Source organism: Acinonyx jubatus, chromosome A1 (genome assembly GCF_027475565.1).
Source record: "Acinonyx jubatus isolate Ajub_Pintada_27869175 chromosome A1, VMU_Ajub_asm_v1.0, whole genome shotgun sequence".
Classification (NCBI taxonomy): domain Eukaryota; kingdom Metazoa; phylum Chordata; class Mammalia; order Carnivora; family Felidae; genus Acinonyx; species Acinonyx jubatus.
Window position 1 is genome coordinate 171,351,924 of NC_069380.1, and position 260,016 is coordinate 171,611,939.

The 260,016-nt window shown below is 46.6% G+C and overlaps 10 protein-coding genes, 1 long non-coding RNA gene and 1 pseudogene across 28 annotated transcripts in view; 5 read left to right on the forward strand and 7 right to left on the reverse strand.

Annotated features, from left to right (window-relative positions):
* The window catches only part of EIF4E1B (eukaryotic translation initiation factor 4E family member 1B), a 4,379-nt gene extending 3,229 nt beyond the window's left edge, over positions 1–1,150 (reverse strand). Inside the window, exons 1-3 of the mRNA XM_053222748.1 lie at positions 1,133–1,150; positions 595–794; positions 184–279 (exon numbers count right to left, since the gene is read on the reverse strand). Of these exons, the coding sequence (XP_053078723.1) occupies positions 184–279; positions 595–794; positions 1,133–1,150 (314 nt within the window). The remainder of the gene's footprint in view (positions 1–183; positions 280–594; positions 795–1,132) is intronic.
* Positions 1,151–12,768: 11,618 nt separating this feature from the next.
* Positions 12,769–22,249, forward strand: SNCB (synuclein beta). Of its 2 annotated transcripts, none has more exons than XM_027035229.2 (6): positions 12,769–13,087; positions 13,730–13,859; positions 16,684–16,725; positions 16,949–17,067; positions 21,150–21,239; positions 21,601–22,249. In XM_027035229.2, the coding sequence occupies exons 2-6, from the start codon at positions 13,739–13,741 to the stop codon at positions 21,631–21,633; spliced, it is 405 nt and encodes a 134-aa protein (XP_026891030.1). In that variant the 5' UTR covers positions 12,769–13,087; positions 13,730–13,738; the 3' UTR covers positions 21,634–22,249. The 2 variants fall into 2 exon arrangements, with proteins under 2 accessions (XP_026891030.1, XP_026891042.1); XM_027035241.2 differs by lacking the exon at positions 12,769–13,087 and adding an exon at positions 13,282–13,590.
* Positions 22,250–31,984: 9,735 nt separating this feature from the next.
* On the forward strand, positions 31,985–43,348 carry GPRIN1 (G protein regulated inducer of neurite outgrowth 1). 2 transcript variants are annotated; one of them, XM_027035201.2, is made up of 3 exons: positions 31,985–32,544; positions 37,888–38,014; positions 39,317–43,348. In XM_027035201.2, the coding sequence occupies exon 3, from the start codon at positions 39,483–39,485 to the stop codon at positions 42,363–42,365; it is 2,883 nt and encodes a 960-aa protein (XP_026891002.1). In that variant the 5' UTR covers positions 31,985–32,544; positions 37,888–38,014; positions 39,317–39,482; the 3' UTR covers positions 42,366–43,348. The 2 variants fall into 2 exon arrangements, with proteins under 2 accessions (XP_026891002.1, XP_026891009.1); XM_027035208.2 differs by lacking the exon at positions 37,888–38,014.
* Positions 43,326–77,982, reverse strand: CDHR2 (cadherin related family member 2). 2 transcript variants are annotated; one of them, XM_015072717.3, is made up of 32 exons: positions 77,862–77,982; positions 67,998–68,064; positions 67,655–67,726; positions 62,986–63,125; positions 62,815–62,868; positions 61,467–61,556; positions 59,575–59,664; positions 58,889–59,014; positions 58,671–58,817; positions 58,507–58,582; positions 58,303–58,418; positions 57,948–58,181; positions 56,761–56,916; positions 56,518–56,679; positions 56,178–56,239; positions 55,667–55,910; positions 53,231–53,470; positions 50,791–50,860; positions 50,037–50,642; positions 49,195–49,266; positions 48,722–48,771; positions 47,195–47,346; positions 46,938–47,046; positions 46,765–46,853; positions 46,246–46,314; positions 46,065–46,142; positions 45,911–45,971; positions 45,704–45,828; positions 45,058–45,171; positions 44,896–44,976; positions 44,713–44,770; positions 43,326–43,654 (listed from the first exon to the last, which is right to left on the reverse strand). In XM_015072717.3, exons 2-32 carry the CDS (start codon positions 68,050–68,052, stop codon positions 43,520–43,522), a joined length of 3,933 nt encoding a protein of 1,310 aa, XP_014928203.3. In that variant the 5' UTR covers positions 68,053–68,064; positions 77,862–77,982; the 3' UTR covers positions 43,326–43,519. The 2 variants fall into 2 exon arrangements, with proteins under 2 accessions (XP_014928203.3, XP_053082147.1); XM_053226172.1 differs by lacking the exon at positions 77,862–77,982 and adding an exon at positions 77,534–77,587.
* A 7,244-nt stretch (positions 77,983–85,226) lies between these two features.
* RNF44 (ring finger protein 44) lies at positions 85,227–101,896 on the forward strand. 12 transcript variants are annotated; one of them, XM_027035101.2, is made up of 12 exons: positions 85,227–85,356; positions 86,109–86,229; positions 96,184–96,335; positions 96,513–96,729; positions 97,152–97,319; positions 97,738–97,911; positions 98,010–98,171; positions 98,255–98,379; positions 98,695–98,782; positions 98,871–98,992; positions 99,111–99,210; positions 100,921–101,896. In XM_027035101.2, the coding sequence occupies exons 3-12, from the start codon at positions 96,229–96,231 to the stop codon at positions 101,011–101,013; spliced, it is 1,356 nt and encodes a 451-aa protein (XP_026890902.1). In that variant the 5' UTR covers positions 85,227–85,356; positions 86,109–86,229; positions 96,184–96,228; the 3' UTR covers positions 101,014–101,896. The 12 variants fall into 12 exon arrangements, with proteins under 12 accessions (XP_026890902.1, XP_053082165.1, XP_026890873.2 ...); XM_053226190.1 differs by having other exon boundaries at positions 85,266–85,911; XM_027035072.2 differs by having other exon boundaries at positions 85,268–85,911; positions 96,543–96,729.
* Positions 101,745–113,184, reverse strand: LOC113592877 (uncharacterized). The gene is made up of 2 exons (XR_008300247.1): positions 110,723–113,184; positions 101,745–102,773 (listed from the first exon to the last, which is right to left on the reverse strand). It is a non-coding gene; the product is annotated as an uncharacterized LOC113592877 (long non-coding RNA).
* LOC128316398 (mitochondrial import receptor subunit TOM7 homolog) lies at positions 104,091–107,396 on the reverse strand (annotated as a pseudogene).
* Positions 113,185–117,087: 3,903 nt separating the features above from the next.
* On the reverse strand, positions 117,088–193,958 carry FAF2 (Fas associated factor family member 2). Of its 3 annotated transcripts, XR_003412841.2 has the most exons (12): positions 193,806–193,958; positions 148,569–148,637; positions 135,815–135,949; positions 133,775–133,851; positions 131,108–131,246; positions 129,430–129,515; positions 129,220–129,311; positions 127,394–127,571; positions 126,267–126,438; positions 125,189–125,332; positions 121,947–122,131; positions 120,255–120,393 (listed from the first exon to the last, which is right to left on the reverse strand). XR_003412841.2 is itself a non-coding variant. In XM_027034998.2 (11 exons), the coding sequence occupies exons 1-11, from the start codon at positions 193,866–193,868 to the stop codon at positions 120,211–120,213; spliced, it is 1,338 nt and encodes a 445-aa protein (XP_026890799.1). In that variant the 5' UTR covers positions 193,869–193,957; the 3' UTR covers positions 117,088–120,210. The 3 variants fall into 3 exon arrangements, 2 of the variants coding, with proteins under 2 accessions (XP_026890799.1, XP_053082211.1); XM_027034998.2 differs by lacking the exon at positions 121,947–122,131 and having other exon boundaries at positions 117,088–120,393; positions 193,806–193,957; XM_053226236.1 differs by lacking the exons at positions 121,947–122,131; positions 193,806–193,958 and adding an exon at positions 193,281–193,798 and having other exon boundaries at positions 117,088–120,393.
* An 18,327-nt stretch (positions 193,959–212,285) lies between these two features.
* On the forward strand, positions 212,286–232,559 carry CLTB (clathrin light chain B). Of its 2 annotated transcripts, XM_027035020.2 has the most exons (6): positions 212,286–212,653; positions 217,935–217,981; positions 226,550–226,667; positions 226,900–227,011; positions 229,061–229,114; positions 232,105–232,559. In XM_027035020.2, the coding sequence occupies exons 1-6, from the start codon at positions 212,467–212,469 to the stop codon at positions 232,274–232,276; spliced, it is 690 nt and encodes a 229-aa protein (XP_026890821.1). In that variant the 5' UTR covers positions 212,286–212,466; the 3' UTR covers positions 232,277–232,559. The 2 variants fall into 2 exon arrangements, with proteins under 2 accessions (XP_026890821.1, XP_026890828.1); XM_027035027.2 differs by lacking the exon at positions 229,061–229,114 and having other exon boundaries at positions 212,292–212,653.
* Positions 232,560–234,496: 1,937 nt separating this feature from the next.
* HIGD2A (HIG1 hypoxia inducible domain family member 2A) lies at positions 234,497–235,467 on the reverse strand. The gene is made up of 2 exons (XM_015072714.3): positions 235,261–235,467; positions 234,497–234,902 (listed from the first exon to the last, which is right to left on the reverse strand). The coding sequence occupies exons 1-2, from the start codon at positions 235,412–235,414 to the stop codon at positions 234,736–234,738; spliced, it is 321 nt and encodes a 106-aa protein (XP_014928200.1). The 5' UTR covers positions 235,415–235,467; the 3' UTR covers positions 234,497–234,735.
* An 85-nt stretch (positions 235,468–235,552) lies between these two features.
* NOP16 (NOP16 nucleolar protein) lies at positions 235,553–241,902 on the forward strand. The gene is made up of 5 exons (XM_015072712.3): positions 235,553–235,805; positions 235,893–236,001; positions 238,943–239,012; positions 240,805–240,911; positions 241,476–241,902. Exons 1-5 carry the CDS (start codon positions 235,699–235,701, stop codon positions 241,617–241,619), a joined length of 537 nt encoding a protein of 178 aa, XP_014928198.1. The 5' UTR covers positions 235,553–235,698; the 3' UTR covers positions 241,620–241,902.
* Positions 241,903–251,917: 10,015 nt separating this feature from the next.
* ARL10 (ADP ribosylation factor like GTPase 10) lies at positions 251,918–259,986 on the reverse strand. The gene is made up of 4 exons (XM_027035007.2): positions 259,700–259,986; positions 258,821–259,022; positions 255,873–256,048; positions 251,918–254,167 (listed from the first exon to the last, which is right to left on the reverse strand). The coding sequence occupies exons 1-4, from the start codon at positions 259,880–259,882 to the stop codon at positions 253,994–253,996; spliced, it is 735 nt and encodes a 244-aa protein (XP_026890808.2). The 5' UTR covers positions 259,883–259,986; the 3' UTR covers positions 251,918–253,993.
* Between the last annotated feature and the right edge of the window lie 30 nt (positions 259,987–260,016).

Genomic DNA, 260,016 nt, shown 5'->3' on the forward strand with positions numbered 1-260,016 from the left:
GCCTAGATCCTAGTCCCAGTGACCCCCACCCCCAAGCAGAACCCACCAAGCCCCAGCCCTCAGCAAATGCTGAGAGGTCGCAGGGAGGGCTGGAAAGCGGTGTAGGAAACAGCTCCCTGGAGGGGTAGGGTCTAGGAAGGACCCCCCTGGCTCTGGCCTCCTCTACAAGCAACAGACACTCACGCCCAAAAGTCCTCCACGGTGTCAAACTTGGTGACCAGATGCAGGTTGTCCTGCCAGGCTCGGCTGCGGTCATTCTTGAAGAACCATAGAGCCCACCTGGGGATAGGAGAGGCCAGGAGGAAGCAGCGAGCCCCTCCCAGGCCCAGAACCTGCAGCAGGTGCTGGCAGGGAAGTCCCACCCCTTCAAGTATAAATAAGGAGATGGGATTTAGGCACGGCCTCTGCACGGTGACTGGAGTCAGTGATCCTGAAAGGCCAGGACAGGATGGGGGAATTGAAGCCAGAATCTCTATGGGTTAAGGCCAGAAGAACCAACAGGGCCCAAGTCTTAGGCTAGCTCTGACCTTTCTTGGATGAGGGAGGGGGGGCAAGAGAGCAAGGCCGGGTGCAAGGCCACAAAGCCTGCCTTACCTGTTCAGCAGCGGGTGTAACTCCAACTTGATCCCCTGGGGGCCCCCATCCTGGGCTTCCTTCCTCCTCTGGGACAGCTGATCCCCAGGGGCATTCAAAGCCCCCTCAGCCATCAGGACAGCCACTACTGCCCCCTCTTTCTCTTCCTCTTTCTCCTCCTTCTCCTCCCAGTTTTGGATTCCACCCTCAGCCTCTCCAACCTGACCAAAGAAAAAAATCAGGGTGAACAGCAAGCTCCAGCCCAGCCACCCCAGCCCCGTCCCTTGCTACACGAGGGGCAGGAAGGTGGACTCACAGGGCTAGCAGTAGCCATGCAGCTGCTTGGGCTTGTCCCATTTGGCCCCCAGCTGCGGGCTTTTAACTCACTCGTGCCACCCCACCCCCCAGAGCATGGGATGGGGAGGAGTCAGCGTGGTGTTGGGGGGAGCTCAGAGGGGAAAGGGCTTGTGCTATGCCTTCCATCGGCAGGCATTTAGTGAGCACCTTCCGCATGCAGGGTGGGAGGGGGACAGTGTGACAAGACAAACCCAGCCCTCACCCATAGGGTGCTGGCCATGCGAGGGCTGGGACACATGAAGCTAAAGGTCAATATTAGGGGTCTGCCCCCTAGTGCAATCACGTCTCACAGAGGACGGGCCTAGAGTTTAAAGTGGACCATTCCAGAAATGGCAGAAACAGCAGCTCTGACAGTGTTCATAGCCAGGTCAGACCTTATACACACATTGGGGTATCTGTTTGTCTCTGTTGCCATTCATTTGGCTACCAATGTCATCTGACACCCACGTTTATCTGGTCTCTGGGAACATCTGAGTTTTTTAAAATACATAATGATTTTGGGGCGCCTGGGTGGCTCAGTCAGGTTAAGCATCCGACTTCAGTTCAGGTCGTGATCTCCTGGTTCGTGAGTTTGAGCCCCGCATGGGGCTCTGTGCTGAGCCCTCTCTGTGCTGAGAGCCTGGAGCCTGCTTCAGATTCTATGTCTCCCTCTCTCTCTGCCCCTCCCCCACTCACGCTCTGTCTTTCTCTCTCTAAAAAATATTTTTAAAATGTTTTTAAATACATAATCATTGAGAAACAGGGAGACTGTATATTAAAAATCTACATTTTTGGTTACTCTTGAAAATTTGGGAAAGTCTCATGACACTGGAGCCTCCACCTCACGGATCCACAATCCGATATGCACTCCTGCTGTTCTGAGTGTTCTCAGCATTGATAGGGAAGGGGGAGGGGCAGTGCAACAGTCACATAGCCTAGGTTCAAATCCTCCCTGCCTGACTTCAGCCAAGTACCTGAACCTCAGAGTTTTCAGTTTCCCTGTCTGTAAAATAGGAATGTTAATGATATATAATTCAGAAGCTTTCTGTATTAAATGATATACATAAAGCCCCTAAAACAGGGCCTGCTGCAGTGGTCAATACAAATCAGCTGAGGGCTACCTTAGGGTGCAGGAGGGAGGGGTGGGGAGGGGAAGAGGGAGGAAAAGCTCTGGCTACCCTTTCCCTGACTTCTCAGTAGCACACTTTTCTGCAAGGGCTGAGACCTCCCCAAATTTCTTAAGGCTTCTCATCCTCCCCTTGGCCACTTTTAGGGTCTGAGATCTATAAAGTGACCAGTCTCTTCCCCTCTCCCACACCCAGGGAAGTCCATGACCACCTGGAGTCAATATCCGCCCAACCCCCATCTCCTAAGCTCTCGGTACCTGCCAGGCATGGGGGTAGGTGCTAGAAGGAGTGAGGAGCAAATAATGAGTGACCCCTGTGCTCTGCTCTATCAGGGGAGCCAGACATCAGGTCCTCTCACAAAGACCTGTGTGATCACTAACGCAGACCTCTGAAGGAAAGGAATTTGCAGATGGGAAAAGATAAAGTCCACAACCTGAACTGGGGGATATTAGAATGGCAGTTCTCAAAAAAAAAAAAAAAAAAAAAAAAAAAGAGAGTGGCGGTTCTCAAGTGCACAGATCAGAATCACCTGCAGGGTTTGTCAAACAAGCTGCTGGGCCCTACCCCCAGAATTTGATTCCTTAGCCCTGGGCTTGGACCTGAGAATTGGCATTTCTCTCTCTTTTTTTTAACGTTTACTTATTTTTGAGAGAGACACAGTGCAAGCGGGGGAAGGGCAGAGAGAGAGGGAGACACAGAATCTGAAGCAGGCTCCAGGCTCTGACTTGTCAGCACAGAGCCCAATACGGGCCTCCAGCTCACGAACCATGAGATCATGACCTGAGCCGAAGTCAGACAGTTAACTGAATGACCCACCCAGGTGCCCCTAAGAATTGGCATTTCTTTATTTTTAAAAAAAATTTTTTTTAATGTTTATTTATTTTTGAGAGAGACAGAGACAGAATGTGAGTGGGTTAGGGGCAGAGAGAGAGGGAGACACAGAAGCAGAAGCAGGCTCCAGGCTCTGAGCTGTCAGCACAGAGCCCGACATGGGGCTCGAACTCACAAACTGTGAGATCATGACCTGAGCCAAAGTCAGACGCTCAACCGACTGAGCCACCCAGGCGCCCCTAAAAATTTTTTTTAACGTTTATTTATTTTTGAAGGAGAGAGACAGAGTGTGAGTGGGGGAGGGGCAGAGAGGGAGACACAGAATCAAAAGAGCAGGCTCCAGGTTCTGAGCTGTCAGCATAGAGCCCGACGCGGGGCTCAAACTCACGAACTGCAAGATCGTGACCTGAGCTGAAGTCGGACGCTTAACCGACTGAGCCACCCAGGTGCCCCAAGAATTGGCATTTCTAAGAAGTTCCTTGAGGATGCTGGTCAGGAATCCCATTTTGAGAACCACTAGCTTAGAGGCAGTTCATGGATGAGGTGATGTTTGAGCTGATACCTAAGGTATGAGCAAGAGTTAACTAGGTGGGTGGAGAAGGGCATGTCAGGGAGCAGCATGTGCAAAGGCCCTGGGGCAAAGGGAACATGGGACACTGGAAGAAAAAAAGGAAGACCAGTGTGGCTGATGCCTAAAGGAGAAAGGGATAGTAGGTCTTGATCTTAGGAAAGTGAAGGGCCACTGAGTGCTTCGGGTGGCTATAGATGGGCTTTCCAGCAAGTTCTTTGGGCTGCTGTGTAGGAAACAGACCCTGTGGTAGCAAGAGGGAGTGGAAGAAGATCTATTAGGTTGTTAATGTAATTGTCCAGGTGACAAATCTGGTGACAGGGAAGATAGAACATGATGGATTTGAGAGGTGTTTAGAGGAAGACTGGGGTGTTTGGTGATGGATAGGCTCTGGAGAGGTGAGGCACAGTGTCCCAACTACCTGCTGCTACATAATAAACCACCCCCAAATTAATGGCTTAAAACAGCAATAATCATCTATTTTGCTCACAGATCTACAATTCAGGCCATGCTCAATAGGGACAGCTCACCTCTGCTCCAAAGTGCTGTCCGTTGGAGTGGCTTACAAGCTGGGGCTGGAGTCATCTGCTCACTCAGTGGGGCAGCTGATGCTGGCTGTCAGCTGGAACCTCAGCTGGGAGTGTTGGCTGGGACAGCTCTATGTACCTCTCCATGTGGCCACTTGGCCTCCTCACAGCATGGTGGCTAGGTTCCCAGAAGCGGCATCCCAAGAGATGGGAAGCAGAGGCTGCCAGTTCCTTAAGGCCTGGGCCCAAAGCCTGGCACATCATGTCCGCTGTATTCTATTAGTGTCCCAGGGCCCACATTCAAAGACAGGGACATAATCCCACCTCCCAATTGGAAGAGCATCAAAGAATTTTGGACAGAGAATGCACTGGAGGAGGGCCAGGCTTGGGGAAAGATCATGAATCTAGATCTGATGGAGAAAAGGGGAGAAAGGACCCTCTTCAAGTGCCAGACATGGTCTTAGCTGCCTTAGAGTCCTGGCCTAGAGCCTGGCATGGAACGGCCCTGCCAGCCACAGTACCCCTTCCCACCATGTTCCACATTTTCCAGCATGGGGCAGCTCATGGAGTCTGGAGTTAGGTGACTAAGACCCCAGAAGCAACCCCCCTGGTCCCATGGGGTCCTATGGGTTGAACAAGCTGGGGCTCTTGAACCCCAATCCTACCATACCGTTCCTGAAATGTCTTGAATTTGCCCATTCCTCTTACTTCCCACTGTCCCAGCTCCAGGCAAGCCCTGCCATCTCTGGCCTCGGCCACTGCCCAAATCTCTCCTAACATTCTCCTTGCTCCTACTTTCCACCTCCCTATAGAACATTCTCCACTTGCCTCAGAGGGCTCATTTTAAATATTAATCTGATCACTTAAATCCTCTGTTTAAAACCCTCCAGGACACCCAGGGTGTGATCCAAAGTCCAGGTTCTGGGCCTGCTATTTTCTGCATGATCCAGCCTCACAGTACCTCAAGCACACTGATCCTCCAACAGGCCAGATTTGCTCCTGCCTCAGGGCCTTTGCACTTGCCATGTCTCTTCCAACTCTTTGTGTGACTGACTTCTCTTTGTCCTTCAGGGCTTGGCTCAAATGTCATCTTTTTTTTTTTTTAAGCTTATTTTTATTTATTTTGAGAGAGATATAGAGAGCAAGCAGGGGAGGGGAAGAGAGAGAGGGAGACAGAATACCAAGCAGGCTCCATGCCCTGTCAGCACAGAGCCCGTTATGGGGTTTGAACTCACAAACTATGAGATCCTGACCTGAGCCAAAATCAAGAATCGGATGCTTGACTGAACCATCCAGGCTCCCCTCAAATGTCACCTTCTTAGAGAGGTCCTCCCTGACCACCTTATCTAAAGTAGACCACTCTCCATAGCATAATTTACGGAGTTGTTAAGTCACTATGTTGTACACCTGAAACTAATTAACATTTTGTGTCAACTAAACTTCAATAAAAAATAAAGTAGACCATTCTCCCCCATGCAGTCTTTAACTCATCACTGTTTTATTTCCTTTTTAGCCCTTAGCATCGCTCATTCATTCTGTCAGCTATCCGGTCAACAAATACCGACTTAGCAGTTACTTTGTGTCAGGCACTGTTTTAGGCCCTGGGGAACACAGATGTGAACGAAATTGATGGGTCCTCCTGCTTCACAAGGCCCTGGGACTAAGCCCTTGGACTTCATCACTGCTCTGTCAGCCCTTGCCATTTCGTGATCTCCTCCAGTCATGGGCATCAAACGTCACATATACAATATACCCCTGGTCCTACGTGAAATCCAGAAGAGCACATCCAACAGCCTGTTCACAGCTCCACCCAAGTATCTAATGTGCATCTGTCTCAGGCTTATTGTATCCAAAGTGCAATTCCTGGGGCGCCTGGCTGGCTCAGTCGGTTAAGCGTCTGACTTTGGCTCAGGTCACGATCTTGTGGTTTGTAGGTGTGAGCCATGTGTCAGGCTCCGTGCTGACAGCTCAGAGCCTGGAGCCTGCTTCGGATTCTGTGTCTCCCTCTCTCTCTGCCCCTCCCCTGCTCGTGCTCTGTCTCTCTCTCTCTCTCTCTCTCTCTCTCTCTCTCTCTCTCAAATAAATAAACATTAAAAAAAAATTTAAAAAAACCAAAGTGCAATTCCTGACTTTCTTCTGTCTCCTGTCCCCAGACCTGCTCCTCCTATCATCTTCTCCATCCTCCCAATTGCTCATCCAAAAATTCTGGAATGATCCTGGACTCCTCTCTTTCTAGCTCATCAGCACATCATTATGTCCAGCTCTACTTTTTTAATGTTTTTATTTATTTTTGAGAAAGAGAGAGAGAACGAGCAGAGTAAGGGCAGAAAGGGAGGGGGACAGAAGATCCAAAGTAGGCTCCCCACAGAAAGCAGCAAGCTTGATCCAGGGCTCAAACTCACGAACTGTCACCAACCGGGAGATCATGACCTGAGCAGAAGGTGGTCACTCAACCGACTGAGCCACCCTGGTGCCCCAGCTCTACTTTAAAACATATCCAGGATCTAGCCACTTCCATCCACCTCCCGTCACCCCAGCCCAAGTGGCTGTCATCTCCCCTGTATTATGGTGATGGCATCTGAACTGGCCCCCACCCGCCTTTGCCTAGGAGCAATCTGCTCCCTACACAGCAGCCGTTAAAAATGAAAGGGGTGCCTAGGTGGCTCATGGCTCGGTCAGTTAAGTGACTGACTCTTGATTTTGGCTCAGGCCATGATCCCAGGGTTGTAGGATCGAGTTCTGCGTTGGGCTTGTGCTGAATGCAGAGCTTGCTTATGATTCTCTCTCTCTCTCTCTCTCCCTCCCTCTCTCTGCCCCTCTTCCCTGCTTGTGTGCTCTCTCTCTCTCAAAAAAAAAAAAAAAAAAAAAAAGGAAAAAGATCACAGGCTCCTCTGCTCCCAGGAGAGGGTTTGCACGGCCCCAGAATCGCCCTGCCTCCTCTCCTACTCCCTGTGCTCCAGCCGCGCCACCTCCCGGATGGTCTTTGTTCAGGGCCCACTCCTGCCTTGGGACCTTACACCGGTCCTGCCCTCAATTCCTAACTCAGGTAAGGCCTTCCCTGCCCTCTGTATGTAAGTGTCCAAGCCCTTAGCTCCACGCCAGCACTTTCCATGCCCTTCATTACTCTTTGCTTCCTGTCCCAGCACAGCACCTCCTGACACACCATATAGTTCACTTACTTATTTTACTTATCTGCCTCCTTCTACTAGAACATAAGAACCCAGGCCTCTTTCCTTCACAGCTGTGTTCTCTAGTACCTAGGGTGGGGCCTGGCTCTTAGCAAGGACTCGGAGGTCAGAGTGAGGAGGCAGGATTGACCATTAGATGTAGCAAGGTGGACATCCCTGATTTGGACAAGAGCAACACAAACGAAAGCATCTTATTTGGTCACTAGTTCTTTTGGTGTCTGTCGCTTCCTACCAGAATGTTAAGGTTTAGAAAAGCAAGGACTTCATTGGTCTTGTTTTCTGCTGAATCTCTGGTACACAGAACAGTACCTGGCACATGGCGGGCACTCAGGAAAAGCTGATTGAAAACAATAGATGCCAGTGCCAGTCATAGGACTTCTCCTCTTTGGGTGTTGGTTCCAACATCTGGAAAATGGGATTGAAAATGCCTGTTCTAAAGGACTGATTTTAGGGATTGATGATATAATGGCTGTCGTGCCTGGGACACGGTAGGTGTTCAATAAATATCACATTCCTCTCTCTGTTTCCAGCCCCCACCGGCCTGCCTCTCCCCCCACTCCCCACCCTGAGGCCTCTGGACAGCCGGAATGTTGATGAATGTTTAATCGCACCGTCAGGCACCACACACAGTGTTGTAAAGGCCCATCTGGATTTTCGCAAAACCCAGGAAGGGCTGGGATCACCAGGAGCCTCATGATCCTCTTAAGAGGATGCTTTCTGCTCCAGCTGCTCCAGCTGTTCCAGTGAGGATTTTCTCCCAGCCCTGCCCCGCCCCCCCCCAAGCTTCAAAAACCATTCTCCTTAGTATATTCTCAGGAAGAGGAGAGGGAAGAGAGGAATGGAGAGACCCATTTTCCTGGGGGAGAGAGAATGGAAACAAGGAGGGGGTTCCTGAGAACTCACATGTTTAGGGCCTGGCCAGAAAGAGGCCCAGGAGCCTGCCCTAAAGGGGGAAGGGGGAGCATGTGGGCTGCAGTGTGCTACAGGGTGAAGTATCTGTTGTGCTGGAAAGTGGCGGCCCAGTAAGTATGCTCCTTCTTCTGGAGATAGTACACATAGAGAGAGAGAGACCAAAAAAAAAAAAAAAAAAAAGTAGCAGATGTTAACACCTGGTGAATCTAGATGAAGAATATTTGGGTATTGATTTTATTAACACTGCAATTTTTCTGAAGATTTTATTCATTGTACTATGCTTGCAACTTTTCTCTAGGTTTGAAGTTTTTCCAAATAAAAACAGTTGGGGGCAAAGAGAAATAGTGACAAAGATGCTAGTGGCCCACTCAGTGACCATTGTCCCCTTGTCATACTTTGGCTGTGGGAAGTCGTATGCCTGGCTAGATGACCACAATTTTCCAGCCTCCCTACAGCTAGGCATAGCCAAGAGACATGCAGAAGTTGTTAGCTTCCAAAAATTCCTCGTGAGAGAGACAACTGGCAGGTGTTCTTTTTACCCTACTTCCCCTCCTCCTGCTTTCTGCATAGATATGATGGCTGGAGCTGCGGCAGCCATCTTGGACCATGAGATGACCTTGAAGGTAGAATCCATGTACTAAGAATGGTGGAGCAGGAAGAAAGGAGTCTAGTTCCTGATGAATCTGGACTTTTCCACCTGCTGGATCCTCTGCCAAGAATGCTCACCATCACTTACTTGTAGGGTCCTTCTCATCTTTCAAAACCCAGCCAGAATGTCACTTTCTCCTGGAGGCTTTCTGTAGGTGCCCCTTCCTTACTGGGCTCCCACAGCCCTTGTGCTGCTGTTAAAGTCCCTGATAGCCACTTGCTGTGAATCCGAGGACTCGTTGCTACTCATCGCTTTGGCCCCTCGGTAGCATTTAACCAGCTCTCCCTCTAATCCTCTTGGTATCCCTACTACTACTCCTTCCAGCTTCTCCTCTTCCCTGTGCTGCTCCCTCTCAGTCTGTTAGCCAGGTCCCCTGCCCCTGGCCACACAGGAAGTTTGCAGTGCCTCAGGATTCTGTTCTGGACTCTCTCCTTTTCACTCTCCAGGTTCTCCTGTGCAACTGCACCCTCCCCATGGCTCCAGCCACCACCTCTGTGCTAATGACCCCAAATCCAGCGGTGTGCTAGGCTGGCTTAGACCAGCTTATGAGAGCAGTTATTAAATCTTCAGGAATTTCTGAGCCAGGTGTAAAGTCATTATTTAAAAATTAAATTCTATAAACTTATGGTTATATAAAAATTATGTTTAAGACATAATAAACACTCGGGGTGCCTGGGTGGCTCAGTGGGTTGAGCGTCTGACTTCAGCTCAGGTCACGATCCCACAGCTTGTGAGGCCAAGCCCCGCGTCAGACTCTGTGCTGACATCTCGGAGCCTGGGGCCTGCTTCAGATTCTGTGCCTCCCTCTCTCTCTGCCCCAACCCACTCGCATTCTGTCTCTGTCTCTCTCAAAAATAGATAAACATTAAAAATGATAACAAAACATAATGGACACTCAAAACAGAACTTTCTAATTATTTTACTATTTTCCATTTTCTCTTTTCCATTTACTATTTTCTATTTTCTTAAGATTGTTTTTACCTATTTTGTCTGTGTGGTGAAAATACCGTAAAAGGCCATACTATGGCCCATCTCTTCCTAATTCTCTGCTCTGTGACAGTGAAATCAATCATGGTGGGGGGGGGGCGGGATTTACCCCATGGATGTGGGCAACCTCTACCAACCAAGGTACTTCTCTGCTTAGAAAGCCGTGTGTTAAAGATTTCCTAGTACACCATGGCCCAGATCTATATGTGGAGCCAGCCCTGGGTGACTTCCTGAGCTCCAGGCTCAGACATCCTACTGTCTGCCAAACACCTCCTCTAGTTTATCTGTCAAGCACCACACAGTCAGCCCCAATCATGCCCCAAACAAGCTCCCCATCAGCCCCACCCCCAAGGCTGCCCCATCTCCTCAATGCCTGTTTCATTTTGCAATAGCATCTCTCACCTGCTGTCCTGGGAACCTTCCCCGACTCATCCCTCTCCCTCTTCCCCAACACCTAAGTTACCTCCTGAATAATACCCAACTCCAACTGTCCCTCCAGCCCTCCTCCAGCCTCCCTTCGGCTTCCACGGTTCAGGCTCCATCATCCCTCCTGTGGATTCTGCCCCAGCTATCTTGTGATCTTGCTGTGTCCTCTATCCAACCCACCTCTATTTAGTCCCACAAAATGCAAATCGCATTTTGGTCTCTCCTGTGCTTAAAATCCTCAGTGACTTCCCAGTTCCTACAGTTGGAAGTACAGACACCCTTCACGTGGTCCTTCTCTCTTCCTCCTGTCCCTCCTGCTTGGTCCTTCTTCATCACCGATTCTGACATTCAGGAGTTCTTAGTCAAGAGTCACAAAAATTGCTTTTGGCTAATTTACATAGATAAGAATTTTATTATCCGATACTGGAGAGCTCAGAAACTCTCCAGGAAGCCCAGAGACTCCCCCTTCAAGACCACACTGCCTGGAATAACGCCCCAAATCGCACTGCCAAGCAGACCCCCTGCCGCTACAGCCCCCCCCCCCCCCCCCTGGCGGATAAGGCAGCTTTTCCTGTTGGTGCTGGACACTCCCAGAAGCAGTGTCACCGCTGCCTGTGGTCCCTGGTAGGAGCTGCTACCACCAATATCACCTGCCCTCACCAGAGCAGACTGCCCTCCTTCCCTGATTCTTCAGGTTCCAAGTCTGGGACTGGCCTGTCTGGGTTTGAAGTTACAGGTCTTGGCTGCAAGAAAGGCTAAGAAAAAACCGTCAGCTCCTAGAGGGGGAGATGGACCCTGGCTCATAAGGTGGGAGATTCCCCCCCAACATAGGAAGGGGAGAGTGTCAATGCTGAGGGCTCAAAAATAATGACAAATGTCCCTTATGCTAGCTTTTAATACTATACAAGTAAAATACTATTCAAAGTAAAATAACCAAGCAGCATAAGAAGGAAGGTGATAAAATGTAAAACTTTGTCTCTCTGAGTGTTCTCAGCCCCACTTGCCAGGGGCAACTACTGTGAACAGTGTTTTGGAAGTCCTTGCTGGTGTGGTCCTTATATATCTAGATATAAGTAAACGTGTACATATTTGTATATAAGGGGTCTGTATATAACTATGTGTATGTATGTATCAAAATTGACTAGTTCCATACATGATGGTTTAGCACGTCAAGCTGTCACTTTACACTATTTCTTGCTACACTCCATGTCAGTACACATGGGTCCTGCTCATCCTTTGTAACAGCAACATAGCATTTCACTGGGTGGATGTAACACACTTCACCAGCCAGTCCTCTATGGATGGACACAGATTATTTCCAGTGCTGCAGTGAACATCCTTGCACAAATGTCTTGCATGTTTGTGTGAGTAAATCCAAGGAATAAATTCCTGGAAGGGGAACTGTTGGCTCAAAAGGAGCATGCATTTATGTTTTTGGTAAACATTGCCAAACTGCCTTCCAAAAAGCATGCACCAATTTGCAGCTCTAGCAGTGGCCTATGAACACTTTATTCCAGGCCCTGCACAGTCTGGCTGCCTCCTCACCTCATCACCTGTCACTTATACACCCTGCATTTCCAGCCACAGTGCCTTTGCCCATGCTATGCCCACAGCCTAAAATACCCTTCCTGCCTGTCTTCCAGGTAAAAATCTTGCCTCTCCCAGGAGACCTATCACAGATGTCACCTCCTCTGTGTAGACATCCCTGACTCCCCTAAGCTGCCAGAGTCCCCTTCCTCTAGGATCCTGTAGCTTCTTGGGCATAATTATGTCATAGCTCCAACTGAGGGCCTATGTGTACCTGGCATTCTATGGCCATTTGACAATCACCACCATATAACACACACACACACACACACACACACACACACACACACACACAAAGTGGTCTTGTCCACCTCCTCATTCCTTCCTGGTTCTCCAGCTGCACTTCCTTTTATCTATTCCCAAGCACCGTCCTGTCTCAGTGACTTTGCACTTGCCAATTCCCTCTCTGGATCTTGTCCATGTTGGCCTTGGTCCCTCTCTGGGGTCTCTGCTCCCATTGGCCTCCTCACAGAGGTCTTCCCTGGACACTCTGTCCCAAGTCCCCCCTCTAGTCATTCTGTTACATCAGCCGTTCATTATCTTCATAACACTCCTCACAAGCTGAAACAATCTTCTTAGGTATAAATGTTGACATGTTTGTTTTCTGTCCTGTGTCCCATTTCTGCACACACACAAACACATCATTGTAAACTCCCCAAGGACAGGGACCTTGTTTTCCTTTTCCACTGTCTCCATTGCCTCAAACTTACCTGGCACCTGTCTAAATTCTCAATCAACCTTCGTTGAGCGAATCATCCATCATCCACTATTTTACAGAAAAAGAAACTGGCGTTCAGAAAGGAGAGCTGAGTAGCCCAAGGTCCCACAGTTAATAAAAGCACAGCTGAGATTCGAACCCCTTGAATCCCAAAAGCAACTGCATGCAGTTTTTTTTTCCCTACTCTTGGCACTCTGCATTGTCTCCGCCGCCAGACTGGGCTCCTGGGGTCGGGACGCGAGTCTGACGCCCAAGGGTCCCCAGAGGCGCGTCGGGGGCCGCCCCCGGAGGCCAGCGGGCTCCGCGGAGATGTCACCCTCCCCGCCCCCTGTCAGTCAGGCTGAGGGGGCGGCGCGGCCGCCAGAGGGGGCGCTGAGCTCAGAGCTGCCGCAGCGCCCGAGCGGGAGCCTGAGCCCGAGCGTGAGAGCAGCAGGGCGCAAGGCGCGATCCGTGGCTGGCGACGCACCCAAGGCCAGGGCACTGCTGCGCCCCGGCTCAGGGCCCGCGCCCCGCCTGCTGCCGACGGACCTGGGCGCCTAGCGAGGCCCCGATTCCCCATCCGCCCCGAGCCCACCCCAGCCCGGCCTAGCCGAGCCCCAGCGTCCGCCGGCCGCAGCCGCAGCCGCTGCTCCATCCCAAGCCCGGGCTCAGCTTCCAGGTGAGGCGGCCGCGCTCCGGACGCCCGGGTTGGGGAAGGGCTGGGGATGGAGAGGGGACTGGGCGGGATGGGGAAGGGGCCGATAGCAGAGTTGGGGAACCCGCTGGAGAACGGGGAGACGGCTCCGCTAGGTGCGTGTCAGTGTGCGCCCTGGGGTATGTGTGACTGCTGCTCTGTGTCTGCAACTGCCTGGGTGGCCTTGTGGACGTGCGCCCGTGCCCGTGTTCGTGTGTCAGGGTGTCCGTGTGCGTTTGAACGTCTGCGTGTCCTGTATGTGCACGTGAGCGTGTCGGTGGAGAATGTTTGTGTGTATGGTCGTGTGACTCTGTCGTGTGTGTACGTACAGGCAGGCGCTAGGGCTGCGCGCCGAGCCCAGCACCCCGGTTCCTCGGGGCTGCAGGTTGCAGGGCCCCGGATAACCGAGGCAGTGGATCCTCCCGCGTCCCTGGGTTTCAAGGACGCTAGGACTCGTCGCGGCCCTGTGGCCTCACGCTGGGCAGGGGGTAAGACGGGAGGGGGCTCCCGGTCCAGAAGAGCGCTGGAGTCTCAGGAGGGAGGGGAGGGGGCCCGGCGTCCAAGGGGAAGGGCTGGGGTGAGGGTGCGTGGCCAGCGCACCCGTGCCCGTGTGTTCGCCCTCCCCAGGCCGCCAGGATGGACGTGTTCATGAAGGGCCTGTCCATGGCCAAGGAGGGCGTCGTGGCCGCCGCTGAGAAAACCAAGCAGGGGGTCACCGAGGCGGCGGAGAAGACTAAGGAGGGCGTCCTCTACGTCGGTGGGCAAGGGGCAGGGCTTTGGGGCTACCGGGTTCCGGTCCTTGGAGGGAGTGTGGCTGGGGTCCTTAGAGGGAGGGTGTGGGGGGGGGAGGGGTCTGGGCAGGAGAATATGAGTCAGCAGATGGGGCCGGGTCAGCAGGGGTCACCGAGGACACAGCCAGCTGAAGGAAGCCTGGGTCAGTGATGACACCTATGGGGAGGGGGGAGTGGGGGAAAAATTGGTGAGGGTGGGGTTCAGCTGAATGGCCGGGGACCAATGTATTGGTCAAAGCAGGTAGCCTTTTATTTTCCCCCTGATTCTTCACATGATTAATAGTTACCTGGAGTTGGAGTTGAGCCCTTACTCTCTGCCAAGTATTGTGTCAAGTGCCATAATGCCCATTACCTCACTTTATGCTCCCGGCCCATTCCACAGAGGTCTAACTATGGTGCTCAAGGTCACACAGCTGCTGAAACCTGAAGCTGGAGTTCGAGCCAAGCTTTATGAACTCCAAAGCCCCTCTCCTTGCAGGCCCTCCCTCCTGGGGCTCCCTGTTCGCCCTCCTCTCCAGCTACTTCCATCTCTGACTTGCTCTGAGGGTCTTCCTGCCTGCCAATGCCTGTGGTTGCACCATTGCCCTCTCTCTGGGTCCATCCTCCTAGCAGCTTCCAGCTGTGTCAGGAGAAAGACCAAGTGGTTAAAATCTCTCACCCCAAGGGTGAGAGGAGAGGGAGCCCCCAGGGTCATCGGCATAAGGGGATTCAGGGCCCCAAACTGACAATTACTGAATTTATATGGTGGTTCAGAGCTTACTAGTGTGGAGTAGGCAGAATTACCCTTCACATGTGTTGAAGAGGGCTGGTTAATTCGCCCAGGTTTGTGGCGAATTTGGGATTGTGGCGATGTGCAAAATGTTTGTTGACTTCTTGCTATCTATGTACTAGGAGCTGCTGACTTTCCGGATAGCGATACAGATCATTCGCATAGTGGCATATGACATCAAGTGGCTGGGATGGGGACCACTTCAGTAGGGGAACCCGAGGGGGTGGCATTTGAGCTGAACCCCAAAGAATAAGGAGCTGGGTGGGGGAGGGGAGTTGGAGGAAGCAGAAAAGGCCTGAAGGAGACAAGCCTGGAGAGCAGAGGGCAGGAAGCAATAGTAGGGGATGAGATCAGAAAAATGGGCAAGAGCCAATTCATGAGAGAGCCCTTGTGGGCCAGGGCAAAGGATTATTACAACTGCCACGAGAGATTGTAAGCTAGGGACAGACATGATCTGATTTCAGCGTAGAAAGGTTCCTCGGGCTTCTGGGGAGAGACCAAATGCAGGGAGGCCTGCCGGGAGGTGGTATAGCTGGAGCTAGGGCACAGGGGATGGAGACAAGGCAGGGGCTTGAGCCCACACCTGCCAGGCCCCAGCTTTGGCCTCCCCCCGCCCTGCCTCCCCCTGCCTCCCCTTACCCAGCCCTTTCACTTCTATATGGATCCCTGGCTTCCTGACACAGTCTCCCTGCTAACAGACTCAAAGCACCCCCTTCCCCTTAGTTTGGCACCTCCTACTCCTCCCCCTGCCCAGGAACCCTTGACGGCCTCCTGTTCCTACACATTAAAACCTCAGCTTCCTATAGCCACAGTTCATGGTCCCACCTCAGTCTGTATTTCCATCTCTGCAGATGCACAGACAGCATTGATGTGCTCTGTGCAGGTCCAGAAAGCACACCTCATTGTACCTGTCCGCATGGTTTCTGGTGCCTGAGATACCCTCCCCACCCCCACCCCCACCCCCAGTCTCCTTTCTGCATATCTGCCTGTTCCCCATTTGTCAAGGCACAGACAGTGCTCTCTCTCCCCTTCACGTACCCTTGGAGGCTAGAAGTCCCCTCCCCACTACATGAGTTCCAGGACACCAAATCTGCCCTTCTCTTATCCCCATCTGATAGTGAGCCATTGGCCTGGGGCGTGGCACAGAGCAGGTGCCAACAAATGTTTGTGGGAGGAATGACTGGGTACAAGCAGCCAGCCCCCTGCTGTCTCGGTCTGGCTGACCTTAGCCCGGAGAATCCTGCCTTCCCATGCTGTCCTCTCCTCCTTCCACCAGCCTCAGCCCTACTAGACACCCATTTACCTATTCTGGGGTCTGCCAGCTGTTGCCTGCACTGCCAGATCCTCAGTATAGCAGACTCCCCACTTCCCTGAGGGCTCCTGCCCCCCACATCAGATCACGCCATCTTGCCTTTCCCAGCAGCTACCCTCCTAAGAAGGCCTGGCCAATGCCATGGGTGTCAGTCCCCCTGACACCCATCGTGCACCTGAGACCCCTTACTTCAGCCAGAAGGAGAAATTCACACCCCAGTTAGGAGAAGAGTCTTTAGTTGGAATGGAGTGGGAGCTGGTGGGGGTGAGTGTCCATAGGTGAGGTGTGGGCAGTCAGGCCTCAAGGACACCAGAGGAACCTTTCCAAATACGAACCTCCCAGCTCCACCCCCACCCCCACCCCCACCCCAACCCCCACCTGCTCACCCTGGTCGGACAGTTAAATGAAACCGGGGAAGTAGAGTGCTGGCTCTCAGGCGGCCTTCCCCAGAGGGGTGCGGGTATCATTTCAGGTAGAGAAGGGGCAGACTGTGGGGGAGAACTCGCAGTCCTCAGGAAGCAGGTGTGGAGGGTTCAGTGCAGTGATGAGGGATGTACCTGTGGGATTTGGGGGCCCAAAGAGGCGGTGATGAGGCCAGGATGCCCACTGTTGTCTGGATCCCTCTGCCCACTCTGTAATCCCTGTGCTTGCCAGAGTGTCTGTTCCCTCAGGTCGGAGTCCTTATGTGTGCTCCTTTTTGTCCCTGCAGGAAGCAAGACTCGAGAGGGGGTGGTACAAGGAGTGGCCTCAGGTACCAGCCCAGCCCTGGCACAGCCCCCTTCCCACACCTCGGGCCTGGGATCTGACTGGGATCTGGAGGTGGGGGGCTGGCGGTGGAAAAGGGTACCCCCAAAGATTCCTGAGAGTGTGCTCCACGAGGGAGGCAAGCCCTGGGACACCACGAGGGACAGATGCATCTATGTCTGCTTTACCTTGGCCCCCAATCCCCTTCTCAAATCCTATACCTGCTCCAGTGGCTGAAAAAACCAAGGAGCAGGCATCACATCTTGGAGGAGCCGTGTTCTCTGGGGCTGGGAACATTGCAGCAGCCACAGGTCTGGTGAAGAAGGAGGAATTTCCCACTGATCTGAAGGTGAGCTTTCCTCTCGCCATGCACACGCACACACACACACACACACACACACATGCCAGTCAGGCACACCTGTATGGGTGCCACACCTTGTCTCACGTTCTGCAGGGCCCTGCTAGACTCAGCTCAGAATGAGTCTGCATGAAGTTGTGTATGGGTGTTGTGCTTCCTGTGACAGTGACCCAGATCTGATTGTATACATGTATCCTGCTTGTGAGCGTGACCTCGACCACTTAGGGCCACGTCTGTATGTCACTGATTGTTCATTCATTTCTTGTCATTCAATATCCATGCCAGAGAGGAATTATTCTAGGGCTTGCCACAGTGAATATGTTCATGGACCTGACACTGTAGTGGGAGAAGATAGACAGTAAGAAGCCAACCAATAAACCAGATGGTTTCAGACAGGGATAAGTGCTATGAAGAAAAGACAAAGGTGATGCGATAGAGAGTCAAGCAGTAAGGGGACTGCTTTAGTTGGGAGGGCTGCTCTGACAAGGTGACATTTGAGCTGACACCCAAGGGATGAGGCAAGCCATGCGAGAATTGTATTTCAGGCAGTAGGAACAGCATGTGCAAAGGCCCTGAGGCAGGCATGAGCAAGTGTTGGCCATGGAGGAGGGGCAAAATATGCATCACATATTTGTGCAGGCATGTTCCTCCGGGGGGAGTGACAGTGGCTGTCCACGTGCGCATGAAGGCAAATACTTTCATTAGAATACACTACAGCGTAAAAACTGTGATCTCTGAAGCGCTGCAGAGTTGGATTTGAATCCCAACTCCACTGCATCCTGACTGTGTGACCCTGGGCAGATCCCATCACATCTCTGAGCCTGATTCTTTGGCTTTAAGACAGAAGACGAATACAATAGGGCTCTAACATAGATTAGGGATAATACATATTGGAGGTTCTCAAAATGTATGTGCGCATCAGAATCATCAGGAGGTCAGGTTAAAATGCAGACTGTTGGCCACATCCCTAGAATTTCTGACTCTCTAGGTCTGAGATGGGACCCGAGAGTTTGCATTTCTAACAGGTACCCAGGTGATGCTGATGCTGCAGGTTCAAGGACCACACTTTGAGAACCACTGAGGTAAAGAGCCTGACTTGCATTCAGTGAGTGCTTAGTAAAAGATGATAGCCCTGCCATCGTATGAGTGATCCATACCTGCCCCCAGGGGCGCACGTGACCACAGGTGTGCATGGAAGTGCACCACCGGGACAGTGCACTCTGTGGTCCTATATGTCTGCCAGACATTCCTTCTGTGAGGTGCTCCGTGTCTGTCCACATACAAGTGCAGACCGCCTTCGTGGGCGTGAGGGTCTCTTCAACTTTTGGTTTGGGAGACTAGGTACATTCTGCATGAGTGTATCCACTGGGCTCCGGGAGGAGACCCCACACCACCCTTCACTGCAGACATTTTACACAACTGGTCCTTTCCCCTGTTGGAAGTCTGGGACTTGACTCAGAAGTTCTGGTTCAAGCCCTGCCTATGCATTTTACCAGCTGTGTGACTTCCCGTTTCTTATCATTATTTCCAGGGACCGCTCCCATTCATTGATGTCTTGCATGGGCAGGCAGTGTTCTAGACACGTTACATGGAGTAACGCCACAACTAGCTCACTTTATAGATGAAGGAACTGAAGCCCAGAGAGGTGAAGTGACTTGCCCAAGATCCCAGTTCCTGCCTGTCTCTCTAAGAAGAAGGTGGTTGGGAGGATAAGCTCAGGTTACATCACCAGAGTAGCTTGGTGCCCCACAAGGCCGGCCCCTGTGCTGGGAGCTGGGGTGCTGAGAAATCCAGGTCTGAGTCTGAGTTGTCAGCCTCGAGGCTGTTTGTGAGAGGCCTTTGCACAGAACCATTTCTCTCAGGCCTCCTTCCTCCTACCAGCACTTGTGATACCTCTGCTCTAAGGGGGCTCAAGATCGTGGATTTCCTCTTTAAACAACAGCCCTTTGGGGTTACCGGGCATGGGGAACCCGTGCAAGTCTAGGATGCACATTTCTGAGTGTCTCCACTTCCCAGCCTGCTCGTGTGCATTATCATGGGACCCTCCCCACATTCCTACTCTCATTTCCCATCCAAAGCAGCTGAGTTCACGGTGAAGTGACTTAACCTGATGCCAAATAGCTAGTGAGTGGCCAGGCTGGGATGTTTTTTAAGTAAACATTTTACTGAGGTACAACGTACACGCAGAAATCACACGACCCCATGAAATTTTCACAGAGGGAACCCCCCCCCATGTGACCAGCACCCACAGCAAGACACAGATCATCAGCCCCTCAGAAGCCTGCCTTAGACCTCCTTCCAGTCCCAAACCCCCCAGGCCCAGGCTAGGGTAAGATGAGTGAGGTGTCTGGGGCGCAAAATTTGAAGGGGACACTCATTCTCGGGTCTCATTTGCATGGCCTTGAGAGTGAGTACCTTCTTAACATTTGTACCCTTATTCACCTCGCCTTTGTCCTGGCCCTGCCTCCCCCTCCAAGGGTAATTGCTTCTTGACTTCTGACACCACAAATGAGTTGGGTATTTTTCCACTTCATACAAATGTTATCATCAAGTACATGCTCTTCTGTACGTAGCTTCTTTCACTCAACGCTGTGAGATTCAGCCATGTGTGGCATGCATTGTCATTCTTCACTCTTGTTGCACATCATCTATCGTGTGATTAGCCATAGTGCACACCTCCATTCTACTGTTGCTGGACATTTGGGTCGTTTCCAAATGATGTGCTCAAGCTATTTGTTTTTAAGAAAGGTTTAAAGTTTATTTATTTTGAGAGAGCAAGAGAGAGGGGGAGCAGGGAAGGAACAGACAGAGACAGAGAGAGAGAATCCCAAGCAGGGCTTCTCACTGTCAGCAGGGAGCCTGATGCAGGGCTTAAACTCACTAACTGCAAGATCATGACCTGAGTCAAAATCAAGAGTCAGACACTTAACCGACTGAGCCACCCAGGTGCCCCACAAGCTGGGATTGTTAATACTGGGTGACTCTCAGCAAACTAATTTTTCCCCACCTCCTAGGTCTTGGTGTACCCCATCTGTACACTGGGGGAAATGAGCCAGGTCAGGAGCTATAAACTCATGTGCCCACAGGGCCCACCTACACTGGCAATGTGAAAGAACTAAAGCTGCCTGGATAGGGGTAAGGCAACTAGACCACAGAGGTGGTCAGGCAGGCCTTCTCAGTGCCAGCCCCCCAGGCTCCCAAGATTCTTACCTCTGCCCAGTAGGGAGGGACCGTGGTTATATGTGGAAAATGGGGAGGTGGTATACCCCCTACCTACAGATTCCCCTAGGGGTCCAGGAGTGTGCCAGCCCATATGTGGCCTTGTGCAGCCGTGCACGCACCCCAGGTTATTGTGTGTGCTGTGGGCAGCTAGCTCAGTCTTGTGTTTGTGCACATACATGTGCTCACCTGCAGGTGGCTGGCCGTGTGTCTGGCAACCCCCTACTTGTGTGCCTGCTGGTCTGCACCCATCTGGGCAGCAGATGCAGGGGGGAGGGGAGAGTCTTAGCTCACACATCCAAGCAACACCATGAGCTGTTGCTTCCAGCTTATCTTAAAATAGCAACCGCTGAAGAAATCAGGCCACACAGGACCCTGGGGGAGGAATGGGTGGAAGGTGGCAAGGGAATGGCTCAGAGCTCCTGCCCAGCCCTGTCTCAGAGCTTCCATCTCCCTCCAGCCCAGAGGAGCCTCCAGGGTTGTCTCTGGGGTCCTGATGCCCAGCAGAGGCTGACACAAGGCAGGCAGGGATAAATGGGTGATTGAGCGTGCTCTCTCCCCATCCCATCCATCCAAGTGATGGAAGCGCAGGCGGCTACCAGGTACTGAGGGGAGGGATATGGAGAGCCTTGTTTCCCCTTTCCACTCCCAGCTTCCTGGTGATCTGGGGTGATTTCACCCCTCACACCTTCACTCCACTTCTGAGGCACTCCAAATAAACAATTTAATGAGAAATTCTGGTTGTACTGCCAACAAAGCCCAGCCTTCCCCCAATCAGCCAAAAGCTTCCCAGGGTACGAATTTCAGGAGCATCTCCAGCTGCCCTCATGGCCCTGTCCCTTCTCTGCCTGCAGCCAGAGGAAGTGGCCCAGGAAGCTGCTGAGGAACCACTGATCGAGCCCCTGATGGAGCCAGAAGGGGAGAGTTATGAGGAACCACCCCAGGTGAGGGGTGGCAGGGCTGGGTGGGGCTTTGGGCATCCTAGAAGATTGCCACCATCCCCAGCTAGGGTGGGAGGACCCTGGTAGGGTAGGGTTGGGCCAGGGAACTTCATACCCCCCTTTTCTAGAACCAGGCCCTAGGAGGTGGCAACAGAGAGGGAGGACAGATGGCGCCTAGCACTGGGCCCCAGGCACCCCTGCCCTGGAAAGTCCCAGCTTCCAGGTTCCTCCCCTGCCCAGGGAGAGGGGCGTGCACTGTTCCTCCTTGAAGAGGAGGAGTCTCAGCGCCAGAGCCTGGCCACTTGGTCTCCAACCACTTCCTCTTTTGCTCTTCCCCACTCCATCCCCCATCCCTCTACTGCAGGAGGAGTATCAGGAGTATGAGCCAGAGGCGTAGGGGCCCAGGACGGCCCCCCACCAGCAGCACAATTTCCTCCCTGTCCCCTGCCCCACCCCCCCAGAGCCAGGGCTGTCCTACCCCTTCCCCCCAAACACGAGATCTTCCTTTGCTCCGAGGGGCTCCCTTGGAGCCTGTGTTGGTGTCTGTCCATCTGTCTGTCCTGCCCGCCCGCGTCCAATTCTGGGGCGCGGACAGGGCCGGGGCTGTTGCCCCCACGTATGTTGCCCTCCTCCCCACCGCATCCCGTCCAACGTCTGCGCGGGTGTAGCATGTTCTATGTATTTTTAAACGAAGATCAGAAAGCGACGGCTCCCTCCACACATCCCCGACAGAGACTCTCCGAGGGCCCCCCCGGGCAGCCCAGAGCCCCCCGCCCAACTCCCACAACGATCCCAAGAACGTTTGTTGTTTTGTTTTGTTTTTTTTTAAACCAAAACCAGGAGCCAGGCTGTGCCATGCCCCCTCCCTCAGCCGGCCCAGTCCGAACGCGGGCGTCGTGTGTCGTGATTGTGGCATGGAGAGTCCCCCACCCCCCGTGTGAGCGTGTCCTGGGTGGGCGGGCCAGGGCGCCTCCCCCCTTCGCGTGTCCACGAATAAAGCCAATCTGTCTGTAGCCGCCGCCGCATGGGCAAAGGCAGGGTTGGGAGGTGGGTGGGGGCGGCCGACCGGCTTCCAGGTCCCAGACTACAGGCCTGGCACCCTCAGCCCAGGTACAAGACTGACCACCTCGGGCCTCAGTATCTTCCCCTAGGATGACCTGGAGGGAGAGGGTCTACGCAGGCTGGGAACTGCTGTTGGCTAGGAGTGAAGGTGGCCTCAGGCGCCACCTGCTGGACCGTAAAGCGCCTGCTGGGGTGCAAGGCTAAGGGAAGGAAGCCCAGAGCCGCACGCAGCAGGGCAGGGTGGACGGGCTCACACCTCTCTGCACACTCAGAGTAGGGACGCGGATGATAACGCACGCGCAGACATGTGTACGGGTATCCTGGTCCTTGCGCGCCAGCCCGAGTGTACGCACCTTAGCAGGCGCGCACGAGCAGACACGCGTGCACACACACTGATCGGCACGTGCAGACTCGCGCGCGCACTCAGTCACACGCGCGCCGCAGAGGAGCCCTCGGAAACCAGCAGCGCGGGCACTGAAAGACCCCACTTGCGCGCGAGCAGAGCGTTTACAGGTGCATCCCGCAGCGCACACCTGACTAACACAGAAAAACCCACCCAAGGTTAAGGGGAATGGCAGTTGCCCCAGAAGGAGGCAGAGCTCGGGCAACCGATGTTGTATCCCTCCCGGAAAGGCGTCTGAAGGTTTTCGGCTTCGGCTGAGGTGGGCGAGGGTACGCAGAAAGCTGGGAGGCCGGCCAGGAGCCCTGAGAGAATCAGGATCGGCACTAGAGGGCCCCCAACACCGTCTAGGTGTGGGGAAGAAGGGGGCGGAGCCGCCGCGGTGAGGCGCAAAGGCTCCGCCTCCGGCAGGGGGAAGGCGCTGTTCTGATTGGCATAGAAGCGCCAGCTGAGGCTCCGCCTCCACCGGTGCAGCGCTGCGGCCTCTTTTGCCGCAGTGGCTCTCTAAACCTGGCTCGAACGGAGGCCCCGCCCCCGCCCTTGCGTAAGCCCCGCTTTGCTTTGCCGCAGGGGCCCCTAACCTGGTCTGCGCAAGACGTTACCCCCTTTTCTCCCGGATGCGACCTCCTTTCCGACTTTAGCCCTACCTCGCCCTTTAGAACCGGGGCTGGTAGGAGCTTGCTCTATTTAATCAACTCCTAGGTGTTAGCGCTTCGTCTTTCCCTGAGTCGTTGGGGCCTGGAGATGGTGCCAGGGCCGCGTAGGCCTTGAAAGCTGCAAGAGACCCGTCCGTTCGGGTCACCTTGGCCTTCAGTGTGCGAGCCATGATTTACGGAAGTAGGAGGCAGCTGGCAGACGTGTGCGTAGGGAGAACAAACCGGTGGGCTCAAGATTCTCTGATTCAATGTGTGGGTGCCAGGATCTCAGATCCCTTTTGACTGAATTAAGATACTATTTACAAACTCATAGTTTGCAGGGATTGCAAACTCGTGGCCTTCACGTTAACCGTGGCCTGTGGAGACGTTTAATGTGCTGGCACAAGGTTTAAAGGTTTCTCATTTGATTCCAGTTAATGACAGTCCCTTTCCCTCCCCATTGTATTCATCTCATCCACTTCACTCATTTTAATGAACTACCTGGCTGGTAAAGAATGTAAGTTTGCCACCTCTTTTCCAGCTACCATCACCTGATCCCCATTTTTAGATGCTAAAATCAGGTACACCATCTGGCTTATGGGGAGGTTTATTCTTCCTTCCTGAGTGCCAAGCCACGCACCTGGTTTTCTGAACCTGGTTTTCTGCTCAGAGACCAATGTTGTCATCTGACAGGGTCACTTTAAATGCATTCCAGGCACAGGCCCAGATGCATCAGTGGAAGATACCAGCCCTGTGTCAGAGGGCAGTCCTGACTGTGGGTACACACGTGAGAGGACACCGCTGATGGGTTCCTCCCTTATGAAGGGATGGAACCATTTCTCAAGTGCCCAGTATGTCCCCAGCATCCAACACTTGTCTCCATTATTTTACTTGAAACCATCCTCAAGGATTCCTTGTTATTTTAAAGCCAAATTTATGGATGAGAGAATGGAGGCCAGACAGGCAAAGTTACCTGTCCTAGGTCATATTTCTGGGAAGTGGCAAAGTCCACATTCAGCCCCAAGCGTGAGTCCAAAGCTCACCTCCCTTGGAATTTTCCAAAACGACTTTCTCTGGGGGAGACAAAAAAAACACCAACAATAGGGAAATGTGGAGGCAGCCACAGAGCAGAAATAACAGACACTTGTGCAATTTCATGGAGCCTGAAGTGAGATGAAAGGGGTTGAGCTGTATGGGCACACTTACCTATGTGATGCAAGTGTATCTAGGTCTACACGTGTACATGGATGTTGCTTGAGTGTGTCATGTGTGATTATTTAGTCGTTCAACAATGCCTGCTCTGTTCTTAAAAGTGAGGGGCTGCAGGTCGATGCCTTGAGAGAGCTCACATCCTCTGGATCCACGAATACTTGGAATAAGATAATTTTGAGTTTTATGACAAGCGTAAAACAGAGTGATGTGATAGGATCTGACAAGGAGGGGTTGGTGACCAGTGTAAAATTGGGGTGGTCAAGTCAGGCATCTGAGGTGAGGTTAGAGCTGAAACCTTAATGAAAAGGAGGTTGGCATGGGAAGAGCTGGGGAGCAAGGGCCCACCTCTCTGTTGGCCAGCCCCACCTCACCTGACCCACTCCTTCCCTTCCTTTGCCGGTGCTCTTTCTTCTACCTGGACAGTTCCACCTCTACCTGTTGAAATCCTTCCCTCCTCTGATCTTAGTCCGTAGCCCTCCAACCAGAAGTGATTTATTTCTCCTCATCACCCCTGTGCCACCCAGCTGTGCACAGAGAACCCACACCCCACACCGCACCCATATTAGCACTCAGAGGGTCTTTGCTGGCTGGCTAATCTGAAAATTGCCCTCTTCCCCCGATGAAGAGCTGGGGGCTGTCCTGGTGTTCCCACCATTCACCTGTCTCCCTCCCGGCCTCCCCACCCCCATCCCTAGTAATGTGGTTCCACAGCTTTCTCTGGAACTTTATTTTTGTTTTCTCCCTTCCCTATTTATAGCTCTCTCCCCTCCGAACCATCCCTGCATCCATCCTGTTGCCTAGAAACTGGCTCTGGGCTGAGGGTGGGGGAAGGCCAGGCCTGAGCCCAGGCAGGGGGGAAGGAAGAGCTGTCACCCACTCCCCCTCTCAGCACCGCCCCCAGGCTCCCAGAAAGCCACTCCGCCCGCTGCCCAGCACCCACAGCTGTTTTATAAAAGATAAATCAAAATGTAAAAAAAACAACAGCTTTTGTGAAGTCCTTCACAGCCTCTAAAGGGCATGATGCGTGTGATTTCATTTGTGCCTCTCAATAGCCTACCCTGCCAGAGGCCTGCACCCATTTCTTCCGATGAGGAAACTGAGGCTTTGGTAAGCAAAGGACCCACAGCTGAAGTCTTCTCAGTAGAAACTCCGCAGCTCTGGATTTTTTAGACTTGGGATATTGGCCTGAAACACTGAAAAGAAAAATTTTTAAGTATTAAAAAAATAACATGATCCATGAATTGCAGAGGGTAGAGAAAAATGTCATGATCCCGCTGCACACTAAGCAACCGATCATGCCTCTGCCATGACCTCCACAATGCCCCCTCCCAAACCACTCCACCATGCCCCTTTCGATGCCCCAACAATGGTTTCACCATGCCTCCCACCATGGGCCCACTATGCCACCTCGCAGTCCCCCTGCCATGCCCCACGATGCCCAGCTGTAGCTCATCTCCGGCCCTAACACTTATCTTCCACAGATTGGACCAGGAAGCCTGAGCTTGGCTCCTGGCTCTGTCATTTCACCAAGCGGGGTGACCCTGGATAGTTCGTGGAACCTCTTTGAGCTTCAGTGTGCTCAGCTCAAAAGTAAGGATACTAATTTCCACCATGGCACTAATAAGAGAATTAAATGAGATACCAATGAAAAAGTGCTTTGCAGACTGTGGATTGCTGAAACATGTGAGTGATCAATTAGAATAATAAATATTGGGGCACCTGGGTGGCTCAGTCAATTAAGCATCCGACTTCAGCTCAGGTCATGATCTCACGGTTTGTGAGCTCAAGCCCTGCATTGGGATCTGTGCTGACAGCTCAGAGCCTGGAACCTGCTTCAGATTCTGTGTCTCCCTCTCTCTCTGACTCTCCTGCTTGCACTCTGACACTCTCTCTCTCTCTCTCTCTCTCTCTCTCTCTCTCTCTCTCTCTCTCAAAAATAAACATTAAAAACAATGTTTTTAAGTTTAGAATAGTAAATAGTGTTATTGTTGTTATCATCAGGGCCAAGAGATGGGGCAGGGGAACCAAAGTGGGCCCTGGGATCAGAGAGGGAGCCCACAGCCTGTGTCCAGGAAGAAGGGCCTCTTTTCCTGGAAGAATGCAGGACAAGGGTGGAGACCACCTGAGAGCACCTGCAAACCACTGAGCAGTGGAGGACGGAGCCCCAGGTGCCTGATTCCTCTTTCTTTCTCAAGTGCCCCTGTTCCCTGTCCCTATCCCCTGCTTCCCCTTCTTCCTCTCCCCCATCCCAAGGCCCACTTCTGCCTTCAAAACAAGCTCTCTGGGCAGAATGGAGAAGAGGCCTGCCAAGGAGCAGCTGGGCCATGATTCAGCCTGAGTCACCCATCCAAATCCCAGGGCCGCCCCCAGCTGGGCCAGGGCCTGCAGCTGCCAGGGGAAGGGGGCTGGGCAGAGGGAGGGAGGGAGGGGCCTCTGTGGGCAGTGGACTGTGCTCAGAGGTGCCTAGTCCAGGAGCTTTCATGAATATAGGGCAGTGCTGTGAGGGCCCGGGTGTGATGCATATGAGGAGGTGGGGTGGGGAGGTGACCCCATAGACATCTATTTGGGCTGACTGAAGAGGTAAGGTTTTCGTCTGTGTGTGTGTGTGTGTGTGTGTGTGTGTGTGCTTGCCTGCACATTCATGGGGTGTCACATGTATATCTGACTAAATGAAGAAGGGCTAATAGTGTGGGCAGAAGTTTGGCTCCCAGCTCTGTCGCTTTCTAGCTGTGTGACCCTGGCAAGTTACTTAATCTCTCTGAACTTCTGTTTCCTCACTTATGAAATAGGAATAATAATATCTCAGATGGTTTTCCTTAAATGGTTTTTAAAATGTTTATTTATTGGGGCACCTGGGTAACTCAGTCGGTTAAGCCTCCAACATCCGACTTCGGCTCACGTCATGATTTCATGGTTCGTGAGTTGGAGCCCCGTATCAGGCTCTCTGCTGTCAGTGCAGAGCCCGCTTCAGATCCTCTCTGCCCCTCTCCTGCTCATGTTCTCTCCCTCTCTCTCTTTCTTTCTCTCTCTCTCTCTCTCCCTCCAAAAATAAATAAACATTAAAAAATAAAATGTTTATTTATTTATTTTGAGAGAGAGAGAGAGAGAGAGCGCGCATGGGTGCAAGTGGTGGGGGTAGAGAGAGAGGGAGAAAGACAATCCCAAGTAGGCTCTGCACTGTCAGTGCAGAGCCCAACACGGGGCTCAATCTCACAAACTGTGAAATCATGACCAAAGCCAAAATCAAGAGTCAGATGCCTAACCAACTAAGCCGCCCAGCACCCCCACTTAAGTATTAAACGTAATAAGATGATGACTGTAAAACATTTAGGCAGCCAGTGAATGGTACGATACTACCACCACCATCATCATCTAGAGTATATTGGATTATACAGTCCTTGCATGAGGATGGACATGTATCTGAGTGTTTGTATTCCTGTGTGTCTGTACAAGCCTAGGTGGGTAGGGGGTCTGGATGAGTGTTTCTTAAAGGACTGAGTGAATGTGTATTGTGTGTGTGTGTGTGTGTGTGTGTGTGTGTGTGTGTGTGTGTGTCTGAAGCAGAGATAAGAACTCTTCAGAAAGTGGGTTTATGTGACACTGTCTGCCATATGATCCACCCCCTTCCCCTCCCCCCCATATCACACCTTCCCCAGAGGCCATGATTTGCTGAAATTCAGCCTAGACCACGACGAGCGCTCAGGCAAAGGAACTGAGAAACTGCGGATGCTGCTGTATTGGGAATCTCACTTTCTCAAAAACCTTTAGCCTCAAGCAGATCTGGAATGGGCGTGAAAGGGGGACTGTGTTTGATGGAGTGGCTATGAACATGAGAGAGCACGAGGGGTACGTGTGTGTGCGCGCATGGAGTTGGGGGTTGGCTGCCGTCTCTGCTCTGGTACAGGCTGCTTGTCTCCATGGCGCCTGTTGCCACACACGCTTGCTTTTCAGAAAGTCACTGGGATTGTTTATTCCGCCCCCAGCCTGGGCGCCAGCCAAGGAGCTGCAGGCACTTGTTTATCTTCTGGTGCGTACGAGCGTGTGTGGCTTCCCAGCAGCAAACCAACCCGAGGTACGTGCGCACACACACTCACACGGGTGTGGTGACCATGTTAGTTTTTACAGGATGAGCCCAAACCCCAGGATGAGTCATAACCCAGGCCCAGGCAGATTCACTCCACATAGGGACAAAGATGACCCCTCAGCAGCTCTAGGTAGACAACACACCAATGTAGCAACCCCCAAAGCTCCAGGCAAATGTGAGAGCCAGTTGCTCTGGCTGTGGTCCTGTGCTCTGGCCCCAACCCCAGAACTAATCACTGTGCAGTGGTTGGCCAGGCCTAGGTCACTGCCCACTCCAAAGCTGGCAGTGAGGCCCATCCTACCCCACCACATGGGCTGGAGCGGGAAGGTAGTTCCCCAAGGAAAATGGAGGTGCTGTGGCCAGAAAAGGGTGCACAGAGCTGGGCCTGCCATAACCCTCGCATCTACCATGAGTGTTACACTATGCTTAGTGCTTGGTGGTTTTATTTCTCCCTATATCCTCTTCAGAGGTCTGAGAGCTGAGGTACATAGGACGATGTTGAGGCTCAGACAGACTGCAGTCAAGGCTACATAGCTAGTAGCCGTCAGAGTCAGGATCTGAACCCACACTGCCTACTTCTATGCGCTTTTTGAGCTCTCACTCTGTCTTAGCAAGTGTTTTATTTTGTTGTCTGGAAATTTTCATTTTTAAGCATGTTTCTATCAATAAGTTTGCATGGAACAAAAGTGGTTGGAGAGTGTGACAAAGGGCACAGGTGGAGAGAGGCCCTGACTGTGCCCATGTAGCAGACACAGCTGGATCTCTGACCACATGCCTTCAGATGCCCTTACAATTTCTGTACCCGCCAGCTAGACTCCCAACAGGTGGTACCTGAATCTTTGTCAAAAATCTGCCCCTGGGTTTTGGAACCCACTTTATCCACATGTACTGTGGGCCAGAAGTGCCTGGGAATTAACACACAGCTCCACGGGTGGGCCCTTCATCAATGTCTGCCAGGTGCTGGGATATAAATACACCAGCTCCTCTGCCTTCAGCCACAGGAATTCTGAGGTGTACATTTACCCCATTTTCTAAAACTTCCTGCAGGATTAAGCGCCAGCCACCCACTTGGGTAGCTGGCTTAATAACCACCTCTTATTGGATGCCTTCCCCTCCTGGGTCACCTTTCCACTGCCCTGCTGGTGTCCCTACACCTCCCCAATAAACCACATTCCCTCAATCTTCATCTCAGGGTCTGTGAGCTGCCCCAGGACTCTGGATCCCATCCTCTTCTTCCATCCTGAGCATCTGGGCCCAGTCATTATGCTCTCCCTTCCTGGCATCTTTCCTTTCCCTCACTACTGGCCTCTCTCATCAGAATTCAAATGCCTCCAAATCTCCTCAACTTAACCTCCTATCCCACTCTAGAGATTATGATATTGCCTGTCTCCCTTCAAGCCCAGATTTGCTGAGAGAGTCATCTACTTGCTCTCTCTACTTCTTTACTCCAATTTATACATCAATTCCCCCATCCCAAGTCTGCCTTCCACCCCCACCACTCCACTCACTGTGCTTTCATTAAATTTCCATTACCCTCTTTGCAAGTCCAGAGATCGCCTCTCAGGCTATATCTTGTCTTCCTGATGCAGTTGACCGTACCTTCCTTCTGTAACATTCTCTTCCCTTAGCTTCTGAGACATCATTATCCTGAGTTTCTTCTGGTTTATCAGACTACTGTTTCTCATTTTTCTTTGCAGTCTTTTCCTAGCTGGTACCTTAATGTTGGCATTCCTCAGGGTGGATGTGGGGCCCTTGTCTCACCTTATTTGGTCTATACCCTTCCTTCACATACTGACACCCCTCTTGTGACTTCCGTCACCAGAAACCTGGTCTGTTTCCAGCCTGGACTACTCCAGATCTCAAGTTTGGATTCAGATGTCTCAGCATGGCCACCCCACATTCTTTCCCAGGGCTCATCGGGTATCTGTCCTCCATCCAGTCATCTCTGCAAGGCAGAACTTCAGAGAAGCAGCAGAATCCTCTCTCCCTTCACAGCCACAACCATCCATGACCAAGGCCTGTTGGCTTTACCCCTAAATAGGTATCAAACCTGTCCCCTCATCCATCCCAACAAGCAGTGCCATGGTTCAGGCATCATCATCTCTCACGGGGACAACTTCACGGCTTCCTCACTCATGCCCTGGTTCTACTCCTATCCACCCTCACCCTGCCCCAGGGGGACTTTTTAGGTCACAGGTTGGTTTTTGCCACTTTTCGTGTTTTATAAACCTCCCCAAGACTCGATGTCTTCATCCATATCATGGGGCTGGTAATGTTTACCTGGAAGGATTGTAGAGGGAATAAAATGAAACGATGGATGTAGAATAGGGTTTGTAAACTGTGAAGCGAAGTGCTTTTGTGGGCATGAATGAGCAATTTTCAGGGCCTGAAACGTTAGGAAGCAGCCCTTGTGTGGTTGTTGTCCGTGGTGCTGAACACTGGTCCTGTACCCTGAGGTTTTCTGCTTCTCCGGGATGTTGGCGGAAAACGCCGGTTGGATAGACCTTCTTCTTTTAGCATCTGGATTTTAAAAATGATTTTTAAAAAGATAACGGTGATTTACGGTTCACTAGGTAAGCGGGAGGAATAGAAACTAGGGGTTTAGTGTGAGGTTTCAGGAGTTAGCTCCGCCATTAACTAGGTGTGTGAACCCAGACAATTAACCCATCACTATCTCAGGTTTCTTATCTGAAAAATGGGAATATAATATATAAATATTGTTCCTAAGTGATTGGAAATTGAAATTATATGACACCTGTAACAAAAACTTAGAACGGTGTCTACTCCTAAATAAGCGTTACCTTAACGTTAGTTGTTACCATTTTTAATAGGTGGTTTCAAGGTGCAGATGAGAAGGTTTTATCACCTCTCGGCAATTACAGAAGTATTTGTTCTCCTCTGGGAAGTCAAAGAGGAGGGGACTATCTCCTCTTTCTAAGGAGAAACGTCAAGAAGGCCTCATGTCCTTGGCAATTCATATTCATCTGGAAGCCCCTGAACAGCTACTTCAGGTTCCTTCATCTTTCCAAGACTACTGTGAGATGATTAATGTTGGTCCCATTTTCTAGATTGGGAAACTGAGGCTCAAAAAGGTGAAACAACTTGCTCAAGGGTACCCAGAGGGAAGAGAACCGAGCTTGCACAGACCAGAGAGTGGGCGGGCACTCTGGCTGGGGAGGCCCGTAGCGAGGGAATCGAAGGCGCCTCCCTCCGACCCTACTCGTGTCGCCTCAACTCGTGGGAGCGTGGGCGGCGGCGAGACAAAGGGGCAGGGGCGGGGCGCGGTGCGGGGAGAGACGGCCGGAAGTGCGGCCAAGGCGGAGGCGGGAAATTTCCGCGCGGGTGGATTTCGGAGATCGCGCCGACCTGGGTCCCTTTCCAGGCGCTGCGTGTCTTTGGACAAATGGCTTTCCCTCTCTGAGTTCCAATTTCCTCCTCGGTAATACAAGTAGAGGGTGTTCGCGGGGCTGGATTGAGTGAAACCTGACGAGCAGCGCGCCCCGCCCTCAATACGCGCGGCAAATGGGCAGTCGCTCCGCCCCTCAGTCTCCCTGTCTGTGAAATGGGAACCCGGTCGAGAGGGGCGGGGAACCCAGGAGCCCGGGAACCTCGGTGAGGAGCGGGGGGCTAAGGGCGCCCCTCCCTCTCTCCGGCCTCCGAGTCCTCGCCGGCACCGCCCCCTCCCGGCTTCGGAGACCGCTAGTCGGCCAGCGCGCATGCCCGGGGCGGGGCGCTGGGCGGGAGCGCGGAGCCGGCGCGGGGGACGGCGGCGCGGATTCCGCGGGTCCGCCCGCCAGCCCCGCCGGAGGCAGCCGAGGCCGCTCGGGCGGCGGCGGCAGCGGCAGCGGCAGCGGCAGCGGCAGCGGCTAGAGCTGGAGCGCAGCGCGCCAAGGAGACGAGCGGTGGCACAGCAGGGTAGGTGCCGAGCCCGCACCTGCTGCCCGCTATGGGCGGGCGGCAGCGACCCCATTCCTCTGCCCGCGGCCGCCCCAGAGCCGCTGTCCAGGGTCCTGGAACCACCTGGGTGGAGGGGCTCGCGCACCATGCGAGGCGTGTGCCCAGCGTGCGCCGGTGTGTGTGTGTGCGCGCGCGGCCGGGGGCGGCGGGTGTCCATTTCCAGGCTCCTCGCAGGGGTGGGGCGGGGCGGGGGCGGGTCCCGCAGCCTGGGGCCCGGCGCTCGAGGGACCTTGAGGGCCAACCCTCCCTGTGTGTAGGACCCGGACCCTGCGCCCGGCCTCGCCGCGTGCGGCCGCATTGTTCGACAGGGTTGTGCGGGAGGGGGCGCTTCCCGCCACCGCGGGGAAGGGGGTCCGCCCGCGTTGATTCATCTGCCCCCTGGAGCGAGCTCTGTGCTCGAGTGGCTCCACTGAAACCACCGGCACTACTGAGCACACTCGCTGTCGCACACTCAGTATGGCATACACTCTGGGGCACCATCACACACCCCATTACACACTCACCGCGTTCATACATGGGCATCCCACTCCCGGGTGAGGCCACGATCTTCTCTCTCTCTCTCTCTCTCTCTCTCTCTCTCTTTCTCTTACACACACACACACACACACACACACACACACACACACTATGGCCTTTGGTCATTCCATCCTACTCATACACACGGCCACCTGTGCACCCACCCAGTACACTAAGTGGGAGCCTTGCGTATATACCCAGGCATAGCTACGCATTCACACCGGCCATTGCCTATCACAGAACACCCAACTCAACAATAGTCCCTTATCACAACACACTCACAGCCACCCTGCTCTGACCTGCTTCTGCCCATTCACATTTGCTCATGGTATCCCTCACATAACCCTAGACCCTGGAGTAGGCTGTGCACACACTCCCTCTCCCACACTCTCCATATCTTAGCTTGCTGCCCATCCCCTGCACTCACTCAGCCCAAGTATGTGCACCCCTGATTGTCCACTCTTGCCCTCTTGTGGATGAACGGATGGATGGTCTGGGTCCATTTCTGGAAAAAGGTATGGCTGTCACCCTTTGCTAGACTCTTTCTCCCCTACGGCCCTAGGCAGGAAGCTTTGCTGCTCCAAGGATACTAGGAGACAAGGGGCGGAGAGGGTGAGGGGCAGCAGACCCAGATTGTCAGACACACACACAGGCATACACTCACACCTTCTGGAGTACTGCAAGCCTTTGTTGGTCTCATCACCATGGGAGGAGGTGTTTGCAGGTGCCTGGCAGCCCTGGCTTCATATAGAGAAGAAGGAACGGACTGGCCAGGTCTCTGGGCTGGAAGAAGAATTCACAGGGGCTCCCCTGCCCAAACACCTGTGCCTACAGCCAGGCCAGCTCTCCATGAGTGAGACCCTGAGGCCATGTGGCCACACATGTGTACACCCACAGGGTCCAAGTGGCCCCCACAAGACATAAAGACATAGGCCATTCTGCACATACAAGTTGCATGTATACACACGGAAGCTTTTCTTGAGCAGAATGCAGGAGCCAGGTCCTGCCTCTCCAGGCTGGCTTAAGCTGGCACAGACATCCATAAGCAGTCTGCATGCTCCTCTGCATGCGAGGTGAGCTGGCCCACATACCTAGGGGATCATTTCAATCTTCTACCTCAGTCAGGCCACATAAGTGTGCAGGCTTATCTGCTCATCTTGGTGGGCGTGTGTCTGTTGGGACATGCTTCCTCAGGTCCAAGGGATCAGGAGGACCCTTGGCCTGACCCCAAAAAGCAGAAAGGGGCTTTAAGAGCCAAGCGTCAGTGTCCAAAATCTTAGCTGATACAAGCAGGAAGAACCCAGGATTTGGGTTGAGACACAACAGGCTCTGAACCACAGCCCCCGGCACCAGCTGTGTGCCCTTGGTCAAGTCTTTTTTCCCTTTGACTTCAGTGTCTTCATCTGTGAAATGGGATGATAATGCCCCCCCCCCCCCCGCCATGAGATCGTTGTGGAGTCTAGATGACAAAATAAGCCTGAGAGTGCTGGGCCCAGGGCTGAGCACACAGTGGGGAAAGTGATGGAGCTGGGTTCCAGTGCGAGGGTAGGGTATAAGGAGGGGGTGCCCCAGGCCTGGGCTGCCTCTTGGAGAAGTGGCTTGAGGATACTGAGGCTCCATCAAGAGCCAGGAAGCACCCGGTAGAACTGTGAGCAGCAGAGCCTCTGAGAATGGTGTCTTGGCAGATCTTAAACCCAGGGCTGGGCCAGCAATTCTAGATATAACTACATCCCTTCCCCCATTTCACAGACTGAGGCCCAGACTGGAAATATTCACTCAAATTCATGGAGCAAGTCAGTGACCAAACTGGCACCTGACGCCACATCTTTCTAATGCCCTGACCAGGCTCTTTGTCCCTACCCCAGACCTTCTAGCATGTCAGAAAACAGCAAGCTGGGAACTGAGAAGCCAAACTCTTCCGGGGGGGGGGGGGTGCGGGTGGCGCTTTCAGAAGAGGCGTGTTACCCTCTGGGCCATGCCTGCCTCTCAGTGTCTACTTCTGGAAAATAAGAACACAGCACCTGCCTGGAAGGTGTATGGGGCCTTCACATAGTAAACATACTACAGGCTTGATGTGTGTGAGGTCATCTCCCACCCTTCTCAGCATCTAGGTCAAGTGTCAAAACTCAGGTGGCTAGAGGCCAAGGGGATAGCCTACATGAGAAGCTGGCTACAAGAAAAACCTTCAATGATCGATAGTAACGGGCAGCCAGCCTCAGTGCCCAGGACCCCATAGGGAGGGGTGGAGATTGTGGCTCGTTGGAGAGTGCACCCCCATCCAAGAAGGCAGCCACTGCTTGGCTCCAGCTGACTGTTGGCATGCAGGAAGCATGCTCAGATTGCCAAATTCTAGTTTTCTAAGAGAATCTGGAAATCTGATTTTGCACATGAAATCTTACAATTTTTAAATGTCGATCAGTTAATTCCTTTAAAAATTTCTTCTTAGCACTCTGGGTCAAACAAGCAGGTCTGAGGGCCAGATTTTGCCAGTTTGTGCCCCTGCTGTAGCTACCTCTCTCCCCCCCCCCCACCCCTTCCCCTGCCCCCTCCTGGGAGCACAGCTGGGCTCTGACAGGCTGAGTAGATAAAAACAGGCCTTCCGCGTACACAGCCCAGCCCCAAAGTGAGCAGAGCCCCACACGCCCCTCATCTTCTCTAATCCTCACAACAGCCCTGTGGGAGCAGGGAAGGCCTTGTCAGAGTCCCCAGTGAGGAGAAGGGACATGCCTGTGCTCATAGAGTTGCTAAGTAGGGAACTGCTTCCTTCTGCTCCCCTTCCAACTTCACTCCAGCTGCTCCGGACTTTGTATGGCTACTTCAGATGCTGCCCCCAAACCAAGTGCTCCACTGTTGTCTACAAGATGGCCCCTACCCCAGGGTCCCCATTTTGGTGATGACCCTCATCCACCCAAGCTCCATAAGCCCAAAGTCTGGGGGACACAGTGGTGAATGGTCTCAGCTGTGTCCCCATTCAGGGACTCGAGGTCTAAGCAGGGACCTAGAGGTATAAACGGCACATAACGTGTGTCTGGCTAGGGGAAGAAGAAGAGGCCATAGGAACTCCAAGGAAGCTAGTGGACAAAGAAAGCTCACTGGAGGAGGAGGTGTTTGAACGGGGGCCTGAAGGTTTAATGAGAGCCAGGCAAGAAGGTGTGCAGAGGCTGAGATGCGAGAGACTGTGAAGCCATGGATAAGCCCAGAGAGGTCGTGGTGCATGTGTGTGTGTTTGTACGCACTTTGGGGAAGTGCATACTGAAAGATAAAGCTTAGTGGGTAAGTAACTACACAGGGGCTTGGAAGCACATTATAGAATTGGACTCAACCCTAAAAGTAATAGGGAGTCACTAAGGTTTCTTTTTTCCCCCATTTTTAAAAAGAGTGATATGTGCACACATAACCAAAATTTCATGAATCACAAAGGGGCATAGGAAAGAAAGAAAGAAAGAAAGAAGGAAGGAAGGAAGGAAGGAAGGAAGGAAGGAAGGAAGGAAAGAAAGAAAGAAAGAAAGAAAGAAAGAAAGAAAGAAAGAAAGAAAGAAAGAAAGAAAGAAAGAAAGAGTCTCTTCCACCTCTGGATCCCTGGTCTCACTTCCCAGAGGCAATTGCTACTAAATTTCATGGGTTTCCTCTCAGAAATTTTCTTTTTATAAATAAACCCATATATGTGTATCTGACCCTTTTTGTATCTGCATGCATGGGGTCCCACTAGCCAGGCTGTCCCTGGATTTTTTCACTTAATTTATCTTGGGCATCCTTCCTCATCACTCCGTACACTCTGACAGCTGTGGGGGCTCCGTGTGGCTGTCTCACATTTCATGAATTAGCTTCTTGGTTTTCTTCTTGTCACCAACCGTGTTCTCTTGCACCCTCGGTGCACCACCGATCCTTCCTCATGATCATGCCTGGAGGTGGGCTTGCTGACCTAAATGCCAAGTGCACTGTAAACTTTGATGGGAATTGACAAATATCTTTCCAAAAAGATTACAACCAGTTTACTTTCCCAGCAAGAACAAAGACGGGTTGGAGCCAATGAGCGGCATAGTTGGACCAACATATTAGAAAGATCATTCAGTCCTTCGTTTAACAAATATTCATAGGGAGCTACTTGCTTACTCTATGCCAATCATTGTTCTCAACGCTGAGCTTATATCCATAAACATGACAACGTTCCCATCCTCCTGGAGCTGACATTCTAATGGGAGAGACAAACCACAAGTAATAAACAACTGTATGTAATATGTCAGATGGTGACAGGTACTATGAAGAAAACTGAGCAAGACAAGGGCGATGGAGAGTGCCACAGTGCTGGGGACTATGGGTCAGGGAAGGTCCCAGGAAGGCGACCATGAAGATATTGGGAGAGAAGCCCTTCCAGGCAGAGGAAACAGCCAGTGCAAAAGCCCCAAGGCAGCGGGTGTCCAACGACCAGCAAGGCAGCCGGTGTGGCTGAAGCAGCATAATTGAAAGTAGTAGGGGGGCGCCTGGGTGGCTCAGTCGGTTGAGCATCCAACTCTTCATTTTGGCTCAGGTCATGATCTCACGGTTTCGTGAGTTTGGGCCCCACATCGGGGTCTGTGCTGGCAGCTCGAAGCTTGCTTGGAATTCTCTTTCTCTCTTCTTCTTCTTTCTCTGCCCCGCCCTCACTCATGCTGGCTCTGTCCTCTCAAAATAAATAAAAATTTTTAAAAATTAAGAAAAAAAAGAGTAGTAGGAGACAAGGCCAAGATCAGTGATGGGGCCAGAAGATGCAGGGACATGTAAGGAATTTACTTTTACTTCACACAGGATGGGGAGACACTACATGGTTCTGAGCAGAAGAGGGATGATCTGCCTTGGATCTTGCTAAGATCCCTCCAGCTGCTGTGTTGAGAATGAACTGTTCGGAGCAAAGGAGAAAGCCAGGATAATCCAGGTGGGAGATAGTGTGAGTTTAGCTCAGGAGATACTCTGGATATATTCTGAAGGGAGATCCATTATGTTTTGCTGATGGATGGGATGTGGGGTGTGTGAGAAAAGTCAAGGGTGACTCTAGGGCTTTTGACCCGAGCATTAGTGAGGTGGCTTTGGGAAAGATGTCAGGCAGAGCAGGTCTGGGGGGGACCCAGTGCCCTGCTCACTCTGGCTGCTGATATGTAGTGGGATAGAGTTGCTCACAGATCCAGCTGCCTGCCAGATCCTCTCCCTGGATGTCCCCCAGACACCACACGCTCAGCTTGTCTAAAACACAACTCTGTTTTCCCCCAGATCTCCTGGCTCACACACACACCCCCACCCTGGCCAGAATCCTGAGGGTCGCCCCTACTGTCGCCTCCTACAGCTGGCTGGCTCTTGTCAGTTTTCCCCAAGATTGCTCAATTCTGCCAACTCTCTTTCCCTGGGACCTTTACTGTACCAGCTCTCTAGATTATTGCAGAGAAGGGCTGGGTGGAATGAATGAAGAATTGGAAGGATGAGAGATTAAAGAATGATTGGCTAACCCCTCTCCTCCAGCCTCCACCCCAGAGCAGTCTTTGAAAGCACACATTTCAGACTATGTCCCTCAACGATAAACCATTCACGTCTCCCCAGGGCCTACACAGACCCAAACTGGTGGGCTACAGACGTGTTTTGTTTGACCCACATAGTGTTGTTTTTCTTTTTTAACCTTGAATTAGGGTATTTTACATTAAACTTCTGGATTTCCCGCTGCTCACTGATACTACCAGGATGTACTTCTCCAAAGCAGTCCTTGGCTGGTGGAGTAGTGGCCCCCACTTCAGACAGGGCATGCACTCTCTGGTTTGTCCCTTTCCCCACCATTTCCTATTGTTTTCTATCCAGCCTGCTCCCCTCACTTAAATTACCTGCCTGGCCCCTATGGCATCAGAGTTTGTGACTCATGGTCTGGAAGACAAAAGCGTAACTTCTAGGTAGCATGCTGCCCGGGGTGGGCTGACGAGGTAGATGAAGGGTGCGTGCTGCATGGGTGATGGTACATAAGCTGAAAAGTTAGTTGCGAAAGGCCTTGAATGCCATTTTAAGAAGTCTGACCTTTATCCAGAGGGCCACTGGGAGCAGAGAAGCAGGGGAATGATATGGTGGGACAGGAGTGGACCAGATGGGGGCAGAGAACCCAGAGGAGGCCCAGCTGCTAGAAGACAGGTGGGAAGGAGAATATAGAGACTCCTCCCCACTAGGTCGTCCTGAGTCTGAGTCTGTTTTCTCTGTGTTTCAGAACCAGATAGCAGCCTGGGGCACAGGTATGGTCACGAGGGCAGTTGGGCAGTGCTGAAGACCCAGCCTGGCTCCAGCTTCTTTGAAAGAACTCCAGCCCCCCAGCACCTCAGCCCACAGCCCTCTGCTGCCCACAGGATGGGAGCCTGGGGGCTGGGAACCCAGCCATGAGGGACTCCTGCCCCTCCCAGCAAAAGGCCAGCCCTGCACTCCTGAGGCACACCCCTACCCAAAGCCCAGGCATGGACTCTAGACACAGCAGCCCCATTGGGGCTGGGGAAGGGGCCTCCTGTTCTGAGGGCCCTGGCAGGAGCTTGGCCTGCCCCTCCCTGACCTGCATCCCTCCCCAAGAGGCAGCCACCAAGGAGACATTGGGGGCACATGGAGCCTTGATCTCAGGGACACAAGAAACCACCTTTTCTGGGAAGCCAGACCCTGTGTCCTCAGTGAACACTGATCTCTCATCCTTGGAGAATAGAAATCCTGTGTTTTTAGAGAAGATGGAATCCAAGTCTTCAAAGCAGGCAGATTCCACTTCCATGGGAGAGGAAGATGCTGGGCCCTTGAGAAAGTCAGAATCCATGTTTATAGTAAAAACAGAGCCTGCAGTCTTGGGAAAAGGGGATCCTGTGGCTCCTAGAAGGATGGACCCTGTGACCCCAAGAAAGGAGGATCCTGGATCCTTGGGAAAGGTAGATCCTGTGTGTTCTGACAAGGTGGATACAGTGTCCCCAGGGAAGGAGGATCCTGTATCTGCTACCAAAGTGGATCCTGAGTTCCCAAGAAAGGAGGAGCCCAGGTATTCAGGAAAAGAGCTTCCTGTGGCCTCAAGAGAGGTGGCTTCTGCATCTGTGAGAAAGGCAGATCTTGTGTCCTTGAGAAAGAAAGATCCTGGGCCCTCAAGAAAGATGGATCCTGTGTCCTTGCTAAACGCAGATGCTGCATCTTCAGAAAAGACAGACCCTGGGTCTTTGGGAACACTGACTCCAGGGTCATCAGGCAAAACTGAGCCTGTATCCCCTGGAATAGTAGCTCTGGGGTCCTCAGGAAGGATGGATCCTACTCGCTTGGGGATGACAGATCCTGCATCTATGGGAAATACAGAAATTGTGTCCCCCACAAAAGAGGACCCTCAGTTCCTGGGGAAGGTGGATCCTGCCTCCTCAGGAAAGGAAGATTCCATGTCGACGAGAGTGATAAAAACTATGTCTGCTGGGCAGATGGGTCCTGTATTTTCAGGAAAGATGGAACCCACATCTTTGAAAAATATGGATCCTGTGTCTTCAGGCAGGGTGGGACCGGTTTCTTTGGGGAAGGTGGAGCCTGTGTCCTCAGGAAAGCCAGAGCCCTTGTCTCCCGGGCAGGCAGAGCCAATGTCCATGGGAAAGACAGAGACCGTATCATCACAAAAGGAGGACCCAGTATCCTCCACAAAGGTGGACCCCATTTCTCTGGGAAATACAAAAACAGCATCTTCTGGAAAAGTGAACCCTGAATCGAAAGGAAGAATAGACCCAGTGCCCTCAGGTCCAGAGACTCCCAAGTTCGTGGGGACAGCAGGACTCTCATCCTCTGTAAAAGGCGAGGCAGTGACTGGGGGGGAAGCAGATCCACTGTCCTCAGAGAAGGCAGGTCCTATGGCCTCTGGAATGGTGGGTCCCACAGCCTCAGGGAAGGCTGATCCCCTGGCCTTGGGCAAGGCAGACACTGTGAACAGAGGGAAGGCAGAAACTATTCCCCCTGGGGAACTGGACTCTGTGTCTTCAGGAAAAGGGGACCCCATGACTCTAGAAAAAACTGTCCTGGCATCCTTGGGAAAAGCAGAAACTGTGCCAGAGGAAAAGGTGGATCCTGTGCCTCCAGAAAAGGGGAATCCTATGAACTCTGTAAAGGTGGATACCCGGGCCTCGGGGAAGGCAGAACCCAAGTCTGAGGGCAAAGCAGAAACAAAGCCCCTTGGGCAGGAGGGCCCTGCGGAAAAAGCAGAGGCTGCATCTCTGCAGAAGGAAAAGCCACTGGCTTTGGAGAAAGGGGAGCCAGAATCCTCAGGAAAAGCAGACCCTATTGCCTCTGGGAAAGTGGAGCCTGCGGTCCTGGGGAAGGCCAACGCTCCAAGCAAAGCAGAGCCCTCATCCTCCGGGAAGTTGGGCTCCCTGCCTCTGGAGAAGGCGGAGGCCTCCTCTTCCAGGCAGTCAGATGGCAAACCCTGCGGCCCAGGCGCTTCTCCCGCGGGTGCCGGTAGCGGCGGAGGCCTCCTGGAGCCAGCGCCCAGCACAGCGGTCTCCAGCCCAGGCCAGAAAGACCCGAAGGTCGCTGCGACCGAGAGAAGCCCCGGCCCAGAGGCCGCAGGGCCCCCGGTGGGGCCACGGACTCGCGACAACTTCACTAAGGCGCCGTCGTGGGAGGCCAGCGCCCCGCCGCCGCGCGAGGACGCGGGCACGCAGGCGGGCGCACAGGCCTGCGTGTCGGTGGCCGTGAGCCCCATGTCTCCGCAGGACGGCGCGGGAGGCCCGGCCTTCAGCTTCCAGGCGGCGCCTCGCGCGCCCAGCCCCGCGCCCAGGCCGCCCTCGCGCCGGGACGCGGGCCTGCAGGTGTCGCTGGGCGCCGCAGAGACGCGCTCGGTGGCCACCGGCCCCATGACGCCGCAGGCAGCCGCGCCGCCCGCCGCGCCGCCCGCCTTCCCCGAAGTGCGGGTGCGGCCCGGCTCCGCACTGGCAGCCGCCGTGGCGCCCCAGGAGGCGGCCGAGCCCGTGCGCGACGTGAGCTGGGACGAAAAGGGCATGACGTGGGAGGTGTACGGCGCCTCCATGGAGGTGGAGGTGCTGGGCATGGCCATCCAGAAGCATCTGGAGCGACAGATCGAGGAGCACGGCCGCCAAGGGGCGCCCGCACCGCCGCCCGCCGCCCGTCCGGGCCCCGGCCGTGCGGGCTCAGTGCGCGCCGCGCCCCCAGAGGGTCCCGCCAAGCGCCCGCCTGGCCTCTTCCGCGCGCTGCTGCAGAGTGTGCGCCGCCCGCGGTGCTGCTCCCGAGCCGGACCCACGGCCGAGTGATCTCCTCCCCTTTCGTACGCCCGGGTTTCCCACCTTTTCAGGTTCCCTTCTTGACCCCAAGCTCCTAGAAGGGATCCCTTAGACGGGCGGGAGGCCCACGAGGGGTGGGCAGCCTCTAGGGCCTTCTCATCCTTTTCTTTCCAGCCTCCTCCCCCGCCAGCCACACAAATGAACCCTCGCTACCCAGCCCCCTCGTGGTCATGAGACCACGAACCCAGCCCTGACACCCACCCTCCTGTCCCCTTACAGCTCTCAGCTCCACTCCCTCCGGGTCACGCTGGGTGACCTCGGGGCCCTGCTCAGCAGGCCCAGCCCTGAGAGCTGAGGCAGGCTCCTGAGATGTCCAGATTGGTAGGCTGAAGTCATCAGTGGCCGCCCGGTCCCCAGAACAGGAGAGACTGTACAAAAGCTCCAAGTGTGCAAGGATTGGTGTGTGAGATCCCTGAGTGTGCAAGGCTCCAAATGTGAGGCCCCTGGAAGAGCGTGAGTGTGTGTCCATGCAGTGGGCTGGCCCCCATGGCCCCGGGCATGTCTTGCATGCTGGTAGTCATCCCCAATTCCTGTCTCCCTCTCACCTGGCCCCATCCCCAGCCCTATCTCCACCCTCACTGGACACTTGTTCACAATTCCTGACAGGGGGAAGGCAGCTGCAGGGGTGCCCCTGGGGGGGCACAGTTCTAAGAGTCTCAGAAAGGTCAGAGGCTCTCAGACAGGTCTGGGAATCACAGACAGAAGCTCGTGGAAGGTCTTGGGTCCCAGGCAGCCTGACAGCTGGTCTTGGGTATTGGGGGCAGGACGGAGAGCTCATTCTACAACCCCAGTTGTCCTCTCAAGGCTGCCCTCTCCCACCCCTCGTCCCCCCTGTGCTGTGAGCCCCACGAGTCCCTTGTGATCACTCAATACCCGTTTCCCCCCACCCCTCCAGCCACAGTTTTTGGCTACAAACTGTCACAATATACATTGGTAATAAAAATTTCCCCCAACTGTTGTCAGCTGTGATTGGCTACAGGCAGAAGGGGGGCAGAGCAGCAAGATATATTGTTGTGTTCAGGGAGGGGTAGGTGTCATTTGGGGGTGACAAGACCTCTTCCAAGGTGCAACGGAAGAGCGGGGGCCATGTGGGGTTCTGCAGCTTGGGTCCTGTGGCAGCGACATCACAGGTCTGTGGTGTCCAGGCCAGCATTGGTGAAGGAGAGCTCCTGCTGTCCATCTGTGTCCACCTTCCTTCCTGACAGCACTGCACCCAGGGGTTCCGTATCTAGCTCCACTGGACTGTGTAGGGGCTCCTTCTGTGGGGAGAAGGAGGGAAGGTGTGAAGGCAGAGACAAGATGGGGTGATTTCCTCAGTCCTTAGCGGAGTGGGCCTTCAAGCCCACGACAGGTGGCTCCTTTACAGGGGTCCCGCCTGTTCCTCCTAGGGCCTCAGTTTCCTGGCTGTGTCCCAGAGGTGGCGACAGCCCCTAGTGGTGCAGACACACTCAGGTGAAGGGGTGGGCCTGAAGGGGGTCTGTTCTGGCCTTTGCCCCAATCCACGGGCAGAGGAGCACTTTGGTGTTCTTCCCAGTCCTGAATAACACCAGGCCCTGTGTCCTGGGCCGAGGAGCCAGTCCTGTCCACTACCTGCCACCTGCATCCCAAGGCAGGCCACCGTGCTGGGCACAGTCCGTCTGTGACCTAAAGTCCCCACAGGAGCCCCCTGGGGGAGGGATCACGTACCCCGCTTTACAGATGGCTGAGGCTCAGAGGGATCGCATGGCCAGGAAGAGGCAGAGCAGGGTTTGGATCACTGGTTGTTTTGACTCTAAAGCCTGTCCATCGCTGCCTCTGGTTGAATTCGGCATCTCCTGCCACAGTCAGAGGGACACAGCCCACCCGGGGTCCCACCTGCAGTTCATTATGGCGCGCACTCCCTAATTGGTTCTAATTGAACCAACTCGTCTATTGAACAAATGATGGCACTGCTGATTATTCGAGCCTACACCCTGCCAGCTTTCATATAAAGGGTATGAACAGAGGGAACCAGGTTTTTTAGCACTTGTGTCATGCCAGGTGGTTTTTTAAACCCACTCAAACTTCATCCTCACAAAGTCCTACATGGTTAGTGTTCTCATCCCCATTTACAGATGAGAAAACTGAGAGCTAGAAGGAAGCCGCCCACCCAGAGTCACGGCGAAGGAGTAGAAGAGCAAGGATTGGACCCCATTCCGAAGCCATGGGGCTTCCCGGGGCCTGGCGCAGGGACATGCCCATGTCATCAGCAGGTCCTTCAGCTCTGTCCTGAACCCCGCCCCTTCAGAGAAGGACCCCAAGTCAGAAGCCCCAGGCACCCACTCATCCCCCATCTTGCCTTGGTTTTCTGCTTGTCCTTTTCCAGGTCCACAGAGTTGTCATCCAGGGAATTGAGGCTGTGGGGGAGATGGTGGGGCTCACATAGTTAGCAGCCCCAGTCCTCCCTGTCTGTGGCCAAGAACCACCATTGCCTCCATCACCACCACCACCGACCAGCCTGGCTGTGCGGGCCACTGCTCACCTCATGTGGTCTAGGTCACTGGAGGAGGATAGGGACTCGAAGTTCAGATCCTTTGTGGGGAGGTTCAGCATAGGGTTGGCCCTGGAGAGAAGGCCTGTTTAAGCAGTTGGGAGCCTCAGACACCGCACGGGGCCTCTTACCCACCCTTTGACCCCCGCTCACCGCTCAGTGGTATACATGTTAGTCCCAGGGATGGCAGAAGCTGAGGGCATCACCCCTGCTGCTGTCCTCCGGGCCTCTTTGGCAGCCTTCATAGCCCGAAGCTTTCGGTGGTAGCTGTGGAGAACCAGGAGGAGGTGGGGCGCTACTCTCCCTGCACACCCACTGTGTGCCTAGTGCAGGCCCTGCGAGTGTGACTTCACAACAACCCTGGCAGGTGAGAGTGTTAGCTCTATGTACGGAGGGTACAAGTAGGAGCCAGAGATAGGATATGATTTGCCAAAGGCCACAGCTGGCCAGCGACAAGACCTGGAGTCAAATCCAGAGGTGGCTGCTGCCTCCAAATATATTGGAAAGGGGAAAAGAAGCAGTATTTATAAATGGATAGTATGTGCCAGACATCCTGCTGGTTGCAAGATGCACACTGCTTCCTTGTGTGCTTTGAGGAATCTAGTGTTGTGCTCATTCTGCAGATGCGGAAACTGAGGCTTAGGGAGGGAGAGATGAGCTGTCCAAGTTGTCACGACAGGTCTCTGGGGATTAAATACAGGTATACCAGATGCCTACACCCAAGCTCTTTCTACCCACCATATGTCTTAGATGGTGGGAAAGGTGGGGTTGAAGACGGAAGGGGTGATGGGAGCGATACCTCTTCCGGGTGCACACAAGGGCCACAGTCATGATCACGATGACCAGCAGCAAAGCCACTCCCAATCCTATGATGACACTGCTGAGCAGCTTTGGCAGGTCTGACTCCTGGCTTTCCTGGGAGCCCTGGAGAAGAAGCATGAGGGAGGTTGTGGGTTGACATTCCCCCTCCCAATGCCCCCATTACCTCCACCATGCTGACACTCACCAGCACCACCAGCCCCAGCTGCAGCAGCCGCGTCAGGGAGTCCTGGTCATTCCGGATCATCCTGGCCACAGAGCCCCACTCAGGCCCGAGGGACATTGGCATCCCCAGGCTTCCTGCTCACCCTCTTGCCCACCCCAAGGGCAGCCCCACTCACACACTCAGCTCATCAAGTGTCAGGGCAGACCCATTCGAGAAGACAAAATAGGCATCGAGGTAGGAACGGCCCCGGGCCCTGGAATGGGGCAGGGATGAAAAGTAAACAACCCAGAACCACCCAGCAGGTCCCTCATACTGCTGCTTCTTGTCCTCCAACCACTGGGACTGTGGGCACTCACCGAGTCACGGATTCTATGTCCTGAATGCTCACAACGTAGACAGTAGTCCTGGTGGCCTGAATGAGGGCCCTGCAAAGGGGGAAGATGTCGCAGAGGCATGGGGTAGGGGCCCTAGTACAGCCTGTGGCCAGTGGAATTAGGAATTGTGTTAATTAGAAAGGGGCACCCTCTCTGGACAGCTTCATTGGCTAAGCAGGTAACGCCTCTGCAAATCCGGCAAGGCAGCCCCTTCCTTTGGGGCTGGGTTTACGACTTAGCAAGCAGAATGCCCTTGTGCAATGCACAGCCTTCACAACTGTACATGGTGGCCCTATTTAGGCCTCTCTCTACCCAGCCAACCCTAGGCTTCTAGGAGCATTGAGAAAGGAACTGCAGGTACAAGTACTGGATCAAAGACAGAGACAAAATCAGGGGTAGGTCAGGGACAGAATCGACGTACATTCCATCCAGGTCCTGTCAGGGATCAGACTCCCAGGCCCTGTTCTTCCCCACAGGCCCCTCTGGATGCCCCAGACCTACGCTGTAATCTCTTCCATGTTGGCGCCCACCTCCTCCTTGTTCACGGAGAACTGCAACCTTACACGGTAACTTTGGTCCACAGTGAAGAGCTACAGGAGGAAGGCATGGTGACGACGAGGCACGAGGGACCTGGGAGCAGGCAGAGGGCACTAGAGGCAGGGCCAAACACTCACATTCAGGGTGATAATGGCCTCCTGAGCAGGACCCACAGAAGGTCTGTCCCGGGCCTCGACTGTCACTTGGTAGGTGCCTTGGAGGGTGGAATCGAGGTTGGTCACCAGCCTATTGGAGACGGAAGAGCACAGCTTGGTCTTGGGACCCAACTGAAGTCCTCTGGAACCTAGTTATGTACCTGCTAGGATGAGGAACTCACTGTCTTGAGGCCCTCCCTTGGGTCCCCCCCCCCCATCCAGGGGCTGCCCACAGTTACTCAATGTTGCCAATGAACACATTGGCCTCCAATGAGGTGGAGACCCGGAAGAAGCCCTGGAAAGGGGTCGTGGTCCCATCCTTGGCGATGAAATCCACTTGGAAGATGGAGAACAGGATGGCCCCGTTGTTCCCTGAGTCATCGTCTTTGGCCTGGGAGAAAGAGTGGATGGCACCTGGGAGCCAGGCTAGGCACCCCTCCACCCCCAGCAGGACTCAGCAGCTAAGATGGCCTGGGAGACCGGTCCCATTATCTCCATCAGCCTTCTCCAGGCCACCTCCACTAAGCAAACATTTTAGGCAATGTTCTTGCTCTGCAAATCCAGGTTTGGACAAGTCCCTGCTTCTGGCCCCCTAACTCATCCAGTCACTGCCCAAAGCCCTTCCCATGTGGAAATCCTGCCTTGCTTCCCCTCACCCACTGCCACACACACACACACACACACACACACACACAAGCACAAGGACACTCAAATTTCCTGAGTAGCTACTGTGTGCCAGGCACCTTCCCTTAGACCCCTCATTTCCGTATTTACCGACATTGGTACACATTCCCCTAGTAGGCCATGAAAGCGGAGGTGAGGGCACAAACATTCTTATTCATTCTACCGCCTTTAGAGAAAAATATACCAACATACAGACCATGAGCCTACTGTTCAGAACGAAGCCAAAACTGGTGTTTATGTTTCAAAAAAGAGCCAATTTAAAGAAAACGGGTCAAAGTTATGGCCAGACTCATGACATTGGACTGCAACCGGCTGAAGATTTGAAGACTCTTTAAGGCTTGAAAGAACCTGGAGAGGGAGAATTACTATCCCCATTTTGTGAGAAGAAACCAGCGCTCTGAGAGAGACGCTGTGCTGCTGAAGGCCCAGCTCGAAGTAGGGAAGGTCAGGCCCAGCCATCTCCAACACCCTTGCGCTTTCCACAGCCCAGGGACTGGCACAGGCATACCACTCATCTGTTAACCCCAAGACTACTGCTGGGAACTGCCAGCTTCTTGCCCAGGAAGGAAACTGAGCTCCAGAAAGGCAGGCAGCTCCCCGGGTCGGTAAGAGGCCCGAGCAGGCCTGGTCCCCAGGGCTGTGTGGGAGGTCTCAGCCTTCTGTGAGGCGTGGCCGGCACCCTCTAACAAACACACCCACATCCAACACCATAAAAACGCTGAAAGTATGTTTATAATTTTACTCTGAAAATTACTTATCTCCAAGGAGCTCATTTAATTTACAGTTGCTATGATTTCTCCGTATTGCTCAAGAATTCTGGCGTAGTGAAAAAAATCTGGCCTGCAAATGGTTTTTATGGTCATGAAAATTTTTATAAAAACTAAATAACAATTAATGGAGTTGAATCATATCAATCAGGCATGTGTTTGTTTCCCTCCTGGGGTTTTCTCTTCATGTGTTGGAGCCAACAAATTTCCTCTCTAGTGTTAAAACATTTTAGGGGCAGCTGAAAGGCCTGAAGGCCTTGGTCCTGTGTCTCCTGGGGCTAACGTGATGGACAAAGGCGGGAGCCAAGGACTTACCTGGACAGAAGCCACCTGCTGGTTGGGCACCACAAGTTCTGGGATGATAACTACAAATGTGGACAAGAAAGGGTCAGTGGAGTCAGGGCCCTTGCCCACTTGTCTGAGGTGCTGACCACAAGCCCAGCTCAGAACTCATTCCCCCAAACTTTCCCTCGACCTCTTTGTCACCAGAAACCCCCATTACAATGGCCTCTGAGCCATTAGTTAGCAGCTCATCCACCTCCCAGTGTGCAGATAATGAGGAAACTGAGGCCCAGGGAGGGAGGGAGGGACTGGCCCAGGGTCAGATATGAGTTGGGGCAGACCTGGGATAAAAACTCAGATCCCCCCTCCTTTTGAAATCCTGGGAAAGAGGCAGGATTGGGGACCTTTCTTTCTTTCTGAGGGTCCACTTGGGGCCTGAGGAGGGTCTATGGGAGCTACCTAAAGGTAATTCTAGCAGAATATGGAGGGAAAGGCTGACTGCTTACCAAAAGTCTTATTGTCAGGCAGAAAATAGGGTTTATTATCATTCGTGTCCTCGATGGTGATGGCGAGGCTTCCTAGAGGAACAAGGTTGGCTCGTTCTGGTCTCTAGGCAAAGGCCTGACCCAGAAAGCCTGGGCCTCAGGCACACTCCCAGCTGCCTCCCTCCATGCATCTCCCATTCTCAGCCCCCTCCCCTGCTTTTGACCTGAGGTGTCCACTCAGTCTCCTCTGGCCTTTGTGGCAGGGTGTATCCTCCCCATACTTCAGAGAAGGTAAGCAAGTTGTCCAAGGTCATCCAGCAAGAGCATCAGGCCAGGATTGAGCCCAGCCTGGATATGTCCCACCTGACCCCAACATTGTCCTGACACTTGCTAGCTGTGTAAGCTAGGTTATTGAACTGGCCGCTGTGTGCCTCAGTTTCCTCATCTATAAAATTAGATAGGGATCACCTACCCCACGGTTGTGTGGGAATAACATAAGGAAATGCTTATAAGGTGCTTGGCATAGCTCTTGGCTATAGCAAGTTCTCAAAATATGCTAGCTCTTAATGTGGTTATTATTGCTATCATAATCAAAGGCAGGATACGAGCACTCTGAAGCATGTTCCTTCCTTTACACTGCCTCACAGAATAATAGCATTATTATTTTACACGCGTGTTTTCTTTTAATCTGTACAGCCAACCTACTACCCAAGTCCACTTGACAGATGGGTAAACTGAGGCTTAAGGAGGTGTCACAACTTTCCCACTGACACAGCTGATAAGGGCTGGAGCCAGAATTCGACCCCTGACCTTGTAGGTCCCAGCCCATGGCTGCTATGCCGCAGCCTGCCAGGCCACCTCACCATTGTCACTGTAGGCCTGGAAGCGGAGGTCCGTTGTGAGGTCACAGGCCCGCACGACTAGGGTGACCAGGTCACAGGTCTCATAGTCAATGGCCTCACTCTGATTGATGAACACAGAGCCATTGGCCGACACAGAGAACCAGCCACGGCACAGGCTGCCCACGTTGACCCCGGCCTTGGTGCAGATGACGTTCACAAGCTGTATCTCCAGCTGGGCCATGGTATCCACATCGCGAGCAACCACCTCAGCCACCAGGCCACGCTGCGAGCCATTCTCAGCCACACGGACGCCCCGGAGTGAGGCTGAGTCCAGAGTGGGCGGTTCATCATTCACATCCTCCACAGCCACAAGGATTTCTGCTGTGGCCTCTCTCCCGTGGGGGTCTGGGTTCTCAGCACTCACTGTCAGATTGAAGAAGGGCTGTGTCTCGTAGTCCAGACTCACATCCGAGGGCAGCCAGAGGCGGCCCTCAGCCCACCCAGCCTCCTGCATCCAGCCTTGGAGCACAAAGTTGTTGGCACCACTCCCTGAAAGACTGAAGCTGATGCGGTTGTTGGCTTCCGTCTGATCCGCATCCCAGGCCTTCAGCACGCCCACCAGCTCTCCTGTGGGTGAGGGCAGAGTTCACAGGGACCCCTGGCCCAGGCATCGGCGGCTTCATCTGCTCTCACCTCCCTCAACTGCACCCTGGGGGGACCAGATGCCTCACTGGGCCCCAGCCCCAGTGCCTGGCCTGACCCAGGAAGGACTTACCTGGGTCCCTCTCCTTCACCGAGAAGGAATAGATGGACTGGTTGAAGACGGGCAGATTGTCATTGATGTCCTGTGGGCAGAGGTAGTTCTGAGCCCAGGGACCTCAGGAGCACCCACAGTTCGGCCTCCCCCGAGCCCATCTGAGAAATCGGTGCTTCCTCTGACCCAAGGCACAGAGGCTGTCAGCATCTCCTCAGAGATCACCGTCTGCTTTGCAGATGAGAAAAGGGCCTTTGAGAGGACGGAGCTAGCCCAGAGCGCACACCTGGGGCTCACAGACCGGTCGCGGGACCTCTGAAGTTAGTTCTACGATTTCAGGGAGCCCCACCTCCTTCTTGTTTCTCTGACCACAGCTCAGAGCCACCTTAGACCCTGCCTTCCAGAAGGGTGGTTGAGTACCCCCATCAGTGTCCCTGCTGGCCCAGCTCGACTCCCCATCTCTTGGATTTATTGTGTTGGCACCAATGCCACTGTTTCCACAAAGGCCCTGCAGCCCAAGCTTTCCCTTGTCACGTCTTTTCTCCCGTCCCTCCTGCCCTCAGCCAACCCCAGGACACTCGCTCCTGTGCTCAGGCAGAGCTGAGTTCAGGGTACCTGCCAGGGCTTAGACCTGGTCCTGCCCCCAGATGCCCACTGTTTTCTGTTCTCACCTTCCTTCTCTGGCCCTGGCCACTCACACCTACAAATGCTGCCACTGTTGTTACAGCACAGAGCTTCCTTCCCAAACACTGGTGTGTGTTGGGGGGGGGGGGTGCCCTTGGCTTTTCCAGCCCTTCCCCGAGGTGGCCCACAAGTGTCTGCTTTTGCTTTTAGCTTTTTTAAAATAATGGTTCAACAGACACCTTTGAAAACAAAGCCATGTCCCCCTTAACTAGATGTATTTTCTGGGGGTGATTTCCCAGAATGGCATTGCTGGCTCAATGCACACGGCCAGCTGCCTCCGAAGTCGCAGGGGTCGCTAAGAGCACAGCTCTGAGTCAAATCCAGCTCCCCCTCGGCTTCACGCATGACTTTGACTTCTCTGGGCCTCAGTGTTTTCATTCTGCAAGATGGGTCGTAGTGCCCAGTCTAGGGGCTGTTATGAGGACTAGTTCATGGGTGTGAAAGGACCTACTTGCTCAGCTAATGCAATTCTGCTTGCTTCCTTCTTCGTGACCTACTTCACCCCAAGGACAGCTGAACAAGCTGGCAAGTCCTAATTTGGCTTCTGTTCCTCCATGTTCCCCGAGGTCTCACTCTGGTCCTTGTAGGAAAGCAGTGCATCCCGACCCAGTGGGACACAGGGCTGCTCTGTGGGATGCTGCGGACTGTGCATCGCACAGCCCTAGGGGGCGCCAAACCCATCACGGACATTGTAGAGGTGCACATTTGTTACAACACTTTTCTGAAGGAAGGTGCCCTGTGGGCTGGTGGCGGCCTTAGAACCAGAGAGACTGGGTTCAAAACCCGATTCTGCGACCCTAGGCAAGCTACGCCACCTCTGTGCCTCAGTTTCTTGATCAGTAAAATGGTAATAACCATCCTACCTTGCAGGTGTGATGGAAACCCCATAAATGCTGATTTTCGTCCCTTCTGTTTACCCCGGAGCAGTGGTGAGGAGATAGGAGAGTTTCAGGTAGAACTTTGTGAGTGATAATTAGAGCCAATACAGTGAGTAGTTCCTGCCTTATCTGTGGGAGAAACATTCCAGGAGCCCCAGAGGATGCCTGAAACGGCAGATGGTACCAAACCCTATATGTACTGTGTTATTTCCTATACGTATGTACCTATGATAGGGTTTAATATATAAATCAGGCACAGAAAGAGGTGAACAATAGCTGATAATAAAATGGAACAACTATAACAATATACTGTGATAACTGATAATGCGAATGTGGTCTCTTTCTCTCTCTCAAAATAGCCTTTTGTCCTCTACTCATCCTTCTTCCTGTGAGGCTGTGAGATGATGAAATGCCCATGTGATGACATGAAGTGAGGTGGATGACATGGGCGTAGTGATGTAGCGGTGGGTAGCTACTGACCTCCTGATCATGTGTCAGAAGGATCATCTGCTTTGGGGACGCTATTGACTGCGGGTCACTGGAACTGAGGAAAGCGAAACCGTGGATAAGGGGGACCCAACTGTATTCACGGAGTACCTTCCTTGGGTCAGGCACTCTTCAAAGCCCTTTCCATTCGCTAACTCACTTTAGGTTGTTTTTATCACCATTTTACAGATAAGGAACATGAAGGCACAGGGAGTTTGAGTGATTGTCTAAGGCCACACAACGGAGCCAGAATTCTAACCCAGGCAGCCTGGTTCCAGACCTCTCTTGCCCACCATACTGCAAAGGGCAGCAATGTGACTCAAGTTGGAGGGGTGGGATGCTGGCCGTACGCAATGAGCTCCCCAACACAGGGCCCACCCTGGCACCCCTCCTATGGCCGAGCCAGGCCTTACCTCCACGTTGATGGTGATATTGACTTCAGTGCTGAGGACAGGCACACCACAGTCAGCCACAAGCACGGTCAGCACAATTCGGCCCCCCAGGGCAGGCTCAATGGCCTCTCGGTCCAGGGGCCCCAGGTTTCTGAGGATCCCTTTATCAGGGTCCACTGAGAAGTTGTGGCTGTAGGGGCCAGGCAGCAGGCTGAAATGCAGATGGCTGTTGTTGGTGTCTGGCTGGTCGTTGTCATGAGCCTGTGCGGATAACCAGCATTGGGCCATCAGCTCCCAGATGCTCCCCAGCCCCCCTTCTGCAGCTGGCCTCCCCCTCCAGCACTGGCACTCAAGGGCAATAATTAGGCCTAAAGCCAGTGGGACGCTGGCTAATCTCTCAGCCTCAGTCTTCCGTCAGAGGGTCAGATCAACAGCTTGCAAGAGTTCTGAGGTCTTAAGCTCCTGATGTCAATCATTTGCCCCACAAATATTTCCTGCCTACCTACCGTGTGCCCAGCCCTGTTCTAGGCACTGGACAATCAAGAGCCATGATCAAGGCAATTCCCTCATGGAGCTGAAATTCTAGTGGAGAGTATGTTATAGCTATTCAAAATTCAAAAACAGGGGTGTCTGGGTGGCTCAGTCGGTTAAGCGTCCGACTTTGGCTCAGGTCACGATCTCGCGGTTGGTGAGCTCAAACCCCGCATTGGGCTCTGCGCTGACAGCTCGGAGCCTGGGGGCTGCTTCCGATACTGCGTCTCCCTCTCTCTCTGCCCCTCCCCTACTTGCTCTCTGTCTCTGTCTCTGTCTCTCTCTCAAAAATAAATAAATATTAAAAAACGAAAAAAGTAACAAAATTCAAAAACAAACAAGTATAAAATAAGTGTGAAGTCCAACCAGTTTCTGATTTTCCCACAATGACTACTTCAGTGCTGTTTTTTTTTTTTTAACCCGTTGATTCTTCACCCAATTCGTGTGTGTACATGTGAGTGTGTTCCTGTCCCGCCAGGGTCCTGAACACATGTGCTTGGTTTGCCTTCGGGGTGATCCAGCATGGAGAATGCAGCAGGTTCCTTCAGTCCTTTGCATATGCCTTCCCCTCACCCCAATGCCTTCTACGCCTCTCTGCCTGACTCCAGGCCAGGTTGGTGATTGCCCGGGGCCTCTACGTCCCCTGTGCTGTCTTTAACACAGCACGGGTGACACCCTTGGGTGACTCTCTGGCACCCTCCCCTAACTGAGAGGCACCTGCAGAAATATGGTGGATTCATCTGAGAGGACCTGGGGCCCAGCAAAGGGGCTTTGAATCCAGGGCTGGGCTACTCTGACTTGGAAGCAAGTCTTCCTCCTTGCCCATCCCCCACCTTCAGCTCTTTCATCTCAGCTCCACTGGGACTTGGTTATTAAATGCCTCCTGTACAGGCAGCCAGAGATGTTTGCTCCAGAAGCCTGACCCTGTCTGTTCACCCCTCAGCACTTTGAATTTGGGCCAGTTAATTCACCAAGTGCTTCTCGGGGCTAACGCCGGGCACCGTGGTTACAGCAGCAGGTCTGAAATGTTCCTGCCCCACGGAGCTCACAGAGCAGAGTGAGAAGTTATCAAGGAAAAAGAAGAAAAGGCTCAGGTTTCAGGGCAGAGAGGTCTGAGCTCTGGCTCCAGGGATGCCACTTACTCGCTGTGCAAGCCCCCAAAAGTCACTGAACTTCTCTGAGCCTCAGTTTTCTCCTTCTGTGAAATGGGGATCATTACAGCATCTGCTTCACAAGTCAGTCGAGACACCAGAGGTGGGAATGTGCCCTGGAAACCACACAGCCCCAGAAATACGAGAGCATTCTGTGGCCACATGATTGTCATTCTGAGGACCTGGTTTCTTTCCGCTTCTTACAAGACCCCCTTTCAGATGACTCAGGGGAGATGTTGGTCTCTGATGTTTCTTTGGAGCCAACAGTGGGTTTTTATCTCATAGACTCTGTGAACCTAGCCACTGATATTTCCTGTTTTGCATTGGCCATCAGGGAGCTCAGAACTGAATTTTCAGCCCACTCTTAGCAATTGTGTGGCTCTGGGTTCTAACTTTACCTTTGTGCCCATTAGCAATACCATTCTTATTTTCTCTTTTTCCTTATTTCCCCCATTTTTACCTTACTTTTAATCAAAATCACCTCAAGTCCCTTTTGGAATGAAACGGGGGCTGAAATTAAAAAGAACTATATGTTTTTGAGGGCTTGCTCTATGCTAGGCTTTACACTGAGCACTCTGAATGCATTATCTCATTATTCTCTAGTGGCCACAATTGTCCTCATTTTCCAAAGAGGAGACGGAGGTCCGGAGAGACAGATTAGCTTTCTCAAGACCACAGAGGAGAGCCCAGATTCCATCTCAGGGCTGGCATGACTACAGAGCCAGGCTTGGTCCCTTGTCCCTGTTCCACCTGCCAGGTCCAGGCCGGCTCGCACCTGGATGGTCACAAAGACATTGCCCTCCTCCTCCTGGACAAAGATGTTGTAGGAGCCGGTGACCACAGGCGGGTTGTCATTGACATCCAGCAGGATGATATGCAGTGTGGTGGAGGTCGACATGTTCCCGCCGTCTGTGGCCTGCAGCGTGAGGTAGTACACAGCCTGCTTCTCACGGTCCAATAGCTCGCTGTTCCTCACTGTCACTGTCCCTGAGTCTGGATCCACCTCAAAGACGTCTGCCCTGCACAGGGTGGCCAGAGTGAGCAAACAAAAATATAGGATGCCCACTTAAATTTGAATTTCAGATAAGCAATGAAAAATATTTCAGTATGTCCCAGGCAATATTTGCAATCTACTTATTCTAAACAAATTATTTGTCGTTAATCTGAAATTGGAATGTAACCTGGTATCCTATTTGTTACCCACCTACAATAGCCCCACTGGGAGGCAGAGAGGCGGGCCCGGGTCCCGCTCATCCACCTGCCCCCTGCCCATGCTGAGACCTTACCCGTTCCCCGGAAGCAGGCTGTAGGTGATGCGGCCCCCATCACCCGTGTCAGGGTCGAAGGCCTGTGAGCAGAGAGTTAGACAATGGGACACTGTTTGGAAATGATGTCACTCCCTGTCAGCTATGCAACTGATGGGGACAGGGCTGTCCTGCTTCTTGACACAAAGGGAGAACCCCTAACACACTGAGATTCACAAATAGACTCCCCACGCATATGTGTACACACTGGCTAGGACGTGATGACATCAGGTGACACAGAGACATGGCAGGGTCACGGTCCCCAGGTCTGCCCTTCTCCATGTCTCTCCTGGCCCAGCCCACTCAGGTCCCCATCACTCACATGGATGCTGTTGGTGACCACAGTGCCGTCTGGACTGTTCTCCGAGACACTGAGGTTGTACAAGCTGTGGGTGAATGTGGGTCTGTGGTCATTAACATCCCTAATGTGGATGGTCACCAGGGCAATGGAGGAGTTTCCACTGACTGAATCAGTGGCCACGACCTGAAGACAAGGGAAGAGCAGCAGCATTGGGACCAGAGCACCCATGGACCGCACTCCCCGGCACCCCAGAGCACCCCTCACCTGCACCAGCATCACTGTCTGCCTCTCGTAGTCCACCAGAGCGGGAGCTCTCACAAGCACCTGCACATCCACTGAGCCCGCTGCCCGCTCAGGGGAGACACTGAAGGCTTCGGCATCGGGGCCCCTCGTGGACAGCAGGAAGGTGCCATTGCTGCCCTGTAGAGTTGGGCATATAGTAGAGCAGAGCCCCCACCTCCTACAATGCACCAAGCTGTATCTTGCCTGTAATCCCTGCCCATAGGCTCCTGCCTCAGGAAGCCCAGACTTCTGAAGTCCCATAGGTGGGGCATTGGTGGGGGGCTCTCAAAACACTGAGGCAAGAGGGCCCTGGGGAAGCTGGGTTGTGCACTCCCTGCAAATGTGAGCTCATCAGAAGAAGACATCTCTAGGTACCTGGACTCCTGGCTTGGGCTGGAGAGACAGAGCCTGGACACATTCCCCTCACTCCCAGGAGACGTTACTGAGTCTTGCTTACGAGCTCCCACTCAACATGCTCCACCACCCGTACCAACACCAAATACCAGTAATGCCCAACATCACCCCATTACCCATAGCACCCTCCATCCCACACCCCCTCCGCTCTACTCAACACCAGCCACTAACTCAACACATCTCCCCACCCACCACCACCCAGTGCCATCCTCCCATCCACATTTTGTATCAACTCAATATCACCCAATACTACCAAATACCATCCATAGGTATTCCTTGCTCAACACCACCCCGCTCAACTTCCACTTAAGAATACTCTCTAACTTAGCACTCATTCAGATCACTCTGTGCTCAGCACTGCCATTTCCCCAATATCCAATACTGCCCAACACCCCTCAACTTCACCAAGCACCCATCACCACCCCCTCCTCAACACCACTGAAAACTATACTCCATTCAACATTATGTAGTATCTGGTAGTAACCTCCGCTCAACACTGCCTTTCTTTTCACCACCACCTAGCATTGCCCTGAGCACATGACTACCCATCAGCGTAACATAACCCAACATTTCCAAGTATCGCCCAATAACTCCAATTTTCTACCACTGTTCATGATCAGCACCAGCAACACCCACCACTCACCTCCCCACCTTGCATCTTAGTACCGCGTTCTATGGGTCAGTCTCCACCTCCCTCCCCCAGTCATCTCCCAGCATCACCCTCACCCAACCACCCCTCGTCTGGGTGCACCTGCCTTGTCTGGGTCGTACACGACCATGGTGAGGTCATCGATGGGGATGCGGGTGGAGGCATGCTCATCAACATAGCCAGTGAAGTTGACTTGGGTGTCTTGGGGGGTGAAGGTGCAGGCTGGGAGGCTGCAGTTGTAAAACTCGGGTTTGTGATCATTGACATCTGTCACCCTCAGCGTGACCCATATGCTCACCTTGGCATCTTGCCCGTAGATGTTTTGGTGCGTCTCGGTGGCCTGAGAGCAGAGCAGAGGCCAAAGGGCAGCACTCAGAGAACAAAGGCTCAGAGAGAAGGGAGATTTAAGGCCAGAAGCTGAGAGTTGGGGTGCAAAAGGGGGCAGTGGAGCCCTCACTCACCGTGACCTGCACCTTCACCTCTTCATCCTCCTCCAGCAGCTGCTCACGGTCCAGGGAACCACTGACCGTGATCACCCCATCTGGCCTGATGTCAAACAAGCCGGGCCTTGTGGAGTCTAGTGACAGGCAGTAGGAGCTGCTGCTTCCAGTGGCTCTGGCAGAGCCCCCATCCCTCCCCTGGCCTGGGAACACCCCCATTCTCACTGGAAATGCTGTAGATCATCTGGGAATTGATGCCTCTGTCACTATCCACAGCCTCCACCTTCAGCACTGAGGTTCCCTGCGCAGAGAACCACCTGGTTCAATGGCCCAGACCCTTTCCTTGCCTCTTGGGCCCACCCAGGCCCCCTCCTTGTCCTCTAGCACACCTGGGGTGCATCCTCAGCCACAGAGGCTGAGTAAAACTCTCTGATAAATTGGGGGTCCAGGTCCGGCTGGTCGACCACAGAGATGGACAGGAAGACAGGCGAGGAGCACTGGGTGATGAGGCTGTTGTTGTATATGCCGCCTGAATCCTGTGGGGAGACAGGTCCCTGTGAGCCCAGGCCTCAGGTCACGGCACCCCTCCGTCTGTGCCCCCACTCACGCAGGCCTCCAGCTCCAGCTGATAGAAGGCACTTTTGTTGTTGTAGCTGAGGTTGCCATTGAGGATGATGGAGCCATTGGGCAAGATCCTGAAGAGGTGCTGGCTGTCTCCAGTGCTAGGGATGACCTAAGGCAGAGCACGGTCAGGCCAGGCTCCCCCCTGAGAGACCTGGGTTCAAATCCTGGCTCTGCTCTTGACCAGTTCTGCCACTCTTACCAGGTCACATAACCTCTCTGAGCCTGTTTTCGCCTCTGGGAAATGAGCTCAGATATTTCATCGGTGGGTTGAGAGAAGGGTCAAATGAAGTAAAGTATGTGCTAGGCACATCATGGGCACTCAGTTAACAGGAGCTATCACTAGCAAACTTGTCTTCAGGAGAACTGAACACCCCCTTGGACAAGACACTGAACATCTCCAGTCGGCCACCAGGCGGTGTGATATGAACTCAGCAAGGGCCCAGACAGTGCCCTGGGCAAGGAGGTGGGAAGGAGGGTCCTGTCCACAGCTTGGCCAAGTGAGGTCCAACAGGGGCCAGCGAAAGGTTTGGGAGCTAGGGCTGGGCCACCACAAGGACACTGTCCTCAAGCCGACACTCAAGGTTCTTGCAGGTTGTGTGGGAGATGCTGCCCCCTGGTGGCTATGAGGGGCAGTGGGACCTATACTCCCAGGGACTTGCCAACGCTCACCGCCTGTATGGAGTACACCACGGCTCCTGCAGACCCCGTGTCCGGGTCCTTGGCCATCACAGAGAACACCAGGGAGCCGACTGGCAGGGTCTGTAATGAAGAACTCTAATCCATCCCCTCCATAACTGAGCACTCCCTCCCACCCTGAGCTTCAGTGTCCCCAGCTGTACCACAGGGATAATATATTCCAGAGCCTGAAACCCAGTGTTCCCCTTTCCCTCCCACCTGGGCTGGGCCTCTGGAGACAACTGGGGGGGGGGGAGGTAGGAAGGGGGGAAGGTTACCCCCTCTTCCTCTCCCCAACACCTCAGCTGACTTCTGATTTGCAGAGCCCCTCAGGATAAGGATGAGCAATCATTCAGGAACCCAGGATGTGTCACTCCCCTGCTCAAACTTCCCATGGGCTCTCTGTAGCCTATAGCAGTACATTCCAGACAGCACCCTGCAAAGCTGGATGGTTCTCTGGGGAGGCCTTTGCCAGCTGTGACCTGTCCACACCTTCACTATTTCCACAAAGTGGTCAAAGTGATTTCTGAAAATCATGAATCAGACCACATCACTCTTATGTTAAAAACTCTCCAATGGTTGCCCCATTCTGTCCAGAATAAGGTCCAGACTGCCTCTACGGCCCTCTGAGGTCAGGCCACTTCTCACCTGTCTGACTTCACCTCCTCCTCACCTTCTACCCTCCGCTCACACCCGCTTCCTGGCTATGCCTAGAACACCCCAAATTCATTCCCAGCTCAAAGCCTTAGAATCTGCTGTTCCACTGACTGGACCATCCTTTTCCTGGAGCATCCCATGGCTGGCTCCTTCTTGCCAGGTAGGTCTCTGCTCAGATGTCACCTACTCAGAAAAACCTTTCTTGGCCACTCAACCTAAACCAGCCCCCTTCCTGGTCACTTTCCTCCATTTTGTCCTGTTTCATGCTCTTCATAGAACTTAACACTGTCTAAAATAATCCTGCTTATTTAATGTTTCATTGATTATTATCAGTACTCTTCATTAGAATGTGAGCTACTGAGGGTGGTAACCAGGTCTGTCTTATTTACCAAATATTCTCAGCACCAAGGACACTGCCTGGTACATAGTAGGTGCTCCATCACAGTCTGTCAAATGGCTGCCTGGATTTCACTGGTCTTGTGTCTGGCCTACTATGGGGTCCTACATCTTATCATCTTCAAAGCCACAGGGTAATGAAGATCCAGGAGTGATGTTGTATTTGCTGTTCAGGGACCATTGGGGAACCTCCTCCCACACAGGCAGTTCAAGTGGGGCTGTCCTCCCTTACTAGAAGGGAGGGCTCATGTACAAACCTAGCCAATCAGAGCATTCCATACCTCTAGGTTCATGGGCACATGACCCAAAATGAGCCAATAAGAGTCAGCTCTGGAGTTTTGGCCAGGACTATGGAGAAAGAGGCACTCTATGTTCAAGTTGCAAAGCCTAGAGTTTCAGAGAACACTTTCATCACCACAAGAGAGAATGGCCCCCTTGCCCAAAGATGGGGACAACAAGAGAAACAGAGCTGAGACATGGAAAGAAATCTCTTCTTGATCACATGGTTTGAGTACCTGAATCCAGCCATGCCTAAAGTTAGTGTACCTCTGAATTTTTCAGATACATGAGAAAATTAATTCCTTTTAAAAAAAATTGCTTTCATAACTGAAATCTTTCTAATCCAGTCTGACTAACATGTTGCTATAACTATTGTTCATGGTGTTACATTCCCCTGGATTTGGTTCCTGCAGCTGCCCCTTCTAAGAGGTGCTTTTCCCTGATCTGGACCCCCTGCTGGCTGTCTCTTGTTCTTTGCACTCTAAGAACTTCTGGGATGCCCGCATCACACACACACACACACACACACACACACCCATTAAGGTAGATGCTACCTCATTGATTTTGGTGGAGAAGCCAGTATTCTGGAAAACGGGAGCATTGTCATTTCTGTCCTCCACGATCACATGCATTTCCTTCTGCACCTGCAGGTAGGAAAGCCCAGGTGAGCCTGGAAAATGTGAGCGCTTGAGAAGACAAAGGGAGCAATGTCTGGGTTGGGAGTGCAAACTGACTTCACTTCTCAGGCAATTAGGCAATATGTGGGATAATCTTGTATTTGATACAGCTTCAAACACCAGAAAAGTTGCAAGTATAGTACAGAAAACTCCCAATACTCTTCATCTAGATTTACCCATTGTTTGATTTCTTGCTCTCCATGTATTTACAGAACTATTTCAGAGTAAGTTGCAGACATAATTAGGTCATTTCTAAAACATCTAAAATGTGCCTGTCCTATTATAGGAATGGTCATTTTCGCTTGTTTGCCATAATTTGAAGCTGTGAACAAACCTAGGTGTCTCTCAGAGGAGACCAGCTAACACAGTATGGTACGTCCCCACGCTGGAAAATACTACAAGAAACAGGTAGCTCGTGAGCAGACATGGGCAGAGCTCCAGAGCCAATTGTTGAGTGGACAGCACAGTTCAAGATAATAAATACAGCAAGATCCCACTTGGGTTTCAGAAAATGCACAAAAACGACAATCTTTCTTCCGTGGATGTATGTATATATCTACATACATACATACGTGTGTGTGTGTGTGTGTGCGCACGCGTGTGTGTGTAAACGCATAGTGAGGGGTGTGAAAGAGCAGTGACCGTGGACGCTTCCGCTGGGGTGGCTAGGGAAGTGTCATCCCAGGGACTTGAGCTTTAGTTGCAACTTTTGAGATGTTTACGAAGAGAATATGTTCATGAATATCCAAGTCATTAAAATGATTTTTTTTAATGGACAGAGTTCGGGGAATATGTTATGAAGACAAAATCCTCCACTAAGGCACAGTGGTATAAGTGTGTTATTTAGAAATATGAGCACGGATACCAGCTTGTTCAGCCAAGGGAGTTGAAAGCAATCGGCTCAAAAGAGCTAAGGTAGGGAGGTATTTAGCACCTGTCTTTTATTAACATTTATATTAATATAAATTAATATAATTCATGTTATACTTATAAACAGCATATTTATATAATTAAAGTAAATTAATAATAATATTAAAATCTTGGTAATATTGTGTGAACCAAAATGGGCAAGTATAATTTGGATGAAAATAAACATCAAATTCAGTTTTTGTTAACTAGGGCCCTCTCTGCTTGCTTGAGGTAGGGGACAGTCAGGAGTGGCCCTCGGTCCTCCGCTCTCCGATCCCAGGACCACCCTGCCCTCCCTTCCCCCCTTCCAACTCACTGGGTTGTTGTGACCGTCGCTCACGGAGATAGTGATGGGGAGCAGGTAGCGCGTCTGCAGCGGGCAGAGAGGAGAGGCCCCGAGGTGGACTCCTGCTCAGGGTGGGAGCACAGACAGGGCCCCCACCTCCCCGCCCCCCTCATGGGGCCCTCCCAGGCTGCTGCCCTTTACCTCATAGTCCAGAGGGCTGGCCAGCTTCACTTCCCCAGTGGCTGGGGTGACACTGAAGAAGTAGGCAAATTGGCCACTAATCCCATAGGTCAGAGGGTCCTGGTCACGGTCCTGAGCTACCAACCAGAAGGCCTCGGCACCTGAAGGTGGGACAGAGAATGCCCACAGTCCATGGTCACCTCTTCCGGCGCTGGCCTAGCTGAGCTGGGCTAGGGGCCCTGTGTTCTCTGGGACCTCCCGGCCACCAGGGCTCTGCCCGCTGTGGTCATAAATGTCAGGTTTGGCTGTTGCTCCTCAGCACCCACTCCGTGGCCTTTTGATAACATCATGCTGATTTCCTCTACGGTGAGACCCCATCTGCACTGGCCACGGCAGGGTGGGCTGTTATCCAAGCATCTCCCTTTACCCTGGCCCTGGGATTGCCTCCCTGGAATTGGTTGAGAAGAGACCAGAGATGATCGGAATGGAAGTATCTAGCTGCAGCCGCTGGGTGCATCCTAGACGAGGACCGCTGGAGTCCCTCTGGAGGTGCCTGGGCCTCCTCTAAGCCTTTCCTTTACCCGGAGACTGTGCCCCCAGAGCCTGCCAGAAACACCATCTGCACAAATGAGCGTCTACTTGCTGGCCTCCCAGGAGCCCCGGCTCTTTCGTTGAGCCTCCGGAGGGCATGTCCCTGGGCAGAGCGGAGGCTCAGAGATAGCGGGGGACTTGAAAATCTCAAGGCCTTCAACTCTCCAGTCTAAAAGAAACTTTTTACAGATTCATCAAACCCTGCTCCAGGGCCTCACCTCCTTTATCACATCCAACCTCTGCTCAGCCATCTCCAGCATCAAAACTTACTCTCTCCTCAGCCACCCCCTCCCATTGTTGGACAAATGTCCATGAGCAAGGGCTTTCTCCATCTCACCAAAGTGTTTCCCTGTAACCCCCACCCACAGGTCCCCAAAGGCCACGAGCTGGGGTGCCCCTGGCCCCTTGCTACTTGTAGGGGACCCACAAGAATATTTCATTTCTGTCATAAAATATAATTGTAATATTTATTTTAGAGTAAGGGGCTCACAAAGGCAGAAGTGCCGTGTGGCTCAGCGCCCAGCCTGAGGGCCTCAGGGACCCAGTCCTCCCCTTTTGCCCATTATAGCTTTTCAGAGACAAGCTCATCAGCGTGCCCCAGAGTCAGCTTTCTTTAGCCAAACAGTTCCAGCTCCTCCCACAACTTCTTGGACAGCTTGGTTACAGTCCCTCCCCCCAAGCCCCCTCTTCCAGGAAGACCACCATACCACTGTTCTGCTAAAAAGATGTTAGTGTCTACTTTATTTTTCCTTGGTCGTGAGACATGCTGTCAATTTAATGACTGTTCTGGGGGGGAGAAAAGTCACTCTGGGTTAGTTGACTATCTCAATTGTAAGACATATCCTGGTTCAATTACAGTGCAATAGGATGTGGCCCTTATGCCTAAGGAAATATGGGAGGTGAGCAGGTGGGTGTAAATCCTTATGTGTTTATATTTGTCCATGGGCATAGAAAGATGTATCAGTGGGGAAATGCTCTTTAAATGCTCTTTTTTTCAGGTTGACCTGAAAAAAGAAATTAAATATAAGAAATCAGTAAAAGACATGTATTAGGTCTCTGTGTATAAGGAATTATATAGTTTGTCACTAAACGAAAATGGATATATTTAAAAATTTTTAATGTGTATTTATTTATTTTGAGGGGGGAGAGAGAGAGAGAGAAAGTGGGGGAGGGGCAGAGAGAGAGAAAGAGAAAGGAATCCCAAGCAGGCTCCAGGCTATCAGCTCAGAGCCCGACACAGGACTTGATCCCACAACCTGTGAGATTGTGACCTGAGCCGAAATCAAGAGTTGGACACTTAACCGACTGAGCCTCCCAGGCACCCCTAAAATTGATATTTAAAACACCATAATTATATATTTTTTAAAAATCTGCCTGATGAAGCTAAACTATTGTATAGCATTAGTGTCAGAAAAAGAGGTCTTGTGTGAGAGAGAAAGGACAGGGAGTGACCGAAGGGACGAGAAAGGGGACCTGGGAGTGTTGGCAACATCCTAGTTCCTGATCCAGTGGAGGTTACATGTGAATTCAATGCACTTTCCTGTACATATATTATACTTCAAAATAGAAAGTCTAGTTCGTGAGTTCGCGCCCTGTGTCGGGCTCTGAGCTGGCATTGTGGAGCCTGCTTGGGATTCTCTCTCTTTCTCCCTCTCTGTCTCAAAATAAAATAAAAAAAAAAAAAATAGAAAGTCAAAATGACATAGTTTTTAAAATCTGACTGAAAATACTTCCCATTGTAAGAGAGCTGTAGAATTTGTCTCAGGAAGAAGGAAATCATCCTTTACTTTAAAAGCCCAGGGAGGAGGCCTCCTGACTATCGGTTCAGCGTCCGACTTCAGCTCAGGTCATGGTCTCTCGGTTCGTGGGTTCGAGCCCTGCGTCGGGCTCGGTGCTGACAGCTCGGAACCTGGAACCTGCTTCGGATTCTGTGTCTCCCTCTCTCTGCCCCTCCTCCGCTTGCACTCTGTCTCTCTCTCAAAAATAAACATTCAAAAAATTAAAAAAAAAAAAAAGTTCAGAGAAGAGCCATGTGGTTATAAAAAACCCTCATTTGGTATGGCTCAGGGAGGGAGGAGCACTGCTCTGAACAACGAAGGAATTAGTTTTCTGTTTCCAGGGAGGTTGCAGAGGGAGGAGTGTGCCACAGGGGAGGTGAGGAGAGACAGACAAGGGTCAGGTGACCTGACCAGGCTCCGAGCGGACACTTTTGTGACAACAGGGAGTGTGGCTTCCCGATTCATGCTGCAATTCCTGCTTTCTCCCCAAACCTTCAGTAGAGGCTGGAGCTGGCTGGAGGGGACCAGGGACAGGCCACGGAGAGGGAAGAAGGAACGAGAGGTGAGCCTCAAGCTCCAAAAGAACATCCACAGGAGGGGCCTCTGGAACTAGCACGGGGACTTAAGCTGTTTTGTTTAGACATTAAAGTCTTACCCCAGAGAATGGAGATCTTGAAGGCATTTGGGTTGTAACATCTGTGACATTTGTTTGAAGGTATGTATGTGTTTTATCTATGACCAAACAGCTATGAAAATATATGTAAATGTCGTTCATGTTTACACATTACTTCTCTGTTGTACAGAGAACATTTATAAATATCAAATGGTTGGACACCAGCCCAGCCCTCCAGGGGACGTTGTGTCATCTCTGAGTGAAATGAGACTATTACCTCCCTTATCCTGGGCATTAAATTTTTACTAATATAACCCTGAATAGATCTCGCTGTCCTGGCCACCACACCCAAAGGCACGTGGCCTTTGTGCCTGCAAAGTCCATCCCCATCCTTCCCTCAGATCTGGGCATCTGAATCCCAGGACAAACTCTGGGTTTCACTTCCTTTGATGCAGTCTCTTGTGTTAGGTTGGAGCTTTACATATCTGAGATCCCAATTCTGATGCTAAGACAAAGACTGTGGCTTGTCCCCCAGTAGTCATCCTCCTCCTTTCCCTCAGAGTAAGAGAAGCCCAGATTTTGAGCTGGTTACACGGTCAACCAGAGTAACCAGGTTCCCTTGAAGCTAGGTGTGGATATGATGCTAAAATCTGTGTGTGTGGAGTCTGGAGCCTGTCCTTAGGACAAAGGGCCAAACTCACGTTGCCCCTTCCTCCTCTAGCTGGCTGGAATAGGGTGAGGCATGAGCCATCTTGGACCACGTAGATGAGGGCCGCACCTGAGGGAAGGCAGAGTCTGGACGTGGAAGGAGGGAGGGTGCCTGACACCAGGAGCATAGAGTTGGGAACAGCCTACTGTTCTCATGGAACAGAACCTCAGACAGCCCTGGACTTGTTGCTGTAGATGGCTATATGAGAGAATTATAAACCTTGACCTTGTTTACACCTTGGTTGTTTGGGGTCTATAATGTACAGCTGAGCCTATAGCCCAGTAAAAATAGTCATCTTTGTTTCTGCTTCTCCAATCCACATCCTGCCGGGAATTTGGTATTCAGTTCCTATGGTTCCTCCAAAACGGTATTTCCCAAATGTCATCCCCTCTTATACGCTGCCACCATCTTTACCACAACCAAATATCTCATTGTTTATGATCCTTCTTTTAATCCACTTATCATTTCATGTAAGTACATTTATTTTAAAAGCAAGCTTTAGATCGTGGCTGTAAATAGAAATCCATTTCACTTGCCATAGATAGAAAGTAACTCTACAAACAAAGGCAATAAAAATAAAGCAAACTTATTAACTTCTGGAGAGAAGTGTGTGAAAGGCTCTGAGTCTGAAACCTACTCTCTGTTTAGGGGCTAAAAACAGGGACTGGAGGGAGGTTAGCAAGTGGGAGAGTTGGAAGAGAAAGAATTGTCCCAAGTGGATCCTTTCTCCTTGGGGAAATCAGAAACACCAGAAAGTGATGGGAAACAGGAGGAATGTTCTCATGGGGTGTCTTGGTTATTTGATGTTGTGTGAGGGCCCTGATGCAAAAGCTGAAGAGGAGGAGAAAACAGATTTCTGGAACTGACTCCCATCAGTCCACCTTTGCCCCTTGACGAGCCATGCAGCTGCAAGGATGGGGAGCTAGCTCCTAGGGGAGGCCCTGGCACCCTCTTTGGGTAAGGGTTTGGCACAGTCTCTGCACAGGGATGGTTACTCACCCACTGGTAGGTCCTCAGGCAAGTTCACTCTCGTCATGTTTCCCGAGAACACTGGGGCCACATTGGCTGCCACTGTAGGAACATAGATCACTGGAACACCTGGTTGCCATTGCAAAGCCTGACCCCCACCAGCCCCTGTGGGAGCCCATACCAGTCCCAACCTTCAGCCAAGCTCACCCGCCAGGGCCTGTATTGCTCCCCAGGCCTCCCCAAGGCAGCCAAGCATGAGGCTGGGTCGTAGGAGCTGGGAGTTTGCTGATAAGACAGAGCCCCTTCCTTCTGGAAGGTCCTGCCAAGGATCCCCAGGTTAATGCTACTCTGATAGGGGAGGAGGGGCACCCACCGGACACCATGAGGGTAGGAAACAGGAAGCAGGACAGCCACAACCATGCCATCATGTCTGGAAGGACCTAGGAGAAGAGGTATCAGGGAAGAGGCACCTATACACATGCCTCCCTCCCTTTGGCGGACCCCCCATCTGTCTGGGTCTGACCCAGGCCACCCACAACGACCATCAGCAGCTCTCCTAAAGGGCCCCTATTATCCTCTGCCCATTTTCCAGATGTCCCAGGGTAGGAGTAATGGCGGGAGGGGGGGCGGTGGTACCCAGAGGGGTGGGCAAGGTAGCTGAGCCTGGTCCAGAATTCCATTCTGAGAATGACTCTGAACTTGACCCCAGAATTCAGTGTCTACTGTGTAGTAGGTACTGCTCTAAGCAAATTGTATGTGTAATCTTGATATTCCTGCAACTATGAGGTGGTTGAGAGAATAAGGGGCTTTCCTGAGGCCACACAGGAAATCAATGACAAAACTACACTCTTTTGGGGGCACCTGGGTGGCTCAGTTGGTTGAGCATCCAACTCTTGATTTCAGCTCAGGTCATGATCCCAGAGTCATGGGATTGAGCTCTGCTCAGCATGGAGCCTGCTTAAGATTCTCTCTCTCTCTCTCTCTCTCTCTCTCTCTCTCTCTCTCAGGGGCACCTGGGTGGCTCAGTCGGTTGAGTGTCCGACTTTGGTTCAGGTCATGATCTCGCAGTCTGTGAGTTCGAGCCCTGCGTCAGGCCCTGTGCTGACAGCTCAGAGACTGGAGCCTGCTTCGGATTCTGTGTCTGCCTCTCTCTCTGCCCCTCCCCTGCTCATGCTCTGTCTCTCTCACTCTCCAAAATGAATAAATGTTTTAAAAAATTAAAAAAAAAAGATTCTCTCTCTCTCCCTCTGCCCCTCTTCCCTGCTCATGCTTGGTCTCTCTCTGTCTCTCTCTCTCTCAAATAAAATAAAATTTAAATTTAAATTTAAATTAAAAAAAATTGAACACAAGGCTTTTAGTCTTCAGAATTCACTCCCCCAGCCACTACACTACTCTGCCTATTTGAAGTGTCTAAAACTAATAGCATCCTTCAAAATCAGGTGCCTGAGGAGGGACTGTGACTTATCCAGGACAATCCAAAGACTCTATGGGTGGGCAGGGTCCTTTGTCCTACTTGCGGACACATTTAACAGCTGCCTTTTCAGCCTTTCCCAAAGTGTGCTCTGTGGAACACTGCCCACGTAAGATGCCCTACAGCAGGAGGGTTCCCTGGTTAAGTCAGTTTGGGAAGGATCCAAAACTATGGGACAACCAAGAGAAAAATGACCTCAATCTATGGCTGATTCCAAAAGATGGGACCCTCCAAAGGGGAGAGTAAGGAACAAGGGAGAGAGAGATTGGCTCCCAGAGCTGATCCTGACAATGAAACAGCATCAAAACCCAGAAGTCCTCTCCCTCTCACCACCCAGCCCTCTCCCAAGTTCCCACCTCAGGAATATACCCATTTTCCCAGGTTACCCTGACTTCCCTTTTCTGGAGTGCCCCACATCCAATCCATGGGGACCCCTGCATTTCTCTCCATCCCACAGAGGCCATATTCACAGGCCCCCTTCCCCCCTTGCCTGGCTCAGCCCTCCTCCAGGTCTCCCTCCCCTTAGTCTCTAATCCAGTTCGCTCAGCTCAAGTAATCCTTCCTTGCCCCCTCTGATGACCTCCCTCCCCTGTTCAAAAGCCTTCGATGGCTCCGCATTGCCTGAGTCCACACTGCATAAAAGGGCTTCCACAGACCATCCATGCCTGACTGCCATCTCCCATGCTTCGCATGGCCACAGGTGCGCCCCGCTTTCCCTCACTGCCAGGGAAACACGGGGGTATCAGGTGGATTGGTAATTTTAAATATCTGCTGACATTTCCTGAGCACATACTATGTGCTGGGTACTCTGATTCATTCATTCATTCTTTTATAAATATTTATGGATGTCTACCATCCACCATGTGCTATACCTTGTTCTCAGCACTGGGAAAATAATGGCGAACAAAAGACTCTGCGTGCTGCCTTCACCAAGCTCCTGGCTTAGTAAATGAGACAGACCCTAAACAAGTAAACACAGTGCTATCTAACTGCTTGCTGCATCCTGTGCTATGAAGGAAGAGAATGTGCCTAGTGTGGGAGCAGAAGGAGGGGTGCCACTTTGGGCACTATGGCAGATAAACTGGGCTACGCACTTTTTGACACTTCTTCCAGCAAGAGATGAGGACTAGGTCTGCTCCCCTTGAATCTGGTCCATTCATCATGTTTTTATTTTCTCTCTTTTATGAGACTTTAACACCTGGGGGGCCTTGCTGGCCTTTCCCAAGGTGAGCTATTTCCTAGAGATGACAAATGACTTGTCTGCAAACACTCCTCTCCTATACAAACCAACCAATCCAGAGACGACACCCAAACCACCTCCTTTATCTAACTCACACACCAGGTCAATATTCCCCCTGCCCTAAGTCACCCCAGGGCCAAGCACTGGACAGCTAAGGACAGCCCCTAGAGCCTACCAAAACTATTCAAACTACTTAATCCTAATCTTGCTCTGCTGCTTGACCTGAAGCTTCCTTCCCATGGAAAATGCACTGAGGCTCTGGGTCATGCTTTCTCCTCCTTCCTGCCTCCTGGCCAAAAGCTTCCCCATGTGGCCCTGCATGGTGTGGCAAGCCAGCTCTTCGAGAAAACTGTAATAAAAATTCTTACAATTGCCTTAGCCTCTCCATGTCATTACACAGTCACCTCCATGAATTAAAAATCCCACTGGTTTTACAGTTAAGACACCTGGGCGGGCCCCATGACTGATTGATAGAATATGGCACCAGAGATGCTATGCCGGTTTCCAGGCCTAGGCCTCAAGATACTGACAGTTTCCTTTCCAGTGCCTTGGAACACTCACTCCTGGAACTCAGCAGTCATGCTGCAAGAAAGCCCAAGCAGTCTCTTGAAGAGACTCATGTGGAGAAGAACCGAAGCCCCTGGCCAACAGCCTGGCTGAGCTCCCAGTGGACAGCTAACATCCATGTGAATAAGCCGGTGTATAAACCATCCCCAAATGGATGCTCTACCCCCAAATGAGCCATCCCTTCTGAGCCCTGCCCAAATGGTAGATCTCTAAGCATAATAAATGACTGTTGCTGTTTGCCAGTAAGTCCTAGCGTGGTTGGTTATGTAGCGGTGGATAATGGGAACACATAGGGCTGAGTCTCTGAGAAAGTGACGTGTCTGACAGATAAGGAAAGGGCATTGTGTGAGGAGTGGAGGAGGGAGCTTTCTGTTCAGGAGAATTCAACATTTATCTCCACTTCTTCCTTCTTGAAACCCCACTCAAATGATGGTAAAGATTTCAGAAGTTCAAAAGAGTTGGTGAGAGATGAACAACTTATCAAGCTAATGATAGTGAAAACCAGAGTACGGATGACACCCACGAGAAGCCAGCTCAAAACCCCAGAAAGGCCAAAGCATCGACAGTTCTAGAACCCTCTGAAATCAGAGGTGTGGGGTGGCCTAAAAGCAGGAAAATTAGTTGAAAGTTTGCATGTGGAGCTGTTAGACTCCCAGATACCGCTTCTCCACCCATGCAGTCAGGGGGCTGACATCCCACCCCCACACACATTAGAGAATTTACATGGAGGCTACCTCCTGAAAAGGCTGAATCGGAGAGATCTGGAGCCAGGGGGCCCTAGGCCTGGCAGAAGTGGGGGTACCGCAGCAAAACAGGGAGCTAAGTGAAAGACTGCACACTAAATGGTGACACTCTCAGCCCCTTGTCCCTTCTCAGTTCCAAAAGCACTGGCAGATGATAGGACACCTCCCCCAACCACCAGACATTTAAAAAATAAAAAATAAAAAATGAAAAAAAAAAAACAGAGAAAATGGACCCACTTAAGAGGAAACAACCCACAGATTCTGAAATGTAGGGGCTTCCATTGACTCACTTTATGGTGCGGCTTCTAAAAGACAAGTTCTGCCTTGCCCCCTGACCCAGAGCCCCCACGGATTTCATTATGTATGAACAGGAACCATCAGACATTGAAGGGAAGAGAGATGCCATAGCATGTGGGAGCTCCTACTGAAAACTGCCATAGCTTCAGGAAGTTTACAATCCGGTTGGCACGATCTTCATGGCTTGAAGTCAGGGTGGAAGTATTTACACCATGGAAATAAGCAAACACAATAAATCATGGAAACCTGCACACCAGTGACAGACACTGAAAAATCCAAACCAAGTCAAACAAAAATATGGGGAAAGGCAATTTGGGGGCTGTTTGTTGTTATAAATCTCATAGTATGATTTGAATTTTTTATTTTTTTATTAAAAACATTTTTTGATTATTTATTTTGAGAGAGAGAGTGCGAGAGACAGAGTGCGAGCAGGGGAGGGCAGAGAGAGAGGGAGACACAGAAACTGAAGCAGGTTCCAGCCCCTGAGCTGTCAGCACAGAGCCCGACACGGGGCTCGAACCCACGAACTGTGAGACCGTGACCTGAGCCAAAGTCAGACACTCAACCAAATGAGCCACCCAGGCGCTCCTTATTTGAATTTTTTAAATTCAGGGCCCATGGGGCACCTGGGTGCCTCAGTCGGTAGAGTATACGACTCTTGATCTGGTGGTTGTGAGTTCAAGCCCCACCTTGGGTGTAGAGAGCACTTAAAAATAATATCTTTTTAAAAAAATTCACAGGGCACCTGGGTGGCTCAGTCGGTCAAGTGCCCAACTCTTGGTTTTGGTTCAGGTCATGATCCCAGGGTTAGGGATCGACCCTGGCATAGGACTCTGCGTGGAGCATGGAGCCCGCTTAAGATTCTCTCTCTCTCTCTCTCTCTCTCTCTCTCTCGCTCTCGCTCTCTATCTCTATCTCTATCTCTCTCCCCCTCGGCCCCTCTTCCCCTCTCTTTAAAATAAAATAAATCAGTACCCATACTACTTGGCTGAAGCGAGCACTGTTACAAAGTTGCTCAGTCAGTATGAGAGGTGGTCCCAGGTCAGGTAAGAACCAGTTGTGTTCCGGGAATTGTAAGATGGGCCCTGTGGCTGGACCCAGGAGACAGAGGGGCCAGGAGGGAGACGGGGAGGGGAAGCAGGCAGAGGCAGATCACACCTGGCCCTGTAAGACAAGGCGAGGCTGGGTTGCTTTATTCTAAGGAAAACGGAGGGTCATTCCAGGGTTTTAAGCAGAGGAGTGGCAGGGACTAATTTACTTTTCTAGAAGATCTTTCCAGCTGCTACATGCCGGTGGATTGAAATGGTGGCAGCAGGGCTAAAGAGAAGAGGCAGGAATAGAGGTATTTTGGGGGCAGGACATAAATTCACATCATCTCTGCACAACCCATTTTGCCGACAGAGAAACAGGCTCAGTGGAGCTCACAGCTAGAAGTGAGGGGGTCTTTCCCATGGGCTTTCCCCAGGGCTCCAGCAGGAGGCGGAAAAACCCAGTTCAGCTATGGGCCCCACACCTTCAAAACACCTGTTATTTCAGACCTAGTGATCCAACGAACCTAAAATAAAGAACTCTTGGGGCGCCTGGGTGGCTCAGTCCGTTGAGCGACCGACTTCAGCTCAGGTCACCATCTCGCGGTTCGTGAGTTCCAGCCCTGCATCAGGCTCTGCATTCACAATGCAAGTTCTCGCTTACCCTCTCTCTCTGCCCCTCCCTCCCTCCCTCTCTCTCTCAAAATAAATAAATAAAGTAAGGAAACTCTTTCAGCAGAAAAACTGTTCATCACAAGTGGTTATTTGTAATCATGGAAAATGGAAGTAACCTAAATGTGGGAACACCAAGCAACAGTCAAGAAAGATGGCCTCAGTGGAATATGTGGCAGGTGTTAAGCATCCCGGCACTGAGCGACAGCAGCTGCCATGGAAGGAACATGTACTCCATGCTGGACACCAAGCTGGGCACTATCTGACACAGGAACACTTAAGATAGGCACCATTATACCCACTTTACAGATGGGGAAAGTAGAGGTCAGAGAGGCAAAGAGCTTACAGAGCTGAGAAGCAGCAGAGGCTCTCTGGGCGATTCACTCTAAGCCCATTTCCTCCTTTGTAAAATGGACTGACAACTCTACGAAGTGATAGGGGTGGGGGGAGTGAATGAGAAGAGAATGTGCCAGCTCAGCCCCTGGCACAAAGAAAGCACTCAACAAATGCAAATCCCTTCCTTCTGCCTGTTGTGCGGTCATCCTCACCATATGACTGCTCCTCCCACTCCTACGCGAGACGTTGACGGCCAGGCGGTGGAGGATGCCGGTGTGATGGAGCTGGGGTCACCATGCAGTGACGGGGGGGGGGGGCCCTGGAGCGGGTCGTGGAGGTGGAGTTGGGCCAGGACGGTAGTTTGGTTGGGGGTAGGGATGACAAAGGGATGGGAGCAGGGACGGTGGTGGCAGTGACGTGGGGATACCGTTTGTGATAATGAGGGTGGGGAGGCAGGTGGAGATGGTGGTGGCGGTGGGCACACAATAGACGCAGAGATGGAGTTGGACCCTGATGATGGCGGTAGACAGCTGGCATCCACTGTGTGAGCAAAATCGGGGGTACCTCAACACTGGCTGGATGCAGCCAGTCCTGATGTCCCCTTGCTGTGTGATCTTGGACCTCACCCCTCACCTCTTTCGTTCTCCCACTTCCCCTCCTTCAGGGGTGAGTCAGCAGCCACAGGGAAATTAGTCACTAAGTGTGCAAGGTGTGCTTTTCACTATGACGAAGTGCAATCGGGAACACAGGAAACCCCTGCCCTCGGGATCCAGTCCTCAAGGGGAAGGAAGCTGGCAAGGATGGCCCACGTGCTGTGGCTGGCACTTTGTACCCTGTGCCATTCAGTCCTCGGCACACCACAGCCCGGGAGCAGAAGGGACGTGACCCAGTCAGTAATGGGATCAGAACCCAAAGCAGGAAGTCTATTCTCTCTCTTTCTGGGCTTCTGATTTTCTCTTCCTCATCAGCCAGACTTCTCCCAGACAGTGTGTGCAGAGCACCCAAGGGCAAGGTAGAGGGAGAACAGCCTTAACTGGCAGGCATCCTCTAGGGTCCCCAAGGCCTCCACCTCCTGGCCTCCTGCCTGTAAACCAGCTACACTCATTGCTCATGGAAGCTTCTTCCAACTTCCCCCTCCCATTGTCTTGGGGCCTCAAGAAGCCTGCTGATCCTTGCTCGGGGCAACAGTGATATATCCAAAGTCTTGCCCCTGCATCTGGTCCAGACCATCCCAGAGAGGTGGCTGTCAACCCCTTTTATTCCTGAGTCCCAGGGAAGATAAGGCTCCTGCCCAACGCCCGCAAGCCAGCTGGGGGCAAAACTGGACGCCTCCCTTCCACCCAGTCCAGTGCTCTTTCTTGCTGTGGTCCTGCCTCTCCTCCCCACTTTAGTACCTCCACCCTGGGTTTCACACAACCTTGTCCCCTTGTTACAGAGACTTTTTACACACACACGCTCACTTGATCATAATGAGGTCAAAGTTCTATGGTCCAGAGTGTCACCTCTGGATTTGGTCATTTGAGAAAAACGTACAGAGCCTGTGTGAGCTGGACAAGGAACAAGAACGAACCTGCCCCGCCAGTGAGCCTTCTCACCCGCTGGGCACAGCTACTCCCAAGCACAAGCCTCCACCATGGCTCTGGCGGCAGGAAACACTTGCTCCCCCTCGGCCTGGCAGGCTGAGTCCTCACAGGTCCTGGGTTTCTCTTCCCACACAAGCTGGTCCCCTTCCTCCTCCTGTGGTCCAGTGGCACCGGATGCTCCTGTTCTCCATCCACACCCTCTATTTTCCTCTATCCAGGCATTTGCACATGCTGTCCCCTCGCCCGGAATGCCTTCCCTCGCCTTCTGCATATGTGCAAATTCTCTCCATCCTTTAAGGCCAGGTCAGGTGCAGAGCCATGTGTAGGCTTTGGTGGGCCCTCCTCCAGCCCCTGAGTTTCTGGTCTCCCAGCAAGGGCAGGGGACAGAGCAATTGCAAATGAACAAGAAGTGAATGGCGTTGCCTGTGGGCTGGGACTGGGGAGAGGCCTTGATAGTGCCCTGGCCGGCCCACCCTGGGCCTGTGCCGCTGGGCAGCCTGGGCGCGAAGAAGGCAGTCTCACCCCAGCCCCAGTACCACGCAGCCACACCCAGAGGCTCTTCTTTCCCTTCTACCTCTCAGTTTGCCTTCTAAAAAGTGGGACTATCTACATTCTAGAAATCCCAGCTTCCCTCTCCCCAACTTTCCTTCCTCTCAAAAAGTACTCCTTAAAGAAGGAGCGATGTCAAAAAAGAAGTGAATTAGGGTGCTTCTGAACCCCTACTGGCCACATGAGAGATGTGCAGGCCCCCCACCAGGAGTGCCCCTCTCACCCCCTCCCCCGCTTGGATGAGGCACACTCACCCTGGCCTGGGAAGCACTGGCTCCTTGACCCCAGTGGGAAGAGGCAGCAGCCACAGTCCCCAACAGCCCAGGGCACCCACACCGTCTCCCAGACAGGGGGTGAGGACCCCAGATCTGCCCAGGACCTCCAAGAGGGTCAGAGAGGGTGGTGGCCCTTGTCACCCACAGGCCCCCAAAGAGCTGACTCGGCCAGCATGGCCACTGCCACCTCTAGCTCATCGCATACTTTCTCTTCCGCTCTGTTTCCTTCTCACAGCTATGCCCCAGCTGTAGGAATTATCGTTTGGGGTGCAGTGAGAAAACTGAGGCTCCGAGAAGTTCAAAGAGGGATGTCCGAGAGTGTGGGACAGGGCATTAGACCCAGACTAGCTCCAAATCCAGGAGTCCTTGGGTAAGCCTTGGTCTGGGCTCCATTTGACTTCATGGGGCCTTACCTACACCCACAAGGCAGACACCAGCCCAGCCAGGGAGCCCCGGTGCCAAGATGTGGACCCCAAGAGCACTGGGCTCCCTGCCACAGGGCCCCTCCAGTGCCCATCACCCCGGCTGTTTCAGCGGCAGATAGATACGGAGGCCAATGGCCCTGGGTTGGATTCCAGAATTTCACTTACTCACTGTCGCCCACCCCCAGGCAAGCCCTTGCCCCCTCTCAGCCTCAGTTTCCCTCCTGAGAAACGGGGTGAGGTTAAGAACCATGGAGTCCATACGCTGCTGGCCATCAGTCAGATCCCAAATTCCCTGAGCCCACGCTGGTGTCTGGTGCCCCAGCCGTGCAGTGGCGGCCTCAGGGAAGAGGTCCAGCCGGGCCCTGGCTCTCACACCAGGCCAGGGCTGGGGCCCGGCCTGCAGTTCGTCCCAGCCAGACCCTTCCTAGTACTGGCTGAGGTGGCACTCCAATCCATCACTGACCAAAGACCCAACTGGGCTTCAGAGGCTCTCCAGCTTCCTTCCTGCATCCTTACCATCCTGACTGCACCAATGTGGAAACTGAGGTCCAGAAGAGTTACAGAGCCCATCCAAAGTCAGGACGGAGCTGGGATCTGAACCCACGCAGTTGGGGTCGGAGCCCAGTTCTTTCTCCTGGAGCTCTGGAGCCCTCCGGCTCAGCCACTCTGTCTTTACCCCTCGAGCTTCTCGTGAAAGAGGCCCAGGCAGGTTAACGCACTTGCCTGAGGGAACTGCCTCCCTTCTGTCCTGTGAGAAACCTCAGTGGGTCCAGATTATCCAAGGACTTGGAAGAGAGGGGAGCCATCAGCACCTGGGAACGGGTCTTATTAGCCCCACACTGAGAAGAAACAGGCCTGGCAGTCAGACCGGGACTCCCTCAGCTCCAGGTCCGCCCAACCCAGAACAAGCCCTCACTCCCTCTGCCCGGGGCTCCCACCCAGCTGGGTGGGAGCCACAGAGCTCACCTTGGCCTCAACAACCTTACTCAGCCCCTACCCCTGGCCAGCAGCCCCCTGCGGCCCCGTTGCAGCCAAGCTGTGTGGTCCCTACCTGTGCCCCGGAAGGGGCCGTGGAGGCGGCAGATGGGCACCAGCGGGCACCGTCTGGGGCCTGCCACAGTGTGGCCGGCAGACTTTAGCACCATCTCCTCCTCCCTTGAGCAATCATTAACCCCTCCAGAGACCACACCTCCCAGGATGAGAAGGATGGGACAGACTCCTCAACAGGCACTGACTATGGCTCTAGCAAGGGGGCAGGAGGGCAAGACTGAGGCGACCCGCCTCCGTACTCCCAGGACAGAAGGCTCAGGCCACGAGAGAAAGAGCCTGGCAGAACCCCAGCCCAGAGACCTGGGAACCAGGCCCAACCCTGGGGCAGGCAGGAGGTGGGGAGGGTGACAGTTGGTCATCAGAAGGTGATACCTAAGCCTCCCATCTCCTCCTGGCTGTTAAGAGGCCTCAGTGACAGGCGGCCTGTGGAGAAAATGAGAGAGTAGTTAGGCCAGGAGAAGGAACTAATAAGCAATCAAATATGGAGACTCCAGTGGACATCTGTGAGGTTTTCAGAAGAGAGTGAGGGCAACCTTGAACTTGGGTAACGTACTCTCCTGCCTACTGTTGCTAATATTCCCCTCCACTGAGGCCCTCAAAGGGTATCTACCCTTCCCCAGGGGCTCACCCACCCCAGGCTGGTGTTAAATACCATCTAGGTGCTGTGGCCTCCCAGCAGGGTCTGAGCCCCCAATTCCCCCTCCAGCCATGCAGGCCCCACCATCCATCCCTGTGTTGACACAGGAGAAAGGGGACCCCCAATACAAGATCACCAGCCTCTTCTATGGTGACCCTCTCCTTATGGACAGGGACCCTACCTGACTCAATAGATACAGATCAGGCACTTTACAGGGATGTTTGTTCCCTACCCCCTCACCCATCACTCCCCAAATTTAAAATAGATTATCAAAGTACACATGCTTTGTGTATACCCATGTTCATAGCATACTTATTCGCATTAGGTAAAGCATGGAAACAACCCGATGTCCATCGACAGATGAATGGATAAACAAAAGGAAGGAAATTATTATACATGCTACAACATGGATGAACCTTGAGAACGTTGTGCTGAGGGAAATAAGCCAGTCACAGAAGGACAAGTACCATACGATTCCACTTACATGAGGTATCTAAAGTAGTCAAATTCATAGGAAAAAAAAGTAGAATGGTGGTCACTAGGGGCTGGCGGAAGAGGAATGAGAAGTTGTTTAGTGAGTACAGAGCTGCAGTTTTTGCAAGGTTAAATGAGTTCTGGGGGCACCTGGGTGTCTCAGTCAGTTACGTGTGTGACTCTTGGTTTCGGCTCAGGTCATGATCTCACAGTTAGTGAGTTCGAGCCCCGATTTGGGCTCCATACTGACAGTGGGGAGCATGCTTGGGATTCTCTCTCTCTCTTTCTCTGCCCCTCCCCTGCTTGTGCTCTCTCTCTCTCTCTCTCTCTCTCTCAAAAAAAATAATTAAAAAAATATTAAATGAGTTCTGGAGATAGATGGTTGTGATGGGTGCACAGCTTTATAAATGTACTTAATACTTCTGAACTGTACACTTAAAAATTGTTAAGATAGTGAATTTTTATTTTATTTTATTTTTAAATTTTTTTTAATGTTTATTGTTGAGAGACGGAGAGAGACAGAGAATGAGCGTGGGAGGGGCAGAGAGACAGGGAGACACAGAACCCAAAGCAGGCTCCAGGCTCTGAGCCATCAGCACAGAGCACGCGGGGCTCGAACTCACAAACTGCGAGATCGTGACCTGATCTGAAGTCGGACACTCAACCGACTGAGCCACTCAGGCCCCCCGAATTTTTTTTTTTAAGTAAGCTTCCCACCCAGCATGGAGCCCAACACTGGGCTTGAACTCACAACTCCGAGATCAAGACCTGAGCTGAGATCAAGAGTCAGACACTTAACTGAGCCACCAAGGCGCCCGGATAGTGAATTTTATGTTAGGTGTATTTCAGCACAATAAAAAAAAAAAAAAAAAAAAAAAAAAGGAAGGAAAATATATGCTGCAACAAGCTTAAAAAGGTGAAGAAACCAGGATGACGGGAAAAGGTATAGGAAAAACAAGGAGAATACAGGCCTGAATCGAATCCATAGAATATGTAAATATTTGCCTTGCAGTTCTGGTTACTTGCCAGAGGTGGGTCATGAATTGGCTTCTGAGCTTCTCCGCAGGCAAAGCAAAAAGGGAAACAGGATCCATTAAGTCCAGCATCCAACCACTAAACACACACACACACACACACACACACATACACACACACCCCTTGGGTGAGTATGTCGGGGGCGAGAGAGAGAGCATGCAATGGTCAGCATCTGGGAACCATGGTGATGTGAGATCCGATACCTGAGAACTCTTGTCTGTCTCCAAGGAGCGGATGCTGCAGGAGGTGAACAGCACCTGAAATGACTGTTATAAGGTAGTTGTTAAGAGATGGGGCTCAGGGGCCGGACATCTGGGTTCAGTTGTGATAGGGCAAATGATACCATGTCTCTAAGTCCCAGCAACCTTGTCTGTGAATCACGGACAATGTATGAAGCCTCTCTCAGAAGGTGGTGGTGGGGATGAAACGAAGTCATGCATTTAAAGTCCCGAGCACAGTGTCCAACACAGAGTAAAGTCTCAACGAATGCTAGTGTTTGTTACAGTGTGGTGGGATTGCTGCTGACCTAACTACTAAGAAGACAGGCAGGCTGCTCCCCCCGGCACTCTGGGCTCTGGGCCTGCCCCAGACCGAGGGAGTCAGCCTGGTCTCCCTGGCCAGCTGCAGGTAGGGCAGACCCCAGACCCAAGTGCCCGCTCCCCGTCCCTGCTCTGACGCCTGGGGCCAACAGCTCTGAGTCACTGCTATGGTCCCATGAGGGCATGTGCTAACCTGCCAGACCTTTGGACAGCATCTGCACGATCCAGGTGTGGCCAAATGGTGCCCTGCCCTTCTCAAGTGGCACCTGTGTGCCTGCCACAATGCAGCCTCAGAAGTTCACTGAGCCCGGGCTGTGAAAATGCTGATCCAAGTAATAGCCCTAGGCACAGGCTCAGCTTCAGGGAAAGGCAGGCAGCCAGTCAGAAAGTGGAGCCAAGAGGCCAGGATGTGGATTCAGATGACTTGGGTCCTAATCACCTGCCCACTGCTTACCAGCTGGGGGTCTCGGGCATCTCCCTGAGCCTCAATGTCCTCATCTGTAAAATGCGTCTCGGGCATCTCCCTGAGCCTCAAAATGCGTGTAACAGCAGAACTCAACTCAAAGGTTTATTATAAAGATTAATCAGGGAGGTGCAGCTCGCTCTCTCTCGCTCTCTCTCCCTGTCTCTCACCCTCTCTCCTATCTGGAGAGTGTACTTTTTGCTTTAATAAACTTTCCCACTCGTGTTACTCATTCCCGTTAAAAAAAAAAAAAAGATTAATCATGTGATACAGTAAAGCACTTAGCACAAGAACAAGTGATAGAGAAATGTGCACATGAGATAGCAATTCAGATACACATGAGGGTTCCTTCCCAGCCACTGTTCTAAGTGTGTGTGTGGTTTTTTTTAAATAATTTTTTTAACATTTATTTTTTGAGAGACAGAGAGAGACAGAGCATGAGCAGGGGAGGGGCAGAGAGAGAGAGAGAGAGAGGGATACACAGAAACTGAAGCAGGCTCCAGGCTCTGAGCTGTCAGCACAGAACCTGACGCGGGGCTCGAACTCACTAGCCATGAGATCATGACCCGAGCTGAAGTCGGAGGCTCAACCTACCGAGCCACCCAGGCGCCCCTAAGTGTGTGCTTTTTAAATATTTTGTTCAGAAAAACTTCTCGTTGCCTGTCTTTGCTGGCAACCTACTGTGTGCACCCACTATGTGCTCAGAAATTGACCAAGTTGAAATCAAGTCCTCACTTGCCTCTGACTAACTGGGTGACACTGGGCAAGTCACTCCTCTCTGAGCGGACCCTTCTTCATCTGCAACACAAAGACACCATGTACCCTCACCTACCCCTCCACTCCACTATGCAGCCTCACAGGTTGACCCGGAGAGCCTGAGCCAAGAGCGGCTCTTTGCTGTGAATGTGTTCAATCCCTCCTCAACTTCCTAGCCTTCCCTTCATGCCGCACATGGCTTTGCAGAGTACAAAATTCCTTCATTGTTCTGTTCTACAGTAGAGGGGCCAGCCCAAGAACAACCCCTTGGTGTCAGAGACTCCGAGCCTCCAATGCTAGAAAGAATTTGGGACAGAAGAAACTAACTCCTCCCCAACCCAGACACCTGGGCCCCTTTCCAGGGCACACATTTGCTCTAAAGCACCCTTTCCAAGTGGCTGTTCTGCCGTGGCTTGCACACCTCCAGTAATAGGAAGCTCACCTTCTTACATGGCCTCCACTCCATGAGCCTAGTTGTATATGTTTCATTGAGTTGAGAGTTTCCCTGACCACTTCCACTGGGTCTACCTTCTGAGAGCACCAGATCCTGCTTCCTGTCTCCACTGTAAGACAGCTCCTCCAGAGCTTTCCCTCAGGCTCCTCCAACCATGCCCCACTACCACCACACATAGGTATAGCCGCCAGGACAACCTGGGTTCACATTTCAGCTCTCCCTTTCCTGGCTGTGTGACCTAAGGGAAGCCACTCTCCCTCTCTGAGCCTCAGCTTCCACATCAGGAAAATGAGGGTGGCTGTTTCCTTTCAGTCAAGTTAGTGGAGCTCCGAGAAGGAACGTAATGTCTCTGGGCCCTCTAGGAACGTGACTCGATGCCACATGGCCCTCCTGGGCCCCCTGCCACTTCAGTGTTCATTCAACAGACAGGGATTGAACATTCCCTTTATGCCAGGCACTGTCCTTGGTTCTGGGCACCAGCAGAGTTGGAGGGGATCTGGGCACTCCTGCCCCACAGAGGGATAATCTGTATGACAGCAGAGTAGGCCAGGCCAAGAGGAAGGAAGGAAAGCCCAGGCAGAGGGAATAGTGTATACAAAACCCCACTCCAGAAAGAGCCTGGCCCTTGGGGGAACTGCAAGAACAAGGCTAGAACTCAGAGGCCATTTGTTCAGAAGACTGGGTTTCAAAAACGATTGTACATTAATACAGCAGAATACTATTCATTGGTTTAAAGGCAGCTCCATGTTCATGGCCGTATTGTTCACAGTAGCTGAGACGTGGAAACAACCTAAGTGTCCATCAACGGATGAATGGATAAAGAAGATGTGGTATATCCACAGTAAAATATCATTCAGCCATTGGGAAAAAAAAAAAAAAAAAAAAAAGGAGGGGCACCTGGGTGGCTCAGTCGGTTGAGGGACCAACTTCAGCTCTGGTCATGATCTCACGGTTCTGAGTTGAAGCCCCACCTCGGGATCTCTGCTGTCGGCACAGAGCTCGCCTCACATCCTCCGTCCCCTCTCTGCCCTCATGCTATCTCTCTCTCTTAAAAACAAATAAACATTGGGGCACCCGGGTGGCTCAGTCGGTTGGGCGTCCGACTTCGGCTCAGGTCATGATCTCATGGTCTATGGGTTCAAGCCCCGCATCGGGCTCTGTGCTGACAGCTCAGAGCCTGGAGCCTGTTTCCAATCCTGTGTCTCCCTCTCTCTCTGCCCCTCCCCCACTCTCACTTTGTCTCACTCTGTCTCTCAAAAATAAATAAATATATTTTAAAAAAATTCTTTTTAAATAAGTAAACATTAAAAAAATTTTTTAAAAGATAAGTTCTGGGATCTAATGTATAGCATGGTGACTACAGTTGACAATACTGTATCTTATCCTTGAAAGCTGCTATGAGAGTAGAGCTTTAAAGTTCTCATCCTAACAACAACAAAACGGTAATTATGTGAGGTGAAGGATGTGTCGACTAAGGTTACTATGGTAACATTTTGCAATTTATACATGTATCAAATCATCATATTGTACACCTTGAACTTACACAATGTCACATATATTTCAATAAAGCTGGCGGGTGGGGAAGGATCAGACTACTAATACATAGGACCTCAAAAATACTTTAACCTCTAAAAGGGGGCGGCATTTACAGAGCCAGTCATTCCATTAGCCTAAAGTTCTAAACACACATAACTAATCTATAGTGACAGATGAATAGTTATGTACGGAGGGAAATGATGTGGAGGGGGCAAGAGGGAACTTTCTGGAGTGATGAAAACGTTCTAGATCTTGATCAGGGTTTTAGTTATACAGAGGTATATATTTAAGAAAAATTCAGTTATTGTAAGCTATACACATAAGATTTGTGCATTTTACTGTACATCTGTAAAATATACTCTAAATTAGGCCTTAATTTAGATGCAGTTCTGAAGAAGGCAAGGGCAAGGAGAAGGGAGAAACATGTTTGTTGAAGGATGAACCAGAGTAAGGCAGAAAGCAGGCTCTAGGTGTCCGGGCTTAGTAGAGATCTTGGACCGCCTAGTAAAATCTCTTCCCCTCACTAATGCCTCAGTTCCCACATCTATAAAAAATGGATAATTGAAAACAAAAAAGGGATAATATTTTCCCCTCACTGAGTTGTTAGACTTTAAGGAATAACCAAGTTAATTCACGTTAAGCACTTAGAATGCTGCTTCGCACATGGTAACAAGTGGAAGCTTTAAAAAATTAGGTAGGCCTCCAGGCAGCAGGCAGAGGAGCCGAGACCGAGACCTGGGCCGAGATAAGAGGGCCCCCGTGGGGCAGCCTCTGAGGTCTACAGGGACTACAACCACAGGCACGACCCAGCGTGGGGAGGGGCAAGATGAGAGTTGTAGTTCTCGCCAGTCTGAAACAGCCACGGATATGATGCGGGGCGACAAGGATCGGCTCTTGGGACCGGGGAATTCTGGGCCTGAGCAGGTAGCGGCCACGCTCTGCACCAGGCTGGCTGCAGAGATGGGCATATGCATCCTGTGGTCAGTGGAGTCTCCTAACGTCCCAAAAGAGGTATCAACGCTCCCAGTTCGAAGACGAGAAAATAGGCTCAGAGAATGGCCCAAAGCGGGAAACCACGATCTGCTGACCCCAGTCTTTACTCTTTGTATACCGACCCTGCCCCCCTCAATCCGAGGCGGAAGCGAAGGTTCTTTGAACGGCCACGTTGTCGTGTTATCTTCCCCATTTCACAGACGAGGAGACAGAGACTGTCACTCATCCAAGGTCACTCGGGCAGTAAGCGGGAGGCTGGGATGCCAGGCCTTGGGCGCTTCGCCCTTGCACGCCCTTTGCCGCCGGACGCCGAGGAGCGGGGCCTAGAGACGCCCCGCCCCCTCCCCCCTCCGCTCCCGTGCTCTTGGTGCAGTCCAGGTAGTTTCATACACGCGCGGGAGCGGGGGTGAAGCTGCGGAGCCGCCGTAGGCCCCGCGCGCGCGCGCGCGCGCCCTGGGGGTGAGATCCGCAGACGGTTCCACTGCGCGGGGCCGGGGGGGGGGGGGCGCGGCAGGCGGCTCTCGGGCCGCCGCGGGACCGGGACCCCGGGCTGCAACGGGGAGCGACTCGCCGGCCGCCGGGTTGGGGTGGAGCCCAGCCGCGGCCCAGGTAACGCCTGGCCCGGACCCTGCGCCAAGCGCCCCAGGCGCGAGGCCAGCGAGGACGGAGTGATAGGGGGCGGCCGCGGGCTGACGGGCTGACAGAGTAGCGCAGGGACTTCCAGCGTGGCCTCTGCCTGCACCTGCAGGGCCGGAGCTCGCTACCCCGGGACCCGGAGCCAGAGCTGCTCCGCTCATCAGTCCGCCCGCTAGGTCCAAGTGTCCTAGTTTGGGGACCCCCTGGGAACTACAAGTCCCAGCGTGCCCTGCGCCCCGCACGTGACCCGATCGCCGCTCGACCCATCCCACCACCATCACCGGCGGGTTCCGGCTTCAGCGGGGGCACTGGCAGTAGGGGACGAGAGCTGAGGAGGTGCAGTAGTCCTTTGGTTTTGTAACGTCGGTCCCAAACATTTTACCAGCGCTCCTTGGGCCAGCCGCTGGGGAGCCAGAGCTTCCCTAGCCCAGCCCTAGAGCGGCTGCGTGTCCGGGGAACCGACCACTGCAAACCCAGCGCCGTTGTTACAGCTTTCAGGATGTCAGAACGCCGAGGGGTCCAGAGAGGGTCTGTGTCTTGCCCAGGGTCACACAGCTTCCGCTGCCTGAGGATCACTAAACTCGAATCGAGCTGGTGGGGTGGGGGCTTCGGGGCGGCAGTGTGGGCAGGATGGGGGTAGGAAGCTGGCCCTCTCAGTAGGGGAGAAATATAAGATGAAGGGAAAATGGGGAATTCGGTTGGACTCCTCTCCCTGGGTTTGCCAGGCGCCCGCACTCCTGCAGCCTCCGGTTTTCATCTCTGGACGATGTGATACTACCTGCTCCCACCTCTGCAGACCCTGGAAGTCACAGTGACCAGAAGTGCAGAGGGAAAGGAGTCAGAAAGGTGAGCCCTTTCCAACACCATACCCACAAAGCTCACACATTCAAGTGCAGACTCAGACTCAGAAAGTTGGGCGGGTACCGCGAAGATGCACACATAGAGCCACTATTGATTCACGGAGGTGCTCTCACCTCCGTTTTTACACCTGGCCAAACGGAGCCTCAAAGAGGTGGTGACTTCCTCAAGCCCGAGGACCTAATAAGAGGCAGAGCCATGTTCCAAGCCCAGAGAGGCTGGCTTCACAGGTATTTAACCATCAGTGTATGCCTGTCCTCCTCAGTAGCCTATAGTAGATGAATAACAGTGGTGCACACTAAGTGCTCAGTAAATGTCATCTGTCACTAGGGTCATTGTTCTGATTTTACAGGTAAGACTGAGGTGGAGAGAAGCCAAATAACTGATCCGAGTCAAAGCCAGAGCCCCAGATCCAGGAATACCTTTACAGACACCCCATCCTCCCCCCATGTCCACAAACACTTCTTTTTAGGGGAGCCAAAGCTTGGAGCTCAGATGCGAGGGCGATGTGTTCGGGCATGACCTGAGCAGAGAGGACTTGGCAGGGAGCCCATCAGTCCCCACCCTGGGTTGTGAGGCTCTGGGCTCAGATCTCTGATGCTCTGTGGTAGCTAGGAGGTCTACATCCTGAGCTGGCTCTACCAGGCTGTGCTGTGTGTCCCTGGGTGATCTCTCAATCTCTGTGTTCTGCAAACTACACCTGGGAAGGCTATTGGGCCCTGTGTCTGGAGGAGGATTTGAGGGGTCCTAGAAGAAAGGAGTGGGGTGCTTTCTGACCCTGAGGGAGGAATGGAAGCAGCCAGCTGTCCAAGCTCTTGGCTGGCGGGGGGAGGGGGTCCCTCCCCACTTCTTCCTGCCAAAGTGGAATCCCTCGCATCTCAAGAGGAGGCTTGGGGGTGGACGCTGGAAAGTAACATCCAGTGTTACACTAGGCACTAGGAGGCACTAGGATTTGAATCCTCTGCTGCTCATCCACCTTTGAGCCTCCATGGTCTACTCTTGCCTTTGGACATCTGTGCTTTTGACTGTTGAGCAACCTTTCCGGACTCTGCTTTGGCATTTGTATTGGTTCTGGTGTGAGATTAGAATGTGATCACAGGTTTGCCCCTTGATGGCTGAGGCATATCCCCTCACCCATTTCCTCATCTGCAAAACACTGGCACCTAGCTCTTAGGTCATTGGGAGGACCAGTGAAAAGACGACTAGGATGGGACTTGCTTAGACTGTGCAGGGGACCCTAGAACTCTAATTTCTCCACAGAACCTCACTGCAGATGCTTGGGTCAAGAGTGAGCCACTCCCACCTGTGGCTTCTGGAGCCCACTGGGCCACACTTCCCCAGATCTGAGGCAAGGAGAGGCACTTCCTGAGCCACTTTCCTCAGCTGTGAGATGAAAACACAACCTGTCTTCAAGCGGGCAGGGGTGGAGTTGGGTGGAGTGATGAGAATGAGGCACACAGGTGTGCAGGCCACATCACCACATTGGGATTCCAGAGCAGAGGACCTGGGGGTTAACCTGAGGGGAGATTTCACAGGAAAACAGACTCGTGGCTTCTCTGGAAAATCTGGTAAAATTGAGCCTCCTTCCCACTTCCTCCAGAGTGATTCTGCATGTGCCCGGGAAGGTATTTCAGATCAGGAGGAGATGTGTTACTGGCCTCTGGCTGTGGGGGATCCCTGAGGGGCTGTGAGGATTTGCTGAGGGCCTCTCAGGGGAGTAAGAGGGTCATCATGAGAGAAGACAGGGCAGGGTTTTCCTGGCCCTGTAGCATCAGAAGTAAGAGTCAAGCCCAGAGCCCCTTCCTTGGGCATCCACCACCCAGTGTGAGCCAGCCCCTGCTGGGGTGGGGGAGCAGCCCCATGGAGACAGCTAATGCTGTCATGATGCAATGTGGTAGCAGTCTTGCTGTGTAATAAGGAAGCCAAAGCAGCTGACTGCCGGAAGACAGGTCAGGGGGGTTCCGAGGAGGCAGTCTTTGAGCTGAACTTCAAAGGTTGAGCAGGATTTTGCCAGAGGTAAGGGGTGATGATGTTTTAAGTAGAATTGTATAGTCAGAGGTTTAGTAGCTTTAAAGTACATGACTTGATTGTGGGTGAATGCTCTCTCAGGGTGGAGTGGCCTCACTGTTCTCAGTGTGGCCTTGGGCAAATCATTTCACTCCTTAGGCCTCGGATCCTCACCCATAAAATAAGGCCTTCCAATGAAGACTGGATGGTAGTGCATTTAAAAATTCTGGATCCCCTTAGACCAGAGGGGATTATGGAGACATGCAGCAAAATGACTGACAGGGCTGTGTGCGAATTAAATGGTATGAAGTGAAGGTTAGGGTAGGTCTAGGCCTGAGTTCAGAGATGAGGGAGTTCAGTACAAAATGGAGACCCCAGAGCTTCCTGTAAGAGGTGGGATGAGAACAGAGCCCCGAGGACAGAGAAGAAGAATAGACTGATAGAAAGGAAGAGGGAGGGTATTTCAGGCAGGGAAGGTCAGCGGGTGCATCATCATGGTTGTGGGAGAAGGACTGGGGAGAGGTGAGCCTGAAAGGGTGGGGGAAGTTTGTTAATTATAGCCCAAAAGGCAGGCAGCAGGGAGCCATTGCAGGTTCTGTCCCTACAGAGGCAAGCAGGAGGGTGGTTTTAACAATGTAGCATCTTCCAATGAGGGAAAGATTTTCTAGTTGCTTTTACATAGAAAAATAAAAGGTTGGGAGGGATATAGGAGAAGGGAGAGTTGATGATAAGGAAGTGGGTTAGAGAAAGGTATCACCGTGTACTTTCCAATTCATTATCAAGCACGCCTAGTTTTAACTGATGGATAGAGTTTGGCAGGTAACATCTATAGTACTGCATCACGAACTTGATCTCCTGTGCTTAGACATCTGCAAACCACCCCTGGGTACCATCTTCGTTCTGTTGCTGGCTGCACATCCACAGTGCTGTAACAGATTGTTGCTGGTCTAAACAACACTTGGATAAGCATCTCTGTTCCCCAAACCTCCTTCTGGATTGTTTCCATTGGATACCTTTCCTGAAGGGAGATTTTCTGACTTTAAGGGAACTGATGTTTTAATGCCTTTTTTTAAAGTATGTTTTTTAAGTTGTTAATGTTTATTTTTGAGAGAGAGTGACAGAGAGAGAGAATGTGAGCAGGGGAGGGGCAGACAGAGAGGAAGACAGAATTTGAAGCAGGTTCCAGGCTCTGAGCTGTCAGCACAGAGCCTGACGTGGGGCTCGAACTCGGACTGTGAGATCGTGACCTGAGCTGAAGTCAGACGCTTAACCAACTGAGCCACCCAGGCGCCCCTGTTTTAATGCTTTACAAGATTTAAAACATACCTTTACAGTAATTTTCTTCACGATTTTCTATAGGCTATATTGTACATGTTTTTTTCTCTTTCTTTATTGTTATTTTTTCATCATGAAGAGTGTACTCTTTAACCCCCATACCCTATTTCACCCATCCTCCTCCCCAAATTGTACAGGGTTTTTTAAAAAGGGCAAATGTACACAAGCATATACAATAAAAAGTCTGTCCTCCTGACCCCATACTCTCTTCCAGTTTTCCCTGAGGACAGTTGTTAGTTCCTGTATATCCTTCCAAAAATATTCTATGGAGATATCATATATATCCAATTTCAGAAAAATTGATACATACTGTTACATTCTGTTCAGGAAATTGCTTTCAATTTTTATTTTTAAATTTGGGATTATGAAGTACACCAAAGAAGCATAGAAAATGACACCACCACACCTCCAGTAGGCCAACACAAAGGTTTAACAAATATTAACGTTTTGCACTGGCATCTTGTTTAGGGCTGTCTTGCAGGTGGCCCTATGTCAGTGCAGCCCCATGCAGAAGAGTCCAGTTATTGTTTATTGCACACATCATTCTTTTCGGCCTGTGCCCAGCTCTGGGATAGAGTATTACTGATTTTTATTCTTAAATAATCGATGTGGAGGCAATACCCTACTTTGTATAATGTCTGCCCCAGTATTATTAGGCAAAGGAGAACGAAGCTCGGTTTTGGTTTTAATTAAAATATCTGTTCAGCCACACTTCCTAGCTGTGTGACCTGGGGTGAGTGACGCCCCCCCCCCCCGCCTTGATTCTCTTTACCCCTCTGTAAAATGTCGTAGTCATCCCTCCGTCTCATCGCTGCTGGGAGAAGTACAGTGGAAAACTGAAGACTCCACTGGGCTTAGTTCCCCAATACCGTTAAAGCCCTCCGCTGGAGAGACTAAGCTCTCATAGCCACGCGCTGAAAGCACCCAGAGCTCCCAACTGCGGCTCAAGCTTCAAACTGTTCCCCGCCCCTTTCCCGGGCCACGCTGGGGGTGGGGCGGTTAAATGTCTCTGTGACGTCAGCGCAAGCAGGACCAATCGCCCTGCCTCACAGGCGTTAGTTCGTTTGCCTGGGTTGCCCGCTATTGGTCCATTGGGCAATCCAGGCCCTCCCAGCTTTTTAAAGCTGCCGCGTAGTATAAACAAGGAGATGTAGGGCGGCCAGGCCATGATGTCATCGCGGCGCGGTAGCTCTTGGGGCTGACGTCATCTCCGGGGAGGTTGCCGACCCAAGGCTGTTAGAGCCTTCCTAACCTACTCGGGCTGGCTTAAGAGGCCGCTCCTGCCCCGTCGAAGGTCAGTCCCATTGCACTTCAGTGTCTCAGGCGGCGCCCTGTCCCGGAAGAGAAGACCATGACACAGTAAGTCCGGGCTGCGGCTCTCCTAGCGGGACTCATTTCTCCGGCAGGGAAACTGAGCCTCAGAGGCGCGAATGGTTCGCGAGTTTGCATATCAAGTTCGAGTTGCAGCCGGTTGGCCTTGCCCAACCCGGGGTCTCCCATCTTTAGCTCAGGCCATGTGGCCCCGCCCCTTGCCTGTGGTGACTGCGGTCACTTTAAGTGCGAAGGTGGGGGCAAGAAGGAGGTTTTAAAGAAAAATCTGCCCTCAAGATGGCGTCCTATTAATCACGTGCCGAGTCGCCGCAAGTGATTGGCTCTCATGGCACCCGCGGGGCGGAGCTCTTGGCGGGGCTGCCGCGGGCAGCAGCCGGCTACTGTTTGCCGGAACCTCACGGCGCGCCCCCGCGAGCCCCCCTCCCGCCCGGCGCGCGACCCCGCCGCTTCGAATGTTGTGAATCAAATGTGGGGTTTGTTACATTCCGCTGCCGCCGCGGACAGTTCTTAAAGGGCCAGCGGCCCGCAGCTGCGCAAACCCGGCTGCGTCCTGCGCCGCCTCCCGCTCCCGGAGGGCCTGGGCTGAGGGAGGCAGACCGCGCGTGGGCCTCGCGAGGCAGACGCCGGCGGACCGACAACAAAGAAAGGGCCCCGGAAGGAGCTGTACTGCCCCCGGACCGGGGGGTGGGGAGGGGAGCACATTGTTCCGCAGGGCGGGGGCTCTTAAAGGGTCCAGGCAGCCCCCCTCCCCCCTGCCCAGCTTGGCCGTCCTAGATCGGGAACAAAGGAGCCAACGTGTGGCCTGGCGGCCGAAGGTGAGTAGGGGCCAGAGCCCCAACTCCCTATTTCCGCATCCCTGGAACTCCTTCCTCTCTTCCCTGGGGCTGGGGGCTGTGGTGTAGCTGGCTCTGCAGGGGTTAATCACGGGCGGTCCGGAGGGGGACGGCGAGACCTCTAGAATCAAGGAGGATTACCACCACCACCTCCCCCTCCCGCAACCTCCCAAGGCCAGGTCGAGTCTCCCTTCTCCGGAGACTGAGTGTTGCGGTTGGAGAGGAAGGAGCCGCCCCCTCCCCCTGCCACCGCCACTTCCTTTGTTGTTGCTTTTGTCTCACGCCGAGCACATGGTCCGGGATTCTCGGCTCTTAAAGTCACAGCGCGCTGGCCCCAACGCCGCAGTCTGGCCTCCCGCCCCCCCATGCCCTTCCGAGCACGGCACAAAGGAGTGAGAGGAGGACGTGGGAGACCCCTCTTCGGGCGGGTGTCTACATCTCGGGCCCCACTATCCCCGGGTAAGGGAGGCTGAGTAAGCTCCCCAGAGCCCCGCAACCCGCATCGAGTTCGCGTTGAGGAGGGGCCGGCCCCTCAGAACACTGGTTTCCCCTGCCCGCTAATGTGACCACCTGGTTTCTTTCGTCTTGTTTCTTCTGGCTTTATTTGGGCATTCTAAGAAGGGGAGATTTCCACCCCCATTTCACAGCTGTGACAACTGAGGCTCATGGAAGCAGAGATTTCCTTGATCAAGGTCATCTAGGGAACCTGGGCTGGCCAAGGACTCCTAGCCAGGAGCCTGATGGTCCTGCCCTCAGCTACCTCCAGGCAGCACATGTTGGGGAGCTCTGCTTGCCCACCAGGCAGTGGTGGCCTAGCCTGCCCCTTGGGGTGGAGGCGGCTTCTCATCCTGCCTGAGTCTCCTCGTGCTCTCAGAGGCTGGCTTTGCTTAACAGCAAAACAGCCCTTGTTCCTGCAAACATCACCCAGGGGCAAATGACTTGGCTGGGGCTCCCTAGACTAGGATTGGGATGGCTGTTTGGGGCCCTGGAAGTAGGGATTTGGCTACCTCCTGGGGGAGAGGGGTGGATGCAAAGTGTGGTTCCTGTTTCCAGGCAAGATTGGATTTAGGGATGGGACCCTCAAGACCCATTTGCCCAGACCTTAAGAGAGCACAGCACAGGACTGTGGAAAGGCAGAGGAATTGATGAGGGTGGTTACCTGGCCACCCTTGCTGTTTGACCTTGAGCAAGTTGATAGCTCCATCTCTGGGCCTCACTTGCGTCACCACAATAGTGTTAGTCATGGGTGCCTGAAACAGAAAACTCTTGAGATCCCCTTTAGGGACTGGAAAAAGAGACTTGGGATAAGGTGGTTATTGGGGATACTGATGCTAATGAGAGAGTCAGGAGTTGGGGGCCTAGAGGGCTAGCCAGGCAAGACTAGTTCTGTTTCTCTGGCTTTGTGAGCTAGAGTAAGTTACTTCCTTTCTCCATGTCTCAGTTTCCTCAACTGTGAAGTGGGTGTGTCCCCTCTGTACAACTTGTGTTCTTGGTAGGACTTCCAAGAACCAGGTGCCCCTCACTTGCCAGCTGGAGTTTTCCCCTAGGGAGGCACATTTCCCAGCTAGCACTTAGAGCGCTTGAAGTGGCATCTCATTTTTGCTTGTGAGCCAGAGTCAGCTAGGAGGTCAGCCTATCTTAATTTCTGATAGTGATCATTCACACCTGAGCTTTGCAAATCACCTCTGCCCTTGAGCAGTCCTTGCCAGTCCATTGGGAAGTGGTTATTGGGCTGTTCCTATTTTATAGGCGAAGGAGCTGAGGCTCAGAGAGGGGAAGCGATGTGTCCAAGACTCTGGCCAGAAGTTGGGGTATCATGTGTAAGAATGCAAGGGTTGATGCTTTCACCTTTGGCACCATCATCTACAGCTGGAGGCCCTTCTGTCTGCTGATCTGGTTTCTCAGCTCCTTGCCACTTACCTTTCCTGAGGAATGGGTGTTTTTGAAGGGGCTGGCCACAGAGAAGATTCCCATGTACCTGGGCCTCTGTGGCATCCACACCCCCCAGAGCTCAGCAGGGCAGCCTGGCACAAGAGGAACCATTCAAGCCACTGCCTGGATCATGTCCCAGTGCACTCACAACTCTGGCTGACAGGCCTTGGACCTCACCTCTCTGAGCCTCAGTGTCCTTATGAGGGTTGCTATGAGGACTCAAGATGACACATGCGAGGTGTCATAGTTATTATTGTTAATATTCCTCATCAGTAGGACTGTGGGCTCCCAGGATCTCTGAGGTCCATTAGAGCACAGGTTCCCAAACCTGGCTGTGTTGTAGAAACTGCTTGTGAATTTGATAGAAAATCTAGGTGTCCTTGTTCCCCAGCCTCCAAAGATTCTGATCCAGAAGGTCTGGAGTAGCCTAGGAGTTTATTGTTTCAGATATTTGGGGGGTTTACTCTGAGTCTCTCTTGGCCTTTGTTTGCTAGGCTGGATTGTCAGCAAGAATCAGGAAGGCTGTGTGTGTAAGGATGTGCCCTTGGCCCACACCAGGGGTTACAAACCTAGTTACCTATGGTGGGCAGGTAGGGAGTGGGCCTGGGGTGGCCTGGGGGGAAAGCTCATGCATGCTCTGAGTGAGGGCGCCAAGCAGAAATGAGGGCCTAATGGAACCAGATTGTCTCTTTTTTTTTTTTCCTTTCAGGGAAGGCCAGATTTTTATATAATCTCCCAATTGAAAAAAAATTTTTAATGTTTATTTTTGAGGGGTGGGGAGGGGCAGAGAAAGAGGGAGACACAGAATCCAAAGCAGGCTCCAGGCTCTGATCTGTCAGCACAAAGCCCAACATGGGGCTCGAACTCACTAACTGTGAGATCATGACTTCAGCCAAAGTTGGACACTTAACCGACTGAGCCACCCAGGCACCCCTGTAATCTCCCAATTTTTAATCATGGGCACCAACTTCATTGTTGGTAGACTGTGGCCTTGGACCTGTGTGATTGGCTTTCTAGTGTACATTTCCCAGATCAGTGCTGAACACAAGCTGGTCACTGGGCCCTGCCTGCCTTTCTGCCAAGTGCCAGAACTCAAGTTAGATGGGAGAAGTGTGAATTACAGCTCTTAACACTTCCTGGCTGTGGCCTTGGCCAGGCGCTGCCCTAGCAAGTGAAGAGCTTCCTCTGCAGGCTGGTTTTTTGCAATTTAGGGCCCAGGCTTGTAAAGCTTAGCACAGAGGAAATGTTCTTGCCACTGTTGGCAGGAAAAAACAAAATGTTGAGGGTGTTGTGTTGGTACACTGGCTCCCAAGCTGTGTCAGCAGGGAGGCAACACTGAAAGCTGGGTATCAGAGAACTCACCACAACCCTGGGTATCAGAGATGCATAGGAGTTTTGTCAGATGGAGAAGGGGTGGCTAGAGGGGACCTTCCTGTGGCAGGAACAGCAAAGGGCTGGTCCTATTTGATGCAGCCTTCGGCTTTGCAGGGCCTGATAGGTTCCAGCATTCTCTCTGCCAGGGCCTCATCCCAGTGTCTGGAGTAAATAAATTGTGGCCCTGCAGCTTATCCCACTTGGACCCCCAACTCCTACCAGAGAGGAGACCTGCCCCACCCCTTTCCCTCCCAACTTCCTCCTTTAGGTTCTCAGTTCCCCTTTTTTCTCAGCAAGCCCCACCTCCACTCGAGGGCTGTGTTATGCCCCCAGAGCAAGGGCTTGCTGTATGCCAGACCCACCCATCCACCAGTGGCCACTTCCTTCATCACCTCCTGTGAAGCCCTTGGGCTGGACCCCTCCCTGCTGGCAGCAGGGTGCAGTGAGAGGCTTGTGGCCAGCTCACCTCCCAGCTTTGAACACTTGGACAAGTCTCGTCCTCTCTGTGAGCCTCAGTCTTCTCTTTCTTGAAATGGAGCTGACAGTGCCTTCCTTAAAGAGTAAATAAAGTCACATGTGGGTAGACACTGCAGGAGCTGGTTATGGAAAGATAGAAAACTAACTTGAATTTGGAGCCCCTGAGGGCAGGAACCAGGTCAGAACCTCTTACCTGGCAATACTGGAAAGAGAAAGCCTGATTGGAATTGACCCTGAGCCACCCCAGTAGAAGGGAGGAAGCTGGAGTGCCCTCCCAGGAACCCCAGCTTCCTGGAGATTGAAGTTGTAGACCTCCACACCAGGACAAGGTGCCCTGGGAACCCTAGTGTGAGGGAACCATGCTGGCCAGCCCTCTGAACTCACCACAACTCTGAATGGGAACTTGACCCCATTTCATAGAGCAGGAAACTGAGGCCTGGGCTCCCTGTCCCTGATCTGTCATCCCTAAACCCCAGTGCCAAGAAGGCCAGACCCAGACAGAGTACACACTACACGTGGAGCACAGGGTGTGATGGGCATCTGTGGCCCCTGGAATTGGACTCCTGAGATTTGATTCTGTCTCTGCAGTCCCTAATGGGGCAAGTGACTGGACTTCTTTGTGCCTCAGTTTGTTTATCTGTTTGCCTCCTAGGGTTGTGAGCCCTGGCCCAGCCCCTCTACCCCTGTGCCACCCCTGATGCGACCATGGGCTCTGGCAGTGACTAGGTGGCCACCCTCTGCCCCTGTGGGTCAGCGGCAATTCTCTGTAGGACCCAGCAGTACCCCGGGCCAGCTCCGGGGAAGGTAGGAAGGAACCTCCTAGTCCTGCAGAGCCTAGAGCCCCTGGTGCTGGGGCTGTCAGCTTGGGTTGGGGAATAGGAGCTGGGAGGGTGGGGCATAGGGCCCTGAGCTTTCTTCCTTCCCCAGTGGGTAGTGACCTTGGCTTCTCTCCATGCTCTCTGAATGAGTGGCTCCCCTCAGTCCTACTGGGGCCTCCTCTCTGTGGTGCAGCCCCAGCCGCGAGGGCCCCCTGGCCAGCCTGCCTGCCCAGGATGAGCACTTACCCTCCCAGCAGCCACCGTCCCGACCACACCTCCCTGTAGAGGAGCACCGAGCCTCGGCTCCTGCCGGCAGGAGCCCCCGAATGCTGCACCCAGCCTCTCAACAGAGCCCGTTCATGGTTGATCTCCACGAGCAGGTAGGCAGAACACCCTTCACCTGTTTCCCCACCCTGCGGGCCCCTCCCCACCAGTCTCTAGCAAACCTGTCTGAGGACCAGAGATAGTGGAGCCCTGATTGCACTTTCCTTAACTCATTGCATGTTCAGTGAGGCATTATTAGCCCTGTTTTACAGGCTGGTAAATCAAGGCCCAGAGAAGGAAAGGGCCGCCTTTGGGACTACACAGTGGATGAGTGGTTGAGATGGAAGCCCCTCCCAGGTTTCCCAGAGGGTTCTCTCTGCCCTTTAGGGCTTGGGGCAGGGGGACAGCCAGGTCTGTACCTAGGTAGGACCCCACTAGAGAAGGGAAGGGAGCTGGTCCAGCAGGGTTTTCTCATTTAGGGGCAGCAGCATGGCCAGGTTTCCTCCCTACAGTTCTTGGGTTTTCTGTCCACCCACAGGTGCACCAGGGACCCGTCCCTCTGTCCTACACAGTCACCACAGTGACGACCCAAGGCTTCCCCTTGCCTACAGGCCAACACATCCCTGGCTGCAGTGCCCAGCAGCTCCCAGCATGCTCCGTGATGTTCAGCGGGCAGCACTACCCCCTCTGCTGCCTCCCACCCCCGGTGAGTGAGTGCTTTCACCTCCTTCCCCACTACTACCTGAAAGCCTCAGACACAGGCCAGCAGTAGAAGCAAGCCAAGTTTATGATAGCCATCAAGGCTATCAGAGCATCTGCCCAGTTCCAGGCCCCAACACTGTTCAGAAAAGCATGTGTGTGCTCATGTACAGTTAGCACCTGGGGTTTTAGGGACCTTCCTGCACCCCAGTACCTGGCTTTTGGTTTGGAATTGTTAACTAAGGGCCTTAAGAGTATAGTGTCCTGCCTAAGTGGCCTCTAGCAGGGATGGGATGGTCCATAGGGCTTCTGTGGGGACCTCTCAATGAATGGAATTGCTCCTGGTTCTCAGCACAAGCATAGCCCCAACCCAGAGCCTAGAAGAACATTCTACAGTACACCCCCCACACCCCCTCTCTTGGCAGCTGATCCAGGCGTGTACCATGCAGCAGCTCCCTGTGCCCTATCAGGCCTACCCCCACCTCATCTCCAGTGACCACTACATCCTGCACCCCCCACCGCCAGCTCCACACCCCCAGCCTGCCCACATGGCACCTCTTGGGCAGTTTGTATCGCTGCAGGCCCAGCATCCACGTATGGTGAGTCTGGGCGATGGGTTTGATGCTATAGGGCATGGTATGGGGGGCGGGGCTTCCCTTGTTGCTGACTCTGGCTGACCCACCCTTGCCTCTTCCAGCCCCTGCAGCGGCTTGACAATGATGTGGACCTTCGGGGGGACCAGCATCCCCTGGGGAGCTTTACCTACTCCACCTCTGCCCCAGGCCCAGCCCTGTCCCCATCTATGCCCCTGCACTACCTGCCCCATGATCCACTGCACCAGGAGCTGTCCTTTGGTGTGGTAAGTAGCACCCCCACCCAGACTCTAGGGCGATCAGGAGACAGGCCCACTGGTCTGATCTGCACCTGGCACCCCTCTCACAGCCATATTCCCACATGATGCCTCGGAGACTGAGCACCCAGAGATACCGCCTGCAACAGCCGCTGCCCCCGCCACCCCCACCGCCACCTCCGCCACCGTATTACCCCAGCTTCCTGCCCTACTTCCTGTAAGTACCAGCACATCTGCCCCAGAGCCCTGGTGCTCTGGTCTCCTGGGGCCTCCAGTTGTTGGACCCAAACATAGCCCTAGGAGGTACCCAGGACCTCTGAAGCCATCTGGCATTCCCACCAAACCACACATACTCTCAGCACCCACCAGCTGGGTTCCTTGCTCTCCTATAATGTCCTGGGACAAACACTGGAGCCCTGGTGTGAATGGTGCAGAGCTCTGGGCTTTGTTTCACGGAGGGAGTCGGGAGCAGCTCTGCACCCCCTACACCTACTGACCTTGACCCTGGGTCCCCCACACCTGTCTCCCCTAGCTCGATGCTGCCAATGTCACCAACAGCAATGGGGCCCACCATCAGCCTGGATCTCGACGTGGATGATGTGGAGATGGAGAACTATGAGGTCCCGTGGAGCACTGTCCTGGGAGGTAGGAGCTTGGGGGACCTCTGGCCTTGAGCACTAATGACCCTACCCTCCTGTCTGTATCCAGGCCCTCCTGAATCTGGCAGAGCGGCTAGGAGATGCGAAGCCCCGAGGCCTCACCAAAGCGGACATCGAGCAGCTCCCATCGTACCGCTTTAACCCAGACAGCCATCAGTCAGAGCAGACACTGTGAGTACTGTGCCCCTGTCTCCTCCAGGGGGACCCCTTCCTCCAGGGGACTTTGTGCTATGTAGTGAGCCTCCCTCTGCTGTTAGTGTGGAAGTAACACTCAGTGCCCTCCTTCTAGATGTGTTGTCTGCTTCAGTGACTTCGAGGCACGGCAGCTGCTCCGAGTCCTCCCCTGCAACCACGAGTTCCACACCAAGTGTGTCGATAAGTGGTTAAAGGTAACGCAGCCCAGGCCAGATCCTGGGTATTCCTCATGTGGTGAGGGAGGTGGGTGGACCTTGGAGGGTTTCCCCCTTTATCCTTGTCATCACCAGAAGTTGAGGCTCTGTTCAGGGGTCAAGTCCCAGAAGTAGAATAGACCCAGCTGAGGTGGGGGACAGGCAAGAGTGGAGCCTGATGTGTGCCTGCTCCCCCAGGCCAACCGGACGTGTCCCATTTGCCGGGCCGACGCCTCCGAGGTGCCCAGGGAGGCTGAGTGAGGCCCACAGCTGCCCAGGATAACCCTGCCCGAAGCTCTGGAAGCTCGGGTTGGGGGGACCTGGGGAGGACGGGGAGGGAGTGGCTCAGGCCTGCCCCGTCATTCCCGCCTGCATCTCCAGAGCTGGTGCCAGGGTCAGCCCCGAGAGAAGCCCCTGCAATAAGCCCCTGCATTTGCCAAGCTCCAAAGACTCCTGCCCCGATATGCCTGCCAGTCTGCCCACCACGGAGCTGCCTGAGTGTCTCTAACTCAGTCTCCCTCCTGTTTGCCCTCAAGTCCGTCTCCTTTACCTGCCAGCCCTGGGAGCCAGGAGTCCATCCCCCACCCCAGTGCAGCTGGGGGAGATCCTCAGCCCCAGGGTGGGCAAAGGGAGCTCCATCCTGGGTTGCCTGGTCTCTTGCACTGAAATGGTGTGCCATCTGACTGGGTGGCACTGACAGGTGTGTGGACAGATGGTGGCATGAGGCCATTTCCTGAGCGCCCCAGGCCTGGGTCCTCCTGCCTTGACCCCAGACAGATTCAGGCAGCCAGCCCCACGCAGGCTGCTGTGAGGGGTGGGTCTGGCTCCCTCAAGGACTGTCACCCCAGTCACAACATTCCAGCCCCACCCCCAGGCTGGAGGGCATCAGAGCCAGCCTCCTGAGCAGGTGGGAGACAGGCTCTGAGCTGAGGTGGCATGTATCTTGAGGGGGCCTGGGCCATGCAGGGGAGAGTGACCTCCTGTGTTCCTCATGGCCACCCCTCCCTGGCATTGATGGGGGCCAGACCCATGCCCAATCTCCCCTTTCTGTTGTTTTGCATGAACGTGAGGAGCAGTTTTTATTTATTCATTTGGCCCAAAATCGCGTGTAGGATTTGGGGGTGTGGATTTTTAAACAATTTATTTTCTTTTGGTTTAATGGGGGGATACAGGGACCAACCAGGACCAAGTGCCCAGGGGGCCGGGAATGGTCTGGTGGTGCCGCCTGGTCTGCATGCATGCGTGCGGCTGGGGCTGGGCTGGGCGGCTGGCGGTCACGGGTGGGGTTGGGGGGTGGTCTGTGCTCAGCTGATAACTGCCATGCACTGTACTGCACACGTCCCCAGAGCCTACCGGGACCGTACGCTTTTCAGGGCATTTCTCCCTCCAGCCAGGGCCCATCTCCCATCTGACTGGGCAAGTCTCCTCCTAGGAAGTCCCAGGAGGACAGGGACCAGGGAGGGCGTGGATCCCACCTCCAGGGGCCCCCTCCCAGCCTGAGCCCTGCCCTCCAAGGTCTGGAGGAGGCCCCCTGTAGGGTCTGGCTGAGCTCCCACCTTCTCCCTCCCTGGTCCCGTTCCTTTCCTGTCCTACCCCTAGCTGGGGTTGCTGCCCCTGAACGAACCGCGTGTGGGGCCGGCACATCCTAGCAGGCAGCCCCTGGCGCCTGCTGCCTCAGGGATGCTCCAACCACCCTCGTTCTCCCCGCAGCGGCCCTGGCTCCCTGCGTCCCCTCAGCCTGCCATGGGGCCCCATCAGCCTGGCCCCACCCCCGTGAAGAACCCAAAGTCTTACTGTATATAACTCCAGGTGACGTTTCTATATTTATAGCAGTGTTGAAACCCCACGTGTTTTACACAGAGAACCACCCTCTCCAAACCCCCCCTCCCTTTCCCACCCCAACAAAAGGTTTTCAGAATCCTTAAGGTTCCTGGGGCAGGCGGAAACAGGCTCTCGGATTGTGTGTCGGCTGCAGCAATGATTCCAACGAGCAGCTATGGGGGGGAACACAACATTAAAAAAAAAAAAAATCATTAAAAAAAGATTTATAAACAATTATTTAGGATGTTTGTGATTTGCCGACCTTGCTATAGATGCCATGTTACCAATGATTTCCTGTGGTGGGGGCTTGTCATTGTTTACTCTTTTATTTAACAACTTCTGGCCTAGGCATGACAGTGGGCACCATCCCCCAGCCCTGGCTGGGCCCAGCACCTGTGTTCTGTGTTAGAAAGGTTTTATATATATATATATATATATATATATACACACACACACACATATATATATATATATATATGTATATATATACACACATATATATAAAAATATATGTAATTGGGGGGGCCCTGTTCCTTGCACATTTTACAGTTACCTCATTTTTCCCATGTATGTATTTGAGAAAATGCTAATATATAGAGAAAAAAATGGTTCTTAAAGCTTAAATGTGTGGTTTTTTCCATTCCATTGGATTCACATTGGTTTGTAGCATTTAACATAACTAGTATGTTGTATTATATATATGTGTATACTGATTGAAATTTTTAACAGATTTGTACTTTTTTTAAAATGAAAGTTGCTAGTTCTGCTTGACCAAGTAGTGCAATCATTATTTTTTTTAATATTGTTGCTGATTTCAGAGGGATATTCACTAATAAATGTATGATGTATATCAAGTATTGCCCAAGCTGCCTTTGGCTATCTGTGTTCTTTTGGTGGGAAGTGGGGGTAATAATGTCGGTCTGAGAGTGGGTAGGGGATAGGGATAAGGTGGGCAGAAAAGACTATTCTGTGCTGTGGCACCTTGGTACCTCCTGATCAAGAAGGTCTGCCAAGCCAGGTTAGTGATGACATTGTGGGCCATCTGCTTCACACTCAAATTAGGCAGGATTCTGTTGACAAGTGGCAGAATTCCATCTAACTGGTTAAGGCACTTGTTGGTCTGTCATTTAAATTTTGGAGGTAGGTTCTGCCTCAAGCATGACTGAATCGGGCTCAGGCATAGTATAAGGAACCAAGACCTCCCCTCATTTTACAAGTTTGTTTTGAAGGAGCTGTTTCTGTGTGGTAGTTCTTGGTAGCTCTAGCTCCATTTCTTCTAGTTTAGCATAATTCCAGGGGAAAACCATTTTCCCCAAAAAATTCTAATGGGATTTCTGGGATGGAGTCATTAGACGCAACTTGAATTATGAGTGCATCCCTGAGCCATTCGCTACCGTCTCAGGGAGCTACAACAGCATGATTGGCCTGGCTTGCATTACATACTCTCCCACCCACAGGCCCTACTCGGACTACGTGGACTTGAGTCCCTCATCCTCAGGCTCAGTGGGGACAAGGGGCTTGAGAACCACCCAAGAGACCAGGTTGGTAATGCAGTTGCATTCCTCTTACCCATGATGGTGTATGGTGCTGCAGGGTTATCAGCTGACTTGTTAGCATGTCAAAGCAACATGGTCTGGAGCAGGAACAGTGGGCTGGGGTCAGGAGACCCAGGATCTGGTATCTGTGTGATGCCACTATCTGTAGCCTTGGTCAGGTCACTTTCCTTTCAGCTTCTGGATCATCTGCAAAATAAGGGACAATCAATTCAGTGGTTCCCTATGTCCGTTTCAGAAAATGTGCTATGGGAGTGTGTGTGTGTGTGTGTGTGTGTGGCGGGGGGGTTGGTTAAGAAGGGCTCTGTGGTTAAATAAGTTTGGGAAATTCCGCACTAAAGGGTAACAGGAGCCTATATTGCAGGGCTTCTCTGAGCCTTGGCTATGCTGATGTGTTATAAGCTTCTAGGAAGTACTTCCTATGAGCAGTACTTCCTACATTTAGCTTGTTTGGCTATGGGCAATGTTCAAGTTGCATTTGCTGGAGTACACTGGGAAGTGCTGGACTAGACCAGTGGTAGCAATAGCAACTGAGTTCCCAGGGCCCTAGTCTGAAGTCTAGGGAAGTTGCTAGACTTTTTTTCAATATTTCAAAAAACCTGTGGGGGAAAAAATAAAAACATGAACTTACCAGTTGATGCAAAAAAAATCAAAACAAAAAAATACACCAAAATTCAACAGTTATCATGATAAAAAAAAAACAACAACTCAGCAAGCTAGAAATAGAGGGTGACTTCAATGGGATAAATAGCATCTACAAAAAACCCAACAGCTAACCATATGTAATGGTGTGAAAGACTAGGTGCTTCCCCCTTGAGGTCAGGACTAGGCAAGGTTATCCACTCTTCACTACTTGTATTCAACATCATACAGAAAGTCCTAGCCAGCACACTGAGATATGGCAAGAAAAAGGAAATAATATTAAGCCTACAGATTGAAAAGAAAATTGTCCCTGTTTGGAGATTTGACAACCTATAAATTATCAAGATCTCATGGAGATTTTAAAAATCCCAAGGAATATACAAAAAAACTAGAAATGAATTCATCAAGTCCTAGATTACAAGATGAATATACAAAAATTATATTCTACATAGTAGCAGTGAACACATGAAAATCAAAATTTGAAACACAATGGTACTATATAATCACTCAAGAGATATGAAACATATACATCTAACAAAACGTGTTATGAGATTTATATGTTGAAAATTACAAAACACTAGATGAAAGAAATCAAAGATCTACATAGAGAAACATGTCATGTTCTTGGATTAGAAGACTTGGCAGTAGGAAGGATACTATTTCTTCCCATATTAACCTGTGAGTTTAATGCAATTCCTATCAAAATTCTGGCAGTTTGTTTTGAGATAGACATTCTTACTTCAACATGCATATGAAAAGGCAAAGAAATAAGTAGCAAAGACAACCTTGAAAAAACAAGAATAAAGTGAGAAGAATCACTCTACCTGATTTGAAGGTTACTGAAGAGCCACATTAAAACAACATGGTAGAGGGATAAACAAGTAGATCAATGGGACAGAATAAAGATCCCTGGAACAGACCCTGTACAAGTATGACCAACTAATTTTTGAGCATTCAACGAAGGATAGTCTTTTCAACAAATACTACTGGAATAGCTGAACATCCATAAAAAGTAAAAAAGAATCTTGCCTTAAGTCACAACACAAAAATGAACTGAAAATGGATCATTGATTTAAAGGTAAAACAAAGCTAGAAAACTTTTAGAAGAAAACAAGTGAAAATCTTCACTACGACCTAGGGCTTGGTGAAGAGATCTTAGATATGACACCAAAAGCAATACATGAAAGGGGGGGAAAAATGATAAATTGGACTTGACCAGAAATTAAATGCTTAATTTACAAGTAACATATCTGAAAAATGACTCATGTCAGATATATAAAGAACTTTTAAAACTCAAGACAATCCAATTAGAACATGGGCAAAAGACATGAAAGGACACATTGAACAAAGGATATTTCATTTGTTCAACATCATAAGCTATTAGGGAAATGCAAATTCAACTACAATAAGATCATTACACACCTGTAAAAAAAATAATAAATAGTGACAATATCAAATTCTGGTAAGGATGCAGGGACATTGGATTTCTCATACATTGCTCTCATACAGCCACTCTGGAATACAGTTTGGCAAGTTTTTTTTTTTTTAACATTTATTTTGACACAATCTATCATAAGTAAATAGAGGTTCCACTCTGCCACAGATGCATCTGTGAAGAGTCCTGTGCCATTCAACTGATGATCATCTAAATAGTGTCCCATCTTTTTATCTCAGTCACAGCACATACCTTCCATGTTATTTCTGTCCATTAATTGCTTCCAAACCCAGATGACCAATATAGTTCCTTATCCCTTAAGAAAGCTCAACATGATTGGTTCAGGCATTCCAGGATTTGCACCCCCCTTAAATTGCAGGTAAATCATGAGAGGAATAACACTCCAGTGGGTGGCAAATTGGCTACCCTTGAAGGGCTATGCAGCCCCTGCTTGGCCTCTTTGCTCAGCTTCACCATGGCAACAGCCTGGCAGTTTCCTATAAAACTAAACTTACTTACTAAATGACCCAGCACTCCTGGGCATTTATCCCAGAAAAATGAAAACATGTCCACACAAAAGCACATACACAAATGTTCACAGCTGCTTTCTTCGTAATAGGGGAACAACTTAAATATCCTTCAATGAGCAAATGGTTGAATTATGACCCATCCAGATCATGGAATACTACTTAGCAATAAAAGAAAGAAACTCAGGGTGCCTGGCTGGCTCAGTTGGTGGAGCTTGTGACTCTTGATCTCAAGGTCATGAGTTCAAGCCCCACATTGGGCGTAGAGCTCACTTAAGAAAAGAAACAAACTATTGATACATGCAACAACTTGGATGGATCTCAAGGGAATTATACTGAGTGAAAAAAAGCCAATCACTAAGGTGACATATCTATCCATTTTTATAACATTATCAAAATGACAACATTAGAGAGATGGAGAATAGATTAGTGGTTGCCGGGGTTAGGGATGGTGGAATAAGGGTGTGTGTGTCTCACTTATAAAAGAGTAGCAGGGGTAAGATCTTTGTGGTAATGCAACAAAGATTGCTTCTTGATTATGGTGTGGTTACATGAATTTATACAAATGATAAAACTGGCAACTGCCCCCCCCCCACACACACACATGCACAAATATGTATATGTAAAACTGGTGAAATCTGTGGATATTACCAATGTCAGTTTGCTGGTTTATATAAGAGGTTATCATTGAGGGAAACTAAGGGTTAAATAAGACCTTTTTGTAATAGTTTTACAACTTCCCATAAATCTATATTTATTTCAAAATAAAAAGTAAAAAAAAAAGCCTGTGGGAAATGGATAAATTAGGACATTATGAATCAGATTAAAATCCTATCATTTTTGCACTACACATAGAAAATCCTAAAGACTCTACCAAAAACTACTAAAAATAATAAAAGAATTAAGTGACAGGATACAAAATTAACACCCAGAAATTGGTGGCGTTCCTATACGCTAATAATGAAGTAGAAGAAAGAGAAATTATGAAAACAATGCTATTTACAATTGTACCAAAAAGAACAAAATACCTAGGAATAAACTTAACCAAAGAGGTGAAAGAACTATCTCTGAAAACTATAAAACACAAATGAAAGAAATTGAAGATGACAAAAACAAATGGATTGGAAGAATATTATTAAAATTCCCATATTACCCAAAGTAATTTACAGATTCAATGCAATCCCTATCAAAATACCAACAACAGTTTTCTTTTTTTAACATTCTTTTTTTAATTTTTTAATTTTATTTTAATGTTTATTTATTTTTGAGAGAGAGAGGCAGAGACAGAGGGAGACACAGAATCCAAAACAGGCTCCAGGCTCTGAGCTGTCAGAACAGAGCCCGACGCGGGGCTCACACTCACAAAACTGAGATCATGACCTGAGCCAAAGTCGGACGCCCAACTGACTGAGCCACCCAGGTGCCCCTTCTTCTTTTTTTTTTTTTTTTTTTTTTTGTATTTTAAGAGAGTGAGAGAGTGAGCAGGGAGAGGGGAAGAGGGAGAGAGAAAGAATCTTAAACATGGGACTGGATCCCTCAACCCTGGGATCATGACCTGAGCTGAAATCAATAGTCGGACACTAAACCAACTGAGCCACCCAGGTGCCCCACCAACAGTACTTAAAAAAACAAAACAAAAAACTAGAACAAATATTACTAAAATTTGTATGGAACCACAGAAGGCCCTGGATAGCCAAAGCAATCTTGAGAAGGAAGAACAAAGCTGGAGATATCACAAGTCCAGATTTCAAGATATAGTACAAAGCTGTAGTAATGAAAACATTATAGTGCTGGCACAAAAATAGACACATATTTTTCTCAGTGGAACAGAAGACCCCAGAAATAAACCCACAATTATATAGTCAATTAATCTATGACAAAGGAGGCAAGAACATACAATAGGGAAAAGACAGTCTCTTTAATAAATGGACAAACTGGACAGCTACATGCAAAAGAATGAAGTTAGACCACTTTCTAACACCATGTACAAAAATAAACTTGAAGTGGATTCAAGAACTAAATATGAAACCTAAAACCACAGGGACACCTGGGTGGCTCAGTTGGTTGAGTGTCTGACTTTGACTCAGGTCATGATCTCACAGCTTGTGGGTTCAAGACCCACATCAGGCTCTGTGCTGACAGCTCAGAGCCCGGAGCCTGTTCCAGATTCTGTGTCTCCGTCTTTTTCTGACCCTCCCCCCCACCCCACCCCCATGCTCTCTCTGTCTCTGTCTCTCCCTCTCAAAAATAAACATTAAAAAAAAGTTTTTTTAAAATACATAAAACAAAAGAAACCTAAAACCATAAAAAGCTAGAAGAGGAAACAGGCAGTAATTTTTCTGACATCAGCCATAGCAACAGTTTTTTAGATGTCTCCTGAGGCAAGGGAAATCGAAGCAAAAATAAACTATTGAGACCACATCAAAATAAAAAGCTTTTGTCCAGCAAAGGAAACCATCAACAAAATAAAAAGACAACCTACTGAATGGGAGAAGATATTTACAAATGATATATCTGATAAGGGGTTAACATCTAAAATATATAAACAACTTATTCAACTCATCACAACAGCAACAACAATAAAACTGAGTAAAAAATGGGCAGAGGACCTGAATAGACATTTTTCCAAAGACGACCTACAGATGACCAACAAACACATGAAAAGATGCTTAACATCACTAATCATCAAGGAAATGCGAATCAAAACTACAATGAAGTATCACCTTACACCAGTTAGAAAGGCTAAAATCAAAATGACAAGAAACTAGTGTTGGCAAGAATGTGGAGAAAAAGGAACTGTTGGTGGGAATGTAAACTGGTACAGCCACCGTGGGAAACAATATGGATGGACCTAGAGGGTATCAGACTGAGTGAAATAAGTCAGACTGAGAAAGACAAATACCATAGGATTCCGCTCATAAATAGAATCTAAAAAAATGTATTAAAAATTATTAAAAAGCAGACCTATAAATACAGAGAACAAATTGATGGTTGCCATAGGAGGAGGCGGGGGGGGGTGGTTCAGCAAAATGGGTAAAGGGAAGAGGGAGATACAGTCTTCCAGTTATGCAATGAATAAGTCACAGGAATAACAGGCACAGCATACAGAATACAGTGAATGATATTGTAATAGCAATGTAATGGAACAAGTGGTAGCTACATTTGTAGTGAACATAGCATAATGTATAAACTTGTCAAATCACTAAGTTGTACACCTGAAACTAATGTAACATTATACTCAAACAAAAAGGAAATTAAAAAAATTAAAAATCCTATCGTCTTGGAGCACCTGGTTGGTTCAGTTGGTAGAGCATTCGACTCATGATTTCGGGGTTGTGAGTTCAAGCCCCATGTTGGGTGTAGAGCTTAAAGAACAAATAAATAAAATATTTTTAAAAATCCTATCCTCTTTGGGTTATAGTTTTGTTATTTGAAGGTGTGGCAACAGGTGGCGGGGCAGTAGGGTGGTAGGAGGTCATTCTGGTTTCCTCCCTTGTATCAAAAGCTCTGCCTGCCAGCAACTACAGCTATGCCTGGCCCATGGTAGCCATTCTTTGAAGAGTGAATGAATTGGCAGTAAAATGCATCTTTACTTTAATAATAGTTGGTAAAACTGGCAACATCCCTCCAAGGGGTACATGCCACAAGTCCTTGGAGGGAAGAAGGTGGAGCTCCAGGACCAGATGCTTTCTCACCACTTTGGCCTTGGCCTCAGTACCTCAGAATCCTTTGAGCTCAGCCTGTATACTGATGGGAAAAACGTCCTTCTCTGGGTACAGAGTGGGTAACAGCCTAGATACTGTATAAGGGAAGTTTAACTGCCACAGAGTCCTCAGCACCTTGTATGGTGCTTCCCATCTTGTTTGTGCTAAATAAAGTCATTCAACAAAACTGGCTGAGTGTTTCTGCCCAAAGCCACAAACTGTTCTAGGCAATGACTGGGAACTCCAGTGAATGAGACCAAGTTCCTGCCTCCAGGAAGCTGGCATTCCAGAAGGAGAGCTAGACAATATACAAGTAAACAGTAACTTCAAATTAGGGGCGCCTGGGTGGCTCAGTCAATTGAGTGTCTGATTTCAGGTTAGGTCATGATCTTGCAGTTCATGACTTCAAGCCCCACACTGGGCTCTGTGCTGACAGCTCAGAGCCTGGAGCCTGCTTCAGTTTCTGTGTCTCCCTCTCTGCCCCTCCCCTGCTTGCACTCTGTCTCTCTCTCGTTCTCTCACAAAAATTATTTTAAAATTTTAAATTCAAATTATCACAAGGGTCATGAAGAATACAGGGGCAGGGGCACCCTGACATAGGGGTGGTCTCCCAGGGGAGGTGATGTTGAGATGAGACCTGAATGATGAACAGGAGCTAGTCAGGAGAAAAGCTTTCCAGAAGGAGGGAACAGAATGTGCAGAAGCTCAGAGGCAGGAGTTTGGGCAAGAACACAGGATGAAGCTGAGGAGATGAAGTTGAAGAGAAGGGCAGGGGCCAGGTCCCAGAGGGCCTTATAAACCACAGTGTTTCATTTGTTCCTCAGCTCCGAGTTGAGGTATATATTATCTTTGGTTTCCAAATGAAGAAGCTGTGGCTCAGAGAGGCCCCAGTCTAAGTCCCAGGCCCAAGTAGAAAGTGGGAGAATCAGGATAGCCTGGTAGTCTTTCCACTCTGCATTCTCCAAGTCAGAGAACCCACTTCTGAAAAATCCTAACAGAGGCCTCCTTCAGCCTGTTTTCCCCTGCCACCTTACAACTTCCTGGATGCAACAGGAGATGGAAGCCCTCTGTCCCTCACACGGGTTCTTGGGAATGACAGCCGCAGAAGAGTCTTGGGTTTTTGTTTTATGAACGGGGAGACTGAAGTCAGACTGATTTCAGCCCTGAAGATAAACCTCCTTTGTCATTTCACTGGAAGATGGGTGATGACAAAGACATTGAGGTTCCATGTTTGTCTTTCCCTCCTCTCACCTGTCTTCTCCAGCTTCCCTATGACATGGGTTGGAAGCAGTAGAACCATTATCCCAATCTAATCTCACTCTCAGCCTCTGCGTGTCCCTCCTTCCTTCTAGCCACCCCCAGTTTCTCATGGTTTACCCAACATGCCATTTTCACCCCTGTGTTGTGCATGCTGTTTCCTCTGCCTAGAAGACTATTCACATTTCATTAAGTGCCCACCATGCTGCCGAGTTACCCCTCATGGGATCCTTCTTCTGATTTCTTTACTGTAAAACTGTTATTACTTCCTTCATAGTTCCTGCTGAAGAACCCGAGACTCAGATAGGGGAGAGGACTTTCCAGAGATTCCGGAGAGTTGGGATCAAGCCCAGGTCCAGCTCCCCCTGCAGCCCTTGCCCTTGAGCCACACTATGTTGTCTCAAATGCTTGAACTCCTCTCCTCCTGGTAAGCATGCTCCTTTTCCAAAGCCCAGTTTGAATGTCCCATCCTCAAGTGAGCTTCCCCAGATCCCTCCCTCAAGTCAGAGAAGAACACACTTCTACTCTGCTTCCTCAGCACACCATGCAGACAGCTTTCCCCATATGCCTCACCTGTTACAATCAATCTGGTTGGCTGCCCATGTCTCTGCTTCACTAGACCAAAAGTCATCACATACGCCAAATGCCCAGATCCTAGCAAAAGGGCAAGGACACAGTAGGCATCAGTGAGGGTTATCTGAACAGGTGATTGAATAAGTGAAAAAATGAGCTGCTTGGAGGGAAAGCATATGGGAAGTTGACCCCAATCCCAGGGCCCAGATGATTACACAGGCCTTGCCCTCTCTTTCCAGTGTCCAGCATAGTGAATTAACTGTTATCTCTCCCATTTCCAATTATTTTTCTGCACGGTGATACTTTGAACCACCACCACCCTGGCCTCCACAGTTCTGACAAGCTGGGGCAAACCTGTCAGCCTCCGCTGTTATTTCAACCTCAGATAAAGTCTCTGACAGAGAAGTGCATGCTGGGAAAGCCCTCCTAACGACAGAGGGCTCACTGCTGTTCAGTGCTAAACACAATGGCAGGTTGCTCAGCCAGAAATTAACCACATCTGCTGAGGGTGAATGGATTTATTTTAGCAAATGTATAAACATTTTATGTGATTTTAACCCAAGTATATCCGGGGGGGAAAGCTGGAAGCAACTATGCCAAAATATTAATCTTAATAATTTTGGGTGATGGGACTACGAATAAGGGTTATTTTCTTCTTTATGCTTTTCTGCAATTTTTCAAAAGAAAAGGCTTTCCCCAATCTACTTGCCAATTATGTTTCTCCATCCCAAAGGTGGAAGTCCCAACATCCCATGGATGTCCTCTACCTCTAACAACACCTTTTCACCAACCCACCCTTTCTGAAACCTAGACCTCACCCTTTCTAAGATTTGGCTTTCAGTTCTGGGACCTACCACATAGTCTTTCAACACATCAGTTTTTTTGGGTTTTTTCCCCCCTTAAATTAGCTACAGTGGGTTTCCTGTTTGTTACCTGCAAGTAAAGATCTCTAATATAGGCACCAAAAGATAAGAGCTATGTGAGAAGATCCAGGGGTGTGCAGTTTCTATGTGTCTAAATTGATTTATATCTACACTCCTTGACATGCCAGCACCTGTGTTATAATAAGCCAGAGTGTTATAAATATGATTCTGGAAGACCAGAATCACATGGCATAGGCACTTGGTAGGCTGGCAATCAGAGGAGTTTGAGAAATTGACAGCTTATCTTCTAAACCATTTATCTTGAGTGTTAGTTGTGTTAGTACAGCTTTAGGCAGGAAGTGCATTGGTGTGTTTAGGGAACAATCAAGAGATCTGTGTGGTTAATTAGTATGACCATGCAGGGGAACAGAAAAACAAAGCTGTAAAGAGGCCCCAGAGTTGAAGTCCCCAACTTCTAGGCTGAAGAGCTGGACTTTCATCTGGGACAAAGGGGGTGCAGAGAGATTCTGAATGCCTGCATGTGCCCTCTGTTTTCAGAAAGAAAACTGGCAGCAGTGAAGAAAATAGACTGGCGACAGGTCCTGGCTTTTCATATCTACTCCCACTGTATATTCTGGTCTCAATCTCATATGGACTCTCTGTTTTCCCAGAAAACCACCTAAGTCTTCCTATAGTCTAGTCTGCACTCTTTAAAACAGCTCTTTCAAATCAAAAGTCTTCTTAGACCTCTGACCCCACCATCTCCCCACAATCTAACAAAGAGTTACCGTCACATGTGGACATTTTCAACTTCTGCCTTCAAATCTACAAATGCACTTTCTGCTCCCATCCTTCCTCTTAAGGCCAACCTTTCCACCATCCCAGGGACATCTTTCTCTGTTATCCTTTCTCTATGCACCTTCAACATTTTTCTCTAAAATCTCACTGCTTTTAACACTTACACATAATGAAGTCTCTCCTATGTTAAATAACCTTTCCTCATTCATAACGCTTCTCTGGCTTGTCCTATTTCCTCCAATACCTTGCACTGACACATTTCATGAGAGCTGCCTACATTCCATCTTTCCACTTCATTTCCCATTCGTTACTTCTGCCTTCTGACACTGTACTCTACTGAAATAGCACCCGTGAAGGTCACCAGGGACTGTTTTGTTCCTAAAATGCTGTTGTCAGAAATCTGGACACTCCATCACCCTCCGTATCTAATCAGCCTTCAGGCCCTCCTTGGTTATTGTGCCTTCTACATACTTCTCATTCCCATCATTAACGCTTCTCTATCCCCACACCATTCCTAATCCAAGACTCCATCATATCACCTCTTAGTCTTGCCCCATCCCATCCAATCTCCCCAAAGTGACAGAATCAGCTTTCTGAAACCCAAATCTGATGTGTCTCCCTTGCTTAAAGCCCCTCAATGGCCCTCAAGATAAAGTATGATTCCCTAACCTAATTCACATAATCTGACCCCCAGGTACCAGGTGGGGAACTTTTCTATTTACAAAGATCTTGTAAGACACCAATGAACATGGCAATTAGGAGGTTGCAGTTGACTGTAAGAGATGGTCAGTGGGGATGGAAGTTCAATCAACAGGAGGTTAAGGACGTGGAGGCTGGTTGTGCAAGCTATCTTGGCAGGAAAGGAGATAGGACTGGGACCTGTGGGTAAGGTAAGATTAAGGTTTTGCAAGGGAGGAGATGCCAAACATTTTTAGATGGAACATGAAGAGAGATTCAAGCGAATGAAAAGAAGATAGTTGTAAAGGTTCTGGCAATGATGACACAAATCAGAGACTGAGCCCACACTGCTGGCAGGAGTATAAATAACTTTTCTGGACGATAATTTGGAAATCACACAATCATTTAAAAAAGTAAAATTTCCAACCTTTGATTCAGTAACTTCACTTCTGGGATTCTTCTTCCCTGAGAAAACAAGCATGGGTGTGTACACTTAGCTACAGGGATGATGTTTATCAGTCTGTACTTAGAAAAGCAAAACAGGGGTGCCTGGGTGGCTTGGTCGGTTAAGTGTCCGACTTCGGCTCAGGTCATGATCTCACGGTCCGTGAGTTCGAGCCCTGCGTCGGGCTCTGTGCTGACCGCTCAGAGCCTGGAGCCTGTTTCGGATTCTGCATCTCCCTCTCTCTCTGCACCCCCCCCCCCCCCCCCGTTCATGCTCTGTCTCTTTCTCAAAAATAAATAAATGTTAAAAAAAATTTTTTTTAAAGAAAAGCAAAACAAACAAAAAAACCAAACCAAAACAAAAAACAACCTAAAATGTCGTAAGAGGATTTTGATCAGTTTATGGTACATCCATTCAGTGAAATGATGCATAGTCATTAAAAATATACAGATAAGATATGAAATGGAGAGAATACAATATTTACAATGCCATCCCATTTTTGTAGAAAAAAATGTTTTTATATGCAAAGTCTGGGAAGACATACACTGGAATATTAACAGTAGATACCTCCGGACAATGTGGTATTGTGAAGTTTTATTGTTTATTTGCACTTCCTAAAGTTTATCATGAATAGGAATACCTGAATAAAGAAAACAATTTATAAAATCACATACACACAGCGAGCCCATTTATATGAGTTTAAGAACAAACAAAACTTCTATGGTGAAAGAAGTCAGAGTAGTGGTTATCTCAGAGACGCTACAGACTGGGAAGACACACGAGAACTTTCTGAGGTAATTAAACATCCTGCATCTCGTTTTTGGTGTACACATAGGCAAAATTTAATCAAGCTGTGGATTTAAGATTTGGGCATTTTACTGTATGTAAATTATATCTCCTTCAAAAGAAAATACACCCGCAAGACAGAAGGGAAAGAGGAAGCAGTTAACATCACAGAGCAATTTTGGGGTGAAAAAGGAAGATGATGAAGTTCTGTGACAAGATCTCAATTTTCTCAGGAAGTAGGCTGTTTTGTAATGGGCTGTGAGTGAGGAAGATGCAGGTGGGCTTGGATTGAGAAAGGGGACACAGTGGAACAGTGCCTATGCAGTAGAAATGCGTGGGGAGTTTCCTAGGGCTGGATCACAGGAGTGGGCATCAATACCCAGGGCTCCTCAGTTTACTGTGGTATATGCCAGGACTCTGCAGCTTAAGGAACAAGAGGAGAGAAACCAAATGGTTCAGTTTCACTTCGTTAACTGTGACAGCACTGGACTGTCATAGAGAGGGGGTAAAAAGCCAACAGAATTCTAGCAGGGAGAACTGGGAGGAGTGGAGAGGGACAGAAAGGCCTTGATGGCAGAGTAGAGATAGCGGAGTGGGAGCACTAAAGGCTGTGGTCAGAAAGGGTTTAGTTTTGAGGTCCTGAGGGTGAAACAGTTCAAAGTGGAAGCCATGCTCAAAGCACAGCACAGCTGGGAGGGACAGGAGCAAAGAAAGCAAACATTACCAAGCATTCATCTTCCACCACCAGGCACTTCACAGGTTATCAGGCCATTTAAGCAGCACCTGAACTTTGCAAGGATGCACCACCATGATGTTTATAGATGAGGAAACGCCCTGAATCAGTCACTCAGCAAGCAGCAGTTTCAAATCCAGATTGGACTCAAAGCCTCTACTACATTCAGCGGCTACACAAGTCAAATCATGATCAATAGGACCAGAACTTTAGAGAATCCACATACGTAGATACAAGAGTCACCCAGGTTGCTGGTGGAGAGGAAAAGTATCAGTTGTCAACATCTGGGGGAATGTCCAGTAGCAACCAGAACAGGAAAAAGTAGCCCAAGCAGGTGGCCCATGCTTTGGGAGCATTGTTCTGGAAGACAGTGCATCAGAGTGGCAGAAGAGAAATAGAGATCCATATCCTGGTTCAAAGATTCGAGAGAAAATGAGCAGTATTTGCTTAAGGGTTGTTTGAAGTGGTGTCTTTAAGGGAAAATCAGGTTTCAGCTTAAAGAAACCCGGGAGTTTGGGGCATGATTCCAAGAGTTATCAAGAAGGGCAGACAGAAGAGGGGAGGAGTAGGGTTGGGAGAGGGAGGATAGGCTCAGCACTGTGTTGGCAGAACCCGAAGTCATGAGGAAAAGACTTTGAGGGCTGGAGGCTCCACTGGGGGTAAAAGCACATGGAGTTACAACTGCAACACCAGAAGCATGGCAAGGAAAAGTGTCAGGCATTACCTGACTGACCATAGGCAAAGCTTCAACTTAACCCCTCCGCTTTAACCTCTCCTCCCTTTATCTAGGGTGAATGGTTAGCAGTGGGCAAGCTACAGACTGTTTTGAAAACAGTAATAGGAGCTATTACTTACCAAACACCAATTGTATGCCAGGTTAACTCTGCAGTAGCAATTCACTTAATCATGACTGCAGGGCTACAACCTACCCCCTTTTTACAGATGATCAAACTGAAGCCTAGAGAGTTGAGGTTACTTGGCCAAAATCATGGCCACGGCCAGGATTTCGAACCAGGTGTATCTGGCATCAAAGTTCTAATCTTCCTTTACTCTGTTCATTGATGGCAAAAATTTTATACATAAGCTTCACAATCGTGAAGTGTTCATTTTTAAAAGTGGATTGACCTAAGGTTAACAAACTCTTCTTGCAGACTTACTAGACTGAGCAGAAGACGTTCTAGTTCAGAGGTACATTAAAAATAAAATGGAAGCCACACATCTTTGGATAAGCAACAGGGCAGATTCTGAAGGTAACAAGAATTCGTAGCTCACAGGAATAAGTTCTTTGCATGAAGTCAGACAGTGGGGAAGAAAAAGGCAAATAATTGAACCTAAAATTTCCTCTCAGAAATTAAAATACAAGGGTGCCTGGCTGGCTAAGTTGGTAGAGTGTGCAGCTCTCGATCTCGGGGTTGTAGGTTCAAGCCCCAAGTTGGGTGTGAAGTTTACTCAAAAAGAAAATTAAAAAAAAAAAAAAAGAAAGAAAGAAAGAAAGAAATGAGAATACAAGCAACAATACCTTAGGAGGGGAGCTCCAATAATAGTCCAGACTTTGTCAGATCAAAGGTGACTCTTCTTTAGGGACTCATTCGCAAGGACGTAGATCTGTTCTAGCAGGAGATGTGACATCCCTTATGAAACTGACAGTTACAACTGCAAAAAAACATTCCTTCAAAACACACTGCCATGGAGAAAGGGAACAATGACACCTGTGTTGGGCCCTTCATATATATTTGATTTAATCTACAAACCCATTCCAAGATAGACAATGTTAACTTCATTTACAGTTGGGGGAAACTAACAAACTTGTTTGAAGCCACAAAAGGCCAAATTTGAACCCATATCTATCTGCCCCTCCTACCTATCCACACTAAGTTGCCTCTTTTCACTGGAATGCATTACTGATTTATTTTAACTCCTTGCTTCTCTTTGATTCTCCCTTGCCTCTCAGCAATGCAATATCCTGTTCCCACCCCCACGGTTTCCCAAACTTTCCTTCATGAACACAGAAAATATCTACCACATCTCTCTTAAACAGAAAGACCCACAACTCATTATGAGATTTTGTTATAAAACATTTAATGTTAACCTACAATACAATGTAAACTTTTATGAAAAAAATTTAAAGTACACTAGATTTCTTCAGTAAATTATCACGTAACTATTCAGGCGCAGTACAAGTTGGGGCACTGCATCCTTTATGGATGGATTTCCTGTTGCTGCATTCCTCACAAGTCCTAAAAAAGCCAGTTGTAAAGTGGAGCTCCTTGTTCAAGCACCAAATAATACTCCCCTGATTTTGCATTCTGGGGTTATCACTCCTTCCCACAGTCATTTTCTGAAACTTTTTCCTTGGCCTTGGCACCATTAGCAATTTTCATAAAGACTGCTCAGTTGAAGATTATAGGTTCTTCTTTTTTTTTTTTTTTAAGAGATAAATATTGTCCTCTGGCCATTTTTTATCCAACCATCATAGTGGAAGCAAGCAAGGACAAAGTATTTGCCGCAGGAAATTCTGCAGAAGTGGAAGAAAAGACCAGAGAGGCCCCACTGAGGCTGCAAAAATTCAACTGACTCCAATTGGAGGTCTTTGCTTGGTGATTTCCCATGGTTATTCAGCTGAATTACTTCAGTTTGGGGCGTGCAGAACAAAACTGGAAACAGGCGTCTTCGTTAGGTTGACGACTTGCTGTTTGAACAGCTGAAGTAACCAAAGGTGATTTGGAAATGAGCAACTGCTTGCAGATCATCAGCTTCTCAGTATTTTCTCCCTTGCAGGTCCCATTGAGTTCTCCGAGGTCCTTGGGAGTAACATACAGATTGTACTGACTTGAAGTGATAAAATGTGCATCCTTCATGGGGGAGGAAGGGAGATGGCACCAGGCAGCAGCCCTAGGGTCAGCAAGGAGACAGGAATGGGGTCTGAGCAAAGCAGGCCTGTTTCAACATGGACTAGGAAGGAACATGTGCTTCAGATAAAACTTCTTGAAACCTAAAGTAAATGAGTAGGCAATCCCAAGAGCTGTACCGACATACTTTTTCTTAATATTCTGGCATCTGACCTCCTTCACTGAACAAGTTTTGAAAGGGCAAGAGGCATAAAGTGCACACTGTAGAGTAAGATGCAGACTGAATTAAGGAAAAAGATTTACAACTTTCCAAGGAAGCATAAGCAAGACAGTACACCCAACCTAGAGAAGGCCCATAATACCCTCCTCTCCTGTGTAAGGCTAGGGAAACAGCTATGAATTTGACAGGGAGTGAGGCTCTGAGTTAAGTGGAAAAATTCCTCTTTGCATGGTTGTCAGCAGGAAGCAGACGTCACATAAAGCTAAGTGGAGAATATGGTTTATCCTGGTATTCACTCCAGATACATTTTATACCATCAGACAGTGATCTTCTACTCATCTGGCCCTGAGGCAGCTAGGAGCAGAATTAAGTTTTCCTATAGATGGTGTTCTAGACACCTGTGCCAAGGCCACTGGGAAATTCCCAGGCTCCCCACCCTGTCCCATGGTGTTTATCCCAACCACTGAGGGTTGCAGAAAATAGAAGCCACATCACTGCTACCTGTAAGAGTGGCCCTTAGATTTTAGGTAAGCAAGAGAGAAAGCCTTTGGAGACTGCAAATCTACCAAGTTATGCTTTATTTTGATATGAACCCCCAGCCTCACAGCATGCTAGGAACTACAGTTACTTTGGTAGTTTGCTGTGTTACAAGTCTGCACCAGTCTAGCTGTAGAACACTTTGGAATATTTGCCAGCTCATGCTGGCATCTATTAATACATGGCCTAACCCATGTACCCATTACTAGAAACTCAACCACAGAAGAGACATCCAGAGGTTAAAAAACCCTATTACTTAAACAGAGCAATAGAGGGAGAGGATTAAAAACTGCCTCCAGCAAGTGGCTACATTAGAAACTAAAATGTGCCTTCCAACAACTTGGAAGTTCAGGAGTTTGGTCTTGGCTCCCCTCAGTCTCTAGTTCTAACCTTAAACCACCATCATCATCACCACCACCACCACCACCACCACCACCACCACCACCACCACCACCACCACCACCACCACCACCACCATGACCACCACACTCCCACTGAGACAGGCAGGGCACTCTCATGGGGTTCTGCTGGTTCTACCATAGGCCCTGCTAGTCCTTTGGGAAGGCACCAAGCTTGGCAATTCAGGAAAGCTCAGGGATGGGCACGAAGAGTATGCATGTGTCAGAAGAGGAATGAAGAGCTGCTATCCTTTGGTTCAGATCCCATAATAACCACCTGGTACAGATTCCAAGGGAAAGCTGCAGTCATGTGTATAGGTGAGTATACACGGGAGTTCACACCACACATATGGGTATATCTGTCTATACATAGCCTTTGCAGGGCAATGAATCCAGATTTCCTCCCCAATACTCCAAGTGGGGCGCACAGGTGGCAAGAAAGGACAGCAAGAGTTGTACCAAAAAGAACAACCTCTCTGGGAATGTGAGAGGGACAATGGCAGAAATAAGCACAAACCAGCCCAGGGCACCTTTATTATACTCTTGTGGGCTAAGGAGCCCAGGGCATGAACTCATAGGCTTAAGAATTGGCTCTTTATCAAATAAAGTTAAGGAAAAAAAAAAAAACAACAAACACCTACATCAGCCTCATTCCTTTGGTCATTACAAAGCAACAGAAAACATTTAAAAGTTATTCATAAATGGTGGGAAGTTCAAGGAACATCTCTGTTCTGTGCCTTCTCTTCCCTCTCTTCTCTGGTGGTGGGAGAAGCAAGTCCTCAAGAGATGCTGCAGTAGCTGGTTGATGGGGAGGTTTTTTCACTTTTATTTTCCATAAAAGCAAGAATGAATGAGAACTAGTGAGAATGTCCCCTTCCCCAGCTGGGACAATGACTGGGTTGGAGGTGAAGAGTCTCCTTTCGTTGGAAGGTGCGTGGTGCAGAGGCAGTAGGGAAGGGTGGGCTTGCCGGCGGGAACATTCATTGCTGACCTCGCGCACACACACAGGTGGTGACTCTTTTAGGCAGCATGGTTTCTGATCCTTCCTTAGGATGCAGCAGTCTTTTAAAAAAAATATTGTATTATAATAATAATAATATGAATTTCTCTCTCTTGTTTTTTTGTTTTTGTTTTTCCATTTCTTTTAGGGATTAGGGTAGGAGGGGAGAGGAAAAAAAATGTCATTCATCTGTAAGGTCCTGAACAAAGAGAACCTCTGTGTGGCTGAGTCCGGCCTCCTGCAGCGTGGGGGGGTTGGGCCACTCCTCTGAAGGGATGCAGGGCAGCACCCGCCGGGGAAAGTTGGCTTCAATCTGAAACTTTTCTGGGCTTTCTTTCAAGGAGAATAAGAAGTCGTGGATTACCTGCAGATCATACAGGAAAAGGGTGGTGAGAAAGACAAAGACAGACAACACAACTATGAAATCAAATATCCCTAGCTCTCTCCAGGATGACTCTGAGATATGAAGTAATCACGTTACAGTGGAATTCTATTGTGAGGTCCTTCCATTTCACACAGCAAATACGTAGGGCAGTTCTTTGAAGAGATTACACAGCCAATGCCAGTCCTACTTCTGAACTGATTCATGTTTTTTTTTTTTGTTTTTTGACAACTTGTTTGCTATAAAGCTAAAAATTTTTTACTTAGAAATAATCAGAGGGGTGCCTGGGTGACTCAGTCAGTTAAGTGTATGACTCTTGATTTCAGCTCAGGTCACGAGATCAAGCCCTGCATTGGGCTTTGTGCTGACAGCGTGGAGCCTGCTTGGGGTTCTCTCTCTCCCTCTCTCTGTCCCTCCCCTGAGCACGCTTCTTGCTCTCAGAATAAATAAATAAGCTTAAAAAAACATAGGCGCCTGGGTGGCTCAGTCGGTTAAAAGTCCAACATTGGCTCAGGTCACAATCTCACAGTTCGTGGGTTTGAGCCCTGCATCCAGCTCTGCGCTAACAGCATAGAGCCTGCTTCAGATCCTCTGTCTCCCTCTCTGCCCCGCCCCTGCTGCTGTGCGCGCGCACTCTCACGTGCTCTCTCTCAAAAATAAACATTAAGAAAAAAATCAGAGTTACAGAAACAGAAGTACAGAATTTTTTTCTTTGAACCAGTTGAGAGAGAACTGCCAACCTGACGTCCCATCACCCCCAAAATACTTGTGCATGTCTTAGAAATAGGACAATCTCCTACATAACCATAATATAGCCCTCAAAAAAAAAAAAAAAAGCCAGGATATTAACTGGCACATTATTGTTGTAACATAATATATATTTATTATTAAAGTTTTCAAGTTTTGCTAGTTGCCTTTAATAGCAAAATGCATCAAGTTTAGGTTTATGTGTTCCATTTCATTGTCACATCTTCTAAGCCTCCTCCCCTAGTCTGGAACAAATCCTCAATCTTTCCTTGACTTTCATGACCTTTCACTTTTTAAAGATAACTGGTCACTTATTTTGCAGAACTGGTCACTTATTTTGCAGAATGTTTTCTCAATTTGTTTGCCTGATGTTTACTCATGATTAGATTCTAGATGTGTTCTTTGGAGGGCGTGTTACAGAGATGCTGCTGCGTTCTACTAAATGCATCCTACGCAGTTGGAGCACAATTCCAATCTGCCCCAGTGCCTATAATGTGCACTTTGATCACTTCATTAAGGTGGCGATTGCCTCTCCACTGTCCAAATTCTTCTTCTCTTTGTAATTAAAGAGATTCTGTGGGGAGGTACTTTGAAACTATAGACATAGTGTTCCTCAAACTTTCAACTTATTTATACTAACACAGAGTCATGATTTCCTACTTTAATAGGTTATAATGTTATAATATTCATTTTAATGTTCAAATTGTTCTAGATGGAGTCAGGAGTCCAATCAAGATGGCTTCTGTGTCTTTATGGCAAGTCTCATCATTTTTTGAATAATTCCTTGCCTTCTGGCACAGGGTATTCCAGGCTGATCTTGTGTTTTCCTGCCCCAGCTCTGGAATCAGACATTTCTCCAAGGAGCCCTGGTTCTTCTTAATGGACAATGGTACTTAAAAGCCACGATCCAGGTGTTAGGTATGTTCATTGCTATTGGGGTGTTTCTGCTCCCAAGCACTCTCTGTGTAAAAAACTAGAGAATATGTGAATATACATACATACATTGAAATCTATATTTCTCTCTATATATGTACACAGAAAACCAGGAGTTTGCTTCCCCCTCCTCATCCAGTTCTGGCTTTAACACCCCACCCCACCACAGGCTACTCAGGCTCTGACTTCTGTGCACTCCTGTCTCCACATGTGGACACTCTCTTAATTTGGTCAAGATCTGACACACTCCATGTGGACCTGTCCTCTGTGAGAATGCCCTCCTCACCCTGCTCTGACTCTGATAAAACAAAAGTAAATTCTTAATGAGAAGTAAGGTGACATCAAGAAAACTCAAATTACTAAAACCTAAAATGTGAGGTACCTATGGAATAAGCCACCTTTATCATCCCCAGTCTCTGGATGCCACACATTAAGAACAGGCACACTGGATCCACTCTGTGGCCCACTTTTATCTAGCATGCTACTTCTACCAAAAAAGTCTAAAGGATGTGTTGTGGAGGGCACTGCTAACCTCTTTCTTTCAGGTCAATCCCAAAGATCAGGAACACAACATTCAAGTTACCCTTACTATTTTGAGGGAAGTTACATCTCATAAGTTTGTTCCCTTCTGTGTGAAGCAGTCCTTTCTTCATGTGTTTTAAACTGACCTCTTTAGAGCTTTTATGAGGCTGCATACTTCATACATAACATACATACTCTAGAATTTAAGGCGTAAATCCATGCTCTTCTCTAAATCCACTCATGATTTTATAAACTCCTCATATTTTAATCTATCAATCTCGATCATTTACAGTTCTTGTCTCTCTGCAATTTCCATTAACCCTCACTCTCTTTTTATCTTGAGGTGCATCAGACATGTACCAAATACTACAAATATTACTGTTATGAACCCAACATGGGCTTGAGAAGGGTGAAACAATATTTTGTTTCCTTTTCAATCTGGTTTGAAAATACTTAATCTGGTACAAAATGGGCATTTTCTGTTTACCACTAACAATGGACATCACCTCCAGAGGTCACTTTTAGTTCTAACAGATAGAAAAATGAATCCTGAGTATAATTTGGATTCTAATAAGTATTTAACAGAAAGTCAGCTGCCACTTTTCTGCCCACTCATGAGACCTGGAGATTTCTCTATAGTTTATCCTTTTTTATCTTAGCATTTTACTATTATCAATAGCTGAGCTTCGTGCAAATGAAGTGTTTCACTGAGCATTCACTCTTTGAGATTATTTACAAAGGGCAAAGCTCGCAGGAAGACCAAAGTCTGCAAGAGCACAAAAACACTATAAATCATTACTCGGTTATATGTTAAAAACTCCATGAATGTTAAAGGCCCATACCACCACCACACTTCTCCTTTACACTTCTTTCCCATCTCTGAGTCTTGTCCCCACCTGTGACCAAGTATTTCTCTCAGTCTGAGGTTTTTGTTGTTTTTTTTTTAAATAACTTTTACTGAGCACCTATTTAAGAGTCTTTAAGGATTCAATAGTTAACAAATGGGTTGGTTCCCCTTCTACCAGAAGCCTATTCTGTTCCACAATTCTAACAGATTTTCCTCCAAAACTCTCAAGAGAGTTAATTTTTGTTAGGTTTTTCACATACATAATGCGAGTTTGAGGAGTAGAAGCTCCACAGGGTTCAGGTGTACTATGATGTGAAAGTGAGCATGGTGACAAGCCAAAATCCATATGCAAACCATTGTTAGGAAACACATCAGGGGAAGGGAATGAACATTTAGTGACCACCTACTACATGGTATGTAGTATGTGAGGCTCATTCATATTATCCCAATTTAAAAATCAAAAGTTAGCGATGTGAGCACCTTCCCTCAAGATAAATAAATGCATGAATGAGAGATAACAGGAAAATGAGAGAGCTGCTCACTTTTCTTTCGCCAGGATTCCTCCCAACTTTATATCCTGCATTAGCGGAGTCTTACATTCCCTACTAGTCATAAGCTCCGTGAATTCCAGAACCATGTCTCACTCATCTGTATAATCCTTAGAGTGTCTAGAACAGTGACTGAGGTATCTTTAGTTTAAAGTTATCGGAGGGCAGACTATACTTCATTTAACTGATGAGGTATCTGAGGCCCTGTAAAATATTCTGCAACTTGTCCAACGTTCTTTACTTAAACAGGAGAAATAATAAATATGCTACCCAGGCTCACTTGACTACAATGCATCCTCATTACTATTACATAGTTGATTCTTGACTACTTTGAGTGATCAAGGAAATGGCAGAATCTACTGTAGTTGGTAAATCTGGAAAGGCAACATACCAACTCTCAATATAAACAGAAACTTCCTTTTGGTTATAAATACCAAAACCAACAGTTAGCATTTGAGTGCTTACTAAGAGCCAGGCACAATGTTGAGCCCTTTACGTATGAACTTAATCCTAACAACAATCCTATTAGAGAGTACCTAGTATTATACCCATTTCATAGATGAAGAAATTGAATCAAGGAAGTACACTGACCAAGAAAACACATCTCTAATCTTAGAAGCATGAAAATTTGATCCTCATTCTGTGAGACTCTAAGAGTCTCTGCTCTTAACGATTTCCCTACAGAATGACAAACACTATTTACCTTTAGATACCAAATATACAAGGCAGCCCCACAATGTGAGGTTCCTGTGGACTAAATGGACAGGAATGGAAAGTGACAACTGCATGCAAACTGTACATGCATTTATATTCAGATGTGTAAGGTCAGTGGAGATAGAGTGAGGGGTTCTAGTGGGATTCTAAAGCCAATGTGAGCCAAGCAGCATGGAAGAGCCTCCCACCTCAAATATACAAGTCTTTTGTGGAGCTTCTTGGTAAGGTACACTTTTTTCTTAGCAGAGCTCAAACACGATGAAAGAAAACCAGAATAGCTGCTTTGAGTTGGCAGCTAGAACTGAAGAAACCCAATGGTTCATTGCACTCGTCTCTCTGTACACCCCTTCCTTCCCTGTTCATCAGCCCAGCAGATATGCCAACAACACTCTCAAGACTCCTTAAAAGCTTCCAAATCTATAGCCCAGACCCTACATACACTTTACACAACTTAGGCTGTCCTTACTGTTAGAGACTGTGAGAAGTGGAATCGTCTCTCTACTCGAGAATCATTGGGTAATTTGAAAATGATCTTGACACTCTCAGGGTCATCAGGGGAAGGCTCCGGGGGCAGGCACTCCAACTTCCTTTCCTTTTCCTCTTGTAAATTCTGTATAGACACAAAGCAAAATTGAGGCTATGGCTCCAATAGGGAAAACAGAAAACAGCAATACCATCACCACGTAGGTTTACTGTGAGGCCAGAAGAAAAATTAATGACTAATATCTAAGACAAACTTCTTGGGAAAAGTCAGAAACACCCAAATTCAAAGTAGGATTGCATCACATGTATTATTTATTAACTATGTTAGGGCATTTATCTATCCAAAAAAAGGCTTAAAAAATGGCTAAAAGGGGTGGCTGGGTGGATCAGTCGGTTAAGTGTCCGACTTCGGCTCAGGTCATGATCTCACGGTTCATGAGTTCGAGCCCCGCGTCAGGCTCTGTGCTGACAGCTCAGAGCTTGGAGCCTGCTTCACATTCTGTGTCTCCCTCTCTCTCTGCCCCTTCCGTGTTCATGCTCTGTCTCTCTCTGTCTCAAAAATAAATAAACATAAAAAAAAAATTTAAAAAAAAATGGCTAAAAGACACTGGCTATAATCAAGTGGCAATACATGATGAAAGAAGATCACGAATGAAATGCCAAATTAGCTAACACTGGTGCTAAAAAAATAAAAACTGCTGTGACTTAACAGCATTTTGACTGCTTGTTATCCATTTATGCTTACTTTTCATGGAAGAGAGTTGTTTTGCCTTTTACTCACTGTTGTTTCTGTTTTAATAAACAAAAAAATTTTTTAAAACTACTTTTTGTGAAAATGCAGTAAATATAAAAATGACAAGGAGTGGGTAGCTGGCTAGCTCAATCAGTAGAGCATGCAACTCTTGATCATGAGTTCAAGCCCCACAATGCATGCAGAACTTAACTTTAATAAAATGGCAAGCAGAATTAAAACACCCACAAATCCCATCATCTTCTAGTTTTTTTCCTTTCACACTTAAGACCACTTTGGGAATCACAAGGAGTAAAGACAGGTTCATTACCCGCCGACGTCTCTCCTCTGCCAACTTTTGTTGTTGTACTTCCTCTTCCTTCCGCCGTTTCCGTTCCCGCTCCTCCCGTTTCTTTCTTTCTTTCTCCTGGTCAGCCCTGAGAGAGGCCAGGTAGGCCTCATCCTGCTGTTGTCTCAGCACCTGGGTCTGGTTTCGTTCTTCCCTGTGGCCAAATCATAAGCACAGAAGGAAAAGAGCAATCTGTTTTTTTCTTATATTGAAATTTTTGGGGGGTAAAAAGGTGACAATCTTGGTAGATGAGTATTTCATACTACCATAAAGGATTCCAAAGCAGAGCATGGCAGAATCTGACAAGCCATCTTTTCCTCAGTTTAATTTGGCAAAAAAAGAACTGGCAAGCTTTTCAACTTCACAATTAAAACTATTTGTTCCTCAATTCTAACGAATCAAACAGTATTATTGTTGAAAAGCAATCATCAAGATCATGTTTTACAAGTAATACCCTTTTGAGTTACTGCATTTTTGTATATACTGCTTTCATAAAACCAAAAACCACATCCGTGGATCTCATAAGACTCAGAAAATGGAGAAATATCTTTGTTCAGAATTCTACTAAGAGAAAATATTGTAACGTTCTGGCGTATTTTCTATTTTCTCTCCCAAAAATTGTATATGTACGTATACATAGGAGTGAAAAAGAGAGAGAGAGAGAGAGACCATAAAATTATAAGAAAATATACCAGAATATTAAAAGTTGTGGTAGGATTATGGGTGATTTTAAATTTCTTTTTTGTGCTTTTCTGTATTTTCAAAATTTTCTACAATTAACGTATAATACTTCTGTAATGGAGGGAAGGGTTTTAACAATTCCATGTATTTTATATTTAAGCTCTTTATATCATGGTTCAGCTATTTTAAATGACATGACATATATATTCTTGAGCCCAGACTCTTGTCTTTATTTGGATTCACATCTCCAGGAACAGATGATCTGATGGGAGAATTATTTAGGTCAAAGTACATAAGTATTTTAACACTAAATAGACAAGGTTTTCAAAGTTGCTTAAGACAGAGAAGTCAGAATCTATGGAGCCCTGGGTCAGCCACCCAAATTTACAGCTGGTTTCTGCTTGTTTCAGAGAGGAACTCCTCTGTACCTTTCAAGGCGTTCTGACACCAGGTAAGTCTGGTTTGCATCCATGATAAACGTCAACTGGTTAATAAGGTCATCGGGCTGAATGAGGCCTTCTAGCCGTCCCACCACAGTCATCCTCCGATCCTTCAGCATAATCATGGCCAGGAATGGATAGGTGTTCTCTCGTAAAGCCTGTGACACTGACACAAAGAAAAGCCAACAGATTAAGGGCAGCCCTCGGGAAGAACCAGATCAGCTCTTAGACTTTCCACCATGAGCAAGAGAGAACTGTTTTAATTCCACCTGGGAAAGAAAGGAGGTGTCATTTATTCTCTGCATACCTTTTTTTCCTCCTAGTTTCTTAACCTTTGTTGTTGGTATATTTTCGTGTCCCTATTTCCAGGTAATTTGATTAGAATAGGACAGACTTTTGTGGTGGGGTGGTTGTCATGATGATGCTAGGGAAGACTGCAGAGGTCAAGGACAGTGTCTTTTTGATAGGTAGGAAAGGATCTATAAAGAATCTGGCTACTGCTGAGCATAATTTTTCTCCATGTTGGGTATCAAGCCTAAAGCAAATAAGACTGCAAATCTCAGTTTTATACTACTGGTGATCAACTCCTATCATCGTCTCTGCCTTTTCTTCCTCTTATTCAATCCCTTCCTTACTCCTTTTTTCATGTCTCCCTACCTTGCCCTCCATTAAAAGAGCTAGTTTTTCTGTTCCAAAGGAGTTTAGAAAGTTGGTCTTCCAAATAACCAATATTTTACCATAACAGAGTTTTACTTATGTTTTGCTTATGGTTTGAAAGAGATTTTATAAGCATCTGTAAAAAAATATCCTTAGACTCTTTCTATTCACTACCCCCACCCCAGAGCCATATTAGAACGGCAAAACGCACCCTGTAGGAATTTATCAGAGGTATAAATACCAGTTAGGGGTAAAGAGTCAGATTCTAAAATGTAGGCAAAACATCTTTGATTCACTGTGCTAGGATCTACTAGCACAGTGCCTGGTCCACTAGCATATACTCAAAAGCTGCTGAACAGAAGCAACAGTAAAGTAACTGTATGTTTCTTCACTGGATACCTTTATATGCTATACTGACTTCTAAAAATACTTATCTCCATCTCCAGGTAAGAGTTACTGTCAACAAAGATCTGAACTTTCTGAATCCCTATCAGTACTCAAGGTACTCAAACAACTAATTCACTGTATAAGAAGCTCTGTTAAAACTGCTGCTGCTGAGAGTAAACTCCTCACTAAAAAGCCATTTAGATTAAAAGCAAGTTTCTGCACAGGACTGGGTGTTTTTAAAACTAAAACAGGCCCTGGAGCACCTGGGTGGCTCAATTAAGCAGTTAAGTGTTCAACTTCAGCTCAGGTCATGATCTCAAGGTTTGTGAGTTCAACTCCCACGTCAGGATCTCTGCTGTCAGTGCAGAGTCTGCTTAGGATCCTCTGTCTCCTTCTCTCTCTGGCCTGCCCCTGCTCACGCACATGCTCTCTCTTTCTCAAAACTAAACAAGAAGACATTTCAAATAAATAAATAAATAAAATAAAACAGGCCCTGGCAATGGTTACTTGTAAATAAAAGGCTAAGAGTCTGAGAGACGGAGCTTGCTAACTGTATGATCTTTGGTCAGTGGCTTAAACTCTCTGAGTCTGTTTCCTAAACCATAGATAATACAACCCCCATATCTCAGGATTACTGAGAGGATTAAATAAGATAATGTATACTAGCATTATGTCTACCACAGAATAATCATGCAATAAATGGCATGTTTTTCCAGATTATTCTAAAGATAGCTCAACAATCTCAATGAGGAAAAAGAAAGACAACTTACCCCTGTATCCTTCAGGTTTATTTGTGGAGCATGCCCAGAAGAGCATCCTAGTGTTTATTAGGGAAATAACTTCAGGTGCACAGAGTGTGTTGCTGAGGAGAGGGATGAAAAGGACATGAGAAGAACCTGCTTACTACAAAATATCAGCAAAAAAACACAAAAAACCCCACAAAAAAACAAAAACAAAAAAAAAACGATCAATCCACTTACCGACAGAACTCATCAGAGTCCTGGTGATCATCTCCATGAAGATAAACCAAAAGAAAGCGAAGTTCTCGCTTGGCATCATTAAGTGCCTGTAGGAGACAGAAGACCACCAATTATTATGATGACTGTGCCTTGAGCTTTTAATTAGGCTAAGGGAACAAAAGGAGAATGAGGAAAAATGGTGAACAAGAAATCAGATTCCTGGGCTCCTACCTTCACACCCCTGGCATTTTTCCCCCTACAGAAAGTCCACGCTAACAAGCTTTAATGAAAAGGTTTTAGTGTTGTTAGGATTTAAACTGTATTAGGCACATGACAGTAGACAGGCTGACAAAGAAAAGTCCCAACAAATCACAGAAGTCAGCTGTTCCCACAGTCTAAAGGAAGATAAAAACAGAAGAATCTGACCACGTGAAAAGGGAGGTGAGAATTTTGCCACTTTACAGCTACAACATCTCTGTACATAAAAAATACTGCAAAGGTGAGACTGATCCCAGGCCACATACCAAGCAGGCACGAGAGACTGGGGGACCCAAATGCATTCTAAAGAGCACAGGATTTAAAAGATCTTCAAAGACAAGGCTAATGTCCAAGATTCCTGTGTATGCTTTTTCATTTGCTTAATCCTGAGTACATTACAATTCAGTAAAGATTTCCTGAATGACCAATGGTGATCTATCCTCAGGATCATAGCAAAGAGGGTGCAGGAGAGGTACCCATCTTATTCACATCTGCCATTTCCAGCATTGAGCACACTGCCCGGGCATATAGTAGGTGCTTAATGCTTGTTGAGTAGGGTAGTAGTAGAGCCCCTGAGGAGACTATAGAGAAAAAGCCGATATGGGAGACTCAAAGCAGGAAGTATGAGAAAAGTATTTTTCTCTTTCACCAGATAGATTCAGGAATTCTGGAGGCTGCAGAATAGAACCACTGTTTGGGCTATGTTCACAGTGTTATTTCTACATTTTTCTCTGGCAAACTAGAGATATGCCTAACACCCACAGAAGTCTTAATTTTCACCCCCTGAGAGATAACAGTCAAAGGTCTGTGTGGCTTGGGTTGAAAGAGATGTGCTGCCTTGAGGCTATGCTCTATGCCCTTGTTCAATTCTGTGAGGGATCAAAGATAACTTGGGCTTTGCCTTCAAGGGGATTATTGTCTGCTATAGGAGATAAAACACAAATATAAGCAACCATAATATAAGGGAAAATGTGAAAATACTTTAAGTTTTAAAAAAACTATGATAGCACCATAAGAAAGATTACTATTTTAGACTGCAAGGTAGGCCAGGGTAGGGCACATCAATCAGAAAGGATATAAGAAAGGAGTGATATGACCTAGCTGAAGGATGGGCAAGCTTCCATTTACCAAAAATGTGAGGAAGGCATTCCAGGTGGAGGGAAAAGCAAAAGCAAAGGCACAGAGGTAAAAAAGTACAGAGTATGTACAGGAAATGGTTTAGCTGGAACCTAGGGTATGCAGAAACAAGTTATATAGGAAAGACCTCCAAAGGAGGTTTGAATTAGATCAAGTAGGGTTGGCTTTTTTTTTTTCTATAAGCAGTGAAGAGGTATTTAAGGTTCTTGAGTAAAAGAATGACATGATCAGTGCTGGGCTATGCTTTCCTTTGTGGATATAACCATATCAATAAATTGGCATCTATATGGTTCGTGGCACTGACCTGGCTGTACGTTCCCTGGTAGAAGACAGGGTGTGCCCTCCCATATTTCTCTTCAAAAGAGTGCATAAATGAAACAATGTCCCCAACGGGGTCAGTGACCCGGCTGCGAGGGTCAGGCCGTATAAAACGAAGAGCAAACCTGGGGAGGAAGGAATAAATATCACATGAATCGGCTTACTGTAGTGCATATGGAGTGGGCCAGTTTGTAAAGGTTCCTACAACAGAGCCAGAGGCACGGCAGCAAAAGGAGGTGAAGGGTTTGTGAGTGGACCATCAAACCCGAGAGTATAGTCTGGCTCAAAAGGTGCAAAGCAGCAAGTGTTGTTCCATTGCCTGTTCAAGACGAATGCAAACTGCTAGGATTATAAATTCCAACACTGGTCTAAATAAATCCTGCATGCTTTTTGCAGAAAAATTCAGGACTAGAAAAATTGGGAAAGGAAGACACAGTCCAAAAAGATCACAGGTCAGGCTGTGCCCCCAGATTTTCTAGAATGGCACTGTCTAATAAGGTAGCCACATGTAGCTATCTAAATTTAAAGTTAACTAAATGAAATACAATTTAAAATTCAGCTCTTCCGTCTCGCCACATTAAGTACTCAGTAGTCATACGTGGTTAGGTGGCTTCCACACTGGACAGTACAGATACAGAACATTTCCATTATCACAGAAAGTTCCATTATCACAGAAAGCAGCAGTTCTACTGCTCTAGAAAAGAGCGCTTTCTCTTTCTTGTTGTCCTACTTGCCCCTTCCTTTCCTTTCTGTCATCCTGGGATTTTGAATTTTTAGTGCATACTCCCAAGCCATTCAAATTATGGTCAGGCTTCAAACCCGAACTTGTGCTCATGATTTTCAAGGGGTCAAGTAAAATCCTGCTTAATGATTTATGGTTGACGGCATCCATGAAGGAAGTTTATAAAACTGATCTAGAGTACACTGATAGATTTGGCACCTGGCAGCTATTGTCAAGTTAAGGGTGATACCACACATCTGTTTCTAAAGAGCCTATCTTATCATAATTATATAGCACCATTTATTTAGCCTTTGGGTTTCCACAAAAGGCAATGGACACAGTTCTGATAAGTCAATGTGCTACATAACAGTAAACAAGTTGCTTAGATGATACAGTTGCATTAAAATTAGTCACACATGCCATGCATATTTTTTTCCAAGAAAAGCAAACAATATTCACAGATTTTCAGCACAGAAAAGGCGACTAAACTATGACACTTTCCTTACCCAATCTTGAGCCAATTCCTTAGCCCCTCAAATTCCCCATGTGTATACAATTTCACTTGGAATTTCTCCTGAGTAATCAAATCAAATTCACTTACACAAACATTCCAGAGCAAATTAAAAACAAATGTAAGAAGTTGTATATATGTAAGGGAGTGGTTAAAAATCTTTTAAAAGATTGATGTTTTGATAACTTTCTCTGAAATTAAGTATTTAGGACTATCTTATTAAGTTAAGTTTTCAAATTTTGATGAATGAATGGATAAAGGCTGTAACTTTTTTAACTGTAATATATTCTCATGGCCTACATAATTCAGGACGATCAGCTTTTTTTAAAAAAGATCTCAATTCAGTCTGTTATGATTTTAACGGTTTATATGTGTCCATTCTCAAATAAAACAGGATGCAAAGAGTATCAACTGATTAACTGATAACCAATAAGAACTTTGCTAAAGCAAAAGGAAGCCATTAAGCAGGCAGACTCCTAAAGCACCAAGTAGTCTTATCTGATCCTTGCACTTCTACACCTGCTGGGTCCTCATCTCCAGCCTCTGCTCCCTAGAGCAAGGCAAAGCTATTCCATGCATCAGGAGAAGCACAGGTTGCCCTGTATGCAAGGCCCAGACCACATATTCCAGCTCCATCGGTTGGCCTAAATGCCCATAAAACATTTTAGTAGTTCCCCATAAAGCCTAGGTGTGGGTTCATTTACTACTTAGTTATAGACCAGATGCCCACGACTAATGCCAGAAACTTGGGCTCCTTTGACATTTTGTAGGCCTGGCCCCTCTCTGTCTTCCAGTACTGAGCTCTCTGAATGGCACATGAAGGAAGTGAGAAGAAAAGTGAAAGTGTAAAGCAAGGGGGTATATATATGGAAGGGTGCCAGTGCCAGCAACCAATGAGCTGTCAGGACAGAGGGGAATGTACAGGAGTGTCCAGAGAGGTAAAAGTGTTGTGGGAGATGTAGAGAAAAATGGGTAATCTAAGAGCAAGAACATTTTTTTGGGATTATGAGTAGTCAGATATAGTTAGATGGTTTAGGGTAAAAGTTACAAGGGGTGTGAAGCTGGTAGATAATGGTGGTTAGAAAGAAAAGGGTGTGAAGATTCACTAGGGAATGTAAAGGTGACAAACATGGTGGGAAGAGGGAGGATAATGATAAACATAGGTAGACTGATCTTGAGAAAGATAGGCAAGACTACTTTACAGGGTTACTTTAAAACAGTTCCATTTCACAACATCTGTTATGTTTGAACAATTTAAAATATTGTCATACTACAGTATTAGAGTGTTCTGAAAGAGTATTCAATCTGATGATCAATTGGCAAGTCAAAACTGACAAAGCATAAACCTTACTATTCTGGTCTATGTTTCAGCTCCAAAGTCTACCCTATTTCTACTAACATATAAATACAAATGTACATACCTAAATATATCAAGTATTGTGTAATAGGTAAACCGGAATGGAAGCATTATCAAGTAATAACCCCATCCAAGCAGCCCCTGAAATTCCAAAAACAAAGTTAGACACCATTCTCTCAATCTCTAATACTCTGCAGATGGCTAGTTCAAATTTTCACTCTTTTTTTGTTCTTTTGCATGATTCCTCCACTGCAATACAGTTCCCTCTTCCTGGTCACATCATCCTTCTTAAAGACTTATTGCCTTTCATCTCATTTCATCTAATACTATCATATTTTTATTTTATCACATAATTTTTGTATTAAATCTGCTTCAGTGCTTCAATTCTGCAACTATTTATATTGTCAAATTTAATTACAAGTTTGCCTCCCTAAATCATAAGTATTCATTCTTTCCTTTTTAAATTTTTTTTAACGTTTTTATTTATTTTTGAGACAGAGAGAGACAGAGCATGAACGGGGGAGGGGCAGAGAGAGAGGGAGACACAGAATCGGAAGCAGGCCAGGCTCTGAGCCATCAGCCCAGAGCCCGACGCAGGGCTCGAACTCACGGACCCCGAGATGGTGACCTGAGCTGAAGTCAGATGCTTAACCGACTGAGCCACCCAGGTGCCCCAATTCTTTCCTTTTCAAATTTATACATTAAAATATGGTATACAGAAATAACAACAACCACAATTACTACTTTGGACATTTGTATATAAATGAGAAATAATTACATAAACCACAATTATAAGTCTCCATATGACCGTTAATCTTAGTAATAATATTAATTATAATTTTAGCAATGTTGATTATTGCTGTTATTATTAACTATGTAGGGGCTCTATCATTTACAAAACATTTCTTATATGTCACATTGTGTTAACCTGAGACTTTCCCTGTGTCTATGGCCAGGGAGCTCTGGAGCCCCATGGCTGACATAAGAGTCCCAAAATAATGGTGGAAACATTAGACATATACAGAATTTCTTGAGTCATGTAACTGCTCTAGGAACTTGTTTTCTTCCACTTCAGAATACCCCAAAGCAACTACTTAGAAACTCCATTTTTGAAATGTTGTCAAGTATTCCACAAAAAAAGTATGATGGGGCGCCTGGTTGACTCAGTCGGTAGAGCGTGTGACTCTTGATCTCAGGGTTCTGGGTTTGAGCCCAATGGTCAGTGTGGAGACTGCTTAAAAACAAAGTCTTACGGTGTGATAACGGAGTAAATTCTAACTGCTGCAAAGTTAAAGTGAGTGCTTTCTTGGAATTCTAAATCCAAGTGTAAGAGTTTGAGTGTAATTCCAAGAGTAAGAAAGAGAAACTCTAAAAAGTTCTCTAGAGTTCATCATCACTATACATATCTGACTTTCCTAATTAGACTATGAGAACAATTTGAAGGGGGAGGACTGGCTCTTATTCATATCTGGATCCCCAACAGCAAAATACCTGGTACACCGGAGCATTCTTAAATGAACCACTTATCACCTCCCTGCTACTAGCCCTTCAAGATGAATTTTAAAGATATGGCTAAGGCTCCCACAAAGATTCCAAGTAACTTCCCTAGAAGTAGCTTACAATTAAGTAAAATGAAGCAACAAAGAATCCAGTAAACATTTTAACTTAAAATGGAAAGATTTAAGGGTGCCTTGGCTCAGGTGCTAGAGCATACAACTCTTGATCTCATGGTTGTGAGTTCGAGCCCCACGCAAGGTGTAGAGATTACTTAAAAAATATTTTTTTAAAAAAGTGATAAATCTATTGAACATGCATTTTCAGACATGTAAATAAAATTGTGTACTCAAATAAGGTGCACAAACTTCAAATAACTAACAAAGGGCCAAAAATAAAATTAAAAAAAAAAAAAGATAGTTACTGTATCAATTCATTGAAGAATCAAGTGAAGATGATAAACCCAACATATCTACCAAGAAGCCAGATCTACCTAATAGGTTTACATTCTGAATATTTCCTTTGCTCTTATCATACAGAGATCAACATAACCTAGTGAATGGACTTATGAAACAAACAAGGGGGAAATTCCAGCTATAAAATAACTTGCCCTTGGTTGTGGTCTTGAGACAACATAGCTGTAGATCCTGTGGTCAGCTGTATTAACTTGCAAGGGTCGGGATGGAGGTGGGTTGAAAACACTTGGTACACCCTCTTGTTCATTCAATCGGTCCTGTACAGCAGCCTGAGAAGAAAAAAAGAGCAGCAAGAGTTTCAGTGTTGCTCAAATCAACCTAAAAGTAACACCATTGCTTGGTACTTCAAAACAGGTTATATGATGAGTATATCTTCATAGACCTTTAACTTGCTTTGCTGGGAGGCAATGTGTGGTGATGGCTCCAGAATTCACAACAGAGGAGTCCAAGAAATTTATCTGAAAGCTCCATTTGTGCAGTAAACACAACTGCTTTTATTCAGATGGTATGTATTATTTAGAGTGGCTGGGATCCAAGGTGCTTCACTGTGTGAAGGAAAGCCATCCACAGAGAATACAATGTAGGAAGTGCCCCTAGAGCGGTCTGATGGAGCAACTCTGATGAGCAGTGTTTGGTGGAGGGCTTGGCTTTGGAACAGAAACTTAGGTCTGAATCTTAGCTCCACCACTCACAATAGTCACTTGGCTTATGAGCCTCAGTTTCCTCATATGCAAAAAGGAGGAACAGTATTTCTCAGGGTGAATTTGAAAATTTAGTAAGATGTACATACATAAAGATCCTAATATAATCCTGACAGAGGATATTCAGTAAAACGCCTTATTCTCTTATTAACTCTGCCCCAGAAAATGGATACTTGTCCCAGTGTAGTAAAAAATTTCACTGTGTCCAAAAAAAGATCTGGTATTTGGCTCTGGATTCTGGGAGATAATCTATACCTGATAGGGTAGACTGCCACCCCAGAAAGGTCAACCATGGGGTTTAGGGTGGGGACTGTGGGTAATGCAGTATCAGTTGACCTGGAGACTGAGTTCAATCATAGGTAATCAATCAAAAACAATTATACTGTGTAAGTAAGACCCAATGAAAACTCTGGACACTGAAGCTGAGGTAAGCTTCCCTGACTGGCAATACTTCATGCATAATGTCACAAATCTTTGCCAGAAGGATAATGCATTCTGACTGCATGAAAGAGGAATACTGAAGCTTTGTGCTTAGAACTCAACATTCTGCCTTATAGATCTCTTCCTTTAGCTGATTTTAATCTATACCCTTTCCCTACAATAAATCGTAACCATGAGTATAATAGCTCTTAGTTAACTCTTCTAGTGAATTATCAAACCTGAGAGTGGTTTTGGGAAACTACAGTTGCTGTAAGAAGTGAGGACTTGAGTGTTCTCTCACCGTGATAGTTGGCTTTAAATTTTGCAGTGTGGCTAACGCCAGGCAGTTCTCTAAGCTTTCATATTTTCAAGTATAAAGGCACAATTCGATGTGGAAAGAACAGTCTATCAACAAATGATGCTGGGACAACTGGACGCTAACATGCAAAAGAATGAACTTGAACCCTTAAATCATATTATATACACAAATTAACTCAAAACACATCAAAGACGTAAATGTAAGAGCTGAAATTATAAAATTCTTAAAAGAAGACATAGGTGAAAATCTTCATGACCCTGGATTAGGCAATTGTTCCTTAGATATGATGGTAAAAGCACAAACAACAAAAGAAAAACATTAGATAAACTGGGACTTCCATCAAAACTGAAAACGTTTGGGGCACCTGGCTGGCTCAGTTGGAAAAGCATGTTGACTCTTGAACTCAGGGCTGGGAGTTCAAGCTCCACATTGGGCATGGAGCTTACTTTAAAAACAAAACAACAAAAAAACTGAAAACTTTTGTGCATCAAAGGACACTATCAAAAGAGTCAAAAGGCAACCCACAGAATAGGAGAAAAGATTTACAAATCATATATCTGATAAGAGTGTAGCATCTAGAATATATTAAGAACCCTTACAACTCATCATCAAAAAGACAATAACCCAATTTAAAAATGGGCAAAAGACTTGAATAGATGCTCTCCAAAGATGATTTACAAACAACCAACAAACGCGTGAAAAGATGCTCTATCATCATTAGCCATTAGAAAAATGCAAACCAAAACCACAAGATACTACTTCACACCCACTAAAAGGCTATCATATGAAAGACAGATATTGGGGTGCCTGGATGGCTCAGTCAGTTAAGCGTCCGACTTCGGCTCAGGTCGTGATCTCACAGTTCGTGAGTTCAAGCCCCGCAATGGGCTCTGTGCTGACAGCTCGGAGCCTGGAGCCTGCTTCGAATTCTGTGTCTCCCTCTCTCTGTTCCTCCCCCACTCATGCTCTGTCTCTCTCTCCCTCCTTCAAAAATAAATAAAAACATTAAAAAAATAAAATTTTAAAAGACAGATATTAACAAATGTTGGTAACATGTGGAGAAATTGGACCCCTTATCCACTACTACTGGAATGTAAAATAGTGTAGCCTCTTTGGAAAGAGTCTGGCAGTTCTTCAAAAGGTTAAACATAGAGTTGTCATAGGAGCCAGCAATTCTACTCCTAGCTATACACCCAAGAGACATGAAAACATACATCTCCACAAAAACTTGCACACTAACGTTCCCTGCAACATTGATAATAGATTAAAGTGGGAACAGTCCAAGCGTTTATCAACTAATGAATGAAGATACTGTGGTATATTCATACAAAGGAATATGATTTGACAATAAAAAGGAATGAAGTACTGATACACACCATGACGTGGATAAATCTTGAAAACATAATGCTAAGTGAAATAAGCCAGATACAAAACGACAAATACTGTCTGATGCCTCTTACATCAGGTATCTAAAATAGTCAAATTTTATAAAGATAAAATGTGGAATTGTGGTTACCAGAGGCAGGGAAAGGAGATAATGGGAAATAATCGTTTAATGGGTACAGAGTTTCAATTTGGGAAGATGAAAAAATTCTGAAAACATAGTGGTAATGGCTGCACAATAATGTACTTAATGCAACAAAATTGTAATCTTAAAATGATTAAAATGGTAAACTTTTGCAATCCCTATCAATATAACACCAGCATTCTTCAAAGAACTAAAACAATTCTAAAATTTGTATGGATCCAGAAAAACCCTGAATAGGCAAAGCAATCTTGAAAATGAAAACCGAAGCTGGATGCGTCACAATGTCTCACTTCAAGATGTATTACAAAGCTGTAATCATCAAGACAGTATGGTACTGGCACAAAAACAGACACTCAGATCAACGGAACACAATACAGAACACAGAAACGTATGAATACAGAATCCACAAACGTATGGCCAACTAATCTTTGACAAACCAGGAAGGAATATCCAATGGAAGAAAGACAGTCTCTTCACCAAGTGGTGCTGGGAAAACTGGACAGCAACATGCAGAAAAATGAACCTAGACTACTTTCTTACAACATACACAAAAATAAACTCAAAATGGATAAAAGCTCTAAATGTAAGATAGGAAGCCATGAAAACCCTAGAGGAGAAAGCAGGCAAAAACTTCTTTGACCTCGGCTGCAGCAACTTCTTACTCAACACCTCTCCAGAGGCAAGGGAAACAAACGCAAAAATGAACTATTGGGACCTTATCAAAATAAAAAGCGTCTGCACAGCAAAGAAAACAATCAGCAAAACTAAAAGGCAATCGACAGAATGGGAAAAGATATTTGCAAATGACCTGTCAGATAAAGGGTTAGTATCCAAAATCTATAAAGAACTTCTCAAATTCAACACCCAAAAAACCAAATAATCCAGTGAAGAAACTGGCCAAAGAAATGAAGAGACACTTCTCCAAAGAAGACATCCAGATGGCCAACTGACACATGAAATGATGCTCAACATCACTCATCATCAGGGAAATACAAATCAAAACCACAATGAGATACCACCTCACACCTGTCAAAATGGCTAACATTAATAACTCAGGCAACAAACAGATGTTGGCGAGGGTGTGGAGAAAGAGGATCTCTTTGCAACTGCTGGTAGGAATGCAAAATGGTGCAGCCACTCTGGAAAACAGTATGGGGGTTCCTCAAAAAATTAAAAATAGAACTACCCTATGACCCAGCAACTGCACTACTGGGTATTTACCCAAGAGATACAGATGCACTGTTTTGAAGGGGCACATACACCCCAATGTTTATAGCAGTGCTATCGACAATAGCCAAAGTATGGAAAGAGCCCAAATATCCATCAAAAGATGAATGGATAAAGATGTGGTGTGTGTGTGTATGGAGTATACACGGCAATCAATGGAATATTACACGGCAATCAAAAAGAATGAAATCTTGCCATTTGCAACTACGTGGATGGAAATGGGAGGGTATTATGCTAAGGGAAATTAGTCAGAAAAGACAAATATCATATGACTTCACTCATATGAGGACTTTTAGATACAAAACAGATGAACATAAGGGAAGCAAAAAGAATATAAAAACAGGGAGGGGGACAAAACATAAGAGACTCTTAAATATAGAAAACAAGCAGAGGGTTGCTGGAGGGATTGTGAGAGGAGGGGATGGGTAAGGGGCATTAAGGAATCTACTCCTGAAATCACTGTTGCACTATATGCTAACCAACTTGGATATAAATTAAACAATAAACTTAAAAAAAATGGTAAACTTTTATGTTATGTACATTTTACCACAATACAAAAAAAGGCATGCAGTACGGATACATGCTACAACATGAATGAATCTTGACAATATTATCTTAAGTAAAAGAAGCCAGTCACAAAAGACCACATACTATGATTCCATTCATATGGAAGTACAGAAAAGGGAAATCTATAAATGGAAAGTAGAGGAGTAGTTGCTTAGGGGCAGGGAGGGATAGAAGCAGCAGGGTAATAGCTAAAGGGCATGGGTTATTTTGTGGGGGCGGGGGGGTTCTCAATATTTTAAAACATTTTTGGGAAAATATTTAAAACTGATGGGGGTAATGGATGCGCAACAATGTGAATATACTAAAAACTACTGAATTTCACATTTGAAATGGGTGAACTGTTTGGTATGTGAATTACATATCAATAATAAAGCTGTTAATTTAAAACCCACAACTAACAGCAATTATTGTCAATTATAAATTAGAATTTGCGAACTTATATCGGCCACTGTAAACCTGCCAATTTCCTAATACCTCTTAAAAGCTTTTCTGATGAGTTTGGTGGTGCTTTTAACACATGAAATTATGTATATGGTAAAATGCAACAACATTTGGAAGATCTGTATTAATTCAGTGAACAATATTTTCCAAATAATGAATGTTTGAAGTAATGAAATCAAGCTACAGTCAAAAATCCTCACAAAGTGCAAGCAAGACACATCAACCACTTTTCAGCAGGACCTTGTGGGAGGGGAGTGACAAAGAAAGCACGAGGCCCAGGACAGCAAAGGGGAGACCACATGTAGTCTTAACACTGATATGAGTCAAGTTAACTGCGAAGTCAACTGCCATGGTGGGAGGATACTCAAGCAGTCCTATGGAGCATTTCACATGCCAAGGAACTGAGAGCCTTGTGTCAACCACCAGCACTACCTTGCTAGATGCGTAAACTGGTGCTCGTGGTTTGGCTTTCTAGAGAAGACAACAATACTTAGAGAAGTAATGGGAGGAGAAAGCAGGTGGCCGACACAAGATAGCTCATCTGATAGCTGCTGCCGCCAGTTCCATTTCTGACTCATGATGGCCTTTAAGGAACATTTTATTTTTGGGAAACAGATATGGGGGAAGTTCAACATGTGAAAGGACTAAACATATAACTTAAGAAAAAGATGACTGGGGCGCCTGGGTGGCTCAGTCGGTTAAGCGTCCGACTTCAGCTCAGGTCATGATCTCAGAGTCTGTGAGTTCAAGCCCCACATCGGCTATGTGCTGACAGCTCAGAGCCTGGAGCCTGCTTCAGATTCTGTGTCTCCCTCACTCTCTGCCCCTCCCCTGCTCATGCTCTGTCTCTGTCTCAAAAATAAATAACATTAAAAAAAAAAGAAAGAAAGAAAAAGATGACTGGATCCAGCATCCTGAAGCCCACCTATCCCCAAATATTCTCTCCAAGTCAGGCTCAAGGCACAAAGCCAAAGAGGGGCTAGAGGAGTAGCCAGGGGGCTTCAAGGATGCCGGGGGAGGTAATGAACGGACTAGATCTTAAAAGTTTTCATCACAAGAATAAAGTCTGTAACTATGTATGTTGACAGATAGTAACCAGACTTACTGTGGTGATTATTTTGCAATATATAAAAATAATCATTATGTTGTGCAACTGAAACTAATAACATTACATGTCAATTATACTTCAATAAAAAACATTTTTTTAAGTTTACTGAGAGAGAGAGAGGATGAGAGAAGCAGAGAGAGAGAGGGAGACAGAGAATCCCAAGCAGCCATCCAGGTGCACCAAGAAAAAACATTTTTAATTAAAACAAAAATTAAGACTAGACCTCAAAAAAAGAACTGAAGAAAAGTGATGCCTCTCAGAAAATTGTGTGTGAAAGCATCTATTAACTACATTAAAAAGACCATTCGTAGTGTGGCCTGGATGGCTCAGCCAGTTAAGCGTCTGACTCTTGACTTCAGCTCAGGTCATAATCTCACATTTAGTGAGCCAAATTTCTTGATAAACACCTAGCTGTCAACAGTGGTTACTTCTCAGAAATTAGGAATAGAAAGGAGGTGGGGGGTTGGATAGGGATGAAATGTAAGCAACATCGAGCCCCACACATTGGGCTCTGCACTGACAGTGTGGAGCCTGCTTGGGATACTCTTACTCCCTCTCTCTCTGCCCCTTCCCTGCTTGCACAGGTATGCGTGCATGTGTGTTCTCTCTAAAAATAAACTTAAAAAAAAAAAAAGTGCAAGACAGATCAATAGATTTCAACGTAAAAGAGAATGAAAAGTTCCTTGGTATGGTTTCAAATTCCATATTACAACTAACCTTTAAGAAACTTATCACACTATCAAAGAACATCCATGGTTATCTGAAAAGGCTGTTGAAATACTCTTCCCATTTCCAACTATATCTTATGTGGAACTGGATGTTCCTCATATACTTCAAAACTACGCATCATGGAGTGCCTTGGGTGGCTCAATCGGTTAAGCGGTCCACTCTTGATTTTAGTTCAGATCATGATGGTTCATGAGTTTGAGCCTGTAACAGGCTCCCCTTGACAGCATGGAGCCTGCTTAGAATTTTCTCTCCCTCTCTCTCAAAATAAATAAGCTTAAAAAAATTTTTTTAATTTAAAAATAAGATTATGTATCACAAGAGATCAGAGGCAGAAGCAGATAAGAAAATCTAGTTTTTTTCTTTATTTTTTACTTATTTTTAATGTTTGTTTATTTTTGAGACAGAGTGCAAGTGGGGGAGGGGCAGAGAGAGAGGGACACACAGAATCTGAAGCAGGCTCCAGGATCTGAGCTGTCAGCACAGAGCTCAAACCCACAGACCATGAGATCATGACCTGAGCCAAGGTTGGATGCTCGACTGACTGAGCCACCCAAGCGTCACAGTTTTTTCTCTATTAAGCCAAACATTAAAGAGATTTGCAAAAATTTATGTTAACATGTAATGAGTTTATTATTTTTAAGATGAACTAAAAAATTTTTGTTTTAATTTGTAATATGTTAATATATCAACTGATATAACCCATATATAAAAAGAAGCTCTATGGAGGTTCCCAATAATTTTTTTTTTTAAGTTTACTTATTTTGAAAGAGAGAGTCACAGAGAGAGCACGTGCACAAGTGGGGGTGGGGCACAGAGGGAGAACAGAGGATGGAGACGGGCTCTGTGCTGACAGCAGAGAGCCTGATGTGGGGCTCAAACTCACTAACTATGAGATCATGACCTGAGCCCAAGTCAGACACTTGACTGACTGAGCCACCTAGGTGTCCTGATTCCCAATAATTCTTTTTTTTTTCATGTTTATTTATTTTTGAAAGTCAGAGAGACCATGAGCGGGGGAGGGGCAGAGATAGAGGAAGACACAGAATCTAAAGAAGGCTCCAGCCTCTGAGCTGTCAGCGCAGAGCCCAATGCAGGGCTCGAACCCATGAACCGTGAGATCCTGACCTGAGCCGAAGTTGGATGTCTAACCAACTGAGCCACCCAGGCACCCCCAGGTTCCCAATAATTCTTAAGTATAAAGAGTGACACCACAAAGTCTGAGAACCTCTGGTTTATTTCGGGGAAAATATACATAGAGTTTTAGGCATAAAAGTATGTGGAAACAAAAAAATTGTTAATATCACTATGTTGGAGATTTAGGACTAAAAGATTGCAGTAGGAAAGTGATCCGAATGGGATTTTTTTTTTTTCATATTTCATCTTAGGCTTTAAACTTTTTAAAACCAGATTTTAATATAGTTCATGTATTATTTTTATGAATTACCGAAACAGATTTAAGTGAAAAAAGCTGTAAAGGTGGCATAATCCCACCTGTGTAACAAGAAAATTATATTTCAATTTATGTAGTCATCTAAATGCATATAAAAAGTCTGAAAGGTGGGGCATTTGGTGGTTCAGTCAGTTAAGTGTATGACTTTGGCTTAGGTCATGATCTCACGGTTTGTCGGTTCGAGCCCCACATCAGAATCTGTGCTGACAGCTCAGAGCCTGGAGCCTGCTTCAGATCCTGTCTCTCCCTATCTTTCTCTGCCCTTCCCCAACTTGCGTGCACACGTGTGCTATGCGCGCTCTCTCTCCAGTATATAAAAACATTAAAAAAGGGGCGCCTGGGTGGCGCAGTCGGTTAAGCGTCCGACTTCAGCCAGGTCACGATCTCGTGGTCCGTGAGTTCGAGCCCCACGTCAGGCTCTGGGCTGATGGCTCAGAGCCTGGAGCCTGTTTCCGATTCTGTGTCTCCCTCTCTCTCTGCCCCTCCCCTGTTCATGCTCTGTCTCTCTCTGTCCCAAAAATAAATAAAAACGTTGGAAAAAAAAATAATAATAAAAAAAAAATAAAAACATTAAAAAAAACTTAGAAAGTCTGAAAGGCTATACACTAAAACTTAACACCAGCTATCTAAGAAGTGGTGGAATTAAGGGAGAACACTTACTTCCTTTTTTATTGATTTTTTTTTTTTACAGCTTTAATTCTTTACGTTTTTTGGAATTCTTTGTGTGGGTATGCACATGTGCAGTTATTTTTGCAAAAAGCTTCTAATATTTTGATAAGTTGTTTCCTATTAAAAGATGGTTGACATTATACCAGGTAACTGAAAATCAATAAAGAAAAGCAGTGGGGTGGCTGGGTGGCTCAGATGGTTGAGCATCCAACTCTTGGTTTTGGCTCAGGTCATAATCTCATGGTTCATGGGTTCAAGCCCCAGGTCAGGCTCTTCACTGTCAGTGCAGACTGCTTAAGATCCTCTGTCTCCCTCTCTCTCTGCTTCCCCTATTCCCCAAAATAAATAAATATTAAAAAAAAATAAAGAAAAGCAGGGGCAACAGTATTAATACATCAAAGTAGAATTTAAAACAAAAAGCATCATCTGATATTAAAAGATATTATAAAAAAGCTCTAACAGCCACTTGTCTTTCTGTGTCAAATAAAGTAGTCAAACTATACAAGAGTAAGGAAGTATTTCCCCGAAAATAGACATAAAATGTATTAATGCTTTTTATCTGCACCATGGACTGCCCTTTCACAGCATGTACAAAAAATAAGCATTTCGTTGATATATTTGTTTTTAACACTGGAAAAGCATATACATATATTTCCAGCACATATAAGAAGGTCCAGAAGGACATACATTAAAACATCAAACGTGGTTATCTTAAGTGTGATTACCAAGAACTTTCATTTTCAATTTTATCAACTCTTGTGTTTCAAATTCTGGGAAGACATGTATTATTTTTATAATTAGAAAAAAAAAAATCATCAGTAAGAAATAAAGAAATCTATGAAACCACATTCAAGTTCATCATGTCCAGTAGTCTCATTAAGTAAACAGAAAAGAAATAGCAAATTTTAATTATACATGTAATAATCTTGACTGAATACAGACACGAACCTTTATCCAATAAAAACCCACATTCCTTGATAAACATCTAGTTGCCAACAGTGGTTACTTCTCAGAAAGAAGGAATAGAAAGGTAGGGGGTTGGACAGGGATGACATGTAAGCAACTTACACGGGGTTTAAGTTTATCCATATTTGTTTCAAAGAAATTTTAAACAAGTAATGCAAAATGTCTGGCTTTCAGGAGCTGGATGGAAGGTACATGGTTGTTCCCCTTATCTCTGTATTTTCTTTAAGTTTAAAACATTTAATTAAAAAAATATATTTCGTAATGTTAATGGAACATTATTAAGCTGTAAGGACCTCGGGGCACCTGGGTGGCTCAGTCGGTTGAGCGTCCGACTTTGGCTCAGGTCATGATCTTGCGGTTCTTGAGTTTGAGCTCTGTGTTGGACTCTGTGCTGACAGCTCGGAGCCTGGAGCCTGCTTCGGATTCTGTGTCGCCCTCTCTCTCTGCCCCTTTCCCGCTCATGCTCTGTCTCTCTGTGTCTCTCAAAAAATAAACGTTAAAAAAAAACCTTTTTTTAAATAAAAAAAAAAGCTGTAAGGACCTCAATAAATACCTACATGAAATAAAATGAAAGACTGATATGAAAAGGTAAACAAAAAACAAAAGAACGAGCTACTACAAACTCCAAATATGTTCCTAAATAACCCTTGGGTCAAAGAAGAAAATCAAAACTTTAACAATGTGTTTTCTTCTGAAAATTCAGAGCCTTCAATGCAAGGAAGAATACAAATAAATTAACCAAGCTATAAAAATCAAATGCTAAGAAAAAGAATATGAATCTACAAAAGGGTGAACAGATTTTTCTTAAAAAAATAAAAAAGAAAGAAGAAAATAAGAACTGATAAATACAAGAGCTTTTTATAAACCAAACACATTAAAATAAACCAGTCTCCAGCAAGTCTCATTTTTAAAAAAGAAAATATAATAAAAACAATGAGAGGATAATAGAACAGATACAAAAGAGAGTAGAAAACATGCTACTTTGTATAGCCTATGCTAAAAACCTTGGAAATATCTAAGAAAAAAGCATCTCCTAGGAAAGCTCATCAAGAAACATGTAATGTAGCTAAGAGGTGCCTGGATGGCTCAGTTGGTTAAACATTCAACTCTTGATTTTGGCTCAGGTAATGATCTCACAGTTCATGGGATCAAGCCCCAAGTCAGGCTTCACACTGACAGCATGTGACAGCATCAAGATTCTCTCCCTCTCACTCTCCCCCCCCTTCCCCGCTCACTCTCTCAAAAATAAGGAAACTTAATAAATAAATAAATAAATAAAAAGATGTAACAAAGAAATTGTGAATGATGGGAAAACATGAAAAAGTTAATAGAGAACTGGCAGAAACAAAGTTTCAAGTGCTTTCTTTCAAATCTGCGCTATATATATACCCTTCTCAATTCATTTTATCAAGCCCGTGATCTAATAAAGCCACCTTATGTTTGAAATAAAAATCTAACAAGGAGATAGCACAAAATTATCATACAGATCATTTCCTCTGCCTAAAATGCAGAAAATCCCCTCAAGATTTTCACATTCATCATCCCTTTTCATTATTTGGGTGTCAGCTCAAATACAACCTCCTCAGAAATGCCTTTCTTTACCATCCTATTTATTTTTTAAATGTTTATTTATTTTTGAGAGAGAGAGAGCAAGCAGGGTAAGGGTAGAGAAAGGACAGAGGATCTAAAGCAGGCTCTGCACTGACAGCAGAAAGCCTAATGTGGAGCCTGAATTAACAAACCATAAGATCATGACCTGAGCCAAAGTCGGGGGCTCAACCAACCGAGCTACCCAGCTGCCCCTTCACCACCTTATTTAAAATAACTTCCCAGATCCTGTTACATTTCGTACACTCATCTTATTCACCGCATTTATTACAAATTGAAATTATCTAGAATTTCATGATATCTAGAATTTCATGGGAGTAGGCTATTAGTCTTGTTCTCTGGTATAATTCCAGAGCTTAAAAGTTTGTTGAATAACTAAATATAACTTAGGAATACATTTTCAGAAATCTAGCACCCAATTCAAATAACATACTATAATTAAAACACAGTAATCTCACCAGAGATCATATGAATATACTAAGGTTGGAAGACAATCAGCAGATATTTATCGAGAGTCTATGATGTGCTGGGATCAGTTTTAGATGCTCTTAGGAAGACAGCAGTTAACAAAACCAAATATAAATATTTCTACTTACATGGAGCTTAAATTCTAGTGATTTGTCTCCAAACAACAACTAACATCACACTCAATAATAAAACATCAGAGGCATTATAGGGTGGACAAGATGTTTGCTATTACCATTATTAACTGACATTGTTAGGACGTTCTAGCAATTCAGTGATCAAGTAACAAAAGATCTATATACTGAAAAAAATCATTGAATTGCAGATGATACAACTACCTAGAAAATCCAAAAAAATAAACTACGAAATATGTAATAAGAAAGTTCACATTAAGGTATCTGGTTTCAAACCAAATATATAAAAACCAACTTTTTCCAAAGAGTCACTGAGAAAAAAATAAGAGGGAGGGACACTACACAGAAGGATCTGGTCACCATCTTTTATAAAATTTTATAATAAAGCTTTGATCATAATTTTTATCTTCCCCACAAATCTTTTTAAGATTAAAGAATTGTAAATTAAAAAAAATTTTCTATAAAAAGAAAGGATTTCTGTTGTGGAAAAATACATGTCTTTGGTTCACTGTCAAACTAGGGGGAAAAAATAGGCTCAGAATGAATCATACTATACCTCTATGTTCCAGTTATGCTGTTCCAAGGTATGGCGACATTGATCCATAGATTCTATGCCAGTCAGATCCTGAAAAGAAGGAAAAACCAAAAAGTTACTTAGGGAAAAATCATCAGTAAATATGTAGATATTTTTATCCCTAATACTTATGAATGTTGTGTGGAAACTACACTGAAAAGTACTGAAGGTAAATGCTCCAGTATGGTAAAAACTTCACTGTTCAGAATTTATCCAGTCTGTTATAGCAGGTATTACTGCCATAGAACAAAAACATGGAGTTTCTTACCCTTTAAAACCTCAAGGCTTTCAATTAAGATGATTATTGATTAAAATCAATTTCTCCTCTCAAACTGAAGTTTAAAAACTTAAAGATTTTGGGGCACCTGGGTAGTTCAGTAGGTTAGGCACCCAACTTCAGCTCATGTCATGATTTCACGGTTCGTGGGTTCGAGTCTCATGTGGGGCTCTGTGCTGACAGCTCAGAGCCTGGAGTCTGCTTCAGATTCTGTGTCTCCTCTCTCTGCCTTTCCCCTGCTCATTCTCACTCTCTCAAAAATACACGTTAAAAAAAAATTATAAAGATTTCTTCAACCACTAGGTCTAGAAAAATATGTTGAATATTGTTAATGTTCAACAAAAATTCTGTTAATACATAATAATAAAATAATACAAGTTTCCTGCAAAATACCATCCCCTTTTTTTTCGATTTTTTACTATTTTTGAGAGAGACAGAGACAGAGTGCAAGCAGGGGAGGGACAGAGAGAGAGGGAGACACAGAAACCAAAGTAGGCTCCAGGCTCTGAGCTGTCAGCACAGAGCGGGGCTTGCAGGGCTTGAACTTATGAGCCGTGAGATCATGACCTGAGCAGAAGTTGGATGCTTAACTGAATGAGTCACCCAGGCACCCCAAATGTCATTTTACCTACTGTCATATAACCTACCTTATAATACGAACTGTGTGTAAACTATTTTCTTTTAATTAAAAAAAATTTGAGAGAGAGCACACATGAGTGGGGGAGGGGCACAAAGGGAGAGAGAGAGAATCCCAAGCAGGCTCCACATTGTCAGCACAGAGTCCGAGGCAGGGCTTGATCCCATGAACTGAGAGATCATGACCTGAGCCGAGGTCAAGAGTCGGACACTTAACTGAGCCACCCAGGTGCCCCAAAACATTTTATTAAAAAAAGTCTGTTGGGGCACCTGGGTGGCTCAGTCAGTTGGGCGTCCGACTTTGGCTCAGGTCATGATCTCACAGTCCGTGAGTTCGAGCCCCGCACTGGGCTCTGTGCTGACAGCTTAGAGCCTGGAGCCTGCTTCAAATTCTGTGTCTCCCTTTCTCTCTGTTCCTCCCCCACTCATGCTCTCTCTCTCCATCAAAAATAAATAAAAAACATTTAAAAAAATTTTTTTAATAAAAAGTTTGTTACTCATGTTTCCCTATGAAAAGTATTTCCCCTACCCTCTTCTCCTTGGACTATTCTCAGGTTTCACTTTGTTTCTTCTCTGGCTCCTCTTCTACCCCTCTTAAATGGAATTTCCCTATGGATGTGTCCCTGGTTTTTGTCTCTCTATACCTCCCTCCCTGGCAATCTCATATATGTGTGTGTGTGTGTGTGTGTGTGTGTGTGTGTGTGTGTGTGTGTGTATTTAAGAGAGAGTGAGTGGGAGAGAGGGGCAGAAGGAAGGAGGGAGGGAGGGAGGAAGAGAGGGAGGGAGGCTGGGGGGGAGCAAGAGAGAGAGAGAGAGAGGGAGAAAGAGAATATTTTAGGATCCATGCTCAGTGGGGAGTCCAACATGGGGCTCAATCTCAGGACCCGAGCTGAAATCAAGTCGGACACTCAACTGACTGAGCCACCCAGATGCCCTGGCAATGTCATTTAATCCTTAGACTTCAACCACCCTTTCTACTCAGATGACTCCTAAACAATTTCTGGGCCCGTCATCTCTTCTGACGTTTAGCAGCACATTTCCAATAGCCTATTCAACATTTTCACCCACATGTGGCATCAGTACCTCAAATGCATCATTTAAAACCACTACATATGTTAATGACACTATCACCCTCCAAAATATATAGGCAAAGATGACATCTGGAACCTCAGCTTCATTTTTGAGTATTCTATTCCCTTGAATTCCACACTTCATCAGCAATAAAGTTCTGGCCATTTTCTATATACATCTGTAACCACATTTCCCTTCTCACAGCCAGCATCTTTAATCAACACTTCAAGTGAACTGTCAAAATAATTTTTCTCTCTCCTTCTAACTATTCTTCCTATCATGTATATGTGTATGCATGCATGTATGTGTATCACTCCTTGGCTCAAAACTTTTCAGTTGATTGGATAATACATTCCAAAATCTTTAGCTTAACATTCAAGTACTCCTATAATGTGGCCCCAGCCTCTCTTTCTAGATTATTTGCTAACTGTTTCCCTTTTGGTGTCCAATACTTAATAAATCTAACAGTTCATATGTACATCTAATGACCAGAATTTCCACAAAGCTAAATCCGAGACTTTTTTTTGAGGACTAATACAAAAGCCAAATCCATCCATCCATCCTTTCATGTAACAAATGTCTATTGTTACTGTCTATTCTGTGTGTTATTTACTACATCCAAGAGATACGGAGATGATAATGGAGATGATACAGTCTCTATCCTCAAGAAATTTCTCCTAACAACCAGCAAGCAACAGAAGAAAGACACTGATCTCAATCTCACAAAAATGTGATAACATGCACTTCTGAATCAGGAGCCTAAGGTTCTTACATTGATTCTGACCCCATAACCATGGACCAGACACATTTTAACTCTTTAGGATTTAATTCTAAAAGATTTTAGCTCCCTTTATGTGCACCATGAAGGACTTAGTTTGGGCTGGTTGCCCTTTCCAGAGCTTAAAAACAAACAAACACCTAGAAGTCTGGATTAGTTAGGTATGCAATTATTTATTTTTATTTAAAAAATTTTTTTAAAGTTTCTTTATTTGAGAGAGAAACAGATCAAGCAGGGGAGGGGCAGAGAGAGAGGTAAAGAGAATCCCAAGTAGATTCTGCACTGTTAGCACAGAGCCTGATGAGGGAGCCTGAACTCAAATTGTGAGTTCATGACCTGAGCCGAAATCAAGAGTCAGAAGCATGGGCTCCTGGGTGGCTCACTCAGTTAAGCATCAGACTTTGGCTTAACTTAGGTCATGATCTCCTGGTTCCGGGGTTTGAGCCCTGCCCTGGGCTCTGTGCTGACAGCTCAGAGCCTGGAGCCTGCTTCAGATTCTGTTTCCATCTCTCTCTGCTCCTCCCCTGCTCGTGCTCTCTCTCTCTCTCAAAAAAAAACGTTTAAAAAAAAAAAAAAAAGAGTCATGCTTAACCGACTGAGGCACCCCTGAAAATTTTCAATGTTTATTTATTTTTGAGAGAGAGAGAGAGAGACAGAATGCAAGCCAAGGAGGGGCAGAGAGAGAGGGAGACAGAATCCGAAGTAGGCTCCAGGCTCTGAGCTGTCAGCACAGAGCCTAATGCAGGGCTTGAATCCACAAATTGCAAGGTCATGACTTGAGCCACAGGCGGATGCTCAACCGACTGAGCCACCCAGGCACCCCAAAATTGTTTACTTTTTAAAAGTCCCACAACAAATTTTGATTTTTTAATGTTTAAAGTACCACGGGGCACCTGGGTGGCTCAGGTGGTTAAGCTTGGTCCAAGACTTGATTTTGGCTCAGGTCATGAACTCACAATTTGAGTTCATGTGAGGTTGAGCATGGAGCCTACTTGGGATTCTCTCTTCCTCTCTGTCCCTTTCCCCGACTCACGTGCTCTCTCTCTCAAAAAAAATTTAAAAAATAATTTAAGATTAAGAAAATAATAAAATACTGTGCAAATTTCAAAACTGAAATTGAAAAGCTCTATTGAGTACCACTGGCTTTGACAGCTCTGACAGTAAGGACTTTAGTTCCTGACCATTCTAGGCCTCTGACCAATTTGGCTGCTGCCTTCTGGCTTATAATAGGCTCCTTCTTAACTTCCAATTTCCTCACAGCCTTCTGCAGAAGACTGCAATGTCCAGGGTTCCCTCCTCTTCTGTACATATTCTCTTTAAGAATTAGACTCTACTTCTGCCTTCTTCTCAAGGTGTAATGGCCACTCAATCTTTAAAAACTAAAATTGTTTTCTCTCTTATGTACCTATTATTTTCTACTTTCTACCATGATTATTTATACTCATTCTATTGCCTTATCAGAGGATACAGGCTCCTTGAGAGCACTGTCTGTGATTCATCTATATATAATGCTCCCCTACTTAACACACAACACAGTAAGGACTTTATAAGTTATAGGAAAAGTTAGTATAAATTAAACAGACCCTTTTTGTATAAGCTTTAATAACTCTTGCTATAAACTGAAACCTTTAGACATTTTCACCAGATCTCAACTGTCTATTAAAACCCTGGGGCTTTAAAATCCCAAACGTTCTGACTACATGTTAAGCTGGCTGTTAAAAACACAAATTTGCAGAATCTTCCTGAAAATTAAGAAGTCAGAGATGGAGATTATTATTTTTTTTTTTAAAGCTCCTGAGCTGATTCTAATGCACAGCCAGACTGGGAAATTCACGGTATTGCACAATTCTACGTAGAACCAGAGACTATATTATGTCATTTATTAACTTTAAAAAAATTTTTTAATGTTTATTTTTGAGAGACAGAGAGACAGAGAGCAAATGAGGGGAGGGGCAGAGAGAGGAAGAGAAACAGAATCTGAAGCACACTCTAGGCTCCACACTGTCAGCACAGAGCCTGACACGGTGCTTGAACCCAGGAACTATGAGATCACGACATGAGCCAAAGTTGGCCCCTTCACAGACTGAGCCACCAAGGTGCACCACTTATTAACTTTTTAAAAAAGGAGTTAGAAACATTGCAGGAGAGAACAGAGTAACTGCACATCTTCAATACTGAAACACTTAACCTAATTTACAAGCAAAACTCTTTTGTAAGTGGTGAATCAGGGTAAACTGGATGCCCAAGTGAACAAGCCTGCTTTTAATCACTACTGTTGAGTATTGGAAACATGCACTAGGACTAAGCACCTAGGACAGGTGTAATTTATTCATCTAGCAACAGATGTTCACCAATCCAGTATTCTAGAAATCCAGATACAAATATAATACCTGGTCTCATTCAGTTTACATCCTACTGGAGGCAGACTTACCAAAGCAAACCACACACACAGAACAATTAAATGAACAAAATTTTAGGGTAGGGGATTCCTTTGGAATAGGTGTTCAAGGAAGGCCTCTACAAGGAGCAAACATTTCAGCAGAAAGCTGATGAAACATTAGGGCCCAGCCATGGAAAAATATGCAGGGAAAGTATCCTAGGCAGCAGGACAACAAATGCAAAAACTCTGAGACAAATGGATATATGACATTATGCATTTGTCAAAACCCAGAGAACTTTATGGCAGAGTGAATCTTAATGCATGTAAACTTAAAAAAATCGTTTAAAAGGTCAGAAGATCCTAGGATGGAATACAGTCTGTGACAAAAGAATTTAATTGTATTATAAATATATGAAACAACCTCTTTGAAGAGGGTGAAGGGGAGAGTTGCTGACCTAACTGTGGAAATGAGTGGGGTCTGAAAGGCTAAAGGCAAAAGAAACTGCACGTAAGTGCAATCTCTAGCTGATAAAGTTGTTTGCCATGGGGTATGAGTTCTGAAGCCACTAAATCTATATACATATACTGGAACTGAAAAATTAAGTAAACAGATGTGGGGTGGGGGGAGACAGTTTTCTCTGTGATGAGGTGGGAAGTTACAGATAACCAAGGGGAGAAGGCTAGAATGATCCATGTGGTAATGCATTAGAGTTGGAAGACATCTGAATCAACTCATGTTTAGCTTAATATACAATGGTTACAGAGAGAAGCAGATAACTGAGTATATACACATGTATGTTCCATTAGCTGAGAGGGCCCAGAGGCAACAACACACATTCCAGTAAGTAGCAAGCACACATAATGCTCAGATTTTGGTTGCTAATACTATTCTCCAAAAAAAGGAACTAGGCTCCTTAGAGAAAGAGATGATCTTAGGACTGGGGCAGGAAATATATAGGATGACCTCAGAGAATTTCATAGTGCCAGAAAGTAAGGAAGTACTCAAAAGAACCCCACAATGATGGGGGTATATAAAGAGATACAGGAATCAACCCAAATAGCTCCCAGTGGCCAAAGATGATACAATTTGAGTAACAAAATAAAGTAGTAATGGATTATAATCCTGAATATAAACTAAATATCCACGAGTCCATATAAATACATAATTGAATAAATAAATGGGGGAGAGTAGACAAACAGCCTATGCAGAACAACTCCAAATAATTGTGTGGATACTATCCCTTCAGGGAGGTGGAACATAATTCTCTACTCAAGTGTGAGCTGTGTGCAGTAACTTCTTTCCAAAGAGTATGGTATGGAAAAGAACGGGAAAACATTAACTTTATAGTGGGGGAACCCAACAGACACTACCTCAACCAGGTGATCAAGGTCAATGTCAATGGTGATAAATCCTGGTGACAGTATGCATCCTTGATAAGATGTAATAAAAAAGCATTTTACCTTTGTGTTCTTCCTTCCAAAAATCCACAACCCTAGCCTAATCATGAAAAAAACATCAGGCAAACCCCAATCTAGGGGCATTCTACAAAATACCTGACCAGTACTCCCGAAAACTCTCAAGGTCATCAAAAACAAGGAGAGTCTAAGAAGCTGTGGCAGCCAAGAGGAGCCCAAGCAATTTGCCTACTAAGTGTAATGTGATATCCTAGATGGGATCCTGGAACAGAAACACATTAGGGGGCACCTGGGTGGCTCAGTCAGTTAAGCATCACACTCTTGGTTTTGGCTCAGGTCATGATCTTGTGGCTCTGGTTTCAGGGGTTCGAGCCCTACATCGGGCCCTGCACTGGCAGCACAGAAATCTGCTCGGGATTCATTTTCATTCTCTCTCTCTCTCTCTCTCTCTCTCTCCCCCCCCCCCCCCTCCTTGACTTGTGCTGTATCTGTCTCTCCCAAATTTAATAAATGAACTTAAAGAAAAAAAAAACTTTAAGAAAACATCAAAAACTAAGGAAATCAGACTGAATGAAGTATGAACTTTAGTTGATAATAACATATCACTGTTGGTTCAATAAGTGTAACAAAGGCATGAAATAATAATGTAAGAATGTTGATAAGGAACACCCAGTGCAGAAAATATGGGAAGTTTGTGTACTATTTTTAAAACTTTTCTGTAAATCTAAGTAGCAAGTTTACTTGAAAATGTTTAAAAAACAAAAGTAGGGGACACTTCTGAGACAGAATGAACTTAGCAAGTTAGCAGATAATGTCTGAGAAGTAGGCAAGGAAGAGAACATTCATCTAGGACGGTGCTTCTCAGCCTAACTTGCGTATCAGAAGTACCTGAGAGGAATCTACAGATGCCTAGACCTCTACCCCAAGCAATTTAATCAGACTCTCTGAAAATGTTAACTTAGGCATAAATTTTTTCCTAGGGGAGTGAGAACTTGCAGGTGATTCTACTGTACAGGATTGAGAATCACCAATGAAGAGCTTTAATTCTAAATTCAGTGGGAGTGTCATTCTGTCTGTGAGAAGCATTAATTGCAGAGGGAATGAAAGAGAACAAGACACCAGCTAGGAGACTATACAGATGTCTGTGAGAAAGAGAATGGTAGTTTACGATGGTAGCAGTGAAGAGGGAAAGAAGAGGACAGATTTAGGGTATATTGTTAAAGCTAGAGCCAAAAGGACCGAATGATAAATATGTGGGGGTGGAAGAGAAATACTAAGATGAACCCAAGCTTCAGTGGAGGGATGATAGTGTTATTTACTAAGAATGAGGAAAACTGTTGATATAATTTTGTACATCTTTTTGAGAATCATTTACTTCTGGTAAAGCAAAGTGTTTAAAAAAAGATTAGGGGAAAAAGTAGAAACACACTGCCAAAGATGAATGCACTCTATGCTTAGATGTATCATATGGGAATGGACCACCTGATCGCAATGCCAGCCAGCAAGATGGATAGTGATCTATCCAAAGGGTCAAATGCAAAACATGAGGAACTCACTTGCCACCCACTGTCTGAAAACAGTTGCACTCATAGCCTGGATAGGGTTGGCTACCTTTTCTCAGTTTCATATTTTTTTTCTAAACCTAGGATAAATTAGGCAAAGAAAGTTTAAATACTAGAGAAAGATGGGAAAAAGGGAGGTTTCCCTGTGGTCCCAATCACTACCAATACAACTGGTTTACATTTTAGTATTTCCTTGTAATTCACTGCACTGCAAGAAAAGGATCTGGGATTTTGATTCAACCTCCATTCAAACATTTTAATTATAGATGGAACTGGTTAATGGGCGTTGCTTCTCTTTTCTAAACTGTAAGCATCTTGAGAAGAATCCATTTACTTTTGCTTTCTGATCTTCGTAGGACTCTTCTGGTGTTGTCTTTCCTGACTTGGGAACCAATCCCTCCACTGCTCTCTTTCCACTAATCAGCCCTGCCTCCCACATCACTGCTAACAATCACCGGTTGAGGAGTTTTCTATATTTTCTCTTCTCTGTGAGACACCTCTCTCCTAGATACACAAAATTTTGAGCACTCCTACTTATTTTATCAAGTACTCTCTTATATATTACTCTTCATAACCATTTTAACGGTTATATAATACTGTAATTGGCCAAAACAATTTACATACAGATGTTACAATTGCTTCTGATTTCCCACTATTAAAATAGCACTTTGATGAATATTTCTGTTACAACGTTTCTCTGTATTCAGAATTTCCCCCTTTAGGATCCAATCAAAATTATGATCCAAGGAGTATGCATAATTTTTCAAGTTCCTGATACATATTGCCAAAATCTACTTCAGAAGGACTATTTCAATTTAGGGCTGGTTTCAATGTGAATCAAAAGCTAAGTATGTCTCGAGCCAGTATTCATTCTCATTTCAGTGCCAAAGTGAGTTGTGCAAAGCCAGCTTTGTTCGAACAAAGAATATGGCAGTTTTGGCTGGAGACACTGCATTAGCTTTGTTACCAATTCTTTCGCAGCAATAACATGTTTGGCTACCGGCACTTATGGAAGATAGGTGAAACAGAAGTTAAAGAAATGATGGATTTAATAACCTTAGTCACTGGTTTCCAGTTCCTCCCAAATTAATTTCTTTAGAATTCAACATGTTATAATTCTTTTCATTTTTAAACTTATTTATTTAGTAGGCTTCACACCCAGTGTGGAGCTTGAACTCACAACCCTGAGATCAAGACTTGAGCTGAGATCAAGAGTCAGATGTCCAACCAACTGAGCTACCCAGGCGCCCCTATAATTCTCTTTTAAAAGGAACTTTTTCTTAATTTTTTTTTTTTAAGGCACTCTCTATGCCCAATGTGGGGCTCAAACTCATGACCCTGGGATCAAGAGTCAGTCTCCACTGACTAAGCCAGCCAAGGGCCCCTCTTTTTTAACCCTGCACTCCAAGGAACTTTTTTCTAATGTTTATTTTTTATTTTTACGAGGAAGCACGTGTGTGTAAATGTGGGAAGGGCAGAGAGGGGGAGAGAGGACTGAAGTGGGCTCTGTGCTAACAACAGATAACCCGTTGTGGGGCTCAAATTCATGAACCTCAACATCATGACCTGAGCTGAAGTCAGATGCTTTATGCAGGTGCCTCAGGAACTTCTTTTTAAACACTGTATGTTAACTCTAACGGAATTTAAGATTTTTATTTAAAAAAAATGTTTTTAAACATCGGCACAGAGTGCAAGCTGGGGAGGGGCAGAGAAAGGGAGACACAGAATTCAAAGCAGGCTCCAGGCTCTGAGCTGTCAGCACAGAGCCTGGCACAGGGCTCGAATTCATGAACTGTGAGATCATGACCTGAGCCAAAGTTGGCTGCTGAACGGACTGAACCACCCTGGTGCTCTGAATTTAAAATTTTTAAAAAGGAGCTTTCTTTTTTTTTTTTTATTTTTTTTATTTTTTTAACGTTTATTTATTTTTTGAGAGACAGAGAGAGACAGAGTATGAGCAGAGGAGGGGCAGAGAGAGAGAGGGAGTCACAGAATCTGAAGCAGGCCCCAAGCTCTAAGCTGTCAGCACTGAGCCCCATGCGGGCCTCGAACTCACAAGCCGTGAGATCATGATCTGAGCTGAAGTCAAACGCTCAACTGACTGAGCCACCCAAGTGCCCCAAAAGGAACTTTCTTTTGAGAAGAGAACTGCATCCCAAAGACACAGTGCAGTGCCTTAGCAAACAGTTAATAAACTGTGGAAACTGTCTAAAAGAATAAATGAATGAATCCTGTTCTTACACCAACAATCAACTTTTATCTCTCTAGTTTTTTGTTGTTGTTTTTTTAAAGATTTTATTTTCAAGCAACCTCTACACCCAATGCAGGGCTTGAACTCACAATGCCGAGATCAAGAGTCACATGCTCCCCCAACTGAGCCAGCCAGGCACCCCATCTCTCTCTAGCTTTTAAATACTGTTCCTCTCATTATCATTTACTCCTACTTTGTGTCAGGATGCTAGCCACCTTTACTTCATCTTCCTCAACAATCCTGAGATAGATATTGCCACCATACCCATCATGAATTGAGAATACGAAGACTCTTTGAAAAGAATTATGTGGGGGCGCCTGGGTGGCTCACTTGGTTGGGCGTCTGACTTAGGCTCAGGTCTTGATCTCGCAGTTCGCGAGTTCGAGCCCTGCATCAGGCTCTGTGCTGACAACTCAGAGCCTGGAGCCTGCTGCAGATTGTGTCTCCCTCTCTCTGCCCCGCCCCTGCTTGTGCTCTCTCTCTGCCTCTGAAAAATAAACATTAAAAAATTTTTTCTTAATGTTTAAAAAAAAAATTATGTGGAAGCATTCCCACACTAAGGCAGGTACATCATAAGTATTCAAAGGTTAGCTAAATCTGCTAACCTTTATTTCCTAGTTGGCTTGCTTTCCAGTACTCCGGTTTACATTAAGATCTACTAACATCTGAGGTGACTTGAGATGGCATTGGACAAAATCGCTGCTGTAGCTACAAAGATTAATTTTAGTACCTGGATATTAACATTGGGACGTTCTCCCTCTAATCTCCCAGGGCCACTGTCTAATGTCAAAGCTATTACAAATCCCCTCCTGGGTAGGTCCATCCAGGTCTGTCTTACTGAGATATCCCTTGCTCCAAGATGATCTTTCCCTCCTTCCTCCTCCCCTCAAAGCTAACTCCCCTTCTATTAATTGCTCTCCTAAGGATTTAGGATAATGCTACATTTAGTTACAGCTATTTACACAACAGTATAATTGACTTGTAGCATTAGTAAGAGAAAGGCAGTATGTATCTCCAGGGCAAAAAATATCCTGAACCCCAATCAATCTTTAACTAGTAAGATGCATAGAGGAAATTGGAGGAAAGTGTGCAAACTATTTCTATATCCTTCTCCTATTCCATCTTTGGTCTAACTTCCTCCTCTCCCAAGTCAGAAGACAACAAACAGGATGTCAACACCACCTGGCAACTCACTTCTGAAATACTGTAATCCTTGACTTAACTTTTAAGTATGATTCAAGGAAGGTATCACAAACAATAGATGATGTAGTGTTTTAACTAGATGTCTCATTCAACTATTTGGATAGGGATTAGGTAACACTCAAGATTACCCAAGTGTAATCACTGGAGTGCTTTCCTAAGAAGTATTTCTCTTCCCACACCTCATCTGTTTATACTAACACTGTAGGAGGTTGATGTGAAATCTCAGTTGAAATTTAAGTGCTCTCTTTCCTCAACAAGATATTAGCCAACCAGCTCCAACAGTACATTAAAAAAATTATTCACCACGACCAAGCAGGATTTATGCCTGGGATGCAGGGCTGGTTCAATATCCACAAAACAATTAACGTGATTCATCACATCAATAAAAGAAAGGACAAGAACCATATGATCTTCTCAATAGATGCAGAAAAAGCATTTGACAAAATACAGCATCCTTTCTTGATAAAAACCCTCAAGAAAGTAGGGATAGAAGGAGCATACTTCAAGATCATAAAAACCATGTATGAATGACCCAATGCTAATATCATCCTCAATGGTGAAAACTGAGAGCTTTCTCCCTAAGGTCAGGAACAAGACAGGGATGTCCACTCTCACCACTGTTATTCAACATAGTATTGGAAGTCTTAGCCTCTGCAATCAGGCAACACAAAGAAATGAAAGGCATCCAAATCGGCCAGGAGGAGGTCAAACTTTCACTCTTTGCAGATGACATGACACTCTATATGGAAAACCCAAAAGATTCCACCTAAAAACTGCTAGAATTGATTCATGAATTCAGCAAAGTTGCAGGATATAAAACCAAGGCACAGAAATTGGTTGCATTCCTATACACCAACAATGAAGCAACAGAAAGAGAAATCAAGGTTTCGATCCCATTTACAGTTGCACAAAAAACCATAAAATACCTAGGAATAAATCTAACCAAAGAGGTGAAAAATCTAGACACTGAAAACTAGAAAAAGCTTACGAAAAAAAATTGAGGATGACACACAAAAAAGGAAAAAGATTCTATGCTCCTGGATAGGAAGAACAAATATTGTTAAAATGTTGATACTACCCAAAGCAATCTATATATTCAATGCAATCCCTATCAAAATAACACCATCATTCTTCACAGAGCTAGAACAAAGAATCCTAATATTTGTATAGAACCAGAAAAGACCCCAAATAGCCAAAACGATCTTGAAAGAGAAAACCAAAGCAGGAGGCATCACAATCCCAGACTTCAAGCTATTCTACAAAGCTGTAATCATCAAGACAGTAATGGGACTGGCACAAGAACAGACACTCTGATCAACAGAACACAATACAGGACACAGAAATGGACCCACAAATGTATGGCCAACTAATCTTTGACAAAGCAGGAAAGAATATCCAATGGAATAAAGACAGTCTCTTCAGCAAGTGGTGCTGGGAAAACTGGACAGTGACAGGCAGAAGAATGAACCTGGACCACTTTATGACACCATACACAAAAATAAACTCAAAATGGATGAAAGACCTCAATGTAAGACAGAAATCCTTCAAAATCCTTGAGGAGAAAGCAGGCAAAAACCTCTCTGATCTTGCCCGCAGCAACTTCTTACTCAACACATCTCCGGGGGCAAGGGAAACAAAAGCAAAAATGAACTACTGGGACCTCATCAAAATAAAAAGTTTCTGCACAGCGAAGGAAACAATCAGCAAAACCAAAAGGCAACCAACAGAATGGGAGAAGATATTTGCAAATGACATATCAGATAAAGGGTTAATATCCAAAATCTATAAAGAATTTCTCAAACTCAACACACAAAAAACAAACAATCCAGTGAAGAAATGGGCAAAAGACATGAATAGACACCTCTCCAAAGAAGACATCCAGATGGCCAAGTGACACATGAAAAAATGCTCAACATCACTCATCATCAGGGAAACACAAATCAAAACCACAATGAGATACCACCTTACACCCGTCAGAATGGCTAACATTAACAACTCAGGCAACAACAGATGTTGGCGAGGATGCGGAGAAAGAGGATCTCTTTTTTTTTTTAATTTTTTAACATTTATTGATTTTTGAGAGACAGAGAGAGGCAGAGCAGGAGTGGAGGAGGGGCAGAGAGAGAGAGAGGGAGACACAGAATCCGAAGCAGACTCCAGTCTCTGAGCTGTCAGCACAGAGCCCGATGCAGGGCTCGAACTCAGGGACCGTGAGATCATGACCTGGGCCGAAGTTGGACACTCAACGACTGAGCCACCAGTGCCCATCTCTTTGCATGTTGGGCAATGCAGCTGTGCAGCCACTCGGAAAACAGTATGGGGTTCTCAAAAACTAAATAGACTACCTACAACCAGCAGTTGACTACTAGCATTATCCATGGAACAGATGTGCTGTTTGAAGGACACATGCACCCATGTTTATAGCAGCACTATCAACAATAGCCAAAGATTGGAAAGAGCCCAAATGTCCATCGATGGATGAATGGATAAAGAAGATGTGGTATATATATACAATGGAGTATTACTCGGCAATCAAAAAGAATGAAATCTTGCCATTTGCAACTACGTGGATGGAACTGGAGGGTATTATGCTAAGTGAAATTAGGCAGAGAAAGACAAAAATCATATGACTTCACTCACATGAGGATTTTAAGAGACAAAACAGATGAACATAAGGGAAGGGAAACAAAAATAATATAAAAACAGGGTAGGGGGCAAAACAGATGGGACTCCTAAAAATGGAGAACAAAATGAGGGTTACTGGAGGGGTTGTGGGAGGGAGGATGGGCTAAATGGGTAAGGGGCACTAAGGAATCTATTGCTGAAATCATTGTTGCACTATATGCTAACTAATTTGGATGTAAATTTTAAAAAAGAAAAAAATTAAAAAGAAAAAAAGAAATTTAAGTGCTCTCTAAATTCCAATTGGATTGTTAGCTCTAGCTTGTTTGGGATAGATTATTTATTTGTTTAAAAAAATTTTAATGTTTTATTTTATTTTTGAGAGTGAGCGAGCATGAGTGGGGGAGGGGCAGAGAGAGAGGGAGACACAGAATCTGAAGCAGGGCTCAAACCCACAAAATGCGAGATTGTGACCTGAGCAGAAGTCGGATGCTCAACTGAGCCCCGAGGTGTTCTTTTTTTTTTAATTTTATTTGTTTATTTTGAGACAGAGAGCACAAGTGGGGGAGGAACAAGAGAGAGACAGGGGAGCACAAGAGACAGAGAGAGAAGGAGAGAGAGGGAGAGAGAGAGAATCCCAAGCAGGCTCTGCACTGTCTGCTCAGAGCCCGATGTGGGGCTCGAACTCAGAAACCATGAGATCAAGATCATGACCTGAGCCAAAATCAAGCGTCAGATGCTTAACCGACTAAGCCACCCAGGCACCCCTGAATATTTTAACTTGTTTTCAGTTATTCCCAGAGAGAAACTTGGCAAAAACCAGGGATCTTTGTTCCCTCCTTCCTACTACACAGATACCTTTGCTTTATGCAGTAATAATACGCCTTCTCTGGTAGCGGCAGGAGAAATGGAATTTGAAGTCCCTTCACACCCAGCAATCACACTCACCCAGCCTCTGATCTATACCTGAAACTCTTATACTCAAATCTTTATTATTCATATTTAATTATTAAGCTCCCAAATTAACTAACAGCAGCTTCCATTTACTAAGCACCTACTACTATGTAATAGGCACTGTAAGTAATAAAGCCTTCATTTTCCCCACTGAGAAAGCCAAGGATTCAAAAGGATAGGTAACCTAAGAATATCCTTGTCTAGGAATAACAACAAATGGTGGAGCTGAGACTGAAACCTAGAATAACTACATCCAAAGTCCAGGCTGCTTCCTATGCCACAATGCCTCCCATTTTTATTTGATTAATTCATACTATGAAACAAATTTTCAGGGGCACCTGGGTGGCTCACTCAGGTAAGTGTCCAACTCCTGATTCTGGGTCAGGTCATGATCTCACACTTCATGAAATCAAGCCCCATGTTAGGTTCTGGGCAGACAGCACAGAGCCTACTTGCAATTCTCTCTTCCTCTCTCTGCCCCTACCCTGCTGGTGCTCTGTTTCTCTCAAGATAAACTTAAAAAACAAAAACAAAAAAAACAAAAAAACAAGTTTTCAATAAATCCTCAATTCAGAAAATTTCAGCAAAAGTTTTGAGAATGCCTGGAATGCTTTAAGTTTATTGACTGGGAGAGAGAACGCAAGCAGGAGAGGGGCAGAGAGAGAGAGAGAGAGAGAGAGAGAGAGAGAGAGAGAGAGAGAACCCAAGCAGGCTCCACACTGTCAGCATGGAGCCCAAGGTGGGGCTCGATCTCCCAAACTGCAAGATCATGACCTGAGCCAAAATCAAGAATTGGATGCTCAACCAACAGAGCCAACCAGACACCCCTAAAACCTGTTTTGTTTTTGATTTTAGAGAGAGAGAGAGAGGCAGAGTCACACCAACTGAGCAAGCTAAGTGTCCCTGGTCACTTCTTTCTTAATTATACTTATTGGTAGCTAAATATCAGCCCAAGGATGTATATAAAAGTGTTCTCATTTATGCGTAGTGTCAACAATTTATTGGTATAGTTTTCCTCTACAAAGGGTTTGATGTCAAATAAGCCTGGAAACGTTACATACCAAAATCCCCTTTTTGGGTATTCCCAATATATCTTTTACATTTCTTGCTTTTAGGTAAAAAGAAAATTTAACTTCACAACTTCACAACTCCACAAAGGGAAAGATCTATTTTAGAAGAACACTATTAATATCCAATGAAGAGCTTTCCTGTAGAACTGGCTTGGGAATCACAGATTAGAGGCCACCACTGGATGTCAAACTAAATGGTCCGTGTAAATCAAGAGATAATCCTACCCCCTAAACAGATTCTTAAATATTTGAGAACTGACTGGACACAATGACAGTACACAGGATGCTTTATGTGCAAATATTTGAATCTACATTAAAGTACCATTTGGATGAACATTTCCAAAAAACAATCAATAGTCTTAATCCAAGCAATTAAGAGTAGGTAGAATAAGCAGTTGACCTTTGTTGGAAAGTTAGAGGATACCAACATCTTCAATAACCCTTCACTCTAATTCTACCACTAACTAGCTTGGTGACTTTAGGCATCTTTCTGAGATTCAGTTTCCTTATTTGTAAAATGTAAATAAAAAATGATTAACTCATTGGGTTGGAAAGATTAAGTATACAATGCTCAATTCAGCTATTATAAGGAAACATGAAGAAAACATTAAAAATGCAAATGTAGTAAAACTTAGTTTCATGTGGACAAGTAAAAGACATTTGTACATCAAATGAGATTATTGTGTGGATTTTTTTTTCCTTTCATTCTGTTAAGGTGGTATATTACACTTGAACCATTGTTGCATTCCAGGAACAAATCCCACTCGGTCATGGCATATAATCCTTTTAACATGCTGCTAAATTCAGGGGCACCTGGGTGGCTCAGTCAATTGAGCATCTGACTCTTGATTTCAGCTCAGGTCATGATTTCACGATTCCTGGGATCAAGCCCCACAGCAAGCTCTGTGCTGACAGTGCAGCCTGCTTGGGATTCTCTCTCTGCCTCTCCTCTGCTTGCACGCTCTCACTCCCAAAATAAATAAATAAACTTAAAAAAAAAATGCTGCTAATTTCAGTTTGCTGGTATTTTGTTGAAGATTTTTGCATTAATGTTCATAAAGAATAATGGACTCTAGTCTTGTGTCTTTCTTTGCTGGCTTTGGTAACAAGTTAATTCTGGCCTCAGAACCAGTAAAATGTTCCCTCTTTTTCAATTTTTTGGAAAAATTTGAGAAAAATTGGAATTGGTTCTTTATACAGCTGATAGAATTCACCAGTGAAGCCATCAGGTCCAAGGCTTTTGTCAGGAGTTTTTTTTATTATAGATTCAATCTCCTTACTAGTTATATATTCAGATTTTCTATTTCTTTGTGATTTAGTCCCCAGGAGATCTTATGTTTCTAGGAATTTGTCCACCTCATCTAGGTTACCCAATTTGTTGGCACACAACTGTTCATAATACTTTTATCAATTTTATTTCTGTAGGGTTGGTAATAATGTCTCCATTTTCATTTCTGATTTTAGTAACTTGGATCTTCTTTTTTTTCTTAGTCCACTGAGCTAAAAGTTTGTAAATATTGTTGATCTTTTCAAAAGAACCAACTTTTGAGGGCGCCTGGGTGGCTCAGTTGGTTAAGCATCTGACTTTGACTCAGGTCATGATCTCACGGTCTGTGAGTTCAAGCCTGGGATCAGGCTCTGTGCTGACAGTTCAGAGCCTGGAGCCTGCTTTGGATTCTGTCTCTCTCTCTCTCCTCCCCTCCCCCACTCATGCTCTGGGTCTCTCTCTCAAAAATAAACAAACATGAAAAATTTTTTAAAAAAGGGGGTGCCTGGGTGGCTCAGTTGGTTGGGTGTCTGACTTCAGCTCAGGTCATGATCTCACCGACCATGGGTTCGAGCCCCGCATCAGGCTCTGTGCTGACAGCTCGGAGACGGAAGCATGCTTCAGATTCTGTGTCTCCCTCTTTTTCTACCGCTCCCCTGCTCAAGCTCTGTCTCTGTCTCTCTCAAAGATAAATAAACATTAAAAAAAAATTTTTTTTTATTTAAAAAAAAAAGAACCAACTTTTGATTTCACTGATTTTCTCTATTGTTTTTCTATTCTCTATTTCATTTATCCAGGCTCTAGTCCTTATCATTTCCTTTGTTCTGCTAGCTCTGGGTTTAGTTTGTTCCTTTTCTAACTCTCTAAGTTATAAAGTTAGGTTGTTGATTTGAGAGCTTTCTTGTTTTTTTAGTGTATAGCTAAAAACTCTCCCCATCAGCACCTCTTGCTGTATCCCTAAGTTTTGGTATGTTGTGTGTTTATTTTCGTTTGTCTCTATGTATTTTCTAATTCCCCTTGTGATCACTTCTTTGATCTACTGGTTAAGAGTGTGTTGTTTACACAAATTTGTGAACTTTCATTTTACTGGTTATTTTTCTAACTTCACCCAGTTGTGGTTGGAGAAGATACTCTGTACAATATACATCATTTTAAGTCTACTGGGACATAACTTATGTACAGAAAACCCTAAAGATTCCCCTCCCACCCACACAAAAAAAACCTGTTAGAACTATCAAATGAATTCAACAAAGTAGCAGGACATAAAATCAATACACAGATTTCAGTTGGGTTTCTTTACACTACAATAAGCAATCTAAAAAGGAAATTAAGAAATAATTATATTTACAATAATATTAAAAAGAATAAAATATTAGAAATTTACTTAACCAAGGAGGTGAGAGACTTGTACAATGAAAACTATACAATGCTGGTGAAAGAAATTTAAAAAGATTTACATAAATGAACAGACATTAAGTTCATGGATTGGAAGACAATAGTGTTCAAATGTCAATACAGGGGTGCCTGGGTGGCTCAGTTGGTTAAGCATCCGACTCTTGATTTTGGCTCAAGTCATGATCTCACAGTCGTTGAGATCAAGCCCCAAGTTGGGCTCCACAATGACTGTGAAGCCTGCCTAAGATTCTCTCCCGCTCTCCTGACCCTCCCCTGTGCACTTTCCCTCTCTCTAAAAAAGTCAACACTACTAAAGTGATCTACAGATTTAAAGAAATACCTACTAAAATTCCAATGACTTTCTTTTTTGGTGGCAGAAATAGAAAAACCAATCTTAAAATTTACATGGAATCTCAAGGGACCCCAAAGAGCCAAAAGTCTTGGGAAAAAAAAAAAAAAAAAAAGGAACAAAATTAGAGGATTCTCATCTCCTGATTTCAAAAGCTACAATAATCAAAACAGTGTGGTACTGGCACAGAGACAGACATATAGAGAGCCCAGAATTAAAACCTTACATGTGTGGCCAAATAATTTTTTAATAGTGATTTTATTTATTTATTTATTCATTGTAAATGTTTATTTTTGAGAAGGGGAGAAAGAGAGAGGGAGAGCTTAAGTGGGGAGGGGTAGAAAGAGGAGGGGGACAGAGGATCCAAAGCAGGCTCAGCTCTGACAGCAGGGAGCCCAATGCAGGGCTCAATCTCATGAGCCGTGAAATCATGATCCAAGCCAAAGTTGGGATGCTCAACCAACTGAGCCACCAGGCGTCCCAATAAAGATTTTATTTTTAAGTAATCTCTATACCCAATGTGGGGCTCAAATTCACAATCCCAAGATCAAGAGGATCAAGAGTTGTATCCTCTACCCATTGAGCCAGCCAGGCACTCTTGGTCAGATGATTTCTGACATGGGTGCCAAGACCATTCAGTGAGGAAAGAACAGTCTTTTCAACAAATGGTACTGGAATACTGGATATCTGCATGCAAAAGAATGAAGCTGTACCCTTAACTCCGAAGATGAAGATGTATTTATATCTGTCTCCAGTTCCTGACACACAGCTTCTAAAACTCTTGTAAGTTCCAAAATGATAAGAGTACTAGCAATATCTTCCATTCTAATGTTTGGTCTTTGACCCTGGTTCCTGGCAGAGATCCTAAATCCCATGGAATTTCCTGGATGACAGCAGCATCTTTTGTTCTAACGAGGTGATCTCAGTGGGCTCCTGGATTGGTGCTGCTCACCACACAGACAAAGCCATGATTAGAAGCTTGAAATTTTCAACCCCACTCCCCATTCTCCAAGATAAGAGAGTGAAGCTGGAAATGGAATGAACAATTCATCATGCCTACATGATGAGCCTCCATAAAAACCTCAACAGAATGAGGTTCAGAGAGCTTCTGAGTTGGTGAACACATTAACACATTGGGAAGGCAATATATCCCAACTCTACAGACACAGAGCTCCTCAACTTAGGACCCTTCCAGACCTTGCCCTATGTATCTCTTCATCTGGCTAATCTTCTGTATCCTTTATTATATCCTTTGTAAGAAACCAGTAAACGAAAGTGTTTCCTGGAGTTCTGAGTACCATTCTAACAAATTACTAAACACAAAGAGGAGATCATGGGAACCCCAATTATAGCTGGTCAGTATAGGTAACAGTCTGGGAGACTTGTGATTGGCATCTTAAAAGGGGCAGTCTTGTAGGACTGAGTCATTAACTTGTAGGATCTGATGCTAATTCCAGGTAGATAGTGTCAGAATTGAATTGAACTGAATCTAGAATTGCTTGATATCTGGAAACTCCATACATCTGATGTTAGAAGTGTGGTAAGTGTGGTAACAGTGTGAGAATTAAGAAGAAACACAGGAGTGTGTTTACCTCTCTCATTTACCCAACACCAAATACAAAAATTAACTCAAAATGGATCCAAGACCTAAAATGAAATTCTTATAGAAAACAGGATGAAGGCTTCCCAACACTGGATTTGAAAATGATTTCTTGGATATGATACCAAAGACACAGGCTACAAAAGACAGACAAACTGGACTTCATAAAAAAGTTAAAAATTTGTGCATCAAAAGATATTACTGATAGAGGCAACACACACAATGGGTAGAAATATTTGCAAATCATATATTTAATAAGGGATGATATCCAGAATAAACAGAGAATTCTTAAAACTCAACAACAAAAAAACAACCTGATTCAAAAATGGGCAAAAACTTGAACAGACATTTCTCAAAAAAGATATGCAAGTGACCAATAAACACACAAAAAAACATCAACATCAAAATGCAAATCAAAACTATGAGCTTCACACCTAACTTCACACCTAACAGGATGGGTGCTATTAAAAAAACCAGAGGGGCACCTGGGTGGCTCAGCAGGTAAAGCATCCAACTTCAGCTCAGGTCATGATGTCACAGTTGAGTTTAAGCCCCACGTCAGGCATTGTGCTCATAGGCCAGAGCCTGCTATGGACCCTCTGTTTGCCCCTCTCTCTCTCTCAAAAATAAATAAATATTAAAAAAAAAAAAACAAAAACAGAAAATAACAAGTGCTGGTGAGGATAGAAATTAGAACCCTTGTGCACTGTTAGTGGTAATGTAAAATGGTAAAAACCACTGTGGAAAACAGCATGTGTTCCTCAAAAAATTTAAATTATCATATGATACAGCAATTCCATTTCTGGGTATACACCAAAATAACAGAAAGCATAGTCTCAAAGAGATACTTGTACACTCATGTTCACAGCAACATTATTCAGAGTAACTAAAAGGTGGAAATAATCCAAGCGTCCATTGACAGATGAGTGGATAAGCAAAATGTGGCATATACATTCAATGTAATATTATTAAGCCTTCCAAAGGAAGGAAATCCTGCAATATCCTACATCATGGATGAACTCTGAATACACTACACTAAGGGAAACAGACAGTCACAAAAAGACAAATACTGTATGGTTCTACTTATATGAAGTATCTGGAGTAGTCAAACTTATACAGACAGAACCGCGGTTGCCTGAAGCTACAGGAAGGGGAAAAAAAGGGGAGTTACTGTTTAATGGATACAGCAGTCCCCTCTTATTTGTGGTTTTCAGTTACCGGTAGTCAACTGCCATCTGGAAGCAAATGATCTTCCTTTTGATGTGTCATCAGAAGGTTAACAGTAGTCTAATGAAACATCACAATGCCTACATCATTCACCTCACTTCATCTCATCACATACACACTTTATCATCTCACATCATTGTAAGAGTACAGTATAGTAAGATATTTTGAAAGAGATAACATTCACAAAACTTTTATTATAACATAGTTATAACTGTTCTACTTTATTTTATTAATCTCTTATGTTCCTAATTTATAAATTAAATTTTACTACAGGTATGTATATACAGGAAAAAAATAGTATATATATTTGGTGCTACCTGCAGTTTCAGGTATCCATTGGGGTCTTGGAATGTATTCCTCATGAATAAGAGGATATACAGTAGTTTATATAGTTACTGTATAGTTTCAGTTTTACAAGATAAAAAGATTTATGGAAAAGGATACTGGTGATGGATATGCAATACTATATTATATATTATAAATTTGCCATATATTATAAATTTATTTAAGATGGTAAATTTTATGTGTATTTTGCCACAATAAAAATGGGGGATAAAAAGACATTTGTAAAGTGTTGTGAGATGAGCTTGAACTTGTTTAAAAGGTTCTGAAGTACTGTCATCAGATTACTTTATTTTCTGGAAAAAAATAAATTACTTTCCAATAAATTCTTACTCTATAATGTATTCTTTAACACAATTCCACTTAAAAACAAACAAAAAACAATTTGGCCTTATTCAACCTTTCCGAAAGTGCATGCATTACTCAGAAGCAAGCAGAAAAGTTGGTTAGGGAGATGTGAGGGTATTATTTTTCTCTTCACAAGAAACATTACAAGGCATCAAACTTGACCAATCCTCCAAAAGTCATCTGAGAGTCTGACCTTCCCTGTTTCCTCCCCATGCTCTGGTCGACAAATTCTGCCACTATGCAAATGTTTCAAAATAGCTTGAAATCACATTTCTAGAACTTGCCATGCATAAAATGTGTGTGTATGTACACATAATCCAATGTCAAGTCACAAAATGTTAATTTATCACTTCAATTTCAAAACATAGAATGTTCTAAGATTTAGATACAACTCTTAAGCACCTATGAGCCAAGCACTATAATATGTGCTTTGTACTGATTCTTACAACCTTGTACAGTTAGAAATATTAGAGTCACGCTGCAGATAATGGAAACTAAGGCCCAGGATTAACTGTCATACAGATCTCAAATGGCCAACCTCCTAAGATGGAGCTCTTTCCCCTATACCATGCTGCATAGATGAGAATGTGGATAACTGGATTTTTTGTTTTCCCATTTCTCCTAAAAACTGGATGCTTAATGCTGTTGGGAAATACTTTAACAAAGAGAAAAAAACAAACATCAAGAACTACAACAGGGGCACTTGCGTGACTCAGTCAGTTGAGCATCCAACTCAGTTTCAGCTCACATCATGATTCAGCTCATGGTTCATAGGTTCAAGCCCTGAAACGGGCTCTGCGCTGATAGCTTGGGGCCTGCTTGCGATTCTCTCTCCCTGTCTCTCTGCACCCCCTCCTCAAAATAAACTTAAAAAAAAAAAAAAAAAGAGCTACAACAAAAACCCTCTGGTTAAGAGAGATTTCTGGTGAATCACTCAATTCATTCAACAAATATTAATTCAGCATCTATCATGCATCAAGTACATCAAAGAAATCACAGTCCCAATCCCCAATAACTTTGTGGAGTAAAAAGACACATACATAACTGTATAATTATGACAATGACCATACACCAGTGGTAAACAAATCCTGAAGTCTTTCAGGGGCCTCAGGGAAGATACAAAGTTCTGAGCTGAAAATTAGCAGAAGAAAGTATTTGAGGACAAGGGGGGATTATATATAGAGGCACAGAAGCATGAGAAAGAATGTTACATTAAGGGAACTAGAAAGTCCAGAAAGTATTAATGGAATAGAAAGGGAAGGGATATGGGGCACCTGGCTGGCTCAGTTCATACACATGCAACTAGAGCATACAACTCTTGATCTTGGGGTTGTGGGTTCAAGCCCCACTTTGGGTGTAGAGATTACCTAAAAATAAAATCTTTAAAAAAAGAGGGAGTAAGGTAGAATTATGGGATTGGACACTGAAGTACGGTTCAGATCATGAGATGCAAAGATTTCATGCAGTTCTAATCAATGCAAAGCAAATAAATTTCAAGAGAGTGACATGAAATGTTTGTTAGAAAGATTATTCTGGGGAGTGCCTGGGTGGCTCAGTTGGTTAAGCGACCCACTTCGGCTCAGGTCATGATCTTGTGGTTTGTGAGTTCAAGCCCCCCCCCCCCGTCGGGCTCTGTGCTGACAGCTCAGAGCCTGGAGCCTGCTTCGGGTACTATGTCTCCCTTTCTCTCTGCCCCTCGCCTACTGGAGCTCTGTTTCTCTGTCTCTCTCAAAAATAAATAAAGATTAAAAAAAAAAAGGGGGGGGGGGACGCCTGGGTGGCTCAGTTGGTTGGGTGTCCGACTTCGGCTCAGGTCATGATCTCACGGTCGGAGCCCGGCGTCGGGCTCTGTGCTATCAGTTCGAAGCCGGGAGCCTTCTTCGGATTCTGTGTCTCCCTCTCTCTCTGCCCCTCCCCCACTCACGCTCTGTCTATCAAATAAATGAATAAACATTAAAAAAATTAAAAAAAAAAAGGAAGATTATTCTGGAAAAACTAGGGAAGCTGAAATTGAAGAGGAGAGAGACTTGAAATTAAGGCCACCAGTATAACGTTACTGAAATAGTCCAAAAGAAAAATAAAGTGTTAAACTAGGGGAGAGGCAAGGCAGATAGAGTAGACGGTTAAGAGGAGTGGATATTTTGTGGGACTTTTTTTTTTAGTACTTCATTCCTTTTATTTATTTATTTTTTCTGAAGCATAGCTGACACACAATGTTACATTAGTTTGTGTGTAACATAGTGATTCAGTAAGTCTATACATTATCCTATGCTCACCACAAGTGTAGCTACCATCCATCACCATACAACTATACAACATACACTATACAACACTGTTACAATTCTAATGACTATATTCCCTATGCTGTACCTTTCATCCTCATATTTCTTTAACTCCAAAAGGAACTTACAAACACTAAAATACTTAAAAAAATTCTCCAGATATTTAGCATAAAGAGATTTTTCTCTTCAAAATATATCCCAAAACAGAAAATTTTTGAAATTTCTTTGGTGGAAAAAACCAAAGCCAACAAGCACCTCAGTGATTACAATAATTTCTGCTATTTATCACTTCTCACACACACTGTGGTTTAAAAACACACATACACAACTGGAAGCAGTTAACAACACACCTTCAATTTTATTACTTTACTATATTTTGCTGTTCATTTTAAGCAAAAATATTGGAGAAATGACAAGAGCTCCTGAATATGCGAAATGACTCTCAAATGGCCAAAAGAATATTGACATTAATCTTTATCAATATCCACCTCAAAGATTTGCTTCCAAAAGAATATCTGCAGTATAGGTAATCCTCCAATCAGAGTAGTATGATTTTATACTACTCTGCCAATAACACTAATATTCCTCAAATCACTTAGAGGAGTGCACAAACACTGATGCCCAGCCCATTCTGAAGAAATAACCCCAAACTTGAACACTTGAACCAACCTGTTCACAAATACCTGCACTTGTCACATAAAGATGTACTTAAAAAAAAAAAAAAAAAAAAAAGCCAGTAATCACTAAAGCAGTTTGTCAAAAAGCTTCTAAGAAGATTTAACTGTGTTCTTGTACAGAAAGATTCAACATAAAGATGTCAATCACACCCCCCCATATTCATTTATGAACTTAATAAAATTTGAGTTTTGAAAAGTTGATTATAAGGTTCTTTAGGAAAAGCAAATAAGCAAGAAAATCTGGGAAAACCCTGAAAAAGAACAATGAGGGACACTAGCCCTCCAGATTAAAATATATTATAAGCCTCTGTATTATGAGTAGTACTGGCACACGTAAGACCAATGGAAAAAAGAAAATCCAGAAACAACACACCCAACTACATATAAAAATTTAGTACCGATAAAGGCAGCATCTCAAACAGTAAGGAAAAATAGTTAAAAAAAATTTTTTTTAACATTTATTTATTTTTGAGAGACAGAGAGAGAAAGAACACAAGCAGGGGAGAGGCAGAGAGAGAGGGAGACACAGAATCCGAAGCAGGCTCCAGGCTCCAAGCTGTAAGCACAGAGCCTGATGTGGGGCTTGAACTCACAAACCATGAGATGACCTGAGCCGAAGTTGGATGCTTAACCGACTGAGCCACCCAGGCGATGCAGGAAAAATAGTTTTTTAAAAAAACAGACATTATTGGGGCACCTAGGTGGCTCAGTTGGTTGAGCGTCTGATGCTTGATTTCAGTTTAGGTCACGATCTCACGGTTCATGGGAATGAGCCCTGCACTGGGCTCCACGCTAAGTGTGGATTCTGCCTACAAATCTCTCACCCTCTGCCCTTACCACCCCCCTAAAATTAAACCAACAAATGAACAAAAATAAGCATGTTTCAGGGGTGCCTGGGTGGCTCAGTTGGTTCAGCATCCCACTCTCGATTTTGGCTCAGGTCATGAACTCACAGTTCATGGGACTGAGCCCTGCGGCAGGCTCCACACTGACAGCATGGGGCCTGCTTGGGATTCTTTCTCTCCTCTCTCTGCCTCTTTCTTGCTCCATGTGCACACCCTCCCTCTCCTCAAAATAAATGAGTAACTTAAAAAAAAAAAAAAAAAAAGGACATCATTTCTTAGAACAGTTCCAGGTTTACAGAAATATTGAAAGTACAGCCCTTCCCCTCAAAAAACCTTCTGTATGGCAATAAAACACCATATGCAAAGGAAAGACCTAGGAATAATATTTACAAGTTATTTCATGGACAAAGGTTAACATTCCTAATATATAGTTTTTAAAAATGGAGAAGGGGCAGGGACACCTAGGCGGCTCAGTCAGTTAAGTGTCCGACTCCGGCTCAGGTCGTGCTCTGGCTCGTGGGTTCGAGCCCCGTGACGGGTTCTGTGCTGACCACTTACTCAGAGCCTGGAGCCTGCTTCAAATTCTGTGTTTCCTTCTCTCTCTGCCTCTCCCCCACTTGCACTCTGTCTCACTCTGTCTCTCAAAAAAAAAATAAATGTAAAAAAAAAAATTTTTTTTATAAAAAAATAGAGATGGGCACCTGGGTGGCTTAGTCAGTTAAGCGGCTGACTTTGGCTCAGACTATGATCTCACAGTTTGTGAGTTTGAGCCCTACACTGGACTCTGTACTGACAGTTCAGAGCCTGGAGCCTGCTTCAGATTCTGTGTCTCCCTCTCTCTCTGCCCCTCCCCCGATCACGGTCTGTCTCTCTCAAAAGTAAACACATCATAAATACATCAATAGAAATAAATAGAGAATAAAAAAAAAACTAACTAACAGAAAATTAAATTAAAACTATACTGAGTTTGCCTCATACACTGTTAGTAGGAGCACAAAATGGTCCAATCTTCATGGAGGAAAATTTGGCAATATCTAACAGTTACATATGCATATACATAAGCATTTAACCCTCTGACCCAGAAACCTTTCTAGGAATCTATCCCAGAGACACACTAGCAAAAAATAAAGTCACGAATAAGGCTACTTACTGCCCTACTATTTGTAACAGTAAGAGATGAGAAATAACCCAGATGTCCATCACCAAGGAGCTATCCATACAATAGAGCTAGCACACAGCTATGAATGAAAGAGAAAAAATTCCCTATAATGCTATGCAAGACTATCAGGAGGTATTAGATATAAAAATATGATAGAAAAAAGTATGTAATATATATTACTGTTTATCTTTTTTAAAAGGGGGAGCAATATATATACATATATATATATATACACGTATATATATATACACACACACAGTACATTAAACAATGGAAAGATAAAGTTTTTAAAAGATTTTAAGTTTATCCTTCCTCTCTCTCTGCTCCTTTCCTGCTCATGTTCTGTCTCCTAAAAAAAAAAAAAAAAAAAATTAAAAAAAATTTTTAAGTTTACCTGTAGCAGAAAGGAACAAAGTATAAGAAAGGAATAGAAGTTCAATTTCTTTATAAAACATATTCATAAACATATCTATGTTTACATTATATATTTATAATATGTATTCATAACTATTTCCAAGACAATTTTTTTTTTTAAGCAGCAGCAAGGGTGCCTGGGTGGCTCAGTCAGTTAAGTGTCTGACTCTTCAAAACAAAACAAAAAACGTCCAACTTGATTTCAGCTCAGGTCACGATCTCAGTTTAAGTGCGAGCCCCACATCGGGCTCCACACGGTGTGGAGACTGCCTGGGATTCTCTCTCCCTCCCTCTCTCTCTGCCCCTCCCCTGGTCACGCTCACACTCTCTCAAAATAAATAAATAAACTTAAAAAAACTTTTTTTAATTAAAAAAAAAATGAAAAGCAGCAGCAATCCCTAAACATCAGAAGCTAAAATCAAATAAATGTACCTAGTTGGTGGCATAACAATATAAACTATCCCAAATGACTTTAAAACACTAAACTGACAATACATCCTGTAAAAACAGGGACATAAATTATTTTACATAATCATATTGTTGTTGCTAGTATGAGTATTGCTATTTTGAGAAAGTTAAGCGCTGATTATGTCATAAAGCAAAGGAATAATCATGTTGTCTCATTAAGATGTTTCTGGCATGAAGAAAGAAGACAGAGAGGTAAGGTGTAGGGCTGAATTTGAATTGGTAGCCCTCAATCTGATCTGGAAATATCAAATTGTTTTATTATGAAGTAAATAAATACAAACATATTTGTGTGTCTGTGTATATATGTATTCTTAGTTCTGTCAACTAAAAAGTTCTAGACCAACCCAATAGCAATAAGCAGTCATAACTCTAAGACCTATAGCATCTAAATATTATTTCTTCCCCACCAAAAATGAGCTTTTTTAGAGAACTGGCTAATTCTAGATCTAGGCATAAATTCTAAAACCTACTCAAGATGAGTTTGAAACATCTTATGTCAGAAAGCCAAACAACTATCAAAAATTACTGGGACCATGGCAATAAGACAAAATTACTTAGGAACAAAAATACGAGGCTCTTACAAACTCAAAAGGAAAATCTCTTCTGTGTCTCTGAAAAAATAAATTGTGTAAATATTAGGATTTAGAAAAAGTCATCAGGGGACGTCTGAGTGGCTCAGTCGGTTGAGTGTCCAACTCTTTATATGGGCTCGGGTCAAGATCCCAGGGCAGGTGGGATAGAGCCCAGGCCATGATCCCAGGATGGGAGGGCTCAAGTGGGGAGCCTGCTTGGGTTATATTCTTTCTCTCTCTTTCTGCCCCTCTCCCCTGATTGAATTCTCTCTTAAAAAAAAAAAAAAAGTCATCAGGAATCAAACTAAAGAAACTCACAATTGTTAAAGATGGCACAATCTGAGCCTCAATAAGCACAATGGCAATAAGTTACAATCCATTAAATATATTTAAATTCAAGAGTTCATACCAATACTCAGTTTTTTAAAAACCTCACTGGTTACTTTTGGAGGATGCTAGGAAATCAACTCATTATTTAAAAACTACTAAATAACTGAAAGCATCAAATGCTTATCCTGACTTTACATATACTATATAACTCAGTGTAACTAAACAGATGAGGGAATATATCTTTATACAGGAATCCCTATTAATAAATGAAGAAATGAGAGAATTAGGATGTCTTCATTTTGTATGTCAAAAGGCTAAGTAAAAGCTAATGAAATATATTAATATTAAGCTTGTGGAAAATGTGTTTAAGGATACTAACACTGGTCCCAACCTGTCTGTGGTTTGGGGTTGTTATCTGTCTTATAAAGCAAAGTAGAGGGTCTGTCTTCTGGGAATACAAAGTCATCTTCTCCTTTGAAAAAGCCTCCTACACAGTTGGCTTTGGCATCTTCTGGGAATAGGGAGGCAAACTAAGGCCTCATAAGTCTGGGTTTTCAGCCAAGGTAGAGAGAGAAGACAGTGCTCATAACCAGAAAGTCCAGAGCTGGATGGATGTAGTACCTCCAGGACTCATTACCATTTACCCAGCCTGGGCTTTATGATAGTCATAGAAGGGGATTCATTAACAATAAAATAATAAGTTTCAAGAAAAGAAAAAGGATACTAACACTGTAAGCTAAATGTGAATTTTTTTTAAGTTTATTCATTTATTCCGAGAGAAGAGAGAGAGAGAGAGAGAGAGCAGTTACATGTGAGGGCGGGACAGAGAGAGGGAGAGAAAGAATCCCAAGCAGGCTCCTCACTAACATTAAGGACTCAAGGCTCGAATCCAAGAACAGCAAGATCATGACCTGAGCCAAAACCAAGAGCTGGACGCTCAACCAACTGAGCCACCCAGGTGCCCCTAAATTTGAATTTTTAAGTGAAGAAATTCTACAAAGTTTTATTGTCAACACTTTTAATTCTCAAATCGCAGGTTTAATTCTGTACATTTGAATAATAAAAGACAAGTCTTCTGTATGTAAAATCTTTTCTATATCCTCTTTAAAAGGACTTTTACTCCTTCAAGTATATTTTGGGTTACTTGGCAAGTGTTTCTTATCTACTAACTTCCAAGTTTTAAAAGGGACAACAGTTTTGCAAATTCTCAAGTCCACCCTTTATTAAATACTCCCCAGAAAAATAAACAGAAATAGAAGAGAACATGTGAAAAATTGAACATTCTCCAGGATTGGGTGGAAGCCCGCCCCTTTTATGTCCTGGGATAGGACAGAACATGATCAGAGCCCATTTGGGCTGGGAGAGGTTTGGGCAGTTAGAAAGGAGCTCTCCCTCCTCTGAGTGCTGAGGGTGTGCTGGCCACTGTAAGACTGAAGTCACTGGCTGGCATTGACCCTGAGCCTTGGGACTACTTTTCCAGCTTCTGGAGGTGATGTGTGGCACTGAGGGGCCTGGGTCCACACAGTACCTATGCATCAGGCATTTTACATGCATTGTCTCATTTAATCCTTTTAAGAACTCAAAATACCCTTTCATGATAAGAACTTAAACTAGGAACAGAAGGGAGCTTCCTCACACTAATAAAGTACATGTGAAAAAAACTCTCAGCTGAAATGATAATATGAAAGACAATGCTTTCCCCTTAAGATAAAGAACAAGAAGATAAGAATGTCTGCTCTAGGGGCATCTGGGTGGCTCAGTCGGTTGGGTGTCTGACTCAGTTTCGGCTCAGGTCATGATCTCACAGTTGGTGGGTTCAAGCCCCACATCAGGCTCTGTGCTGATGGTGCAGAGCCTGCTTGGGATTCTTTCTCTCTGGCTCTCTCTGCCCCTCCCACACACTCTCTCTCTTAAAATAAACTAAAAATAATAATAATAATAATAAAGAATGTCTGCTCTTGTCACTTATATTCAACATTTTACAGGGAAATTAAGCAAGGAAAAAAAAGGGGGGGGCATCCAGACTGTAAAGAAAGAAGTAAACCTTTTTTCACCGATAATATGATCTTGTATATAAGAAATCCCAAGAAATCTACAAAAAAAATAATAGAATAATGAGTTCAATAAGGTTGCAGGATACAAGATCAACATATAAAAATCAATTCTACTTCTAAACACTAGCAATGAACAATCTAAAAATAAAACAGTTCCTTTCACAGAACCATCAAAAACAGTAAAATATTTAGGAATAAATTTAACAAAAAAAGTGCAAGACTTGTACACAAAAAACTGTGAAACATCACTGAGAAAGACTAAAGAAAAAAAAAAAAGACTCCCCATGGTCATGGATTAGAAGACTTAAGGGGCACCTGGGTGGCTCAGTCGGTTAAGCCTCCGACTTCAAGTCAGGTCATGATCTCATGGCTGGTGAGTCTGAGCCCCATGTTGGGCTCTGTGTTGACAACTCAAGAGTCTGGAGCATGTTTCAGATTCTGCCTCCATCTCTCTCTGCCCCTCCCCCATTCACGCTGTCTCTCTCTCTCAAATACAAATAAAACCATTTTTTTAAAGCCTTAATTTTTTTTAAGATGGCAATAATCTCCATATTTATCTACAGACTAAACAGCAATCCCTATCAAAATTCAGCTGCCTTTCTTTTTTTTTTGCAGAAATTGACAAGGTGATTCTAACAATTTGGAAATTAAAGAGACCCAGAATAGCCAAAATAAATCTGAAAAAGAACAAAGTTGGAGGACTCACATTTCCTAATTTCGTACTTACAACTACAATGGTCAAGACAGTGTGGTACTAGCATAAGAATACAGATCAAAGGAATAGAAATGAAAGTCCAGAAATAAATCTGTAATTATGGCTGACTGATTTTTCAACAGGGGTTCCAAGGTCGTTCAACAGGAAAAGAATAGTCTTTTAAATAAATGGTGCCAGAAAAACTGAACACCCACATGCAACAGAATGAAATAGAACCCTTACCTCACATCTGTTAACTAAAAACAGATCAGACCTTATATATGTAAAACACCAAAAGATACAGATAGGACACCAAATGGACAAGCAACAAAAGGTAAAACAAATAAATCAGGTTCCATCAAAATTTAAAACTTCAATAAACACCATCAAGAAAGTGAAGACAACCCACAGAATGGAGAGTATTTTTGCCAATGATATATCTGATAAAAGACTTGTATCAGAATATATAAAGAACTCTTACAACCCAAAAGCCATGTAACCCAATTTAAAAAACGGGCAAAGAATCCGAATAGATATTTCTCCAAGACGACTGACATATGACCAATAAGCACATGAAAAATGCTCATCATGTTAGTCATTAGGGAAATGCAAATCAAAATAACGAGATACTACTTCACACTTACCAAGATGGCTACAAAGATGGATGATTAACAAGTGTTAGTGAGGGGGCACCTGGGTGGCTCTTTCTGTTGAGCGTCCGACTCCGGCTCGTGCCATGATCTCACGGTTCATGAGTTCGAGCCCCACATTGGGCTCTGGGCTGACAGCTCAGCTCTGTGCTGACAGCTCAGAGCCTGGAGCCTGCTTCAGATTCTGTGTCTCCCTCTCTCTCTGCCCCTAACCCACTCGCGTTCTGTCTCTCTCTCAAAAATGAATAAACATTAAAAAAAATTTTTTTAATAAAAAAATAAAAAAGAAAAAACAAATGCTAGTGAGGATGTGGAGAAACTGGAACCCTCACACAATACTGGTGAGGAAAATGGTGTAGCTGCTTAGGAAAAACTGTTTGGCAATTTCTCAAAAAGTTAAACAGAGTTACCATGTGACCCAGATATTCTACTATTAGGAGAAATGAAAACATGTCCACACAAATATTTGTATATATTCATAGCAGCATTAGCAGTAATAGCTAAAATGTAGAAGCAAGCCAAATGCCCACTGAATGCATAAACAAATGTAGTTTATTCACACAATGGACTATTATTCAGCCATAAAAAGGAATGAAGTACCAATACAGGCCACAACATTGATGAACCTTGTGACTGCTAATGGGCACAGGTTTCTTTTGGGGATGATAAAAATGTTGTAAATAGTGGTAATGGTTGCACAACTCTGTAAATATACTAATTGTGTATTTTAAAAGGGTTAATTTATGGTATGTGAATTATAGCTCAATAAAACTGTTATAAAACAAAAAGATCCCAAAAGATCAAACTAGAAAACTATTAGTAATGATCATAAAACATTAAGAAATTAGATAAAAGATCCAAAATCTTAAGATAAATGTACAAAATTCAATAGCATTTCTATTAGTAACCATTTAGAAATAAAGAAATGTTCTATTCATAAGGGACCAAAACTATAAAATACCTAGGAATAAATTTAATAAGGAACAATATAAAATTTATTTTATTTTTTTAAATATGAAATTTATTGTCAAATTGGTTTCCATACAACACCCAGTGCTCATCCCAACAGGTGCCCTCCTCAATACCCATCACCCACCCTCCCCTCCCTCCCACCCCCCCATCAACCCTCAGTTTGTTCTCAGTGTTTAAGGGTCTCTTATGTTTTGGCTCCCTCCCTCTCTAACCTTGTTTTTTTTTTTTTTTTCTTCCCATCCCCCATGGTCTTCTGTTAAGTTTCTCAGGATCCACCTAAGAGTGAAAACATATGGTATCTGTCTTTCTCTGTATGACTTACTTCACTTAGCATAACACTCTCCAGTTCCATCCACGTTGCTACAAAAGGCCATATTTCATTCTTTCTCATTGCCATGTAGTATTCCATTGTGTATATAAACCACAATTTCTTTATCCATTCATCAGTTGATGGACATTTAGGCTCTTTCCATAATTTGGCTATTGTTGAAAGTGCTGCTATAAACATTGGGGTACAAGTGCCCCTAGGCATCAGCACTCCTGTATCCCTTGGGTAAATTCCTAGCAGTGCTATTGCTGGGTCACAGAGTAGATCTATTTTTAATTTTTTGAGGAACCTCCACACTGTTTTCCAGAGTGGCTGCACCAGTTTGCATTCCCACCAACAGTGCAAGAGGGTTCCTGTTTCTCCATATCCTCTCCAGCATCTATAGTCTCCTGATTTGTTCATAAGGAACATATAAAATTTAGATAAAGAAAGTTACAAAAAATATTTTATTTTTAAGTTTACTTATTTATTTGGGGGGAAGGGGGTGGAGAATCCCAAGCAGGTTCTGCACTATCAGCACAGAGCCCAATGTGTGGCTTGATCTCACAAACTGTGAGATCATGACCTGAGCCGAGATCAAGAGCCAGACACTTAACCAACTGAGCCACCCAGGCACCCCACAAAAAATATTTTAAAGGATATGTGATACATCTGAATAAAGAGATGTACATGTCCCTGAATGTCAACCAGTCCCAAGTTAATATACATATATTATGCACTTCCAATAATCCCACAACTGCACAAAACGATTTTTAATTATTTTTGTATATATCATCTATAATCATATAAATTTTTGTATGTAAAATCATTTTTGTATACAAAAAAGCTTTCAAACACCACCAATATTTTTTTAAAAAATAGGGAAGGAGTCCTATCTTTCAGATATTAAAACTTAATATAAAGCCTATTGTTATTAATTCAGTAGTGGTACCAGCAGACAGGCCGGTGAAACAGAATACAGTATGATAAAAAGGACTGGGGGAAGGGATGGATTATTCAGCTAACCTATAATTTCTAGAAGAAAGTGAGCAATTTAACAAATGAAAGTGAAAAGATAACAAAATCAGAGATAAAGGATAGATATCATGAAAAATATTTGCTATACATATACATGACCAATATCCCTTTTTATATAAAGAACTACAAATCAATAATAAAATGTCAAATAATCCAACAGCAAATGAACAAAGGATAGACAGGCAATTTACACAATAACTGTAAATAGCCATTAGAAGCTTGATCAGTTTATGGAACAATGGAATTCAATAGTAAAATAAGCACTTTTATTCTGCAACCAACTTGGCCAGAAAGCAAACTCCCCATACCTGGAGACACCTGCTAGCTCTTAAAAAAATAGAGGCTCATAAGTCAGTTCTTGTCTCCAATGTTCCTTATTCTTTCTTATTAGAAATAGGTTAAAACAAGTGTTTGCATTAGCTATTCAAACTTGACTGAAAAACAAAACCAAAAATTACAAACACCACTACCACTACAAATGCAAATTAAAACGAGAAGCTTAAAAATTTTAACTGAATCCACAAAACTTCAAAAAGATACTATCCAGTGCTGGCAGTGGTGTGGGGAAACAGGTCCTCTCACATCCTCTTGGTCAGAGTGTGAACTGCCAAAACTCCCTAGAAAATAATCTACCGATAGCTATTAAAATGTACAAAGTACGTTTTGACCAAGTAACACATTTTTAGGATTCTGTTCTACAGAAATAAAAGCCCTACTATATCAGCAACATCCCCTACACCCATAACTACATCTCTGACCACTTCCTTCACCTTCATGTTCTCACTGAAACTTGGCTTTTCTCTGAAGATACTTCTTCTTCTGAAGCCTTCTCTCCCCCATTTTCTCTCTCATATCTGTAGGCATGGAAGTGAGATGCCTACATTTACTCATTCCCACTTTTGGAGATTCTTCTCTTTCTCCTTAAAAAGTCCACTTTTGGGGTGCCTGGGTGGCTCAGTTGGTTAAGTGACCAACTCTTTATTTCAGCTCAGGTCATGATCTCATGGTTTGGGAGTCTGAGCCTCATGTCAGGCTCTGTGCTGACAGCGTGGAACCTGCCTGGGATTCAGTCTCCCTCTCTCTCAGCCCCTCCCTCCCTCCCTCCCTCCCTCTCTCTCTCTCAATAAATAACTTTTAAAAAGTCCACTTTTATGTAGAAGAGGTTAAGAGAATTATCATGAGTGATGATGTCCTGAATTAGAATCATAGTTTTGACTTCCTTTGCTGTGTTTGCTTTCTTAAAACTACCACATAGCAATTGTTATTGGCCCTATTCATTTACCTATAGTTGAAAACAAATCAACACTTAAGGCTGGAGAGGCAGTGCCAGGTGGTAGGAAAGAAGAGAAAGAATCCAGAATTCTAGATTCAAATCTAAGCTTGTCACTACTAACCTTAGGTAAATTACCTACAGATCTTAGTTTACTCGCCAATACCAGAACCTACACCATTTATTTTTTGAAAGGAATCAATGACACAATGAATCTAGAGCACTCTGGATAGAGTATGGTAGACCCCAGAACAACATGGATGGTGGGGGACCAAGCTCTATGCAGTTGAAAATCGAGACATTTGGACTCCCCTAAATTTAACTACTAATAGCCTACTGTTGAAAAGAAACCTTATTGATAGCACAGCTGATTAACACATATTTTGTAGGTTTATATGCATTATATACTATATTCTTACAATAAAGTAAGCTAGGGGAAAGCAAATGTTATTAAGAAAATGATAGAAAATACATTTACAATACTGTACTGTACTTATTAAAAATAATCCACTTATAAGTTCAAATCCATGTTGTTCAAGAGTCAATTGTAAATGCTCAATAGATGTTTAAGTGACATTACTAACAAAACCACCTTCAAATCTCAAATTTTCTTATGTATTCTTGCTCTACAGATAATCTAAACAGTTTCAGGGCTTTAAATATTATCTACATGTAGATGATTTCCAAATTTGTATTGCTAGCCTAGATCATTCTCTTGCACTAAGTACTAATATATCCAGTTAGACATCTTCACTTAGATGTCTAATACAAACCTCAAACTTTACATAACCAAAACTGAGGTACTGAACTCACCCCACACCCAAATGTGCTCCTCCCATAGCCTTCCTTATCCCAGTTAATGACTCTTCCATTTCTAGTTACTTAGGTCAAAAATCTGAGATATCCTTAATTTCTCCCTCTCTCACTTAATATACAATCCCTTAGAAAATCATCCATTTTACCTTCAAAATATATTCCGAATCCAATTACTCCTCATGACTTCCTACTTCATCCTGGTCCAAGCAGTTATGCATCACTGCAAAAATCTCCTAATTGGTCTCCTTACTCCTCCCTTCTTTTTTTAAAAATTTTTTTAATGTTTTTATTTATTTTTGAAGGAGAGAGAGAGAGACAGAGCATAAGTGGGGGAGAAACAGAGAGAGGGAGACACGGAATCCGAAGCAGACTCCTGGCTCTGAACTGTCAGCACAGAGCCTGACGCAGGGCTCAAACCCACGAACTGTGAGATCATGACCTGAGCCGAAGTCGGACGCCTAACCGACTGAGCCACCCAGGCACCCCATTACTCCTCCCTTCTCTTCCTTCAGGCTAACCTCAAGAAAACAGCTAGGGTAACCCTAATAAATCATAAATCCTGTCGTCACTACCTCTCATGCCTCACAAATCCTCTCATGTCTACCCAACTTGCTTCAGAGTTAAAGCCAAAATCCTTACAGTAGCCTCAAGGCCATCTGTGAACTAGCCCTGCCTTCAACTCTCTGACCCTAACTCCTACGATTTTCTTTCTTCTTCTTTTTTATTTTTTTAGAGAGATAGCACACAAGTGGGGAGAGGGCTAGAGGGGGAGGGAAGGAAAGAGGGGAAGAGAGAGAGAATACCCTAAACAGACCCCATGCTCAGCACAGTGTCTGATGCCACGAGCCTGGGATCACGACCTGAGCTGAAATCGACAGCCAGACGTTCAACTGAGCCACCTAGGCACCCCTCTCCTACTACTTTCTTCTTCCTTCTCTCAGCCACACTAGCCTCCTGGCCATTCCTGGACAAGGTCTCTTGAGGCCATGCCTTAGGACTCTTGTATGCCCTATTCCCTCTATCTGGAATCCAAATCCACATTTGTTTAGTACTTCCTCCAGATTTTCACACAATTAACACACTCCCAGTGAGGTCATCCCTTGATAATCCTTTTTTTTTTTAATTTTTTTTTAATGTTTATTATTGAGAGACAGAGAGGCACAGAGTGTGAGCAGGGGAGGGGACAAAGAGAGGGAGAGACACAGAATCTGAAACAGGCTCCAGGCTCTGAGCTATAAGCACAGAACCTGACTCGGGGCTCGAACTCACAAACTGTGAGATCATGACCCGAGCCGAAGTCGGTCGCCTAACCAACTGAACCACCCAGGTGCCCCGATAATCCTATTTAAAATTAAAACTCGGGGCACCTGGGTGGTTCATTTGGTTAAGCATCAGACTCTTGATATAGGCTCAGGAGTGATCTAAAGGTTGAGATCGTGCTGTGCTGAGTGTGGAGCCTGCCTATTCTCTCCCTCTTCCTCTGCCCTCCCCCTCTCAAAATAAATAAACTTAAAAAAAAATTAAATTAAATGCCCTCCTCAAAATTCCCTATTTATTTCCCTCCACAGCATTTATAGCCACCTAACATACTATATATTTTATTTACTTTAACTCTTCTGTCTCCTCAACTAGAATGTGAGCTCCACAAGGGTAGGAATTATATTTAATTGTTGTATCCTGTGCCTAGATATTTAATCTAATTATATTTAACTGTTGTATACGTGCCTAGAACTATACTAATAAAAGTTGATTGAGAATTTTATATACAAAGATATTCACTATAGCGTTAGTTGTATGAAACCAACCTGACTGTCCCCCAATGTTTTAAAACCAACAAAGTATAGGGGCGCCTGGGTGGCTCAGTGGGTTGGGCGTCCGAATTCAGCTCAGGTCATGATGTCACACTCTGTGAGTTCGAGCCCCACATCGGGCTCTGTGCTGACAGCTCAGAGCCTGGAGCCTGCTTCAGACTCTGTGTCTCCCCCTCTCTCTGCCCCTCCCCTGCTCATGCTCTGTCTCAAAAATAAAGACATTTAAAAAAAATTTTTTTTAAACCCACAAAGTATTAACCTTAATAATGTTTAACATTCAAGTGCTTAATATTTGCTTTAGATATATTAACATTTAATTACTGAAATAACCCCTATGAGGTAATACAGTAAGGGCATAGACAAGGAAACTAAGGCAGAAAGGTTAAGTAATTTGCCCAAGATCACAAAGCTAATACCTGGAGAAGCAGGATTCAAATTCAGATTGTCTTACTTCACAGCCAGTCTTCATGACAACCTACTATGCTGTGCTGACTTTCAAAATTATAATACGATCCTACCTCTATTAAGACAAAGACAGCAGACTCTCTTAACCAACGAGAATAGGTCACTTAAGGGTGGCTCAGTCGGTTAAGCGTCCAATTCGGCTCAGGTCATGATCTCACAGTTTGTGGATTCAAGCCCCACACCCAGCCCTGTGCTGACAGCTTGGAGCCTGGAACCTGCTTCCGATTCTGTGTCTCCCTTTCTCTCTGTCCCTCCCCTACTCATGCTGTTTCTATCTCTCTCAAAAAATAAACATTAAAAAAATTTTTAAGTCATTTAAAGCGGGGAATAAAAATATTCCACACATTATTTTATTTCATTTAAAACATAAAGCACACACATTCATGCAGCAATCTTTTGACGAAAGCCTACCCTTTTCTTTAGGAAATGGGTACACTGGGGTGCCAGGATGGCTCAGTCGGTTATGCATCCAGCTTCGGCTCAGGTCATGATCTCATGGTTCGTGGGTTTGAGCCCCACATCCGGCTCTGTGCTGACAGCTCAGAGCCTAGAACCTGCTTCAGATTCTGTGTCTCCCTCTCTCTCTGCCCCTCCCCTGCTCGTGTTCTGTCTCTATCTCTCAAAAATAAACGTTTAAAAACAAAAAAGGGAAATGGGTCCACTGGCATTCTTTGGAGTCTTTCTAGCATAAATCATATCCATAGACACGGATTTAATTTCTTGGAGTGCAAGAACTCCAAACACTTGCCAAGCAGAAAGGGCACAATACTGAATCTCAGTGATTTTTCCCAGAGTTATCTGTATACCTGTTTTGCCCTCACCTAACTGAACAGCTGTTTTTCAGCAACTTGACCCTATAGACCTTCCCTAAAGCATTTAATTGTCAGGTAAAGTTTTCAGATAAAAACTCTTGCACTGATATTTTATTGGTTTCTGTATATTTTTATGACAAATATAACCAGCACACAATGGTACGGAAGCAAACACAACTGTTAAGAGTACAACTCAACTGATGAAAGCAGAAATACTTGGGACATATTACAGAGAACATATTGGGAAATGAAAGCCATCTGTTCCAACTAAACAGTCAAGGGTAAGTTAGCGTATACGTTAAGCATGTATATCTGTATATGGAGAAGAAAAAGTATACAAAGACACACAACAAACTGGGAATGAGGAGGGGGAATGAGATGAGATTTAATTACCCTTTTAAACAATTTTACATTGCTGACTTGCAAAAAGTATGCACTATTTGGGAGATTTTTTTAAAGTAAAAAACAAAAATCAATGTGAATTGGGGAACAGTATCCCTATTTTATAGATGAGGAAAGATTTAAAAAAGTAGGAACATGCCCTAGGTCACAGAACTCATTAGAAGCTAAACTGAACAGCTAGTTCAGGTTTGCCCAAGTTTCCAAGCTCATGGCTTTCCTACAATACCAAATTCTCCCTGGCAAAAAGTTCAAACAGCTCACTCTATGATTTTTTAAAAATACATGAACAAAGAGCATCATATTACTCTTTTTCCTTTAGGTAATAAAGAGTCAGATGAAGCCAATGAGAGATTTTCAAAATGAATTATAAGCTTGATTCTACAGCCCAGAGTTCAGGCTTAACTTTCTATAATTTAAAAGAACAAAGATCAACCCTAATATTCATTTAAAAGGACAGAAATTTCTTATTCCTGTACAAAAGCAGAAAAGGATAATTTCTTCTTCCACTGGCCATGCATATAGCTCCTTTAATCCCTTCTCTCTGTCCAGGTCATCTTTCTCCAGGTGTTCAAACAGCAACCTAGAAGCAGTAAACCAAGGCACTAGAGGAGTCTGTTATATTTGGAATCTGTCCAGGTCATCTTTCTCCAGGTGTTCAAACAGCAACCTAGAAGCAGTAAACCAAGGCACTAGAGGAGTCTGTTATATTTGGAAATTTAGGGAAGTGGATTTCAATACCAGTAACCTTACCCATACCTGCATTAACTCTTACTAAAAAAAAAAAAAGAAAAAAAAATTTAATGTTTATTTTATTTTTGAGAGAGAGAGAGACACACACACACACACAGAGCATGAGCAGAATCTGAAGCAGTCTCCAGGCTCCAAGCTGTCAGCACAGAGCCCGACGCTGGGCTCGAACTCACGAACCATGAGATCATGACCTGAGCCGAAGCGCTTAACCGAACAAGCCACGCAGGTGCCCCTGCATTAACTCTTCTTAAAACCTATTCTCTTCCATTTGGAACAGCTTGAAACAAATGTGTGCTTTATTCATAGTCAATTGGCTCCAAAATAAACAGGAGAAAAGGATAACTAGAAAAATCTAAGAAAACATCAAACAGACTGAGAAGGATAAATACACCCTAGGGAGTTCAGTCAAAACACATGTCACAAAAAAAGTGAAATAGAGGAAACCTAAGATTTCTAAAATATTTTACTTTTGCTAATTTCAATATATCAAATGAAACAACATACTGAGAACTAGTTCCCAGCAGTACCACCCTTTTCTGTCCTAACTCCTATGGATATTCCAAGCACATGCTCCATACTGTTAGTGAAGCAAACCTGAAACCTAGTATTAGCCCATTCTCTAGTTGAAAAAACCTGTGATGGCTCCCTATGTATACAGATTAAAATTTAATTCTGCACAGCTTTGAAAGGCCTTCAAAATCTGGCTCTAATTCACCTTTCCAATCTTTTTTTTTCACTTCCAGATTTCTAAATCCATCACAGCAACACTCCACACTATTCCATCTTCATGCATTGCTCAAGCCATTTCCTCAGCTTTGAGCATCTTTCTGCCTACAACCTGTTGAAATTCTATTCCTCCTTCAAAATTAGCAAAGTACAGTGGAAAGAGCCCAGCCTTGAAGTCCAGACCCAGACCAATTAGATTTCTAATTCCATCTCCACTATTTAATAGCTTAATGAACTTAAGCAAATACTTCAATAGATGTGTTTCCTCACCGAGGAGCAGCCATATCATCTATGGCACTTTACAAGAATTAAGCACAATAGTTATAAACTATCTCGCACCATGCCTAAGGCATAATAAATACAAAAAATGCTTAGCTACTAAGTCATCCTCCTCTCTTCTCTCCCTCCCACCTCCATCAATGTTCCTAACCTTCCCCTAATTCCCACAGCGCTTTGTTTATACCATATTGCACTATGAGCACTAATATACTGCAGGATACTCATTGTTCATGTATGTGTATATATATGTATATGTATATGTGAGTGTGTATATGTGTATATATACACACACACACAGCTCCTCCAACAGGTTATACAAAAGGTGGTAACAGGTATGAATTTCTAAATTTCCATTTACAAAACGAATGGGGGTTAATTCCTTACAGAGTTATTAAGAGATTTTAAAAAGTTAAGGTATGTTAAATACCTAGTATAATGCTTGGCACCTAGTTAAGTTTCAAAGAATGTTTAATGGCAATTGAATGATGAACCTGATCCAGGAACTGTTTAAGGAACACATAAATGCAAAATGCATTTGCCTTAGTAAATCCAATTTCATAAAGCAATCTTTTTTTTTTTTTTAAGTAAGTTCTACACCCAACATGGGGCTTGAACTCATGACCCTGAGATCAGGAATTGCAGGCTCTACTGACTGGGCCAGTCAGGGACCCCTCATAAAGCAATTTTAATGTAGCTTTAATCTACTACTCACCTCTTACTGATTTAAATGTCCAATGAAGACAAAATGGAGGTACCTATGTACTTTACCTCAGAAATACTACCACACATTCATGTCTTGCCACTATGAGACTAAGTACATCATGACATATAACTCAAATCACCTCATAACACTTAATCCGGGAGCTTACCCCTAAAGCGTTGTAAGGGATAAGTTACATGGTTACCTTCCTACCCTCTACTAGGAAGAGGAAGCTGGTTGTCTGATGTTTATTCATTCTAATTTATATTGTCCTCAATTTCTTTACTCAAATCTCCAATCAAATGTCAACTATTTCTTTTTTTTTTTATTTTTTTTTAACGTTTATTTATTTTTGAGACACAGCATGAACAGGGGAGGAGCAGAGAGAGAGGAAGACACAGAATCTGAAAACAGGCTCCAGGCTCTGAGCTGTCAGCACAGAGCCGGACGCGGGGCTAGCACTCACAGACCGTGAGATCATGACCTGAGCCGAAGTCGGACGCTTAACCGACCAAGCCACCCAGGCGCCCCAAATGTCAACTATTTCTACAATAGTTTTCCATTATACACTTCCAACCCACTGCTCAATTTAAAGAAAACCCACTTCAAAATTAATTATAGTGAAATCTAATCAAAGAAATTACAAAAAAGTAGTAACTTTTTTTTTAAAAAAGACTTAATATCACAGCATTTGCATTCCACTCTCGGCTGTACACAGGTGGTACAGCACACAAGCGATCAGAAACGGTTTTGGAAAGAGGGATCTGGCTTTAAATCTGACACCACCACTTACTGGCTGTGTAACCGAAGTATGTTACTTCTTAAACCCCATGGCTCATCTGCGATACAGGGATTGCTAACACCATGAATCTCACAGCGTTGTTGTCTTAAATGAGATCATGCATGCTATGCATGTGTTTAGTACAGTACTTACAACATCATGAGTACTCAATAAATGGTATTTGAACTAGCTGTGCATAAGCACTAAGGTTCTTGGTAAATATTGCTGAATTAATGAATGTTTAACCCATTTTCTATTCGGGAATAAGTGTACCACTAACTTTAATTCTATCCTAAGTTAAATAATGATTAATAGGAGCAATACCATTTAGCAACATTTCAGCTTACAAAGCCCTTCATATATCCATAAACTCATTTGATCTCCACAACATCCGTAGGGGGTAGACATTTTTAAGAGAAGTATTTTAGAAACAAGGAAACTGATATCCATTATAATGGTAATAAAGAGACAAGGTTACCCACCCTGGTGGGTACCCACCCAGATTCTCCAGGTCAGAGACAAGTGCTTAGTGCCAAAAGTTCTTAACACGACAACCACTAAAAGGAGGCAGATTTCTGCAAATTACCACCCACCTCAAGCACAGTCAATAACCGGAGTCCAGCAATAAGCCCAGGGTAATAAACCAAGTCAGAAGCCACTGATGACACTTACAATGTTGCATTGTTTCCTTACGTGGTGTCCTCCCACACCTTTAGGGCACGGGGGCCAGGTCTGCCCCCTCCCCCACCAGAGCGCCCAGTACAGGACCAGGCACCCAAGAGGCCATCAATAAATATTTGCAGAAATAGCATGGGATGCTGGTAGGTTTTCCAGAGACCCGAAACGAGGCCAACTCCTTGGTGGGGATTAAGCATCTCGGTAGATCTAGAGTCGATGGGCGGAGAAGGTCCGACGGGTAGCCGGACTGGGAAAGATAGTTGAGGACAGGTGCCGCTAAGGGAAACCTGGGAAGCTGACCCGCTGAGGGGAGAGGAGAGGGCCGCAGCCCTGGCTGGAAGGCCGGGGACCGACAGAGGTTCGGGGCCGGGAGCAGCAGGGCAGTTGGCGTCTGGGGGGAGGGGGCCGCCGCTGGTCTGAGAAGAATCTCGGGCCCAATCTGAGGAGGTTTCTGGGCTCCTCTAGGGGCCCATTCCCCAGCCCGTGGCGGCATGTGCTGCACCGAGTACTCGCTGCTACCTGAAACTGCAGCAGCTTCTCTGTCTGCTCCTGGGTTAGATCCCGCTCCTCAGGCGCCGCCATTTTGCCGCCGCCTCTACGCTTCTGACCCGTCCGCACCGTCACCCGCCGGAAGTGACCTCAGTAGCAACCACGTCCGCTCTGAACGGGCCGCCGGCGCGCAACTGCGCCTGCGCCTACTGGCGCAGCGTGAGGGTACCCGTGGTGACAGTTCTGCCGTCAGAGGGCGCCACTCTCGGGCCAATACCGAACGCTTCCGGAAATTGCCGAGGGACTGTCGGTACCAGTCGCCCTTACGATTTAGGCGGCGAACAGACCTGTCAAACGGAGACCCAAAGACTTCTGAATAGATCGCGAAGAGCCGAGAGGTACCGAGTGCTCCTCGAGAAGCTGCGGAAATTCCCGAACGCCAGTTGGCCGATTTCGCCTGCTTCTTAACCATCTTCCCCCAGTCTCCAATATTCCTGAATATTTTTTAGGAGATTGTGCCGTTCGGAAATATCGGCTGTTTGATGTCTGATTGCTTCCTTTACATTTCCAAAAGCTCCTGAACATCTCTCGGGAGATTCCAAAAGTCTCTGGAATAGAGTGGTTGGGTATTTTCTGAAGCCGACTTGAGCTTGGAAGTTGGGAAAAGCCTCAGCCACGTGAAAATCGTGGCTTCAAATTCGCTTCCTAGGATTGTTTGGATTTGGCTACCTGGGTCTTTGTTAATGGCGCTATCGCCAACCAGATGGCGACTCTGCTACCTGTCTCAGGCCCACTGGCCTGTCTTCCCTGTGATGAACAGAGGGAAGATCCTGGACTGGGATCGGGATACTTGAGCTCGGGATCTAGGGCCCACCTGGCAAAGTGCTGGACGTCCTTGGGCAAACCACCTCCCTTCTGGGCTCCATTCTGCCATTGGTGGAATGAGGTTCTCCCAAAGCCACTGACATAGCGCCTCAGCTCATTCTCCTTGGAGGCCGTCCCTCACCCTTTCCACTGTCTTATTTCTACTCTCCAATATCTGACTTCCTCTTCACTTTCCTTGCCCCTTCAAACCGCCACCTCTCTTTAGGCCTCTCTCTTTCATTTCCACCTTTTTCCTCCTGCCATCTGCCTCTGTTCACCCTCCAGAAGGCCTCCAGAAGGCAGAGGGGTCTGGGTCTGGTGTATGCTTTTCCACAGACTACCTGTGTGCCTAGGAAGTCACTCTACCTCGCTGTGGAATCCCATGCCTACACACTTCTCAGAGTTGATCAGGCAAGACAGGACAGGAGGTGCTTTCAAAGCTGAAGTTCTGTGAGGAGTACTTTAAGGGACAGAAGGGCTCTATCCACTTCTTTCAAACCTGTATCTTGTAGGTCTTAACCAGGTCTACACAAACTGCCTAATAATACTTTGGAATTTTTCTTAGACCTTTAGGGTAAATTTGGAAACAGACAGATGTGACTTGACATCAACCCAAAGCTCAAAGGAGACCTGGTATTATTCAACATCTCCTATAATGTTGGATCCAGCCAGACCAGATGAGGGATTGCAAAATCATACACTCTCCAGAGTTGTTGCGAAATTCTGACTTAAAATATAGTCCTTCAACAGACAAACTTTGTAGTTATATTAAACACCATTGAATGTTCTTCACTTCTTTAAAAAAAAAAACCCATATATATATATATATATATATATATATATATATATACACACACACACATATATATACATACATTTCTTGATCTACCTTTCTGTTTTCTTTGAATTAAGACATGGTTACAAGAAATGTTTTACTTTTTTTTTTAACTCCACCAGTAAGAATTTGCCTCAGTGTAGGGAATACAATATGGCAAGCTGGAGAGTCCATTCCCTGTCCTAAGGTGGTTTCTGCTTTTTAGTTGTAGCTGATGGTTTCCATGTAAGGCCAGTATTGCTAGAACTTGCCATTTCTTTTTATAGGTAATACCTTTATTTTATTTTTTTAGGTAAGCTCTACACCCAACTAGGTAGGGGCTTGAACTCATGACCATGAGAACTAGAGTCACATGCTCTGATTATTGAGCCTGTCTGTCCCCCAAGAGCTTACCATTTTTAAAAGAGCACCTACAAATTTGGAGCTGCATATGAAATCTCCCCATTTTAAAAAGGTAATAACTTACTCAGATTTTAAGAAAACTACCATGTCAACTATAATTGCAAGCCACATTCCAGCCTATGAACTGCCATTCTGCCCCTCTGACCTAGATACAATCCTGATGGTCTCTGTTTGCCATGGGAGAACGTGGCCTTGGAAGAAACCTAAGATTTTTTTGATAAGTTCAAGGGGAAAAGTATGGAAAGTGTAATTAATTAATGGCTTGTCCTCTCCTTTAAGAACAGTTTTTCCCCCTGAACTTTATTCTTTTAGAGCAGTGCTGTCCAATCAAAATATAATGTGAGCCACATGTGTAATTTGAAATAGTTTATTAGCCATATTTAACACAAGTGAAATTATTTTTAGTAATGTATTTAAGCCAGTACATGCAAAATATTCTTTTTTTTTTTTTTGTATTAAGTCTGCAAAATCTGATGTGTATTTTACACTAACCCCACATCTCTATTTGCACTGGGCACATTTCAAGTATTCAGTTGCCACATGTGGACAGTGACAACTGTATTGGATAGTGAAGTTTTAGAACATTCTAAAGATCTTTTTAATAGATTTATTAATTATATTAGTCTACAGATTTTTAGGAATTCACCCAACAAATATTTATTGAGTGCTTATTCTGAGCCAGACTCTGGACTGGATGCTACAATGATAAAGAGGGCGTGGCTGCTGCCCTCTAAGAACACACAGTTTATTGGTAAAGTAAACAAATTTCATCACTCTTGGGAAGGATGTGTGTGTGTAGGCATGTGTGTGTGTGTGTGTGTGTATGGGTGTGATAGGTCTTTGAATCCCAGTTCTATGCCTATAACATACTAGGATTTGTGACTAAGAGCTATTTTAGAGAATTTAATGAATATATTTGTTTCTTTAATACTAATAATAGGGCTTTGTTTATGCCTTACCATTTTTTTCCTGATAAAGGACAAAATCTGTCCTGCCAAGTCATGGAAATCCTAGAACAAGCCTTCAATTTCTGAGTGCCTGGAACATAACATATTTTCTATCAGTTGGGGACACAGCATCTTGATTGCTGAGTAAAGCAGACCATTGATGTCAGCAACAGTTTTTTGTTTGTTTGGCCTCCTGCCCCACCAAATTCATGAGAAAGGTAAAACCTGCTCCCAGGCTTCTACTAGGAGTATTTGGACTGACAAAACAAATCAGGCTTGAAGGCAAAGTTTTGGCTTACATAAGTCACCAAGCACATCTCATGCTCTTCAGGGAGGCCTGAGTACAAACTGATGCCACCATTAACTGTGTGACTTTGGCAAGTTAACCTCCCTAAACCTCAGTTTGCTTATCTCTCAGCTGTAAACAAATAGTCCTTACCTCATCAGGTCATGGCAAGGATTAATTCAAAGGGGACATGTAAAGTCTATGACTTAATCATATCTACCTTGCATACTTGACAAGAGGATGGGATGGAATAATGGATTAAGAAAAGGCTTTGCCAAGGCACCCAAGTGGCTTAGTCACTTAAGCATCTGTCTCTTGATATCACCTCTGGTCTTGATCTTGGGGTCATGAGTTCAACCTCCATGTTGGGCTCCACTTTGGGTGTAAAGCCTACAAAATAAATTAATAAAAAATTCAAAAAATAAGGAAAGGCTTTTGTCAACGCTGAAGTTCTTTGCAGAAGTTAGCACTGTAGATTGATTCAACATGTGTTTGTTACTGTCTTACAGTTGTTAGTTCTTGGGATGACCTGACATCAGTAATCTCCTAGTCTAGCAAGAAATTAACTGCAATATCAAGTAGAAAGTGACAGAGACCCAAAAGTATGTAGTTGGTGGTAGACTGCATCAATGACATACGTCCCCATCTTATCTCTCACCTGGGTCACTGTAATTACCTAGTAACTGGTCTCCTTGATTTTACTCTTATCCCTCTCCAATTCAGTCTCATCACAGTTGCCAGAAAATCTTTTTTAAAAACTAAATCAGATCCTAACATTACCCAACTCAAAACCTGCTATTGGCTTCCCATTGTCCTTGGAATGGAATCCAAACTCCTTAATGTAGCCTACAAGGCCCTACCCAACTGGCCCCTACTGGTTCTCTGACCTCATTACTGGGAACTCATTACTTTCAAACCTCCACTTCATTATTCTCATTTATACCTCAGGAACTTTGCATTTGCAGTGCCCTCTGCCTGGAGCACTCTCCTTGGGTCCTTATATGGCTGGCCCCTTTTGACATTTAGATCTCAGTACATGTGTGCTATATCCTCAATGAAGACCTAAACATATTATGTTTTCTTCAAATCACTTATCACTAGATGCTGTTATCTTGTTTACCTGTTTATTTTTGTATTTCCCTACTCTGCGTTCCGTGAGGATAACAGAGGCCAAGTTGGCTTCAGCCACCAATCAGTCCTCAGTGATGAGAACTGTGCTGGGCACGAAGTACAGGGTCTGTAAATATTTGGCCCAGGCCACATCCTTAGAGCAGGGCCTAATGGACTGGGGTGGGGGTGGGAGGTTTATGAGAGTAAAGCCATGGAAACTAAATGGGAAATTAAGCTACCACCTGTAGGATATAGAGGGGTGATCTTTAATTAGAGCATCTCAAATCAAAAGATACAAGAAGGACCACATCAGTTTTGGGTGATGGGGGAAAAGAGTGCTGATGACAGGTGATCTTTAAAGCAGAGATATTTTATTGCTCATTTTAAAGCCCCATGCCCATAAAAAATTACATGATTTGTGAACTGCGAATGAGTTCAAACAACACCTCAGTTGGCAGAATGGGAAAGGGAGGAAAAGCAGGACACCTATTTACAGATGGTTTAAATAACCCAGATGCATTTAAATTGTCCCCACAATCTTAGGCTCTGATTCAGAAAGGAGGAGCATGTTTCTCAGAGGACAGAGTGTGGGTTCCACTGAACCGGGTGCTGCAGTTACCATCTGGACACCTTGGGGTCCTGATGGCTGTGAACTTAGAGATGGTGGAGCTACCATACTGGCCAGGTAACGCCTCTGATTACAATGAGGGGCCAGTGTTGCTGTTACACACAATGGAGGCAGGAGGAGTATGTCCAGTGCCCAGGGGATTCACTAGAACATCTCATGGTAGGTACTTCCATACCCAGTGATAATAGAAAGTAAGCAATTGTAACAGCTACAACTTGACAAGGGAAAGGCACCTAACGGCTCAGACCCTTCAGAAATGAAAGTCTGGGTTAGTCCACTGGAGAGCAATCCGGCCAGCTGAAGTATAAGCCAAGAGTGAGGGAATCTAGAATGAGTAATGGAGGAAAAAGATGCTATGATTATCACTTACAGGCTTGAGACCAGCTGCAGCTTCAGAGAACTGTAGCTTATCTCCCTAACGTACTTGCCTTCAGTCTTTACAGAGACTCTGGCTGTAAAAGAGGGACTTTTGTAAGTGATTGGATTTGCACCGTCTTGGAAGGAGTGAAGGCATTTTGTCCCCACAATGGCAGAGAACCCATATTATAGTATGGGACTGGACATGATGAGGGGAAGGAGCAGCACTGACCGGTACAAGGAGGGTTACTGTGTCGAACTTCATAGGTTTTACCTCAGAACTTTGAACTCTCATGTATCTCCAAGGCTCTTGGCCTTTTGTTTCTCTTTAGCCACTTCTGTGGTGACCAACGCTATGTGGATTCTATCTAGCCAACACCCTGGTGACCATCTTACTCAGACACAATCCCACAGCACCTCACCTCACACATGCACCACAAGCATCCTGCCTCCTATCCAAAGCCTGCCTATTCCTAGTGAAGCATGAAACACCATAGGCCAGCACAATGCCCATACATGCATAACTCAGAAGTGCAAAGGAATGGAGCAAAACCCTGACAAATAAGATATGGGATCCACCAAATAAAAGCCCATTTCCGGGGAGCCTGGGTGGCTCAGTTGGTTAAGCGTCCAACTTCAGCTCAGGTCATGATCTTGCGGTTCATGAGTTCAAGCCCCGCGTCAGGCTCTGCGCTAACAGCTCAGAATCTGGATCCTGCTTTGGATTCTGTGTCTCCCTCTCTCTCTGTTCCTCCCCCACTTGCACTCTGTCTCGCTGTTCCTCTCTCTCTCAAAAATAAAGAAAGAATAAAAAAAAATTTTAAGGCCCATTTCCTGCCCTATGTTGAGCTATTCTGAGACGCAATCGTTCATATGCTTTCTCTGAGGACAAACCCCATGAATGGAACAACACACTTGCTACCAAGCAGCAGCCAGGCCCTTGTATTTGCCCTCCGTCTTTCCCTGCCCCACTCCCCTGTTCTGTCATGCCGTGTTCCCTGGGATTGCACTGCCTGGTAAAGTACAAACAAGTAAGCTTTTGATTCAGGGAGGCCATGTTTTCTATGCAACCTGGGCTATGAGACTATGTATCAAGTTGGTGGCTCAACTACAGAGAAAAGAACAATTTCAAGTGAATTTAAATCACAGTAATTTGCCTATATATTCCTTATAGGTTGGGTTCTAAGAACAGAAAGAATAGTGAAGAAACCTCAAATGATACTCAGTAATTATAGTGTCGATAATAATATATTTTTTAAGATTTTATTTTTTTAAGTAATCTCCACACCCAGCATGGGGCTCAAACTCACAACCCTAAGATCAAGAACTGCATGCTCTACCAAATGAGATAGCGAGGCACCCCTCAGTAATAATATTGATGTTATTATTTAAAAGATTTTTCAGTGAAAGGGAAAATACATCTAAATTAGAAGAGATTAAAAGAAAATATTAAATTTGAATTAGAAATTATTTGGGGTGCCTGGAATGGCTCAGTAGGTAGAGTGTGTGACTCTTGATCTCAGAGTTGTGGGTTTGAGCACATTGGGTGCAGACATTACTTAAAAATAAAATCTTCAGAAGTACCTGGGTGGCTCAGTCAGTTAAGCATCCAAATCTTGATTTTGGCTCAGGTCATGATCTTGTCGTTCATGAGTTCGAGCCCCACATCGGGCTCTCCACTGACAGTGAAGAGCCTGCTTGAAATTCTCTCTCTCTCTCTCTCTCTCTCTCTCTCTCTCTCTCTCTCCACCTCTCCCGTGTACTCTCTCTCTCTTTCTCAAAATAAATAAATAAACTTAAAAAAATAAAAAAATAAAATGTTTAGGGGCACCTGGCTAGCTCAGTTGTTTGAACATCCAGTTCTTGATTTCAGCTCAGGTCATGATCCCAAGATCGTGGGATTGAGCCCCACATTGGGCTCCGTGCTGAGCATGGAGCCTGCTTAAGATTCTCTTTCTTTCTTTCCTTCTGCCCCTCTCCCTCCCTCTCTCTCTCTCTCTCAAAAAAAAAAAATTTAAATTAAATTAAATAAATGAAATCTTAAAAAAAAGAAATATTAGGGGCACCTGGGTGGCGCAGTCGGTTAAGCATCCGACTTCAGCCAGGTCACGATCTCGCGGTCCGTGAGTTCGAACCCCGCGTCGGGCTCTGGGCTGATGGCTCAGAGCCTGGAGCCTGTTTCCGATTCTGTGTCTCCCTCTCTCTCTGCCCCTCCCCCGTTCATGCTCTGTCTCTTTCTGTCCCAAAAATAAATAAACGTTGAAAAAAAAATTTAAAAAAAAAAGAAATATTAGTAAGAACACAATGCATTTTTCTCTTTAAAAAAGAAAATGTATTTCCTAGTTCTGTTGACCAAAGAGATCTATAAGAAGTACTTAACTACTGACGGGCCCAGACAATGGTTTCTGCATATCATTTCCCACTAGAAGTTTGTAGAACCCTTTGAAGAAATGACTGATTCAAGTCTGGGACAGGAAATTTACAGAATGAGCCAGGAATACCTTGCTGTACCAAAAAGCAAAGAAGGTATCAAATTATTACAAGGGCCCAAAGATGGGAAAATTTAAGCATCAAAAAGTCCAGATATCAGATATGTTTATTATCTTTATTGTCTTGAGAGTTTCTTAAATGAACACACATGTCAAAATTTATCAACTTGGAAACTTTACATATGTGAAGTTTATTGAATGTCAATCATACCTAAATAAAGGTATCTACTTAAAAAGTATAATGCCTACAATAAGTTGGAATACATCAAATATCTATAAATACAGGAGTTCATTGTGATCCCTCCCCCCCAACAATAAGCAACCAACCCAACAACAACAGCAACTCACAACCAAATAGCTCATCAATCACTTTTGGAGACTGTCAGCATATCAACTCATTTTTTTTCCTGAAAGCTGGCAATTAAGAGAAGTAATCAAGCATTTACTTGTCCTCTATGAACTCTACCTCTAGGTAACCAAACTGATAATGAGTGAAAGTTCTTTAAAAATTTCCAGCTAATGACAAAATTTTCCAGGTGAAAATTTCCACCTTACACCTGTCATAATAGCTAAAATTTAAAAAAAAATACGCACCAACAAGAAATACAAGTGTTGGTGAGAATGTGGAGAAAAAAGAACTCTCTTGCACTGTTGGTGGGAATCCAACCTGGTGCATCCGCTGTGGAAAATAGTATGCAGTTTCCTCAAAAAGTTAAAAATAAAACTATCCTGCAATCCAGTTGCTGCTGTTGTTGGGTTGTTTTTTGTTGTGGGTTTTTTTTGGTATCATAATGAACCCCTATATTTATACATATTCAATATGCTTCAATTCATTGTAGGCATTATACTTTTTAAGTACATACCTTTATTTAGGTATAACTGACATGCACTAAACTTCACATGTGTAAACCCAGTAATCACACTGCTGGGTATCTACCTTCAAAATACAAAAACATTAATTCAAAGTGATACATACACCCCTATGTTTATAGCAGCATTATTTACAATAGCCAAATTATGGAAGCAGCCCAAGTGTCCATCGGCAGATGAATGGATAAAGAAGATGTGGCATATATATATGCCATTATATATGCATATATATACTCAGTCATAAAATGGAATATTACTCAGCTATAAAAAAGAGTGAAATCTTGTCATGTGCAATGACATGGATGCATCTAGACAGTGTAATGCTAAGCAAAATAAGTCAGTCAGAGAAAGACACCACATGATTCCACTCCTATGTGGAATTTAAGAAACAAAACAAACGAGCAAAGGGAAAAAAGAGAGAGCGGGAGAGACAAACCAAGAAATAGACTCTCAACTATAGAGAACAAACGGATGGTTACCAGAGGGGAGGTGGCTGGGGGGATGGGTAAAAGAGACGACAGGGTTTAAAGAGTGTACCCATCATGATGAGCACTGGGTGAGGTATGGAATTGTTGAATCACTATATTACACACGTGAAACTAATCCAACGCTGTATGTTAACTACATTGGAATTAAAATAAAAACTTAAGAAAAATTTTCCAGCTAGTACAGAGATACTGAGAGAAATAAGACTGCCACAATTTTTAAACCTCAAATAAAATAATTGACTTAGATGAAGATCACAAAGGTTGCTAAAACCTGGGGTGAAAAGCTGATCTGGAACTTTATTATTGATGGATGAGGCTGACAACACCTAAATCTGCTGATCAATTTTTTTTTTAACGTTTATTTGTTATTGAGAGAGAGAGAGAGAGACACAGATCATGAGCAGGGGAGGGGCCGAGAGATGGAGAGACACAGAATCTGAAGCAGGCTCCAGGCTCTGAGATGTCAGCACAGGGCCCGATGTCGGGCTCGAACCCACAAACTGTGAGCTCATGGCCTGAGACGAAGTCGGACACTTAACCGACTGAGCCACCCAGGCGCCCCAATTTTAATGTCACTAAGGGCAACTAAACATGACATGATCCAAGTGAATTTCCCAACATTATATATGAAATAGCCTTAAAAAAAAAATTCATGGCGAATCTGATTAAGCCTCTAAATCAGGGTTTCAACTTGGGCATTAGTGACATTTTAAGTTGGATAATTCTATTTTTGTGAAGGCTGTTCTGTGCATTGTAAGATGTCTAGCACATTCCTGGCTTCTACCCATGATGTTAGTAGCACCTATGCAAGTTGTGACAATAAGAAAGGTCTCTGGATATTGCCATATGGTCCCTCGGTTGGGGGGAGTGGAAATTGACCTCAGTTGAAGTGGGACTATATTTGGGGGCAGTAAAGAAGCTGAAAGTCAGGAGAATAAGAAAGGCAGTTGCAAATCTTAGAGAAGAAAATGTCAACTCAGTGCTCAGGTATAAGGAGAGAGTTCCAGCACAGGCAGATGCTTTAGTTGGACATCCCTGCAGCCTTCATGTGGCCTTTGAGGGCCTGAATTTTCTAGGCAGAAACAGACAATTCAGAAACAAAGACAGATGCCATAGGAAAATTGTGAAATTCCAAGATCAGCAACTGTGGTGGAGAAATTCACCTTCTCTGCCCCCCTGGGATCCTGTGCCCCATCTAGCACCAGCCAGGATGCACCAAGGGTGCCAGGATCTCAGAATGCTCTCTCCATCTTTGGGAATGTGTGTTTCATTGTCAACCAGAAAGTCTTCCACTAACCCCTTTGGAGAAGAAAACTTTGCTCAAAAAAATGTCTCTGTCTAGTTTCAGCAACTCCATTAACTCCCACAGAAGCACATCCTCTAATGACAATTAACTCTTCCTTTAATAAGCAATGATATTAATCCTCTATGGACACATTTGTTTTTTTCTTTAAAAAAAAAAGACTTAAGAGATGTCTACTTTTCTACACTGACCATGAAGGAGTATTAGGATTCAAAATTACTCTCCCACTGTAAATAACTTAAAAACTGGACAAAATATGTGCTAGCATTGTTTTTAGATATTGACAAGAGAGCACAGAACTGTGATCCCTGGAAGATGAGAAACAAACAAGTTAAGCCCTATGATTTTCACACTTTCTACCTAAAGGAATTTCTAAACTGCTGAGTAGGAAAGGGGAACTCAAACAGAGCCCGTTGGTCTCAAGAGTCAAGGGGACAGAGATAAGAGTTTGGGGAGGTTGAAGTAGCTAGGATTTATAGGGCACAGTACTGGAAAGGAGGGAGATAGGTAGAGAAAGTATTCCAGAAATATGCAGAGAAGTTGGCCTTGAATCTTTAGCTAAATACCAATCTGCTTGTGATGATGTGATCTTATGTGTAAAAAACCCTAAAGTTACACACACACACACACACACACACACACACACACACACACTGTTAGAACTAATAAATGAATTCAACAAAGTAGCAGGATACAAAGTCAACACACAAGTTTCAGTTGTATTTCTTTACACTAACAATGAACAATCTGAAAAAGAAATTAAGAAAACAGTTCCACTTATAATACCATCAAAAAGAATAAAATACCTGGGAACTAACTTAACCAAGAAAGTGAAAGACTTGTACAATGAAAAATACAAAACATTGCTGGGGCGCCTGGGTGTCTCAGTTGGTTAAGCATCCAACTCTTGATTTAAGCTCAGGTCATGATCTCAAGGCTTCGTGGGGTATTTGTGATATTAATATTGTTAAAATTTTTTAAAATTTTGAGAGAGACCGAAACAGCCTGAGTGGGGCAGGGGCAGAGAGAGAGAATCCCAAGCAGGCTCTGTGCTGCCAGCACAGAACCCTACGCGGGGCTCAAACTCAGGAAACCTCGAGATCATGACCTGAGCTGAAACCAAGCGTCGGACTCTTAACTGACTGAGCCACCCCCTCATGCTGATTTGAAGCCTGGCAACTTGGGCCCAATTTACAGGGCACTAAGTATATAATTGGAAAAGAAAAGAGTGAAGGTGCCTCATTTCAAAACTGAATTCCAAGATCTAAGTCAGACAAAATCAACCCACATTTCTGCTAAGGGTTTCTTCAAAGAGGTGAACTACTGCTCTCTGGCAGCTAGCCAGCCAAGTTGGCCTATTGCCCTGGGTACTGAACACAGCTTTGTTTCTGGATTTAGGGTCAGGCTTATTTTCCAATTGTTAGGCACGACTGTGAGTGCGTGGGAGACTGTGGACTCCAAGGTGCCTTTGCCAGGTAGCCAAGCCATTTAAACCAGTGAATCCGTGTTCACCTAGTCCTTCCACCTTTGCCTCATCTCTGCAGGTGCTCTACAGGTTTGCACTAATTCACAGCTCTCCACCTTCCCCCTTCCCTCTCTGGGGTGACCGGACAACTCCTGGTGGTCATTGCTTCCCAGGAGAAGTGAGGATAAAGTTGGAAAAACTCAACCAGATCTAGAGCAGAGTGCCAAAACACAGTTGGGGGAGGCTTCAGCGAGCCAGAAAGGGAAAATCACTTTAAACATAAAGTCACATTTAATGGATGGCGAAAGATACCAGGCAAGCACTGATCATAAGCAAGCTGGAATGGCTATATTAATATCAGACCAAACAGATTTCAGAATAAGGAGTATTACCAACAACAAGAAATATCTTATCTTCACAGTAAAGGATTAAATTTACGAGAAGATCTTACAATCCGAACTGTATATGTACCTAATAACAGTCTCAAAATACTGAGAAAGCAAAAATTGGTAGAACTGAAAGGAGGAAAAGACAAATCCACAATTAACGTTGGCCATTCCTTCTCTCTCAGTAATCAATAGAACAACTATAAAGCAAATCAGTAGGGATACAGAAGACAAACACTACCCACCACCTTGACTTAAATAATATAAAATACTGCACCTCAAAAGTGCAGAATACATATTTTTTTAAAGCACACATGATAGACTCTATGCTGGGTCATGAAACAAGCCTCATAAAACCTCAAATTATTAAAATTATGTAAAATATATGCACTGTAAAGCTCTCAAATATTTGTAAATTAAACAACACACTTCTAAATGACTAAGTCAAAGAAAAATTCATCATGGAAATTAAAACTTACTTTCACTTAAATTAAAATTAAAATATTTCAATTAAAATACATATATCTAAGTTTGTGAGATGCACCTGCAGTTTGACAGTTTTAGCATTCATGTTTGAGTCTACGATCCATTTCAAGATAATTTACGTGTGCAATGTGAGATGAGGATTGAAGTTCATTTTTTTCTATATGATACCCACTTGTTCAAGTTTTATAGGTCACCAATAAGAAAACAGTCCAGAGGCGCCTGGGTGGCTCAGTCAGTTAAGCAACTGACTTCAGGTCATGATCTCGCATTCCGTGGGTTTGAGCCCCGCGTCGTGCTCTGTGCTGCCAGCTCAGAGCCTGGAGTCCACTTTGAATTCTGTGTCTCCCTCTCTCTCTGCTCCTCCCCCACTTGCAGTCTGTCTCTCTCTCAAAAATAAATAAACATTAAAAAATATTTTAAAAAAAACTATGTAAATTATATGTCACTTCTCAAACTTTCACCTATTCATTCATTATAGCATCTATCGATTTTTGCATGATTCAGGTATTGTGATAGTTGCCAAATGATAATTTTCTAGCATTGTCATTCCTTATATATTTATTAGTTGGCTTTCTACTACAAAGAAAACGTTTGTTTGTTTCAGTCTACATGGGTTCACAGACTCTTATTTTATCCCATGGACTGTGATACTTTGCTATCATTATTTCTTTTAGTGCTCAAATGGTCCAAGATTGGATCAGTGGGAGCCCCTTCAAGCTGGCTCCTGGTTTTTATCTCCTCATCATCTTTCTTACTTTCTGGCACAACAAAATGTTCTAGGCTTAAGAATAAGCCATTTCTAGGGGTGCCTGGGTGGTTCAGTCGGTAAGCGTCTGACTTCAGCTCAGGTCATGATCTCGTGGTTTGTGAGTTCGAGCCCTGCATCGGGCTCTAGGCTGACAGCTTAGAGCCTGGAGTCAGCTTCGGATTCTGTGTCTCCCTCTCTCTCTGCTCCTCCCCCACTCACACTCTGTCTCTCTCTCAAAAATAAATAAACATTAAAAAAAAAAAGAATAAGCCATTTCTAGGGATGCCTGGATGGCTCAATTGGTTAAACATACAACTCTTGATTTTAGCTTAGGTCACGATCTCACAGTTCGTGAGTTCAAGCTCCGCATCGGGCTCCACACTGACAGTGCGGAGCCTGCTTGGGATTCTCTCTCTCCTTCTCTCTCTGCCTCTCCCATGCTCCCTCTCTCTCTCAGAATAAATAAACTTAAAAAATATTTATTTAAAAAAAAAAAGAGGGGCGCCTGGGTGGCTCAGTCGGTTAAGCGTCCGACTTCAGCTCAGGTCACGATCTCGCGATCCGTGAGTTCGAGCCCCGCGTCGGGCTCTGGGCTGATGGCTCAGAGCCTGGAGCCTGCTTCCGGTTCTGTGTCTCCCTCTCTCTCTGCCCCTCCCCCGTTCATGCTCTGTCTCTCTCTGTTTCAAAAATAAATAAACGTTAAAAAAAAAAAAAAAAAGAAGCCATCTCAACAAGTACTCCTGGTACCTTTGAGTGGAAGATGAAGAAACCAAGATTTGTGTGCCAGGTTTGATCATCATAATGGCTACAATTTCTTCTCCTCCTCCACCTTCATCTTTATCTTCTTTTTTACACAACCACAAAACGATTATAACATCAAAAAAGTTTCTCCCCAAATTCCTCAATGTCAGCTGTTTGCTAGTGGGTATTCCAATTTTCCCAATTGTCCCATGAGTATCTTTTCATTGTGCGTTTGCTCACTTAGGATCCAAACAAGGTCAACACATTGCAAATATGTACAGCACATGTACAAATGTGGAAGTGATAACAAAGTACAATAATGAAATTTTAATTGTTTAATGTAGTAAATGCCACGGGGCCCATCCCCCAGACTCAATACTTATCAGCATTTGGCCAAACTTGTTTCATCCACACCCCTTCCACTTTCCTGTGCTTTAATTCTTTTTAAAGCAAAGTTCACATGTCTTATCAATCCATCCATAAATACTTCTCTAAAAGAGAAGGAGTTCTTTTCTCTCTTTCAATAGAACCACAATATGGTTATTACAGCTTAAAAAAATTTAACAATATCAATATCAGCAAACATCCAGTCAATAGTCAAATTTTCATGATTGCCTTATAAATTTTTTTGCAGTTGGCTTGTTAGAATCAGGATCCAAACAATGCCTCCACGTTGCATTTATTTGTGCTTAAGTCTGTTTGAAAAATCAATTTTATGAGGTCAAATTTATAATTGATAAAGTACATCCGGGTTAAGTGTACAACTCCCTGAGTTTTGACAGATATGTATACCTATGTAACTACCAGCACACTCCAGATATGAAACATATCCGTTACCCTAAAAAATGCTCTTGTGCCCCTTCTCAGTCAATTTACAACCCCTTGCCCAGGCAGCTACTGCCTTCTGTTACCACAGATTACTTTTAAAAAAAAAAAATATTTATTTATTTTTGGCAGAGCACAAGTAGGGGAGGTGGATTTTTGGACACTCAACTGACTGAGCCACACAGGCACCCCAAAATTTGCATCGTCTTAATATACCTATCCACAGGATCTTTATTAATTATAAAAGGAAAAACAGTTTTGCAGTGGAGAAACCTGACAGATACTACCTTAACCAAAGGATCAATGTTAATATCACCAGTACCTGGACAAAAGCCCATAATGTGCTTCCTGATATGATGCACTGAGAAGTCAGCATCACATCCACGTTAATCCTGCCAAAAATGTTGAAGCTGACTCTAACCATGAAGAAACATAAGACAACTCAAGTTGAAGGACCAAATAACTGGCTAGTAATCTTCAAGACATCAGTGTCGTGAAAGGCAAAGAGAGGAACTGTTCCAGATTAAAATAGATCAAACAGATAACAATGCAATGCATAATCTGAGATTTTCTTTTCCTCTATTATCGAGGCATTTGGTAAAATCTAAGTTATGTCAATTAGATAATGGTATTATATCAATATTAATATCTAGATTTTTATAATTATAATGTGGTTATGTAAATAGATGTCCTTATTTTTAGGAAAACAATGAAATATTTAGGGATAAAGGGGGCATCAGCTCTGCGATTTACTCTCCAACAGTAGGGGGAAGCAAAAAGGATAAAGGCAATGTGATGAAATGTTATCATTTGGGGAATCTTGATGAGAGGCAGGTGGGAATTATTTACAACTTTCCGTAAGTCTGAAATTATGTCAAACTAAAAAGTTGGAAAAAGGGGGGGAAAAAGCCTTGAAAGTCAAACCAACCAATCCAAACAAAACAAAAAAGAAATTATTCGTGGGAATGTAAAATGCTGCAACTGCTATGGAAACCATTATGGCAGTTCCTTAAAAAATTAAAATCGGGGTACCTGGCTGGCTCAGTCAGCAGAGGATGTGATTCTTGATCTATTCTTATGTTCACTTGAAAATTTCTCTTAAAAAAGTTTTAAGAATTTCTCCACTTTAGACTTCATAAATTGAAATTTAGATTCTGTGAGATTGCCTCATATGTTCACTCAACTTTATTGATTTCTTTTGACTTTTATTGAGTTTCACAATTGAGTGGAGAATTAGAAAAGTAGGGCTGTCTTAAAAAGTCTACAAAGATGTGCATGGGGGCATCAAGGTACCGGGAATCTCCAGCACATAAAAATGCTACATGGTTCAAAATATGACTTTAGTAATGATTTTGGGGACGCTTGTTTGGCTCAGTAGGTTAAGCGTCTGTTTTCAGCTCAGGTCGTGATCTCACAGTGCATGGGACCGAGCCCCGGGGTGCGTAGGCTGCTTGGGATTCTCTCTCTCCCTCTCTCTCTCTGCCCCTCCTCCCCGCTCTCAAAATACATAAACTTTTTTTTAAGAAGGACAGGGAAAAAAGTCTTAAAAATAATGATTTTTAATATTAATGTAGAACAAGGAAGGGTAAGGTACACGATTATTCTGTTGCAGAATAATCTAGACCAGTAACTTGTGTAACTGTAAGCATGGAGCTAAAGGCTGCTGGCGGCTAAATTAGGAGGGTCAAGAAGGAAGGAGGAAGCTCTGCCTTGGATTTTGCACATGAATATGCTATGTAGTGTTGCCTACATTACTGACTGAGGTCTCTAGGAATCAAATAAGAATAGCCTGCTGAGGTCACAATGGACACAATGTTCATAGCTCTTCTCTAGCCACAAAACCTGCAGTGGACATTTATGGCTGGTTTGTTAAACTAGCAAACTTTCTAGGTCTTCACAGCACCTGAGCCTGGGGTTAGGGGAACAAGAGACATATGACGGCAGAGTAGTGTGCTTGGATTGGGTTGTGCAGGAATTTAAGTTTTTTTCTTTTTTACACTCCTTAGAAACAACTATATTCTCATTATACGATTGAGGCCTACATCGAAATATTACTGAGCGAGAGAGAAATTCCCCTTCACCCTAACTCTGCTTCTACTCGCCACCCGTTAGGGAACCACTACTCACAGTTTAGGGCGCATCTTTTCTTTCTCTTTTCCAGTTCATAGTTGACTTTCAAGTGTCAAATCAGAAAGAGAAAAATCCCAATGTCCAAATCTGATGGTGGTTCTCTGAGTCTCCCAGGGAGAGTTTTAAAGGTGTTTATATGTTTAATGTTTAAATGTCAGAGCACCTCACATGTGATGCTGTGATGGGCCATTTATCATCTATTGGTCTCATAGACTGTAATCTCTCCTTGGCCAAAGCTGGCTTTTTCTGCCACATTTTGGTGCCCTGGTGCTTGGCCAAGTGCTGGCAGGGAGGAGGCAGAGACTGTTTATTGAGGGTGGAGGGTTGGACCAGTGGCAGGAGGGTTGGACCGGTGGCAGGACGCCTGGATAAATTAGGTCTGCCGTTCTTAGGCAGTTTCACACTTAAGGGACATTTAAGGGACCCAGCCTGTAAAGTAGAGGCCCAGTCAGGTCATCCAAACTCTGGCAGTCTGAGCTGAAGCCGCCTTAAATGAAGAGAGATGCATAAGATATGTACTTTAGCAATAAGGCTTAGTGGGGAATGCTCTGGACTTGCAGGAAGGATGCAAGAGGCGGTGGGACGTAGGGTCTACCTCTCCAAGCCTCCTTTTCCTCCTCTTATAGAGCGGGACTCTCATAATAATGGGATTCATAATATCTGCCCAGTTTAGGCGAAGAATCCGCAGAATGACTCAGGAGGAAGGTCTGCGCAGCCACTACCCACCCGCCTCCCGCCCCGGTGCTCCCCAGGCCGGGGTTGCCTGCCTGAGATGGATAAATAGGTCTTTCTCAGACCAGTTCATACTGAAGAACATTTAAGGGGCCAGGTCCCTAAGTAGGGGCCCAGCCGGGCGACGCAAACTCTGGCGGTCGGAGCTGTTCATACCCCGGCCGCTTTGCCCGGTTCGCTTGCCTCTAGACCGGCCGGGCGCTGTGCCTCGTCTTGGTGTCCCCGCAAAGAGCAATGCCAGCCGGGAGCGGGAGCGCTGCCGGGGCCTCCTGGCCCCTGGGGCTGCGCCACCGTCCTGCTGTCGCCCTCCTGTGGCCGCTGCGAGGCGACCTCCGGCCGCGCTGCGGGCCCCCTCCCACGGCCGGTGACATCACCGCATTCCCGTCCCGGCTCCTCCCGCCTGCAGCTGCAGTGACAGGCGAGCCGGGCCCGGTGGCGGAGAGGAAGTGCGGGGCCGCCGCGCCGCGCCGAGCCAGTCCCAGCCGAGGCCGGCTCCCGGGCGGCTCGGGTGACAGTGTCGCGGCCGCCGGGCGCAGCGCCGGGCACGCGCCGGGCAGAGCCGAGCGCCAGGCGGACGCTTCAGCAGAGACGCGGGGAAAATGGCTGATGACTTTGGCTTCTTCTCGTCGTCGGAGAGCGGGGCGCCCGAGGCGGCGGAGGAGGACCCGGCGGCTGCCTTCCTGGCCCAGCAGGAGAGTGAGATCGCGGGCATAGAGAATGACGAGGGCTTCGGGGCACCTGCCGGCAGCCATGCGGCCCTCTCCCAGCTGGGACCTGCGAGTGGGGGTGAGTCAGTACAGGGGCCTGGGAACTGGGGGCGCCTGGGGCTCGCACCCGGATACCTGGCCGCGCAGACCCGGCCTCGGGGCCCTGCGGTGGAGAGAAAAGGGCCTGCTATGGCCAGCCAGGAGCAGGCCTAGGGCTGAGAGGGACCTGGTAGATATGGGGAGGAATCTTGTTGGATTCTGAGGCCCTGCCTGGCGGCTGTGGACCTGGTGGCTCCACGGACAGGAATTTGTCATGACATTTCATCCCAGGGCCAGCTCCACCACTGCCTGGCTCTGGAATCCAACATAACCTGGCCCTGAGAGTCCCTTCTGAACCTCCCCCCTTGGCTGGTTGTCCCAGACTCCCAGCTAAGCCCTGCAGGTGTGGGCAGAACCACAGACCTCCCAGCTCCTCAGTCCTAGCTTTTGTCTACAGCTGGCAAAAGCAGAGGACGCTCAGTGCACCAAGAACTCACAAACCTCTCCTGGGGACCACCTGCCACCCTGCAGCCACTGGGTTAGTCACTTTACTTACATTTAGTCATTTCCTATGCATTATTAAACCCATTTCAGAGATGGCAAAACTGAGGCTCAAAAGGTACACTACTGAAACAACTAGTAAGTGGCAGTGAGGATTTAAACCTGTTTCTGTCAGACTCTAAGCCCTCTCCACCTGACCACACTGTCTTCCATATGCCTGGCTCTGAGTTAGACACCAAGGTGGGGGTAGGGGCACAAAGGGCTTCAGTCAGATGTGGTGCTAGCCTCCTGGGGGTTTCTAACTGTCTATTAATGGTTTTCTATGGTGGTCCAGGGCTACTGTGGTTAGCTTTAGAATCAGGGTCCAGGGTCTGGTCCCTTTGATAGCGTGTTTATCAATGATACTCCTGTTCGGGTTCTGGCTGGAAAGAACAGTTTCTTAAAATATTTAGCTAAAAAGTAGATACCTTCATGGGTGCCTCCAAAACAGCCTGTGCTTCTTGTTAATGTTTTCATTTTGGTTGGGGTTCATGGGCCTGTTGGAATTAGTGGTAGCTTACATAATTAAAAAGAAATGTTCCTTATCGTCATATTTGTTTTTATTCAACCTTTACTGAGTGCCTACTGTGTGCCAGGACCACTGGGGATATAGAAATGAATAGGACAGTTTCTGTGGCTGTAGGAGCTTGAAGCATCTCAGTACCCCATTGATAAAAGAAATGAAACAAGCCTTTTGTAACATCTAAGAAACTGGAGGCCCAGAGAGCCTGAGTGTCTTGCCCAAAGTCTCACAGCCATGAGTGACAGATCTGAGACTTGATCCTAACCCTCCCAACTTTGGGCCCCACACTCTTTCAAATGATGTGGCCGTCACCCTAGGAGGTAATGGGATGGAGGGGTGGCTTTGTGACCCAACCAGGCCAAGAGTGGAGTCTTCTCAAACAGCAGCTCCTAGCACCTCATCATGGATGCTCACACATTCCAGGGAACTCCTAGGAAATGCCTGCCTATAGTCATGCACCAGTATTCATTAGTTCACACCTCCTCCTTGAAACCACCAGTTTTTTCAATCTGGTTTGGCCTGCAGGAGGCCCTGCTGAGAAGAGCTGTTATCAGAACCCTCTGAGAGAGAAGGGCAGGTAGAAACTAGGCTAAGGACAGCCAGAGGCGTCTGGGAGTTGAGCAGGTTGTGGCCTATCCCAGGACAGTGGGGCTCCAGGGGCTTACAGCCTGGATGAGAGGTTCCCTTTGTGGCAGGAGTGGGGTACAGATTGACCCCAGACTGGAGGTAGCAGGGAGAAAAGCAGAGACATGGCCCTCTGAAGACCTTCCAGACTCATACTTGCTGAAGCTGCAAATGTTCAGCTGCCCTCCTAAGTGGGACCTGAAGATCAGGGAGGTAATATGGGATGATGGCTCAGTAGGTGGCCAGACAGCATGGAGTTGATCTGACCTTCCTAGGCCTAGATGGTGCTGAGCAAGTAATCTTTCCTAACCAGTGATAGTGTCAGAAGCCAGGATAGGATGGAGAAAAAGTGCCTTGGCCTGTTGGGAGCTGGAGGAAGCTGGCTTCCGGAGCTGCCACCAATCAACACTTCTGTGGCTGTTCTCTTAGATGTTGCCACTGTGCTGACTGCCCTGCCGTTGGACTCCCTGTTACCCCTGGGGAAAGAGGTATCCGATATAGGCCTGCGCCTCAGCCACATTGAGCCTCTCCTCTGGGGCTGGATCTGTGGCCAGCCTGAGCAATGGACACTTTGTTTCCATTCATCAGCCTTGGGTAGGGCCCCAGAAGGTTTACATTTTCACACCCAGATTTCTGAGCCCTGGCCTGGCTCTGCCCCTGACTTGCCCAGTTAGTTCCTGGCAAGCCTGTTTCCCCTGCTGGGCCTCAGTAAGCTCCCAGGAATGTTCTGGACCCTGTCTGCCCTTGTTCCAAAAGGGGTCAGGAATCTGAGGGAAGCAACACCCACAGGGTTATCTGTGGGACTCATATCTGCTGCGCTTCTAGTCTGCAGGCCTCTGACTACGGACATATGATTATAAATGTACAATAATCAGAAAGCATTGTGGGAACAGATACTCAATTCTGCGTGTGGGTGTGTGTGGATTCTCGAAGAGCCTGAAATTTCATCTCCAGAGGAGCAGTCAGGGGACTGAGAAACTGAGGCAGAGACTTTTGAAAGGCCAAGGTAGGCACAAGGACTGTGGACCAGGGACCTGAGACTGGTCTGGTCAGAGTGGGGTGGGGCCTCCAGAAAGGCCAAGTGTACAGACTGACATAATCATGAGTGTACCCTGATAGCATTAGGCCCTGGTAGAGGAGATGTCCCAGGAGAAGCCCCTACACAGAAGATGCTGCCACTAAAACTCCATGAGCTCCCTGCTGACTGAGGGATGAGGCCACCTATATAGGAGAAGCCCTAGCTGAATGGGTAGGAATGACAGCTGACATAGTTGGTCAGAAGCAATCACTGTTTGAAAATAGTCAATTATAATGTATATCAACCAGGGATTATTTCCATAAGATTAAGTATCCCTCCTTTCAGTCCCCAGGCTGAAATCACTGTGGTTCCTGCTTACAGCTCTATCTGGCTGGTAAAGGGGTACTTGTCTGTCTGTGGGAAGCTGGTGTGGCCTCCTGTGGCTCTTTGGCAGGAGGCATCACAGTTTCTGAGATGCCTTAGGCAGACCTTGCAGGTAGCAGTGGGCCCAAAAGAGCAATTCACCTTCCATTTAGCCGGCACTCGCTGCTCAACTGTTCACCCATTCTGTGCAGGAACCCTTAGGAGCTGAACACGATACAGAGACTGCCTTGAGAAGGGAGTGCATGACCCTTGGAAGGTCACAAATAACTGCATAAGAGTGTGGGGGATGCTATACAATATTCTGCGATATCCCAGAGCTGGAATCTTCCATCAGTGTCTAGGGAAGTAGGGGAAGTGATAGAGGGCTTCCCAAAGGAGGTGACCTGTGAGCTGGGCCTTGGAGAATGGCTCCAGAGAGCATTCTTTAGAGAGAGAAGCAGGAAGAAAGTCATGGGGTGCAGACTGCTGTGTTTGGAGAAGGAGGAAACCAGAATAGGTTTTGTGAGAGGGACTGGTGGGAAGTGAGGCAGGGAAGTAAGTGGGCAGGGCCAGAGTGTAGAGGTTCTCACGTACTATGGTCTGAGGTTTGACGTACTCATTCAACAAATATTTATTGAGCCTCTAGTATGTGCCAGGCACGGTTTTATTTTATTTTATTTATTTTTATTATTTTTTTTAGTGTTTATTTATTTTTGAGACAGAGACAGAACCTGAGCAGGGGAGGGGCAGAGAGAGAGGGAGACGTAGATTCTGAAGCAAGCTTCAGACTCCGAGCTGTCAGTACAGAGTCCGATGCGGGGCTTGAACTCACAAACCCGCGAGATCATGACCTGAGCCGAAGTTGGACGCTTAACCGACTGAGTCACCCAGGTGCCCCGCCACGCACTGTGTTAGATGCTGGGCCCCAGCAGCGGACAAAACAAAGTCCCTGCCCTCACGAGGGTCCATTCAAGTGGAGAAGGTGCATAATAGGCACATGCACAAAAAAGCCTATCAGGCCGAGGGGTAAGTAGAGAAATACTGCAGGGGCAGGAGGGAGCGGTGCCAGAGGGGTAAATGTCCGGGGTGGTCAGGGAGGGCCTCTAATAAGACAACATTTGGGCAGAGGCTGAAGAGAGAGTAAGGGAACAGCCTGTGTGGCTATGGGTAGGAAGCCCTTCCAGGCAGAGGGAACAGTCCCAAAGGCAGGAGCAGGCCCTACGGGCCACTGCAGTTCATGAGAGGTGGATATTTTTCTGGTTTGTTTTTATTATATTTTTAATTAGAAGAGTGACATAGGTAAGTGTATGCTTTACAAAACATCAACCCTGGCAGATGGTTTGAAAGAGGGTTGGGAGAGTGTGACACTGGAGTCAGGGAGGCCTGTGAGTGGACAAAAGCCATCCATTCTTTTTCTGATATGTTTTATTCGTGTTTATTTAACACACGTCTCTGAACTCTTACTGTGCCCACCTCTGGAGAAGACAGTGGGGAGGAGAAAGGACACAAGTATGGCCCTCTAGGTGTTTGCCACTAACAGGGCAGATAGAGCGGACAGGGGGCAGAGGGCAGAGGGCAAATTTGAAGGTCACTGTTGCAGCAAAAGCCACAGGAATTTGTGACTAATCAGCTGTCAGGGAAAGGGACCAGGAGGAGTCATTGTTGAGGGCAAAAGAAAATCCTTTTGGGAGGATCGGAAGGAGGAAAAATAGGCCAGGTGCTGCCTGGTGGGGGCTGCAGTTCCTGCTCTTCCAGGTGGAGCAGTTGCTCAAGGCATCGCAGGGACAGGCAGGGACGCGCTGGGCCCCTCTTCCTTAGCTCTCACAGACACCGCCCTGAGCCTACAGCACCTCTATCTCCTCACCAGGCACAGGCTCCACAGGCAATCAGGCCATTCCTAGCCATGGCCGAGGGTGAAGTAATCTCAGGTAGGTGAGGGGCTATTACTGGCTGGGTGGCTCTTGGCAATCATAAGCCTCTCTGGGCCTCAGTTTGAGTATCTGTAAAATGGGTTGATAACATCATCACAAAGTTGTGGTGACAATCAAATGTGATAACGGCTGTGAGAAGGATTTGTGAACAGTCATGGATAGAGCCCAACTTATTTATGCATCCAGTATGTCTACGTGGGGAGGGGGTGTTAATACACACATGGGCATAGGCAGAGGATGGCTCAGGGAGCTAACGTAGAACCATTCTGTGCTTGCTTTAAGCTGAGCTATGAATAATGCCATTTCTTTGTTCTCTTTCTAGCTGGTTCTGAGGACATGGGGACCACCATCAATGGAGATGTGTTTCAGGTAAGCAAGATTCTGTGTTAGTCGTGGTAGGGACCAACAGCCTGGGTCTCAAAAACTTATGGCCCCATCATCAGAAGGATTAAGGCTGCAAGTTATTCTGGTCATTATGTCTGATGCATTGGGATGGGGAATATAGATGAGGGTTTTGACATGTTTTCTTTCTTTCTTTCTCCCTTCCTTCCTTCCTTCCTTCCTTCCTTCCTTCCTTCCTTCCTTCCTTCCTCCCTCCCTCCCTCCCTCCCTCCCTTCCTCCCTTTCCCCCTTGCCATTGTGTAGGGGAAGGGAGTGAAGAATAAGAACCACTAGAGACAGGGATTGATGGTGCATGGCCTCAGGTTGCCCATGGTGATGTCCATCAGGGAGAGAGAGATAAAGTGGCCCACAGTGTCACGATGCACACTGGGCCCTGCACACATGTGTACCATGGATGGGAGGCTGAACTGACCATCTCTAACATGTCTGAGCATTTTAAGTAGGCAGGTCTTTGATCCACTGATTCTACTTCTTAGAATTTTCCCTAAGGAGGGGTGCCTGGGTGGCTCAGTCAGTTAAGCATCTGACTTCGGCTCAGGTCATGATCTCACGGTCTGTGGGTTCGAGCCCCATGTCGGGCTCTGTGCTGATGGCTCAGACCCTGGAGCCTGTTTCAGATTCTGTGTCTCCCTGTCTCTCTGCCCCTCTCCCGCTCACACTCTGCCTCTCTCTCTCTCAAAAAATAAATAAACATTCAAAAAATTAAAAAAAAATTTCCCTAAGGAAAGAATTGGACAAGGACTCCCATACTCCCAGATGTTTGCACGATTATTTATTTTTTTAATGTTTATTTATTTTTTGAGAGAGAAAGACAGAGACCAGAGACAGAGACAGAGCATGAGCAAGGGAGGGGCAGAGAAGGAGGAAGACACAGAATCCAACACAGAGCCCGACATGGGGTTTGAACCCACGAACTGTGAGATCATGACCTGAGCCAAAGTCAGATGCTTAACTGACTGAGCTACCCAGGTGCCCCTGCAGGACTGTTTATAAGAGCAGACAAACTATATGGTGAGCATAGCATAACATATACATAAGTTGAACTCCTAAATTGTACACCTGAAAGGAATGTAACATTGTATGTCAACTACACTCAAATAAAAAGTTAAAAAAAAACAAAAAAACAAAAAAACAAACTGGAAACAACCTAAGTGTCCAGCATCAAAGGACTGAGTAGGTAAACTGGAAAACCGTGCTGTTGTTTAAAAGAGCAATCAGAGCTTTCTGTATTGACATGAAAAGAGGCCCACAGGGGCGCCTGGGTGGCTCAGTCGTTTAAGCGGCCGACTTCGGCTCAGGTCATGATCTCGCAGTCCGTGAGTTCGAGCCCTGCGTCCGCCTCTGTGCTGACAGCTCAGAGCCTGGAGCCTGTTTCAGATTCTGTGTCTCCCTCTCTCTGACCCTCCCCGTTCATGCTCTGTCTCTCTCTGTCTCAAAAATAAATAAACATTAAAAAAAAAATTAAAAAAAAAAAAGAGGCCCACAATATATTAAGTAGAAAAGCCCATTGCAGAATAATATGCACAGTATGGTCCAGGTTTTTATTGTAGAAATCTGCACAGAATATCTCAAAGGATGTGTACCAACTGTTAACAATGCTTAACAGTGGTTAGCCCCAAGGTTGGGCGTGAGATAAGAAAAAGGCTTTCACTTTCACTGGATTGTTTTAAAATTCCTCATAGTAGTCTTATAACACACACACACACACACACACACACACACACACACCCCACCTTTTTCTAGCCAGACTGCCCTCTGTACTTGCCTACTGCCTCCCCTCATTTGTACACAAATCGGTTTAAGAGTCCGTAGACTGGGAGAACTTGGACCACAAATGGCATCCCCAGGACCTCCACAGTTGCAACAGTCCCTCCCCACCCATGCTTAGTTGAGGTAAGTCTTTGCTGGATGAGGCTTAATTCTCACTGGCTAGGTCAAAGAGCCTTGACCCCTGGGGCTGCAGCTTCAGGATCTCCTGAGCCCCACCCTATTGAAGAGCTGGCCTCCCAAATCCTCAGTGGGGAATAAACAATACTTTCTTATGTAAGAGGGATGGGCTGGTACCTTACACAAGGAACCTAGCCAAGTCCCATTTCTGGAAAATTACTCAACTATCGGCGAGCTAGAAAAGTCAGGCTCTAGGACTTTAGGAACTTTGTGTCCCTTCCGGCCTGAGAGCTCCAAGTAAGCAGCATTTATTCCTGTACAGTTTGGTAGGTCATAGAGCTCAGGCAGCCCCTGTCCTGGGCACACTTAAAAGGACTTCACTTGACCCAAAAAGTCTGTGTCCTAAAGTGGACCTGGAGCTGGAGATATACTTAGGACCACAGAAATACTTAGAACACTATAAGCAAGATAATTTTCCCTTTCAGGGTGCCTGGGTGGCTCAGTCGGTTAAGCGTCTGACTTTGGCTCAGGTCATGATCTTGTGGTCCATGAGTTCGAGCCCCGCGACAGGCTCTGTGCTGACAGCTCAGAGCCTGGAGCCTGCTTCGGATTCTGTGTCTCCCTCTCTCTCTGCCCCTCCCCCACTCACACTCTGTCTGTCTTTCTTCAAAAATAAATAAACATTAAAAAATTTTTTTTTTTAATAAAGAAATGCCAATGCTTAGGGGCACCTGGGTGGGTCATTCAGTTAAGTGTCTGACTTTGGCTCAGGTCATGATCTCACAGTTTGTGGGTTCAAGCCCTGCATTGGGCTCTCTGTTGACAGCTCAGAGCCTGGAGCCTGCTTCAGATTCTGTGTCTCCCTCTCACTCTGCCCCTCCCCCACTCATGCTCTGTCTCTCAAAAGTAAATAAGCATTGAAAGAAAATTAAATTAAATTAAAAAAAAAAAAGATAATTTTCCCTTTCTATAGGTTAGGATCTTGAGGTCTTCTCCTTTCCTGGCCCCCCAGACTTACTTTCTATTCCCCATAGGGAACCCCGGGGCTCCTTCCCTGTCTCAATGGGAACTCTTATTCTCACTGCTAATAATCCAGGTGTGTTTATGTGTAAATCATTTCACTCCATGCCATTCTAGAACCATTACGGGGAGGGGAGGGGTCATGGATGAGATGAGTCACTCAGGAACCTAGTGGCAAAACTGTTCTCCTAGATCTCCTGCCCCTGATCTGGTGCCCTTTGTCCCAACCCCTTGTGCTGGAACTGGCTGGCTGCAGCCCCCGAATCTTAGGTAGAAAGCCCATGCAGACTTTTTTAGGATTGAGCATAGACCAGGGTCTGGTTTGTGCTGTGGAAGGAGGATGGGGGGAAGCCTTGCTTGTACATGCCCAACGCTTTCAAGTGTCCTGGGCACAGCTTTCTTACTACATTTCTTATTCTTTCCTGGCAGCCTCTGGACCACAAGGGGGTCCAGCTATAAACCTGGTCTTCAAGGCGTAAGGATAAGTCTGCCCACACCTATTCCAGTTCCATCTAGCACCGCCAGGGACAGTATAGAAGGTCCCTGCAGGACTCCCCCCTCCTGCACAAACTCTCTCTCCCCTCACTCACTGCCATCATCCCCCTTTGAGCTACTTAGAGGAATCAACGGCTCAGCTTAGCTTAGCCTTAGATGGACAATCCCAAAGATGGATATGCTTCATCCTCCTGACTGTCTCCAGAGTCACAGCACATCCTCGGCCAGCCTGACCCGGGGAGGCTTTCATGGTGATGTCCAGCAGAGAGGTCTCTCAGGAGAGGGGCGCTGGGCAATTGGACCAAGATAAGCCTGGCCCTGACTGTGGCTTCCTGCTTTTTGGTCCTGGCCATTCCTGCCCCCTTCGCTGTTGAGCTTGGGGGTGCTCAGAGCATTCCTGCAGCCACTGGGGAGCCCACCTGAGCTGCCAGCCTGCAGCTGACCCGATTTCCTCTCTGGGACAATCAAGTGGTTAAAGAGGAGCCCTGCTGTGGCCCCCAACCTCGCTGCTCCCTGGCAGGGGTTGGGAAAATAAGTCCACAGAGCAGCCAGAGAAGAGGAGCCAGTAAACGACTTCCCAGGACTCAGTGTGCTGGCAGCACTGTGGTGCTCTTCCTGGACATGGTGCAACATGGGTCGGCATGCACAGGGCCTGCTAGGCCCTACAGTGAGCCACACAGCCCTGCTGACCCCCACACATGCACATCCTCTCCAGGTTACAAGAGGCCCACGGCAGTTATCCCATGTGGGCCCTGCTTTACGCTCCGAGTGGGATGTCGCCACTCCCATTCATTATCTATTTATATTTTTAAGAAAGTTTATTTATTTTGAGAGAGAGTGTGTGTGTGCATGCGAACAGAGGAGGGGCAGAGAAGGAAGGAGAGAGAGAGAATCCCAAACAGGCTCCACGCTGTCAATGCAGAGCCCAATGCGGGGCTTGGACCTGTGAACCATGAGATCATGACCTGAGGCAAGATCGAGAGTCGGATGTTTAACCGACTGAGCCACCCAGGTGCCCTTCGACCAGCTGTTGTCCTCTTCAAAGAAGCTCGCTTGTAATGGAGGACAGAGACCCGGAGAGGAGTGATGCTAGTGCAGGATGGTAAGGCTCAGATACAGGGGTGGTATGAAGAGCTAGGAATCCAAGGGGCACCTGGGTGGCTCAGTCGGTTAAGCGTCTGACTTTGGTTCAGATCATGATCTCAAGGTTCCTGAGTTCGGGCCTCCATCAGGCTCTGTGCTGACAGCTCAGAGCCTGGAGCTTGCTTCGGATTCTGTGTCTCCTTCTCTCTCTGCCCCTCTCCTGCTCACTCTCTGTCTCTGTCTCTCTCTCAAAAAAATAATTTTTAAAAATTAAAAAAAAAACATGAGGAATTTGAGTTCTTAACAGTGTGTCAGGCATCACCCAAGAGCTTTACATGTAAGCTCATTTCATCCTCCCGACACCCCTATGATGTAGGTTCTGTCATTATTCCCATTTTACAGACCAAGAGGAGGACGCACCGAGAGGTTTAATAGCTTGCTCTAGTTAGACAGCTGGGAAGAGCTGGGACTTGAACCAGGCCAGGTGCTGCACTGAATCAGGGAGTACAATAGGGAGGGGATGCTGGAAGTGGGTTTCCAGGCTGCCCGGGGGCATGTGGTGGTCTTGGCTGATAGGAAAGTGTGTGCAAAGTACAGAGGGTGAGGCAGTCTGTGTGGGCCTTGCCCAGAGCCTGGGGCCTGCTGCAGACAGGTGTGTGGGTGTGAGAGAGATGAGGAATGGGCGGGGGGGGGGGGGGGGGGGGTCACTTGGAGGAGTGGGCGTAGTCTCTAATCTTGGGCAAGTAGACTTATCTGAGAGACCGAGTAAGCGTGTCACAAATCACGTGACACAGAAGTGACTTTGGTCCCTGCTGCTACGTGGCCAGTAAGTTCACACCCAGGAATTCAGTTGGAATCTCAGCTCCACCAGTTCCCAGCTGGGTGACCCTGGGACTCTAGAGCTAGAATTTCTCTACCTGTAAAACACCGATCATAAAATCCATCGTGTAGTGTTGTAAAGATCAAAGAGAACTATTTAATTGTGATTCTCTGTAAGTTTTAAAGCACTATAACCTGGGAATCTTAATTTTAGGGCAGGTTTTATGGAGATGGTGGGCCTGAAGGACACCAGTGTTACACAATTCCTGCTCAAGAGACCCTTCTCCAGCCCACACCCCCCACCCTTTCTCCTCCCATGCCTGGCAGCATCAATGTACCCAGAGTTTCCCAAAGGCACTGGCCCCACAGGGTCCTTAATGCTGTTGGCTCTGGTCTTAAATGACCTTTCCATGTCTCTTCCCATCCTGCTATACCCCCAGGCTAAAATGGCTGTGTCCTCTCTTGACCCCTCTCTATACCTGACCTGTGTTATAGTGCATAGCCCAGCCATGGTCCTCATTTGTGAGGGACTCTCCATGCCAGACTCCCTAAGGGAATGGGTTGTCTTATTCATCCCTGTCCCCAAGCCCAAGTATATGGTAATTCATTCAATGAATGTTCTAGAAATCCTGCAGCGGGCCTTCCCTGTTTTAGGTACTCTACAGAGGTAGGCTTGGGACTCACTTGATTGGGGCAGGTGGGAGACAGATTGTAAACATGTAAACAAACAAGTCATTTCAGATAGCAAGTAGTGCCATGAGGACAATGAAACCCGGCACCTGAATAAACACGTATACACAAAAGTAACTGCAGTTGTCTGCAGATGGGACATTCTAGAAGATTGGGCAGGAGGCCTGGCGGCCTGGCCTCAGGACAGTCTTGTTCCAAAGGGGGCAGGGTGGGGCTCACTCAGCATTAGTGATCAACTTGTGTTCTCCAGATTAGGGCCCTTGGGTGTGGTGAGAGACTGTCTAAATTGAAGTGTAATGCTGTGCTGGAAAGAGGAATAGGGCAGTGTTCCAACTGTCCCACCCAAGGCTGGGCCTGAGCCCAGGGAGGTGCCAGGCTACATACCCAGCTCTGGGCCTGCCCTTCCCTCTCCCCCCAGACAGCTGGAGACTGCAGCCCTCCTGTTCCCTGCTGTGTGCTCCTTCACCCTGGCTGCCCACACCCCTTTGGGCAAGCGTTTACCCAGCACTTCCTCTGATCTGGGCACATCAGGCTCCAGGGATATTTATCCATGCAGCCACTGCTTATTGAGCACTGATGTGTGCCAAGGACAGTGGGGAGCACTCCTGGACAGAGGGCGCCCCAGACACTGTCTTGTGGGGAGAAGACATTAAACACCAAAGTTCCTGACAGTTTTGATGAGTGCTTGAAGGAAGAGCACAGGGAGCGATGGAAGGATGGAACAGGGAACCAGAGGCTATAAATAAGGTCCAGCTTTGCTCACCAGGACCTCCTGGTTCAGCGGGGAGACTCTTGTGCAGAAGGTGAAGGCCGTGATAGAGCACAGAGAAGAAGGGGTGTGAAATCTGCCAAGGGGGTGGATATCCCAGAGCTGGTGACTTAAGAGCTGGAAACTCGTGGGATGGAACAAGATTTCATCGGCTGGAGAAGGGAGGGGAGACAATTGCAGCTAAAGCAGGAGACAGAGGCGGGGCTGCAGGAGTGTGTGGGGTGTGTGAAGACTGGAATGTGTAGGACCAGCAGAGTGCCAGAGGAGGAGGCAGGAGATGGGGCTGGACTGGAAAAGGTTTCTGGCTTTGCGAGACCAGAGGGGAACCACATCCTTGCTGGGCTGAGCTCTCAGCCCCAGCACTTGGGAGTCCCTAGCTCGGGCAGGCAGCACAGGGAAGTGGGCAGAGCCCTGGCCTGGGAGTCAGAAGCCTGGATGCCTGCCACTACAGCATGCCATCTTTCCTTGCCTCAATTTCCTCCCCTATAAAATGAGAATGAATAATTATGATAATTATGATAATTCTACCATTCATTGAGCCATCACCCCATGCCAGGCACTCTTCTTCTTCTTCTTCTTTTAAGTTTATTTATTTATTTTGAGAGAGACAGAGAGAGTGCAAGTGAGGGAGGGGCAGAGAGAGAAGAAGAGCGGGGGAATCCCAAGCAGGCTCGGCACAGTCAGCGCGCAGAGCCCAATGCAGGGCTCGAACCCGCAAAACCATGAGATCATGACCTGAACTGAGATCAAGAGTCAGGCACTCAACTGACTGAGCCACCCAGGCGCTCCCAGGCACTCTTCTAAATGTCTTACAAATACTGTCACGTCAAATGCTCACAACAGCTCTTAGAAATAGTTTTATTATTATTCTCATTTTCAGATGAAAAAACAGGCCCAGCAAGGCTTATACCACTGTGCAGTCTTAGCCATGGCCATCCTGCCTATCTCAGTGCTGCCTGTTCACTTAGCAGATGCTAATTGAGTATCTTCTGTGTGTCAGGCACTGTGCTGGGCACAGAGGACAGGGTGATGAGCAGGCTAGGCAAGGACCCTACTGTCACGAAGGTGACATTCTGATGGAGAAGGCAGACAATGGACAAGCAAACATAAAGTGAGATTTTTTTCAGACTGTGTAAGTGCTAGGGGGTGAATAAGATTGTAATAGAGAGAGACTTTAATAATAGTAACACAAGGGACTCACTGTGCCAAGAAGTGTTCAAAATCTTTTCCATTTTTTAATATATATTCTTAAAATATTTACTGATTTGAGAGAGAAAGAGAGGGCAAACGCAGGGGAGGGGCAAAAAGAGAGGGAGAGAGAGAATCCCAAGCAGGCTCCACATTGTTTTCTTAGAGCCTGATGCAGGGCTTGATCTCACAAACCATGAGATCATGACCTGAGCCGAAATCAAGAGTTGCACACTCAACCGATTGAGTCACCTAGGTTCCTCCGAATCCTTTACATGTTAAAACTGATTTCAACCTTACATCAGTGTTAAGGTGGATAGTCTTACTGAGCCTGCTTCATCATGAGGAAAGTGAGGCACAGGGAGACTGAGTGACTTTCCCAGGGTCCCCCAGTGGGAAGATTGCTGGCAAAGGGCACAGCAAGTATAGAGGCAGGGTCTAGTCATAGTCACCAGAGGCAGCAGGTGGGAGATTGTTGGGGACTGCTGGGAAATCCAGATGCAGGGGGTGTCTTGGCAGTCAGGCAGCAGAGACAAAGGGGCAGGTGCACGAGCTGTGCACGCTGCTGTGTATTTGTGCCGTAGGAGGCTAACGGTCCAGCAGACGGCTATGCGGCGATTGCCCAGGCTGACAGACTGACTCAGGAACCTGAGAGCATCCGCAAGTGGAGAGAGGAGCAGAGGAAACGGCTGCAGGAGCTGGGTAAGGGCCAGGCTGAGGTTCGGAGCAGCTCCAGACTGTTTGGGATATGGTGGGGGGTGGGGAATCCTTAGGATAGAGGACCCCCTTCCCCCTGCACTGCCTTAATATGGGTATTGGGTGAGGTTGGGCCCTGAGGCTGCCTGCCAAGGGCCAAGGGGAGAAGCAGCCAGGGCAGCTGTGCTCTCACATTCTTACAAGAAAGCTGCCACTTATTCTCTTGTTGGGATCGCAGATGCTGCCTCCAAGGTGACAGAACAGGAGTGGCGGGAGAAAGCCAAAAAGGACCTGGAGGAGTGGAACCAGCGCCAGAGTGAACAAGTTGAGAAGAACAAGATCAACAACCGGTGAGAGGAGCTATGAGGACATGAGGGCAGCTATAGAAATTTGAGGAGGCCGTGGGGATCTGAGGGGACTATGGGGACATGAGGGGACTGTGGGGACATAAGGGGGCTGTGGGGACATGAGGGGACTATGGGGACATGAGGGGACTGTGGGGACATAGGGGGCTGTGGGGACATGAGGGGACTATGGGGACATGAAGGGATTGTGGGGACATGAGGGGACTGTGGAGACATGAAGGGACTGTGGGGACACGGGTCTGTGAGGACACGAGGGGACTATGGGTACATGAGGGGACTGTGGGGAGATGAGGGGGCTGTGAGGACACGAGGGGGCTGTGGGGACACGAGGGGGCTGTGAGGACCTGAGGGGACTGTGGGGACACGAGGGGGCTGTGGGGACATGAGAGGATTTATGGAGACAGGAGGGGGCTGTGGGGACATGAAGCCAGCCACGAGGACAGTGAGACAAGTTATGGGATGGGAACTGTCTTGAGGATGCCGATTTAGTGGCAAGAACATAGAGGAAGTAGAAGCAGAAACCTTCAGGGCTGCTTCCTCAGCTGCCTGTGGAGTTCGGAGTCCTTCAGAGGTGGTACACTGTTGAACTGTCATCTTACCACAACAGAGAGAAGCAAGTTCTGCAGTCAGCAGAAGAGGTCCCAGGACCCTGGCATGGGAGCCAGACTGTCCGGGGCCTAGCAGTTAGTGTCACAGGGAGCACAGGCCTGGCTGGGAGTGAAGAACCAACCTGGGTAGAGGATTTTACTGCCTGTAGAAATGGCAACACTTCAACCCAGAGAGGCTAAAGAATAAAAGGAAGTTAGTGGCTTGTGTAACTGAAAAGGCTGGGGTGGGACTCCAGGTACACTAGGCTCAGGGGCTCAGACAAAGTGGACTGGTGCTCACTTTTACTGTCTCTCCATGCGGCATTCCCCTCTTGTCCTGGGATGGGGCAGAAAGATGGCCACCAGAAGCTCCAGGCTTCTGCCATTCTCTTGGCAACTTCAGTGAAAATAGCATCTTGCTCCCAATAGCTCAGCTGAAATCCTCAACCTGACCCTCATTGGTTTGGTGTAGGTCCTGTGCCCATTCCAGGCCCAGTGACTGTGCCGGGGGAGGGACCCTGATAGTCCAGCAATAGTGTGCATGAGATCAGTCTCACCCAAACCACAGGGACTGAAGTGGGGCCAGCCTGATCCTGCAAAAGACAATCAGGGGCCCTTCCTGGAAGGGGCGGATGGATGCTGGGCAGGCAGGCAGTGGATGCTCACCAGAGGGTACCTGCATGGGCATGGTCTCAGACCACTTCTGAGACTCTGGCCAGCAGCTCTGCCTTTGAGGCTGTGTCCTTCAAGGTACTTGGCCTGCCCAGAAAGGAAAGGCTGGCTCTGGGAAGCTGCCGCACTTCTGTTCAAGAAGCTGCTGCACGCCAGGCTCTGGGTTGGGCCCTGGGGAAACAGAGCTGAGGACCCCGTCAGTATCCTGGAAGAGCTCAGAGGAGACAAGCACACATGTGCAGGTGAACTCAACAGTAGAGCTCTCTGCAAGAAGGCCATGGAAGCAAGGGCTGTGGGTGGAGGAGAGACCTCTGTGTCTGAGGACCTGGGCTTGGGAGGATGACTAGAAGTTCATTAGGGAAAAGAGGGCAGCGTTGGGGGAGGGTATTCTAGATCAGGGAACAGCACAGTATGAAAGAAAGGATGTTGTGTCTCAGGCACCGGGGAGTCAGGGAGTGATAGGAGGGAAGACAGGAAGGAGGGGTCACGGGTGGAGGGCCTCCAATAACAGGGCTGGATAGACGGGGTGGTGAGGAGCCACCGAAGATTTGTGAACAGGACAAGTAATACGATCGGCGCAGTCTTAGAAGAGGCACTCAGGCCGGTGGAGGATCCCTGCTCTCCTCTCCGGGTTGTGGATAGTTGCCAAGCGTTACAGAACCGTGCTTCCTAACACGCTCCAACTGGAGGTACTAACGCTGTCTCCCTTTCTCTTTAACCCTCTGCCTGTCTGTCTTGCCATCTGTCTTCCCCCACCTAACCCTTCTCTCTCAAGGATCGCTGACAAAGCATTCTACCAGCAGCCAGATGCTGATATCATCGGCTATGTGTACGTGTCTTCTTTGCTCCTCTGTCAGGGACCGGGAGAGGGCGAGGGACCCCTTGTGGGGCTGGCATGGTTTCTTGAGTCTCCTGCTTGTGGGGTATAAATGAGGTGGGGGTGGCAATGACCAGAGCAGGTGGCACTCCAGGGCTAGTGCAGGCACAGACCTTCTCCTCTATCCCTGCGGCAAATGTTTATTGAGTATCTATTCTGCCTGGAGGCAGCTTTGCTAAATCTGAGCAGAGAAAGAATGCACGGGCCATCCCAGCGGGGACAGGCAAATGGTGGGAGGGGCAAATGCAAACAGTCAAACTCCCTTCCTCTGAGAGGCCTCTTAGGGCTGGGAGGTGGGGTGGAGTCTTCTGTTGAACCAAACATGGACTGTCAGAAGCATAAAGAAGAGATGCTCCCAGGAACACTCCCATTCTCTCCTCCTGCCCCCAAGTGCACTGCTCCTCCTCAAAACTTCGGCCCAAGTTTGGCGACAAGACCCTGCCTAGACCACCCAGGGCCCCTCTCACATGTTCCCCTTTGGAGTCTAGTTAGGACTGTGATTAATCTAGACCTGAGATGGCAGAGGCTTCCTCTCATGTCACCCCCAAATGATTGGTAGTGACAGCCTGGAAGATGTGTTGGGGATGTTGAAGCTGAAGGAGAAGCAGTGATGAATGTGTGATGTCTGCCATGTGCGTGTGTGCCAGTATTTGCTGTTCCTCACTCTGGGTTCACCCTCGGCAGGCCTCTGATGCTGTCTGGGCTAACACTTCTCTCACAGAGCACAGGACCCACCTGAGAAACAACCTGTTTTTCAGCCAGTTTTTACTGGGACTCGCCCAGTGCCAGTCTCTATTCGAACAGGAATAAGGCACAGCCTGTCCCCCCAAGTTGCTCATGGTCAGGAGGGTGTTGTCATAAGGGCGGTATGGAAGGGCACACTGAGCTCCAGGAGCCACCGTCTGCTGGGGGAGCGGCTTCAGGGATGCGGGACCTTCAGTATGAGAAGGAAGGGATGTGCTAGAAGAGGACAAGGGCAGCCTCCATGAGTGGAGTGCTGGGGCTGTGGGGATGGATGGGTGGGAGCTGAGGATGGGAGGTCAGCTTGGGGCTAGTTGCAAAATGCCTGTTGTGCCAGATGTATAAGCTGGGACTTGATCCTAAAAGCAGGATCCATAGGTTTCAAAGAGAAGAGTGGGATGACAGGGGCATGGGTGCTGGGGAATATATGACAAGTGGTTGAGTGTTCTTTTTGCGCTTGAGGAAATAGCGCCCAGGGGGCTCCTGAAGAGAGGAAGAGTCTAGATCAGTGTTTCTCAGACTTTTCTGTGCCTGTGAATCACTGAGGGATCTGTTGGAGGGAGATTCCAATTCAGTAGGACTGAGGTGAGGCCATGATTCTGCATTTCTAACAAGCCCCATGGTGATGCCAATGCTGCTGGACCATGCACCACACTTTGAACAGCAAGGTTAGAGGAGAGCCTCTTGACCTAGAAGGGACAGTTCCTAAGACAGCATGCCTCAGCCCTACTGGTCATCCAACCTCATATAGCCTTTTTCCAAGCCTGCACACACTCACCACTTTGTTAGATTCTCAGGCCAGTGAGATCAGCAAGGTGGAGGCTGATTCTCACTTTATAGGTAAGGAAATGAGTACATGGAAGGAAAGGAAGATCACTAGGGAGGGGCCACGTCACCTAATCCAGGGCCAGCTCATTCTTGGCACAGCCGTAGGCATCACCTAAGAGCTCCCTGCCTGACATGTGCAGAACTGATCCTGCTTGAGATACAGAAGGGGCCATGAGGGGAATGGGGATTTCCAGGGACCCTTGCTGGCCAAATAAGACATAGACCCAGCCCTCTCCACTGGAGATCAGTTATTGTCCTTTTCTTAGATTCCCACATTTGGGTTTTGTCCACTGCACTGTATTTACTGTACTTTGTTTCTCCACTGTTCCTTAATCAGTGGCTTCTAGAACTGTCCACCAGAACTTCTGATGAAGAAACCACCAGTTTTCATCCTACCTTGATTCCAACCAAAAGCAAAGACTCCAATGGAGTATTCCCCAGGCTGTGGTTCCATGGAGATAAGTCATTCTGGGCTAAAAAGAGCTCTGTAGTCAAATATGCTTGGAATGTGGTAGATTCTATCTGCATCTTATACTCCACCTTAGAGGTTCAGGATAAACATCAGTACATTCAAGCCTTTGAAAGTCTCACTTTTAAGATCCTCTTTAACTAAATTTTCTATGTGTATTTGACCAGAATGCTTTTCTGGGGGAATACTTATTGGGTCCATAGAACATAGAGGCAATGCTGAACCAGTTAGTAAGGTGGTTAGTCAATGTCCTACCTCTGTCAAGGTTTTGGAAATGTTTAAAATGGCTGAGGTACTACACTAGTGCCTCCAAGGTTCTTTAGTTGTTGGGATTCCCAACAAATTTTATTTTATTTTATTTTATTATTTTATTTTATTTTGAGAGAGAATGAGTGAGTAGGGGAGAGGCAGAGAGGCAGGGAGAGAAAGAATCCCAAGCAGTCTCCGCACTGTCAGCACAAAGCCTGATGCAGGGCTCCAACTCACGAACCGGGAGATCATGACCTGAGCTGAAATCAAGAGTCAGACGCTTAACTGACTGAGCCACTCCGGCGCCCCAGTTGGGAACTCTTGCTGAGGACGTGAGGCACTCACATGCCTGAGTGAAAAGAAGCTACACTCAGACCTGAATGAAAAGAAGCTACAAGCCACAAGCAGGTATAGGGGAAAGCATTCCAGGAAGAGGTGACAGCCAAGTACAAAGGCCCTGAGGCAGGACCAAAGTAGGCTTCCTTTGATGCCAAGGCTGTTTCTGGGGACCTGAGGGCATAGGACACAGGGCTAACTCTGGACAGAGGACCCAAGAGTAGGCTGGGCAAAGCAGCTTACTCAATGGGAGCAGAGCATCACTGATTCAGGGGAAAGACAGACAGCAATGAAATCTCTGTCTTTTCTCCACCTGCAGGGCATCTGAGGAGGCTTTTGTGAAGGAATCCAAGGAGGAGACCCCAGGCACAGAATGGGAGAAGGTGGCTCAGCTGTGTGATTTCAACCCCAAGAGCAGCAAGCAGTGCAAAGACGTGTCCCGCCTGCGCTCAGTGCTCATGTCCCTGAAGCAGACGCCGCTGTCCCGCTAGGTGCCTGTTACAAGCATGGCCACAAAGCATGGGCTGGGCCTGGGCACAGGAGGAGCAGCTGCTTCAGCCAGGGGGGGGCAGCACCTCCAGCAGCTGCTACACACAGCCTATTCCGTTCCTCCCCATCTCCCGGGGCTGGGAAGGGAACCCTCACCCCTCTCACCCCATTTCCTCCTAGCCCTGTGGCCCAGCCCTTCACACCTCCTCTCAGTCCACAAAATTGTGACTGTGCCTCCTGATGTATTTTTTTTTTTCTTGGCTAAAGGGTGTGTTGTTAACTCTTTTTACACTTATTTATTATCATTCTCATTTCTCCGGAAGCCATAACTGGTGTCAGGGCTCAGTTTGTGCTTAGAACTTTCCCAGCTTCATGGCCTTGAGACAAGGTGAGGCTATTCCCCCAGAACCCCTCCCAGCTGGAAGTGGGTGTCCCAACTTGTATATGTCTGCTGCCTCCCTCTCCAGGAGGAAAGACAACCTCTAATGGAATGCTTTTGCAACCTTGATCCTTGCTGATTCTTGAACAAGCCTGTGAGATAGGGATTCTCTTGTTGTCTTGATATAGCCATGGACACCAAGGCTCCCAGAAAGTAAGAAGCTTCAAGTGGGAGGGAAGAGGCAAGACCAGAAGTTCCCGGTGGTAGCTCCCTCTAAACCTGGGTGAGAGGCTGGTGAAGGTGGCTGCTGCCAGACTCCTTTCTTGGGTTTGGCCAGTACCCTCTAGATGGGGAAGGCTCACTGCTCTCTCTCCTTCAGCTGTGCCCCTCTGTAGATCTGGGATAAATAATCAGTGACCATACATTCTTCCTCTTCAGCCGAGGTTGCAAACAAGCTATGCTTAAGCCATTGTGACCTACACAATGTTTAAAAAGATTTGAGTAACTACCAACTGTATTAGTTTCCTAGAGTTGCCATTACAAAGTACTGCAGTGTCTGGCTTAGAACACACATTTATTGTCTCACCATTCTGGATGTCCAAAGTCCAAAATCAAGGTGTCAGCAGGACCATGGTCCATCGGAAGGCACTAGGGAAGGATCTGTGCAGGCTTCTCTCCCAGCTTCTGGCAGCCTCAGGTATTCTTTGACTTGTAGGTGCCTCACTACAGCCCTGAGTTCATCTTCGTATCATCTATGCATTGTCTTTCTGTCCAAATTTCTCCTTTCATAACAATGTCAATCAGAATGGATTAAGGCCTACTGCAATGACCTCAGTTCAACTTAATTATCAGTAAAGACCCTATTTCCAAATAAGATCACATTCTGAGATACTGGGTTAGGACTTCAACATATCTTTTTTAGGGGAACACAATACCACCAACCACTAAAAATAGTGGCCTTCATCTTTAAAAGTGCCATAGTCCTCACTACTCCACATTGATTCCTTGAATCTTGAGGCAAGGGTCACCACAACATATAGCTTTAAATTTATAATCTCTGCCTTACAACTGAGAGACCATGATGGGAACAAGAAACTTAGGCCCTAGTCATACACTCCTCCATTTTGCAATTTAGATTGTGTTACGGGGCTCAAAAAGTGGGTATGTCTTCTATACTCCCTCTTTTCCCTTCCGGTAGCTTGCAGCTGGTGATGAAATTGAAGTCATACATGTTAGGAACTTGGGTCCAAATCAACAGGTTGGATCTGACCACAGTCCAGGAATACTTGTGTGAGATTTTACATGAATGCAAAACTCATAGGTTGCCTCTCTTCTAGAGTTTGCTCAGGTCCCCAGCCTACTTTCTTCCTTAACCCTGAAACAGTAGGTACACAAACCAGTGACAAGCTTTGTGACTATGTTCTTACCACTCTACCAGGCTACTTCTCTGAGCCTCAGTTTCCTTTTCTGTAAGATGCATCAAGAATCAAGCAGGGATGGTATAGATCAGTGGAGCCCTAGGTGCTCTCAGGTGAGAGTGGGGTGTGGAGTAAAGTGGAGAGCAGAACCCTCTGCCTTGGACAGGGCCACAGCTGTTGGCCTAGTCTGAAGGAAGGTTTTCTGTTGTAAGTTTGAAAATTGACAGAAAGATCAGTTTTTTTCAAATAACATCACTCTAAGGAATCTCTACTTTTAGCAAGTTCCTCAGGTGATCGTTACCAGGAAAGTTCAGGAACGATTAAACTATTAAGATTTCTAAGGGCCCCTGCAGTCTTTAGACAATTTTGTCCTAAAACCAAAGACCAAAAACTTTGGAGGGTTAGAAGGAATGAATTCACCAAACTACAAGTGGATCAATTTATTAAGTAGGAGGTGGAGAAAGTGAGGCACAAATAGAAGTATGCAACACCCAAACTGAACCGAATCTGAGATTCCTGAAAAAACATGTGTCGGTCACACAATTGGCCACTTCCTCCGACTTGTCAGGGAAGATGAGGGAATAAGTCAGGTGACAGGACAGGTGGTTGCTCCTGGGGCTGGGAATGATCTCTGCGGAACTTTCAAGGCCAAGTCTCAGGAGGCTCAGGATCGAGACCTCATAGCAGATGCAGCCAGACCCAGCAAGATGGCTGCGACCGTGAAGCCCTGGGCAGCGATCCGGGTGCGCATCATGAGCTGAGAGCGGTGGCTCTGACCCCGGTGGAAGCAGTAGAGGCCGTAGGTTAGGGCGGCCGCCGTGCCCAGGCAGCCTGAGGAAGGGACAAAGCAAGTACGGAGTGGCAGGTTTCGACCCCGTAGGCCTCTCCCCGCTTTGGATCCCCTACCAGAGGGTGGAGAGCTCAGAAGAGAGACCGAGGGAACGGGGGTGGAGCCGAGTGGGAGGCTTTGGTCGAGGTAGGGCCCTCCTAGTTACAGGGCTCGCCCCACCTCAGCGCCCCCCAATCCCGCCCAGCTCCAATCAGATTCACCCCTCACCGCCCGGCCACTTCGCCACAACTCTGGTCCACTCTCACTCAGGTCCCCCCTTGGCTTTCCTGGTCCTCCCCTAATTCATTCCCTCAGACATCACTATCCTCTCGGACTACAGTTCCTACAACACCTGCTTACCTATGGGTACCATCGGGTTCTCGCGGGTCTTGCGAAGGAATTTTTCCTTGAAGCTTTCTGGAGTGCTGTAGACACTGGGGCTAAAGCCCTCAATGACCGGGGGCTGTGATGGCTCAAAGGGTGCCTCCGGAGTCACAGGGCCAGGAACCGCCATGTCCCCGCAACAGCTTTAGGAGAAAATACGGACGCTAAACCCCGCCTCCTGATGAGGTCATGAAAAGGGCGGGGAAAAGGAATTTGCTGAGCATTGTACGCAGGCGCTAAACGCTCATTGCATTCTGGGAGTCGTGGTAAACTGCACGATATCGCTAAGGGGAGAACTACATTTCCCAAAAAGCCTGCACAGCCCTGGCGCGCATATGCCGGAAATAGTCTGCTGCACGAGGTGCTGCGAGTGAGAGGAGTCCAGCTGTAGTTGGCGGTGCGGTGGTCACTGCAATGCCCAAGGCCAAGGGGAAGACGAGGAGACAGAAGTTCGGTTACAATGTTAACCGGAAGCGTCTGAACCGAAATGCTCGACGGAAAGCAGCGCCGCGGATCGAGTGGTGAGGGGCCGGGGTTTAGGAGGCGGGGGACCTCTGGTGAGACGGCCTGCGAGATGACGGTTCCGTGATCTCTTTCTTTGCCCGTAGCTCCCACATCCGACATGCCTGGGACCACGCTAAATCCGTGCGGCAGAACCTGGCCGAGATGGGCTTGGCTATGGACCCCAACAAGGCTGTGCCCCTTCGTAAGAGAAAGGTACTCACATGGCAGAGTCCCGGCCCTTGACCCCTGCTTCCCGCCGTACTTAGCTGGGTTTCAGAACTTCATCCTGTCTATTCCCACGCTCACGCTTTTCTGGGTTTGCGACCTTCCCACAGCCAACTCGGGCAGCCTGCACCGACTGTGGATGAATGTCTCTTTACCGCTATGCTCAGACCCCTCAGCACACGTTGGACCAGGGTTGGAGCTTCCGCCTTTTCTTCTCCATTCATTTTTCCCTCCGAAATTAACCTGTTTGGGTCCCTCGTCATCTCAGGGGTGTTTTCCAGAACTTATCTTTTTCTGCCCTTAACTTTCCTAGTAAGGGCTCCCCCAGATTTTGGGATCTTTACTTCCTCTTCCTTACACCTTCCCTAGTCATCCTGGTCTGAGGCTCCCTTATTAGTTTCTCCCAAATAGGTCTTTTTCTGGACCACCCTTTCAAAAATGGCACACTTTTTTACCCAGTAGTTTCTTCCCTGCTTTAATTCATAGCACTTGTAAACACTTGATATTTTATATATTTGTTTATTGTCTGTGCCTCTTTACCCCAGCGTAATCTCCTTGGAGACAATTTTGTGTTTTGTTCACTATTAAACCCCCAGTGGTTCTTAGGATGTGACTAGTGCTCAATAGTTAACCTAATGAATGGGTTTGCTGATTGGATTTGTCCCATTGCTTTTATTTTTTTTTTATGAATATAAATTTTTATGAATTTAAATTTTTTTATGAATATAAAAATTTTGTGTGAATATAATTGTCAAATTGGGTCAAATACAACACCCATTGCTCATCCCAACAGGTGCCCTCTTCAATGCCCATCACCCATTTTCCCTATCCCCCACCTCCCCATCCTCTTAGTTTGTTCTCTGTATTTAATAGTCTCTTGTGGCTCGTCTCCCTTCCTCTGTTTGTATCTACTTTTTTTCCCCTTCCCTTCTCCCATGGTCTTCTGTTCAATTTCTCAAGATCCACATATACATGAAAACATAAGATATCTGTCCTTCTCTGACTGACTTATTTCACTCAGCATAATACCTTCCAGTTCCATCCACATTGCTGCAAATGGCACGATTTCATTCTTTCTCATTGCCAACTAGTATTCCATTGAATATATAAACCACATCTTCTTTATCCATTCATCAGTTGATGAACATTTAGGCTCTTTCCATAATTTGGCTATTGTTGAAAGTGCTGCTATAAACATTGGGGTACATGTGCCCCTATGCATCAGCACTCCTGTGTCCCTTGGGTAAATTCCTAGCAGTGCTATTGCTGGGTCATAGGTTAGCTCTATTTTTAATTTTTTGAGGAACCTCCACACGGTTTCCAGAGCAGCTGCACCAGTTTGCATTCCCACCAACAGTGCAAGAGGGTTCCTGTTTTCCCACATCCTCACCAGCGTCTGTAGTTTCCCGATTTGTTCATTTTAGCCACTCTGACCGGTGTGAGGTGGTATCTCACTGTGGCTTTGATTTGTATTTCCCTGATGCTGAGTGACGTTGAGCATCTTTTCATGTGTCTGTTGACCATCTGGATGTCTTCTTTGGAAAAGTGTCTATTCATGTCTTCTGCCCATTTCTTCACTGGATTATTTGGTTTTTGGGTGTTGAGTTTGGTAAGTTCTTCATAGATACTAGCCCTTTGTCCGATGTCATTTGCAAATATCTTTCCCCATTCCATCGGTTGTCTTTTAGTTATGTTGGTTGTTTCCTTTGCAGTGCAGAAGCGCTTTATTGTTATGAGGTCCCAATAGTTCATTTTTGCTTTTAATTCCCTTGCCTTTGGAAATGTGTCAAGTAAGAAATTGCTGCGGCTGAGGTCAAAGAGGTTGTTGGCCTGCTTTCTCCTCCAGGGTTTTGATGGTTTCCTGTCTCACATTTAGGTCTATTTTGAGTTTATTTTTGTGTATGGTGTAAAGAAGGTGGTCTAGTTTCATTCTTCTGCATGTTGCTGTCCAGTTCTCCCAGCAACATTTGCTAAAGAGACTGTCTTTTTTCCACTGGATGCTCTTTCCTGCTTTGTCAAAGATTAGTTGGCCATACATTTGTGGTTCCAATTCTGAGTTCTCTATTCTATTCCATTGGTCTATGTGGCTGTTTTTGTGCCAATACCATACTGTCTTGATTACAGCTTTGTAGTAGAGGCTAAAGTCTGGGATTATGATGCCTCCTGCTTTGGTTTTTCTTCAATATTACTTGGGCTGTATGGGGTCTTTTGTGGTTCCGTACAAATTTTAGGATTGTTTGTTCTGGCTTTGAGAAGAATGCCAGTGCAATTTTGATTGGGATTGCATTGAATGTGTAGATTGCTTTGGGTAGTATTGACATTTTAACAGTATTTATTCCTCCAATCCATGAGCATGGAATGTTTTTCCATTTCTTTGTGTCTTCTTCAATTTCCTTCATAAGCTTTCTTTAGTTTTCAGCATATAGGTCTTTTACATCTTTGGTTAGGTTTATTCCAAGGTATTTTATGGTTCTTTGTCCCATTGCTTTTAGACAGGTTTCTTTTTATTCCTTCATGCCAGAGTAAAATGGCACTACTGTTTCTTGATCAAATAAATGTGAGGCTATTGCTAAGCACTGTCAGGTTGCTCGTCTTCATAGAAAAGAAGTCATCTGCTCCTCAGTGTAAATTATGAAGAGCTTTCATATGCATTGTTTCACTTGATTAGCACAGATGAGGTGAGGTAGGCAAAGGATATTATGCTGATTTTATAGATAGGCACAGAAAGATTAATTGCTTGCTTGAATCCCTTTTGGGAACCATAAAGCCTCTGGGGCAATGGTTCTCTCTGTCATTTCTTCCTGCCTGAACTTATGTAGGGATTTTTGTGGGTAGTGCAGTTGTGTGAGGAGGGCAGGAACCTCTAGAATTTTCCCTCATCTGGGATCCTTCCTTTGTATACTGGTCTCACAACTTCTGTTCTCTTCAGGTGAAGGCCATGGACATTGATGTAGAGGAAAGGCCTAAGGAGCTTGTGCGAAAACCCTATGTGCTAAATGGTGAGTGCTGGTCACATTCCTCTAGGTCACTATCCTGCACAGTCAGGGCTAAAAAGGGCCTCAGATGTCTTCATTTTACAGATGGAGAAACTGAGGTTCAGAGGGAAGAAGGGAACTGGTCCAGGGTTCACAAAGTTAATACTGCGTCCCTAACTGGGACATTTTCAGTCTACTTACTAAACTCCAGTGTGTGAAGTGAGGTCAGAGATGTTCAGGGAGGATGTAGCCAGGTGCCTTAAGAGAATAGAAAGGAAACCATTAAGTCTCAGGCACATGTTCAGCTTGTCATGAATTTAAGGACAAACAGATTTTTATAGAGATTCCACCATCTCATTTAATCTTTTCATTGACAAGTCAATTTCATGTATATTAAGCCTACAGAGGCTGAATATTAAAATAGAGCAGAGTAAAATCTGCAGGGAAGCAGGTATACTCTGAAATTCTCCACCCATCCTTCTTCTTACCTGTCCAAGATTTTTAACAGTTCTCCTGAAGGTAAAAGGGTTTTATGAGACTGATGCGCTACCTATTGTGCTAACGAGGCACCTTTAAGGTAAAAGGGTTTTAAATGGCCAGACATTACATAGAGAATTCTCGAGTTCCTATTATTAGTTCATCAGTGATTCTCATAAGAATTAGTACACAGGATTGCATAAATAAAACCAGGTGTACTTATTGTAGTCAGAGTTAATCTTAAAAAGTTTTACTTCTCATTCTCTAAAAAATTTTTTTAAATTATGGTAAAAAAACATACTACATAAAGTTTACTATCTTAATCATTTTTCATTGTATAGCTCAGTAATGTTAAGTATATTTATGTTGTCATGTAGCAGATCTCCAGAACTTTTTCGTCTTCAAAACTGAAACTCTACCCATTAAACAACTAATCCCCTTGTTCCTGTCTCCCCACCCCGACCTTGCCCCTGGCAACCAAGTCAAAGATATTCTTGACCATAAGCAATTTAGCATTGAACCCTTGAATAACATTTGACCACCTTCTTTCTGTGAGCTATTTTTCACATTGAGAAATGGGGAGTGTTTGCCTAACGATTTTATTTTATTTTTTTTTTAAGTTTTTAAATTTATTTTGAAAGAAAGGAGAGGGAATCAGCAGGGGAGGGACTGAGAGAATGGGGGACAGAGGATCTGAAGTGGGTTCTGTGCTGACAGCAGCAAGCCCAATGCCAGGCTTGAACTCATGAACCATGAGGCCATGACTTGAGCCCAAGTCGGATGTCTAACCGACAGATCCACCCAGTCCCTCCTGCTTAGCTGTTTTAAAAGCGAAGCCATAATTGCCTCCACAGCTTGGCTTTTTACCTTACATAGAGCAGTGAGGTGCCAGTGAGACCCAGCCTCAGGCCCTGGTTCCTGCGGCGTTAGTTCTCATTCACACCTTTCCATTTCACATTATTGTTGTAACACTTAAAGAAAAGAAATTCTCGGGAAATTTTAGAGATGGAAGGGAGTCCCAACCTCTGGTAGGCAATGTATCTTCATTTCTGTCCCCAGGACCTGGTACTAAGTAGAGATTATTAGTTTGGTTCCTGTCTCTTACCAAGCTTAGACCCAAAGAGATAAGACTTGCCTTTTAGGTAGTTGTGAAACTGATAGATGGTTGTGTCATAGGCACAGCCTGAGATCCAAGGGGCTGAAGAGTACCGAATTGGGGATGAAGAGGCAAAGCCCATCTGATGGCCATGGTATGGGATTAGGTGAAAGAGTGACTGGGCAACCAAAAAGTACAGGAGGCAAAACCTCTTTTCCTGTTTCTTGGTTTCTCTCACCCCAGAGCTGGAGGCAGAAGCCAGCCTCCCAGAGAAGAAAGGGAATACGCTGTCCCGAGACCTCATTGACTATGTACGTTACATGGTGGAGAATCATGGCGAGGACTATAAGGTGAGTGGTTTGGGTCCCACGGGAAGAACCACTTGAGTCTGTTGGGAAGGGACCCTGGACAATTTGGGGTCTGATCTTGACTCTTGCCTGAGACTGAGTTGAAACAAAGAAAGGAAAGAGAGACTTTAGGAAATTGATCTCATTGACAGATGCTTATAGCTGGGATAGACTGACTGGCCTGTGATTCATATCCCACTCACAGATATGCTGTTTTGTTTGCATGGTATTTTTAAAGAACTTGAACTAGTTGCTATTTTAATTATGGGAGGTTTCAAATAAAAATTCACGTTTTTGACTTCTCTTAAAAATTGACAAATCTGGCTGCACTGGACTCTGGTGCCCAAGTGGGATCAATGGCTGTGGATGGAGCATTAGCTATTCCTCTGGCCCTAGCTCCTGCCTGGTCCCCGAGGGCATTTGCACCCATTTCCCCACATATACCATGGTTTTTGAGGTGAGGAACCTGAACCTCGGGGATATGAGGTGGCTTGCCCATCTCAGGCAGAACTAGGGGTTGAACTGTGCCTATCCAGCCCTCCTCAAGTGGCCCTTCTCCTTTCTTAGGCTATGGCTCGGGATGAGAAGAATTACTATCAAGATACCCCGAAACAGATTCGGAATAAGATCAACGTCTATAAGCGTTTTTACCCAGTGGAGTGGCAAGCCTTCATTGATTCTTTGCAGAAGAATAAGATGGAAGTTGAGTGAGTGGCTTATGCCTGCCCCAGGCTGAGGCCTCCTCCTGGACCAAAGAAACTGGAAGCCAGGGTTTAAGGCAAGAAGGGGCATGTGGCTAGATGAGGCTGGCCAAACCCCATGGAATCAAAAGGTCACACACACACACACACACGCACATACACGCTCCCCTCTCTGGGGAAGGAACAGTCTCCATGAGGTTTCTTAGGGCCCTGGGAAAAGCCAGAACCTAATGTTTTCAGAGTGGGTGGTTTGTTTACATATAATATGTACATAATAAAATAAGGCTATTTTATTTCTCTGACGGTTATGTGTTTCCCCTCCCAGCCAAGCCCTGGGACTGCCCCTGTGAAAACCAACTCAACCAGGGCAGAGGCCGTCCAGCCCTTTGTGTGCCACATTGCCATGCCCTCTTAGGTGTGGCTTCCCTCCTCTTCTCACTTGTTCAGTTCCATTGCTCTGCCTTGGTTTTCTGCACAGCATTAACCCTTCCACAGAAGCCTGCCAGCAACCCTGGACTGCTCAGAGGGGTCTGTCTTGCCAACACTAGCCCCACTCCGAGGCTGGAGGTTGGCAGACTGGTTGTCCATGGCCCTACCCTGTGGTTTGATGGCCAGAGGGCAGGTAGCTGCACTGCTGCCTCCTTGTGACTGGTCTTCACTGCATCTTCAGATTGCTTGCCCTGAAAGGAACCCAGGGCCCCCAAATCTGCTTTCTGAGACTGGGGGACTGCTGAATACCACTCTACTGTGTGCCAAGCACTGTGCTACACACTGTGTGGCCAGTCTCTGGGGCAGGCCTAATTTGGTCATGTGAGGTGATGACTCAGAACAGGATCACAGGCATGTTGTGGGGTGGGCACTGGGCATTTTCTGGTCTGTGTACTTTATCTTCAGCTGTTATAATTTTTTTAATGTTTTATTTATTTTTGAGAGAGTGCAAGTGGGGGAGGGACAGAGGGAGGGAGCACTGTAGAGAGACAGGGCCTAAAGGTGCAGTGATGAGAGAATTACAAAGCAGGGGGCTAAGACTCTCCAGGAGCCCGAAGCACCAGTCCCTGCCTCAAGCCTCTTTTATTTTTGCAATTTGTCTGATGACAGCAAGCACGTACAACATAGTATTTGGCATCTTGACAGGCCGTGCACCTGCAGTGTATTCCATACTGGGTCATGAGTACGTCTGGCGCCAGACAAAACATTCTTATCCCTGGCCTGGTGCCGGTATGATGTCCTTCTGGAGAGGACGTGCAGTCCCGGCGGCTTTCAGTTCCTGCTGCTCCATCCCTCTCCTTCAGGACATTCTCACGGTGCCTCCAGCTTCTTGTTCTCCAACATCTCCCCCTTTTTGTTTGTATACAACGGACTGTAGGAGGACATTGTATAACCTGAGGTGTCCGTCGGTACATTGACAGGCTCGTTGTCCCCGGTACCAGACTGCACATGCAAGGATAAATACGCTGCATATTAATACAAACAGAATAGCAGTAGAGAAATTAAAAATACTAATATGCTCTTTAGGGTTTAATTTCCCCAATCCCTCTGATATACTTTCTAAGATCTTAGAAATGGATAACATGTCCAGATTTGTTTTGAAAGTCTCACATATTTCTGCTTGCAGATGGTCCATCAGACACATTTCTGAAGAATATTGCCATGGTTGAGACATGTGAACCAGCAGCCACAGGCCAGTGCATGCTCTAAGTAAATACAGGCTTTTGGATGACATATTAAAGGGTATAGAATTGTTAAGACAGGTGTGTAATGAGCAGTTAACACAAGTTATAAGGGTCTCAGAATCATTCCAAACTATCCGTCCTTTCAGTAGTATGTATGGCAAACGGACACAAGCCCGTATGTACTGGGTACTATTGACTGTGAAGGATAAAGTAGAAATATTGCTGGAGCTGTTTTTATAATACGTGCCCTTCCAGGTATGTAAAGGGTGGAGGGCAGCAGTTAATTTCCCTATATGCTTCTGTAACAGTCGTTGTAAATGAGGACGGGTGCGGAAATTCCCCCACCATGCCAAACGATTGAGCCATTAGCAGTGGTGCTGATAGTTTGATTATGAACACACCATCGTAGATTTTGTAACGAATTTTTAAGGCAAGCTGAGCCCATAGGGCTTTAATGAATGACGCTTCCATAGGAAGCATTTAAAAGAACTCACCTTATTTCCCTTCTATATACGTCCCAAGTCACGCATCTGTCATTCTGACAATGCGAGTAGCATAAGATAGAAGCATTGGAGGAGTGTCATTAATTGTAAGATTGGAGTCAATCAGAGAATGGGCTGATAGTAAGAAAATATGTTTGTGTTGGGTCCCATTTTTAATAATAGATAGTCATACTTGAGGCTTACTCTTGAGGCAGTGTTGCCCGTAACCAAAACATAAGGAGGACACTCAATCCCTATAGTGTAATTATCCATAACAGGACCTTCTTCATTTTGCCTATGTAGTCCTCTGCTGTCAAATGGCCCAGGTGTCCATTCTGTGTCATTTGTATATACCGGCACGGGGGAGTCATACCAATTTATGCCCTGATTGAGAGGTGGATGAGGGATATAAGCCCAGTAAGTATAGTTATCAGCGTTTACTGTAGTAGTGATAACCGCAAGCATCGCAAGGAAAAGGTGAGCAGGAGTTTGCGGGCTGCGAGTCTGCATCAGTATTTTTCAGCATCGTGTGTCAACCTCTTAACTTGTCCCCAGGTAGGAGGCTGAGCGGTCCTAGTGCGCCTGAGGAGAGGGCATGGCACATTAGGCACAAATTAATCAGTTTCCCGATGGACATTCTGTGAAACTCTTTGACTGGTGGGATTATGTCTAACCAAGGTCACTTAGATTGGCTTATTCCTGGGTTTCAACTGGCTACTGGGTAACCACTGGTAGCCTTGATCCATAGAGACATAAGCATACCCTTTGCCCCACACAACAACCTCTCCCTTTTCCCAGTGTCCCTTCTCATCTTTCCAATATACCGGCTGATGAACAGGGGTGACGTTTTGCTTGTGCCAGTGTACCTTAGCAGCAGGACATGTATGGGGTACTTGTATGTCCAAGAAATTTAAAGTATATAAGGCACGATGTAATTGTTCCTGTGGCGTAGTCTAAGTCCTTCTTCTCCCCCTTTTTGTTTAATTAACATGTTTTTAAGTACCCGATGAGTGTGTTCTATGATCCCTTGATCTTGAGGGTTACAGGGAATGCCAGTAAGATGAGTAATTTGTTGTGCTGCAAAGCAGCGGGCTACCTTATGAGATATGTATGCAGGGCCATTATCACTTTTAATGTATAGCCTTTTTCCCTGTACATGCTGTGGCCCAGATATATCCGGAGAAGGAGTCCGCAGTAACATGTACATAAGAGAGCTTACCAAAAGCAGGAATATGGGTAACATCAGATTGCCAAAGTTCATTTGCCCGTAGTCTATGAGGATTCACTCGAGAAGTATATGGAGCCACAGTGAGGGGCTTGCAAGAAGGACAGGCACTAACGATGTCTTTTGACTCAGCATGTGTTATAGTATGTCTATGGGCAAGTCCTCGAGCATTAGTATGGTGAAGCATATGCTCCTTTTGTGTCATCTGTAAAGTGCCTTGTAATAAGTCATCAGCAGTGGAATTTCCTAAGGCTAATGGGCCAGGAAGGTTAGAATGACTGCAAGTATGAGTGATATATAAAGGGTGTTGCCTATGCCGTCTGTATTAATTCTTGTAAATGCAAAAACAGGTAACGTAATTCATTTTGTGAAACAATATGTGCAGTTTCAATATTTAGGACTATGAACCATACATATAGTGAATCTGTCACAACATTGAGGGAAGCAGGTACAAGATGCAACAATTCTATAACGGCTGCTAATTCAGCTTTTTGGGTAGGGCTGTTAAGGTTGGGATCACGACTAATGTTTGGAAAAGATAAGGTATAAGTCAGATTCCCAAATCAGGTCACAACTTTGGGACCTAGTAACTTCTGAAAATCATTTAAAGTTTTCAAATTATCTCGGTGAATCTGTACTTTTTGGCGAATGATGGTTACCTTGTGAATTTTTACACCAAGATAAAGGAAGGGATCTTGGTTTTGCACCTTTTCCTCTCCTATTATTAGGCCGTATTTGGGCCTAATAATAAAGATAAAGATCTACTTGTGTAGGCGTTTGAATATCATTCATGTAATGGTTAATCAATGCTTGCGGGAACTGAATACGCAATTGTGAAAGCAGCTGATTAACAAAATTCTGACACATAGTAGAGCTATTAAACATACCTTGTGGAAGCACTTTCCATTGATAGCATTGCATAGGAGCCATATGATTGTATGAAGGTACAGAAAAAGCAAATTTTTCTCTATCATCTGGCTATAGTAGAATTGTGAAAAAACAATCTTTCAAATCTATAATTAATGACCAGTTCTGACGAATCATAGTAGGGGATGGGAGCCCAGGTTGCAAAGGTCCCATACTCGTTTACCTTCCTTAAGTCAGTCAACATTCTCCATTTCCCAGATTTTTTCTTTATCACAAACACAGGAGAATTCCATAGACTGGTGGACATATCTATATGACCTGCATCCAATTGTTCTTGCACTAATTGCTCTAAAGCCTCTAATTTCTCTTTTGGAAGGGGCCACTGATCCACCCACACTGGGGCAGTTGTTAACCATTTTAATGGTAAGGCATAATGTTGTTTAGAAACAGTGGCCCTAACACTAAATTTGAATTCTGTGCAGGGTATCCCCGTCCCATATAAGGAGGCTGCATTTTGGCAGTAATTGGCTCCGTACACCCATTTTCTTGTCGTCCAAGCTCTTCTAATGGATTTTAACTCATTTTTGGACATAATATTGGTTGCAGCAGGAGAAACATAAGGAATAGTAACATATGCTCTTCATTGACTTAATAGGTCTCTTCCCTACAGATTAATGGCTCTATCAGTAATATAAGGCTGGATAGTAGCAGCCTGGCCTTCAGGCCCTTTACACAAAAATTTCAATGCTCTGTTGGATATCAGTCAGTAGCTTTTCCTACACCCGTGAAGACTGTGGATACAAGTCAAAGTGGCCAATTCTTAGGCCAGAACTTAGAAGCAATGATGGTGACATCAGCTCCTGAATCTACCAGGCCAGTAAACTATTTTCTGTTCATTTGTAAGGTCAGCTCAGGCCTTGTGTCCTTTAGAAATGTTTGCCAAAGTACCCTGTTTGCCGGTAGATCCAAACCCTCCCTGTCGTTCTGTCGGCTTGGAATTCAAAGCAACGTAAGGCAACAATAGTTAAGCAATGTGATCTCCTGCCAAGACACGATAAAGAACAGAAGTACTAATCATTACTAAAATTTCATCCTTAAAATCAGCATCTATAATTCCTAAGTGGACATGAACTCCCTTGGACATAAGACTACTTCAGCCATTACGGCCAACGGACCCTGAAGGAAAAGGGTCATAAATCCCGTTTTAAGCATATAAATTCCCATGGAAGTCTTGAGGTCCAGAGAATCTGGAGGAGGAATATCTAATGCAGTGCTCCCTCGTGTGGCATGGAGGAGGTCATGGACAGATTTGCTTGATGAGTCCCGCTGCTCACAGGATAACAACGTGGAATCTGATTCCCCATGTTGTTTACATTCGGGCCCTGGGGAGGGCCTGTTATCCCGTTTCCCTGACCGAATGAGGTGGCAGGGGAGCTCCATTCTTAAGGAATTTAGATCTACATCGATGTGCATAGTAATAGCCTTTATTGCTTGGTGGGGGGGAGCATTAGTATTTCATTTTGGTGGCCAAGGTGGATCACGGGAATTGTTACGACTCGGCTGTCGACAATCCCTTTTATTTATTTATTTTTTTTTATGACAGTCCCTTGTATAATGTCTCAATTTGCCACAGCGAAAACACTTGGACTGTTTGTAAGGTCCAGTGCCTTGAATAGCCACTGCCAGTAACCCCATTTTATAGATCTCTGAGCCAATATCTTGACAGGCCTTTAAATAATCGGTTAAATTAACACCTTGAGGCTTCACTGGGCATAAAGCTTGTTGGCATTCCTTACTAGCATTATCAAAAGCCAGCAGCTGTGAGAGGAGATCGCGTAAACCTGCCTGAGAAACAGTTTTTGTAATAACAACCTTTAGTCGAGCGATGAAATCTACATAGGGCTCATTAGAACTCTTTAACTTGAACACAAGAGGGTGTAGCCCGTCCTGGGGTAGCTCTTTTCTCCCAGACATTAAGGCAGCACAATCTGACCTGTGACACTGCATGATCATTGTACTGAAGCCGAACCTGTAGGCCAAACCCTTGTCCAGCCCGGTAAGTTGTTCTATGGTAATGGGCACAGGAGGATTCACGGCAGCATCACGCCAGGCCTGTATCTGTGTCTTTATACCACCAAGTTATAAATTGCAAAAATTTAGAAGCACTTAGGACAGTGCGACCTAGGACCTCCCAGTCCCACGGAATGAGTCGCTCTGAATTTGCTAAACCAGACACCAATCCCAACATACAAGGGGAATTAACACATACTGCATGCAAGCCTGTTTCAAATCCTTAATTACCTTAAAACTTAAAGGAACATGATCAAATTGTTGCCCTCCCTGAGGATATTGCTGATTAGGAGGAATTTGGCTAATGTTGCCAGGATAAATTGCAGGCATACTAGCCATTAATTCGGTGTCCCCCCCAGCCTTAGCTTGTTGAAGCATCTGCATCATGGGGGAAACAGGAACTGTGATGCTCTGAGCGGACGTATCAAAAAATGGGTTTTTTGAATAAGTGGAACAGTTAGTTTCCTTAAAAGGATTGACTGGCTGAGGACCATGGGGTATTGCGGGATGCAGGGGTGCGGAGGCTGGAGCTGCGACTATCTCTGAGCCATTAACCCATGATTCCGTAGGTTTTCATTCCTCCGGTGGTGGAGGTTGGGACTCGGGTTCCTCGTTATCTACAAGCTCATGATCACATTCAGCCAGTTAAAGGTTGTGAGGACCAGTGCCCCCTCCTCCCAATTCTGACTGCAAGGGTTGTAAAGCCAGGGAAGTTAAATTACACAAAGACCATATGGAGAAAGGGATGGCTTCCCCTTGTTGATGAGTGAGGGGCAAAGCATGTAAAGCCAAATTCCATTGTTTCTGATTCAAAGCATTTTTTTGCCAGAGGGCGTAAACCAATAACAATGTTTCTTTACTAAATAAGACAAATCTTCAAATGGGGAACGTTTCACTTTTACCACTGAGCTCTTTAATGAAGTCTGCAAGAGCTGAATATATGAGTCCTAACTAGATGAGGTGGCATTCCCCATACTTACCTGCAGAAATCCCAAAGGATGAGTTTTCTGGCTCCAAATTTCCCTTTGGTTCCCTTGGCACTTCTTCAGCAGTGCTGCACACTTCCTCCCTCAGGTCCCTGTTTGGGCGCCAGCTGTAGAGACACAGGGCCTAAAGGTGCAGTGACGAGAGAATTACGAAGCAGGGGGCTAAGACTCTCCAGGAACCCAAAGCACCAGTCCCCTGGCTCAAGCCTCTTATTTTTGCAATTTGTCTGATGACAGCAAGCACGTACAACATAGTATTTGGCATCTTGACAGGCCGTGCACCTGCAGTGTATTCCATACTGGGTCATGAGTACATCTGGTGCCAGATAAAACATTCTTCTCCCTGGCCTGGTGCCGGTATGATGTCCTTCTGGAGAGAACGTGCAGTCCCAGCGGCTTTCAGTTCCTTGCTGCTCCGTCCCTTTCCTTCAGGACATTCTCATGGTGCCTTGGGCTTCTTGTTCTTCAACAGGGGACAGAAGATCTGAAGCGGGCTATGCGCTGAAAGCAGCAAGCCTGATGTGAGGCTCGAACTCACGAACTACAAGATCATGACCTGAGCTGGAGTCAGATGCTCAACGAACTGAGCCACCCAGGTGCCCCTGTCTTCAGCTATTATAATTTTAAAACCTTCTTATTCCTAATGTTTCTCCTACAAGTGCCCCTAAAATCTGGTTCTTACTGCTCTTAAAAAGGACTTGGTATTTTTATATAAATCACTTCATGTAAAACCCTGTAAGGTGTGTGGCTTTATCCTTTTACAGGTAAGGAAACAGGCTTGAGTGGTCAGTGTGAAGTTTGAAGTCAATTCTGTCCGACAGCTAAGCCTGGGCTTTCACTTGCTGTCCTTCCATTTGAAGGCAGCCTGGAAACTGAAGAGGTTCCCAGAAACCCCTCCTAGAGGACCCAGCCAGTTTAGACCCCAGCAGTGACTGGCCATTGTAAGCAGTGTTCACACAGCCTTTGGAATCTAGTCTGCAGCAGAGCTCATGAGGACTTTTGTTGTTTGGCTTCATAATGCCCTCCACAGCATTCCATATTCAGACCTTTGATGGCTGTCCCCTTGTTTCTTTACCCAATTCAGGTGCCAATTTTAGGAAGCCTTTCCTACCACTGTGCCCCACCCCCAGGCTGTGTAAGTGTCCTATTGTCCCTACACCCCAGACTTCCTGTGGCAATAAAGATCAGTCATAAATGCCTTTTAATATGCTTGACTTCTGCCTCCAGACTGGGCTGGAGTGTGGACACCTTACCTGGGAATCCAGAGCCCAGCCCAAGGCAGGTGCTAGGGGAATGCTCCATTCTGATCTCTGGAATGGAGGCAGTTAGACATCCTTTGCTCCTGTTTCCACACCCTGGCTCCAGCCCATCAGCTAGAACTCCCAAGGAATGTCAACCAGGCTTGGATACCTCCCAAAAGATACTGAGCTGTGGGTTGAAGGGTCAGAGGACTGGGACTTGCTGTTGACCAGTGATTGTGTCACAGGTAGTATTCTGGGACCACCCTCCATAGCTGCCCCTCACTGGAGCTATAAGCACCCAGCATGTACTCCTCAAAATCAGAATTCAAATGAAACCACAACTGAGTTTTTGGCATTTATTGTGTGGCTCAAACTGCTGCCGGTGCTCTTTAATGCAGATTGTCCTTGGCAACCCTGCAGGTCTGGGTTCATAGGGCTTGGGCTGGGACAGCAAGGCCTCTTCCAGATCTTTGATGGGAATTCTCCCCATGTACCTCATGGGCCCACCTCGCAGAGGCAGCAGATGAGGAAAAGGTGGAGGTTCTTTACTAGAAAGGACTTCAGGGATGTGTGAGCCAACAAACAAGACAGGCAGACTAAGACTATTCATTCCCAGGTCTGAGGTGTGGGCAGGTGCTTGAGGATGAATACCACAGGTGAGTTTCAGCAGCTAGTTCAAAGTGCTGGCGATTGCTACTAAACTAGCATAAGAACAAATGTTTTCTAAAGTCAGGTGGAAACATTTTTTGGAGAATCTAGTGTTTCATTCAGGCAGACGGGGAAGAGTCCTCAGATTCTCATCAGCACCTCTCTGCAGGACTGGGAGGGCTGTGATGGACTGATTTCACCATCCCACCCCGTCCTTACAGCTGGATGCCAGTGTGTCAGCGCAAGCTTGCAACCCACATCTGGGCACCAAGAGGTACCAGAGGAGGCTTCTTGGGATAGGCAGCCAGTCCAAGGTGGTGGTCTCAGTAGTCTCAGGAACCTAATTTTGCTCAGACCATCCACATGACCAAGCTTTCAGCCAAGTTGGCCTCTCCTGAGGGTTGGCAGCAGGTCAGAGAATGGAAAACCAGAAGCCACATTGCATTAAGTAATTCTTAAGAACAGAAGCCCTTAGGGCCAGGGTGAATGATGAGGCATAGGTTCAACAGGCAAGCAGAAGCAGAGGCTTCCCTTTGATGTGGAGTGCCCATCTGTTCTCCCAGACCCAGAGCCTTCCTACCTTCCAGCTGCCTTTGTTAGGAGAGCTGCTGACATTTGACCCCTAACCCACGCTCAGGTAGGTTGGGAGCTGTAGTGTTGGGGCAGTGGGGTGGAGGCAGTGTCATCCAGGCTAGCTCAGAAAACTTTGAGATGAACTCCAGATAATGGCTGGGTCCCAGGAGCAGGTGATCTGGGCTTGTGAATCAGAAAGTCACATTCGGGAGCAACTGGGTAAGAGCACCACAGGCCAGGCACGTAGCTGTTTGTAAGAGAGCCCCACTCCTCTACTTCATCTGGTCTAATCCTGGCAGAAACCAGAGCAGATAAGCACTGTTGGCACTCTGCCTGGAGGATAGGCCAACGACCCTACCAGAGCACAGCTGTCAGCCACAAATGTGATGAGGCACACTCACAGGCCAAGAGAACATCTATATTCTGCACAAGTATCAGAGGGGTGGTACTCTGGACCTTCAGCGCCCCCCGGTGGTGTCTCTTCTGGTGTACCACTGGGACCTGTCAGTTCTGGGAGTGGTCTTCAAAAGTTGCTCAAGTAGATATAGTTAGTTAAACTCTTTATTCAAGTTCACTGCCCTCACTGGAGACTTTGAAAATTGTATTACATAATGATACTCATTAGACCAAAGGCAGATCTAAATTAGAAAAGGATCCCCTACAACACTGCTGGTTCCAAAGGTAAATGTCAAGCACTGGAGAACCAGGAGTTCAAAGAACAGAGAAGTAGTTTTATAATCTTTCAATGTCAAAATGAAAATTTGTCGGCAAAGTTTCAAAGGCTACTCTTTAAAAGCCAAGTCACTCCTTAAATATTTTAAGTAAAAGCAAACAAATCTCTTTCTTCTGCGAACATTAATCAGGATTTCAAATAATAGTGATTCTGTTGATATACCTACAGCCCAAGAGCATGGTAGGCCACTGTTCCAATAATCACACTTCTGGATTTGGGGGGTTCCCTCCCCACCCTCCCTCCCTGTGCCTTTTCTCACATAGGCCACAGCATGGAACTGAAGCACACACTGAGTAAATGTCAAATGAAATGAAGGCACATAATCTGTATTCTCAATTAAAAAGCAAACGGAGTTGGATATGACCTCTAAAAAAAAAAATCCATTTGTGGCTACTGATTACTCAGTGGCCCCTGACAGACAAAAGGCTCCTTCTTTTGCCTGCACTAAAGAGAAGTGTCAATATACAGACAAACTGGCTGGTCACCAGAAACAGGAGAATCCTGGAGTGTGCACTGGAGAAACCCAGAAATTCTGTCCAACTTTGCTTTAGCTCAGGAATCAGCAGGTCCAGAAAGGCTGAGTGAGGTACCCAAAGTCCCCCTATTGGCTGATCTGCTAATTCCCATTTCTTTTTGCCTGGATTTACATGATTCAAATTTCCTCTCCTAGAGTCACCATCTACACAGAAGGAGGTGTGTCCTTTTGACTTATCAGGCCAGGTGGTGGAGTTTAAGTTCATGTGGATTAATGTGAAGTACGATACTGCATACAGCTGTAAATGATAGGGGGAAGCTAGAACTTTGTCTCCACTGACATGTGGAGGTTATCACATTGCCTCACAATTCCAGCTATTTTCCTCAAAGACACAAGTTTTCCATGACAGTCATCTGGGGTTCTGATAACAGCACCTAGAAACAGAACCTAAAACTTTGGCCTGTTCCTTTTATAAATAAATAAATAATTAAAACGCAGTTCTGAGGCCAACACCCAGCTCCAGCTGACAGTTGTCTCCCCAGGGACATGGGTTCCTCCCCCAGACTTCTGTAAACATGGGCATTGGCACAGTTAGTGCAAGAGCAGCAGCTTGTGTGTCCAGATTAGGGGGAAAAAAGCCTTTAGTTTTTTTGATTGGGGGTGAATACCACTTGATCCTGTAGTCTGGCAGGCAGGCCTTGGCTTGCAGAAGCAGGAGGTTTCAGAAAGCTTGCTAGGATCTCCAGGTTCGTTCTAGCACTTCTTACCTTCATGGCTGGAAAATGTATTTCCAAGTCAGAAAAAAAAAAACAACAACAAAAAACCCATGGAAATCACCTCTCTTTAAAAATGATGGCCCCAGGGCCAGAGAGGCAGAGATAGCACAAGGCCATGACCCAGCTGGGCAGAACTGGGGCTGCAGGACATCGTAGGCCTTGGAGCCACGGCTCACTGTGTACTGCCCAGAACCTGCCTGCATGAGAGGGGCGTGAAGTCTCCAGGAGGGAATGGTTCAGATTGGGAGTACTTCTGGCACTATACTGGTTCTCAGTCACCACAACCTGCAGTGGTGAGAACTGAGCCCACTGAGCACCTTGCTTTACACATCAGAGAAGGAGGGTGCAGGCCTTCACTGGTGAAAATTGGATCCACTTCCAGCCTGGAGTGAGCCAGACACTATGCTCTTCCACTGTCTGCCCCACCTGCCTCCCCACTTCAGCCTCACGGCCACCTCACCAGGAAGGCCTCTGTGTGGTTCTTGGCCTTGCTCAGGCCCTGTTCTGGAGCGTGGGAGGAGAGAAGGGAAGAGTTGCCACACAGCTCCTGCCTCAGGCCCAGGCCGGCAATAGAGAAGCAGGAGTGGCAGAACGGGGGTCTCCAGGGTTGGGTGCGTGAGCAGGTGGGGGCCAGCCTAGGAGAGAAGCTCCAAGAGCAGTCTCCAGATATGCACGGTGCCGGGGTCTTCAAAGCCAGGTCCTGCAGGGGCGATGCTGGCTGCCAAGAGGAACACCTCCCGCTGGCTATCGACAGCCTGCAGGCCCAGCTCCTGCTGCAGCTCCACCATGCTCATGGCCTCACTCAGGTCCTGGGAGGAGATGGAGAAGCTAGTTGGAACAGAGCTGACAGTTTCCCAGCACCCATGCTGTCATCCATGGAAAGAACTGTTTGGCTACCCGGGGAACACTGGGGCCTAAGTTCCCAGAAGTGGCCTCTGGGCCCCTTTGTCTAAACTCTTTTCCGTCTTTCCTTGGTACCAACCTCTTTTCATACCATCACCAGCCACTGTGGTAAGAGATGGCACTTCCTTTAAGCCAGGCATTGTAAGAGGCGCTTAGACTTATTTGATTCTCACAGTCTGCACTGAACTGCTGAGGAAATGGACTCAGGGAGGTGAAGGTATTTAGCTAAGGACACAGTGACAAAGCCAGGTTTCAAAGCCAGGTTTCAAACCCAGGTTGGGCTGATAACCAAGGCTATACCCCTTACAGGAATCCTAGCTCAGTTTCCTAAACTCAGTAGTGGGGAGATCTTATACTAGGATCATTTCCAGACAAGGGCCTTATCTGCCCCAGACTCCTAGACACTGGCTGAGGAAAAAAGAAGCCACTGCAGAGCACGGCTGGTGAGGGTACATTTTAATTTCAGCCCTGGCCCCAAATTAAAATAATTCTTGGAGAATTCATAGGACCTTAGGTGTTGTCTCCTGTAGGTTCTATATTGCCATAAATTATGAGTAGAATGATGATATAATTCATCATCCAAACCAGGGTACTTCTGAGACTCAAAGTGGGCACTATTAATAATTATACCAGAACAACAGGCATAAATGGGGACCATCCCAGGAAAACCAGGACATATGGGCATATTTATAAATGATTGTCAAGTATTTCCTGACAGGCAAGGGAAACTGGGATCAAAGACGTACAGCTTCTCTTCAAGACAGGTTGGGAACATGTGCCACAGTTCTCAGGGACATGGGCCAGGCCACAGGAAAAATGACAGAACTCTGTACCGTGGCAAAGCTTAACTTGGTATGTACTGAGAAGGGCAGCTTAGGTCTGGCCAAAGGCCCAGGAGAGGTATAGTGTGGTTAAGAAGGATCTTTGAGGAAGATCTGAGTTCAAGTCCTGCCTTTGCCATATACCAGCTGTAACTCTGGGCATTGAGGGATAATAACAAGGCCAATCACAGGGTTTTGCAGGATTTAAGTGAGGTCATGATTGTCAGGTGGTTAGCCTGGCACACTGTAGGTGCACTCATAATATTGTTATTTCAATCGGCTCAACTTACTACTTCCCAGCTTTACCTCTCAGATCTAGAGCTGGAAGTCACAAGGATATGGCAATGCAGAAAAGGCACAAGTTTTGGATTTAGACATCCCAGTTCCACTATTTTCAAGGTGTACAGCCTTGGGGAGATTACAAAACCTCAAGCTTCAGATTCCCAATTTGTAAAATGGGAATAGTATCCCATACGTAGTAGGGTCAATTAGAAGCATAATATGAAATGCTCTTCAAAACCATACCTGACTGACATGTAGTGGATGCTTAATCATTATTTTTCTCATTTCTCCAGGATGGTGGGTGGCAGGGAGACAAAGAGGAAGGCAGATAGAGGACGAGGGTCAGGGATGAGGAAAAAGCACAGGATGAAAAGCACGTGACAGAATCTCAGCCAAGTGCTCCGGGTCATGGACTTGGGCCTGAATCTCTCTCCTGTGCTCCCTGCCCCTGCCCAGGGATCAGTGGATCAAGCCCAACTGGCCTAAGCCAGCCTCCCATGGCTCTCACCTGCTTGTTGGCCACCACGACGACAGGCAGGTCAGGGTCCTTGTCCAGCAGCTTGTGCAGTTCCTGCCGGGCCCAAGGCAGCCGCAGCCGGTCAGCCGAGTCCACCAGGAACACCAGCACGTCTACTTCATTCACAAACTCCTTCCAGTAGAAGCGTAGGTTCTGACTGCCACCGACTGAGGAGAGGCCAGGGGCCAGCTCAGAGCCTCCTCAGGCCCCAGCTCTGTACATACAGCCTCAAGACCACCCCTCTTCTGGCTTCCCAAGGCTCCATCAGCCAGGGGCAAGGAAAAGACAACCTGTTCTGGAGCCAATCAGACCTGGTTAGCTCTGGCTCTGACAGCTAGGGCTCCCTGGGCAGTCACTGCCTTCAAGCAGCAGCATTCTCCTCCTCACTGAACTTATCTACTAATAGGTTGTGGCAAAACCCAAGGTACCACACGCAATGCACCTTTCACAGGACTGGCATACAAGGTGCTCATTAAATAGTACTCTCTAGTTCTTTTTCCTGGGCTGCTTCCTGCCAATTCCTAGCTTCCTCCCTGGCCAGTAATGGTGTGGTCAGAAGCCAGGACTCCCTGCCCAGCCTGTGCACAGCCATTTTCCCTTCAGTGTCTCTTGTTCAGTCTGGCCACCCCATTTTCTTTCCTTGCAAACACCACACTCAGTCCTACCACCACATGGCTGCCCACACAGTACCCTGGGTTGCCTTCTTGTTCCTCTCTGTCCCTCTGCACAGTCCCCATTAGTCACACCACATCCTAGTGTTGCTGAATATATTTCTGATACTTGTGGACTCTATGCTCTTTGAGAGTTAGAGCTGTTTACATCTGGATCCCCCCCCAAAGCCCTCAGCACAATGCCTGGCACATAGCAGGCACTCAACAAGTATTTACTGAGTACTTACTAGGTGCCAAGCACTGATCTGGGTGCTGGGGATACAGAGGTGAACAAGGCAGACAGGGCCCTGCTCTCAAGGAGCTCCCTCTGTAACCAAGACGGACACGGCAGTAACACATAAGCACATTTCAGAAGGGAAGGAAATCAAATAGAAAAAGTGAAAATGGCGGAGGGTGGCTTTGGATTGGGTCATCTGGGAAGGTCTCCCCGAGGAAGCAGCATATGAGCTGAGTCTGGACTAATGAAAAGGAGCTAGCTAAGGGAGGAGGCAGAGAAAAGCATTACAAGCAGAAGGAAGAGCAAGAACACTGTGTTTGAGAAACAGAAGGCAGCCAGGATGGCTGAGGGAGGGAGGAAGAAGCCACAACCATTAAGGTTGGCCAGGGCTTGAACACACAGGGGCTGTAAGGCTACAGTGAGGCTGCTGGGGATCCCCTTAAGGGTTTTAAGCAAGCGTGACATGGGTGTCTGAAAGATACTGCTGGCTGACATTGGGGACAGAAGTGGAAGCAGAAAGACCAGCACAGGGGCTATTATAGTACTGGGATGATGGTGGCTTGGATCAAACAGGCAGTGGTGGAAGTGGGGGAAAGTGGACAGATGCAGAATCTATTGGAAAATAAAGCTGAAAGAACTAGCTAATAAAAGAGGTATACGAAGTGGGGGGAGTGGGGGGGACGGAAAGAGTCATCAAAGATCCACGAAGGGCCCATCCTTGGCTGGGCTCCAGGCCAGGCATTGGAGACCACAGCCATGTGAGTGTTGTGGGAAGGGAAAACTCTAGGACTTGAATGGGAGATCTGAATTTGAATCCAGGAGTGACCTATCAAACCTGGATTGTAACCAGTCAGACTCTTGGGTAACATGAAAACACCAAACCCCTTCTTCCAGGGATGGGGAAAATCTTGTTTAAAGAACCAAATTCCAGGTGGATATCAATGTTTGCCACAATCAGGGAGGAAAGATATAGCCAGGACAGGCCAGCAAGCAAGTGCCTGAGACCAGAAGAACTGGGCCCATTCAGGCTAACAGGTAGGCCCTCAGAGTCTGATCTCACTACATAATGCTTAACTAAGCCTACCCAATCTTTATGGCCTGAGTCCTGTGGCTGGCAAGAAGTCCATTTGTCCCTCCCCTCCAAGTCTGTAGCTAGACACACGTGGCTAAGTACTGCTGTCCTCTCAATACCCCCTCAGCCAACCCTCTCCTGGGATCCCAAGAAGCCTAACACTGAGGATAGGCGCTGCCCAGACCCCCTCTGATCACTCACTCAACAAGCTCTCCCAGGTATCTGCTTGAGGCTGGGCCCTAGGGGCCAGACTGGATCAGACCCATCTGTGTCCCAGATGCTTAGTTATGGACACAGCCTGGTATGTGGCAAAAGCCAGCTCAGAGGAAGAGCCCTTAACCTAGCCTGGGAGTCAGAGATGGCTTCACAGGATATCATATTTGACCTAAATCTTGAAGGTGTAGCAGTTTATCAAGGGAAGAAGGGCTTTCCAGACTGAGGGAACAGTGCAAAGGGCAGAAGAAAATAGCAAGCATCCTTCAGAAACAAGCAATGTAGCATGGTACTTAACATCGAGAGCTTAGAGTCAGAGTCTGCATTAGCAGACTGGCAAGCTGGGTGAGCCAGGATAAATTATTTAACTTGTTGGGCCTCCCTTTCCTCATGCATGTAACAAGGATAATGACTGTTTCCAGTTTGTTGGAATTGTTGGGAGGATTTTATTACATAATGCCTGTCAAGTGCTTGGCATACAGGAAACTTTAGCTTTTGATATCTCAGTGTTAGGCATGTGAGCTTCAGTAGGGGTGAGGGACAGGCAGTGACCAAGGTGGAGTTGCCTGATCATGAACGGCCCATCGCTTCAGAAGACAGAGCTTGGACTATATTTGTGTCCCAGAGAGGCAGGGGAAGAATGTCATACAGGGACGTGTCCTGCTTAGATATGCATGCTGGAGCCACCCCCAGGCAAAGATCCCCCGCTTGGGTCCAGCTGAGGTGATGGGGAGATGGGGGGGGGCGGCGGGGGGGGTCTGCTCACTCTCTAGCAGGTCCACCTCGAAGTCCTTGGTGGGCAGCCGGACAGAATTGAAGCCCCAGGTGGGGATGTGGCCTTCCAGCGGTGGCTTCCCAGACAGCACGCGCAGGAACGTGCTCTTCCCTGAGCCATCCAGCCCCAGCACCAGCACCTCACGCTGCTCCAACTCCTCCAGCGCCGGCTCTTCGTCCTCCTCGTCTTCAGGCTGTGGAGTACAGGTCAGGTTGCGGCCGGCACCCTCCCTCCGGACCCTCCCTAAAAGAAGACCGAAGACACCAAAGCGTCCATCCCGCTCCCCACTCATCAATGGGCAGGCAGGCATGGTCTGGTGCAGTGAGACCAGCGCTGCCTTTGGAGTCCTGAATCCCAAACCCTATTCTCCTGGCTTTCCCTGAGTGACCTCGGTGAAATTCCTTCTTGCGAAGTCTCAGCCTCCTCAGACTGGCAATCCCCGCGACCCAGGATCGTAGGTACCACGGACAGGGAAAAACTCGCAATTCGGCCTGGGGCCGGGAAGGGGCGGAGGCCTCTCCCAGCATGCCCCAGGCCGCGGGCTGTGCGTACTGCGCAGGCGCCCGGCGAGCGCGGGCTGGACAGGGCGCGGGCCCGACATCACTCCGGGGCCGCGCCCACGGAGCTCTGGCGCCCACGAGGAAGCCCGGGTCCCGCGGCAGCACAGGGCGGTGCCAAACACTCCCTGAAATGCCCACCCATCTCTCGGTTCCGGGACTCACGACTGCCTGGCTGCCCACCGCGCGCCCTTTCGCGAGGGCTAGCGGGCTGTGGCGCCAAGTCCCGGACCCAGGCGCTTCCGGCCTCGCGGGGCCGCGTCACACCCCTCAGCTGCACGTGCGGAGATACAGACCCCGGCCCGGCACTCACGTCCCACTCGTCCCACTCAGGGAGGCGAGGAGGCTCCGCGCCCCACCAGGCCTCGTTCGGGTCCCAGCGCCGCTCCCGTCCGCGCCCGAAGTAGGCCTTCCAGAGGATGAAGAGTACTGAGCCCAGCACGGCCGCGGCGCCGCCCAGCGCCAGCACCAAGGGGCTCAGCGGCCGCGGAGCCATCGGGCCGGGCGAAGGGCGCGGGTGCGGGCTGCACAGGCCGAACCAGCCGGCCCGCGTAAGATGGCCCCGCTGCGACTGCCGCGGCCGCGCCCACCCACCCAACCCCAGCCCCGCACTACAAGGCCCACAATGCA

Coding starts and splice junctions, on each gene's coding strand:
- SNCB (XM_027035229.2), top strand. CDS start 13,739: ATGGACGTGTTCATGAAGGGCCTGTCCATGGCCAAGGAGGGCGTCGTG. Junction 13,860..16,683: donor GGAGGGCGTCCTCTACGTCG/GTGGGCAAGGGG, acceptor TTGTCCCTGCAG/GAAGCAAGACTCGAGAGGGG. Junction 17,068..21,149: donor AATTTCCCACTGATCTGAAG/GTGAGCTTTCCT, acceptor CTCTGCCTGCAG/CCAGAGGAAGTGGCCCAGGA.
- CLTB (XM_027035020.2), top strand. CDS start 212,467: ATGGCTGATGACTTTGGCTTCTTCTCGTCGTCGGAGAGCGGGGCGCCC. Junction 212,654..217,934: donor GCTGGGACCTGCGAGTGGGG/GTGAGTCAGTAC, acceptor TTCTCTTTCTAG/CTGGTTCTGAGGACATGGGG. Junction 226,668..226,899: donor GAAACGGCTGCAGGAGCTGG/GTAAGGGCCAGG, acceptor TTGGGATCGCAG/ATGCTGCCTCCAAGGTGACA.
- CDHR2 (XM_015072717.3), bottom strand. CDS start 68,052: ATGATGGCATGGTTGTGGCTGTCCTGCTTCCTGTTTCCTACCCTCATG. Junction 63,126..67,654: donor GCCTGAGGACCTACCAGTGG/GTGAGTAACCAT, acceptor TCCCACCTTCAG/GTGCCGAGGCCTTCTGGTTG. Junction 56,917..57,947: donor TCGTGTACGACCCAGACAAG/GCAGGTGCACCC, acceptor CCAACTCTACAG/GGCAGCAATGGCACCTTCCT.
- GPRIN1 (XM_027035201.2), top strand. CDS start 39,483: ATGAGGGACTCCTGCCCCTCCCAGCAAAAGGCCAGCCCTGCACTCCTG.
- HIGD2A (XM_015072714.3), bottom strand. CDS start 235,414: ATGGCGGTTCCTGGCCCTGTGACTCCGGAGGCACCCTTTGAGCCATCA. Junction 234,903..235,260: donor GAACCCGATGGTACCCATAG/GTAAGCAGGTGT, acceptor TCCCTTCCTCAG/GCTGCCTGGGCACGGCGGCC.
- RNF44 (XM_053226190.1), top strand. CDS start 85,883: ATGTCAGAACGCCGAGGGGTCCAGAGAGG. Junction 98,172..98,254: donor AGGAGCTGTCCTTTGGTGTG/GTAAGTAGCACC, acceptor CCCCTCTCACAG/CCATATTCCCACATGATGCC. Junction 99,211..100,920: donor GTGTCGATAAGTGGTTAAAG/GTAACGCAGCCC, acceptor TTCTCCCCGCAG/CGGCCCTGGCTCCCTGCGTC.
- ARL10 (XM_027035007.2), bottom strand. CDS start 259,882: ATGGCTCCGCGGCCGCTGAGCCCCTTGGTGCTGGCGCTGGGCGGCGCC. Junction 256,049..258,820: donor CGAGGTGGACCTGCTAGAGA/GTGAGCAGACCC, acceptor GCCTCTCCTCAG/TCGGTGGCAGTCAGAACCTA. Junction 254,168..255,872: donor TCGTGGTGGCCAACAAGCAG/GTGAGAGCCATG, acceptor ATCTCCTCCCAG/GACCTGAGTGAGGCCATGAG.
- NOP16 (XM_015072712.3), top strand. CDS start 235,699: ATGCCCAAGGCCAAGGGGAAGACGAGGAGACAGAAGTTCGGTTACAAT. Junction 235,806..235,892: donor GCAGCGCCGCGGATCGAGTG/GTGAGGGGCCGG, acceptor CTTTGCCCGTAG/CTCCCACATCCGACATGCCT. Junction 236,002..238,942: donor TGCCCCTTCGTAAGAGAAAG/GTACTCACATGG, acceptor TGTTCTCTTCAG/GTGAAGGCCATGGACATTGA.
- FAF2 (XM_027034998.2), bottom strand. CDS start 193,868: ATGGCGGCGCCTGAGGAGCGGGATCTAACCCAGGAGCAGACAGAGAAG. Junction 127,572..129,219: donor TAAACCTGAAGGATACAGGG/GTAAGTTGTCTT, acceptor TCTTTGTGTCAG/TGTCACAGGCTTTACGAGAG. Junction 120,394..125,188: donor ACTTCTCACAGTCTCTAACA/GTAAGGACAGCC, acceptor TATGATCTGCAG/GTAATCCACGACTTCTTATT.